The 288,358-nt window shown below is 39.6% G+C and overlaps 1 protein-coding gene, 1 long non-coding RNA gene and 2 pseudogenes across 2 annotated transcripts; 3 read left to right on the forward strand and 1 right to left on the reverse strand.

The window, feature by feature from the left end:
* The first annotated feature begins 11,048 nt into the window (after nucleotides 1-11,048).
* On the forward strand, nucleotides 11,049-11,515 carry LOC150064938 (destrin pseudogene; annotated as a pseudogene).
* A 185-nt stretch (nucleotides 11,516-11,700) lies between these two features.
* Nucleotides 11,701-12,363, forward strand: LOC150064939 (DNA replication complex GINS protein SLD5 pseudogene; annotated as a pseudogene).
* Nucleotides 12,364-18,166: 5,803 nt separating this feature from the next.
* On the reverse strand, nucleotides 18,167-27,694 carry LOC150064940 (uncharacterized). The gene is made up of 5 exons (XR_016534722.1): nucleotides 27,626-27,694; nucleotides 26,767-26,817; nucleotides 21,480-21,533; nucleotides 19,436-19,489; nucleotides 18,167-18,217 (listed from the first exon to the last, which is right to left on the reverse strand). It is a non-coding gene; the product is annotated as an uncharacterized LOC150064940 (long non-coding RNA).
* A 34,415-nt stretch (nucleotides 27,695-62,109) lies between these two features.
* LOC150064941 (glutamate receptor ionotropic, delta-1-like) lies at nucleotides 62,110-204,452 on the forward strand. The gene is made up of 7 exons (XM_090329286.1): nucleotides 62,110-62,245; nucleotides 78,274-78,444; nucleotides 90,458-90,619; nucleotides 91,942-92,061; nucleotides 183,847-184,013; nucleotides 191,588-191,828; nucleotides 204,123-204,452. The coding sequence occupies exons 2-7, from the start codon at nucleotides 78,325-78,327 to the stop codon at nucleotides 204,450-204,452; spliced, it is 1,140 nt and encodes a 379-aa protein (XP_090185412.1). The 5' UTR covers nucleotides 62,110-62,245; nucleotides 78,274-78,324.
* The last annotated feature ends 83,906 nt before the right edge of the window (nucleotides 204,453-288,358 follow it).

Consider the following 288,358-nt stretch of genomic DNA (forward strand, 5'->3'; position numbering starts at 1 on the left):
TTGTGGTTGAGCAGGACTGAGCAGCCTGGTTCCAGCAGGTTCTTGTCCAGGATGGAAAGGATGATGACACAGTGCTCAGAGCCCACAGATGTGGACACCATGACACAAATGTCATCAGTGATCCTCTTCCAAGGTGCCTACCGACATCAGGGTCCCCCCCCCCCCCAGGTCATCCACCTTCCATCTTTCCTCCTCTTGCTTTGCTTCTAATAGCTTCATTTGTTCCTGATTTCTAAGAAATTCTTCTTCCATGAGAAGATAATCTTTAATTATCTCTAACTTCAGTTATTTCAAGCGACACTGAGTGTAAGGTGACACCAGTGGCAGTTTGCTGGCAGCATCTGGTCACTTCGTTTTCTTCTTCTATTTCTCCACTCTAGTTGGTACAGGTACTTCATATTTCCTTTACTTGTCCTTATCATCCTTCATGCTACCTCTGGCCATGACCACGACTCTGACTCCGATCCATCTTGATTCAGCTGCTGTAGCTGCTACCTCAAGTGTTGTCTTGCTACCAAGGTCTCAAGTGGTATTGAGGCTGCCCATTGAAGGACCATATGGATTGAGGTTATTTTCCAGATCCAAACCCTAGCCAAAGCAATATTTACTTAGGAATCACACTGGACCTCTCAGAAACTTTGGTAAGAAAGAATCTATTTCTTTGATTTCTAATGAATATAGCTAAAAGCCTCCTAACATTAGCCCTCCAATGTACATTGGTATTTTTCTATCTCATTTAGGGAAAGGGAGATAGAGACAGAGGCAGACACAGACACAGATACAGACAGCCACACCCATACACATATTACTTAGTAATCCCTTACTGCTTTAACTTTGCCTTAACATTCTTCATTTTACCAAACTGCCATTGCAAAAATCCATTATCTGGGTTGCCATATACGTGATTTCCTGGTTTCCATCGGCTATTTTTTAGAGAAGTATAACTAGAGCCACTGAAACTTCATACATGTTCAAGTCAATACACTTGCAATATTAGGAAAAGCAGGTTAGTAGATCATCAAGGGGAGAATTTCAAAATGATTTTCCAGTTCCTATATCCAATGGAAGTACTTTAGTGAAGATACCTGTAACTGGCCTTAAATGCTGTCTTTATTTAGTTCCCAAGGGTATGAAAATGTATCATTTTCCCTTCATTTGTTCTTCCATTTTTGTGTTACAGTCCCTTGAAATCAGGTTCTTACACTTGCTAAGTAGGCCTCTACCACTCAATCCATGTCATCATCCCTAATATTTTATTTTCAAAAAAAGTATCAGGTTCAGAACTTAAACAGAAATCAGTTCAATATACACAATTTAAGACAAGAATAAGTACAAATTAAGGAACAAATGAAAGAAAAGTGTGACAGTTAAGTCATGGGTTTCCTACCTTTGGATATCTTTAAAAAATGTAGCATTAAAGAATATGTATGTGATGTCCATAAATAAAATAATGATAGTGATGGCAGCATCTGTAATATTGAGGAAATCTGAAAAATAATGCTTTTTCCTCTAAGAGAAAGTTTAAAAAAATGGTTATCTGCTTTAAGAGGATAGAGGAAAATCTTTAGAGCAAAAAGTACTTGACTCAACTTCATTAAAATTGTTATTGGAATAGATTCTATGAAATGGATGGACTGGATTTGGGAAAGAGAAAACATAATACTGGTGGAAGGTATTCAAGTAGTAAATTTGTATTATTACATACTTGCATACCTGATGACAATCAAAGCTTAATGGATAAGCCATCTACCCCAGCCATTGGACAAGAGGCATGCACTGCCTTCTCCAATGGAGTTGGAAGAAGACAAGTGCAAGTGTACAGTTCTGTTGAGCAACAATTTCAGTACATCATACTATCCCCAGATCAATATGTGAGTATCATATGAGATGGGTAGGAACTGCGCTTCTGAACTCATAATCTGTCCTTGCACCCACAATGGAATCCCAAGGGGCTGCTGTGTCCTTAAAAGGACAAAGACAGACATCCATCTACCAGACTCCTTTCCACCACTGACTCCTGCAGAGGTGAGCACTAGTCCTCCAGGAAAAGCATCTTCACACTCTGAGGCAGTCTGTCAGGATCAGACTAACCTGGCAGTGAATAACTCTGCTTAGCTCAAGAGAAGAAGGAGAACAAGTCCTCAGGAAAGAACATACACTGCCTTCTGAAATGACTTGGAGAAAGGGAGGCTAGGAAACCCAGTGCCTGACTCGCCAGCAGCCCATCCCCAAGGCTTGCCTCACCCATCCTACTTTTCAGAAAACCAGCAAGCAGGAAAGGGAAGCAATCTATTTCTTTCTTGCTACATCTCACTAATGAGATAAGCAATCTCCACATCACCTGCAGATGCTTTCATTAAAACTTTTCCTTTCAATGAACTCAGGACTATTTAGAGTGCAGTATCTAGTATTTCACATACTATCAAACATTACTTGAAATTCCAGTCAGAATCAAAGTATTGATCTATAGACCTCAAGTATATACTTCTCCTATTTTTTAACAGTCATGGGGCTTGAACTCTGGGACTGGGTACTGTCCCTGAGCTATTTAGCTCAAAGATACCATGCAACACTTGAGCCAGAGAAACACTTCTGGTTTTCTAGTAGTTAACTGGAGATAGGAATCTCACAGACTTTAGCACCTGGGCTGGCTTGGAACTGTGATTCACAGATCTCAGTTTCCTGAGTAGCTAGGATTACAGGCATGAGACACTGGGCCCAGATTCTTCTTCTTTTTTTTTCTCAAGTCCTGGTGCTTCAACTCAGGGCCTGAACACTGTCCTTGGACTTTCTCAAGGTTAGAGCTTTACTACTTGTGCCACAGCACCACATCTGGCTTTTTCTATATGTGGAACCGAGGAATTGAACTTGGGTCTTTCTGCATGCTTGGCAGGCATTCCACCATTAAGACAGACTCCTGGCACTCATACTTCTCCTTCTTAACATACACATTGACATATTAATTACCTGATCCCTTTTGGTAAATCCCTTTAAGCTTTATCTGTTCAAAGACTTTTCTCAACTACTCCATGAGAGTGTCTCAAGCAATATAAAACTAATTAAAGCTACTCAATGAAAATCTGGGTTTGGGCCTTGGCTTCAAGAATGCTTTTCAAGAGGCACACATTTGTTTGGATTGATCTTCTAATTAATTTAGTATCCTGAAAAAAATTTGGCTGGGAGTTTGTCCTCGTAGAATGTTTGCTATCATGCACCAAGACTCTGGTGCAATTCCTTGGCACCACATATATAGAAAAACACTGGGAGTGGTGCTGTGGCTCAAGTGGTAGTTCTTTAGCCTTGAGAAATGTCCAAGGACAGCGCTCAGGCCCTGAGTTCAAGCACCAGGACTGACAAATAAATGTTATTTTATGTAAATCAAGGAGAGAAATGGGAGTTTCAAGCACACAGTTAAGGGAAATAGTGAGCCGGAGCTACTTGGTGGAGGAGCCAGTCTCAGTAGGGTTCTTTAGATTTAGGCTTCAGAGAGAATAAAACTTACCCTGTCACAAATACTTGTAGAACAACATCCAAAAGGAAAAATATAGCAATCACAAGGGAAATTGTTCTGTACTCTAATGGAATATGTAGTTTGCTGGTTGTAACTATAATATCTGTTACCATTAGACCAAGATCGACAGAAATCAGTAGTATTGCCAAAATCCTAAAATAAAGACAATGAGAGTTTGGCACCACATTTCAACAATTCCTAAAACTATATGTCAGATGCTAAAAAGACATTATTTAAGATTATCGTGGCCAGTGGTATGAAGAATTAGTGCATTCCTATCTAAAAACATTGTTCAGTTTTTTATCCAATAGAAGCACTGAATAGTGAACAACATTCCCTCCTAAACAGTATACTGGAGGGTATGTAGAAACCACACAATAACTGCAAGCTAGAACAAAAATGGAAATGAAATGACTAGTCTGTCAGTATAAACTCTTTAAATATTGATAAATTCTGAAGATGAATCTATCAGTTTCTTTTAGCACATTAAAAGTCATCAATCTGAATCTTTGTCAGACTGTAATAGTTAAAGCTCAGTGAAGGCATAACTGACCTAAGCGCTTGAAGGACTACCTGCCTGTGTGCGGTGGTTCATAGCTATGATATTAGCTACTCATGAGACTGAGGAGGATACCAGGTCAAGGCCAGCCCCAGCAAAGAAATTCCACAAACCCACTTCAAAAAGACAAGCTAGGTGTGATGATGTGAGCCTCTTGTCCCAGCCAGGTCAATAAGGCAACTTCAGTCTTCCTACTGAAGTCCAGGTCAGTCAGAGCAAAAAGCCAAACCTTATCTCAGAAATAAGAAAGTAGGAAGAGCTAGAAGTCTAGTTCAGTCAGTAAAATGCCTGTCCAGGAAGCATGAGGCCCTAAAACAACTAATGCCTACTTGGATCCTAAGATTTTTATTGAGGATTTTAACATGTATATGATTATTTATTTGGGGGTACTCCTTGTGCAGCTATGGACACATGAAAAAGAATTCAATTCCATACATATTTATGGAATTGAACTCTAAGTGCTTTGAAGCCTTTCTGTCACATATTTTAAACGAACTACCCATTGGTTGATTGTATCGTTTATGTCGTTATGACGATGAATTGAGAAGATTTCAAAGTCTTTAAAACTGAAACTCAAATGAAAATACTATTAATTTTTATGTACTCTAAGGCACAGTATAAAATTATTCTCATATGTAGAGTGGAAGCCTAAGGAACGTGTTTCCAGAATGGAGGAATCACATAAATAAGGGAGTTATTAGAATACAACCTATACTTCCAAAAGTTTAACACTTCATTGTTATTCTTTCCTTTATTTTTGCTTTCCTTCTTTCCTCACTCCATACTTTTCCCTCTTTCCTACTTTCCTTCCTTCCTTGCTTCCCTCCTTCCTTCCTTGCACTCCCTCTCCCTCTCCCACACCCTCCCCCTCGCAATCTCCCTCTCCCTCTCCCTCACACCCCTACTCTCATTCTTCCAGTATTTCTGTCTTTCCTTCTTCCTTTTCCATTCCTGAGGCTTGTACTCTAGGTGCTGTCCCTGAGCTGTTTTGCTCAAGACTAGCAAACTCACTTGAGCCAAAATGCCACTTCTGGCTTTTTCTGGGTCATTTATTTGAGATAAGAATCTCAAGAACTTTCCTGTCCAAGCTGGCTTCCAGTGGTAATCCTCAGCTTTCAGCAAGGATTAGAGATGTGAGCCACCAGCACCCAACTTATATTTACTTACTTTCATGAGTAGAAAAACACATAGCCATATGTCATTACATTGACTTGCTTAAATGCCATTTTTTTCTGAGTTATAAGACCAGCTTAAGACAATTTTCCAAGATCAATTGCATTATAGTATGAAGGCACACATGGGTTATTTTTCAACATCTTAACAGTAGAAACTCTTGTTGCTCAGTTTGGACTTTCTTAGATTCTTTTCACTTTAAATATTGATGTTATATTTTATATACATACTTCATTGCTTGTATTTCTACAGTCTTACCCACCTGAATGATAGAGACAGTAGAATTTTATTTGCAATTTTCTGCATGTGGTTGCTGTAAAATGTGAATAAAAATAAAATCAGTCACATTTTGTCTCTCTTCATATGGCTTTTTTACCTTTTTAGGAAAAGAGTAATCTGTTGGTCTTAGGAACCGAAACTTTTGTGCAACTCCAAACAAAAGTACATGCATTGTACAAGATTAACCAAAACCAAAGTCCTGTATAATATCAATTTAAAGGGATATTCTACACCAGTTTTATAATGAAATGCTTTTAATAAACAACTAAAATATTTACATTTATGTTTCATGAGTTTTTCACCTTCACATCCAGAATATATGAGGAAACAAACATACCTATACCATACACCAAGTTTTGAATCTTTAGTGTAATATTTACCTCTCACATAAAATTCTAACCCTGACTTGATGGTAAAAGACTTTTCATCCACTAAATAAAGCACATACAATATGAGGGGCCTGTCCCCAGCTGTCAGTTCTCCATGAACAACTGAAAACCTAGTCAAGTCATTATATATTGGCCAACCCAATTCCCAGAGCAATGAAATGAGATACATCGGGATAAACACAGGCCCAAAAAGATTCTCCTGTCTTCATCATCATCTCTTGATATAGACATCTGACACGTAGTTGGGCAGGATTTTGTTTAAGGCTTGAAATACACCTTGGAGGTGGGCCATTATAGGAAAACATATTTCAAATTAAAACTTCCCTAAGGACTAGTCTTTTCTCATTCTGAGAGAGAGAGGGGGGGGGAGGGAGGGAGGGAAGGAGAGAGAGAGGGGGGAGGGAGGAAGGGAGGGAGGAGGGAGAGAGAGAGGGGGGGAGGGAGAGAGAGAGGAAGGGAGGGAGGGTGAGAGGGAAAGAGAGAGAGAAAGAGGAAGAAGAAGGAGGAAGAGGAGGAGGAGGAGGAGGTGGTGGTGTAGGAGGAGGAGGATCAATGCTGGTGTTGTATCCTCTAGCTGGAGATAATGGAGCACCTGCAGAGTAGTTTCTTACCCTGCTGGGGCTTCCATCAAAACACTGAATTGGCTTTGGCCACCACAATACATTAGGAATAAGAAGAATTCTTGATATTTATTCTTAAGACAGCTAAGGTTTGAGAAAGGTAGCTGCAGATATTACATCCAATGCATCTTAGAAAAATATCAAAAATCCTGTGTTGTCATCAATACTTCCAAGAAAGTTCTCTAATCTAAATCACTTTCCTTTCTTTGACTATACTTTCATGTGTGTCTGTACCTACATTCATGTTAATATCTATAAGTATACCTAGGTGAGTGGTGCATATATGTTCAGAACATACCCTTCATTGTTGTTAAGTTCATCACGTTTTGTTGTGGTATCAGACAAGATATCGCTACAGGATGAAAACAAAGCACATTGTCAGGTATCTTCTAGACTTGATTACATATCCCCCCATATTTCTCCAATAACCATCAACCAACCGTTCAAAAATGTTTTGTTCTACTTCTATGTATTTCAATATATTCTGTAGTTTATCTAGCTGTCTATTTCTACTGGAATTCCATCATGGGATGATAGCATGCAGTAATACAATCATTTCTTTTTTCCCATATATTTTTTGTAATTAATAGAAGGGTTACATTATATTCACCAGATTGAAGGTGCATCACTTCACATACATTGATACCCTTTCTCATGTCTTGGTCCCCATTTCCCTCCCCTCCCCCCGGAACATTATCTTGTTTTCCCCCCTTCCCTATCTGTTTTCAAATAACCTAATATACGTATATACAATATATCAGATAACAAGGTGAAATACTGTAACAATATGAGATAACCAAGGGACAGCAAAAGAGATGAGAGATAACAGTACATTAAGGACAACAATCACTCATTATATGGCTTTTGTTTCTATATCCTGGAGGTCCTTTCATTTAGTGTCATACGACATGGACTTATGTATCTAGGTTTTGTTCTATTGTATATCTCTGCTAGGGGAGCTCAAGGTTTCTACTGATTATGAAAATGAGGGACACCATAGAGCCTATGTTCCTTTGAGTCTGACTTACTTCACTTAATATGATTTTTTCTAAGTGTTTCCATTTCCTTCCAAATGGGGCGATGTTGTTCTTCCTGACAGCAGCATAGAATTCCATTGTGTATAAATACCACATCTTGTTGATCCACTCATCAACTGAGGGGCATCTGGGTTGGTTCCATTCTTTGCTATGGTAAATAGTGCTGCAATGAACATCATTGTGCTAGTGGCTTTAGTATGTCCTTGTTTCTGGATGGTTGGGTAGATGCCAAATAGTGGAATTGCTGGATCATAGGGGAGCTCTATGTCTAGAGAAGTAGGACTGCGTTAAACTGCAGGGCTTCTGTATGGCAAAGGACATAGCTAGAAAATTAACTAGACAACCTACAGAGTGGGAGAAGATCTTCACTAACCATACAACAGACAAAGACCTCATATCTAAAATGTATCAACAGCTCAAAAAAATGAATCACTTCAAAACTAATCTCCAAAGAAACAACCATCTAGTAAACAGACGAACCAAAGACGTAAGAGTCTTCTCTGAAGAAGAAATATGAATGGCCTATGGACACATGAAGAAATGCTCGACATCTCTGGCCATAAAAGAAATGCAAATCAAAACAACTCTAAGGTTTCACCTCACTCCAGTTAGAATGGCCTTGATTGAGAAATCTAATAACAACAGATACTGGAGAGGATGTGGACAGGAGGGATCATTACTCCACTGTTGGTGGGAGTTCAAATTCCTTCAACCACTATGGAAAGCAGTATGGCATTTCTTCAAAAGACTAAACAGAGCTCCCCCAATCATTTCTTATGTGTATCTATTAAGACTTCCTTTATACTCTACAAAGAAAACCGTTCGTATAATTACATTGTAATAGAGAAGGAAAAGAACAATTCTGCCTTTGTGCTGTAAATGTTATTTCCTTTGGAGAAAGCTTGGGGAGTGCTGGGATGATACTTATTCTGTGACTGTTGAGTGGACTATTAGGCAGATATGTGCTTCCATTGGCTATATGTCATCGGTTGAATCGGTTGTGGATTCTATGGAGAGGATCGAACATGGTTGTCATCTATCTCTTCATTTATGTGCAGTGGTGTCTGTTGTGTGAAATTGGGTGCATTGAGGCTCAGCTGCCTTTTTGTTGCTAATCATTGCAGTATCTTAGCCACATGAAGTCACTTTCATCTTGTATTATTTTCAAGTTTTCTTTGTTACATAGAAATACATTTTCATTTTCTTCCTTTTCAGCTCCATTCCGGGAATACCTTTTTCCATCCTTTCACTTCAACCTGTACTTGTCTTTGCTAAGGAGGTGAACTTCTTTTGGGGATATTTTTGTGCTGGAACTACTAGGGCTTCATCTTAGGGATTGGTTGCTCTTCCTTAGGTTTCTCAATCAATTCTGGTACTCTACCATTGAGCCATACTTTCAGCTTTTTGCAAGTTAAATGGAAATCACAATCTCATACAATTCCTGCCTATGCTGTCTTTGAACCATGGTCTTCATGAGATCTCAACAGTACTGACCATTACAGGCATGAGGCACCATTGCCCAGAATCTGTGTCATCTACCTTGACTGAGGTAAAAAGTACCAGGTGTATAGTGTTCATGAGGTACAAAGTATACATGATTCCATAATTTCAGCAAAGCAGTGCCTATATATATATATGTATATGTATATGTATAAAAACACACACATGGAGAATTCTTAGGTGAGTCTCCTGTCTCCTGGAATTTATCATTTGTTTAGATATAAGACTCTTCTTGGGGTGGCTACATAAAGACAATCGCATTTGGAACAGCATGAGGTAGTGGTAGGCAGGAAGCAGAGGTGACTTCAGAAAGTTCAGTGAAGCTAAGAATCCTACAAGTGCTCTTCCCTCTCAGGTAGTGTTGTCTCTATGTTAGGTGGGTGCCCCAGGCCTTCACAAGTTCCTTCATCATTCCTGATGGAGCTTCTCTCACAGCCCTATAAAGTCTTGATATGTCTTCACAGAGATGAAACACTGAACATTGAGTTTTTTGGCTGTTTTGCTTTCTTTAGTTGGTTTTGTCCTTCTAGTCCTGGGTCTTGAACTCAGGGTGTGGGCCTGGGTCCTTGAGCTGTTGCAATCTATCCCTCTACCACAACCTACCACTATAGCAGCACTTCTGAGTTTTTCTATGTGCATGTAGTACCTAGGAATCAAACCTGGGGTTTCCTGTGTGCTAGATAGGCAATCTAATAGTAGACCACCCACTCAGACTAGTTGTTTATTTTTTTCTTTTATTTCCTTTCTTTCTTAGTTTCACTCCCTTCCTTCCATCCTTCCTTCTTCCCTCCCTTTCCCCAACTCTGTCTCTGTCTCTCTGTCTGTCTCTATCTGTCTCTCTCTGTCTGTCTTTTTTCTTTCTTTCTTTTTCCTTCACCTGGCTTGATACTTGATTTTTGGGGAGAATGCGGTGGGCGTTGGTCCAGAGTCTTATACTCAGGGCTTGGCTGCTCTCCCAGAAGTCTTCAGCTCAAAGCTTGTGCTATGCTCCTGGAGCCATAGCTGCACTTCCAGTTTTCTGATGATTAATTAGAGTCTCCTGGAGTTTTGTGCTTTGGTGACTTTGAACTGCAGTCCTCAAATCTCAGCCTCCTGAATAGCTAGGATTGCAGGGGTCAGCCAATGGCACCCAGTGATACTTGATAATTTTTTAATGAAATATATTAACTGTAAAGTGAGATGACTCAAGACTTGAGCTGTGGCATTCACAATCAAATCAAATGTCAGTGACAACATTGATTTGTCTTTTCAATCAGCTGCAGTTTGGAGGTGTAAATGCCCTCAATCCACCCAGTTTGCTGATTCCTTCATCTCATCCATTCTTCAGCATCATCTTGAAGCTTCTGTCTCAGATAGGATTCAGAAACCATAGTCCTGAGGCAGGAGCTTGATCCTTGGGATTAGAATTGTGGCCCTCACTTCACTTGGTAGAAGCACCATAGCAGAAGCACTCTGGCAGGATAATGAATACTTCTAGGATTTTAGTTTCATTGTTTTCTGCTAAAGAGTCTTCAGAAAACAGTGGAGCCTTCTACATCCTATTACCTCCAAATAAAATAATTAAATCACTACTGCTTTGTAAAACTTAAGAGAACTTTAATCTCCCTGAGAGAGTCCACATGAAGTATCTAAGTGACAAATGTAGGAATGATGATTCCCTCAATAAGAAAATCAATCCCCCCTTCCCTCCTCCCCCTTCTTCTCCTCTTCCTGCCACTTTCTCCCCCTACTCTTTTTCTTCTGTGTCTTCATCCTTTATGTCTTCCCTTTGTCCAATTGTCTTTCTCTTGCATTGTAATGGGGATTGGACCCAAGAACTTGCCCATGCTAGACACTTAAATGACTTACTACACATATCCTATCTCAAACCAAAGACAGAGGAATAGTCTGTCCCGCTTCAGTGAGGAAAATGCTCTGAAGTCTAGACTCTGGCCGTCTCCCATCCCGGCCCTTCCAGTCCCTGTGACCACCCCAGCCAAGATGGCCTCTAGTGTGCAAGTTGCTGAAGTGTGTCATATTTTCTATGACATGGAAGTTTAAAAATTCTCCACACCAGAATAAAGCAAGAAAAGGAAGAAGGTTTTCCTTTTTTGTCTCATTGCAGACAAAACTTACATCATTGTTGAAGAAGGCAAAGTAATTTTAGATGCAGATGTTGGTGTTACCATAACTGATCCTTTCAAGCATTTTGGGGGAGTGCTTCTTGAAACAGGTTGTCACTATGCTTTGTATGATGCAAGCTTTGAAACCACAAATTCTAAAAGAGTTGATATTTTTGTGGGAGCAAAAAAATCAAATGATCTGTGTGAACTCCATGCCATTACAAAGAAGCTTCAAGGCATAAAGCACGAATGTCAAGCAAATGGGCTGGAAGACCTCAACATGCTTGTATTGCTGAAAAGCTAGGTGGGTCATTAATTGTGCCTTCTGAAGGGTGCCCTGTTTAGGCCATCATTCAGTGCCACAAATTAAAGCTTCCATGTTTAATGTTATCCTCTTGCTACCTAAGTAAAGCAAATTTAGCTAGGACAGGGTTTTACTGGGGGGAAGCTGTCTTGTCATCTTCTAGAGTAAACTAAGATATATAAATATGTGGGGAAAATGGCCATAAATATATCTAGAGTCTAAAGTTAAAAACAAAATCTTGGTGCAGGAGTGCGGGAGTTGGATGGCGGGAGGTGAGGTTCCTGGTTTCAGAGAAGATGACAGAGGAACTGGATTTCATAGGGCAAGACTCAGTGAGGAGGTGGTGCTAACTCTTGCAGAGCTCATGGAAAGGCTGGAGCAGGCCTGGAGGATGCAAACTTTGCTCCTGAACTTCTGGAAAGCAAGTGTGAAATTGTAGAATGCGTCACAGAACAGCTGGATCACATGGAAGAAAATCTCAAAAGAGCCAAAAAGGGAGATCTGAAAGTTAGTATATGTCAAATGGAGATGGAGAGAATCCGTTATGTCTTTAGCAGCTGCTTGCAGTATTGACTCACAATGATAGAGAAGTTTTTCCCTCACATTCTAGATAAGGAGAAGACAGGATCCTGAAGGGGAACCTTGCAGCCTTTCTCCAGAGGAATTTCCCTTCACCAAAGAGCACATGGCTCACAAGGACACTTATCTTAAAAATGTCACCTTAAAGCACATGCCTCCCAACTTACAGAAGGTGGACCTCTAGAGGGCAGTTACCAAACTAGATCCAGACTCATATGTGTTTCTGAGAGTAAAAGAACAGCAAGAACATAGTTTGGTAGAACCCGAATCAGATGAGCAGATGGATTGGATGAGGATTCCCAACACTTGATCCAGTATTGTTCCTCTGATTGCTTCTGGAGCAGTGCAGCTAATTTAAAAATAACCAAGTGTGAAGACACGGAACCCCAGAAAACATGAGAAAGCCTATGCCACTACATGCCTCAGAACACTAAGGAGCTATTGCTCCTGACAGCAGGCTTTTCTCCCATTGCTGTGGGCCAGTAAGAATGACAGGAATGCTACACTTCCATCTCAGCCAGCATCAGTGGGTGGGGCCCTGGCTCTTTTTGTTCTGAATATGAGGCAAATAAACAAGTCTGTATACCTTTTCAAAATAAAATTCTTTGAAAAATAAAGAATAATTCTTTAAAAAAAATCTTAATTGTGAGAAGACTTTAAGAACAGTGTTGAAAGAAATCTGTGGACACTTGGATGCCAATACAGTGATCTCCGTGTTTGCTTCTTTAAACACACACACACACACACACACACACACACACACACACACACACACACACTGTACTTTCTATCTTACATTTTAAATGGTAATCCACTTGTAGGTACTCTTTTGGTTTCTACTTCAGTTTTGCTAAAGAATAAAAAGGAATGCAAAAGAAACCATGTCAGTTTGGGTCAAGTTAGTTATAATTAATGTTTAACTAGCAAGCTGATCTTCTAAACTTTACACATAGCAATCTACCATGTCATCTGTTCTAGAAAATGATTCTAATTGATCATATCAGGCATGTGAAGACAGAAGATTTCAACCTGGTTATAGTTCTGCATGCCTGTAATCAATGCACACTGAACGCAGGAGAAGAAAGATCATTCCAGGAGAGCTCAGAGTACCTTGAGACCATGGATTAACAACAGCAGCAAAATGCCGAAAGATGTATTGTTGAACTTCTTATTTTTACTACAATAGGACTTTATAGGCTAGCAATGAGGACCTCAGAAAATAGTATTATAAAAGTATCTTTATTAAAAAGTGAAAGATTTATACAATCTGAAGAGAAACCAAACTACATGACTCTGATGACAAAATGCCATAGGAAGAAAAAGTATCATCATATTCATAAAAATCTCACCATAATGTGGAATTAGGCAGACAGGCTCACAAGATGACCTAGGACTGGTTAAAGAAGAGCTTATGTGTGATCCTCGACTTTGCTCCACAAAGGATTCTTTCTTTAGCATAAATTTTCAGTCAAAAAACTGATTACATATGAACCAATCGATTTTCACTGCTCATGTCATATTGCTAGTTCATATGACACCATACATATTAGTAGCTAAAATCAGAAGACAAGTGAATTCGGTCACCATTTAATTAGAATAAAAATGATACGGCTTGAGATAAGTGCCTTCCCAAGCAGGCTTCTAAATGAGATCACATTCAACTTCCACTCACCACACAGCCATGTGAGAGGCATGTGTGACAGGCTGACCCTTCCTGATGTATGCTTCTTTCATTTTCCTAGCAGCAGTGGTGTTCCAACACAGGATCTTTACTTTCTGCCATGCGCTGCATCACACCTGCCACCAGTCCTTTCATGGTGTTGGTGTTTCTTTGTGTCCAAGTGCTCAGCGCCAGCCATGTGTATGTGCATACTTATGAGTACATGTGTCTGTACATATATATATATATATAATATGAACATAAACTTCCACCTCTACACTTGTCTTGGTTTATATCTTACCTTTCTGTCACATTGCCATCATCAGGTGCTGCACAAGGATCATGTGCAGTTGTGCTAAAGTAACAAAAACACCTATGGTCACATATCACATGAATACGGAAGAGTTCAAATTCTGGGTCAAATTCTGATGCAGGTCCTACATTCATGCACTGTTTTCCCTATAACTGGTTCTCTTCTCACGTTGATTTGAAATAAATGCAACCTTACAGTTTCAGACCATGAAGAAATACACTTGATGACACAAAAATGACAGTTAGCATGACTGGCATTCTGGGAGTGAGTGTGTTTCTAGTTCAGTGTGTCATTAAGGAGGACAGGTGCAAGGTCATCTCCAAAAGAGAAAACAACCACATTACTCACCAAGCCACCAAAGAAATTTGGCCTCAAATCACTAAGGGGAAGGCAGGCTCGTCGACTATCCATGACCTTCCTCACATCTAATCAAAACCTCCAGTTTTTCCAAGTAACTACAGTTAGATGAGAAAAAGTAGCTACAGACTCATTTCTGATCTGAAAACTTGAGTGTCCTCCATTCACATGGTGGGGAAATCATCAGAGTGACTGTTGGAGCAAGGAACTTTTGTGTAGTCCCTCTATTGAACATTTATTCCCATGTCAATCCATCACTTTGAAACTTATCAACCACTTTTCCATGCAAATAAGTGTGAGTATTAGGGGAAGGGAAAAATTTAATCTGAGACAATTAGATAGAACAAAATCTTTATGTTCATGACTTACAACTAAGTGAAAGCAGTGCTCTTAGCTTTTTGTGTTTTCTCCCTAATGGCCCTCTGTTTTCTCAGTCCAAATTTCCTCTTTCTTCCTAGTTAAGTTCCAAGTTCTCCACTCCTTGTGCCAACTTTTTATTGCCATCATTATAAATATCTACCTTGCTCTAATATTATGTGTGGCACGAGGTCGATCCTTTTCAGTGTGTAACAGACTTGGATAAGAACAAGTCTTGCATGGTGGCAGAGCAAGACACAGTGCCACTGTAGACACTAATTTCATAATGACAGGGCTCTGAACTATCAGGGATGCATGCATGATCTTGATCATATACATGCAGTTCTGTGCAGACTCAGTAGCCTCTATTTTTGTTTCTTTTACTTTTCTGCACATAGGATCTGCTCCTTTGGTCCAATCAATTACAGACTCACAAGTTGGAAACGTCATGTTTTCTAGAGGAATATGTTACTAATGTTAACAATGTACTTGAAGCATATTGTCATGATTGAGTCTTTCTCCAACGCTTCAATGGTATTAGAAAAGAAAGTGATCCACAAATCTCTCAGGGGCTGAGATCTGAGCACCATGGTTCAAAGCCAACACAGCCATGAAAATCCATGACTCTTTTGTCCAATTTACCACCAGAAAACCCAAGGTGGCACTGTGGCACAAGCGGTAGAGCACTAATAGCCTTGAGCTGAAGAACTTAGGGACAGCACCCAGTTCAAGCCAATGGATTACCAAAATAACAAAAAATAAAAAGTGAGAGAGAGGGAGAAAGAAAAGTATACCATAACCCAACAAATCTACCTACTCTAGTAGATAATGACTTCTTGTTCACGTTCAACTCACTTCAGAAGAACTCAAGACTTACATATCATCTAATTATCATCTAATATTCCCTGCTGCTGCTCCTGCTCTTCAGATAGGAATAAGAAAAAGCAGTCTAGAAGTAAGGCTCCCCCTCAGTATGAATGTGGGCTTTTCAGGGTTTAAGCATTCAAAAGAAGGAAGGATCACCTCTGAGCTACTGGTGCTAGGCCTACTTTTTGGTTTCAGCAAAGGATTCCCAGGTCCCTTGCCACATTCGGAGTAGCTGACAGGCACCGTGATAATCTAAGAATTTGGGTGCTAGTCGTTGCCTTCATAGCACACCATGAGCGAGTGTCTTTGGACAGGTTCTATCATTTCTATTGAGTTTCAAAACACATCATGATTACATTCAATATTGATAAGCAGTGCTTGTGTACCCTGAAGATATCATTGTGCAAAACGAGTTATCACTTACATGACAAAAAAAAATCAACTCACCAACTACTGATGACTTCATTGGAATGAACTATAACAGCTCTTAAGCCACTATCCTCACTGTGGACATATTAAAAACACACAATAATTAACTGGGAAAATGTGGGAATTAATCATGCATTTTTTTCCAGAACACTAAGTTAGGAAACTAAGGTCTTATGAATGCAACACAAAAATGCTGCCAACAGAGCTTCATCTCTACCATTTTTGTCCCTGCCACTCCTGCCACTACTGAGATCTCACCCCAGAGCCCTGTCCTTGCTACTCCTTTGCTCATGGTATGCTGACAATTTGGGCCTATAATGAGAAATGCTAATCTAAGGGTTTTGGGTGCTAGGATTTGTCTTCACAGCACACCAAGAACCACTGTCTTTTGATCTGCTCTATAATTTTCTACTTAGTTTGAAAACATGTCATGATTTTGTGTGATATGAACAGGCAGTCCTGTGTGCTCTGAAAAGCCATCATTTTCCAAAAGGATTTATCAATTAGATGAAAAATGAATCAACTTACAGTAAATGAAAAAAAAACTCTAGAATACAGAAACAAGAGCTTTAACTTGTGTGATTGTTGTTCTTAATGTAGTATGTTATTTCTCTTTTCCTTTTCCCCCTTAATTGTTAATCTCATATTGTTATTGTATCTGAAAAGTTACCTGGAATATTACATATGTTTATTTGAAATAGGAGAGGGAGGGGATAAGGCAAGTTGATTGGAAAGGTGTAGGGAATGGGAAATGGGATGAAAACATAAACAGGCGTATCAATGTGTGAGAAGAAATTCACCTACTATCTGGGGAAAATAAGTGTAAGCACTCTATACATGATTCCCAAAATAAAAAGAAAATTAACTCACGCAGTACTGATGTCTTCGTTTGAATGAACAACAACCGTGGTTAAGTTGCTGTCTTTGCTGTGGACAAATTGAAACATATAAAAACTAAGTAGGACAATGTGGGAAGGAATGTTGTATTTATAACAATATTAGGTTAGAAAACTATAGCTTGTGCATGCTACACAGATGCTCTGTCAAATGTACTATGCCTCTATCTCCTCTGTCTCTGCCAAAACTTCTCTCCAGTACTGAACTCTGAACTCAGAGCCCTGTCCTTGCAACTCCTGTAGTGATGGCATGGTGATCCCTCCTACCTAAGTCTTGCCTGTTCAATGACACTTCCCCTTAGGATTTCATCAGAATTGTAGATGGATGTGTAGACTTGGGTTCACAGGTGTGATTCTGTCTACAGTGGAGTGAACAGCAGAGGATAGCAATATGAAGCCTTCCAGAGTATTCCTTCTGGCAGAAGTCCATCTCCACTGAATGAGCAAAATGCATTGCATGTTTGAATGAGGAAGAAGAGATACAGTGATAAACAAGAAAGTAAAATATTCCTGGAGCCCTGACTTGAAGCCATAGTATCAGAATATTGCCACTCTACCACACACGTGTGGACATGATCGATCTCTCTCTCTCTGTCTCCTACCTCTTTCATTGTAAACATAAATTTATTTACAAACCCTGTATTCACAGATGTGAGCAGTAAGGAGCTTGACATAATGCTGTGGAGCCATCTGTCTATCCAATCGAAATGGTGCCCATAAAGTACTCGCACTGTCACAAACCTTACAACCACAGTTTTGAAAAGTTGGCATTAATGCACAATGAAAATAATATGTATAATTTAAGATCTAGGCCTACAGAAAGTCTATAACCATCAAAGAACTGGACATAGCCAACAGAATATGGAAAGGACCGAACAAACATGTAGCCACTTCGATCTGACACTTGTATTTCTTCACCTGTGAAGAAATTGTTATGGCAGGAAATAAATGCATAGGATTCTGTGTCTTTGCCATCAGACCAAAGGAACACAACCAGTTGTAGTAGGATCTCATACACTGGCAATGTGGGGGGTTTTAGGCGTTTCCCTTCACTGCTCCCTACAATAGCAAAACACTTTTGTGCAACTCATTTCTCATTTACTCATCAAAATGGAAAAGGGGCAATCTGACAGACAGAAGGTACACTAACAATATTTGGAAACTACCCAGAAATGATCAGTCTGTTTCATAACATTTATATTTATGTATGTTTATCTACTTGTAGATATCTGACCTTTGCTTGAATTCTTCCGTCCCAAGATCTGGTGGGTCATTTTTATCCAAGCTAAAGAGAATTAAATTATAGATAATCAAATACCATGTGCAATCATAGTTTTACGTTTTCACTCAGTGTAGTAAGTTAATCTAAGACTAACAAATTTGTAGAAATCAAAACTTTTACATATTTAGCTAAATGAACAAAGGAATTTAATTTGGGGTAGGGGAGTTACATTTTATCATTTCAAAAGAAATCTTTTATGCATGGTCAAAGAATTTTTCTCTCTTAGTAAACCTAATACACTGCTCCCTACAATAGCAAAACACTTTTGTGCAACTCATTTCTCATTTATTCATAAAAATGAAAAAGGAATAATATGACAGACAGAAGATACACTGACAATACTTGGAAATTTCCCAGAAATGATCAATATGTTTCCTAACATATACTTATACACGTTGACCTATATGTCTATATCTGACCTTTGCTTGAATTCTTCTGTCCCAAATTCTGCTGGATCATTTTTATCCACGCTAAAGAGCATTAAATTATATACAGTCAAATACCAAGTGCAATCATAGTTTTACTTTTTTACTTAAGGTAGTAAGTTAACCTAACACTAACACATTTGTAGAAATGGAAACTTTTACATATTTATCACTTCAAAAGAAAGCTTTTATGCACGGTCAAAGAATTTTCCTCTCTTACTAAACCTAACACACTGATTATTGGTATCGTGTAGTTTAATTGTACATGCAACTCACTTCAGAAGAACTCAATCCATTATACAATCTGATTTTCAGCTTTCTAAGTCTGCTCTTCTCTCCTTCCTGTCACTAACTTGGCTGATTTCTTAACTGCTTCTCACCAAAAGACAAGAAACTACAGCCTAAAAGCTGGACTCTCATCATACCTGAAAATGAGCCTGTCTACTAAGTACCAGATTTCTAGATAAAGAAAGAGGCCCACCAGCATTTTCACCTCACAAACACTGAGACCACCTCATTGTTCCTGACTGGGACTCTCTCCTCCATTGTCTCAGTACAAGTTGCATGTAGGAAATAGGTAAATAAGGTAGAGAATACGTAAATAAGGATACGGTTACTATGTTTTACTTCACAGTATACCATGACCAAGTATCTGCTGCCTGACGCTATCATTTTCAATTTAGTTTCAATACAAGAGAAGGAATACATGAGGACACTGATCAGCTGTCATATAGATTGGGTACTAACCTCACCCTAGAAGTGAATTTACACTCAGATGACAGAAAATTCAACTCACCAAATGTTAATGCTTGGGTCACAAACTGCAATGGCAGTTAATGCTGTGTCATCTCTAAAAAATAAAATAATAGAAAATCAGCCACAGAAAATCAGTTGGAACATTTAGAAGAAATCAAACTGTTTCTACAAGGCTGTGTACTAAAACCATAACTGTGGTCATCTGAGGAACATGCTCTGCCACTTGAGCTACATCGCCATCTCCAGCTCTTCTGTTCCCTCTAGCTATTTGCTCTGGTACTATGGTGTGAAGTAGGAGACCTGTACTTAAATGAAAAGCAGTATTTCCATTTTACAATAGAATGGATTTGAATCTCTTCAGGAACTTAAACATGGAACTTAGAAAAGTAAAGTTTTCACACAAGATAGAAGAATTGTTCCCCCTACCACAGTACCTAATGCCATCTTGTATGACTTTCAATGCAATGCAATTCAAGGGAGCTCAACCCGGAGGTCACAGCCAATATTCTGCTTTCTCTGTTCCTTCTATTCCCTTCTTATTTTCACCAATCGTGGATGTCTTTACTGACTTACTTGCAGAGAGTACCAATGGGTGGCAGGCCAGAAGCAGAGAACTCTCCACTGCTAACCAGGACAGAGAGAACTCCCTCTCCTCTGGAGTCTCAATCCTTCACCCAATTTGCAAAAAGAAAGAATGGCACAAAAAATTGCACTTCCCTGACCTTCCAAATGGTTCCCACAAACATGGTGCTTAGTCTCTGTACAGCTTTCTACACAAGTCTGTCGACATTTGGGTATCTGACCACTTAGGGCTGTCTTGTGTGCATCCATGTGCATCCTGCTAGTTATTATCAACATCAATAATTAAATTGCACACAGTCAAATACTGTGAGAATTCCAAAACCTACTTTTTCTCCCCAAATAGCTATAACTGCCTGAAAACTAACTCTACATATACTGTATTTGCAAGGGGGTATTTCATGTGCTTTCCTAAAAATATGGCCTCTCACTTCAATGAAATGTTCACCTGTGCTAAACAACCACTTATGCAAGACTGACAAATTCTTTTCCTAAACCACTGGTAGCACTGTTTTTATGGGTTTCCTTATCTTCCATTTCCCTTGCTATGGAATTAATCAAGCTGATCTACCACCTACATTTCTGCTTTCTCTCTTCCCTCCATGCTGGCACTATTGTTCTCTATCCATCCAGCCTCTCTGAGTGATAAAAAGGATTTGTATTTCATGAGTTATTCGCATTAATATCCAGAATATATGTTGGAATGATCGCACAGACATGCTTTTACTATTTAGTCGTAATTCACATTCACATAAAATTATAACCCTCACTTGATGGTAAAAACCTTCTCATCCCCTAAATAAATCACAAATGGTATGAGGGAGGTGTCTTCAGCTGTCACGTCTCCCATGAACATCTGATATCCTAGTCATTATATTTTAACCAGTCTCCTTCCCACAGCAATTGAAGGAGACACATCAGGGATGAATATGGCATGAAAAGATTCTCTGGTCTTTTCATCACCATCTCTTGAAATAGACATCCAGCACATAACTGTGTAAATTTTTGTTTAGGCCTGAACGTGAACTTAGAAGTAAGGCATTTTTGGATAATACATATCAAATTAAAACCCAGTAATGACCAGCCTTTACTCATTCATTCTGGAGGAACGGAGGGAGGGAGAGAGGGAGGAAGAAAGAGAGGGAGAGGGAGATAACCATCCTCTAGTTAGAGAAAACAAATTCAATAGAAAGAAGTTTCTTAACCTGCTAAATCTTACAGCAAAACATTAAATTGTTTTTGGCCATTAAAATAGATTAGGAACAAGAAACATTCTTGATATTTCTTTTTAGAAATAGCTAACATTTTAGAAAGGAACTACTGATATTATGGCCAAAGTAAATTAGAAAAATATCAAAGACCTTCAATTGTCATCTATACTTACAGGTCCCTAATCTCAATTACTTTCTTTTCTGTGACTGTCCTTTCATGGATGACTGTACTCACATACATGTAAATATGCATAAATACACATGGGTGACATTGTATGTTTATTTGGACCTTACCCTTCATTGTTGGTTCCTTTGTCAAGTTCAGTTGAGGTATCAGATAAAATATCGCTAAAGAATGAAACCAAAATATATAGTCAGAGGCTCCAATGATTTTCTACATTTGATTACATGTCCCTCCTTTCTTTCTTCCATAACTCATTAAACATTCAGATTTTTGTTCCATTTCTATGTATTTTAATTTTTTCTATTGTTTACTTCCATGTCTATTTCTAGTTGAATTCCACCATAGTATGATAGCACATGGTAATATTATCTTTTCTTATATGTCCTGTTAAGACTTCCTTTAGACTCTGCCAAGAAACCTCTTTGAAGAATTACTACGGAGGAGTATTAGAGAAAGGAAAAGGAAAAAAGAGAATAATGCTGCCTCTATGCTCTAAATATTATTTCCTTTGGGGAAAGCTTGGGGTTGCCTGGATGATACTTATTCTGGGACTGCTGGATGGAATATTCTGCAGATATGTGCTGTCTTTGGCTCTGGATATTCAGTTAAATCTGGTTTCTTGCGGATTCTTTGGAAAGGATCTAACATGGTTGGGATCCATCAACTCATTTATGTTCAGCGATGTCTGTTGTGTCAAATTGGGTGCATTGAGGATTAGTTGCCTTTTTGTTGTTAATCATTACAGTGTCTTTAGCAAAATGAAATGACTTTCATGTTGTAATACTTTCAAGTTTTCTTTGCCAGATAGGAGTACATTTACATTTGCTTCCTTTTGGGTGCCATTCTTGGAATATCTCTTTCCATCCATTCACATCAAGCATGTGACTGTCTCTGCTAGGGAGGTGGACTTCCTTCTTTCTCTTTCTTATTATGTTTCTCTGCAGGTACTATTGGGTTTCCTCTTAGGGCCTGGGTGTTCTACTTTAGCTTTCTCTATTAAGATGAATATTCTACCACTTGAGCCATACTTCTGGCTTTCGGGAAGTAAACTGGATAAGAATCTCATAGGGTTTCCTGCCGATATTCCTATTTAGAATGCCACTGCTTTGTTCCAGAAAGGATTCTATCCTTTGGTTGACTGCATTTGTAACATCTTGTGAAGTGTAGCTGACATAATGACTAGAAGAAATTCTCCTCATGACCTATTCCTCTCTTACCCTAGTTGTTATAAAGAAGGAAGAAAGATGTGTATTTGTCTCTCAGTAGCTGGGCTGTCATGCCTGTGTCTTAGTTGCTTCCCATACTTCTTATTTCACATTTTGACATCTGTTGGTGTACGCACAAATATATTTCTTTCCTTCATGCTGCCTTTAGAAATATATGTGGAAATGTATATGTATATATATATATATATATATTCAGAGAGTCTTCCTAGATTTGAACTCACATTTCAATGCTAGATCCCACATAACATTCTACAGACAATTCTTCCAGGATAAGAAAGTCTCATCATAAGGCACAACTATACTATACATTTTCAGTCAAATAGCTACCTACTTTATACATGAAGTGATCAATTTTCTCTACTGCTATAACGCTGATACTTCATACTTCAGTATACATATAAGTAATTAAAATCAGTAGATAAATGAAGCTAGGTCATCAGTTTGATTCAAATGAAAGTATGTTGTTAATGATTACTAATAGTGGAACTGTCCCTCACTTAACAACAGTTTCTTAGAATTACCATATATGTACATGAAGGCATGTATCACTTGGAAAGTTAGAGTGTAAATTCTGCACCCACACAGATTTTACTGATTATTAAGTCTTTTAACCATATGCTTCCTGTTGCTCATTAAGTTAACTACTGCCAGTAGTAAAGAGTAAATTGATAGGCCAGATACACAAAGAAGAAAATAAAACTTTCTCTACACTTTCTCCAAACAACAAAGGAGGAAATAAACAAGGATACAGTAAAGAAAAAGAAATGTGAGCAATATGTCCCTTATGATCAAGCAGAATTTGGGTGATACGGACTATTCTCTTTAATGAAAGATGCCAATGGTTTTAATGGTTTAAATATAATGAATTTAACCTTGACTCAATGATACACTGCCCACTAAACACGCATTTCATGAGTGAGTATGGAATGGAGGAATTTATTTCTGGAAAACAATCAAATGTAAGCAATGACAGAAAATTCGTGTTACACAGTTAAAAGAAAAGCACAGTAAACAGTGGAAAAGTATCAAGACTGGCAGGAAATTTTGTGAACTATATCAAATAAACAACCATGGCAGCATAGATATCTCCTGATTTCTGCTTTTCTGAGGTGTTATTCCCAAAGAAGGAAATTAGTCATAAGTTCTTGTCTCTAGACTTTCTTTATGGAGAACTCAGGTTAAAATATATAAAACTAACAAAAATAGAAATCCCATCTTGTTTTCCCCCTCCTCTTCTCTATTTCAAATAAGTGTATTAAAAGGGGGGGACGGGGGGTTAGCCTACTGGTAGAGTGCTGGCCAAGCATGCAGAAAGGCTCGGTTTCGATTCCTCTGTACCATGTACATAGAAAAAAGCCAGAAATGGTGTTATGGTTTAAGTGGAAGAGCTCTAGCCTTGAGAAAGTCCAAGCACATTGCCCAGGCCTTGAGTTCAAGCCCCAGGACCGACAAAAAAACAACAACCATGAATAGTCATTGTAACAATATAGGTATATAGTGCAGGAAACTGCTCTTCTATAAAACCAACAGCATGAAATCTTCAAGGAGACATACACTTGAATGACATTAGATGCATTCTATCCATTGCTAGTAAGGAAAGATCAGTTAGACAAAAAATATCACTCAAAAAACATCAAAGTTTACTACAGTCCAAATTTGTTTAGAAGACACTTGAAAACATTTCATCTTTTAGCTGAAGAATATATATTCTACCAGAAGATCAGATGCTGAGCTACTAACCTAGTCTGAAGAAATCGAAAAACAAAATTGAAATCAAAAGTATATCTTACTTTTTTCAATTCATGTGGCTTCAACACTAGGCCTGGGCTCTTTCCGTGAGCTCTTCAGCTCAAGACTACTACTACCCTGTCCCTAGAGTCACAGCACCACTTATGGTTTTGCTAGTGGTTAATTGGAGGTAAGAGACTCACAGAGTCTCACAGGCCAGGGCTGGTTTTGAACTGTGATCCTCAGATCTCTGCCTGCTGAGTGGCCAGAATGACAGCAGCAGTGTATCTTATTTAAGGACATAGAGCTACAAAAATACTAAAGGTATTAGAGATTATATTAGATATGAAAGTTAACTGATAAGTAATTGATCAATCAGAGGACTGATAAACCAAGAAAGAAAGTTTAACTTACTTAAAGGAAATGGGAAAAATTGATACTATTGCAAAACACACTAACTTTGATGTGGTAGTAAAGCTGATATTCCAGATGTGTAAGATGGAATAGTAGTCAGAGATAAGGCATTGCCAGTGTGGGTAGAGGGATTGTGAAATGTCCCTTGCATTGTGCTGGTGTTTTATCAGTGTCTTACCTCCTGGGAACTACAGACAAATGAGAGTACCTTTTTGTTTCAGAAAAGGATTCCCTGCAACCTTGGCTCATTGTGAGTAGCTGACAGGCACCTAGGGATTCTAGGTGCTAGTTCTTGACATCACAGCACTCCATGAACCACTCTCTTTTGATCTGCTCTTCATATCCTGCTTAGTTTCAAAACACATCTGGATTACATATGATATCATATTCATAGGTAGTCCTCTGTATCCTGAAAAGTCACCACTGTCCAATTCTGATTTATCACTTGATGACAAAAAAATCAATTTACACTAAATGAAAGGAACTTTAAAAAAATGGAACCAAGAACTTTATTTTGTGTGATTGTTGTTTTTAAGGTACTATGTTATTTCTCTTTTCCTTTTTCCTCTTTATGGTCAATTTCCTATTGGGACTGTATCTGACTTTATTATCTAGTATATTGTATATGTTCTTATTTGGTTATTTGAAATAGGAAAGGAAAGGAGGGAAGACAAGATGATTGGGAGGGGGTGGGGAAAAGAAATGGGAAAAAATATGAAAAAGAGGAATCAGTTTGTGACAAGTAATCTTCCTATTACCTGACGAATGTAAGTGTAACCCCTCTATACCTTGTCATGACCAAAAAAAAAAAAATCAGCTCGCACACTACTTATGTCTTCATTTGAAGGAACAATAACAGTTGTTAAGTTGCTGTTCTTGTTGTGGACATATCAAAACATATAAAAATTAAGTGGGAAAATGTGGGAGGAAATGATACAATGTTCTAACACTACTCGGTTAGAAAACTGTGGCCTTGTTTTTCTACACAGGTGGTCTGTCAAATGTACTATGTGTCTAGGTCTTCTGTCTCTGTCAACCCTTCTTTTCCTGAGGTCAGAACTCAGAGCACTGTCCTTGCTACTCCCATGATCATGGCATGTTGATCCTTCATGCCTAGGCTTGCCTGATCAATGACCCTTCCCATTAGGCTTTCAACAGAATTTTAGATAGATGTGCAGACCTTTGGTTTACAGATGGGAAAAATATGACAGGATAGCAATAAAAAGCCATCCAGGGTATTCCTTTCTGCAGAAGTACATCTCCACTGAATCAACAAAAGGGTGCACTTCATGTGTGGATCAAGAAGCAGAGGCCCAATGATAAGCAAGAAAACAGATTAATCCGGGAAACCTGATTTGGAGCCCCTTTACCTAAAGCACACATGTGGACACACACTCTCTCTCTTAGTCTCCTATCTCTTTCATTGCAAACATAAATTTATTCACGAACCCTGTATTCACAGGTGTGAGCAGTAAGGAGCTTGTCATAACGCCGTGGAGTCATCTGTCTATACAATATAAATGGTGTCCATAAAGTATTCACAGTGTCACAAACCTTAGAACCACAGTTTTGAAAAGTTGGCATGAAGTTCACAATGAAAAGAATAGATATAGAGAAAGAGTATACCCATCAAAGAACTGGACATAGCCAATACAATATGGAAAGGCCCGAACAAACTTGTAGTCACTTTGATCTGACACTTGTATTTCTTCACCTGTGAAGAAACTGTTATAGCACAAAATAAATGCAAAGGATTTTATGTCATTGCCACCAAACCAAAGGAACACAACCAGTTGTTAGGATCTTATACACTGGCAATGTGAGTGGGGGGTTTAGGAGTTTTCCTTCACTGCTCCCTAAAATAGCAAAACATTTTGTGCAACTCATTTCTCATTTACTCATCAAAATGAAAAGGAGTAATATGACAGACAGAAGGTACACTGACAATATTTGGAAACTACCCAGAAATGATCAGTCTGTTTCATAACATATATATTTATGTATGTTTTTCTATTTATAGATATCTGACCTTTGCTTGAATTCTTCTGTCCCAAATTCTGTTGGGTCATTCTTATCCAAGCTAAAGAGAATTCAATTATATACAGTCAAATACCATGTGCAATCATAGTTTTACTTTTTTACTCAAGGTAGTAAGTTAATCTAACACTGAAAAATTTGAAGAAATTGAAACTTTTACATATTTAGCTAAATGAACAAGGTATTTCCATTTTTTCCCTAGAAAGGAAATTCGTATGCAGGAACTTATATTTTTACCTCTACAAAAGAAAGCTTTTATGCATGATCAAATAATTCTCTTAGTAAACCTAACACACTGTTTATTGGTATGCGTTAGTTCATTTGTACATGTAACTCACTTCAGAAGAAATCAATCCACTATACAATCTGATTTTCAGCTTTCTAAGTCTGCTCTTCTCCCTCCTTCTTTTCACATACTTGGCTGTATTCTTAACTGCTTCTCACCAAAGGACAAGGAACAACAGCCTAGAAGCTGGACTCTCATCATAACTGTCAGTGGGCCTGTCCAAGTATCAGATTTCTGGAGAATGAAAGAGGCCCACCAGCTCTTTCACCTCAGAAACACGGAGACCACCTCACTGTGCCTGACTGTGATTCTTACCTCCATTGGCTCAGTAAAAGTTCCATGTAGGCAATAAGTAAATAAGGTAGAGAATAGGTAAATAAAGATACGGTTGCTATGTTTGAATTCACAGTAGACCATGACCAAGTATCTGCTGCCAGATGCTGTCATTTTCTATTTAGTTTCAATACAGGAGGAGGAATAATGAAGACAACGATCAGCTGTCATATAGACTGTGTACTAAACTCACACCACAAATGAATTTACATTCAGATGACAGATAACTCACCAAATGTTAATGCTCGAGTCACAAACCGCAATGGCGGTTAAGGTTGTGTCATCCCTAAAATGTAAGTAAAAAAAAGACACAGAAAATTGAGTTGGAAACTGTAGAGGAAATCAAACTTTTTCTGCAGGCTCGGTACTAAAACCATAACTGCGTTCATCCTAGGAACAGGTTCTGCCACTTGAGCTACAGCTCCATCTCCAGCTCCTCTGTTCCCTCTAGCTCTTTGCTCTGGTACTCCAGTGTGAACTAACAGACCAGAACCAAATGAAAAGCAGTATTTTCATTTTACCACAGAAATACAGTTGAATCTGTTCAGGAAATTAAATATGGACCGGTTTCATGCAAGGTAGAAGAATTTTTCCCAGTACCCCTACCATAGTACCTCTTGACATCTTGTATGAATTTCAATACAATACTCTTCAAGGGAACTCAACCTGAGATCATAGCTAATATTCTGCTTCCTCTGTTCCTTCTATTCCCTCATTACCTTCAGTAATCCTAGATGTCTTTACTGACTTACTCTCAGATTGGACCAATGGGTGGCAGGCCACTTCATTGTTCACCAGGACATTGAGAATTCCCTCTCCTTAAAGGAGCCTCAATTCTTTACCCAATTTGTGAAAACACGGAATGGCACAGAAAAATTTCACTTCCCTGACCTTCCAAAGGGTTCCCACAAACATGGTACTTAGTCTCTGTACAGCTTTCTACACAAATCTGTCTACATTTGAGTATCTGACAACAAATGGCTCTCATCTGTCAATGTATGTGTATTCTGCTCCTCATTATCAACATGAACCATTAAATTATGCACAGTCAAATACTATGGAAGTTCCTAAAGAGACTTTTTCTTCCCAAATTGCTATAATACCCAGAAAACGAACACTACATATACTACATATGTAAGGGGGTATTTCCTAGAAATGAGGCCTCTCCCTCCAATGAAATGATTACCTGTGCTAAATAAAAACTTATGTAAGATTCACAAGGAGTTCTTTTCCTATGACCCTAAAGCACTGTTTACACTGTTTTCGTGGGTTTCCTGATGTTCCGTTTCCCTTGCTATGAAGGAAATTGAGCTGATCATTCATCTACATTTCTGCTTCCTCTCTCCCTTCCTTGCTTCCTCTGTCTGTCCAGCCTCTCTGATTCATAATAGGATTGGTACTTCATGAGTTATTCACCTTAAACTACAGAATATATGTGGAAACTAACACAGAGACATGCTTTGGCTATTTAGTAATATTTGCCTTTCACATAAAATTCCAACCCTGACTTGATGGTAAAAGACTTCTCATTCACTAAGTGAATCACAAATGCTATGAGGGAGCTTTTTTAGCTGTCACGTCTCCCATGAACATCTGAAAACCTAGGTAAGTCATTCTATTTTAGCCAGCCTCCTTCTCACAGCAATGAAATGAGACACATCAAAGATGAACATGGGCATGAGCAGATTCGCTGGTCTTTTCATCATCATCATCATCTCTTGAGATAGACATCCATCACATAATTGGGCAAATTTTTGATTGGGGCCAAAAACGCACCTTATCAGTAAAGCATTTTAGGAAAATACATAACAAATTAAAAAACCCCTAATGATCAGCCTTTACTTATTCATTGAGAGAGAGAGAGAGAGAGAGAGAGAGAGAGAGAGAGAGAGAGAGAGAGAGAGAGAGAGAAACAGACACACACACAGACAGACACACAGACAGACAAACAGAGAGACCACCTTTAACTTGTCTTATCCTCTAACTAGAAACAACGGAGTCACCAGAATGTTTAACCTGCTGAATCTTACAACAAAACACTAAATTTCTTTTGGCCACCACACTAAATTAGGAACAAAAAGAATTCTTTTTTTTCATATATTTTATTGTAATTAATAGAAGGGTTACATTATATTCACCAGATAGAAGGTGTATTACTTCACATACATTGATACCCTTTCTCATGTCTTGGTCCCCATTTCCCTCCCCCTCCCCCCTCCTCTCATCTTGTTTTACTCCCTTCCCTATCTGACTTCAAATAACCAAATACGCATATGTACAATATATCAGTTAACAATGTGAAATACTGTAATATGAGATAACCAAGGGACAGCAAAAGAGATGAGAGATAACATAGTACATTAAGGACAACAATCACTCATTATACGGCTTTTGCTTCTATATCCTGGAGGTCCTTTCATTTAGCATCATTCTATATGGCCTTATGTATCTAGGTTTTGTTCTATTGTAAATCTCTGCTAGGAGAGCCCAAGGTTTCTACTGATTATGACAAATGAGGGAAACCATTGAGCCTATGTTCCTTTGAGTCTCACTTACTTCACTTAATATGATCTTTTCTAAGTCTTTCCATTTCCTAACAAATGGGATGATGTCATTCTTTCTGACAGCAGCATAGAATTCCATTGTGTATAAATATATTTTGGTTATTTTTGCAAAAACCTTTTTAATCTATATCCTTTCAATTCCTACATAAAATGTGAAATATGTTTGCTTATTTCTATGTAGAAGTATAGAAATTGCAACGTAAGTGTAAATAAACCTGATGAAAATTAACTGCTTGTCACGATTATATCATTGAACATTTGAACATGGGTTATTTCTCCTTATATTTCAGTTTCCCTTTAAGATTCTAAGGAATCTTTAACAGATTTTAACATGTGTATCATATTATATACTGTATATATTTTATTATTTATTCAACTACCATATTTCAGAATCTATAACTTATTTCTTGTGAGTATAAAGAAGTAAATGTTATTTTTATTCTAATATTATATAATGAAGCCCATGCAAATTCACTTAAATTTATTTGCTCTTCATAGACGTCTTAGATTGCTTTTAAAGACTGCTTATATCTTTTCTTTAAAAACATATGTATACTTTGCCTCTTTCCTTATACTGTTGATGAGAATCTCCTGTACAAGACTGAATAGCTTAAGATTAGAAAATTGAGTGTTGCTAGATAATTATAGGTTGCTTTGTAATATTTTCTACTCTTTCATATGTAGTTTATATATGCATATATAAATTTATTTAATTTAGAAATATTAATGTCTTAAGGATTTTGATGCATTTTGTCTTATTGTAAGAAAACACTGTGCTTTCAGGAGCTGATATTAAAAGGGGGTTGACTGAAATGTAAAGTAATGGAACCCTGATCCTCAGAACTCAGCCTCCTGTGTAGTTAGGATTACAGTTGTGAGGCACTGTGCCTAAATATTTTCTTTGTATGTGGTACCGAAAAATCGAACCCAGGTCGTTGTGCATGGTAGGCAAGCACTCTACCAGCAGGCCATACTCCTAGCCAGGATCTAATATTCTTTTCAGGCAATAATGCCTGGCATATAATAAGTAAGGCCATAATACAGTATTTAAATCAAAGCATACATTAATTACTAATGCCATGTGGAAGGACTTTGATATTTTGAGCCTATATTATTAAAGAAGATGAAACAAACAGTTCTAACAGGTGCACTTTATTTTCACCGATTTTCCAAGCTCAGGTGTGTCTTTGAGTTCTGCTCCTGTTGATCATGCTGCTGGATCACCAGGAACTTTAGCTTACCTGCAATCAAAATAATCATATGTCCTGTCCTGAACATTGTCTTGTATAAATTAGAAGAAAAAGCATTTTATCTTCATTACTTTTTAATACTCAGACTATGATTTTCACAGGCTATCTCAGTGTCTTTCTCTTTTTTTTTAATTTTTTTATTGTAATTAGTAAAAGGGTTACATGATATTTGCCAGATAGAAGGTGCATTAATTCACATACATTGATACCCTTTCACATGTCTTGGTACCCATTTCCCTCCCCCCCACACCCCTCACGCGTCTTGGATTTCCCCCCTTCCCTATCAAATTTCAAATATCCAAATACAAATAAATTCAATATATCAGATGACAAAGTGAGATACTATACCAATATGAGATAACCAAGGGCAGCAAAGGAGATGAGAGACAACATACTACATTAAGGACAACAATCATTCATTATATGGCTTTTGTTTCACTATCCTGGAGGTCCTTTCAATTAGCTTCACATTATATGTCCTTATGTATCAAGATTTTGCTCTATTGCAAATCTCTGCTAGTAGAGCCCAAGGTTTCTACTGATTATGACGAATGAGGGAAACCATTGAGCCTAAGTTCCTTTGAGTCTGGCTTACTTCACTTAATATGATTTTTTCTAAGTCTTTCCATTTCCTAACAAATGGGGCGATGTCATTCTTTCTGACAGCAGCATAGAATTCCATTGTGTACAAATACCACAACTTGTTGATCCACTCATCAACTGAGGGACATCTAGGTTGGTTCCATATCTTTGCTATGGTGAATAGTGATGCAATGAACATTGTTGTGCTAGTGGGTTTAGTATGTCCTTGTTTCTGGGTGGTTGGGTAAATGCCAAGTAGTGGAATTGCTGGGTCATAGGGGAGTTCTATGTTTAGCCTTTTGAGGCACTGCCACACTGCTTTCCATAGTGGTTGAACGAGTTTGCACTCCCCCCAACAGTGTAGTAGTGATCTCTCCTGGCCACATCTCCTCCAGCATCTGTTGTCTTTCGTTTTCCTGATCTTGGCCATTCTAGCTGGAGTGAGGTGGAATCTTAGAGTTGTTTTGATTTGCATTTCTTTTATGACCAGAGATGTTGAGCATTTCTTCATGTGTCTATAGGCCATTTTTGTTTCTTCTTCAGAGAAGACTCTCTTTAAGTCTTTGGCCCATTTTTTAATGGGATGGTTGTTACTTTCGAGGTTAGTTTTGGAGTGATTGAATTTTTTGAGTTGTTGATATATTTTAGATATGAGGCCTTTGTCCGTTGTTTGGTTGGTGAAGATCTTCTCCCACTCTGTAGGCTTCCTGATTAGTTTACTAATCTGTAGGCTCACAGTTCAAAGCCAATTAGGGCAGAAAAGTCTATGCCACTCTTCTCTCCAATACAATATTCAAAAGAAGCCAGAAGTGGTGCTGTGGTTCAAATGGTAAAGTGTTAGCCTTGAGCAAAAGAAGCTCAGACACAGAGAGTGGGCCATGAGTTCAAGCCCCTGCACTAGCACAAAAACTAAAAAGTCTCATTTACTTGCTTGCAGAGACTAATTTCAAACTGCAATCCTCAGATCTCAGTTCAAGCCCCAGGCCTGGCAAAAAAAAGAAAAAGAAAAAGAAAAAGTCTTCTAAATGATAGAAAAAAGAATTCAAGTCAGCTGCAGATTTTCAGGTTTCTAGTACAGTAGGCAATGTGACTAAGTTCAATTTCAGTACCATAAGCTTCAGTAAAAATCTACCAGAAAAGGCATACAGTTCAAGCAGAGTATGTGGCTCAAGGTTTAAGAAATTAAGGTTTTGGGTTCCCAAGTGAAAGCTTCATTTCACCAACCATCTATTTCTCATCATCCAAGCTCCCACTTTGCTACTTGTCCAAATATGCCACCCAAATCATCCACAGACAGATGGCCCCCGCCACCTCAAGAAATGCCAGCACTATTACCTAGGGGTACCAGCACCTGGACTTGCGTTCCTGTCACAATGCATCACAATCCAGCATGTAGAGAACAAGGAGCCTCTGCTGGATCTTAGCCCCACCTGCTTCATGCTTCCTGGTTAGCCCATCTGCAGTTTCTACATCCACACACCACAATATTTCTTCTCAACCAAAGATAGCAATCTAATGACGTGCAAAGACTCTTCAGTGACCTGGTAGAGGAAGATCTGTTTTGAAGAACAAAGTATCACTGGGTAGCTTTAATGATTAGAACAGAAGTGTTGCATCTGTCTTTCTCCTCCCACCTCTCCAGATGAACAGAGCACAGTTAAGACAATTACTGAGCTTATACGACACCTAGTACCTTCCAAATGTGGTACAAGTATACAAGGAATTCGATTGGGGGGATTCAGGGAGGCTTTGAATCATTAAGGACAGGTCAGTGAGCCCTTCTCTGGGCAGAGCCCATGCTCCTTCAGCTGCATGTGCTATACAGTTTAGACCTCTATCTTACAGGAAGAGCCTCCCTCAACCTACCCTAGAAGCAAGTTTTTCTGTGTGCATGTGTGTGTGCATGCCTGCCTGCGTGTGTGTGTGTGTGTGTGTGTGTGTGTGTGTGTGTGTGTGTCTGTGTCTGTGTCTGTGTGTGTTTTGGGTCTCGTTGTTGGGCTTGAACTCAGGGTCTGGGCACTGTCCTGAGCTCTTTTGCTCAAGGCTTGTGCTCTATCACTTTGAACCACAGCTCTGATTCCAGTTTTCTGGTGGTAAATTGGAGATGAGTCTTATGGACTTTCTCATGTGGGTTGGCATTGAATCATGATCCTCAGATCTCAACCTCAGGAGAAATTGATGGCTGGTGACGCAATCCCTCAGGAAGGCTCTTCTCACATATACCGTGGCCTCACAGTAATGCCATCATATTCGAAAAATTAAAGAAGTGATCAGTCCATGGATTAGCCAAGTTCCTGGTGCTCTAATTGTCTTTGGAAACACTGTAGCAGACCTACCATGAGGTACTTTATTTGTGGATGTACCTGAAGCACCTGGAGTGATAAGGGGGGAAGGGGATACATACCTATCCAGCCAAATGTGCCAAATCAGACCTGCTGATCAAGGCAGTGACAGGTCACACTGAGGTTGCCCTCACATCCTTTCATGATTTATTTTTACACCAGTCTTCATCCAGAATCAATCCACCCAGTTAGGGTGGGGGCAGTGGCAATTCTAATTACTTGAGAGGTTGAGATAGAAGGATAGCAGTTTGAAGCTAGCCCAGGAAGGAAACTTCATGAGACTCTCATTTCCAATTAACCAGCAAAAATAGCCAGAAGTGAAGCTATGGCTCAAGAGGGAGAATAGTAACCTTGAGCCAAAAAGCTCACAGATATCTCCCAGGTCCTGAGTTCTAACCCCAGGATTAGGACAAAGAAGAGAAATCAGCGGGCCACAGGTTAATATGGAAAGAACTTCCCAAATTGGTGTTTGGTTCAATTACCTTCTATCTCATAGACTTCACTCTGTTGTACTTGAGGATACAGTTTGAAATTGGTCTATTTTAATACTTTCTGCAGAAGGAGCTAATATAAAGATTAGCCTTCCAAGAAATGGAAATTCTTTCACTCCATGAAGCAGACAAGTTGGTACTCATGACTTACTCTTAAACATCATTTCTGAGCTTAGGTCAAACATAAAAGTGAAATACAATTTTCCATTTGATCTATTTTAGAATCCCAACAGTGGGGACAACCTTGAATACTTTTGTTTTCTTTTAGAAAGTGGTCTGCAATGACAAATATTTGTGAAGATCAAAGTCACTTGCAATTCTGTGGGGAGTAATAGAGATACCCGGAGCTATTAGATTATAGCTCCTTGAATAGTTTATCTTTATTTGACCTTCTGTGAACTCTTTCTTAATGTCCACCAACTTTTCTCATCATCATCTTCCAATTAAAGCCATACAAAACCATACGATGGAGAGATAATGCTGAGGGAGAGAAAGGGAAAGACAAGAGAACACTCTCAAGGATAATGCCTGTTTTCCTTGTAAACACTCAGCCATGCAACTTCCCAGTCTGCTACTTTGACTTACAAATATTCTTTTCAAAGACAATCAGTTTTCAGAGTATATTCCACCATTTATGAGATCACCTGCAAACTCCAGTCCCACTAATTGGGAACCATGTTAAGGCAGCCCCCACTGTAGTGAAACAGAGTTGACCTCTTCCTTAGTGGAGGGGGTGGGGGGCAGGCCCTTCCCTTCACTCAAGTACTGAGGGTGGCAGCCTTCCCTATTCATACATAAAGTCATAGGCATCCTGTCAGATGGAAGACTGTCTCTGTAACATAGAGATAAAAGAAGAAAAGCACAAGGACCAGAGCAGAGAAAAACAAGAACTTTAATTAAATGTGAACATTCAAATCTAACTTATCTTTCTGAAAAACCCCTCCAGTCCCATTAGTATTTTACTTTCTGGCATATACACAAATATTCATTGCAAATAAATCATGTACAGAGCAAGGGCCCATGCTTCCTGAAATTCCAACCTTCAGTGGTCTCCAATGTCTGTGGTACTGCTCTGTGAAATGTACACGGACAATGGGCCACTGAGTCTGCATGTGTATGTAAGAATAAGTTCTAGCAGAGGCGTTTTCCACAACACCACAGCTCTGCAGTGTGTGGTTTCCATCACTTGGTGAGTCTCAATCAAGCCTCATGGCAGAGGCTTGGATTTTGGTGTAGCCTAACAAAGATTAGAAAGGCTGAGGGTCGCAAATTGTCCTTTGCTGAATCTTTGAAGAACAGAACTACGATTTTGGGAGTGGAAGAGCCAAGTGCACAAGTGGTGGTGACCTGTAGTAGAGTCCAAAATGTCAGGTGATAGTGTGGTGGGTACAGTTGTCCTGTGATGGCACAGGGTGCCCTAGGCACTCAGGGAGTCCAAGGAGGGGAGGGGAGTTTGGCTAATGCAAGTAGCCTGGGCACAGCAGGGTGGTTTTGTAGGTGGAGTGTGGGTATCCTGGGCTGGAGTAAAAGAAGGTGCAGGGTGGCCAGGGCCACTCAAGTCATCATGGTCAGTAGGACCCAGGGAGACATGCACACGTGGAGCTCTCCTTAAGCCTTGCTTCCCCTCCTCTTCCTGTGGAAGAGACTGAAGCTAGATCTCTGCTTGGCAGGTGTCCTCCGGGGGAAGGTGTACTTCCGCAGCACCACATGGTAGACGTCCATAGTCTTCAAGGCATAGAAAATGTTGGCATCATCAGGAATCCTCAGCTCTGGTGGAAGAGGGACACAAGCCTTCTTAGCTGTCCAAACTGGGGCTGAGACCACTACCATTCCCATGCACTTAGAGATCAATTGTGGGTTAGGACCCCGAATGCCTCCAATCTCTGATTTCTGCATGTGAAAGAACTGCTGAAAACTCCTTTCTCAGAGGACTTTGGACTTCAGGTCCTGCCAGGTCAGGGTGAAGGAGGCACAAGCTAATCCCCTTCTGACCTCACTGCTGCCATATCAGCATCACAGACACAACAGGCTTTGCAATGTGCAAACCAGCTCTCCCAAGATTGTCCTACAAACTTGTACCCTCAGTACCACAAAAAGCAAGGCCTAACTCAGGCTTCTTGCAGTGAGTTCTGGGGTCCTCTAAGACCATGTGCCCCAAGTAGACTGCAAGTCCTGCCTTTGGCCTTGAATTTCTCCCCAGTCTCCTCTGTCCTGCACTTTTTGTGAGAGGAAAACTCCATGCTGTGAGAGGGAAAACCCCATGCTGCCAGCATAGTGGGAATGTTTCACAGAGGTAGGAAGGAATTCAGAACACATCCTGCATGGAACTTGTAATCAGTAATCTTAGCACTATGGGATCCAGTGGTTTCTCCCACTGTTGGTGCTGCCCTGAGTCTCTGTGCCAATGCCTTCTCTGGACTCCTGGAAATTTGTTTCTCCTCATTATCTCATCAATCATCCAAATTCCTCAGTCTTCATAGGTGACAGGAGGGGACCGAGGAATAGGAAGGGATGGTGGCCTGTCCACTTCACTGTAGGCAATCATAGAAGAGACACTCTAACTCTGTGAGCAGGGTCCAGTCAGTGAGTGCTCCCATAATTGTCATGGGCCGGAGGGTAGAATAGTCAAGGAGGGAGAGGATTATCGACTTTCACCTAACTTCCTAAAAAAAAGTTCTGGATTTCCTCACCTAGGGGAGGGGCTCTGAATCATGAGAAAGCTTCTGTCCCACAAAGCACTTCCCTATGTGTCTGTGCCCTGACAGAAATCTTTCTCTATGCATCTGGGTGGGGAGTTCCCCAGATATACTGTAGTGGATAAGCGGGTCAAGGCATTGAGGAGTGCAATCTGTAGCCCTTCCCACTGAGGCTTCTGGAATCGTGTGTGAAGGAGCTCAGTATGTTGGAATGTAGAGATAGATACATCTTTTCCTTTCTTGATCTGTGTGGGTGACTCTATCTGAGCGACTAGTTCACTTGGGAGGTTTCATGGTTGAGTCTCAAGGTTTGGGCTCGCAGTCATGTCCAGCTGAGATTTCAGGGCTGAGTGAGCAGTGCCTGGCCTCCCTTGTCAAGAAAACCCCCAGCCACCTTCAGTTCCCCTGTCTAGTCCTTCTCTGTGTTTGTATAGCGGTGAGCAGCATCTGCTCTAGGGAGAGCACAGAGAGACCCAGTTCCTTCAGGTAGACATCTGGCTCTGAATGTTAAGATTCAAACCAAGTGTGTGCTATGTCTGTTTGGCTCCAAGGACAGCTGTGAAATATCCTATGGCAGAGCAACTCACTCCTGAGCAGTGCAGCTGACTTACATACCAGGTACTCAAGAGCCTGAGATCGGAGGATCCCAGTTCAAACCACAGTCACTGAGTCTGTGAATTACAATCAACTCCAAACATGGAGTGGGCTTGTGACTGAAAATGAAGGGCACTGAGTATTAAAAACTGTGGACAACAGCCATGCCCTGAGTTCAAGATCCAGAATGGAGAGAAAAAAAAAACGGGAAAGCATTTCTTTTTGGAACTGGATCCCACTTTTGCCTTCTTAGCCCTGTTTTTTCTGACCCCTTTCTCTCTACCTGAAAGAGTAGCACTTTTGTACGGAAGGAGGGGGCCGGGAGTTTGGCCTAGTGGTTAAAGTGCTTGCCTAGCATGCATGAAGACCCGGGTTCGATTCCTCGGTACTCCACATACATAGCAAAAAGCCAGAAGTGGTGCTGAGGCTCAAGTGGTAGAGCCCTAGCCTTGAGAAAGTCCAAGGACAGTGCTCAAGCCCTGAGCTCAAGCCCAGGACTGGCAAAAAAAAAAAAGAGCATGAAGGAGAAACGATCTCTGACAGTTTCTGATATATCTGCATGCTGTCTCTGTAGGAGGGACAGAGAGAAGTGACAAATGGTAAAGTGAGAGAGAAGGGAGACAGGCTTGGTTTTGTTTTAGAGCCAGGCCTGCAAGTTGCCTGAACAGGAGGTTTTCAAATGATTGCATGAAGCTCCCAAGGACCCAGGAGCTGGAAGAAATTTCTCCTTCCTGTCCCAATGGAGTCCAGCCCAGTTCTATTAGACAACTGTGCTCAGATTTCAATTGGACAGAAATGTAGAATTACCACAGAAACCCTGGACAGCTCCTCTGGGTCTCTGTCCAGCTTCAGTGAGACATTGAACTGAACATTTGCCGGTGCATGAACAGGCATAATGCAGGCACTGTCCCTGTTTTCCTGGCTAGCAGCCCAGGTCATACCGGCTTGGCTCTGGGGCTGGTGTTGAAGCTGGCTAGTCCCTGTGTGTGCACAGCTTCTGTGGAGAGAGGGACCCACCTGGAGACCTCTTGCCATGTGCTGTCCAGGCGCTGGATGGCGCTGCTGTGCAGAGCAGAGAGGATGGCATGGAGGGAGGAGAAGTTCCTGAGGACTCTGCATTCCTGCATGGGAAGGGGGTGTGAGACTGCATGCTACTGCTGCCACCTGATGGCTTGCTGGCTGGGCTAAGCCAGGGTTAGTACAAGGATACTGGGGAGCTGCTTACAGGGTTTCTGGGGGGAGAGTTGGCTGACCAGGCCTGGGTGAAGTTGCCCCTGAGTCCTGAGTGTGAGGAAGGAGTGAGCACCATTGCATGTGTGGTATGTGGGAGTCCAGACAAGATGGCCCTGGGCAGGAGGCCCTGAAGTCCACACAGGGCTCTGAGCACATTGGCACACCTCAGAACATTAGACCCTGAAGGGAGAGTCTCTAGGCAGCAGCTGTGTCTTACCATGGCCACCGAGATCCAGTGCTCTAGCACCCTTGCCCTGGAGCAGGGCTGCATGCTGTGGCCCCCTAAGCAGATGGTGAGCACGCAGGAGAACACCTGGTCGAACTGTGTGAAGGTGGCCCGGATGGTGGGGGCCAAGTTCTCCATGTCATGTCTGTCCTTCTGGGAAATGGCAGAATGCAGGCAGTGGTGGGGCACCACCTTCAGGAACAGCTCCTGCCAAAGGAAGGAGTGTCTCATTGCCTGGTCCACAGCACAGTGCCCAGCCCCAGATTGGGTCCCGTAGTTGGGCTGAGAACTCAGGCTGTGTAGGGGTCTCTGAGGCTTGGCATGGCTTTGTAGGGATATCATGCCGCTTCGAAACCCTGGAGGGCACCTGAGTGTCCCTACCTAATGTCAGGGTCTGCTGTGCAATGTGACTCTTCCTCCTTGGCCTAGGCCGAATTTCTGCCCTCCCCAAGTCACCCCATGCCTGTCCTATTGTGCATATCCACAGAGGCTGCTTCTGAAGAACTTTCTGTTTTCTGCACTAGGCTCTGGCACACACACCAGAATCCTCATAATTGCTTGGGGTCATGTGGTCCCTGCCAAATGTGGAGGAGCTGCAATTCTGGCTGCACCTCTCCACGCATAGCTCCTGGGACACAGAGGTCTCATGTACACTTTAGTGTCTGCACTTAAGAGAGTGATGCTAGGAAGCGTGATCCAAGGTGAAGATCAGGCTGGATGAAAGCTTGGGCTCTAGGGGAAGGAGAAGGATGAGAAGACAGCCATGCACAGAAGGAAACCTCGTCCACCCTTCCCTGCCCAGGGCCTCACCGAGTCCATCCTGGTGAGCTGCTCAGCCACCAACAGGGGAGGGAAATCTAAGACCTCATTCTTCTCCTTGTTCAGTCCCTCCCCTGTGCTCCCTGAAGAAGGACAGGAAGATCCTGTGAGGAAAGCATGCCGGGTCCTGTTTTGATTCTCCATATATTAAGGGATCCCACCCAAGCTGTGGACCAGGTGCTAGCTTGTTGCTTCCCAGGATATGGATTCCAGGCTTCCTTGGGAGTCTGCCATGAGGCCAAGTTTCAAACTGGCTCCCAGTCAGCAGAGCAAAGGAGGCTGGCACTGCATGTGACATAGCCTCAGAGTCCCGGGAAGACATGGCTGCCACCCACATCTGATGCTGCTGCTCCCATCTCATGGTACAGTAGAGTCAAGGCTGACTTTGGGTGTTGGTCTAATCCTGGTAATGTTCCTGCAATTAGGCTGCATGCCAGAGCTTGGAGCTCAATGCTGCCCTCTTCTTATACTTAGACAAACACTGGGCTAATGCTAGAGATACAGGAGAAGACAAGGCCCTCTCCATGGAGGATTTGTCCTGAGTCTTTGATAAGAGAATAAAGACCCTCTTCCCTTTGACTTCCCAACCTGGATCCCTCTACACATCCACATTTTCAACTTCTTTGCACAATCTCTATGTTCCAGTGTCTTTCTTCTTCATGGCAGAAGGCCTATATTAGAGCCTTTCCACCCTGTTATGGCCCACATTCATCCCGCCTCTTTCTTCTGTCTTCCCACCCAGTTTCCACACCATCAGGCTGTGTCTGCCTTGGCTTTTGGGCCTCCATCTGACCCAAGAGCAGTTGTGCCCAGCTCTCCACGTGTGTTCCAGTCATGTGCCTCTTCAGATGAGCCAGCAACTGCTTGAGGCAGGCAAAGTGTGCAGGCTGGCAGAAGTCCTCCCAGTACTCGTCCAGCCACATGTCCAGGATAGAAGAGATGGCACTAGGGGAAGATGGTGGGCAGCAGAGTCAGAAACCTGGCCAGCAGCTACCCCAGACACTCTCAGCACTTATTTGAAACATGGACATCAGTATCTCCCCAAGCCAAGCTTCTTTGGTGGTGGAGGTAGTGACAGTCCTCAGGAACCAAGGAGGGATTGAAGAGAATTCCAGGGAGCCAGCACCCAATCAAGGGATGAGCAACTCTGCCCTCTCCAGGGAGCTCCCCATACTCCTGCAGCTCTCCAATCCCTCCCCACTGCATGGAGTCTCCATGGGGTCTGTTGTATGCCTGGCATGAACTGGCTGCTGGTGCACATCTACTGGGGACTCTGCTGACTCCGTTCCAAGAGCCACACGTGGGCTATCTCCCCACCTCACTGTTCTCTTGGTGACCCAGCCAGGCCTTCTACTCTGCCAGCCTTCCTAGGATCAGTAGAAGTCCTAAAACATGACATCAATGCTCTAATCCTGTTTGCGAGGCCATGGTGAGGACAGGCAAGGCTGGGCATCAGGGGCTTTGCAGAGGATGGGTTGGCACAGGGCTCAGCTCTGAGTTGAAGCCTCCACCAGTGATCCCAACAGCACTCCCGGTCATGGGTCAGCCTCCTCCTGCATACATATGCCACACTTCAACCCTGTGGTGAGAACATCAAGATCTCTGGGATCCTGAGCTTGCCCACCACGCTACACTCAAACCTGGCTCCACTCTGCACACAGATGCCCTCCTTTGCTACCAAAGTCCACTCACTTTCTGAGTTTGTCCTGTGGCATGCCATCCTGGCTGGAGAAAGGCAGGATTTCATCCTGTGTAGAGGAGTCCTTGAAGGCCTCACCTCTACTGAACCTGTGGAGGAATTGGACAGTTACTGGCTGTCTCTTCCTGTGTTTTATCCAGCTTGCAACAGTGCGGCTTATTTGTGCTTTCTCCCTACAAACATGTCCAGACTCGTAGGGGCTTCAACCTCTATGCAATGGAAAGGCACAAGCCTTTTCTCCGTTGAGAATCTTGTGGGCCAAGGGTCTCTCACTCTGCCTTCAGCTATCCCTGCTCTGCCTACATGTAGTTGAGGAACCATTCTGCAAACAGGGAAAGTCTGCTTTGTCTGAGGGCTCAGAGTTTGGAGGCAGAAAGCTGTGTCCTGAGGAAGAAGGTCACAGGTCTGAGCCTACACTAGTAGGGAGCACACAAGGCATTTCCCATGGCCCTGGCATAACTTCAGATGCTTCTCTGCCCACCCCCACTCCACAGGATCACAGTAGCCCTGAGAGTTGTGCAGGTCATTCCCCGGGTCCCGTGGAGAAAAAGGGTCCACTGCCCTTGCAGTTGGTACTCACGTTTGGAAGAGCAGGTCCAGGACCTGTTCGGTGCTGGTGAATTTTCGGTAAGTGGAGAGGAAGGTGGGGATGAAGAAGTGTTCCCCGGTCAGCTGGGCAGGCACCAAGTGTTCCACCAGCTGCGGCAGGGTGCCTGCCCTGCAGCCCTCATCCTGGCTTGGAACTTCATCCTGGAGTGGGACCAGGGGAATAGTTTAAGCTGAAACTAGGGAACCAAAGAGGACTCTGACATACAGTCCAGGGAATTACATTAAAATAAGTTCCTATTCTCTCTATGTATGTCTTGCTGTCTCTGTCTCTGTATCTCATTTCCTGTCCCTCTGTCTTACTGTCTTGTCACTCTGTCAGTCCTTCTGTCTCCATGTCTTTCTGTCTGTATGCCTCTCTCTGTGTCTGTGTCTGTCTGTTTGTCTGCCTCTCTCTGTCTCTGTCTCTTTCTCTCTCTCTCTCTCTCTCTCTCTCTCTCTCTCTCTCTCTCTCTCTCTCTCTCTCACACACACACACACACACACACACACACACACACACAAATAGAGGAAATGGTGAGCTGGTAATGACTGGAGACTTAGATGTGGTGAGCTTTCCAGCCACTTACTGGCCTGGGCCTCCTCATATCACCTGTGGGGTCCAATGATCCAGAAGTTCTCACTGCCAGGACTGGCCTTGTTTCGACACACGTGTGCCAGGCACCCTCTGCACTCTTCCATGAGGCCTGAGCCTCTCCCATTTCAGGAAAAACTGGCAAACATTTCCTGAACGTCTGCTAGCCACACAAGTGAGTGGTGTGGGCCTTGTGTTGACTGTGGGTGCCAGGATACCAAGGTCCTAAGTTCCATTGTGAAGGCAGTGAGGTCATCTGTGGAGGTCCCTTCAATTGACCTCTTCCTTCTGACACTCTCTCTCCAAAGGTCCCCTTCTCTATCCATGTGCTGGCTCTGAGCAGGATACAGCTGTCCAGTGTTGCCCCAGCACCTCAATTCTATGGTCCTGGGGTAGACCTGAGTGGAGTTGACACCACCCTGGAGGAGACACAATTGGGTTCTCAGCCTCATGGGACCCAAACTTAAACCCCTTTTCTCTCAAGTCCCACTCTGCTCTTCACTTGTCTTCTAAGACATGAAAGGGGAACCTTAAGATGAAGATTCCTGAGAGATGCTATGGACTCCCCAGTGGTCAGGCTTCAGGGTCAAGTCTCACCAGTTGCCATGCTTCAAGTAGAAAATCACTGAGGCTCAGGCCAAGGTGCTCTGTCCCTGATACACAGTTGTTGTCTACACAGGGCACAACCCCTTCCTTACTGGGACCGGAGGACTGACACCTGGGTAGAGCATGCGTGAGTGTGGGCCAAGGGAAGTTTGACTTCCTCATTTTGTGGCTGTCAAGAGTGAGTTTGAGGAACACTGTATTTCAGGATGGACCTGTGCGGCCATTTCCTGGTCTGGGAAGTATGTTCTGTCTCTCCAGCCACAGGGACCTCTTTCCTACCTGCTCCTGGACACACGTGTGCTTCTGCTGTCTTCCTGGTGCCTTCATCGCTCCCCCCACATTCTCCCACTTATTCCTAGAGCGTTTGGCAGGGGCCTGGAGACTGAATGGACATCTGCCCTCAGGAGTGAGGTGGAGGACTGGGCCCCTCCTTCCTGCAGGCGGCCAGCTTGCAGAGGACCCATGTAGCCTGCAGTCTCTCCCAGCTGCGGTCACATAGCTTGGATCCCATGAGCACCTGGGTATTGTCAAGGTCTCCAACCTTTCCCTTCCTGTCTTTAGGAATTTGTACTCAGGACCTGGATGTTGTTCTAGAGCTCTTTTTGCTCAAAGCTAGAGTACTGCAGCTTCAAGCCCCATGCCTACTTGTGGAGTTTTCAGTGGCTACGTGGCAGGAACATTTCATGGGGACTTTTCTGCACAGGCACCGTGATCCTCTGATCTCAGCCTCCCACCAGCACCAACCAGGCTCTCACTGTATTTTTTTATCACTATGTAAAGAAGTTACATTATTTTCACAGATGCGTAGAATGGTTAGTTACATAGGACATGTGTTGAGTCCTTTTCCTTTTCTCCAGTGTCAATCCTTCCGCAAACTATCAGTTTCCTGCTTCTGTTTCTACATGTGACTTGTGTAGATGTCTTTCAATACAATGTCTATTGAACATCACTGATGGACATTTTCACACTTTTGTCCTGAGTTCTATGTTCCTACCCAAGATACACACGAAAACAAATGTACAGAAAGAAATAAGAAAACAGAATCAGCAAAACCCCATAAGAAAAATATGTTTTTCTATACAGTGTCTTTCATAGAGATATGTTTCTGAGTATGTATATATACCTATTGTTTAACCCATGTATACATCAGTATATAGCTATGTATTTATATATATATATATATGGCAAACTGATAAGTATATTGGGTAATTGTTTTCTCATATGTTTCAGCCTGGTCTTCACAGATGATTTAGTTGGGTTATCCTTCACTTTGCTGAGAGTAGATTCTTAACATCTATTGTTGAACGGAGCCATCATCTTTGGTTAGCCTTAAGACACTGTTTTAAAGTGTACATAGTTGATGGGCCGGGAGTTTGGCCTAGTGGTTGAGTGCTTGCCTAGCATGCAGGAGGACCCGGGTTCGATTACTCGGTACAGAGAAAAAAAGCCAGAAGTGGTGCTGAGGCTCAAGTGGCAGAACTCCAGCCTTGAGGAAGTCCAAGGACATTGCTCAGGCCCTGAGCTCAAGCCCAGGACTGGCAAAAAAAAATAAAAATAAAGTGTACATAGTTGATTCATTGGTTTGTGCATCAATGTTTATTTACCTCTTCTTGGGTGTTTTCCCCTTAGATCATTCCCTTCATGAATATGCAGTGTCCTTCATTGTCTCTTTCCACTGGTTTGAATCAGAAGTCTATTTTATGGTGTAACCTCATACAAATCCCACATTCAGCCAGATATGAGCAAGGATGTGCATGTTCGGTATTCTTTTAGGCTATTTGTGTATCCTGGCAGTGGATCATTGTTGGAGAATGTTCTGTGTGCAGCTTCTTGAATGTGAGTTTCATGGTCATCTGGTGACATACTCCTTTGAGGCCTATTAGCCCCATTGGCATTATTTGAATTCAGAAATATGTTTGTCCATTTTCTGCAGTGAAATCACTTTTCGAGCAATTATTGGACTGCATAGAAGTCAGCTTTACAGGACATCATAAGACATAGAACATCTGTACAAGAATGAAGCTTCTTTAACAGTGGAAGGGCCTACACACTGAGGAGAGTCATTAGATCTAGGGATACTGGAACTCTCGACTACATAGAGCAGCTGCTTTCTATCTCCACTATGTTACAGCATACCCTTGAGTTTCTTGAGCACACACACACTCACACACACACACACACACACACACACACACACACACTTATATATACTTATATATTTGTGCATCTCTCTCTTCTATGGATATATGTAAGTGTCAGAAGCCTAGACTGAATTGCCAAATATAATTTTTTTCTTTTATCAGTCTGGATATCTTTAAATACATGCTTGGGAGCTGTCCTTAAACTTTATTTTTTCCTATGTTTAGAGCTCTAGCGTTTGAGCCACAGGGTCACTGCCTGCTTTTCTGGAGTAGTTATTTGGGGTTTAGTGTTTCCTAGAGATTCTGGCCAAGGCTCTACCTCTTGTTTCTCGGCACCTCTTTGCAGGTTTTCCTGTTTCTGTTGTACTGTGGAGTTGAACCTAGGGATTTGTGCATGCCTGGCAAGCATTCTACCCCTAGGCCACATTCCCCGCCCTGTGCATTTAAATGGAATACCATGTGTTGTAAGTCCAGTGTATATTCTCTGCAATTCCAGTGACATTTTCTGAGAGGCTGCAGTCCTGTGTGGGTGGGTGACCTCGGGTCTCTTGAACCACATGCCTATGGGATAACCACCATTCATAAGGAGGATTGGAGCAAGGTACCCCTATCCCATTGAATATCCTCCATACTCAACAATGTACTAATGAGGAGTCCGGTTATTGAAAAAAGAACAGTGATTAAGGTTTACAGGCTCGGGGGTTGTCTATCTTAAGAATAAGGTCTCGGGTTCAATGCATAACAAAAACAAGCAAACAAACAATCCAAAAGTCATCTGTCTTGCACTGCTTTGATTCATTCCTTTTCTAAGATGAAAGAAAGAGGCTCATATAATGAATGATTGTTGTCCTTAATGTACTATGTTGTCTCTCATCTCCTTTGCTTCCCTTGGGCATCTCATATTGTTACAGTATCTCACTTTGTTTTCTGACATATTGAATTTATTTGTATTTGGTTATTTGAAATTTGATAGAGAAAGGGAGAAAACCAAGACGGGGCGGGGGGGAGGGTAGTGGGTACTTAGACATGTGAAAGGGTATCAATGTATGTAAATTAATGCACCTTCTATCTGGCAAATATCTTGTAACCCTTTTATTAATTACAATAAAAATATGAAAAATACGTACTTTGGGTGTCAGGATAAGTAAGTAAATGAATGAATGTATAATAAATAAATTAATTTAAAAAAAAAAGAAAGAAACAGGCTCAGTGACAGTGGCTTATGCCTGCACTCTAGCTACTATGGAGTCTGAGATGTCAAGGAGATTCAAAGGCAGCCTGAGGTGGAAATTCTGTGAGAGTTACATGTCCAAGTATCCACCAAGTGCCATAGGAACGTGTGTCTCATGCACTATAGTACTAACCTGAGACAGGAAAGCTGAGGGGACTCTAGCCAAAAGAACTTACCCCTGGCAATGTTTGTGTTCCCTTAGGATGACTTTCACCTGGCCTTCCCTTTTAAGACCAAGCATACTCCTATGCTTCCTCCTGAGTAGTGTGTCATCACATGTTTACACGAGTGTGGATTAGCCAGAGAGTCAACGAATATGAGTACACATCTCTGATTTTTGTTTGTCATTCATTTAGTATGCATGCACGTGACTATTGACAAAGCATACTTAATAGCTCTATGCTAAAAAAAAAGGCACATGGAATAGGCAAACATAGGGTCAGGTGAATTACTTAAAGAATTATTAACCACACATACACACAAGTACACACACACACACACACACACACACACACACACACACACGGAGAGGAGAGCCGTTAATGACCAGGAAATTTCCATATGTTCAGCTCCCCAGACTCTCACTGCCCTGAACCTCCCCATGTCACCTGTTGGGTCCAGTAACAACATCTCCAGAAGTGTCCACGGGCAGGCCTGGCCTTGTTTGGGCACACGTGGGCCAAGCACCCTCTGCGCTCTTCTATGGGACCTGAGCCTCTCCCATTTGAGAAAAATCGGGCAAAATCTCCTGAACGTCTGCTAGCCACATAGGTAAGCAGTTGGGGGCTTGTGTTGACTGTGGGTGCCGGGATACCAAGGTTCCAAGTTCCACTGTGAAGGAAGTGAGGTCATCTGTGGAGGTCCCTTCAGTTGAGCCCTTCCTTCTGACACACCCTCCCCAGATGACCCCTTTTCTCACCACTTGCTAGTCCTGAGCATGAACTCATCCATTCACTCTTCTAGCAACTGTTCAATACTACTCTCCCCAGGTAGACCTGGGTGCAGCAGCCACACCACCTTAGAGGAGATACAGATGGGCTCTGTGCCTCCTGGTGCCCAGTCCTGTATCCCTTTAACCACAATTTCCAATGTTCTAAGCTGGTGACTTTAAAGAGAAAGAACAGGGCAATGGAAATTTGAGGAACCATAAAGATTGTATGGGATGCCCAGTGGACAGGCCTCAGGGCTAAACTCCACCATGTCCCAAGCTGCAAACAGAAAAGCACTGAGGCTCAGCCCAATATGTTCTGGCCCCTGACACAGAGTCTCTCAGTGTACAATCACAAGCCCGTCCTCACAGAGCCCTGAGCATTGAGGCCTGGCTGAATCCTGTCTGTCTGATGGAGTTAGGAAAATTTGATTTCCTTCAAGTGTGTGGCTGTCAGCAGTGGATTAGGGGACACTACATTTCAGCTTGGAAAGGTGATGTCATTTGCAGGCCCTATGATATTCCTTGGACACCTGTCCCTTCATGCCCCCTCATCCACACTTACCTCTGGACTGGGATGTTCCTATTTATGCCTCCAGTGGAGCTTGGAAGACAGATATGAAGTGGTTAATGTTTGTGTTCTTTCCTGGTGCCAGTTGTGAGGCTTACATTCTGGTTCTGGGCACTGTCCTTAAGCTTCTTGGCTCCAGGCTCGTACTCTGTCACTTCAGCCACTCTTCCACTTTTGACCTTTGAGTGTCAGTAACTTTTCTTCTGGAGATGGCTCGGAACCTCAGTCTCCACATCTCAGCCCCTGAGAAGCTATTAATACAGTGGTTCCTCATTGGCGCCTGGTTTCTATAATGAATTTTCACTGATGTGTATCACATCTCCTTTTCCTTTCAACTGCTGGACCCACTGTTGTTGTCGTGACCTTCCTGACAGGCCAATATCTGAAGGTCCTTTCCCGGACTCTATGTCATAGACCTTTGCGTGGCCTGCCAAGGAAAATACAAGCAGTGATGATGTCCCTCAGTTCATGAGTGGATCAACAAGTTGTGGTTTTTGTACACAATGGAATTCTATGCTGCTGTCAGAAAGAATGACATCGCCCCATTTGTTAGGAAATGGAAAGACTTAGAAAAAAATCATATTAAGTGAAGTAAGCCAGACTCAAAGGAACTTAGGCTCAATGGTTTCCCTCATTCGTCATAATCAGTAGAAACCTTGGGCTCTACTAGCAGAGATCTGCAATAGAGCAAAATCTTGATACATAAGGCCATATAGTATGAAGCTAATTGAAAGGACCTCCAGGATATCGAAACAAAAGCCATATAACGAATGATTGTTGTCCTTAATGTACTATGTTGTCTCTCATCTCCTTTGCTTTCCCTTGGTTATATCATATTGTTATAGTATCTCTCTTTGTTATCTGATATATTGAATTTATTTGTATTTGGTTATTTGAAATTTGATAGGGAAGGGGGGAAAACCAAGACGGCTGAGGGGTGTGGGGGAGGAGGGAAATGGGTACCAAGACTTGTGAAAGGGTATCAATGTATGTGAATTAATGCACCTTCTATCTGGCAAATATTATGTAACCCTTTTACTAATTACAATAAAAATGCAAAAAAAGTAAGGATTTAAGCTAGGAAATGGGTATGTAAAGTTCCAGGAGAGACCTTGCCTCCATATCCTGAAGGGTTCAAGAATGAACACAAGTACAAAACAATAACAACTCCCTGTGGCTTGTGTTCTTTCATCACTTTAGTTCATGTTTTGTGACAGCCGTTGTTGCTGACACCCTGTATGCGCAGGGTAGGTAATTCGTAATTCAAGGCTATTTCCAGACACTTTTCTTCTGAAAACCCTTCTGAATCCTACACCTGGCTCTCCCACATTGCTAGTTTTTAGAGTCCTAGAGATAAAAGAAACCATGGTGGATCATTGTAGTGGTGCCTCTGACCTCTTCTCTGTGCGAACAAGTAGTGCTGCTAAATAAGCAGCATAGACATTGGAGTGCTTTTATAACTATGCTGGGAAACATAAGCTAGATCTGAACCTGAAAATGGAGTCATTTTCAAGATCCCTGAAAATGAAAGACCAACTCTAATTGAAGTAGCATGATTGCAAGCAAGTTTTGGCTACTATGCTCAACCTTCTTTCCAACAAGCTAAGCACACCATAAATTATTCATATGTGTCAATGAGATAGGCTGGTTGTCATGATGAGATTCTGGCTATGGGGCCATATCTAATTCATCCTCAATTTATTCTAACAATACTCTTACCCTGATCAGGGCCTCATGTCCTTGGAAAGAATTTTCCCAGATATGGATAAAAAGCTGCCCTTCCCCCTGCCTGAGCCTCCTGATAGCACTATACACTTAGAACACAAGGTGGCATATAAAAACCTTTGTGGCACTTTATGGAGAAATTGCTGATTCCATCCCTTTGCAAGCCAGAAAGAATGGATGTTAGCCAAAGATCCAGTCCAGAGACCCCCCAAGAAGGCAAGTGACTTAGCCCAAACCTCACTATTTTGAAGGACCAGACTTTGCAGGATCAGTCAGGTGTCAGTGCCTCATACCTGCACTCCTAGATACATGAAGTGAGGGGAGACACAGCTGAGTTCAAAGCCTACCTGAGAAAAACATCCTTGGGACTCTTTTATAATTAACTAACAAATAGCCTGTATGGTTCAAGAGGTAGAGTCCCAGCCATGGGCAGAAAAGCCTAGCAATTGATACTGCAAGGCCCTTGTATCAACACACACACACACACACACACACACACACACACACACACACACACTATTTTGCAAGACCCAAATAAGTCTTCTCACTATCAAATTCAAGTTCATTCCTTCAAATGGTTTGTTTCTAAACCAAAAGAAAATAGTGAACAATGAAACACTTTTCTCACCTAATGAAATTTTACAAATGAATTTACTTCTTCCACCACGTGAGCACTCCTCCCCTCTGGTCTAGACAAATGACAGTGGAGTTACTCTGATTGTAAGAATTGTCCCTGAGGAACCACTGGAGAAGCACATGATTCCCAGGTAGTGGGGGGTGTGGAATAAACTGAACTAAGGGTCCCAGAACAATGCATCTGGTTTCTCTCTGCCTGGCCATAACTCATAGCTGCTAAGCCTGCCCTTGTCACTTCACGCATAGCTTCGTTGATGCTGGGGTTCTTCCTGACACCTATTTTACCAGTTCCACCCTGGACTACAGTCCATACACTTAGTCCCAGTCCTGGGAACACTTGAACTTGGCTGGCCATATGGTTTTCTGCCCTACTTCCTCTCTGTCTAATAGCTTGCCTTAGCTTCTCCTGCTGCCATAAAAATCTAACTGCATCTAACTGGATTTCAATGTTAGCCCTTGGCCATGCATGGCTCAGCACTCCTTTGCAGGCAAGTAAATTTCTTATCTATTCACCACAGAGGTAGTCTAGCCATCCAGCCCATCTTAGTTTTCCTTGTAGCCTGCCTTTTATTGTTCTAAAAAAAATGGAGCTCAAGGTCACTTTCACCGCAGTCCAACAAGAGTAGGAAAAGAAAACAATCCCAGTTTTCCAGATGAAAATCTGAGGCCTCAAAGATCAGTGCTGAGAAATGACAGAGCTGGAATGCTGGCCCCGAAGCCTGTGTTCTTAGTTAAAATCCATATGGCCACTGGTGACTGTTCCTGGAGCTTCCGTTAGAAAGCAAAAATGGGGCGCCAGTAGGTTAGCCTAGTGGTAGAGTGCTTGCCTAGCATGCACAAAGACCCAGGTTTGATTCCCCAGTACCACATACACAGACAAAAATCCAGAAGTAGGGGCCAGGAGTTTGGCCTAGTGGTAGAGTGCTTGCCTAGCATGCATGAAGACCCGAGTTCGATTCCTCGGTACCACATGCATAGAAAAAAGCCAGAAATGGTGCTGAGGCTCAAGTGGTAGAATTCTAACCTTGAGAAAGTCCAAGGACAGTGCTCAGGCCCTGAGCTCAAGCCCACAACTGGCAAAAAAAAAGGAAAAGAAAAGTTCACTCATTTTGGGGCCGGGAGTTTGGCCTAGCGGTTGAGTGCTTGCCTAACATGCACGAAGACCCAGGTTCGATTCCTCAGTCCCACATACATAGAAAAAAAAAGCCAGAAATGGTGCTATGGCTCAAGTGGTAGAGCTCTGACTTTGAGAAAGCCCAAGGACAGTGCTCATGCCCTGAGCTGAAGCCCAGGACTGGCAAACAAAAACAAAAGCAGAAACCATCTGGCATCCAGTCTGCCCACTGTCCTTCCTCCTACTACAGAACTTCCCTTTCCTCCTCTGCCAGTCTAGACAGTGAGACTCTTATCTCCAATTAAACACTAAAAAGCCAGAAGTGGAGCCATATCTCAAGTGGTAGAGTGCCAGCCTTAGTGAAAAAGTCAGGCCCTAAGTTCAAGCCCTAATATGTGTATACATATATATATATATATATATATGTATGTATATATATATATGTACATACACATACAGGTACACTACATTCATACACACAGAGATCAATATTGGGTAATTTTACTTATGTGAGATAACTAGAATAATAAAACTCACAAGACAGAAGAAAAAATGGTTATGTTATCTGTCCCTGAAATAACATTGCCTATGATTCCACCTCACTCCAGTTAGAATGGCCAGGATCAGGAAAACGAATAACAACAGATGCTGGAGGGGATGTGGCCAGGAGGGATCACTACTACACTGTTGGTGGGAGTGCAAACTCGTTCAACCACTATGGAAAGCAGTGTGGCAGTGCCTCAAAAGGCTAAACATAGATCTCCCCTATGACCCAGCAATTCCACTACTTGGCATTTACCCAACCACCCAGAAACAAGGACATACTAAACCCACTAGCACAACAATGTTCATTGCAGCACTATTCACCATAGCAAAGATATGGAACCAACCTAGATGTCCCTCAGTTGATGAGTGGATCAACACGTTGTGGTATTTGTACACAATGGAATTCTATGCTGCTGTCAGAAAGAATGACATCGCCCCATTTGTTAGGAAATGGAAAGACTTAGAAAAGATCATATTAAGTGAAGTAAGCCAGACTCAAAGGAACTTAGGCTCAATGGTTTCCCTCATTCGTCATAATCAGTAGAAACCTTGGGCTCTACTAGCAGAGATTTGCAATAGAGCAAAATCTTGTTATCTGATATATTGAATTTATTTGTATTTGGATATTTGAAATTTGATAGGGAAGGGGGGAAAACCAAGATGGGTGGGGAGTGTGGGGGGGGGAGGGAAACGGGTACCAAGATATGTGAAAGGGTATCAATGTATGTGAATTAATGCACCTTCTATTTGGCAAATATCATGTAACCCTTTTACTAATTACAATAAAAAAAGTTTATTCCCATGGAACGCTTCCCTGCCTGCCTCTGCTCGTTTTCCTATCACTTATTATTGCTTCTTCTCCCCCAACTGTCTTCTGTTTCCTGGTATTCATTTGGGATTTTGGTGATTTTTTGTTATTATTGATGTTGTTGTTTTCCTTAGAATTTCAGAGACAAAAACTTCCCCTTTACCTATACCTGACTATATTACCATACTTGTGAAAAACCATTTATATGTATTGCTGCCAGAAAAGGTTTTTTTCTTTTCTTTTCTTTTGAGATGGGACTAGTGCTTAAACTCCAGGCCTAAGTGCTCTCCTTTTGCTCCTTCACTCAAGGCTGGTGCTCTACTTCTTAAGCCAAAACTCCACTTCTGGCTTTTTGCTGCATAAAAATAAACATTTCTTTCCCCAATTAGCTTTGAACTGGGATCCTCAGACAAATCTCAGCTTCCTGAATAGTTAAGAACACAGGCATAAGCAGCAGCACCCAGCTATTACATTGTGTGTGTGGTATGTGTGTGCATGTGTGTGTGTATGCATACACATATACCAATATTGGGGCTGGTACCAATATTCAGGACCTGTGTCCTCTCCCTTAGCTATTGGCTTAAGGTTATCATTCTACCATTTGAGCCACAGCTCCAGTTCCAGCTTTTTGGTGATCAACTGGACATATGGGTCTCCTGAACTTTCCTGCCTGGGTTAGCTATGAATCTCAATCTTCAGATCTCAGCCTTCCAAGTAGGTTGGATTAGATGTGAGCTACCAGAATTGGGCTTGGTTACATTCTTTTCTTTTCTTTTCTTTTCTTTTCTTTTCTTTTCTTTTCTTTTTGCCAGTCCTGAGGCTTGAACTCAGGGCCTGAGCACTGTCCTTGGGCTTTCTCAAGGCTAGCACATTACCACTTGAGCTGCAGTACCACTTCCAGCTTTTTCTATGTATGTGGTACCAACAAATCAAACCTGGGTCTTTGTGCATGCTAGGCAAGCACTCTACCACTAGGCCAAACTCCCAGCCCTTGGTTAGTTCTTAATCTTCATTTTCCTCACCTTGAAACTTTATGTTAGAATTTCAGACTTTTTCTAGCTGGCATAAATTTTAAAAGATATTTGTCACAAATTTTTCTTCCCCTCCCCCACTTTTTTTTCTGGTTTCATGGCTGGAACTTATTGTTCTTAGCTCAGTGTGTGTGTGTGTGTGTGTGTGTGTGTGTGTGTGTGTGTGTGTGTGTGTGTGCATGTGTGTGTGTGTGTGTGCATGCGTGCACACCTGCTTGAACTCAGGGCTATCACTTAGTTTTCTCACTTAAGGCAGGAGCTCTACCACTTGAACCACAGCTCCACTTCTAGTTCACCTTGTACATGGCCTTCCCAATTGACTTTTGTCTCCAATCTGGCTCATCGTCATCATCCTCCTCCTCATTATTATTATTATTGCAGAGAGAGTTTCGTGGATTTTCCTGCCTGGATTGGCTTCAAATTGTAACCCTCCAGGACTAAGCCCCCCAAGTGGCTAGGATGATATGCATGAGCCCCTGGGGCCTGGCTCAAACAAGGCATTTCTGACTTACAGAATTCTCATTTCATTAATACCTAAATTCCTTGGTGTTAGAAATTAATGGTACTAGCAATTTGCCTGGCACTTGTAAACTATAAAAAATCAGTGCCTTAGTGGCTGAGTCACTAAACTTTTCCTACTGTTAGGTGTTAATTCCTAGTTGGCTGTAATTTCTGTGGAATGCGTTCTTATACCTGGGAGAAACCTGTGAATTGGTATCCCCACTTCATTTTCATTTCATGTTCTAAGAAGTGCTTTTCTTCTGTATTGCGAATGTTCTTTGGCGATGGGGAGGTAGGATCATTATCCTTATGATAATGGAAGAATGGAAAGAATGAAAGAATTATGGAAAAAAAGAAAAAGAAAAGGAGAAAAACTTCAGCCAGGGGTCTCCATTACCCTCTGAATTCCAGGATGAACTTGCAAATTCCAGTTGAATTGCTACATTGTTTCTGATCCATTCAGCATTAGCAGCTGGACTTACATATCAGAAAGAAAATAATATAAGGATAGAAATGTATCTCCAAGGTACAGCATGTACTCACTTATGAAAGGTCCTAGGTTCAATCTCTAGCACATCTCTAGCACAGAAGGTTTTTGTTTTCTTTATTTTTTTAATTTGAAAAAGGCAATGATGTAAAACATTATATTTGGCTTCTAAATATAAGTTAAATAGTCAAGATTTGGGCCGAATCAAAAGTTAAAACAAAATACCTAATCTCTGCAGTTAGACCCAATCCTCTAGATGTTTTATAAAGATAAGGAAAATGTCTAGATAAATACCCTACATGGCGTACAGACACATGAAGAAATGCTCAACATCTCTGGCCATAAAAGAAATGCAAATCAAAACAACTCTAAGATTCTACCTCACTCCAGTTAGAATAGCCAGGATCAAGAAATCTAATAACAATAGATGCTGGAGGGGATGTGGCCAGAAGGGATCACTACTACACTGTTGGTGGGAGTGCAAACTCCTTCAACCACTATGGAAAGCAGTATGGCATTCTTCAAAAGACTAAACATAGAGCTCCCCTATGAACCAGAAATTCCACTACTCAGCATTTACCCACTTGTCTAGAAACAAGGACATACTAAATTCACTAGCACAACAATATTCATTGCAGCACTATTTACCATAGCAAAGATATGGAACCAGTCCAGATGCCCCTCAGTTGATGAGTGGATCAACAAGATGTGGTATTTATACACAACGGTATCCTATCCTGCTGTCAGAAAGAACGACATTGCCCCATTTGTAAAGAAATGGAAAGACTTGGAAAAATTCATATTAAGTGAAGTAAGCCAGACCCAAAGGAACACAGGCTCAATGGTTTGTCTCATTTGTTATTATCAGTAGAAACCTTGGGCTCACCTAACAGAGATTTACAATAGAGTAAAACCTAGATACATAAGGCCATATAAGATGATGCTAAATGAAAGAACCTCCAGGATATAGAAACAAAAGCCATATAATGAGTGATTGTTGTCCTTAATGTACTATGTTATCTCTCATCTCTTTTTCTGTCTCTTGGTTAACTCATATTGTTACAGTATTTCACCTGATTGTCTGATATATTGTATATATGCATATTTGGTTATTTGAAATAGGATAGGGAAGGGGGTAAAACAAGATGAGGGTTGGGGGTGGGGGGAGGGAACTGGGGACCAAGACATGAGAAAGGGTATCAATGTTTGTGAAGTAATGCACCTTCTATCTGGTGAATATAATGTAACCCTTCTATTAATTACAATAAAAATATATTAAAATAAATATATCCATTCACAGAATAAATAAATAAATAAATAAATACCCTAATGCACTGAAATAACTGAGGCAAGGTAAAGCTTATAAAATGCATATAGGCAGGTCCTGATGGCTCACATCCGTAACTCTAATCAAGAGGTTGAGATCTGAGGAACATGATTTGAAGATAGCCTAGGTAAGAAGGTCTGTGAGACTTTTATCTTCAATTAACAACCAACCCAAAAAACTGGAAGTGGAGGCCATGACTCAAATGGTTAGAGCACTATCCTGGAGCACAAAAGCTCAGAGACAGAATGCAGGCCCTCAGTTGAAGCCCCCAAACTGGCATCAAAAAAGAAAAAAAATCATGCAATGTGTTGCTTATATGTATGAGTGGTGATGATAAGGAGCTAGGTAATAGGACGCCCACCAGGCTTGCCTCAGAGAGACCGTAATAATTGAGACTGGATCTTGGTAGATAAAATTAAATTACACTGAGTTGTAGAGTACTTACAAAACAAGGAAGAGGAAGATACGCAAGATAAGGAAGATGACAAAGAGATGAAGGAGACAGGGATAACCTCAGAGGCTATAGTAAAAACTAATTTAAATTCTTTAATGTATAAAAGCAGTCAAAGGCTGGAGTGTAGCTTAGTGGTAGAGTGCTTGCCTAGCATGCATGAAGCCCTGGGTTTGATTCCTCAGTACCACACAGAAAAAGCCAGATGTGGTGCTTGTGGCTCAAGTAGTAGAGCACTGGCCTTGAGAATGCCCAAGGACAATGCTCAGGCCCTGAATTCAAGCCCCAGGACTGCCAAGAAAAGGGCAGTCAAGTCTGAATAAAGAATACGGATTCAATTTTCATGTTTTTGAATTCATTTTTTGTGGTACTAGGGTATTAAACATGCTTGCTAAGGAGGCACTCTATCATTTAAGTTACACCTCGAACCCTTTTCTGCTTTTAGTTATTTTTCAGGTAGGGTCTTGAGTTTTTGCTCAGGATGGGCCTTAGACATTGATCTGTCTACTATTGGCCTCCTGCGTAGCTGGGATTCTACATGCACAAGACACCACACCTGTCTTATTAGTTGAGATAAGGATTTCACTTTTTACCCAGGCTGTCCTGAAACTCCCGATTTCTGCCTCCCACACAACAGGGATTATTGTTGTGAGCCACCAATCCAAGCCTCACATTTTTATGGCCAAGAGAATGGAAGCTGCTTAAAGGAGTAAATCTTACATCAACATTTTTTGTTTGTTGAATCATTAGAAGAGAGTATAAGGGACACAGCAATGAATTCATGCATCATCAAAAAGAAGACAGGCTTCAGAGTGTATTCAACAATAGAGTAAGGTATAGAACAACATAGGACATTTGCGTTGCTTTCTACCATTCATGTAAATTCAGCATTTCATTTCTCAGGCATGTGGTGGTCCCTTGACTTCTTTGGAAATAACTTAGAACAACTCTGGTTTGAGAAAAAACAGTGGATATTATTATTATTATTATTTAAGTCAGGCTCTCACTATGTAGCCAAAGCTGGCCTCAGTCATTCCGTCTTTCTGCCTCAGTTTCATTAGTGCTAAAGTTACAGGCATGGGCCACCACAGCAGCTCTTTATCTGCTGCTGGGGATTGGATCTGGAGTATTTTCTTCCTCCATACCCCTAGTCCAAGGAGATGTTCATGTTGCTGAAGGAAAGTTTTATTTTTCCTTAAGGGAGGATTGCTTAATACAGAGAGATGTCTTGTTCTATCTTTCTATCTATCTGTCTATTTTGCCAGTCCTAATGCTTGAACTCAGGGCCTGAACACTGACCCTGAGCCTCCCTGCTCACAGCTAGAGCTCTACTTGTACTACAGCACCACTTTTGCCTTTTTCTGCGTGGTTTATTGGACAAAAGAATCTTATAGATTTTTCTGCTTGGGCTGGCTTCGAACCACAATCCTCAGATCTCAGCCTCCTGAGTAACTAGGATTACAGTGTGAGCCACCAACACCCAGCTTATTTATTTATTTAGCCAGTCCTGGGGCTTGAACTCAGGGCCTGGACACTGTCTCTGAACTTTCTCAAGGCTAGGACTCTACCATTTGAACCACAGCCCCACTTCAGGTTTTTTCTGCATATGTAGTACTGAGGAATCATACCCAAGGCTTCATGCAGGCTAGGCAAGCACTCTACCACTAGGCCATACTTCGAGCCCATATGTTTATTTTTAAATGAAAATTTTCTGCTACTCAGTTGAAAGTTGACTTCAACGAAGAATAGCTGTAAGAGAGCTGATGGGCTAAACTGGATATCTACTTCCCCTTCAATATTCTACCTAATATGATTTATTTTCTACCAAAGCAACATTTGGTAAGAATGCAAGAAGTAAGAATACATATTTTATAAGTGCAGAGCTAAAACATTGCAGGCCAATTTTAAACTTCAAAAATTTATTCCAAGAACTCTAGGTAAGGTAAGTGCTGGCTCTAAATTAAATTATTTGGGCTTAATCACTCCCAGCTAGGATTTTTGTCTGTTAACTTCTCTTTTTTCTCATTTTCCTTACAGGATAGGACCATCATAATTTTCTGCCTCATGTTTGTGATGAAGATTGAGTTAACATGTAGGAAACTCAGAACAGCATCTGGCATCTCTGTTCAAATGTTACCTGCATCTTTACAAAGTCCAGATCAGAATTTGCTACTTACAAATTAAACACATAACTGACTATATTTCACTAACAAGGGGAAATTTACACATCAGCTAGTATACTGGATTTCTAACTTTCTGACAGTCACCTAGGGTGGAAATTTTTATTTTATTTTATGTTATTACTCAGTATGCATACATATACAAAGGAAACAACTTTGAACATGCTACTTATTATAAGCATTGTAGTTTGATCTTCCTTTAAAAAAAATTGGTTACCACTTACCACTCAGTTGATTTTCTTTCATTCACTACGGAGGTGAAATCCAAAGTTCCAAAACTATTGATTTAACACAGTCTCTTCACTTCTGAGTTGAGAAAACTGAAACCCTAAGAACTAGGAATTAACAAGTTTAAGTTAGATTACAGAACTGGAGGTGTCACATAGCTACAAAACAGCATACAATTCTGGGACCAGAATGTTTTTGAATTGTCATTTATATTCAGTAAAAGTCACCTGTTAAGTATATGGTTGAGTGGGTTAATTTTGGTTTTGTATATTCACAAAGCTATCATAATTTCTGAATATTTTTATCACTCCAAAGGAAATCCTATAGTTATTAATAGTGGAGCCAAACTTTGTATTTTATTCAGAGTCCAAAGATCTTAGCATTGTCATAGCTTATGACAATGAATATACTCCTTATGAGTATATTCAAACTTGTCATCTTAATGTAAATAAGGCTTCGTGTTTACCTATCAAAACATTGAAATTGATCAATGACTTGCTGTGACTTGCAGAGTTCTGTTATTAACCACTTCATAACTAAATATAAAATTTCTATTTAATGTTTGCTTTTAACGTTTAGTGTTTGATTTTCTGCCTACCCCACAACCCCCAGATATCTCCCAGATTCTTGAGCACTCACAACAAACACTTAGAAACCGGTCCTATGTACTCTCCACAGACTCAGGAAATGCTTTGTTCTTTGGATGAACAGCACATCATCTTAAAGGAAATGACACTGGGCATTTTTACACAGAACTTATAAAGCTTCAGAGAAAAGCTTAAAGAAGTTGTTTGTTCTGGATCTTTTCCTAAAAGGTTTTTTGTTTTATTCTCCCCACCCCCAATTTTAAGGTTTTCACATAAAATCCACAACTAGACAACAAAGATCACTAAGGGGCTTAAGGAGAACCTAAATGTTTTCTTGAACAAAAGTGGAACTATCTTTTATTTTAACTCATCATCTCATAAACAGAAATGTCCAGACTATGGCTTTTAAAACATCCGTCCCTTAGTGTCTTGCTTTGCTTCTATTTTAATGTGTCGGAATTAATCTTAGATAAAATGAGCACGTGTGGGTCATTTAAATAGCATTCTCTAAGTTGTGAAAACTAGCACATGTATTTGAATCTTCAATTCATGGTGGTTAATTCTTTAGTAAACATAGTTTTGAAAATGTTTAAGGACATTTACCTATGCAAATTCATCATCACAACTCAGGACCCCATCTGAAATGGCTTGGATTATACATAAACTCACTATAAAGTAATGAAAAGTAATAATGATGGTAATAAAACTAGATGAGGTTCAAAAAAATAATGGCTATTTCAATTAGAACAAACACACATGACTGTAATTCTAATTACCCAAGAGGTTGAGATTAGAGGACCATGGTTCGAAGCCAGGGGGCAGAAAAATCTGTGAGATGCTTATCTTCAATTAACCACTCAAAAAATGAAAGTGGAGCTGTGACTCAAAGTGATAGAGCACTAGCATTGAGCAAAAAAGTCAGGAACAGCACCCAGGTCTTGAGTTCAAGCCCCATGACTGACAAAAACAAAAACTCTTTCCAAGGGGAAAAAGTGGGAGAAAAACATGGGAAGGGGTAACAATGTTCAAGAATGCACCTTGGGTTGGGAGTTTGGCTTACTGGTAGAGTGCTTGCCTAGCATGCACAAAGACCCGGGTTCAATCCCTCAGTACCACATAAACAGAAAAAAACATAAATGGGGCTGAGGCTCAAGTGGTAGAGCTTTAGCCTTGAGAAAGTCCAAGGACAGTGCTCAGGCCCTGAGCTCAAGGCCCAGGACTGGCAAAAAAAAAAAAAAAAGAATGTACCTACTACCTGATGAATGTAACTGTAACCCCTCTATATATACATTACCTCAACTATATTAAGAAAAATCATTTCCACAGGTCAAGTATTTACCATAACATTTTTATAGTATTAATTCATTTCCCTTTAGAAATAAAGAGCATACAAGGTCTTTGAAATTCTACTAATATTTACACTCCTTGGATTTCAGTTCTATTAATATTTATTATTATAAACATTGATGCACAAACCAATGAGTCAACTATGTACACTTTATTTTATTTTTATTTTTTTTGCCAGTCCTGGGCTCAGTGCCTGAGCACTGTCCTTGGACTTTTACCACTTGAGCCTCGGCACCACTTCCGGCTTTTTTTTTTTTTTCTATGTATGTGGTACCGAGGAATCGAACCCGGGACCTCATGCATGCTAGGCAAGCACCTTAACCACTAGGCCAAACTCCTGGCCCCTCGCTTTCAGTTTTTTTTGCCACACTAGTCCCTGTGAGCAGGCACCAGGCCCAAGTAGCCTCAGCCCCCGCCCGCCCCGCCCCCGCCCCGCCCCCGCCCCCGCGGAAGGCGCAAGGGGCGTGGCCCGGGCAAGGGGCGTGGTTTGGGAGTCGCGGGGTGGCGGAGCCCGGGAATTCCCTCCTCCTGAAGTCAGGCGTCTTGGCAGGCTCCGCAGTCCTGGCTGCAGCCTGCCGCCCTGCGCCTCGCGCCCCCACGCCTAGGAGGTGGTCCGGGTGGAGGAGGGAGAGCAGGAGGGCCTCGGCGGGCGTCTGCTCCGCCCGCTGCCCCTTCTCCGTCGGGTCAGAGCCGAGGCCACAGCCACCCGTGCCAGCGCGGCCAGAGGGCAGGTAAGGACCCCGGCGCGGCCCCACGCGCGGGGACTGCCGACCCCGCTCCCGGAGGCGCTGGGCCCGTGCGCCCTGCTCCAGGAAGCGACTCCACGATCTCCGCTCTCCACCGGCCCGGAGTCGGGAAGTTGGGGAGAAACTTCTCCCCTCCCCCGGCCAGGCGGGCGCGTGTCTTCTGCCCGCGCTACCTCTACCTGCTCGCCGCGGCCGCGGTCCCCGCCCCACCCCGGGCTTCCCGGTCCCTGCCCGCGTCCTCCCGGGCTTCGTGTGCCCACCCCGCCCCCGACGAGGTGAGCGTGTTGGTGGGGGAGGGAGGTTGGGTGGGAAATGTGTGTGTGTGAGTGGGGGGGGGGCGTTGAACCTTCATTCGGATCCCCGAGCCCGATCAGGGGGCCGCTGAGCCGGGCTGGGAGGACCTGGGCGCGGGGACGAGCGGGGGTGGGGGGGAGCTCCGGGCGGCCCCTGGGTTGGATAGAAAACCGCAACCTGTGTAAAGTTTTCCTTTGTTTTGCCTGGGGGGTGGGGAGATCCACCCTTCCGCGGCCACTCGTGCTGCACCGGGCCCCTCTGCCGCCTCCCCTTGTGTTCGGTTTCGGTCCACATGGGCTCAAGGAAATTTTGTGTTAAAAGTGTGTGTGTGTGTGTTTTCTTCTTGGTAATGGCTTCCAGCTTTTGCTTTATTGGACAGAGTTGTTTTAAGGACTCTCTGTTCAACTTATGGAACCTCATGGGTTCCCCTTTCTGTGCTAAAACCTATTCTTTAAAAAAAAGTATTGTAAATGTGAGGTACAGAGGGGTTACAGTTATAAAAGTAAGGTAATGAGTGCATTTCTTTTTGAAGAGGGTAATCCCCTCCTTCATTTCCTCCCACTCCCCGCCCCATCTGAATCCCCTCTCCCACAAGTTGTAAAGTTCATTTCCAACATAATGTCTGGTGTGCATCATTGCTTCATTGGTTGACCCTTTGTCCTATCATTTCTGTTGCTCTTTCCCTTCTCTAAATCAAAAGATAAAGGGTACAGAACTAAAAATAAGTGACAATGTGGAATAAACCAAAAGAGAAAAAGAAAGAAAGAACTACACTAACAGAAACCTTTTGTTTCAGTTTCTTTGAGTTCATTTCAATAAGCATAATTTTATGTGGTCATATACAATAGCTATTGAACTACTGTGATTTTTTGCTAAGACTATCCTAGACATATTTTAGTTACTACAAATGAGGGAAACTACGTAGCTTATGTTTCTTTGTATATGGCTTGCTTCACTTAATACATTTTTTCCCGTCTTTCCATTTCCTTCCTTATGTACAGAGTAATTTCTTTCTCTCATGTCTTCCTTTCTTTTTTCTTTCCTTCCTTCCTTCCTTCCTTCCTTCCTTCCTTCCTTCCTTCCTTCCTTCCTTCCTGTTTTTGTTTTTGTGGTTTTTGTTGTTGTTGTTGTTGATGGGGCTTAAACTCTGGGCCTGGGTGCTGTCCCTTAGCTCTTCAGCTCAAGGCTAGTTTTCTATCACATTTAGCCACAGCACCACTTCCCATTTTCTGGTGGTAAATTAGAGGGAGATAGGAGTCTCCTTGACTATTTGTACCCAGGCTGGCTTTGAACCATGATCCTCAGACCTCAGCCTCCTGCGTAGCTAGGATTATAGGCATGATCCACCAGCACATGCCATACTTTCTTAAGGAAGTATAGTACTCCATTTTGTATATATGCTACATTTTCTTGATCTATTCATCCACTGAGGGATATCTGGGTTGATTTAATATCTTAGCTTTGGTAAATAATACTGCAATGAACATGGTTGTCATTTGGGTAAATGCCCATGAATGTGATTGCTATATCATAGGGAAGTTCCATGTTTAGTCTTCTGAGGAACCTTTATACTGCTTACCAGAGTGATTGAACAAGTTTATATTCCCATCAATAGTGTGATAGCATTCCCTTTTGTTTACATGTCTGCCAGTATCTGTTATTAATAGATATCTTGAGAATGGCCATTCTAAGGGCAGAGGGGTGGAACCTCAAAGTTGTTTTGATTTGCATTTCTTTTAGATCCAGAGATGTTGAACATTTCTTCATGTGTCTATTGGCCATTCATATTTCTTCTTCAGATAAGTCTCTCTTTAAGATTTTAGTGCACTTATTAATGGGGTTGTTTCTTTGAGAATTTGTAGGGAATTAATTTTTTGAGCTGTCAGTGTATTTTAGTATTATATAGTTAGAAAGGGTCTTCAAATCTGTAGGCTTTGTATTTATCTTGATAGCTATGTGCTGACATGCAGAAACTCTGCAGTTTAATGCAGTCCATTTATCCATGCTTTCTTTGATTTATTGTGTTTCTGGCTCTTAGAAAGTTTTGACTCTGCCCAGGAACCCTAGATTTTTTCCGCTATCCCTTTCTGTAATATTTTCAGGGTACCTGATCTTTCAATGAGGTTTTGATCCATTTGGATTTGATTCTGGTGCAGGGTGATACTGAAGGATCTAACATTAGTTTTCTACACATGTATAGCCAATTCTGCCAGTACTATTGGTTGAAGAGGTTGAGTTTCTTCCATCCTGTGTTTTTGACTCTCTTAGCAAATATTGGGTGGCGATAGATCTGTGAGTTCATTTCTGGGTCTTCAATCCTAATCCATTGGTCCTCAGGCCTGTAAAAACCTACCCTTATTTTGTCATCAATCCTGAGGCTTCAACTCATTGCTTGGGCACTGTCCTTGAGTTTTCTCAAGGCTAGCCCTCTACTACTTGAACCACAGCAGTACTTCCAGCATTTTCTGAGTATGTGGTAACAAAGAATCAAACCTAGAGCTTTGTGCATGCTAGGTAAGACTCCACCACTAGGTCATATTCCTGGCTCTAAAACCTACTCTTTAAACAACAAGCTCAGGTTGACTTCATTCTCCTTTTATTGGATGTTTTGGTTAAGATAGCAACTCATGCTCTTGGCCACCATCATATATCCTTCCGAATTTACATTTTCAGATCTTTATATTTTTCCCAACACAACTGTATCTTGTTCAGATGTAGGAATTTTAATGTGTTAAATCTGGAGCTGTAAACTTCAGGACCACACTGTATTAGGGCTCTATGTTTGGTTCATCTTGTGAAAAAAAATTGTGGGAATGATATTTCAATATTTTAAATTATAAATGCAATTAAAATGTATAATTTTCTTTTAGTTCTTTGGGGGATGCAAAACCAAGAAGTGTTAATATGGAACGGAAGGCCTTATTTTCTTAGTGATAGGGACAGTTGTACACAAATAGAAGCTGAATTAAATACTCCCCTGAGAAAACAAATAGGTATTGCAAACAAAATAATTAGAATGGTTTGTAACAAGCAAGCAAATGAGTGCTGCGAAGGAATTGCTGCATTATATTTATTTTTTTTTCTATTTGAATATCTGCCTGGGGCTGCAAATTGAAGGACCCAATTTGCTTTTAAAATTTTAATGACAGAATGAAAAGCATTGGCTTTGTGTTATGGAGAGATGTACTTAGGTCACAGTTTTTTACATATTAAAATTTTTGAGCTTTATTTTGTATGGAGGTGTATGAATAATTTTGAAGAATTCCTTCTTTTTTCCCTCTTCTCTTCCCATTCCCTCCCTTCTCTTCCTGCTTTTCATCTTTCCTTTGCTCTTTCCTTCCCTTCCCTTCCTCTCCCATAAGCACTAACTAGGCTTGGTACTCAGTATTAGGAACCCACTATAGTATGAAACATTAACTTAGCTCATAAGGAATTGATCTACTCTAACTCCAGCTTGGGTGAAGCAATGCACTATGGCCTTCAGTTTATTTTTAGTTCTGTGGGTGCAGAGGGTCCTGAATTCCTAACACTTGTGAAGTGAATCAGTATGGGTATATTGTAAGGGACTAGCAGTTCCTTGTGGATTTTGGATTTTAGTGTAAGGCGTTTCCTTACACAGTTGCTGGGTTAATTGCCATATTGCTCCGTTGGAGCCAGAGGGTGGCAGGAAGGACCACTTCATAGCCCGTGAATACAGAGTTTTATTCCCTGGACATCTTATGTGGACTGTGATCCCAGCTCTTGAATTTCAGGGACTGTAGCTCTGCCCTGCCTCCAAATGCCAGGTGAAACTATTTTTAGCCTGTCCCTGGAGTTATTTTTGTGCTTTGTAAACCCCAGGTCTAGACCTGCAGCAGTTTACATTTCAGATGCAACTTAGAGCATTTTTCAGGAATATCACAGCTGAAAAAGTTAGGACAAGGTTAGCAATTGCTAATCCCCTTTGCGGAGGGGATTGCTTTGACCTACCTTGGATGCTAAGAGTTCATTGGAATGTTGGTATGAGCTGTGATGGGTGAGATGGAGCCATAAGTATTTAGTGCTTGTCAGGGTGGTAGAAGGAGGAATTCTACAGGAGATGGAGGCAGGAAGTGAAGAAAGAGGGAGAGGAAGAGGGAGAGGGAGAGGGAAAGAGAGAGAGGAAGTAACAATAATGAAAGAACACAAGAGTAAGAGACAAGAAAGAAAGGTCAGAAAAGGGATGAGGAGAATATATAGAAACCTCGATCCAGTTCTACCCATAATCCACCACTAACCAGCCAGCCAGAGGAATTTCATGGGCTGTTGCCAGTAAATACTGGGGACAGAGGTGGGTTCCTGCATTTATTGAAAAAGGGATGACCCACCTAGTGCTCATGATCAAATAGAATAGAATAAAAGAGAAACTCAATTCAATAAAGCAGAATAAAAGATTCACTGAAAATGTATATGTTTGAGGAATGCTACTTGGACTCCTCTGGCTAGGACAATAGTCTTTTGGTAAGCAGAAAAAAAACTAAGGGAGGATTTTCCAGAAATGAGCAGATGACCTGGATGACATCCATCCTACCAAACCCAGGCATTGGTCTTGAGGAAATAAGGTTAGCTGAACGACCAGATCCATTCAGGAAAACCTGCTGTCCTGACAGTGGCCTTGTAATCATCCTTCAGAGAGAATGGCATTGAACCATTGGTAAAGAAATGGAAAAGCCTGTCAAGGATTCTGTTAAGTGAAGTAATCCAGACCCAGGGAAGCACAGGTGGCATGGTTTCTCTCATGAGAGAAACTAGCACATGGCTATAAATCTAGAAGTAAATATACTAGGTGGCACTTAAGCAGTTATACATGAATTATCAGAAATATAATAGATTCTATGGAGAACACAAGAATAATTCTTTAGGAAGCCTAAGTCGAAGCCTAACAAAATGAGTATTAGAAGATGAGAACTTGTTGGGGGAAGGTGCAGCAGCAAGAGGAGAGGAGTATAAGAGTGAATGTGAGCACTGAGTAGGATGCAGGCAAGAATGCATTGCATAAGTCAGAGAACTGAGAAAAATAAGGAGAACAGTGAAGGTGCCAAGGGGCTGACATGGGTCAAAATGCATTGAATACATAAAATGCTTTGTTAAATGGGAAAAAAACCTCAATATATAGCCTTGAAATTAGGAAAAGTGAGGAAGGGGTTGAGGGAGGGGTGGTGAGAATGTGAAAAAGGACCACATCGATCAAGTTGCACTGCATTCATAAATGCCCCGTTGAATGGCAATGCCTTTGTTCAACTAATTAAAGAAAATAAAACAGTATATTTAACAAAGACACTTGCTGAGTTGAAGGAGATGCTGTGTGGTCAGAACTTTGCCACCTCTGTCTTGGAAAATCCACAGTAGAGCGGCAGGCAGCATACTGACTGGACTGTGAGCAGAAGCCACGTGTGTCATTTGCACAAATAAAGCCATAGAAGTGTTTATTTAATGACTGGGTGGTTGAGCCCTGGTGTATTGTCTTGGCAGGATCTCTTGGGGGTAAGGAGGAGAAGACAAGCTTGGTGAAGAAGACAGTGGGCTGAAAAGGGCTTACTTACTAGTTCAGGGTGACGCATCAGGAATGAGTCGGACAGATGTGTAGGCGAATGTCCCTTCCCAAGGGGAGGCTAGGTAGAGGCATGCCTGTGCTGGCTTGCAAAGGTTATAGAATGAGCTTTAGCTTTGGGGTTGGAAAGATGAAGTGTACTCACTTGTGTGAGTCACATGAATTCCACTCATGGACTGTTCTGGAAAACTCTTGGAAGTAGTTGTATCTCGTTTAGATTACACACAAAGACATTACATGCCCTGCCTAAGTTATATAGCCAGGACTGGACCCCAGATCTATCTAATCAGTGATACACTGAGTCAAGGTCTAATATCCGAAGGTGGGATTCTCTGGACATCACAGGGAGATCTTTTGAAAATGCTGATTCTGATATGCTGGGCCTGGGTGGGACCAGAGACTCTGCATTTTTAACAAGTTTCAAGATGTTTCTGCTGTGGTTAGCTCATGGACTGTGCCAATCCTGGGGCTTAAACTCAGAGCCTGGATGTTGTCCTAAGGTTTTGGGCTCAATGTTAGCATTCTACTACTTGAGCTACAATTCCACACTCAGCTTTTTGGTGTTTAATTAGAGATGAGTCTCATGGACTTTCCCGCCCAGGTTGGCTTTGAAACAAGATCTACAAACGTTACCCTGCTCAGTAGCTGGGAATATAGGTGTGAGGCATCAGGGCCTAGTTCACACCTATAGGAAGAAGATGGTGATGATGATGATGATGATGAAGATGATGATGATGATGATTATGATGATGTGTGTGTATGTGTGCTGATCCTGAGATTGGAACTCATGGCCTCATGCTCTTTTACTTACCTCTTTTGCTCAGTGCTGGTGCTCTACTACTTGGGCCACAGTTTACTTTCAGAATTTTTGCTGGTCAACTGGAGAGAAGAGATTCAAGAGCTTTTCTACATGGGCTGGTTTCGAATCTATACCTCAGAACTCAGCCTCCTGAACAGGAGTAGTTATTGGCATGGACAACCTCCTCCTGGCTTATTATTATTAAGTAAATGGACAAAGGAGTTTCAGTTCATTGCATCAGTTTCTTATTACAATGCATCTCTATCAGTGTCACTTCTTCGATCATTCTCCCTCTCATTTATCCCAACAGGACTCCTCCTTTCCCATTTCCTAGTTCCATGTTTACATATGTTCACATATGTTCACAAAGAGTATTATAACTATATTGTTGACTCTTCCTGTGTCACGGATCACACTTGGATAAATAAGGATGATCTCTCTGCAGTTTTCTATAGCTTACATCAAAAGGGAGACTCAGCAGCAGTCAGTGAGGTTTTCTGAAACAAATAGGGAGACAGGGTATGTCTCTGAGCAGAACTATCGTGTCATCTTCTGCCCCAGAAAGGTAAGCAGAACCAAGCTTTGAGGGTGTCCTACCACCCTCCCTTCCTTTCATATCTCCCTGGAACTTTGGTTCACCTTGATCTGTGTACTCTGATATGCTATGAATGCAGCAGACACTCCCCAAATTCTGTTGACTTGTCTGGGAGTAATTCTTTCATCACAACTTTATTGAATCCTGCTTCTATTTTCTCCATGTTTTCCAAGCCAGTCTTGTCTATGAAATTTCTCTACTATCATTAACTTTAGATTACTGACACCATAGATTTTTTTAAAGGGGAATAAACTTTATTATTTCTCCAGAGATGGAATAATGCTAGTATCACACAGATGTTTGATAGATTTTGGTCTTTCTAAGGAATAAAAAGAAATGACTAACAGTGTGATTGCATAGCCCTATATAAGTTTAGAGATCCATTTAAATATTTAATAACATTTCTCCCTGATATGGGGTGGTTCTGAAATTTTACTGAAGTCTTAAAATTAGACAAAAATGTGTTTGTGTATGAGGGTAATATCCACTTCGTCAAGATGTATATTTAGAAAAATGAGATCCTTAGTGTTTTAATTGCCATTCTGAACATTTCTTGTCATAAAAATTTATCCTCTTTGCTGCTCTGCCTGACTTAACATGAGATTCCTGCCGTGATTCAATCTATGTTCAATAAAATGCTTCTAAGATGCTTAAAAGTTCAGATGATAGAAGGCACCCCCACACAATTGCCATTCAAATATTGCTCTTGTTGAAATATCAACTTTTAAAAATTTAAAATACAATGGAACTTTGTGCTATACTGCATTACATGTCATATTGGACTCATTATTCTGTTTTGTTTTTTTTTAATTAGACTGTCAGAGAAACCTAAACCAAGCTTTCTTGAATGGTCTGAGAATGTATTATCACAGAGGTAGTTTCAGGGCTTTTGGACTGGTCCTGGTAAGGCAAAATGGTCACCATGTAAAGATAAGCTTGGCTATACTTTGAAGGTCTGGGGAATGGTACAAGTGGTAGAATGCCTGCTTAGCAAACCCCAGAATCATTATCACCAAAGAGAATCCAATGAGGTGTCAGGCAGGAAGAGGAGAGTCAGCAAATTCTCAGCCTCCCTCAACCCCCACCCAGTGCTCTCAGTGTGATGTGTCTGCTCTAAGGTAGAGTTTGCCTGGGACACAAATATCCAGTCAGGAAGGTATGGACCCCTCCAGGTCTTCTTTGAATTGCATAAACCCTTTCAGAACTCACTAAGGAAAATCTCTTCCCATCTCTTCACTCAGAAATGGGGTCGTGATGCTCATTTACAACTCTCCAAACTCTGTTCTGACATGTAATTGGGACCAGAACCCATAGGATGCCTTCCTGCTATGGAGAGGAGCAGTCACCTCCCACCTCCAAGACGCTGATTGTGGGGGAAAGTGCAGATGTGTTAGGACAATGTAGAAGAGGAAGGGGGAATCCTGTCAGGAAAGGAGAAAAAAAAAGGTTCTTTCTGTTTACCAATTGGCAAAGCAGCTGTATGTGCATCACACTTTATTTTTATTTTTATGTTTTGGTAGCTAATAGGATATAAGAATCTTGTGGACTTCCTGCTGGTTTTGAGTCATAGTTTTCTGATCTGAACCTTGTGGGTGGCTGCGATTACAGTTATGAGCCAATCACACCTGGCCATACCTAAGCATTTTTTATGCTATTACATACCTCTACTATAAGTGTATCTTATTTTGTATCATCTTTCTTTTTTCTTTTTTTCTTTACTCAGTTACCTACATTTATACATAGAATGATGTCATCTCATTAACTTAGTCATTTACTTACAGCTGCATATTAGACTATTTTACAAATTCTTTTGCTTTCTTGTTCTCTTTCTTTCTGCTGGTCGTGTGGTTTGAACTCAGGGTCTGGACACTGTCACTGATCATTTTTGCTCAAGGCTAGTGCTCTACCACTTGAGGCCACCATCCAACTTCTGGCTTTTGTGGTGCTTTACTGGAGCTGAGGTTTCACAGACTTTCCTGCCCAAGATGGCTTGAAACTGTGATCCTCAAATCTCAGCCTCCTAGACTGAGTGGGAGTAAGAAAGGAGCAAAAAATCTTTAGTTTCTGTTGTTATAGTGTGTAGGAAATAGGATAGAGAAGAACAAGTCCAATCCATCAGACTCTTAGTTTGACAGATGCAGAAGTCCTATGTCTCCCAAGTTATGTTAGTATCATTTTCATTTTTCTTCCAGTTAGAAAAAAAGGGGCACTTTAAAAACCATTCGTAGCCTCCCTATCAATTGCTCATCTACTTTCAGGGGGAGGCTGAAAGATTTTTTGAAAAGTCAATGCAGCCTATGGGTTTTCTCCACATGAAAATGCGCACACACTCATATTCATCTCATTTTTTGAAATGGTGAACCCCTGTGAAGTCAACCATGGGCCCTGGCTGAAGACACACATTTCCTCTGAACAGAAGCAATCAAATCTCATTCTCTTCCTTAGCATGCTCTACAAGAAGGACAATTTTGCTTTCAATCAGTAAATTAAGTATGTGCCTTCTGGGAGAATGGGCGATTTGGCTTTTCTTTAGAATTCTTCTAACTTTTCTTTGGCCTTAACCCTTCGAGAGTAAAGTAGAGATTTGTAGAGGTTTCCTAATAATTTATTTGACTCAAGATACATATTTTTCTAAGCTTCAGTATACATTCTCAGTAGAGAACTGGAGATAGTATTTTTATTATTCAGTGCACGAAGCAATTTCTCACATTTTATTGTACTCATAGCCATTTTTCCTATAAGTATGCTACAAGGCACAAAAGAGTCTGTTCCCCCTATTTCTTTCTGATAATGGGTAGGAAGAATGTGATGTTAACTTGAGACCATAGCCCTCTGTATTTCTGTACTTCCTTCTGTACTTATTCCATTGTTAAAACAATCATAACAAATATGTATTGTTTCCCACTGAAAATAGAGACATATCCAGCAGTGTTTTACTGCCTCTTTATCCAGATTCTGTCATCAGTTAAGTGTTCTAGATACTCAATTTTAACTGTTTCTAATGATAATCCATTGACCTTCAGGGCTAATTTCTTGAGTGAGTGGTGTACAAGAAAAAAGATTTGTGGTGTAAACTGTAAGATTATAGGAGGTAAGGGTAGTCTCAATTCATGACAATATTTCTTCAAAGGAAGTCAGATGGAACCTACAGAGAGCTTGTCCTCTTGCATCTACCAGGGTAGATGACACAAGAATCCAATTAGGATTTGGTCAAATGGAGGAAATTGTTCAAATGTCTTCCGAGTTCCTTATAAATAGTGCTTTTTCTAATATTGATGACAGTGAACTTAGGGAAAGGCAGTCAAATGAAACAAGTATAAATTATAGCATAATAGCTGGGATTTAACCAGTCATACAGCCAAGACATATGGGGAGCAATTTGGGGCACAGGTGTGTGTTCCAGAAAAAGAATTAGGATCATGAACTAAAGAATCTGAAATACATACAAAAGGTTTAGTAGTACGTTGCGATGGAAGAGTAATTAGCTTGAATGACACTCCCAAATGGGGGAAAAAAGCACTAAAATAGCTGAAAATGGTATATTTAAGAAAAATCAAATAGCAGCTGTCAAGAGTAAGAACCATAGAGACACAACATAGAAAGAAAATGGAAACTCTTGGCAATATGTGAGCTTCAAATTTAATGTTTGTCCTGAATGTCTTGGCCAAGCTGTTTTTGTTCTTCCAGTTGGGTGGGAAACAGGACATAGAAGATCAAGTCAAAGAACCACCTTGTGTAGAGCCCAGTGTCAGACTTCTCCCTAGCTCTGGTAACATATCCTCACTCTAAGAATTAATGAGAAACAAATGCAAGGGAAATTTCCCATTTTCACTTCAGAGTTGCACGGAAGGGACATTTTCTTAAAAACTGATGACTCATGCAGGTTTGTGCCCCAAGTTTATGTTGTTTGTGGGGTCTAAGGGAACTCAAAGGAGAGCTTAATTTACAGTGGTTTAGATGGGCAGTGAGGAGGAAGTAGATTGCAAGCAAACAGTTTCTGAAATAATGTGAATGGCAGCTAGACTCAGAATTCTTAGAGAAGTTATAAGAACAATGAGACCGAGAAAGAGATAAAGAGAGAGGCATAATCTCTGACTTACACTATGAAAGAAATGTACTTAATATGTCTTAAAAATAGTGGTGTATGTGCCTTGAAAAATAAAAAGCAGAATTGAGGCTAGCTAAACCAAACACAGGGAAGTCACAAATCCTAGTAAGTTAAAAACCTTACAAGGAGACATTACACATCAGAGTGGACCTACAGAGAAAAAGATGGAAAATACGAAGGCATTATTTAGACTATAACCACAGAAACAAAAACATGAGAGGTTAAGACACATGGAAGATAAGTAACAATATTTAGCATATTTTTGACTAAATTTCTAAAAGCAAGTAGGAGAAAGTGAAGTAGAAAGAATATTAAAGGACATTATGATTTATAAGAAGAAAACAAACCAGATGTAGCAAGACTAAGGATCAAGAAGATGACAAAAAGTTCACATCTAGCCACATCACAGAATGACACTGTAGGAAACCAAAGACAAATAAAACCTGAAATGTATTTACAGAAAAATGACAGACCATATACATATTTTTAAAAAAATTTATGTGTGGTAGGCTGAATATTTGCCTATGACTATATTCAAGGCCTAGTCTTATCTTTCAGTTCTTTTTTATTCATTTTCTGACAGGAGAAGCAAGGTTTAATTGTTGATAATTAAATTAACAACACATGAAATTGGCTTGTATAAGTTCATACTGTTAATATATTTCATTATCCTTATATAATTTTTATAAAGGGCTACCATTCAATAAATCAGTTTATAAGTACAATGCAGTTTTTTTATTCTCAACTATTTATTTTGTGATAATTTGTTATTACAGCTATAGGAAACTAGTATCTGGATAATAATGGAAATCTAAGATAGTGTCATATTGCCTTCCATGAGAGAAGAGAGAGTGGTTAACCTACAAGTGTACCTTTAAAAAATGTGTTGTATTTATACATTTTCATGTTGAACTGAAATTCCTTTGTGCAACTATTTAAAGGATATAATAAACAAATTTAAAGAAGAATAATATCGACATGGCCTGAGGCTAGCTCTGGGCAAAAATATAGGATTCTGCTAGGAAAATAACTAAAGCAAATAAGTGCTGGGGGCATAGCTAAGTGTTAGAGTGCTTGCCTAACAAGCATGAGTCCCTGAGTTCAAAAGACACAAAACCCTGAATAAGATAAAAATGTTTTTTCTATTAATGGAAAAAAATAAAACAAAACTGAGTCTATAACCACAATTCAATATGAAAAGAAACTCAGTAATGTACCCCAGAAAGAGAATTTTGTCACATGTAAGGCTTGAAATCTAGTCAATAAAGTCTAACCAATATGCTAATGGATACTTAGTACAAAGGCACATGTGCAGTTTATAAAACAATGTGGCTGGAGCGAACTAGAAGAGCACAAAGAAAGACAGAATGAGACTAATGTGCCATTGACACACTGACACATTAGTTGGCCCACATTAGCTGGTCATGGGAAGCTCACATTGTTGAAGAGAAATACGGAATGATTTTGCTTGTGCATTCCAGTGAGCATTGTGTCTGATGTGTTCTGTTACCTCACTGTCTTCTGAGAGTGCTGTGTTACCCAGTGGCTTGTTTCTTTTCTCATCAACTGTAGTCCTTGGTGGGGTGGGGGGAAGATTTTTCTCCTGGTACAAAGGGAAAATGTTTTCTGTTTTAATTGAATGCTTAAATTACCCTGTGTCTCCATAGGATGATTCGGAAGTTGGGGCCTCTCACTGTGGTCCAGAGATATCAGCTAGGAACTAGTGGGCAGGAGTGAGAAAAACTTCAGTGCTACCCTAGGGGCCTAGCAGATACATTGGGACAGGACCAGGGCCTGCCATATTGCTGCCAGAATGGACCGATCAGATAGACTCAGAATTGGGAAGAGGGAAAGAAGTGGGGGCTATTTATTACCATGGGTTCCCAGATTGGACATGTTTCTGGAGAGAGAGGAATAGTCCAGGGGGAGTGTAGGAACAGCTAGCAAGCAGAGATCGAGTGGATTCAAGCCAGGCCAGGTGACACAGGATGGTCCACACGTTCCAACAGACTCTCATGGTGGAAGGCATATGGTAGTTAATGGCTTGGCAGGACGCTGTGCCAAGTCTTTTAGAAGTCCTGGGAAGGCAGAAGGAAAGGGCAGATCAGGGAAGCTGAGAAGACTCCCACCCCTTGGTTCACAGAGTCATTCCCCCAGGGCTTGTGAATTGCCAGGAGAGACAATGGTTGTTCTAGGCTGTCTTGTAAGTCAACTCCCAGGTTTCCAGGGTCTACCGGGGTCTATAGATTTGCTTTTGAAAATGAGGAAACATGAGAAATTTTATAAAAGGACTTCTAGGAAAATGACTGTCCTGTAATAGCCTCCTCAAGATGTGGGAAAAAAGAAATAATATGAGACACACCCATTTCCCCTCTGAGGGGTGCTAGCTCTGATTCACTTCTTTATGGGAAATTGAAGTGGTGTTTCATGATATCATGCAATTTTTAGATAAGAAGCTTCTCAATTTCTTTCTTTGTTTCTTTTCCTCCTCCTTCTCTCCTCCTCCTCCACTCCTCCTCCTTCTGTTCCTCCTCCTTCTCCTCTTTTTCTTCTTCCTCATCCTCCTTCTATGCCAGTACTATGTCTTAAACTCAGCACCTCATGCTCTTGATTAGCATTTTTCTTTTCTTCTTATGGCTGGTGCTTTATCACTTGGGCCACACCACCGTTCTGCTTTGCTCTGGTTAATTGGACAAGAATCTCATACGCTTTTCTGCCTGGGCTTGATTTGAATCTGGATTCTCAGATCTCAGTGTCCTAAGTCAGGATTACAGGTATAAGTGACCAGTACCTAGCTCCTCACTTTCATATGGTTTCTGGAATAGTAGATAGCTGGTGTACCTGGGTAGGTTGATGATATGAGGGTGTGATTTCTCTCATCCTCTGTCTGTGCTCAGGGTAGGGCCTTGGTCCCAAGAGTGGTTGGGGCAGAGCTGACCATGTATATCCAGATTCAGCTTTATCCTTTACTGTGCTCCTTGAAACCCGCTGTGTTCTGGGTCTGTTCTGCATAACTAGTCTTCTTACCTTGGATTGTCTATTGCTCCAATCTAGCAAGTTCATCTTCCTTCAAACAGACTTGTCTGGAACATTGTCTTGAGAGATTCTAGCACAAAAACAGCATGAAAAATTTGGATAATTTAACTTGATGTGATCTCTGCAGGCCAGCCTTCTTGGAGATTACAGATTATGCCACAACTCTTTGTATGCCACCACTCTCTTCCTGATTCAGCATGGGACTTTAACCTATTGTAACCCTTCCCCGACATGTTTCCTTAGACCCATCCTATATACATTGTTTACTGTCTTGCCCTTGAAAACGTTATGCTGTGGTTTAAATGATCACTAATTTCTAACTACTTTCGGAATGCGTCATCAGTCATCATTAATTTCTAACCTCATTAGCTCTATTTACACCACTATAGAATTTCAGCTTGGGGGATCTGTAAGGAGAAAAATTTAAAGCTCATTTTAAAATACAATTATGCATAGGTAAAGTCTTCACTTGTAACCAGCTGCCAGTGGAGACCATGAGCTGAGACTTCAATTAACCTAACTATTCCTGTCCCATTCATGGAGTGCTTGATGTGTATTCATTGTCATCTTATAGCATTCTGGGTGTGTGAACCCCATATACCTCTGTTGGGGTCCTGGGTTCAAAACCTATTTTTGATCCTACTTATGATCAACCCCCTCTGATCACAAATGTCCCCACCCCAGGACCACCCCAGGCCGGTGGAGCCTGTGGCACTGCACATCTGGTGAGGGCTCCACCCTGAACAGAGTTTTTCTGCCCTGTACTGCAGCCAGTGTAGCACCACAAGCTTCCCGGCTGTACTCTGCCCACACATATGCAAACACTGTGCCTAGTAAGTTCAGCTTCAAGTTCAGTATGTGAGACATTTCTCATGGCCTCTGAAGGCCCCTCCTTTTGCAATGTCTCCACCTGAAGGCAAAATGGAATGATACTAAAATATACTTCACTGCATTTCTAGGGTTGTTGTAAGCATCAAATAAACAAAGGCATATGAATAGCATCATTGGTGTTTCAGTCTCTGAGACACTCGGTATATATTTCATCTAGTAATGGAAAAGGAGAGGTTCTTGGGACAGGACTGTGGGTGACTCCTGTTGTATCACTAGTGTTAAATATAGAACAAACACCATACAGGATGATGGGTAGATTTTTGTGGAACAAATGGATATGGTTGTGAATTTTTTATTGGAAGAAACCCCAACAATCTAAGTAGGAAAGAATTCTAGGGAAGACATTGTGTTTTGGCTAATCAAGTCAGAGAAACTTGGCTTTCCCTGATCACATCAGGCTGGTGACTCCCAATAGAAAATACAGCAGTACATCTGGCTAAGTAATGCCTACTTGTATCTACTGTGAGCTGTGACAACACCGGTTGCTAAAATCTTGACCTGTGGAAACCAGCCTCTGACATCTTTTAGCCTCTGACATGTTTTTATTTTTTTTCCACCCCCTCTGGTGTAGAGGAAAAGCTAAAACAATTCTGTGTATACCTAAGGGCTAACAAGTATTGTTGTAAATAAATAAGAATATGTGTGACCTGAGCCTCATCCCTTGATCTCTTTCAAATTATTCATGAATTGATAGTAAGCACAGATGTGATTATTTCTGTAGGAAATCAGTGACCCCGAGATCCTGGATCTGGTCCACAGTGCCCTTGGAAGAATGACGGTGGTCCGGCAAATCTTCCCATCTGCAAAGGACAACCAGAAATGCATGAGGAACAACCACCGTATCTCTTCTCTGCTCTGTGACCCTCAGGAAGGCTACCTCCAGATGCTCCAGGTCAGTGTGGGATATACAATTCCGTGGGGGGTGGGGGTACATCTCACTTACACCCTTGGCTTGTGGCCCAAAATGTTCTGGGGTTTCCTGGGTATGAGCTGAATGCTATTGCCAACCACTTTTAATTACTAAGACCTCTGTCATTTGCTAAAATTGAAACCAGTCAGCTGGACAGTGTCAGCAGGCCACTATGTTTGTTGTTAGCAAGCAGGAAATGCTAGCACACAGGGGGCCTCTAGTATTTTTTTACATATATAATTTATTGTAATTAATAGAAGGGTTACATTATATTTGCCAGATAGAAGGTACATTACTTCACAAACATTAATACCCTTTCTCATATTTTGGTCCCCATTTCCCTCCCCCCACCCCAGCACCTCATCTTCTTTTTCCCCCTTCCCTATCCTATTTCAAATAAACAAATAAACATATATACAATATATCAGATAACAAGGTGAAATACTGTAACAATATGAGATAACCAAGGAACAGCAAAAGAGATGAGAAATAACATAGTACATTAAGGACAACAATCATACATTATATGGCTTTTATTTCTATATCCTGGAGGTTCTTTCATTTAGCGTCATCCTATATGTATAGCCACACTTTTAACAAAAGGATTTATATTTTGTAATACCCACAGAATAAACTAAAAAGAGAAAAGAAAAAGACAAAAACTTCAAAGGTAAATGAACCTAAGACCTAAAGAAAATAAAAAGGGTGTGTAAGTCTCAAAACAAGCAAATGAAAATCATGCTCATTGATAGTGAAAGAAGTAGAAAATAAATGGGCAAAATAGCATTTATAAAAACTGAGAATCCCCTGAGTTGGCAAAGCTAGATACTAACAGACACCTATTTACACTGTAGTTCTTGGGGAGTCCATTGACACACATGTGTAAGATAAATTTGGGCCTCTCGTATTTAAAAGTTATACCTCTTGGTCACTGGTGGCTATAATCCTATAATCCTAGCTACTCAAGAGGCTGAGATCTGAGGATTGTGGTTTGAAACCAGCCCAGCAGGAAAGTTTGTTAAGAGTCATACCTTCAATACTAGCTTTGAATACAAAAGCTCAGGAACAGCACCCAGGCCTTGATTTAAGCGCTAGGACTGGCACCAAAAAAAGGAGAACGTTATACCTTCGTGGGGAAGAGATTGCTGTTTCTCAGGCCTTGTTATTGACTTTTTGAAGGGATGGGTTTATTGGGCAGGGCTAGAGGTGGAGAATGGCTTTGTGCTCTTTCTTGTAAGAAGTCACTCATATGGACACAGAACATATGCTAAGGAACTTGGAACTTCCCTAGCACATCTTCTGAATGCTGAGGCTCAAGTTATCCAGGTTCAGGTCAGAGTTGGCTGAGTCTCAGCCACTCACAGGACATCTTTGATGTCAATATTATTGTGGAGGGGTTGGGGAAGGAGGTCTCACATTTCAAGGGGTAAGTTATTAGGATCTCAAATGGGTTGATAACATACATAATTTGCCAAAACATTGAACCCACGATGCTATTTTATATCAGGAGAGGGGAGGAAACATGGCTCAGCAGATAGTACACAGGAGAAATAGGTTCTCAATGGCTGGAAAAGACAGCAGGAACTGAATTTAGGTGGAATAAATGCCCTCTCTTGGTGTCCACCGCTCCAAGGTATAACCAATCAGCCGAATGGGCTGGATGGAATGTCTGGGACTGAAGTGGTAAAGGGTTGGCAAGAGAGTAGCCTCTTCATGGACCATGAATTTGAACTTGAATTTGTACTCATAGCTCAGAAAGGCCTTTGGTAAAAATTTTACATTTTTGTTCTGCTTTGCTTTTGTTCTCTCTGGCCTATTTAAGAAATAACAATGACCAAGTATACTGTAACAGTGATCCTGCTCATGTGTCATTTCTGCTCTCCATGTGGATGAATGTGACACTAGACAAGGGGTCCACACTGTGTGCCTGCCCTTCTCGATGCATAATGAGAGGAGAAACCTTTGCCCTGAACGAAGTGAAAGCATGTGCACCTCCAACTCCCTGGAAGGCCTCTCCAGCTCTTCAACCCTTTGAATGGCTTCATCCCTCTCCAGTCTTAAACCATCTCTTCCCTGGCCGTACCTCTGTCCTTCTATCCACATCTCCAGTTCTTGCTACTCAAACCACACTCCATCTTCAGGGATCACTTCCTGTTGCACAAAAGTGGGTGACATAGTCTAGGGCGGGGAGTTGACAGTGTTTCATGTTGAAGTATGTAATGAATCTGTTTCCTACAGACAAAAATATAAAACGAAGTGAGTTTATAGCAGGCACATTGGATGCAAACAATCTGGCCACGGAAGACTAGAAGGCTGGCTGAGGGGCCAGGTCCAGGTGAGGGCTTTCTGATATGACATATATCCCCAAAGACATAACGGAATTATCCAACTAGGAATTCTGGGGTCCCCTACCCTTCTCTGTTCCAGGAGCTAAACAAAGAGAAAAACTGAAAAGCAAAAGATCAGAGAGATCTTGGAGTTACAGCCATAGCAGCAGCAGGACAAGGGCCAGATTTGCTTGGGCTCAAATCCCATTAACTCTAGTTATGAACCACTTAATGATTGTTATTTATTTGTCATTCTGTGCCTCTGTGTTTTGCTCTGTCAAGTGGTGACTAGAATATTACCTATCCCCAAGTGTCATCATGAAAACTAAGTGAGAGAACATGTGGAAAACATTTAGAACTATTACCATTATCATTGTCATTGAGGCAGGAGGAATGTATGTTCAGAGTTTCCATGGAAAGGATGAACATGGCTGTTTATCCATCCATCATCCATCGATCCATCCATCCATCCATGTATGTATGCATGCATCTATCTATCTATCTATCTATCTATCTATCTATCTATCTATCTATCTATCTATCTTCTACCTAGCTATTATGCATATTTATGTATACCTGCATATGTTTGTCTATCATTCATACCTAGTTTGCATATTGCTAACTATATAATATGTTCCATTTTCTTCCTAAGCATATTTTTAAAAGGATTATCATAATAGAAGAGTAGCTCCTATCTTCTCAGCTTCTGTCTCAAGCTTTATCATCTCTCTTTTATCCATGTCAGTTCCACAGATGCTCAGTCACAGGTTGGAAGAGGACAGGCCATGTTGTTGATTCCCATGTAACTCTTCATTGGAGACCCTGTTTCTTGAAGGCCCTCCATAGGGGATTCTTGGGTAAACGTGTTAAAAATGTAGGGCTTGATACAAGTCAAATGGTATCTAGAAGTATCCATGTAAAACACTTTCTTAAGGAAATCTCTGGTGCATTTTCTTTCTCAAATGGGGGATATGATGGGGGCAGAGAGGGGAATGAGATTTATTTACTCCTCCTGAAACTTGGGAAGCTTGTAGATTCTCATTTACAAGCCAATCACTTCAAGTTTCCTCAGGTATGATTACTTCTTTCTTCTCTAATGACAGTGTAGAAGGCAAACTAATTTCTACTAGCCTCTAGGTGTGAGATTTATCGAGAAGACTCTAAGATGTTTAGAACAGCCAACTGAAGGGGAAAAAATTGATGCCACGGATTATTAACTTTGTCTTGACAAAATTAATGAAAATCTTCCCAGAAATGGAGCTTCTCAGTCCATCTTAGTGCCTTCCCCAGATCGCTCTTGGTATGACAGTAGTTCAGGAATCTTTGGGTGCGAATGGCTCAAACCACTAATCCTAGCTACCCTGGAGGTTTAAGACCTGAGGGTCCCGTACTGAAACCAGTCAGCTTGGGCAAGAAAGTCTGAGACTGTTATCTCCAATTAAACTCCCCCAAAATGCTAGAGGTAGAGCTGTGGCTCAAGTGGTAGTGCTCCAGACTTCAGTAAAAACAGCTAACAGACAGCACCCAGGTTCTGAGTTTGAGCCCTAGTATTGGTACAAAAAATAAAAATGAACAAGTAAATAAAAAGAATGGAGTATATTTTTTTTCCTGCAAGTTCATTCATCTTCTGGCTTCTCCACTGAATTGAACTGGCCTCAGAAACTCTATCTTCCTCTATTAAGCCTGTGGTCAGGGCTATCTGTGTTTGAACACCCACCAAGAACTATTATAGCAAATCAATTTGGTTGCTGTTTAGTAGAATGCAAGTCCTTCGGAAGAAAAATATCTAAATAAGTGGCTTCTCATGGCTTCCAAAGTATTGTATTTTCCAGCATGCCAGGGTTGTTGTTTATTTTTCCTTACAAAGCAGTGTCTGAATTCAGTGTTTCTCATTCTTGTTTTCTTGACAAGTTAGTTTAGGGCTTGTCTGACTCAGCCAGTAATAAAAGTGATAACTGGCCCCTCAGAACCCCAAGACTTTTGCTGAGATTTCACAGTCAGCCTTGCTCCAAAGAGACTCTGTATAGCACCCTATCTTCAGAATTGCATTTCCCTGAGACTTCAGGTCTGTAATTATCACATTGCCACTCCATTTATATTCAAATGTGTTTCCAAAGGATGACCAGCAAATGAGGTAACCTATATCATCTGGCCACTATGACCAAGAATTAAGCTGAAGGGGCTAATAGAGTATTGTTACCGAATATTCCCCAGGAGTTGAAATTCCTCTTTTTTATGCATTTAAATGTTGTTGATGGTTTGGTGGAATCATCCTCACCCCATATAGTCATTTTATTAAAGCATTTCATTTCCCCTCCCTTCTTAACCAATCTTGATTATTTGTTTTTTTGCTGATACTGGGATTTGAACTCAGGGCATTTGTCCTGTCCCTGAGCTTGTTTATTTCAAGGCTATCACTCCACCACTTGAGGCACAGCTCTACTTGTGGCTTTTTAAAGTTGTTGTTGTTGTTGCTTTTATTTTTTGTGATCAACTAGACATAAGAATCTCAAGGACCTAGTGCAGTGGCTCTCGCCTGTAATGCTAGCTACTCAGGAGGCTGAGATCTGAAGAACAAGGTTCAAAGCCAGCCTGGGCACTAAAGCATGAGACTCTTATCTCCATTTAACCACTAGAAAATGGGAAGTGAAACTGTGACTCAAGGGGTAGGGCGGTAGCCTTGAGCTAAAGAGCTCAGGGACAACACCCAGGCCCAGAGTTCATGCCCCATGAATCTCAAGGACTTTCTTCTGGGGATGGTTTCAAACTATGATAGTCAGGTTTCATTGTCTGTGTAACTTGGATGGCAGATGTGAGCCATTTGTGCCTGGCTCTGATCCCTAATCTTTAGAACTTTCTATATTCTACAAGGTTTCTATTGATTTGTCATAGAAAGCCACCCTCAGCATCCCTACCTTCTCTCCAGAGACTTGGATTTCATGTCACTTTCAATATTTCATTAATTGTAAAGATCCTACAGGCGCATTTGACAGGCAGGTTAGGGTGGTGTGTGTCAGAGACCAGTGCCCAGGTAAACAGAGTTGTGCTGTTCTACTTCAGGTGGCCACATGTACAATGGGAGTCCTGGGTACAGACAGATTCCTTCAGATTCAGTGGTGAGCGAGCCTCCTGCCTCCCGTTTGCCCTCTGCCACCATCTGCTCTAGCCTCTGGCCAGGCTCAGAACAGGTTGGTTGGCAGCAGTTTGACATGAAGATCTAGCCCGGGGATGGTTTCCTTGAGCTGTGGCATCTGGATGTCAGATTGCCCCTCCCCCTGGGCCTACTGTCCATTGCTTATTTGACATTGCTGGCTAACCAGAGACTGTCTGAAGATCCTGTCAAAGGTCAGTGGCTGCTGTTTGCCTCTGAGATATCTCCTGAACAGCCCACTTTGCTTGATTAATGATGGAGGGCAGAGACTCCTAGGCTCTTTAGAAGCCTGGAGGAAGGGAAGAGCCTTTCTTGATGAAAATGTTTCCCGCATATCCAGCTTTTGGTTCAGGAAGATAATGGTCTGGTGTAAGATGCAACTGGTCTCTGTGGTTTTGACCTTGACTGACCATTCAGCATCTTATACCTTCAGGGATGATAATGCAGGTGCATAACTATCCTTGATCCCTTAGAGCAGACAGGGACACAGCTAAAGTGCCCTTATAAGTCTTCACTGGAGTCACAGATTTACTATGGGGAAGACAAGCCTCAGTGCCTGGGAGGCAGACAGTCTGGCGCATCCTCCTGTCTAGCCAGGACCTCTGTCTTCCTGGCTGATGGTGGATAGATTCTGGCATCTGCTGCCTTCATCAAATGGGCTTGGATGAGCTCTGTGGACGAGCTCAGCACATATCATGTAAGGGCTGATATTTCATGACCTCAGGTCCTAATCTGTATTGCAGTAAGTGAAATGGGCATCTGGGCTTTCAAAGGGCTATCCTCCACCTGCTATGTCCTTGCCCAGACAGGGAGTAAGTCATTTCTTGAACTAATAAGGTAATAAATCCTCAGCTACACAAAGAAGCTGTTAGGGAGTATCTGAATATTGTATCCACTCAACTTCCGTATGTTGAAACCTGATCCCCAAGTTGATGGAGTCAGGAGATGGAGCCAACTTTTATGACCTAATGCATATGTGAAAAAAAAGAGGTCATCGAACTACAGATCTTAGAAATGGGTCAAACTAGACACTTATGGCTTACTCCTGTAATCCTAATCTAGAAGCTGAGACCTGTTCAGAGCCAGTTCAAAGCCAGTCTGGGCAGAAAAGTCTTTGAGACTCTAACCTCCAATTGAAAACCCCAAAAGCTGAAAGTGGAGCCATGGCTTAAGTGTTGAATTCTAGACTTAAGCGAAAAAGCTCAGAAATAGCACCCAGGCCCTGAGTTCAAGCCCCAGGTCTAGCACAAGAAAAAGGAGAAAAAAATGATGAAAGAAAGAAATGGACCTATTACTCTCTAAAAGGAACCAGAGCTCTTTGCTTCTACCACGTGAGGACCCAACAAAAAGGCATCTTCTGAAAGTCACGAAATAGGCCTTCCACCAGACAATAACTCTGATAACCTTTGAGCTTGGAAGTCCATTCTCCTAAACAGAATTTTGTAGGTTATATATCAGCCCATCAATGGTATGCTATTACAGTATTCTAGAATCTAGAATCTCAGTGAATTTTTGTAATGCAGTGACATCAACAGCCTCTACGTCCTTCTGGCTTGGAGTATTCAATATTAGTGAACACCATGCCTCCTTTCCCAGTGCTCCATCATCTCTGTATCCTGCTGGCCTTTCTGTCATCTCTATGCTCATTCCTCTTAGGACCTGACTATTAAGTACATTCTTACCTTCTTATCATGGTCCACTTAATGGTCTTACTAACAGGCTTTGTTTCTGTTGACAGGTTCCTTAATAAAATGCAGTTAACAGATGTAACAAGAGTTCTGAGGAAAACTCTTAAGAAAACTCAAATTCTGTTTTTTTCTGTCTTTCGGGTGTCAGTCGATGTGTATGGATTGGATTCTAATTCTCCAACAGCTGAGTAGCTCCACCTGGCTTCTCAAGAACTGCTAACTCCCAGCAAGAGTTCCTTGATAACTTCTCCTACCTCCCAGAGATGTGTCCTCCCTTTTCTGTTTCCTCCATGAGGACATAGTGACATGGGTAAATGAAGTTTGAAATTCAGCCTCTTCAGGATCCTGCCATCTCATGGAGGCATATGCTTTGTGATTCTGACTTGGAGTGAGGGGAGCCACACAGAATGTATCTATACCCAGCTCCTGTACCTTTCCCTTGTGTGGCCTCAATCCACCATCTTCCACATTCCAAGAAGAGGCAACCTCTATGCAAATATCTTTAGAGCTCTTTAATTTGGTATTTGCTTCTAAGAACAAATGTAGAACTCGTCATTCAACTTCATTAGTTCCACAAACATTTACTGAGCAATAATGTATCCATGCAAATTATTGTTAGGCATTTTATACATTCTTTCTATTAGTCTCTCCTCTCTGGCTTTCTTTCTTTCCCTCCCTCTCTATTATTTTTTTGTGCTGGTACTAGGGCTTGAACCTATGGCTTGAGCATAGTCACTTAGCTTTTTCACTCATGGATGCTGCTGTACCACTTGGGCCACAGCTTCTACTTACAGCTTTTCCATGGTTATCTGTCCATAAGAGTCTCCTGGATTTTCCTGCCTGGGTTGGCTTTGAACTTTGATCCTTAGATGTCAGCCTTCTTAATAGTTAGAATTCAGATTGTGAGCCCTGTAAAAATACTCTGTCTTTTAATTCTCACAAATTCCTAAAAGTTGGGAAATATGTTGTTGCTAGAGAGAATAGCACTGTGAATAGATCCCAGGGCTTGAGAGGCATAGGGTGAGAGACAAGGGTCGGGAGGAGAATTGGAGAGGATGGAAGTCACCAGAGCAATGCTTGTGGGATGCATTGTGGAATTATGACCACGGCTCAAAATGAAAAGGGAGAATGTGCAGATATGAGACAAAATTCCATTCTCCCCTGAGAATGGAATGAGGCTGCCTGCTGCAGCAGTGTCAATTTAAAGAGGACATTGGGGGGCTTCCCAGGGCTGCAGCCTCTGAGCCCAGGTGGGCAATGGGTCAGAATAACTTGGTACCAAACACAGTGCCTGCTATAGACGCTAGGCTAGACTATGCCAGACATATTCTACCTGCTATTTCCAGCTTCTCTGAACATCTGGGTGGTATCATTGGAAGAGCAGCTCCCATGGCTCTGCCAGCCCAAAGTACAAATGTGTGGCCTTCAGCTGGTCTATGCTAAGTCCCTGTCAAAAACATGGTTCATAGTATTATAGAACCCTCTTCCTCTGGTGAGCAATATGATCTGGGCTTTCCTATATTGTCCATTTTATTCAGAATTTACATGAGATACAAATGAAGGAAACTCCCTTCCAAATCCAAGTTGGAGACAGCAAATCTTTCTTGGGTTAAGTTGTACCTTTTAAGCACAAAAATCTGTCCACTCTACCACCTGTACTTTCACCCAGACTCTTCTAACTATATGTCTATCTATCACCTATTCACCTAAGGACTAATCGTCCATCAATCCACCTACTAATCAACTATGCATCTAGCTGTCCATCCAAAACTCAATCCATCACCTTATCCATCCATCCCTCTACCACTTATCCATCCATCCATCTACCTATCCATCCATCACCGTCCCGTCCCATTTATCCACCCACTCATCCATCCAGCCACTAACCTATCCATTACCTATCTATCCATGTGTTCATCCACTCATCCATCACCTACTCAACCACCCACGCATCTACTCATCTATCCATCCACCTACATCCCATCCATCACCTACATATCCATCTACCTACTCATCTACTCATTAATCTACACATCTATCACCTATCTATCCATCCACCCACTCACCCATCCAAACACCCACTCATTCATCTATCCACCCATCTATCTTTCTATCCATGCATATGCCTATTCATTATGTACATATCTATCAAACATTAACTAGGAAGAGCTAAAAAAAACCCCTCAGATTTTGGTGAGGTAAACACATTTATGAACTGACAATGTGTAGAAGCCCATGGAAAAGGGTGATATTGGGGAGGTGGGAAGGCTTATCCATGCCTGGAAAAGAGCATTGCTCAAGACTGTTCCTTTGAACTAGAATTCATTCTTTCTTCCAAGCAGACACACTTGTGGGAGGACGAAGGGCTTCCTTTGGCCTTTCTGAGTCATGTTTGCTTTTTCTTCTATATTGCAAGCCTCTCTGCATTCATGTATTTGCTGAGCGCTTTAGTTCGTCCTGAATAGAAATGCTGGGAGGGGAGAGAAATTCAATCAAGTGCTAGTCTGGCTAAACATGAGGCAGTGCTGTGTGCTTGCGCTGATAATGTATAAGTGGTATTCAGGTAGGGGTGGAGGTCGAAGGGTCCTAGCTGACTAAAGAGCACTAAGCGATTTAGTTTTACTTTCACTGAGAGTCTCACAAATGTCTTGAGAAATTTTCAGACCATCAAGGACTCTCAGCTTTAAGTTAATTACTCTTTTAGCAAAAAGAAAAACCAACACTGAAAGCACCTAAATACATACCAAGCCTTACATATCCTTATAAAAATTTCTCCTTTATAGCTTTATATTTAAAGGGCAAAAGTATGTCTATGCAGTGGTGGTAGCTTCTGAGGAGTGCCATGGAAGGAAGTGGGTGGGGCTTAGTCTTGCTCACTGGGGACATGGTTCTGTGACAGGGGTCCATGTGGGATACTCAAGTTCCCAGGTGGGAGCAATTCTAGACTTGGTTGTCATGTAAGCACCTGTGTTATGCAGGTCTTCAGAGGAACAGCCCAGACACTAATGCACTATAGATAGCCCTTTGGCCTGAGACCAAGCTTTTGGGTCAGGGTTGATCAGTTACCCAGACACACCCTGTCTCTACCATGAGAGCTGTCTTTCCTCCACCCACTTCCCATTCATGTAAGTGGTATGCAGAGGCACCACACATGGGTCCCATGATAACCACGGCAAGGAAAGTGGACATTTCTAGACAGGACAGGAGTCTCCAGGGATGGTCAGGACAGAAGGGCACCTGCAGGGGAAACAGTCAGTTCTGTTTGGCTGCGTCATGGTGAAAATGGCCCTTGGAGCTGGCATGAGCTTTGTACCAGGCCTGATGCTTTGTCCTCCTTCTCTTTGGCTCCTGATGGACTTGAGCTTCAGTTTTGGAGGGTAATTCCTGCCACAAAGCTTCTCATCTGAGGCTTAACATTTGAGGCACCCAGAGTCAAGGCGGGTGAGAAATGAAGTTAAGGCAAAGAATATGCCTGAGGTGTGGGGACTGGTGGAGGAGGAAAGGCTGCAGATCACAGGGCCTCTTCTTGCAGGCCAAGAAGCCTATTTGATCTTCCCAGGAGTTCAGTGAGGCTGACATAGTCTCCTATTTCTGTCTAGTGATGTTTGTGTGAAATATTTTTAGTAGGCTACTTGCTGTTTAGGTGTACATTGACTGGTCCCTTTGACACACTTTGACTGACCATTGATTGTTACGAGTGAGATGTCCTAGACTGTCCAGCATGGACTTTGCACCTCTCCGTCTTTCTATGTCTGTGTGTGTGTGTGTGTGTGTGTGTGTGTGTGTGTGTGTGTGAGAGAGAGAGAGAGAGAGAGAGAGAGAGAGAGAGAGAGAGAGAGAGAGAGAGAGAGAGAGAGAGAGAATCCTGGGGTTTGATTTTAGGGCCTGAGCGCTGTCCCTTAGCATTTTTTGCTCAAGGCTTGTGCTCTACCACTTGAGCCACAGATCTGTTTCCAGCCATTTTAATGGTTAGTTGGAGACCAAAGTCTCAAGGACTTTCCTTCCCCAGCTGGCTTTGAGCCATAATCCTCAGATCTCAGCCTCCTGAGTAGCTAGGATTACGGTTTGTGAGCAACCAGTGCTTGGCTAGAAAATAATGCTTTAATGGTACATAGCTGCCTTCATCTGCTGATATGTCATCTGTGGCTGCTTTAAGTTATAACATAGGATTAAATTATCATGAAAAGACTGTTTCCTAGCACCAGTGGCTCACACTTGTAATTTTAGCAGTTTGAGAGGCTGAGATCTGAGGATTACATTCAAAGCTAGACCCAGCAAGAAAGTCCTTGAGACTCATACATCCAGTTCAGCATCTAAAAGGCCAGAAGTGAAGCAGTGGCTCAAGTGGTAGAGTGCCAGCCTTAAACAAGAAAGCTCAGCCACAGTGCCCAAGCCCAAATCTCTATCATCTCTCAAGAGTCCTGAGATAGCCTGAGGACCTATTAGGAGGGCCCCTTCTTACACCACTTACTTCCTTTGCCCATGCCATGCCCTCATTTTACCCTCTTAACCCTCCTCTCTCTCTGCTTTATGTTACTTGAGCAAGTTACTTGTCTGCTCGAAAGCCTCAGTCACCGTGTTGTGCCTGCTGGTTCTCTGTGTTGATGTGCCAGTCCGCTTGCCAATCTTGTTCCTGGAGGGTTAGGTCTGACTTTCTGGAACTCTACCACCTGACTGAGCTGTTGAGGAAACACAGGGAACCAGAGGCTGGTGGATAGCTATCAATCACCGTGTCTTAATTCCTATCGCTGTTTTCTGCTGGCTTCTCCCCCTCTCTCCTGAATTGGACCAATTGAAAAATGTCTAATTGCTCCTTTTTTTTTTTGTAGATCTCCAACCTCTACCTGTATGACAGCGTTCTCATGCTGGCCAACGCCTTCCACAGGAAGTTAGAGGACCGGAAGTGGCATAGCATGGCCAGCCTCAATTGCATCCGGAAATCCACCAAGCCATGGAATGGAGGGCGGTCCATGCTAGACACCATCAAAAAGGTGTGTACAAAGGAGTATACTTCCAGGGTGGGCCAAGACTGGAGACAGGTCCCTCCTCACAATCTCACTCTGTCCATGCAGCAACTGATCTGAAACTGAGCGCTTTATATGCCTCCTTAGTCCTCTCTTCAGGTTTCTATTTTGTCACTCTTCTTGTCCCCACATTTGAAAGCTGGCTGAGCTGCATCTACGCATGTGTGTTATTACTGCCTCTACTTTAATTCAAGGAGACCTGGTTTTAGAAAGGTTGGAGACCACCACCAATTCTATGTCTCTTCCTATGCCTATCTTCTGTCTGTCTGTTATGCCACCAAAAAGACTGCCACTGTTTACACCAGAGGTAGTTTTGGTGGATGCTGTTGTGTGCCAATCATCTGGGATCTCAGCATGTTTATGTGTGTGTACGTGCGTGCTCCTGTGCACATACATTGCCCACGGGCCATGTTCCACTTGAAGCCATGGTAGAAGACTGAGTTTGAAATTGAGTAATTCACACAAGACTTGTTAGAGTGAATTGGTTTTTAGAGGCTTTCAAAAGAGCATTTAGAGAACTCTATAGTGTTAAAGAGTTTTAGTTACGATAAATTGCACATGGCTTAGATAGTAGTAAACATGTTCCTGTGGTAGCTTGAATTTACTGCAGCCTAGGATAAAGCTGGGCTTCTCCTGGGCTCAGTCTCTGTGTTCTCAGTACTCATTGGTGGTAAGGTTGAGTGATACCCTACCCCAGACTTACAAGACTGATGGGGATGAGACCACCATAGCCCTCACTGCCCTGCTTTTCCTATGGAACTCACAAAGCTGCTAAAGAGAGAGCAGGGCTAGTATTGCCTCTGACAACATGCCTTATTTATTTGTATATTTCTCCTTCAGTGCTGTTGACTCTGTGGCATAGATTTATTTCAGGCTGAAGCTGGGGTGTGGGGAGGGATGGGTACAAATTTTTCCAAGCTGGCATAGGTAACAAAGCTTTATTTTCCCAAGTAATGCTCTCATTTACTGCCCTGCAACTTAAGGCTGTGTGTCAAATATGGTTCCCAGTGACCTTTGAGATCCTTCTGGCATCAGAAAAAAAGAAGCACCTGCATTGGGTCACAAGGGGAAGTTTATATCTTGGGAGGAACAAATGCTATTACTGCTTTATTTCACAGCAAGCACCATGTCTGGCATGTAGCAGGAACTGTCAGTGCACTGTATGAATGACAGGTGCAAGTCTTGGGGATTTCTCCTGTAAATACTTTGGGAAGTGGTGGTCCTGCTTCATATTTTGACTCTACCCGTAATTTCCTTGTTCACTAGTGGCCTTCCCTTGTCCCCTGCAGGGTCATATCACTGGCCTCACAGGCGTGATGGAATTTCAGGAGGACAGCTCGAATCCCTATGTCCAGTTTGAAATCCTTGGCACCACCTACAGCGAGACCTTTGGCAAAGACATGTGCAAGGTAAGTCCCAGGGACTGCATATCCCAGCCTTTCTGCCATGGTGCCATTAGAGAAAGCCACAGCCCTGGGGGTCTCTATATTCCCAGCAACTGTTCACTGACAAAGAAAATCTCTCTTCCCATCTCTCTTTCTGCTTCAGTGCTGTTGATGCTGGTGTTTATGGGCGCAAATTTTCCTACACAGGAAGTACCTCTAGTGAGTCTCTGAGATGTCAAGGGAAGACCTGAGTCCTGCTCCCTTCACTAGGGGAATTGCTTTGCTGGTTTCAAAGGTCAATGCATTTTCCCTCGAGCTGTGAAGTCAGTCCAACTGTGGGGACAAGTGTAAATTATGGCTGAAGCTGAAACCGAGGTCGTAGCCAAGGATGGGGTGGTGGTGGGGCGTGATATCAGAGAATCGAGACAGGATGCCTGGATTCCCTATATCATGGGGGAAAGTGGAGAATTATAGCCCTTATGTAATAGATAATTGTTAGGAGTTGGCTGAACAGATTCGAGGAGACTCAACAGTTGGTTGTGATCTGATAACTTAAACATGTGGCCTGTTGACATTTCGGAGTAGTCTGGAGATTTGTTTGTAGTTCCATTCAGGATATAGATGGTTCTCTTGTGTCACCATGTAGGTCCAGAGTCTGATGCATAGTGTCAAGGAAATCTGGCTGCCCTGGGTCAGTAGAAGTACCCCAAACTGTGAGCCTTGCTTGGGGGACGGTGGATGATAGTCAGAGCATTGGATTAAGACTTAAAGAAAAGTGACTTCTGTCTTGCAAAGTGATGTCAAGGCAGGAGAGTGCCTTCAGTTACTGTGGTACGAAAGAGACTTCCCAGCTTGTCATCTGTCTGCTGAGACCACCATTCCTGACCAGCCACAGTGACAAATCAGGAAGCCCACTGTTTCCCTCCCTTCTTTTCACTCATCTTGAATCTCAAGGTCTCCATAGTCTGGGCAGGGTTGGCCGTGGAGTCCCTGTCTCATCTCATGTAGTGGATACTGGAACCCCCAGGCTGGCAACCTGCTGGCCACTCCTGATGTCTGAGAGGGAGAAACACTGCATCCTCCACTTCCTGGGTCAGGTGTCTGGGCCTTCCATGTTGCCAAGGCAACATTTCTCAAAACGACCCAGCAGCCAATAGGAAGCGGGCATCTCTCAGTATAAGGAGCTTCTGAGCAGGAGGCCTGAATGTAATTGAGTTGGAAGGGAAGCTGATTTTCAAGTGGGCTTTATTTTAAACTGTATCTTTTTGTCATTTTAAAATCTGCCCTTAATAACTGCATAGCCCAGTTGTTATCTAGTCTGCCTAGCAGCTTATGGCTGGTAAGAAGTTATCTAGAAAGCATGGAAATGGGATTTACCTTGGTAAATGTTTGTTATTCAGACTCAGGGGCATTTCAGAATGAAGCAAGGGGAGAGAATTAGGAAAGGGGGTCACCAGCTTAGGTCAGCCTTTTAAGGCAGATCCAAGCTATGGCTTTTGGGTAGAGGGTGCTGGATAGCTAGAGTGACTTAAAAGATAAAACCTTGGCAAGAGAGGAAAGACAGCAGAGTGGTTGGCATATGTAAAGAAGGGTTGGGGTGTGAAGGTAGTGAGTGCAAAGATAGTCTTTGGAGGAGCTGTGCTACAGCCACTTGCCTCAGCCAGAGTCACTAGAAGAAATAACTGGAAAACTTACCTGGGATTGCTGTGCTGACTGCTCAAAGGTTCCCTGCAAAGGTGATGCTTGGGGCGCGTGTGTGTGTGTGTGTGTGTGTGTGTGTGTGTGTGTGTGTGTAAAACAACTATAGCAAAGTCCCTGTAGTTTCTTAAAGATTGAAAGCAAGATAATTGTTCCTAGAACAAATGGATACTTTTCTTTAACTAAATACCCTAGGGGGAAGTCTCAGGCAGTGCGTCACCCAGGATTTAATGGTATCAGGAGAGTTTGGATTATTCAGTTCCTGCATAGAAGGGAGGGAGTGTGAGTCCTCTTTCATAGCAGGGTGCTAGAAAAATACTAATTAAATTATCTCATCCAGGAAGTGCATTTTTGTTGAGGGATGGCTGGATGGCAAAAATCAAAAGTCTGTGTCCTAGGCTTGCTGTGTAACTGAGGTCAAAATTTTAATAATGCTCTCTTGTGTTGGATTTGGAGATACCTTGCATGGATCTGCCACTGGGGGCAGTGTTTTGCTTGGAAGTCACTTGCAAAGGCCAGTGGTGATGGCTAAAATTTTTGTTTCTTTGAATAGAAATGTTAAAGAAGGGTCCCATGGGCTTATCCCTGTAAATTCCCCCTATCTTAAAACAGAAGCTAGGAAGCATCTATTGGAGGTCCTTATGACATTTTCCAAAATGAGGGCCTATGGGAAGCTGTTTGGCATAGGATGAGAGGGTGGCAAGCAGGAACTACTGAATACAAAAGTGTAAGATTCACATATTGTTCCACGGACTCCCAGGCCCCCACCTTGAGTTATTGTAGCCCCTCCCCTTCTCTAAGTCTTTGTTAGATGGAAAGTATGCTGGGCCATGGCTTCTCATCACAGTGCAAGCCCATGGCAGAGGCTTTGGTGCTTTTGGTGCAGGTGTCCGGTGTATTTCTGAGCAGGTGCAGCTGGGGTTAGTACCTTCTTCTTGAATGCTGGGACCAGGTATCTGCTCCTTAGAAGGCCTGCCTCTAGAATGCTCTAGAAAGTATCACCTGTGGACAGGCTTGTATTGGGGCGGGTGTTTTGGTGTTGGGATAATTAATGGGAGAAGGGAGCCATAGATATCATTTTTCGTTTGTCATGATTGTTACACTAGTTGCAGCCCCAACGAAATGTTCTCCCATAACTGGACTTTGAAGGTCACCTGCCCTTTGCCAGCCTAAAGACCCCAGTGTGGTAGATTTATTTTCTCCCATTGCTACATGGTCCCTGATGCTATGAAATCCTGGAAGATTTGCCAGTTGCTGTGTGCCCTTGGACCTCATGTGGCATCCACATGATTCACAGGCTCAATGGAGGGTAGAGAGTTTCTTTGAGGAGGCTGGTGAAACTGTAGGCAGAGCTTCCAGACAACCTGGGGCTTGTTTAATGTCTTATGTCCTAGCATTAAGGCAATAGCAGAAGATGACAATGCTGTTTTCTGGTGCTTTTTAGAGAGGAATATTGAATGGGTCTAAGGAGGGTCCTGAGGAAATATTTAGTCAGATTGTGTGATATCCTAAAAAGCACAGTCTTACTGGGGCCTGCATGTGTTCAACAGTTAGAGAACTATACAGAGAGTGCCAGTATTGGGCAGGGAATTGTTGCAGGGAGACCTGCAGCCTCTGTCACAGTCCCTTATGTCCTCATCATCCTTGTGATTTGCTGCCCAGCTCTGTTTGGGAAACTGAGGCTCAGAGACTAGAGAGATTCCATTGTATAGTACCAATAGTATGTATGCGGTTGGAAGATTCCCCTGGGAGTGTGTGTGTGTGTGTGTGTGTGTGTGTGTGTGTGTGTGTGCGTGTGTGTGTGTGTGTGTGATAAAGAGGGGGGGTGGTTCTGTGGCTTCCTTTCTTCCCTTTTTATTCTAACCTAGCCTTCTTCCTCTGAGCCAGCCCTAGGGTGTCAGTCACTTTCTGTTGGCCTGAAGCCTGCTAGCTTGAATTCTGCTCTTTGCCCTTGGCCCAGACTCCTTGTTTCGGCAATTACCTAGGGTGATGGGAGAGCTGCATTCTCCACTAGCTGCTTCTACCCTCTGTCAAATTTGATTCTTCCTGAAACCGGGCCTTACCCAGAATCGAATGCCCCCTGACCCGTGACATCATACCCCTGGAGGGTCTCATGGCTGCTGAAAATTCCCGGAGGAATAGTCATTCATAGGGCAGCGATTGCTATACCAACAGACCTCAGCCATCCTTAGAGATCAGATGAGCTCTGCAGAAAGAACTTGTGGGAAAGGGCTAAGGGACAGGCTAGCTCTGGTGACAAAGGTAAGCAGAGCTGCCTTTATATCTGGTGTCTCTAGGAGTTGGTGGCATGCAGATGGTCCCAGTAGAGCATAGGGGTCCCTGGTGGAGGGAGATGTTCAGTTGGAGCCCTGTGCCATCTCTAGGAAGCTGCTGTTAAAGAACCAGGCCATGCACAGCGACTCACAGAAGAGAAAAACTAAAGTCTCTTGGATTAACATGCATGCAGCGTGGTTCCCAAGTAAAATGTCAACCGTTCTGAACTCTTCTACAAGAACTGTTTTTTTGACAGAGCTCAGAGCCAAAACAAACACTGCTGCTTCATGTGAGTAAAGACTTAAGCAGAAGATGCAATTAAGTATTTCATTTTAAGTAACATTCCATCAATAGTGCTCATTTAGGGGAGAATGCTTAGAAAATACAGATAAATGAAATGAAGGGTATAAAAGTCAGCTACAATCTTTGAACCAAGGAAGAATACAGTTTGCATTTTGGGAACATTTTCTGTAGAGCCTTGTTTTTCTCCCTTCTTCTATCTGTAAGTATGAAAAGAGTGCTATGTATATTTAACATATTGCTATTTATTGTGTACACATTTTATACCCTGATTTTTACCACTTTGGGCCTCTTTGTCTATTTCTTTAACTGTCCTTTACAACTATGATTACTATTATTATGATTATTTTACTGGAAACACATCACTCAGTTTACAAAGAGTTATCACTTGTTTAATCTTTATCTATAAAGGGATGTTTATACATTTTTATGATATTATTTCAGAGGAGTGCATTATCAAAATCCCATATACATATGATTTTAATTACATGTGTACTTATTCCCTTATTGTATGTATATATATATATAAAATACAATTTTTGTAATTATAAAAAGAGATTACAGCTATATATGTCAAGTGAAGTACATTTATTTGGACACTGTCACATCTTTCCTTGCTCTCTTCCAGTGTTCCCCTCCTGTCATCAACCACAAGTTGTATAGAGCTTTCCGGTTGAAGGATGTACTTGATACAAATGTTCAAATTGATCACCGCAAGGCTCAATGATTTTTATAACCACTCGTAATATATAGAAGTTTGGGTCACATCTCATACTCAGAAAAACAGATAGGTATATTAGGCAAGTTTAATTCTGAAGCAATAAAACACAATGCTGCTGAGTTTGCATCTCTTGAGAAAATAGCATCATGTATCATTTGTATTTCACATTTGATAAATTGTGGATTTCAAGTCTTCTGCCCATGTCTATTGGAGATATAATTTTTCTTGTCAATTCAGAACTTTTCTTTCAGAACTGAAATGATAGTTTTCTATGTCAAGTGTTCTGTCCCCATAATTTACCTTTGAATTAAAACATCTTTTCATGGAGATATTTAATACTTGATGGGGGTTATATATTTAGATTTTTCTTATTTGCAGAAAATTTTCCAGGGTTGTAAGTAATATTAGTCATATCCAATTTGGAGATTAGAGAATATTTATCCATACTTTTTTCCTAGAATTTCTTGGTCTTTTTATATGTAGTTTCATTTTCCTTTCATCAAGTTTTGCCATCTACGTAGGTTGGATTCAGGATGGCCTATAATAACATGGACTGACTTTTGCATTTATTTACTAAGCACTTCTGACCACACATGTATGTAAACTTCTGTTTCCTATTGACTTGACTGCCCCATCTTACATATTCTATCCTGTCTTATCCTATTTGCACAGCTCCTTCTTGTTTATAAATCTTAATTTTTTTCTCCTCTTTTTTCCCCCGGCTTAAGTGTAATTTATTGATACATATTACTGAAATGCAGAGAATGAAACAATAAGAAAGACCCTCATCTCACCAAGGGGCAGCTTCTGTCTAGATTTCCCCTGAAATCCAAGGTTCTAGTCTTTTTTATCTTTTTCTTTGTCCCTTCTCAAGACTTGTCTTAATTTTCCCCAGAATAACTGTGCCAGTTCCAGCCATGCATGTCTTCTGTGTAGCTCCTTTTTCCCCCCCTGGTTCTGGAGCTTGGGCACTATCCCCGAGCTTTTGTGTTCAAGGCAAATGCTATATGGTTTGCGCCTCAGTGAAGATAAGAGTCTCATGGCCTTTCCTGCCTGGGTTGGCTTTGAACTATGGGTCCTCAGATCTCAGCCTCCTGAGTAGCTAGGACTACAGGCATAGCTATATGTCTTCTTTTTGTAAGTGGGAAGTGCTTTTCTAGAGTTGATACTGGTTCCTGGGCTTTGTGGGGTAGAGAATCTATCTTTCTGCTAAGGGCTATTTGGATATTTATGACATCATTTCAAGCCATACAAAATTACCAATTCAAGAAGCCAAAGAGAAACATTACATTAGGGAGTGATTTCTTGAGCCTTACATAGCCCAAGGCAAGAATGTCCCCAGGAGAGCCTGCTGTTTCAGCCAGATACACAACAAGCATGATGGGTCTGTCCTTGTTTTTCTCTCTGAAGTTTTCATTCAGCTTCAAGATGAGGACAAAGGCTCACTCACTTTTTTTTTCCTTGTAAGATAGAACTTTTCAGGGCTGGGAGTTTGGCCTAGTGGTAGAGTACTTGCCTAGCATGCACGAAGACCTGGGTTCGATTCCTTGGTACCCCACATACATAGCAAAAAGCCGGAAATGGTGCTGAGGCTCAAGTGGTAGAGTGCTAGCCTTGAGAAAGTCCAAGGACAGTGCTCAGGCCTTGAGCTCAAGCCCAGGACTGGCAAGAGAGAACTTTTCAGAGTTGGAAAGACTTGGACTGTAGACTTCTCTCATCTAGTTATTGGCTGTACAGCTGTTGCTTGATATCTTAGAACCTATTTTTTGTGGCTTTTACAATTCATGGAGTTATTTTTAGTCATCTATTTCACTGGAAACTTTGCCACATTCATTATATGAGTCTCTGTGTGGTCTTTGTAGATATATATTTTTTAATATCTATAGGAATTTCTCTATTTTCATTGTCAATATCTCTATTGTCATTCCTATTATAGACTGGGGTTCCTTCCATTTTTTTCTTTATGAGACCTGACAGAAGACTTATATTTACTTAGTAATTGTTAGTCTGTGATGGGGTTTGAACTCAGAGCTCTGTGCTTGACTTGGGCCATACCTGACAGCCCATTTGGTTGCTTTATTATTCCCTTTCCTCTTCTCTACTCCCCTTTCTTCTTCTCCTCTCCCCTCATATCTCCTTCCCTCCCCTCCTCTTTTCCCTCCTTTACTTGTTAGGGCAAAGCCTAGACCAAGATCTATGTTTCTATACTCTAGGTCTCTATATCCTATATTTCCATGCCTCTGTACTCTAGAACTTTCTGCTTATGCCTCTTCAATGGCTGAGATTACAGATACAACTGAACATACCTTTCATGTTGATTAAGACAGCTGGCTTTGAACTGTCATCCTCCTGCTCCCCACATTCCTAGTAGTTAGGATTAGAGATGTGAGCCACTGTGCCTATATTCCTGCAAATTATGTCTAATTTGTTTAATCATTTTTCTATTCTTTATTATTCTAATTACTTGATTTATGCCTTCTTTCTCATCTACTTACCATCTAGTGTTTATTCTATTGCTAATTTTAAAAATAACTTCTATGAAGTTTTAGATAACTTATTTTTTTTGTTTTATGACTTTGGAATGTAGCATCTTTTATTCTGCATAAAGATGTTCTCAAATTCTAGTGCTTCCCCCCCTAACTTATAAATCGAAATTTCATGCACATGCAGGGAAAAGTCTAAATCTTAAGTACATTCAAGATAGATGATAATATGTGAGCAGGGCCTGTAGCACTTGAAGACACAGGACATGAGCACCCCTGGATGTCTCGTGCACCCTTCTGGCCAATGAACCACTAAGTACAACGTGAGGGTTCTGTCTGCCACCCTCATTCAGTTCTTGCAGATCTTGACTTGATGCATCAATCTGTCAGATGTTCTGATCACCTTTGAAATTGAGTTCTTTTGCTTAGTATTATGTTCTTAAGATCCATAGTTGCTGTCACATGTCATCTGGGGGGAGGCGTTTATGCAGTCATTCATTGTTGTTGTTCTTTTGGTGCCAGTACAAGGCACCTCAAGCTTGGCTTTTTTTGCTCAAGGCTGACTCTACCACTGGAACATCTACATTTATGGGTTTCTTTGTGATTAATTGAAGATAAGCCTCTCAGATTTATTTCTCTTGGCTAGCTTTGAACCATAACCCTCAGATAACAGCCTTCTGCCTAGCTCGGATTAGAGGCATACATCACCAGAGCCCAGCTCATTCGTTGTCACTGTGTTCCAAAGTAAAGGATTTCTTTTTATTATTCCTCTGGTATGATGAAGGTAACAAATCAGGAATCAATGGCCTTTGTAAAGGTGTGCTAAGACAAAAGGTCGCAATGCAAAGATGGTCTCATGGGCAGTGCCAGAACCTATCAGAATGCATTGGAAAACATGCGGACTTACAGTTTAAGACTGACTGGGATTTTTTTTGCTTCTAGAATTGCTCTACACATTTTAAAGACTCCATTTTAATTTTCCGCAGAATTTCAGGATTTACTGCACTTGCATTGACTCTGTGTCAATTTCAGGAGCATTAATATCTCATAATATTGGGTGATATAGTTCAAGAATACAGTATAGTCATTGATTGATTTAGACTTATTTAATTTCTCAGGAGGGTTTTGTAGTTTTCATTGTCAAACTCTGAATAAGTGTCATTTGATTAATTCTAGAAATTGATGGTTGTTATTTTATCATTGCTACAGAGTAAATATTCGAACTGATGCTTGCTTATTTATTGTTTATTAGTTTCATTAGTTTATCATATTTTCGTTGATTTATAGTTAACTTCTAGATTCTTTTGAGTCTCTATACAACCCTGCCATCTATGAATCATGAGTCTTATTTTTTTCTAATTGTAATTGTGTTACTGTACTAGAGTGTTTATTTCAAGTTGAATAAATAAGTATTAGCCTACATTCTTATCCTACTTTTTGTATTAGAGGATAGAATTTAACAATCCACCTTTTATATTTTATTAAGTAATTATGATTGGTGTTCTTCAGATAAGAATTAATTCCTGAAAAACCTGGTTTTTAAAAGAGAATTTATTAAGAATGAATATTATATTTTATATCATCAAGATAATTATATATCAATTTTCATGCTTACTAATTCCTGGTAATATGATAAATGATGTGTTACTCATTGTTCATCAATATTGTACCAGGCCATTTTGAAAAGTTTATTTGTTCCAATTATTGATAAAGTTGATTCTTTCCAATATATCTTCCTTTCAAGGACATTAGTTTTGATTATATTTTATCTTGTGCTTAAAATTCAGTTGTAATCAGTAATATAGAAGCATCTTGTACATTCCCAGTCTCTCCCAATGGCAGCATCTTGCATTACTACTGTACAATAACACAACAAAGAAACTGATATTGACATAACTTGGGGGTCTGATTCCCAGGTTTATTTCTATTTGTGAAGTGTGTGTGTGCACATACATGCATGCTGTCCAGTCTCATAATTGCTAGTGTATTCACCATAGTCATGATATAGAATTATTCTGTCACTGAAAGTCCCCTCCCATTCCTCTTTGTAACCTCACCTTCTTCCCTTATGCCTGCCTTACCCCTGCACACCTAACTGCTGATAACCAGTTATCTACTAGGGTCTCACTTTCTAATATATTTTTTGTTCCATTCTTGGGGCCTGAACTCAGGACATGGGGTATCCCTAATCATTTTGACTCAAGGCTGGTACTCTACTACTTGAGCCACAGCTCTGGCTTTTTCACTGGTAATTGGAGATAAGAATCTCACAGTCCTTTCTGGGCAGGCTGGTTTCAAACTGTAATTCTCAGTCTTCTGAGTTGCTAGGATAACAAGTGTGAAACACTGGTGGTACTGGACCCATTTTCTAAAATGGTAACTATTCAATGCATATCCTATGACATTAGAAAAGTTGACGGGATTGGGTTGGGAGAGATGGGGGAGAATGATGAAAAAATAATATTGATCAAAATTCATTGTACTTATAAATTAACTTGCTAAAGCAGAATCCCTTTGTCTACTTAATGGTAATAAAAATATAATCTTAAAAACATGTGATCTGAAATAGCATTCATCACAGGGATGCAAAATTGGTTCAACATATGTTAATCTATTAATATAATTCAACACATCAACAGGAGCAAGGACAAGAAACACATGATTGTCTCAGTAGATGCAGAAAAGGCATTTGACAAGATCCAACACCCCTTTATGCTAAAAGCTCTGGAGAAACTAGGAATTCATGGAACATAACTCAATATACTAAAGGTTGTGTATGACAAACCCACAGCTAGTATTATACTTAATGGTGAAAAGCTAAAGCCATTTCCTCTAAAATCAGGAACGAGACAAGGATGCCCACTCTCTCCACTCCTCTTTGACATAATATTAAAATTCCTAGCCAGAGCAATAAGGCATGAAGCAAGCATAAAGGGGAGCCAAATAGGGAAAGAGGAAGTGAAACATTCTTTCTTTGCAGATGACATGATTCTGTATTTAGAGAATCCTATAGACTCCACTCCCAAGATGCTCGAGCTGATTCAAAACTTTGGCAAGGAAGCAGGGTATAAAATTAACCCTCAAAAATCAACTGCCTTCCTATATGCCAACAATGAGAGGAACAAGGCAACAATCAGGAAAGCAACTCCTTTTGCAGTGGCCTCAAAGAAAATAAAGTACCTAGGAAATAACTTAACTAAGAATGTAAAGGATCTTTTTGATGAAAACTTTAAACCTCTGAAAAGGAAATTAAAGCAGAATTGAGGAAATGGAAAAACCTCCCATGCTCCTGGATTAGAAGAATTAACATTGTGAAAATGGCAATCTTGCCAAGGGCTATCTACAAATTCAACACAATACCCATCAATAGTCCAATGTCATTCTTTAAAGAACTAGAAGAGGCAATCCAAAATTTCATATGGAATAATAAAAGACCCTGTGTAGCAAAAATACTTCTTAGCAGAAAGAACAGTGCATGAGGAATTTCAATACCAAACTTTAGACAGAGCTATAATGACCAAAAAAGCTTGGTACTGGCACAAGGACAGGCCTGAAGACCAATGGAATAGAACTGAGGACCCAGATATTAAACCACAGACCTATGGCCACCTAATCTTTGACAAAGGAGCCAAAAAAATAGAATGGAAGAAAGACAGCCTCTTCAACATATGATGCTGGCAGAACTGGTTAAGCACATTCAGAAAATTAAAGTTGGATCCTCCTTTGTCACCCTGCACCAGGATTAACTCCAAATGGATCAAAGACCTCAAGGTAAAAGCAGATCCATTGAAAACCTCACAAGAAGGAATAGGAGATACTCTAGGTCTCCTAGACATAGGCTGAAACTTTCTTAATAAGGACCAAGAAACACAACACATCAGAAAAAGGCTGTATAAGTGGGACTGCATTAAACTGCAGAGCTTTTGTATGGCAAAGGGCATGGCTAGTAAATTAATTAGGAAGCCAACAGAATGGGAGAAGATCTTCACTAACCATACAACAGATAAAGGTCTCATATCTAAAACATCAACAGATCAAAAATTTGAATCACTCCAAAACTAATCTCCAAAGAAACAACCATCCCATTAAAAGATGGGCCAAAGACTTAAAGAGAGACTTCTCTGGAGAAGAAATAAGAAGGGCCTATAGACACATGAAGAAATGCCCAACATCTCTGGCCACAAAAGAAATGCAAATCAAAACAACTCTAAGATTCTACCTCACTCCAGTTAGAATGGCCAGGATCAAGAAATCTAATAACAACAGATGCAGGAGGGGATGTGGCCAGGAGGGATCACTACTACACTGTTGGTAGGAATGCAGATTCGTTCAACCACTATGGAAAGCAATATGATAGTTCCTCAAAAGACTAAACATAGAACTCCCCTATGACACAGCAATTCCACTACTTGGCATTTACCCAATTGTCCAGAAATAAGGACATACTAAATCCATCAGCAAAACGGTGTTCATTGCAGCACTATTTACCATAACAAAGATACGGAACCAACCCAGATGCCCCTCAGTTGATGAGTGGATCAACAAGATGTTGTATTTATACACAATGGAACTCTATGTTGCTATCAGAAAGAATGACATCCTCCCATTTGTAAGGAAATGGAAAGACTTAGAAAAAATCATATTAAGTGAAGAAAGCCAGACTCAAAGGAACAGAGGCTCAATGGTTTCCCTTATTTGTCATAATCAGTAGAAACCTTGGACTCTCCTAGGAGAGATTTACAATAGAAAAAATCCTAGATACATAGGCCATTTAGTATGAAGCTAAATGAAAGGATCTCCAGGATATAGAAACAAAAGCCATATAATGAGTCATTATTGTCCTTAATGTACTATATTATCTCTCATCTCTTTTGCTGTCCCTTGGTTATCTCATGTTTTTACAGTATTTTACCTTGTTATCTGATATATTGTATATATGCTTATTTGGTTATTTGAAATCAGATAGGGAAGGGGGAAAACAAGATGAGGTGTGGGGGTGGGGGGAGGGAAATGGGGGCCAAGATATGAGAAAGGGTATCAATGTATGTGAAGTAATGCACCTTCTATCTGGTGAATATAATGTGACCCTTCTATTAATTACAATAAAAATATATGGAAAAATGTGATCTGAATTGAATAATATATACAGAGTTGTAATTTTGTAAACAACTTTTTTTCATTGAGTATAGTTTCCTGGATTTATCTAAGTTGTCGTACACATTCTTTCTTTTAAAGTGAAATATATTTCAAAGTCTGTATGTACTTCTGACTGCTTGGATAGTCATCTGTTGAACCAGTAGAGGATGTCTAGATTCTTTTCCATTCAGGATTCCTCTGAATAAAGCTGTTATGATCATTAGTGTATAGGTTTTCTGATAGGAATACCAGAGTGCAATTTCTGGGTCATATGTTGATTGCATGTGTGTTATAGACAATAACTGCTGAGTTTTTTTCCAGAGTAACTGTAACATTTTATGCTTCAGCACTGCAAGAACTGAAGGTGCCAGAGAGCTTCTCCACAGTTCCAACAACCCTTGTGTTTATTCCTATGTTTTGTCTGGCAATTATGCAGACAGACATCTTACTATGGTTTTACGGTTTGTGTGTGGTATGATGGTGTGCCAGTGTGTGTGTGTGTGTGTGTGTGTGTGTGTGTGTGTGTGTGTGTGTGTGTGTGTGTGCCAGTGTGTGTGTGCCACTACTGGAGTTTGAACTCAGAACCTGGTGCTATCCCTTAGCTTTTTTATATAGGTCTGGCTCTCTACCAGACATTTTGTTGGGTAATTGGAAATAAGTGTCTAACAGCCTTTCCTGCCCTGCCGACTTTGAACTGGAATCTTCAAATCTCAGCCTCCTGAATAGCTAGGATTGCATGACCCACTGGTGTTGGATCTATGCTTTTGGCTATTGCTTCTCTCAAATCTAGTGATATTGAATACTTTTCATGTGGTTATTTGCATTCTACATATCTTCTTCAGTTATCTGTCCAAATGTTTTTCCCCCCATTTTCTATTTGGTTTTCTTCTTTATACTGTTGAGTTCCAGGAGTTCTTGACAGATTCCAGAAATGAATCTTTTATTGAATATGTGGTTTTGAGCATTTTTACCACACTTTCTTTTTGTAATATATTTTATTGTAATGATAGAAGGGTTACATTATATTCACGAGATAGAAGGTGCATTACTTCACAAACATTGATACCCTTTCTCATGTCTTGGTCCCCATTTTCCTCCCCCCCTTACCTCATCTTATTTTCCCCCTTCCCTATCCTATTTCAAATAAACCAATAAACATATATACAATATATCAGATAACAAGGTAAGATATTGTAACAATATCAGATAACCAGGGGATAGCAAAACAGATGAGAAATAATGTAGTACATTAACAACAACATTATATAGCTCTTGTTTCTATATCCTGTAGGTCCTTTCATTTAGCCTCATTCTATATGGCCTTATGTATCTTGGTTTTGCCTTATTGTAAACCTCTACTAGGAGAGTTATTTTTAAAGGTCAAACACACACACACACACACACACACACACACACACACACACACACACTCCATTTAAGCTCTTGATTTACGTCCATGATCCACTCTGAATTTTTTGAGATATTTCGCTTGCTAAGGATGGCAATTGCTTTATTACCATATGTTTAAGAGACTCCCTCTCCATCCTTCACTGAATCAATTTAAGAATTAACTGTAAATGAGTTGGGAATTTGAGGAGAAATTTTTTTCCTAGTGTTATATTCTGTTCATTTGATCATTGTGCCTAACCTCTTGCTTGTACCACAGTACTGAGGTGTCTTTATGTGACTTCTTTTTATTTTTGACTAGCATTGTGACTTGAACTCAGGGTCTTAAGCTCTTCTTTAGCTTTTTTTTTTTTTTGCCAGTCATGGGGCTTGAACTCAGGGCCTGAACACTGTTCTTGGAGTTTTCTCAAGGCTAGAGTTCTACCACTTGAGCCTCAGCACCACTTCCAGCTTTTTTTCTATGTATGTGGTACCGAGGAATCGTACACGGGTCTTCGTGCATGCTAGGCAAGCATTCTAACACTAGGCCAAACTCCCGGCCCCAGCTTTTTTTTTCTCTTAAGGCTAGTCTTATATCACTTGATCAACACCTCCACTTACATTTTTTTTCCTGGTTACTTGAAGATAAGAATCTCACAAACTTTCCTGCCTGGGCTGGCTTTGAACCATGATTTTTGAATCTCAACCTCCTGAGAATAGCTGAGCCACCATGGCCCAGCCATAGTTCATTGTTGGGATACATTTGCCAATACAATTACAAGGACTTTTGTATGTTAATTTCAAAGGTATTAGGTGTTTACATTGTTGTACTGTGTCTGATTTTGATGTCACGCCAGTATCAAACTCATAAAATAGATTGGAAAGATTTCCTTTGTTCCCATCTCATGGAAACATTGTGTTTAATTTCAATGTTTGATAGAATTCTCCAGTGAAACCATTTGGGCCTGGAGGTTTATTTTTCAGGAGCTTTTAAATTACAAATCCATTTCCTTTGATGGTTATTGGACTATTCTGATTAGCAAGCACTTCAGGATTGAATTTTGGCTGTTTGTGAGTTTCAAGGATGTGATCCATTTCTTCTTGCTGGTCGACTTTATGTGCATAAAGTTGTTTGTCTGATTCTCTATCGTTTAAATAGCTACTGTATCTATAATAATGTCTATGTCTTTCCTGACATTGGTGATTCATCTCTTCTTTAATATTATTTTTGTTAGGATATCAAGGGGGCTTATAGATTTTGGTGATGTTTATAAAGAGTTTGACCTTTTGTTTTCCTAATTTCCTTGGTTGTCTTATTTTTTCAATTTTAATAATTTCTGTCATTATCTCTATTATTTTAATTTATGCAGGAGTTTATTTTATTCTTGCCCTTTTGGTTTCTTCATGTAGAATCTTGGATCATTTAGAACATTTATCATTCTCTAATGTAAGCATTTAGCATTATAAATTTTATCCCATTGGAGCCTTTTAAAGCTGTAGTCCACATGTGGTAATAAGTTATTTTTTATTCAGTTCTATGTCCCTTGTGAATATTTTTCAGATTCCTTGTCTGATACGTAGGTTATTTGTAAAATGTAGTTCATTTCCACATGCCTAAGAAATTTTTTGGGGGGGTGATTTGTTTTTTAATGGATTTTGGTCTGATTTTTTTATGATGAGGGGTCATACCCTGATTTCAGTGTGTTAATTTGCTGAGGTTTTAGTGATCCAGATTATGGTCTCTGGTAGTCTGAAAAAAAGTGCATTTTGTTGATATTGGCGATGTGTTATATATATGCGTGCTAGGCACACTGACTATTGGCTGATTGTATTGAGTTTGTCAGTGTCCTAGTCTCTCAGATGCAGGGATGGAGTGTTGAAGTTCCCACCAATATTTAGAATTTTATCCTTTTTGTTCAGCTTCATTAAGTTTTGCCGTATTCGTTTTTAGGGTCTGTTGTTTGGTGTGTATTCATGTAGCCTCATTAGATCTTCCGTATTGGTTGTCCATTTCTATGCCATGCCATATCCTTTATTTCTGGTGATTCTATCTATCTTATATTCATGCAACCACTTGTATGTTTAAAAATTAACATTTCACGTTGTATATATTTGCTTCTTTTACTTTCAGCCACTTATTTGGCTGCCTTTGAAATGAATTTCAAAAAACCCAGTGTTGGGCCACTTTAGAAATGAACTATGCATTGTTGATTTGTGTGTTTGCATGATTAAAATTTGGGGCAATTATGATTTAAGCATTTAAGTATGCATTCAATCTTAAATTTATTAGTTGTTTATATTTCTGTTACCTTCCCATGGATTACTTGCCTATTTTGAGGATTCAATATTTATTTGTTTATAATGTGTTGTATATTTATTTTTGTTATAAGTTAACATTACTTTCTCTCTTAGTATAATACACGCATGTGACTTATGGTTATCTGGTCTCAATGTTTAACCACTCAGAGTAGAAATTTTATTGGATTTGGACTCTATGCACTCTTTTACATATTAGTTAAGGATAAGATGGGGTTAAAATTTCTATTTTAATCATAACATGAAGTTTATAAAACTTTTAGAGAGAATTGATTTTAACTGTGTGTGTGTACTGGGGCTGGGGCTGCACTCAGGACCTGTGAACTGCCTCTTAGTTTTATCACTTAAGGCTGGTGCTATACTACGTGGTCCATCACTCCACTTCTGGCTTTCCAGAGTTTAACTGAGTATGAAGAGTCTTCTGAACTTTATTGCATGTGCTGACTTTAAACTATGATCCTCAGATCTCAGCCTCCTCACTACATAGGATTTAAAGGCTTAGTTGTGATTTTTACAATAATTTTTAAATTCAAATGTCAAATATTATATCCTGAAGTATAATTTTCTGAGTGATATTTGCATAGACTTCAGTTACCTCTCAGATTATTTGTTTTTCTTTTATTTTTCTATAATTATCTTTTATTTTTGAGTGTATTATTTTGTTTTCCATAAACTCCTGGAGGTATATTTAACACCCTAATCACTTAACCCATCAGTTTTAACTGTGTACTTCAAAGACTTTGAGCAACTCTACTAAAAGATAATGGAAGTTTAATAATTTGTAAATATTGTCAATGTTTCAATGGGCTTCATATGTGCAAAGCTATATAGAACTACATAAGCTTCACATATAAACAAATGCATGTATGTATATATACATATATGTATATAATTCAATAACTTTTCTTTGCCATCAAGTTTACACATATTTGCATCACTCCAGCATTTTCCTGTGTATTCCTTGCTTTAACATCATCCTAAGTCAATCACAAATCTGCTTTCTATTTTTAAAACTTGTTGGCTTTCCTAGAGTTTTATATAATTATAATTCTATGGTAGGTACTAGAACTTTATGTAAATAGAATCCTACACTATGTGAGCTTTTTCTACTCTCCCCCAAAATAAGGATTTAGGGATTCATCTATGCTATTGTGTTTAGAAGGCCATGCCTTTTTATTTTTATATAGTTTTATGATGTGTGAATGCCATAATTTATCTGTTCATTTGTTGATGGGCATTTGTGGTTGTTCTAGATTTGACTATTTTCAGTGAAGAAGGTATAAGCATTGTATAAAAAAGTTTCTGTGTGAGCATATGTTTTTATTTCTCTTAGATAAAAAACAATTTGTTTAAAAACAAACTCGGGCCGGGAGTTTGGCCTAGTGGTAGAGTACTTGCCTAGCATGCACGAAGACCCGGGTTCAATTCCTTGGTACCACATACTTAGGAAAAGCCAGAAGTGGTGCTGGGCTCAAGTGGTAGAGTTCTAGCCTTGAGAAAAATCCAAGCACAGTCCTCTGGCCCTGAGCTTAAGCTTAAGACTGGTAAAAAAAAAAAAAAGAAAGAAAGAAAAGAAAAAGAATAGTCTCCATAGACTTTACTACCTAGGCTGGCTTCAAGTGCTTCTTAGATGTAAGCATGCCTGGCTTCTTGGTTGGTTTTTGAATAGCTATTTAATAAGGAAGTATAGGCATTTTCTTTTATCTTTTTCTTTTCTTTTTTTTTTTTGTTAGGTCATGGGACTTGAACTTTGGGCTTCGATACTGTCCTTGAGCTCTTTATCTTATGGCTACCACCCTACCCCTGAGCCTGGGCATTGTTACTGAGCTCTTCAGCTCAAGGGTACCTTCCTACACCTGGAACCACAGCTCCACTGCCCCTTTTCTAAAGATTAATTGGAGATAAGTGTCTCACCTGGCTGGCTTTGCATGCTAGCCTCAGGTGTCAGCTTCCAGAGTAGATAGGATTATAGGCATGAGCCAGTTAAGCATTTTCTTTTTTAATCAATATTTCTGCGAGTGTGTCTCACACATAGTTCTTTATATATGAAATTAAGTTGGGTGGTTCAAAGTTTATATTCTCAAGTCAGAATGTAGGAATCCAGACAAAAGAAATGAATATGTTATCTTTCTTTGAATTTTTAAAATCTGCCCACCCCATTAAAATTCTTTTTTTTTTTTTGCCAGTCCTAGGCTAGAGCTCAGGGCCTGAGCACTGTCCTTGGAATTTCTCAAGGCTAGAGCTCTACCATTTGAGCCTCAGCACCACTTCCATCTTTTTTGTAAGTATGTGGTATGGAGAAACCAAACCTGGTCTTTGTGCTTGCTGGGCAAGCACTCTACCACTAGGCCTAATTCCCGATCCCCCATTAAAAATTCCTATAAAATACTTTTCTGGGCGCGAGGTGCTGGTGGCTCATACTTATAATCCTAGCTACTCAGGAAGCTGAGATCTAAGAATTATCATTTGAAGCCAGCCCGGTGGAAGAAAGTCTGTAACTCTGATCTTAACTATCAAAAAACACTAGCAATAGGGAAAGCACCGAAGCCATGAGTTGCAGCCCCAGGACCAGCACTGAACCAAAGCAAACAAAAATTGCTACATGGTATCTTAATGGATTTTTGTTAGCATATATACCAGGACTATGTGTGTGGTGTTGCTAGATTTACTTGGAGTAGGGTAAATTCTTTCAATTTCCACATCAGATCTTTTGTTGCTTTGTTGTTTTGGAGGGTTGTTTTTCAACAGTAACACTGGTTATTACTCCTATGACAGCTGGTATGTATCTGAGCTGTTTCTATGTTCTGGTACTCTCTCCTCATTGTAACCCTCATCTTTTCATTTTTATGTTCCTTTCACTTCTTTATCCTTTTCCTCTGTATTCAGGATGAAATGTGTCCTTAGTACAGTTTCTACTGTCTTCTCCACTGTTCCTGTGGCATGTATTTGAGAAATTTCAATTTTCCCCTTGTAACTTTTCCTTTTTCAAATCATTTCTCCTTTTACTTCATCCTGATTTGCTTCACAGTCTTAGCTATTGGACCAGTCAAAAAATGCTTGTAACTTGGAAAAAAATCATATTAAGTGAAGTAAGCCAGACCCAAAGGAACATAGACTCAATTATTTCCTCATTTATTTGTAATAATTAGTACACATCTAGGACTCTCCTAGCAAAGGATTACAATAGCTCAAAACCTAAGTACATAAGGTAAAATAGGATGACACTAAATCAAAGGATCTCTAGGATATGGAAACAGGAGCTTTATATTGTGTGATTGTTGTTCTTAATGTATTATGTAATTTCTCTTCTTTTGTTGCCTTTGGTCAATCTCATATTGTTACTGCATCTGCATATACGTTTGTTTATTTTCAAATAGGAAAGGGAAGGTGCGAAAACAAGATGATGGGGGGACAGGCTTAGGGAAATGGGGACAAAAACATGAATAGGGGTATCAATGTGTGAGAAGTAATGTACCTACTATCTGACAAATGTAACTGTAACCTCTTCATATATTACCCCGACAATAAAAAATAAAATAAAATAAAAAATGCTTATAAAGAAGTGGTACATTTGGGGGCTGGGAGTTTGGCCTAGTGGTAGAGTGCTTGCCTTGCATGCACAAAGACCTGGATTCTATTCCTCCATCTCACATACATAGAAAAAGCTGGAAGTGGTGCTGTTGCTCAAGTGGTAGACTTCTAGCCTTGAGAAAGCCCAAGGATAGCGCTCAGGCCCTGAGTCCAAGTACCAGGACTAGTGGGGAGTGGGGGGAGCAGGGAGAGGGCATTTGGTGTTGTACAAAGTTGCCATTTTTGAGAGAAAGTATGGCATTTGACCATGCTTTATTTGATTAGAAAGTTGGGAGGGTTCAGGTTGCTTGACAGCAATGCTTTTCCATTAGAAAACTTGAGATATATAATATGTATATTGATAGGATCGCGATCATAGAGAATACCAAGAGGATGGACTAAAATAGTGGATCCAACAGAACGCATAAATGAAATCTGACAGGTTGCCTAAAAATCATGTCACTTGGTGTGTTTCCAGACTTACACGTGGCTTATACGTGCTTACACTGCCTGGCTCCCTGACTGATCCTCCTGGGCAGTGCCAGCTACTCTGAAATTTTCAATTATCACTAAATATTGAAGCCATGACACATCTGGGTCCCTGGACAAGGCTAGGAACATAAATTTACCTTGTTCAGTACTAAGCTTCTTACTTGTATCCCAAACAATTTAGTAAGCATTATTCATTCATATAAAAGTATTGCCACCTACATGGATTGCCAGTGGCTCATCCTATAATCCTCGCTACTCAGGAGACTGAGATCTGAGGATCACAGTTCAAAGCCAGTCCAGGCAAGAAAGTCCATGTGACTCTAATCTCTAATTAACCACCAAATTAAACAAAGCAGGACAGCTGGAAGCGAAGCTGTGGCTCAAGTGTTAAAAGCTCTAGCCATAAGTAAAAGTAGTTCAGGGACAACAGCCAGGGCCCGAGTTTAAGCCCCAGAACCAGAAAAAAAAATCACTATCCAGCAAAACATATAACCTCAGGCTCTTCTCATTACCTAGAGAAAATAATTTGCCACCCAGAGATTTAATCTTCTTCATAAATATTTCTCAATATTTCCTTATTATTGTAGTATGTGTTCACACACGTAACTTCCTCTTTGCCTCTGTGTGTGCTTAAATGTATCCTGTTCTACTTCTTCCTTACTTTTTACTTTTGGGCTGGTGCTGGTGCTTTCTCTCTTGCTTGACTCAAGGCTGGTACTCTACCATTTGGATCACAGCTCCAGAATTTTGGGTGGTTAATTGAAGATAAGTCCCAAGGACTTTTCTGCTTGGTTTATAACCACTATTCTCAGCTCTCCTAAGTAGCTCGGATTACAGGGGTAAGCCACCAGCACCTGGTATTTCTTTAATCCACAAACTTCTGAGTATTTTTTTAAACAGAAAAATCACAATGCTGAATCCCTTCCTTCCTTCCTTCCTTCCTTCCTTCCTTCCTTCCTTCCTTCCTTCCTTCCTTCCTTCCTCCCTCCCTCCCTCCCTCCCTCCCTCTCTTCCTTCCTTCCTTCCTTCCTTACTTCCCTCTGCCCCTATTTATTTTTTTTTTTGGTATTCTCTTTTCTATACCTTTCCAACCAGCTATTCTTCTTTTCCTAAGAAAATAAATGTCAGTTAATTCCTGGTAGAAAAAAAATCCATATTCCCTCAATGGCTTCCTCCAGGTTGGGGAGGTGACAAGATTTCAGGTTTTGCCTTCCTGCTTTGCTGTGAGGTTTCTCCAAGACTTTTTGCATACCTGAGTCACAACAAGTTGTCTCCTTTCTGTGCAATTGTGTTCATTAGTTTTTTCTCCTGGTTAGTTTTCTCCCTTCGTCTTCTTGGAACACAAGTTTTCTATTTGAGAATCTCAAGAGTTCCCTCCTTTTCAGTCCTTGATGACCAGACACTCTCGGAACAATCCCACTTTCTAGGCTTTCCCAGCAAATTTCACACATCGTCAACACTGCTAAATTTCTCCAGTGAAACTGTCATTAATGTGCTTTATTTCCTACACTTAAATATAGTCACTTCACTGTCAGTAAACCAGTTATTTCCAGGGAGTTCTTTGCCACCTCCCCTCCCATACCATGGATTTGGGTCCTTTACTTCCTTTTGAAATTCTCCCAAATTCTTTCCAGATCTAGTGTCAGCCTGTTCTTAATTGTTGAAGTTTGGCAATTCAGTGCTCTCTTTCTGAAAATATTGGTCACAGTATATGCCTGTGCGATATTGTGTTGATGGGCATTACTGTATACATTTCAAAGTAGCAATAATTATGGCATTATTTAGAAATTTTCCTTCCTTCCTTCCTTCCTTCCTTCCTTCCTTCCTTCCTTCCTTCCTTCCTTCCTTCCTTCCTTCCTTCCTTCCTTATGTCTCCCTCCATTTTCTCTTCCTTTGTCTCTGTGTGCCTGTGTGCCTCGTGTCTCTCTCCTCTCTCTCTCTGTCTCTCTCTGTCTCTGTGTCTCTCTCGCCTCCCCCACCTCTCTCCTCTCTGTCTTTGTCTCTCTGTCTCAGTTTCCATATGCCCATTTGGAAATAATCATCTTAGATGTCTGGCCCTACATATTTTATTTATGGGTAGATAGAAAAAGGTAATCTAGGAAACAATGAATCATGAGATGTAACTATCTTTAGTAAAATCAGTCCATTTTTAATTGACTTTGAGGAAATATGAATATATGCAAAACTAAAACTATTGCCTAGTTTTAGAGTGTATTTCTTGATCACAAGTAATATGAGTTCTCTTATTAGCCTTCTGCAGTTATAAGATAAATCTGTGAAACCAAAGAACTTGCACATTTTTGTCCACCTCTTTATGATAAACAAGGAAAATGTCCTACAGAAATATCTTCCATTTGCTGACCCTTCACCTTCTATGTTTTTAACTATTATATTTACCTTGAGAAAATTATATTCTTTTTCTCATACTCAAATTACCAAGATTGACTAGATATTAGTTCTGTATGTAAATGAATTCAAAGCTCCTCAATAGTTACATTTTTATCATCATTTACATCTCATTAATTTTCTTGGTTTTTTTGTACAAAGCATTTAAAATATAAAGAATATAGCAAATACTTATGTTAAACCACCTGCATGGAACAAATGTTACTTAATCAATTTGCCAGAAATTATATTTGCAATAAAAGCTTATGGAAGGCTGGGAGTCTGGGAGTGTGTCCTAGTTGTAGAGTGCTTGCCTAGCATGCATGAAGCCCTGGGTTCGATTTCTCAGTACCACATACATAGAAAAAGTCAGAAGTGGTGCTGAGCTCAAGTAGTAGAGTTCTAGCCTTGAGAAAGCTCAAGGACAGTGCCCAGGCCCTGAGTTCAAGCCCCAGGACTAGCAAAAAAGAAAGAAAGAAAGAAAGAAAATCTTAAAGATTTGAATATATATTTGAGATTAAACCCAGATGAATAATGCTCTATTCTACCAAGATTAATTTTAAATATGAAGTCAGCATATTGAACAGCTAAAATACATACAAAAATACATATATATATATACACAAACATATAAATTTTATTATGTATGATGTGTCTGTCAACGAAGTATACTATTATTACAGTTTACAGCATGACAGTTTGATTTTAGGGTCCTATGCTTACGATTCAGGAACTTTATTTCTCTATCTTTTTTTGTTTTGCACTGGTTATTGTTAATATAAGGTCTCACCACTCGCCCTGGCATGAATCTGGGCATTGATTTTTGTATTTTTCATATCTTGCTGCAACTGGGGTAAATGATGAATGCCACCAGACCCTGGTTCTTTCTAGTGAGATGGAGCTTTGTGAACTTTTTGGCCTGGATTGGCCTTGGACTTTAATCCTCCTAATCCCAGCCTCCCACGCAGCTAGATTATAGATGTGAGCCACTGGAGCCCAGCTTCTCATTTTAAATGCATGTCTTTGATATATTTATGTACATATATTTAACATATTTAGCATCTTAAAATGTAAACAATGATCTTGAACTATTATATATTGTTCACGGCTAATATACATGAAATAAAAACCCTTTATTGCATTTTATGATGTTTAATATATACAAGTCTAGTCCATTTTTTGACTAGTATATAGTCCATTTGATTTAACTGTACAGATAGGTTATATTCATCTATATTGATACTGACATTTGGAATATTTAAGTATTTTGCCAGTCTGGCAAGACTGACAGGGCCCCAATTGGCAACGTTGTTTATGTCTCATGAACACATGGTGTGTCCTGTTCCACTCTGAAATAGAATTGCCTGTTTAATTCCATCAGATATTGCTAAATTGTTCTCTAATGCAGTTTTCAAATTTATAATGTCAGCAGCTTTATATGAGAGTACACATTGTCAGCATGGTGACTCCTGGATGAATTTGTACTTCTTTTCATTTAAAAAATCTAATTTCTATCACAGGCTCTTTTAATGGCTACATTGACTTGCAGTTTCTTTATTACAAGTGAGGCTAAATAGTTATATAGGCTTATTTTCAGAAGGGCTTCTACAGAAGATTTGCTATCTATCTATTTTTGTTTTTATTTAATTATTTGTCTTTTACCTTTATCTGTTACACATGTATAGACATTTTCTCCTGGTCAGTATTTATGCTTTTGGAAACATAAACATCATCATAATGACATTTCCCCACTTGCACACAATGTAAGATAATTAAATTGTGAGAAGAGTTTTTTTTATTGTTATCATTGCAGTGCTGTACAGTGGACTACTGTTTCATAAGTCAGGTAATGAGTTCATTCCTCCCTGGGTAATGTAACTTTGTGAGAACATTTTAATATTAGTATAGTCAACTTTATAAATTATTTTCTTTAGACTTTGTCTTGTTTGTTGTTTAAAAATATTCTCCTTTTCTGGGTGCCTGTGGCTCATTCCTGTAATCTAAGTTTATCAAGAGGCTTACAACTGAGGATCATGGTTCAAAGAAACCCCAAGAAGGAAAGTCTGTGAGACTTTTATCTCTGATTAATCACCAAAAAAGCTGGAAGTAGCACTAGCCTTGAGCAAAAGAAGCTCAGATACAGAGTCTAGGCCCTGAGTTCAAGTCAAGCTCCAGGACCTTCATACACAAAAACATCAAAAATAAAAACAAGCAAACAAAAAGAAGTCTTTGGGACCTGGAGTTTGGTCTAGTGTTAGAGTGCTTGTCTAGCATGCACAAAGACCCAGGTTTGAGTCCTCGGGACCACATACATAGAAAAAGCTGGAAGTGGTGCTGTGGTTCAAGTGGTAGGGCTCTAGCCTTGAGAAAACCAAGGACAGTGCTCAGGCCCTGGCCAAAAAAAAAAAAAAACCCAAGAAGCAAAAAACAACTCTTCATTACCTCCAGAAAATATTTGTTTAAATGAATATATCATATTTATTTACACAGCTAAGTTTTGTGATACATCTTGAATTTATTTTGGCAGCACCATTTTACCTGTATGATATCCATGTTACAGTGTCATTTTCTGAAGACATTTTCCCCCTGATGTTTCCCTTTGATTTTGGTAAGAGCCTCCTACATTTAATCAGCTTTTCATTCACTGCTTACATTATACCACTTGAACCATACTCTTACTTCTGTTTTGTAAATTAGAGATAAGAGTCTCACAGAACTGCTTGGACACAATTCTCAGATCTGTCTCTTGAGTATTATAAAATTATAGATGTTTGCCAGGAGAGTACCTGGCTTAAATTCAGAGCCTCATCATCACACATGATTTGCTTTTATATGGCTGGGGCTTTACCACCTGAGCCACACTTTCAGTCCAGTTTTTGTTTTGCTTTGTAATTGGAAATAGTCTTGTGGACTTTTCTGTGTAGATTTGGCTTAAATTGTAATCTTCAAGGTCTCAGACTCCTGAGTAGCTAGCATTAGAGATGTGGCTCACCTCTCTCTCTCTCTCTCTCTCTCTCTCTCTCTCTCTCTCTCTCTCTATACATATATATATATATATACATACATATATTCTGTGCCTAGCTTTAATTTAAAAATGATTTCTATTTAAGAGAGTTTAGTCTTGCATGAAATCTGCAAAGATATAGTTCACACAAATCCTATTTAGTCTCCAGCTAGTCCTCCGCTTTTCAATGACACGTTAGTGCCCTTCACATTAGCTCATGGTTAATAACTAAACTCCACTGGATCTTTCCAGTTTGCTCCAGCTATCATCTTCTGCCCAAGTGTCTCACCAGGACTCCACATTACACTTGGTGATTATTTCTTCTCAGCCTTCTCTTGTCCTGACAGTTGCTCTAACTTTCCTTTTGTTTTCAAGATCGTAGCAGTTTTGAAAAATCTTGGTTGGGGATTTTTGGAGAATGTCCTTCAATGAGACTCAGCTGGGTACTTTTTCATGGTGTTGTAACTTTTGGAGTAAGAGCCACAGGGGAAAGAGCTTCATTCTCACCAGTACCTGTTCACATGCTGTAGACATTAGTTATCACTGATGATGTGACTCTTGTTCTCTTGGCCCTGGTACTGGTTTCTGGCTTTCTCTAACATGAAGTAACTTTGTCCTCTTTGCCATACTCTATTTTCTAGAAATAAGACATTAAGTGTAGATCACCAGCAGAGTGGAGAAAACACTAGATTCCACTTCTTTTTTCATTATTTAGAGAATACGTAGTAAACTGGGATACTTTTTTTCAAAGCTGACAACACAGCTAAAGTTTCCAAAAGTTTAAATTATATATATGTATTTATATTTATATAAAAGATCAATAATAGCAGTATGTTATGCATCGATAGCAGTAGATTCCACTTCTTATAGAAGGGAATTTCTTGCACATAAATTCTTTGAAATTCTTTTCTAAAGTAGCCTTACCTAAACTTCCCCATTTATTCAGCAATATATATCAGTATATATTCCATAATATTTTCTTCTTAAGTTGTATTTTACATATTAATTTTGTAGCTCATATTATTTTAGCATTGAGGACTGGAGAATCTTGTGTGTCTCTTGGGAGAATACTCAATTTTTTTCTCAATAATTTTTTTCTCAATAATTTTTTTCTCAATACTTTCTGACATTTTAAGATGTTTTGCATTCATTCACCTTGTCTATTTTTGCCCTCGACTTAGAATTAGTTCTTCTCCATTGAGCTTGCTTTCTAATATGAAGGCTGCTATTAGGCAAGGTGCCATGGTCTCACATCTAGCTTCTCAGGAGGCTGAGATCTGAGGGTCTTGAGTTGAAGCCAGCCTGGGTAGGTAAGTTCATGTGACTCTTATCTCCAATTTTCCAACAAAAGCCCACTATGGTTATAATGGTAGAGTACCAGCCTTGAGAGGAAAAATTTCAGGCTCTGATTTCACATACACACACACATACACACACACACACATACACACACACACACATCCACACACACACACACACACACACACACACACACACACACACACTAATGGTTTTAGATGCCAAGCTATGAACTCTGGATATTGTTATGAGGCATAAGTGCTCTTAAACACTAATCAGAAGTTAGAGATAGGGAGCATCTCTGGCAATACTAGGCCATATACACACACACATCTGTAATTTTCTTTTCTTTTCTGTGGCGGATCTGGGGCTTGAACTAAGAGCCACGCTACTCGGGTCTTCATGCATGCTAGGCAAGTACTCTACCATTAGGTCAAACTCCTGGCCCTACACAGGATTTTTTAAATAAGTTATATTGCTTTACCATACTGGCGGAAGTAAACATGTGTGTAGGATGGTAGTAGAAATGATTCATGAGGGAAAATGTTGATTGCTCTTCACATCCTTGGAAAGTGAGAAATGACCTGAACTGAAGGCCCCATCAAACCACACGCCATCCTGGGGGAAGATGCTAGAAGATGAATCTCAGAACGGCCAGCCTGCAATTCTAAGCACCCATATTCCATGAGCCTGTCTGCACCCAGACACAATTATTCAAGCTTCTGCTGATGACTTGATGCCAAAAGGCTTAGGGGAGGCCTTTCTCTACTAGGGGAAAGCACCTGCCCCTTGCCCCTCCACATTTCCTCTCCTTGTCCCTACTGGAAGTCAGTTGTTAGTTTCTTTTTTCACATACTAAAGGAATCTGTCTGTGTTGACAGGGGAGATAAGGTGAGAAATAGAAAGCGCTAACTTTTGTGATCTACAAAATATGCTGGAGCTGGCTGTTGAATAATGGTTCAATGACATCACAATGACAGTTTAATATTGCCTTATGGTGGGAATATTTAAACCAGACAAATCTGCAAAATTGACAATGCAGTGCTATTTGTTTGTGCATCTCATTTATTTACTTATTATTCTTGAGTCTGCTGTTAAATTGCCATCCTTTTCACCATAGGGCTATAATTTTTGGCTGCCATTTACTCTATGGGAACTATCTTACCAACAAAGTCTTCTATCACCTTCCTAAATCTCTGGGAAGTGGACATTGCTATTATTTTCACTTCACTGAAGAAAAATCAAGACCTGTGCAGTTAAGAGACTTGTTCACTATTGCTTGGCAGCTCATAGAGGCTCTGGTACTAAGGTTGTTCCCAACTGTCTCTTCTTAGGAGCACATTACCACTTTCCTGAATCCTCAAGCCATTCACTGGACCACAGCTAGCAAAGCCAGCTGGTTCTGAGAGGGCAGGTGTACCTCACCTGTCCTTGTCATCTGTTGCAATCTACTGCTTTTCCCATCAAAAGAATACACTCTCATTATGCTCTCCCAGAATATTCTGGAATTTGAGTTCAATAAGATGGTGCTGATAACATGGTTCTGAATGAATTGCCTGGATACCCTGACATTCATTCAAGTATGGTTGAGCATCTACTTAAGTCGACACTGTGCTGAGCACATATTGGGGATTGGTGGAACATAGACTGGGAAGTATCTCCATCGGGGAAATGAGAGATGCAGCCATGCCAGCGGAGAAGCACAGAGCTGTGTGTCAGATATATTGCAGCATGGAAGAATACTTGATCTCAGCCGAGGTAGCAAGACAGAAAATGGCCATGATGGGGAAAGGAATGAGGTTTGGAGACAGTCTAACAAACGCCTGAGTTCCTGCCCTGGAAACAAATAAACATGAGGCAATGAACATTTCCAAAGCTATTTCTTTCCTTTTCTAGAAACAAAATGAAAACTGCTAAGATAGACTTCATAAGGCTTATTTTGATTAGGGGAGAAAAGAAATCTGACCCATTTATAAGTATTGGATCTGTTTTTACTGTCCCTTAGGAAGTACTTTCCAGCTTACTCAGAGTTGCTTTCTTTTCTTTTTTTTGTTGTTTATGGGCACAGATGAAGAATGGAGCTCATAGGAAGTACAAGGGAATGAATTTGGCCTTGAGCTTTTAGGTCAAGTCATGGAGGATCTTCAGTACAAAGTCAAGGATATCTACACGGAATGACAGGGAAAGAGAGTTTTGCTCAGCCATCAGCCACTAGCACATTTTGGAGGAGTTGTGTGAGCAGGCTGGTGAGGGAAGCTATGGTCTCCTGGACTGAGTGTTGAATGACAGTACCATCCCCACGAGAATCTCAAGCAGATGTAACACAGAGGCCCAGGAAGTCTACCTTTTGATTGAGTATGATCTGAAAGGAAAAAACTGAAGAGTGATAGACAAAGACTATTGGTTATTTCTTTCCTTGCTAATTTTGACACTCTTCCCCACTCCATGAACATTTGCTTTATTTTATTCATCCATTTTGTTAAGAGCTGGAGGACAGACTGGAGCATCAGAGAGAGAACAGCTGGGTGGTGTAGGCCTGTCTAAATCCTGTGGGGGCCAAGGTTATGGTGTTTGCAGTGAAGCCTAGGTGCTCCATCTGGGAGCTGAAAACACCCTCTCTAATTACCCAGGTTGAGTAGGCCCCACCACAGACACACCCTATCCTATCACCATCTCACCTCACTCATCTTTACAGTTAAGAGAACTGCCTCCATGACAGAGCCTAGGGACTGTTAATGATGCCACAGCCACTCTTCCGGGTGGCTTTCCATATTTAAGTTATGTCACTGGAACTTTTTATTTCGTTGTAACTTCTAGGGTGGTGTTATTTTTTTTTCTGTAAAGATTCTTGTTCCATCCACTTGTAAGGGCCTATGAATAATGTATTTTTCCACAAAGAGTTCAGGAGCTTCCCTTTTGAGGACCTTTGCTTTTTCTGTCTGGAAGACCCTTCTTTTTTGCCTCTCTAGTCCCTTAAGATTCATTCAATTGCTTTATTAATGGCTTTCCAAGATCTTTTGAGGTTGAATTGAGAAGCAGCTAAAAACATCCATATACCTGTTGGTCTAGAAGAAGCTTGATTGCTAAACTCAGAGCCTTCAAAATCTCCTGCAAAGAAACACACTTGATGGAAGACAAAAGGGATTCCAGTTGAAGATACTATGTCTTGTCCGCCCAAAAGTCGCAGATAAAACTTTGAGTAGGAATCACAATTCGGGTGTTAAAGAAAAGGGGGGTATATAATTATGGATGACACGGAGAGCCTGAGAAAGCTTGGGTGACCTGATGTTCTTGTAAGCCAGTATGAGCACATGGTTAGAGCAGAGGAGTCAGACTTCATCTCAGAATGGGGGGGGGGGATTTTGGAACAATGTCTCTTACCACTTCTGAATAATCACTGACATGTTGCTTACAATGGGGGAGGATTTCCTGTCCCTAGACATGCTTGGATAAACAAGAGTAGAAAGAATACAAAACTAAATAACAAATTAAGTTATCAGTGTTCTTTCAGATCCTTCTTTCATCCTATAGCAGGGATAGATTATCTACAGTTATGCCTATTAACTAGCAGTGTAGGATTTGGCTGAATGTAGCTTTCTCCTTTATCCAGTGAGAAAGAAATTTAGTTGCATACAATTTGGTATAATTTCAATTTCATGGAATATAAACCAGAGTTGAAGTAGGGAAGATTTAGTGTAATTGAAACTTTCATGGCGAGAGGAAAGGGAGAGAAAACCAGAACTTTCAAGGGTGCTGAAAACAGGGCTGACTTAGAGAAGGGTATGCAGGGAGATTCGGATACTGCTGTTATTGTTTCGGAATGGGGTAGAGATCTGATCAAGACTCTAGACTGAGAGGGTCCAGAGTCGAGACAAAGTGTGGCTGATGATTGAGGCAAAGATAGGCAGCTAGAGAAAATATAAAGGTTGGGTCACAGGTGGAGAAGGAAAACAGACAATAAATACAGAGACTGAAGCTATTTGAGGTGATGAGATCTCTCCACAGGCCACCAACTGCAGGAACCAAGAACAGACCCTCCTTCCAGGAATGGGATTTTCTAGAAGTCTACTTTGTTCAGATTAAAATGTTTGTACCTGCTCAGATAAATAGGGCAAAAGAATCTGAAGCCTGGAGCTCTAATTCTCTGTGAATGTATCTGGAGGTGGGAGAGAAATGACTACCTTCTGCCTTTTCCTTTAGGACATTAATAAAGAAGAACATCTCTTCAACATTGTCCCCATTTGAGTTTCATCTTGGAGCTTCTTGGCTAGCAGCAGGATGGTCATTTTTTTCTTTGTAATCAGTAGGACTGTGAGCTTTTTCTCCTATGGAGACATCAAGAGGCTTATGATGATTTGACTATAATTATAAATCATAATCAATTATATGTTATGATGATTATGATGTAATATATCATCTATAATGTAAAAATTATTATTATTATTGGCCAGTCTTGGGGCTTGAACTCAGGGCCTGGGCGCTGTCCTTGGGCTTTTTCAAGGCTAGTACTCTGCCACCTGAGCCACAGCACCAATTATGGCTTTATTTGTGTATGTGGTAGCCAGGAATTAAATCCAGGGCTTCATGCCTATTAGGCAAGCACTCTACCACTAGGCCTTGCTCCTGGACCCAACAATTATGAATTATATGTAAGTATTATAATCCAAAGGCTTATTGTAATCAGTTCTTTCACGGAGCCCACTCCAGGACTTGCCTCAGTTCTGGCCAAGGTGGAGTTTGCATTTGGCTAGGATAGGAATCACCAGTAGTAGAATACTAGGACTCTTGGCCTTTGAGTGCAACATGACAAACGAATGGAAAACAGCATCCATTCTGTGCTTGGCTGAGTTAAGTCTTCTGTAGACTGCTTTCTTGGCATCTGGGAAGGCTCAGCACTAGCATTGTTTGCTGCCTCTTGTTTGTTTCCATCTTAGGATATAACTCTATCAAATTATTTCTCACACATCTCACCATGAAGTGGATCCTGTTCTTCTTTCTCCCATCATTGTTTATGCCATCCCTACCCCTTCTGCCATCCATTTCTCCCCAACCTTCTACTCTCCATTTGTATCTCTAGGATACCATCTGTCTAGAGAAATGGATCCATTTCTTTCTCCCAGTAAAGAATTAAAAGGCAGGAAAAGGTTTCCAGTAAACTGTTTACAGTAAACAAAATTAATGTATCAAAGGAAAGCCATGAAAATATCTGGAGAAGAGCCCAAAGAGGAGTCTAATGGAGTCCTCTTGGAGTGTGGTTGTTATAGTCTGAAGTTTCTGGCCTATCTCCTGCCTGGGTTTTACACTGATCACTTGATGGCTTGTGCACAACTTGCCCCAGAATTTTCCATCGATTGACCCAGGACATTATGGGAAGTGGGAACTCACTACAGCATTAGGGGAAGAAGAAACCCTTGAGTAGGAGCCTAAGGTATTATGAGAACAAGTAATGCCATGATGGAGCACATGTTATGAGCCACATGTTATAGCTTCCACTTTTTACCCTTCTCTACCTAACTATTCCACTGTTTTTGTCTCAGCTCCGCTCCTGCTGACAATACCTCCTCTAGGAGGCTCAGGGCCAGCCCCCAGACTATGCTTTCCAGGGCAGCAAAGATCACAGGCCTATCTTGAGTACCAGCTCATGGCGAGGAAGCCAGCCAGTTGGCTCCTCATCCAACTGAGATCCGTTAAAGGGTTGAGAATAAAACTTTGATGAAGTAAGCAAAATGATATCTCCTATTAATCATGCCAATTTCTTCACAGAGCCATAAAAGTTAGAAAATATCAAAAGATACCACCATGTGGTTACAATCTGCACATGCTATGTCCTTGGTTAAAATTATTGCCCCTCCCTGATTTCCTTCTCATTCATTCACAACTTTTGATCTCCATCCCTCATGACTTGAATCAGAAGTATCAGTTGTATCAGCCTCTCTTCATATTGCTATGTGGCCACTTTATCCTGGGCATCCTGCCCATGTGGGCACTCTGAGTCTACTTATAGGCTTCACCCTTAGGCCCTGACCTTGATTAAGACTGACCTACGATGATCTAATTTGTTTTAGATGCAGTTATCAGGCTTAGCATTCAGGAATCCTAGCTGACTTAGGGAGCAGGTTGCCCAAGCTTGTATGTATCCATGGAGATCTATCACTCAGCCCAACACGATCAAAATGGCTACAGCTTAGAACATGCAACTCAGATACCAGAGATGATGAATTCATTCTGCAATTAACAGCCAGAATAAGGGTCAGGTTTTGTCTAAGACTTTATTTATTTTATTCCTTCTCCAAATAGGAAAGTGATTGTTTGCATAATTCTGCCTTGCCATTAACGAATGACAAATGCAGTATCTAATTGTGCTTGCATTTGGTGAACAAGTGAAATTAATTGTCCTTGCAAAGACTGTCTCCTGAGGCATTGGAGAAGAGCAGGAATGCGTGCATGCCTAGGTAAACCCCCTGACAATGTAGAACTCTACAGTCACATCGCCCCCAAGCTTGAATGGGTGATTATGACATGTTTAGTCAACCTAGAATTGGGAGAGATTCATTGGAAGCCACATTTCTATTGGCCTTTGCCGCCAGAGCTCTAGACCTTTTGTCTGGAGATAGGATCCCTATAGGCATGGCCTGAGTCAAGGGCTTTTGCACAAATGGTTTATTGAACAGATGGGGAAATTTCTAGAGAAGCAGAATGAGGAAAATAGGTGACAGGGGAAAAGTATCAAGCAAGAAGGTGATCTCAGTCTGAAACTAGCTCTAGGCCAATCCCAGGAGAGTTTGCAGTGAAATCAGCCCCGCCTCCTGCTAATCCTGTGCTTAGGTGGGACCCAGCCCTCAGCACTCCATTGAGCTTCAATTGCCTACTAGACCACTGGTTACTTTTTGTGGAAGAGATGCAGGTGACATTTCTAAGGGTAATCGCTCCCCTCTTCTCTACCTTAGCAGCCAATATTCTGAAGAGGAGGAGGAATAAACAGTCCCACCTCTGGCTTTTTTTTTTATTTTTTTGGTGATTAATTGGAGCTACGAGTCTTACAAGCTTTCTCGCCTGGGCTGGCTTTGAACTGTAACAGGATTATAGGTGTGAGCCACCAGTACCTGACTTATGAAACATATTTTAATTTTCTTGCTTGGCTATTTTCTTAGATATCTCCCATCACCACTAGGAGCAAGGAGTTCTCCAGAGTGCCACAGACAATGAGTGTCATTGTTGCCAGTGTCCTTCTGTAACAACCTTCCTGCATCCAGCCCTTCCTGCAAAGGGCTGTCTCAGGTTGAAGTTGTCATTGCTCATGATTTTGGAAAAACAAGTGAGAACATGGGGAGGGTGGAAAGAAGAAAATAACATGTAGATATTAAATACAGGGTCAATTGAAAGCCCTAATGCATTTTATCACTGGCTTGTAGCCACAGCTCTCATGTGTGTCTTGCCCAGGGGTAAATACCAGCATTAGCTCTCCCAAATTCATAAAACTTTTACTGGGAGTACATTTCTTCCCTCTCCCCTCTCCCTGTCTTCTGAGCAATTTCCTAATATGCAGTAACGCAAACCAGCAGCATTGAGGCTGATGGACGCTCTCTTATCTCTTGTGAAACAGCTGCAAAGCCATTGATAGTGCAATGAACACGAACCTAGAAACGAGCTCTAAAAAATAATTTTCAATAAACGCCGATGGAATATATTAGCATGTTAGGCAGAATGAGTCTCTGAATGTCTATGTCTCATGCCCAGGGTTTGTCCTACATTTATCTCCTCCTGGGAAAAAGGATCTAGTGTGTCTTTGATTACAGTTTTCATTAATAATGAATGAACCTCCCAGTGCCATACAATGGGTGTGTAACAGGCAAGTAATCCATTTGTCTCTGCTATGGATGCACTTATGTAGCACTTTAAAAAAAAGTCGACAGTATTCACTCTTGACTTGCCTTTCAGTGTATGGGACAGATTATATGACTCCACAAAATGTTGCTTCTGTGATCTGGAATAACCCTTAACTCCTGAGAGCCCTTTTTCTCATCTTTAAAATGAGGCTAATGAATTACAACTGATTTTGTAAAATGTCTTCTTGGTCAATCTGTGAAATCTGTGTAATGGTTTCTGGAATATTCTCAGGTGTCCCATGAGATACAACCTATAATCTCTTATAATCCATCACTCTCTATAATAGGACCTCATCATTTGTCTTTCTTCCACTTATAAGCTGTATTTCTCATTGTTTGATCTCTAACATACATTTCCTGAGTACCTAGTTGGAGGTTGGGTTTCTAGGTAAGAAAGATGCAGTCTGCATCCTGGATACAGGGAAGAACAAACTAACTTATGAATCAGGAAAGAGATACAGGGAGATCATCACATTCACATGTCCTACAGGAAATATGATAGAATAAACATGAAGGATGTGGCAACTGAACTGAGAAAAGTAAGATTAGAATGAGAAGAAAGTCAATGGTGGAAAGAGAAAAAAATACGTTTTAATATAAATGACATTTTACAAATGGATTTATCAACTAGGATAAGAGTGATCAGGATCAAATTTGTAGTGCTAAAAATTTCTAATTATCTCTGTTGGACGAAAGTATGGATTGAAATATTGGCGGCCAAGATGGAATAGTCAAAGGATAGGTAAAGAAGCTGAACTACAGGGTGAAATTCAAAATGAAGAATGAAGAAATAGAAGCAGAATTCTGTTGAATAAATGTTACAGAGGCAGAGGAAGAAGGGGTTAGGAACAATTTTAGTGCTTTATGTTTAGAAATGTGAGAAGATACTATTGTCTTCCCAGGATATGGGAAGAAGAGGGCTTGCTGTTGGCAATCTAAGTATAAACAATCTGCCTGTTGGCATCTTGAAGGTTCTTTGCTGTAAGCCTGTGAGAGAAAGAAGGCCTGATGGTGATGAGGCAGCTCCATCTCATCTGTAAGTGGATGAAATGAGATACAGGAGATGGAGAAGATTACAGAATTTGTAAGTAGGGATCAAAGATTAAAGGTAAATAAAACAGAATAGTATCAAACGGGCATCCGTGGGCAAAGCATTTTCCAGGAGATGGTGGTCTGAGGATTGGAGGTATCTAGCAAGATGGTAAACCATATTGACTCCTCACTGGCTAAGTTTTATTGAGAGGAGGGGCCAGCTAACTGTGAGCAGAAGAGCTTCAAAGAATTTGTGTGCCTCTCAGATTTCCCCAGATTGATGTTTCTAGACCCAAGAGACTATGTCCTAATGTTCTTTTGTACATCCCCCCCCCCATTTTAAATTTCTGATACTACAGTTTCTGGCTCTTCTTCTGAAGTATCTCCCTTTTTGAGGAGCAGTATTCTTTTAGTAAATTATTCCAGATGGAAATATAATAGGCTTAAAAAAGGAGGGGCTTGGTAATATCTTCAGCAATAGGGGCAAAATCATCATTGCTTTGTTTCTAATGAAAGTCTCTCTCACACACACACTCTTTTTCTTTTTCTTATTTGGCATCTGAGGCTCATTTTGTTGCCTTCTAGTCCTTGACTTGTCTGTATTCCATTTCCTCACAGTACCCTTGTTTCTCTGAAATGGTAAAGATGGGATAAACCAAGTTAAAAAGTTTTCAGAGAATTTTTTAATATTGTTATTCATCCTAAGTTTCTAAGATGGGGCTATAGAGTTCATTCTTTCCTAGTGGCCTAGTGGTAGAGTGCCTGCCTAGCATGCATGAAATCTTGGGGTTCCATTCTTCAGTACCACATACACAAAGCCAGAAGTGGTATGTGACTTAAGTGGTAGAGGGTTAGCCTTGAGAAGGCCCAGGAACAGTGCTCAGGCCCTGAGTTCAAACCCCAGGACTGACAAAGAAAAAAGATTAGAAAACCAATTTAATAAAGTAATTTGAAAAATCTTATTTTCCTTACACTTTTAAGGGAAACAAAGTCTCTATTCCTTATGATACAACTTTGACAGTATTCCTCACTGCAAGCCAAAACAGTAGATTGTATTGTTTGCATGAAAAAACAAAAAGCCAAAATGATCCTGTGTGTGTGTGTATGTATGTGTGTGTGTGAGTGTGTGAGTGTGTGTGAGTGTGAGAATGTGTGAATGTGAGTGTGTGAATGTGAGTGTGATAGTGTGTGAATGTGAGTGTGTGAATGTGAGTGTGTATATGTGTGTGAGTGTGAGTGCGTTTGAGTGTGTGTATGTGTGTGAGAGTGTGAATGTGTGTGAGTGTGTATGTGTGTGAGTGTGAGTGTGTATGTGTGTGAGTGAGTGTGTGTATGTGTGTGAGTGTGTGTATGTGTGTGTGAGTGTGAGTTTGTGTGTGTATGTGTGTGAGTGTGAGTATGTGTGTGAGTGTGTCTGTGTGTGTGAGTGTGTGTATGTGTGTGTGAATGTGAGTGTGTGTATGAGTTTGAGTGTGTGTGTGCTGGTGCTAGGCTTGAACTCAAGGACTCAGGACCTTGTTCTCTTGTTTGTCTTTTTTACTCAAATGTGAAACTCTTTCATTTCTTTGGTCTCAGCTTTTGAGTCATTTATTGAAGGTAAGAGACTCTCTGCTTTGTCTGCCTGGGCTAACTTCAAACCGGGATCCTCAGATGCCAGCCTCCTAAGTAGCTAGGATTACAGGCATGAGCTAATATCTTTGAAGGCTTCAGGAGTAAACTAGGATAAGAGATCTTCTCTTTTAGCAGTCTGTTACTACATGAAGCAGATGTATTTTGTCTGGTGTGGGATACAGAACATGCCCCAGAGTCTCATCAGATCAGTGTGGGAGATAGGAACCAAAGCCCTCGTCCTTGACAGTCTAACCCAGTCATTGACACAGCTAAAATCCTACGTCCTCTGACTCCACACAGGACTCCAATGCCACAGGGTAGGGTCCTGAATCAAAATGAAGTTTCAGGAGGCCTCTATGAATGTGAGTCAGGGCTGTGGTGGGGAGGGCAGAGGGGATGAGTGTGGAGGATGAGTGCAGGGACTTCAGAAAGTGTGGACATTGCTTCTTTGGATACGTTTGTGTCTTACCTTATCTAGTCTGCTCATCCATTTCAGGAACCATTTGTCTTTTGGGCCTGTCCCTGTGACCCCAGAGGGGTTCTTTGAGCCTGTCCAGATTCCAGGTTTCTCCTCACACATGTGCCCTGGGCTTTGTGATGGCTAGTGACTGAGCAAAGCAATGCTGTCTGTAAAAACATCTGCATGGGGCTTGACACCCAGGAATCTTTAAATACACAAAAAAGCATCTGTATTTCACTATGCATCTTCTCAATTGCTACTGGACATGTTCAGCTTGGTGAGGGCCACGTGCTTGCTTGATGCTGGGGCAGAGGAGTCTTGTAAATAACCATGTTTCACTTCCTGGTGATGCCAACAGATTCTAATTTGCTCCTGGTGATGCCAACAGATTCTAACTTGAGCCATGTTTTCCAGACACTCCACTCAGCTAGTGCAAGTCCACCATTACTCACTGTTGACTCTTCTGTGTGCTGAGATCTAGATCTTTCAGACCACAGTCCCTTATCACAACTAAGATTCTGGACTTACTGCAATGTTCACGAACTAGTGAGAGCTATCAATGCCACTTTTACTTGTCATCATGTAGAGTCTGAAAATTAGTGTCATTCTCAAAGAAGGATGAATGGCTTGACTATCCTGGCTGAAGTTTCGAATGCCATCTGCCCAGAAGCAGTGGCAAGTTTTGTAGCCATCCCTGAGGCCTTTGTCAACATTTGCAGACTTGGCTGTGCGTCTTTGGGGATTGACTATCCTTTCCGGGCTTCCTTGTCATGATTTCTGAAATCAGGGGATTTTATAGCATTTCCAGTCTTATTTTTAAGTCTAACATCTTGTGAACTTACATGAGCAACCTGGCTGTAACATTGGGCCTACCTAGTACTTTGTGTAATACATCTCAGAAATGATCTCTTGACTCAGCCAACCAAGAAAAGAAGTCTTTGGTACTGGAAAATTAAAATAAAATACATGCCCATAGAGCCTCACTCAGGGGTAGAAACCACACACACGCAGACACACACACACACACACACACACACACACACACACACACACACACGGCCTCCTCCTATTGCTTACATGCAGATAGAGTCTGCCTTTTCTTTTTGTGGATCAATTGTTAGCTTGGTCTCCACTTCAGGCCAGGAAGTGCTCCGCTGAAGCTGCTTTGCCCACCTTGGGATCCAACGGTGAGCCTGACAGGCTGTGGGATGTGTGAACTTGATGCCCTCACACGGCTGGTGCAGGTTAACAGGCATGTTTTCCTTGGAGATGGGGCGGACTCAGCTGGTACAGCAATGTGTGGGCTCTGCATGGTTGTTTTTGCCTGGGACTTAGGAAAGTGTGGGAGGATGCTCGCTCACCTGCTGAAAGTCCAGGCTCCGAGTGTCATAGAGAAGTAGTGGGATGGTGAGGTGCATTTCCTAGAGAACAGAGACAGGAACAGAACTTACCTGAACCATTCCTCAGAGTCACATCTATAGCCATGCCATTCAGACAGGCTGAACTCATCAGTTTATCCACTCACAATATCTTTTGTGGATCAAATACTCTAGACCAAGAATTGTATGGTTCTTCAGAAGCAGGGAGACCTATTGAGTGTCTTGAGTCTCCAACGCTAAAACACTGTGAACAGTGCATGCTGGGAGTCATTTTGCCTGAGCTCGCATCCCAAGATCCAAAACTGAATCGTTATGTGACTTTGGGCAAATTAATTAGTCTTCTAGCTCTAGATTGCTTTTCTGTAGATTAAAAATAATAGGCCCTACTTATAAGCTTTGTTGTGTGAGTACTTAGAGCAATGCTCTATTAGAAAAAAAGCAAGCCAAAGAAGTGTTTGTGTTTGTGTGTGTGTGTGTGTGTGTGTGTGTGTGTGTGTGTGTGTGTGTGTGACTCTGGTAAAAGAAATACATGTTATATGTTAGATGATATCACTGACTTACTTATCAGCCATGGGAAAATGCTGGGGAAGAAGTCCAGAAGTACAGCCCATAAAATATAGTCAGGCTTCCCAGTGCCAAGTGTGGGTACTGATTTACACCTGAGACCTTTGAAGTGATAGGAGTAGGACATGAAAATCAAGTCTACTTTTCTGCTACTGAAGACACTCTACTCCTCACTGTTTTGGTCTTTTTGTCTGTTCATTTCTCTTTAGAGCCTTTTCTGCATTTTCCCAAGGTAAACCAATAATATTGACATTGGTGGAGTTGGGATACCTGAGAAATACTGTGTGATCATTGCTGTTTGGATATGAAATGTTGAAATAAGAGTCAGAAGAGCCATGTCCTAGTGGCTTACTTTTGTAATCCTAACTATTCAGGAGGTTGAGACCTGAAGATCACAGTTCAAAGCCATCCCAGGCAGGAAAGCCCATGAGACTCTTAATTAACCATCAAAAAAACCAAAGTGGAGCTGTGGATCAAGTGGTAGACTGCCAGCCTTGTGCAAAAAAGCTCATGGATAAGGCCCAGGCCCTGAGTTCAAGCCCCAGGACCAGCACATACCCAACACACACACACACACACACACACACACACACACACACACACACACACACACACACACACACAAGAAAAGTCTAATCCTTGGTTCTAGGCTGTAGCAGAATAGTGATGCCCACATCCAAGGTAAAATTTACAGAAAAGGAGCCAGCTTTGATAGGCACAATAAAATCCCATGGGACCAAGTAGTGTTGAATGCCATTAGGTATCTAGGTAAATTCCTAACATGTTAAGGTGCTTAGGTGAATGTGGTCAGAGTAACCTGAGGCCATACCCATTTGTACTATTTGAAATCAGGACACATTCTTGGAACAGCAAAGGATGGACTCTTGAATCATGGATCTTGAATACTGGATCTGGGTTTCTTCACCTATAAAATAATATATGTCTTTCTTGGCATGTAGATATTCCTTGATATATGATAGAATCATATCATACTCACTCATCATAGGATTAAAAATATTCTGAGTTTTAATATGTAAACATATTGCTGGGAGCTGGTGTCTCATGCTTATAATCCTAGAATGTCAGGAGACTAAGATCTGAGGATGGTGATTTGAAGTCTGCTTGGACAAGAAAGTCCATAAGACTTATTTCTAACTGACCACCAGAAAGTTGGATGTGAGGTTATACTTTAAATGTTAGAGTGCTAGCCTTGAATGAAAAAGCTAAAAGTCATTGCCTGAGGACCCGAGTTCAAGCCCTAGTATCAGCAAATACACACACATACCCAACACACACACACACACACACACAAACACATACACTCACTCACTCACATACATCCTTAGCCTGGATTAAGAACAAAATTTAAATTTCAATGGACTACATATCTTCCCCCATCATTGTAAAGTCAACAGATTGCAAGTTGAACTATAGTAAGTCAGGGACCATCTGTATTCTGAAATTTTACTGCAGAATAAATACCTATTAAATATTAGCTACTCCCCAGGCTGTATCATGGGAATATTTAGAAGAGTGATATTCTAATTATTTACAAAAGAAGTAGGTTATCAGGCAATTTGTTTATGTAATTTCTGTACTGAGGATTGGAAGGTCTTTGCCAAGATCAGAGCTCTGACCTCCAGGGGTGAGCTGAGCTCTCTCTCAGAGTCCACCACCAGCAGAGATTCTGATTTTGCCTGACAATGCCCCTCCCTTCCTGAGATAGCATGGAGATGCATGTTTATGTATTTCCAGCCATTACCCCCAGAGCTCAGATTTTCCTGTCCTTGATGTCACTTTAATTAATACACTCCTGTGTGCTGGGTGACAAAATTAGGTTGCAGGGGTGGCAGGCATTTATATCATGAAGGAAGAGAAAAAGGTGTTTTGTACCATTTTCCTTTTTGAGCTCTGCTATTAATCTTTGAAATCAATACTCCTTTATTTTTGGCTCAAGAAGATGGAGTTGGGGTGGAATCAGACTGTCAAGCAATCTGAGGCCACATCTGCATAAGTAATAGAGATGGTTGGTTCTGTTCACTCTAGGTGAAAATAGGCGTCCCTGGCCAGATGTGGTAGGACCGGCCTTTGTGATTCTCATGCCAACTTTCTGATATGTTTGATTTAGGTAAAGTGCCTGGAACCTGCTGGGACTAAGTTGTTATTCAATACCATCTGCACTTTCACTATAATTAATATCACAAGAATTAAGATCCCGTGCTTTCATTGCTGTGTTAACCCCTTGGGAGCCTGGGGGAAAGTAGAAGTGTAGACCAGGCTTCTTAGAGGACTTTGACTTTCTCCGCTGATGTCCTTTCTGGAATCTCTCCATGGTTGGCCCCTGTCCACACGTACCCCTGGGGCTGTTGGACAGGAAACTGGACATTGTTGACCCCAAAGATAATTTGCTAAAATATCAGTCACTTCCACTTTCCTGATTCTTTAAACTGCCTCAAAACCCCCAATAACAGCACAAATAATAACTGTGATGATGTTGATAATAGTGGTAAGTGTTGTTGGTTGAGAGATTACTACTCTTGTATTATATTGTACAATATCATGTGTCATGTATGTGTGTGTGTGTGTGTATGTGTATATGTGTTTATATCATCTGTCAGTATTTGTAAGGAAGTAGATCCAGGACTCTTGTCTTCAGTGAGTGTGAAAATCTAAAGATGCACATAACCTACCTTCATCCCCAGTACATTTTAAATCATCTCCACATGACTTATAACACCTAATGCACATGTCAGTACCATGTAGTTATTGTCTTATATTGTTTAGCAAATACTGACAGGAAAACTAAAGTAAGTACCATGCATGATCATTGTAGCTACAGAGGATTTTTCCCTCAAATCTTTCTAACCTACAGTCGGTTGAACTCTTAGATGTGAAACTCATGGATTTGGAGTATCAACAATGTATGAGTATGAAAACATACACACTACCCTGTGTGCTGTGAGTGCTTTACCTCTCATCTCTTCTCACTTCACATTCACAACAGCAAGAAGGAATAATTGTATGCAAGTTTAATTAAATGACACTATAAAAATGTTCCTATAGTTCACATAATGCTTTTGGTATTGTTGATCTTTAAAAATTAAATGGTCTTTTGTAATGGAAAAAAATGAGAATGCACAAACCATAATAAATAAACCACATCAGATAATTTTTATTCACTGAGCCATTGTTAATGATGAGGACTCTGAGGCAGAGAATCAGTTCCCATGGTTGACATGTGGCTGGGCGCTGACTCAAATGTATGCGTGCTGGAGCAAAGTCATTGGCTTTTATTGACATATATCACTACATAACATAATTAGGTAGAAGTAGAAAGTCTTCAAGCAGATGAAGGACCTGTTGTGGCCTCCTGAGTTTCATTCCCTTGTAGAAAAATGAAATCTCAGATTCTACAATCATAGCCCCTGACATCTTTTTTTTTTCTTTTAATCAGTTGTGGGGATTGAACTTTGTGCCTGGGCTCTATCCCTGAGTGCTTCAGCTCAAGGTTTAGTGCTCTACCATTGACCCACAGTGCCACTTCCAGTTTTCTGCTGGTTAATTGGAGATAAGAGTCTTTAGTTCCCAGACTGGCTTTGAACCAAGATCCACAGAAGTCAGTGTCCCAGGTAGCTAGGATTACAGGAATGAGCCACTGCACTTGGCTCCTCTATGGTTCTTATGGCTGTGGTTTAGCTAAATCCTCAGTTAAGTTGGAGCTCTAACTTGGGCTCCCCTGCCCAGCTTAAGCTGGCTGGGACTGTGAAAATGATATATCACACAAGACACGAACATATTCAGATACCACAAAAGGTTATAAAAAGAACCAGAAACGTCAACTGTGAAGTCTGAATGGCAAGATTAGTGTTAAAGCTATATTCTATTTTTTGAAGGAAGAGCTCTTAGGCAGACCTTGTTGTCTAGTCTCTGGTCTGGCTGTCATAAGCTATGAACAGGTCACTTCTTCCATATGACTACATTTGCTTCTCTTGGAGTGCATGGGACTCTTGACACACAGTAGCATGCTTTTCAATAGCATGCCTCCCTCAGCTGGAGGGCCTGAAGCGTGGAAACCAAGCCATCTCCTAAGGGGTAGTAGCCATGCGATTCTCAGGAGGTCCCTTTTGTCCTCCACTCTGCCTTCTGATGTGGCAGCATGTAAAGACTGAGCTGCTATTCTTTACCCCAAATTAACTGTTGAGGAGCGAGGAAGAAGTGAACCTGAGTTGGAGGAGAGTTTCTCCCTGTTAGTCATAGGAGTGTCTCTTGACAATAAATTGGCTCACGTGTGCACTTATTTACTGGACACATTGATTATTGGTATGGGTTAGTCATTGGGTATTTGAGTAACAATGCCCTAGGAGTGACATGATAACTCTACTGGGAGTCATTCCACTCATTTATTTCATCATTCACACAGCTCTACATCATTAGAGATCATTGTCTCCTGTGCATTTGGCATTGTGTTAGATCTTGGAAATTGAAAGATGAACCAGGACCCATGGCCTTTACCTTCACAGATTAGCAGTTTGAAATTCAGAGCAGTATGAGAGTCACTTTGTACTGTTCAGAAAGATAGTGGGTGCTGTGACTGAAAACTGAAGGACATAGGATGGCTGGAACAGTAGAAATGGATTTTCCCATAGCTCTAGATGCTAAAAGTCTGACATCAAAGATATTGTCTGGTTCCTTCTGAAGGCTGTTTGGGAAAATCTGTCCTCTGCTTCTCCTTGTCCATCTTTGGCATTTCTTGCCTTATACATTTATTACCCTGAGCTGGCCCTTCAACTTCACATTATGCTCATATAGCATTCTAAGTATCTGCATCCCAATTGTATTGTTTTCATTTAAAACAAGTACATCAGTTGTATTGAAATCAGGGCCACCCTGATGAATGTGGACTTTTGAAGACCCTGTCTGCAAAATAACATCACAGTCTTCACAGGTGCCAGGGATTAGAACTCCAGCCTATGGATTTTGTGGAAGAAGTAGTTCAATCCCCAAATGAGGATGGGTGTGCATTTAGTGGCAGCTTGCACATAGTGATCTGTAGCCAGTCTCTCAAGTATAAGGAGTGACGGTATCATTCATATGTGTTTCCCTGTGGCAGATGGGAGGGGCCAGCCATGAGGGCCATGGCCTTGGGAAAGCCTTTGTTTGGCCAGAGTATTAAGTAGAGGGGAGATGCCAGAAGAGTAAGGTAAAGGTCTTGTATGGCCCAGGGAGCTGTGTTTGGAATGGTCACATTCTCCTGTTGGGAGTAGACAGCCGTGGAAAGTTTATTCAGAAAGCAGCGTAGTCAGAATTCCTCAGCACCTCCCATAGAGCCCTGGTCACACTGGTGTTGCAGGCCACAGTGACACATCCCATGTGGAGAGAGTCTGTACTTCTCTTGAAAAGAAACTTCCACTCCACCACAAGTTCACTGCCAGCTCTCCCTGCTCAAAGCCTCTGAACCTTGGGCTCACTCTGGGTTTGCGGTTTTTATATGTTCATTATTTCTCATCCAAGCACTGTAGGGCAATGTTATGTCACTATGAGGAGGCACAGTCACCTGAAATGATGCCTCTGGAGATGGTGGATATTTTTTCTCTTTTCTCCTTTCCTTTGTTTCCCTTTCCATTTCCCTTCCCTTTCCTCTTGCGCCTTTTCCTTTTCCTTTCCTTTCTTTCTCTTCCCTTCTCTTTTAGTGCCACTACTGGTGTGCTTGAATTCAGGGTCTGGGCACTGTCCCTTAGCTTTTTCACTCAAGGCTTGTGCTCTACTATTTAAGCAACAGCTCTACTTGTAACTTCTTGTGGTGAATGGAAAAGAAAAGTCTCACAGGCTTTCTGCTTTGCTTGGCTTTGAACCTTGGACCTCAGTTTTCTGAGTAGCTAAGATTACAGGCAGGAAACACCCCTGGCCAGCATAGAGATAGTGAATTTTCTTCACTCGTGTGTGTGTGTGTGTGTGTGTGTGTGTGTGTGTGTGTGTGGCTGTGACCTTGGTGTGACTTGGAGATGAGCTTCCAAGCTCCTCAGTTGTGAGGAAGCAGCTGGCAGTGCTCTAACAGGGCAACGTTCTTGGTGTCTGGATAAACTGTTTATTGTTTAATTATCCGAAGGCTGGATGTTTTGGTTTTTGTTGTTGTTGCTGTTTGAGATCCTCCCCCTGGTAACTGATTCCCAATAGGCTACAAAATGAGATTCCAGTTTTCAGAGAAAAAAAGCTCATGATGTTTCTTGTTAGAAGACAGAATCCTAAACAAGATCCTGCCAGCTCAGACCACAGAACACTGAAATATCACAGCAGGAAAGAGCTGATGGATCGTCAGATCCAGGGTTTTCCATTGCACATGGTGGCAGAGCCAGACAGGGAATCTATGGCTCCATGGTAGTGTGGTCTCATTCTCTCATTCTGTCATTGGGAAACCTGCAGATTAGCACCATAGTTATCACTCACAATATGTTTCTTACTGGCACAATTCGCCGTGCCTTGTCTAAACTCATGAATGATCCCTGAATCCTCCAATAACCCCTGTGGCACATATGAGGACACTAATACATTGGGAGGTAGCTTCCACAAGGCTGCAGAGCTAGCAAGTGCCAGACTGAGGTCCCAAACCACAGAAGGACTTCTATGCGAAAGTCTGTACCTCTGTGACACTCCCCCAAATATCTGGGGCTCTTTCAGGCTAGCTGCATGGAACGACGTCTGTCAGGATGGGGCCATATTAGTCCCTACTTTCCTTCTGTTTCTCAACAAGCTCAAAGAGAAAACCAGGTTTCATAGCCAACAAGACTGGTTTCTTTTCTCTTTCTTCCCCTCCCTTCCTTCCTTCCTTCCTTCCTTCCTTCCTTCCTTCCTTCCTTCCTTCCTTCCTTCCTTCCTTCCTTCCTTCCTTCTTTTGCTGTAATTGGAGATAAGTGCCTCACAGACTTCCCTATCCAAGCCAGCTTCAAACTGCAATTTTCAGATCTCAACCTCTTGAGTGACTAGTATAATAGGCTTGAGCCAGTGGCACCCTGCAAGCTAGTTTCTTTTTAAATTTAAATTTAAGACTTACTGGTACCTTTAAGTAGTTGTACAAAGGAGTGTCCTTAAACAAGCCAGTTTCCGAGTACAATGCATCTTTATCAATGTCACCCCTTCCTACCCTTAAACTCTGTGGTTCTATTTTTACATATGTATATCGAATATAATGGCTTCCTTCCTTCATTTGTTCCTCCTTCTCTTTAGCCTCTCTGCCCCTCAACAAAGCTTTACAGCTTCTTCGTATATATTTTGTTAAACTGATTTTTAGTTGTTAATCTTTATACTGTTGGAATCCTTCCGCATGTATATTATGCTTTGTAGTCTCAGGTACTCAAACTTTCAAGTTGAACAGATTCTTGGTGACTTGACTTAAGCTTTTATATCATGAGGAAAGTTGTGTCCTGGGACTGAAGACAGATAACCACCTGTGGGGTAGCTGCGGGAATGCGGAAAAGTGGAGCTATTCCCAGCTCTGGGTAGGATTGATGATGCCTAAATATCAGGGCTTCCCAGTGTATGTTGTCAATAATCTTTCCATGGTGGTTTATCTAGGTCCAGAGATGGGTAGGATTTGTTTTTCTAGTATTGGGACTTGAAATCAGGGCGTGTGCACTGTCCCTTGGCTTTTTCCCACCAGGACTGATGCTCTACCACTTGAGCCACAGCTCTACTTTCATCTTTTTGGTGGCTGTCTGGAGATAAGGATCTCACAGACTTGATCCTTAGAGCTTGGCCTTCTGAGTAGCTAGGATTACTAGTGTCTTATTTTCCTGGGTGTTCTATTTCTACTGGACACTGGCAGAGTTATCCTCAGTGGCTTTCCTAAACCCTAAGAAGTTAATGGGATGAATAATTATCCCAGAAAATGAGAAACAGGCCCATGCTCCATCCTGCCAGTATATGGCTGCAGCTGTAGACTGTGCTGTTCTAACAGGCGCTGGCAGATGCCAGTGAGGCCTGCCTAAGATATTCAGACAGCCCATGGTATTGGCTGGATACAGTGCCAGGAGAGGGCTGACTGGCTTGTAGGGCTCCTGATGGTGGTCTGGTTGGCACCTGGCATTGCTCATGTTGCCCAAAGACATTTTGTCTGAGAGAAAATGGGCTGAAAGTCCCATAAAATGGACATCATCCCTCTTTGGAGCTGGTTTGAGATAATCTTTGACATAGCTCAGAGATACAGGTCTGAAAATGCTGGGTATTATATGAATAAGCCATGTCAACCTTTTTTTTTTCTCCTATGGGCCAGTTCCCAAATCTCCAAACTTCATGATCTATAAGGTAGAAATATTATCTTACCAGAGATCCCATCTATGGTGTAGCACTTTGCCCAAAGTTGGATTCCTTCTATCCTCTGGTTTCAAATGACACCTGTCAACAATAAACATACCTTCTTTTCCCAACTTTCTTTCCTAACCTTTCTATCATAGTTTTTGTTCTTGCTAAAGAGATTCAGAATGGCTAGCAATGCAGAGTTTCATATGTAATTAGCTAGTTGCTCATTGTTCAATAATAGGTTCTTGTATGCTAGAATCCCCTTCTCGCTGGCTTTGCCACAAGGGAAGGGACTCTGTGTGTTTTCTTGCACAGACAGTTTTATCAACCCAGAGTTGTGTAGAAACCTGAGCAGTTGGTTGTCTCTCAAGCTGTGAACCCTATTCCAGCTGCCTTGGCTTGTTTATCTGTCATAGGAATCGGCCTATACTTGGTTTCCCATCTCACACTAGGGAATCCCAAGCTGCTCCTGTATTCTAGAGTTTGTCATAGTGAATGACATCACTTAGTCTGGGTATCTGGACACTCCCCAGGCCATCAGTGCACACGCAGACATGCATATACCCTGGCTTAAACCTGTGCATGTGCACATAGCTAGATATGAATTTGTGCATGTGCATGTGTATACACACATATGCACTAAAGTATATGTTGGTTGGGTGCTGGTGGCTCACACCTATAATCCTAGCTACTCAGGAGGCTGAGATCTGAGGATTGTTATTTGAAGCCAGCCTGGGTGGTAAAGTCTGTGAGACTTGTTTTTGTTTTTGTTTTTTATGTGACAGTCACATAAGTCAGATAATGAATACATTTCTTGTTGAACAGTGTTAACCTCTCTCTCAATTTCTCCCAGTTGTTTTCCGTCCCTCCCCATCCCTAAGTCAGATAAACTTACAAGACAGACTCTTATCTCACCCAAATAACTGGAAATGGAGTATGTGTGATTCAAGTGGTATAGCATCAACCGTAAATAAAAAGGCTAATGGACAGCATCCAGGCCTTGAGGTCCAACAGACAGACAGGCAGACAGACAGACAAAAAAACCCATATGATTTGTTTTTTGTAGTGATTTCCCCACTTTCCAATGTGTAGGACAAGCCACTTGATCACCTCTGAGTTTTCTGACCCCTGATGGTTTAGAGAACACTGATGGTTTATCATAGTTTCAACATCACTGTGCTTTCATAGTTCCAGTATGACTATCCTCTAAGTGGTTATGGATAATTGTTTTATCGTGGACTTATCCATTATTCTTCTTATTTGCCTATCCTAACAAACCAACAGTAGTCCCAGAAGGTCTCACTGCCTCCCTCATGCACCTGTCTTTTGAAAATACTGTTACTCTGGTCCAGAATGTCTTTACTTTTTCTGCTATATGCATTCATTTTTGTACTGCATCCTCAGCTTTGACCTCATTTTTCTTATGTACCTTCTCTTTTCTCCTTTTGAGTCTACCCATAATGTATGTCCAAGCTGGGAAGTGTTCTATATCATGACCCCATGTCACTGTGTATAATTGTAGCAATGCCTTTTGTTGTGTGTACCAGCACTGGAGCTTGAACTCAAGGCCTAGGCTCTGTCCCTTAGGTTTTTTCCACTCAAGGATAGCTCTCTACCATTTAAGTCACTGATCCACTCTTAGTTCTTTTCTGAGTAATTGGAAATAAGAATATCAGGGTTATCTTGCCCGGGATGGCTACCATCCTGAGTCTTGTATTTCAGGCTCCTGAGTGGTTAAGATTATAGGCATGAGCCTATAGGTGTCTGGGTTCATACAGCACATTTTGCATGATTTTTTAATTATCTATGTACTTATTAATCCTTCCCATATAACTTAGCTTCTTCCTGTAACTCTGGGATGAGCTAACATGTCTAACATGTCTATGTTTTTGTTTCAATCCTTCCTGGGCATGAAGACATCTTCTTAACTTGAGTCTCCTGTAACTGTCTATTTCTTAATCTCTCCAAGCCTCTGATCTGTGAAATGGGATGGGGAAGGTAATAATTTTTTGAAAGGCTTATTGCCAAGGTTAAATGAAGCAATGCAAATGAAGTGTAAGCATAGTCTGAGAGTTAGTAGTATTGTATCATTTTTTTTCTGACATGTTAAATGACTGACAGGGAAGCAGACATAGTAGAGGGGCCCAGAAGGAAAATAGAGAAGGGACCTAATGGGGAGAAAAGAGCCTTGGACTCCTGGTGTTGCTCTGGAGTATGAAGGGAAGCAGACTGTGCCTAGGTGGAAAGAAGGCACCTTCACAGCCTCCAAGAGGGTAGCCACTCTGATTTGCATTTCAGCCACATTTATGACACCATCATAATGGATTAAGAGCCCCAGCACTGATATATTAAAGGTTAATGGTGCATCCTGCTTTTGTATTGATTTGTGGCAGCAAATATTTGTGGGTGTAGAGAGCTGAGAGCCAGCATGTTCTTGGCATGGAGGAACTGGCGGCTGGCAGGGCTGCTTGTGGAACACTCTCACTGAATGTCAGGGATGCAAGAGCCAAGGAAGCCAACAGCAGCTGCATCCTGGTGGGATGCTGTCAGCCAGTGGAGGCACATTTCCAAAAGTAAGCTGGATCTTGAAACTTCATCCCCCTGAAGGTGGATCCCATAAAGAAGCAGGCTAGATTCCCAGACTCCTTAGAGATCTCTTGTGTTCTCAGCTGTGACCTACAGCACTGTGTTCCTCCTCCTGGCCCAGAACCGCAACTCTTGTATTCAAGCATTGCTATGACTGCGTGTCTCAGATTCTCTATCCATCCATGGTCCTGAAAGGAGACTGGACATCCCTAGAGGTATGCTTTTCCCAGTAGAATCCAAGCTTAGATGCTGAAAGGCAAGAAAAGGTTAATTTATTTACATTGAATGTTTCATGCATAGCACCCATGTTCATGACAATGTCATGTAGGGAACAAAATGTTTTGGTTTGGCTGGAACACTCCTATAGTGCCCCCAGATCCCTCATTCCTGATGAGAGTTGGGCAAAGTTGCAGACACTGGTGCTGTAACTACAAGAGGAGAAGTTACAGAGCACAGTCATGTGTCAGATTGGTTTATATTTATTTGATCAGCTACTTCAAAGAGAGTAGGAGGGGTTTATATCATAACAAAGGCCTCCCAGAGACTGTGACATTGGATCAGTCAAGATATAAGAGAGGGAGGCAATTGGAGATCTGAAGGAAGGGTAGACCAAGTAGACCAGAAGATGCCGCTATGAATATCTCAAATGAGGAAGATGTGGAGATGGGTGTGTGAGAGTAGAGGCACTAGCACACTAGCATTCAGACCATTGAGACTTTCAAGGCCATGTAGGGAATTTTTTTATATTCCTTTGAGAGAGAAATTGTCTTGGGAGTATTTTAAACAGTGAGGTGGCCGAGTCAGGGGTTACATTCTAAAAGGATTGTTTGCTTGTTCCCCAGAGAATAGATTATATAAGAATTAAAAGTGGGGGCCGGGAGTTTGGCCTAGTGGTTAAAGTGCTTGCCTCACATGCATGAAGACCCGGGTTCGATTCCTCGGTACCACATACCTTGAAAAAAGCCGGAAGTGGTGCTGAAGCTCAAGTGGTAGAGCTCTAGCCTTGAGAAAGTCCAAGGACAGTGCTCAGGCCCTGACCTCAAGCCCAGGACTGGCAAAAAAAAAAAGAATTAAAAGTGGAAGCAAACTGTGTGCCTACAATCCTAATTACTAGGGAGGCTACAATCTGAGAATCACAGTTCAAGGCCAACCTGGGTAGAAAGTCCATGAGACTCCAAACTAACCACGAAAAATAGTTGGAATTGGAGCGGTGGCTTAAAATGGTAGAGACCCACCCCTGTTCCTCCTCTAATTCTCCCAACTCAGTCAAACACTATTCTGTTCTTTGAGTTTCTGTGGCCAAAAACTTTAGAACTTCTGCCAATTCCCCTCTTTTTGCATGTCTCACAAAATTTTCATTGTATCTGATCTCTTGTACATCAGTCAAGAACCTAAGGGCTTCCTCTCTCCTTCACTGCTAATCATTCAGTTTCTCTCTGGATACTGAGAACACTTTCTCTAAAGATCTTCCTCTTTCCATTTCCTTTTGTCTTTGTACAAGGCTTGAGGCTTGAACTCAGGGCCAGGTGATATTTTTGAGCATTTTTGGTTAGCACCAGCAGCTAGCTATGGATTTTTATTTTTAAGGCAGAAGATGTATATGTTTTCAATCTGATGGAAATGATCTATAAAGAGAAGTCATTTCATTATATAGGAAATAGAAGTGACAACTAGAAGAGAAGTGTACTTTGCAAGAAATAGAGTTAGACATAAATAGGACCAGCAGCAGAACCTGTAGTTTAAAAGAAGGCTGGGTAGCTGGGTGCTTTTGGCTCATGCCTGTAATCCTAGCTACTCAAGAAGCTGAGGTCTGAGGATCACAGTTAGATGCCTGCTAGGGCAGGAAAGTCTGTGAGACTCTTATCTTCAATTGCCCACCAAAAAGCCAGTAGTGGTTCAATGGCTCAAGTGATAGAGTGCTAATTTTGAGTAAAAAGAAGCTCAGGGACAGTGCCCATGCTAAGAGTTCAAGTCTCAGGACAGGCAAAAAAAAAAAACAAATAAAAAGGAAGGCCAGGGCAGGTATACAATGGTTTTAGAATAACAAATTTATTTAAAAGGTACAGTTCTTTACTGATGACTTCTCCCTACTTGGGAAACAATAAGCAGAGTTAGAAGTTCATGAATTGCACAGTGAAATTTAGATTTCTAGTCAGTATCAAGAGTCCACTTGAAGCCAGTGAAGTTAGTGAGTCTAATATTAGAGCCATCAACAGCCTGACTCCATTTCCTGTCTCAGCCATATTCAGCTAGTCAGCTACAAAGACAGTGTTCATGTAAACCAGAGTTGATTGTGACAGAAAACATGAACTGAGCACCTGCTGCCTATCTGTCACACCATTTATAGGCGTACTGATCTGTTATGCCCTGAGGAGGTTATGTCTAAGTTGGGAATCTTGCTCTCTCTCCTCCCTTTCCTTGGCTCCCTCTTTCCCCTTTTCTTTTTCCTCTCTCTCTCTCTCTCTCTCTCTCTCTCTCTCTCTCTCTCTCTCTCTCTCTCTCTCCTCCTTTAGTATTCTTCTTCCTTTCTCTCTTATTCCTCTTTCACTTCTTTCTGTCTTCCTTTCCTTCCTGGGCATGGATCTAGTGGGCATAAATTCATTTCATCTCTAAGACCTTAGTGCTGAGCTGAGTCCTTGTAATGGGAAGATACTGAGCCTGAATGCAGATGGGAGGTAGGGGTTGTTGACAAAACAGGAGATCCTCAGGCTGGTAGTACCCCATGAGCACAGCAGGCTATGAAAATGCAGGAGAAGGCAATAGGAGAGAACAGAAGTAATCATGTAGAGCCTCCTTTATAAGGGTAGTAGAGTCACCCGCATTGGACACCATTAATAGTGTAGATGTTGAGCTTCTGCTATATTCCAGGACCTTCACTGTGCACTTGGGCCACAGCTACCTCACTTCCTTTAAGTGCTCTTCACAATATCCCTTACTAAGCTGTTCTCACTTCCAAGATGCAAGTGGAGTCCTCTCACAAAAAGAAAACACAGGAATCAGTTGCCCACTATGTAATGACTCATCTACCCTAGTCTGTCTTGAGGGCAATATACCAGGCTTGGTTGAATCCAGGAGGAAGAATCAGAAGCCAGGGAGCATTTGGTCTGCCCAGTGTAATAATTCCCAGAACGGATTTCTGGATGCTGGGGATGGTCTTGTAGCCTTTTGAGTCAGTCTGGGTGTGTCAGTCTGGTCACTGAAGATACAATTATCCCAGGTCCTGGCTTGCTCATTATATTTCCAGCTGGCAGGGCAGGCGGTTGAAGGTGCAAGGAAGGCAGGGGTCTTATTTTCCAGACAGATCTCAGCACACTGAATGACTGACCCAGATGCAGGTGAACACAGGGGAGTGAAGAGAACATGCTAAGTTCTCCAGACTCAGAATGGATACTTGGATGTCAAAGGAATTGTTAAAAATCACTCTGGGACCGGGAGTTTGGCCTGGTGATAGAGTGCTTGTCTAGCATGCACAAAGATCTGGGTTCGATTTCTTGGTACAACATACGTAGAAAAGCTGGATGTGGTGCTGTGTCTCAAGTGGTAGAGCTCTAGCCTTGAGGAAAGCCCAAGGACAGGGCTCAGGCCCTGAGTTCAAGGCCCAGGACTGGCAAAAAAAAATCATTCCACTCATTTGTGTTTACAGTAGCATAAAATGCAAATTGGGGAGCAACACATTTCTGAGAAGTAGGAGATTTGTAACTGTTGCCTGCTTCTTTGCCCTATTTTTTGCTTTTATATTTTATTTATATTATCCAGGGTTGTTTCTTGTAAGAATGGAAATAGATATGTACAAATGCTTTTAGATCTTTTCTTTTTTAAATTTCCATTTGCATTTTATTTAGGACATATTTTCATCTTGATAATACAATAGTACTCTCTAACATGAGAGAGAAAGCTTCCAAAACTCATAGTGTATGCCTGAAATCCATATTTATCAAATGCTATATACCACTTTTCCGATGTATACCTACCTACATGTGATAAAGCCTCACTCATCAATTAGTCACAGTAAGAGATTTAAAATGATAATAGATACCAGGAGCCAGTGACTCACACTTATAATCCTTGGACAGGGTTCCCGAGGTGGTTTGTCCCTAAGTACAATTCAGGTCTGCAGTCACTCTGCTGACTTCAAGAATTCCCACCGACTCAGCTGTGGATACCAGGAGCTTAGTGCTTCAACTTCCTCCAGGCATTCTGGGAGGTTCTGAGGAAAGATTCTAGGACAGAAGCTGACAAGCAACTCCCCAGTAGCTGCCCACTGCCTTTTCTCCTGGGCTATTTTCAGGATTGTCCCTTAGGAGCTGAGCTTCTCATCTCCTTTTTGCCTAGAGGAAGAAAATGCACTGGAGCCAGAGGCCCTAGATGTGAATTTTAATGCCTGAAGCATTCATCTTAGCTGTAAAACAAAATCTCTTCCTCCATTTTCAATAATTCTTATTCTGCTCTGTTAATCTCCCTAGCATTTTCCTCACTTTATACGTGACATCCGAGGTTAGCAAGCCGTGTCCTCACAGGCCACTTACAACCGACCACCTGTTTTCCTGAAAGCTAAGACTGCATGCACCTCTTTGAACATTTTTTGCAGTGCTGAAAATCAAAAACAAAAATGAAAGACATATGACTGAGTGGCCGGTGGCCATCAGAGCCCACCTAAGCCCTGGGAAGTTCCTTTCCAGAAGGGTTGCTAACCCTCACATAACATATTATTGCTTTGCTGTGGGTGATGCTACCAGTCTCTCTCTCCACCTCTACTAAGTGAATGCTACATATGGTTCCTGCTCTCCTTCCCCTAGACCCAGAGCAGGGCTCAATACAAGCAGACATTCTAGAAATGATGGGTGTCCAACGATGAATGGATGAAAGGTAGAAGATACTAAGGAAGGCTTGTACTGCCTGGGAAAAGGTTCGGAGGTGGTATATATGGGAGAGCCATAGGGATGATGCCCAGAAGGGGTGGGACAGCAGGCAAGGAAGGAGTATATCCTGGTACTGAAGATTCTGGGCATCAGTAGAATCCTGGTCAGGCATCCTTGCTCAGCGCCATCTCTCACTGATTCAAATGTGAGCCAGAAAAGCAATACATTTGGAATGATAGCAGATACATCTGTGCATTGTCACAGATGGGGACAGTGTCCCCATATTTCCGGGTCTATGGGCTACTCTACTCATTTCCTTTCTTCTTCGAGGAGAATAACAGGACTTCGGGATTTAGATTTATCAGGCAGGGTATGACATCCTCACTGTGGTTGAAATCTGCTTTGCATATCCTGTATATTGATTCTTCTCTTGTTGCAAGTGTATTTATCTCCATTGCCAATGTAAATATTTCTGTTAACATGCAAAGATGGATTTATAAGGTCTGTATTATTGATTTTTCTCATGCCACAAACACATTTATCTCTTTGTTAATGAAAATGAATCTAAGAAGTAGTGAGATTGATTTGGGGGGTAAAGGTGTGGGGAGGAAGGGGGTGAAGCCACACTGGGGTGATTGCCCTTGGTTAAGTCTGAAAGACACATTGTGAGACTCTGAACGGGGTGTGTGTGTGTGTGTGTGTGTGTGTGTGTGTGTGTGTGTGTGTGTGTGTGTGTGTGTGTGCGTGTGTTTGTATGTAGGGAGGAAACTGCTCTCAAGACTGTACAAAGTCCTTATTCTTTTGTTTGCCAATCCTGGGTGTTGAACTCAAGGCCTAAGCACTGGCTTTGGGCTTTCTCAAGGCTAGAGCTCTAACAGCTGAGCCACAGTACCATTTCTGGCTTTTTTCTATGTATGTGGTACAGAGGAATCGAACCAGGGTCTTTCATGCATGCTAGGCAAACACTCTCTCAGGCTGAACTCCTGGCCCACAAAGTCCTTTTTCAAGACAGTGTTTTAGGCTCATAGAAAACCATGGAAGAAGAGATTGTGAAAGCTAGAGAAGGTCCTACCTGAGGTAGGAGACACAGAAAAGTAGTTCTCACTGTTCTAATCTCTGGATCAGCCAAGCACAGATGAATGGAAGAGAGGGATTCAACAAAAAGCTTGGAGGGGAGCATGGCCTTTGATATGGAAAGAGCTCCAAACAGAACACAATGCAGAAGTAATGTAAGAAGATACATAGTGAACTGAAATGGCAGAAAGCCACAAGGCACCCATGCTTACGCTAACACATGTTCCTGGCCAGTTCAAAACAGGTAGGCAGCCTAGGAATGATGCTGTGTGTGTGTGTGTGTGTGTGTGTGTGTGTGTGTGTGTGTGTGTGTGTGTCTGTGTGTGTGTGTGTGTGCATGCACACTGGTCTTGGGGCTTTAATTCAGGGCCCAAGCACTGTCCCTGAGTTGTTTTTTTTTTGCTCAGGGCTAATGTTCTACCATATTAGGTACAGCTCCACTTCTCTTTTGTTGTTGTTGTTTTGTTTGGGTGCTTAATTGGAGATAAGAGTCTTGTGAACTTTCCTGCCTAACCTGACTCAAAACTGTGGTCCTTGATTTTCAGCTTCCTGAGTCACTGGGATTACAGACATAAGCTGCTGATACCTGGCTAGAGAATTGTTTCTGCTGCCTCTTGGAGGCAGTTTCTTGGGTGTTTGGGTGTCTGTATGCTCACCCTTGGTCATTACATTAGATACCAGTGCTGTTGGTAAGACCATAGACAAGTTGTTGGTAAGAAACATTTGCCCAGATCCAGCCAGGGAGACAGATTGGTTCTGATCATACAATCCTGGAAGCTGAAGCACAGTATTTACCCACATCTTTCTCCACTCAGGTTTTTACCACCCCAGTGTCTAGCCTTTAATACCTTCTTGTGGACTCATTCAACCCCCTTCACATGCTGATTGGAAGTCTAATTGGAGAGCTGGCTCTCCTTAAAATCTGACTGTGGGCTAGGTATATATATTTGATCTCAATCTTCCCCAGTTCTATGAGAACAATGAATTATAAGGCCTTGGGGATGATCAAGACTGCAGCTCCAAGGGCCATTGTGAGAGATACTGGGCTACTCAAGCAAGTTGAAGCATTCAAAGGCAGGAGCCACGTCTAGGGCTCCCATGTCTTTTTAACAGGTAACCATAGCCCTGCACGGGCATCCCAGAGGATCATATCTCACATAGCAAGACCTTCTCAGGTAAACAGTGCTCTCCCTGAATACCCTACCTCTTGGTTCTCTAAATACCTGCTTTCACCCATCCTACAGATTTGATATATTCATGGCTTTCTTATTCAGAAGACTTTCATCAGCCCTGGCCCATGAATTAATGGCTCCTCTTCTGTGATTCTGGGCTCCCTCATATGGACCTGTCTTTCTATCCCATTCACATTGTTTGGTCACTGTGGGTTTACTTCTCCACTCACCTATTCCCTGTTGCAAACCCCTGGAGGATGCTCACGATTCATCTTGTGCTCTGTGTGACACGAGCCTTATATACTAGACATTCAGGAATTGTAAGGGAAAGGAACCGTTCCTGTGTCTATGGAGGTGCATGGTGCATGGTAGTTTGACAGAGACCCTGTCTTTGAAGGGTGGGCCTACCTTTTCTTCTCTGTTGTTGTCAATGCCTGAACAACTGTATGTAGTTATTGCTGGAGAAAATGGCTTCAGAAGAATACTACATTTCCTGTGCTGCCAGGACAATTCATTCCTGGACAAGCTTTCTTGACTTTTCTCAGATGAACACCTTATCTGGCTTCAACATCTGTTGTCCACTGACTGCCAATGTTGGCTTGGCAGCCTGGCTGGCTAGCTGTCCTTGCTCTCCTTTCTCCTTCCCTGAGTGACTCTTCCAGAATGGTGTACTTTACCAGGAGGTGGCTTTGGGGTGCCACTATTTAGGCTCTTTGGGTCAGGCCCTCTTAAGGTTGAATTACCTTGGGAAAATGGCAGTGGTGACTACAATGTGCCTAGCCTTGTAGTGAGGCTGAAAATCTTTGTTGGAAGAGGCAGTGCATATCCTTCTGCGACAGGGAAATCTCCATGTTGATTCATGGTTAGGGGGGAGGCTGGGTCAAGCCGTGGCATCTAATGTTGAAGGTGATGTTCTGAAGACAAGACAAGTAGCTATGCTGGAACAGAAAGGGAAACAGAATCATAAACATCTGGGCTGCCTGCTTGTCATCAGAGATGTTCCCTGATCCTTTGACTGTGGGTATGGTTGTGAATAAATACCAGGACCAGAGAGGGTAATCTCCATTTCAAATGTGGGGAAGAAACAGGAGAGCCACACTCCCTGGCTTTTATGCATTCATTCTGCACTCAAGGAAACAGCAGTAATTTAGAGTAGTTCAGTATTTAGACTCAACTGTGTAATTCATCCTGATGTTTCCCATTCATCAAAGCCTTGTGTTTGTTTGTAGTACCATGAGAAAAATAAAAAAATGTGGAAAAAAATTCCTCTTTCCTTTCATTACAGGCAAATTATGACAAAGTTACAACCCTTGGGGCCCTTCAAGCAAAGGAACATCTTGCTTCAATTAGATATAAATAATGAACAATAATTAGGAAGATTTCTTCATCGAATTTGTTATTTCATGTTTCCTTTCATCTGCAGTGTACTGAAATCAATCCTGAACTCTGTTTGTGGGCTATGTAGCAGAGGCCAGAGGAATGCTGGGAAGTTTGTCTTTCTAGCTAGAAAGGAGCCAGATACTGCTGGACCTCCGTGAGGACATTGCTAGCCCTGAGTACAGAGTCACCCTGTGATGATCCAGCTTCCCCTACACCAGACCCCCAACACTTTACAGTCTGTGGAGACAAGATCTATTACAGCAGCTCACTGCCTCCAGTTCCTGAGCATGGACCATATCAGATGCCGCTATATGATCTGAGCATACCCAGCTTCTTCCTCTTGTCAACTCTCTGCTACAGGCTCTGCTGTAGCCCTGGGTTTAAAGATTTGGAAACTGCTGGAGCCTGTGGTTCATGACTATAAGCCTAACTATTCAAGAGGCTAAGATCTAGAAGACTGTGGTTTTAAAGAGCCAGCCTAGGCAGAAAAAAAACATCTGCCAGACTCGATTTTCAGAGTCAACTAGTAAAATGCAAAGGGTAAAACCTTGGCTGAGCAAGCAAAGTGAACAAGGGTAAAGCCGTGAATTCAAACTCCAGTATTTGTAGGCTGCAGTCTGAGTGATGGTAAGCCCTGGAAACAAGGTGGAGTTCCTGTTTGTCCTTGCTCTGGCATGCATAATGTTGAAGTGCAAGCCTGCTGCCAGGGAAGCCTGCAAAATGTGGAGATGTCACGGAGAGGCAAGGAATGGAGTGGCTTCTCACAAGGAAAGACAACAGGTGGATTTTAAAGTGGCTTGTGAAAGTGTACAGGTGTGTAGTTGAGAAGGAGGGATTCCAGGAAAAGGCAGTAACATGGCCTGGTGCCATAGATGAATTTTGGTGGCATTTTTCATTTTAAGATTGGCGATTGTGAAGTGTGGGAGTGGAGACAACTGACAGACATTGGAAGAAGGAGGCACTGTAAATTAAGATGGGAAGATTGGCTTTTACTGTGGGAATAGTGACTCAGAAAAAGGTATGGGTAGGGAAGTGGGTGGATAAAAATGAGACACGGAGATTTCTAGGAGAGAAATAAATCGTCATCAGATTACAGCCTGGCTAGATAGATTGGATGGCCACCATGATTTTTGCTTTTATAAATAAGAACTGTAACATTCTCTCAACAGGCTAAGCCATGCTCCCAGTATGAGTTTATTTTATTTTATTTTTATCTTATTTTATTTTTGCTCTAATTACTTTTAAGACCACCTTCTTGTAGGAGGATCCTGCATAGCTGGAATTACAGTCTTGTACCACCACATATAGCTTATTGGTTGCCTCACCTGGCCTTGAAACATGATCCTTCCATGTTAGTGACCCTCTTAGTAGCTATATTATATTTCCAAATTCAGCCTTCCTGCCTGCCTGCCTTGCCTGCCTGCCTGCCTGCCTTCCTGCCTTGGCTCCTTCAGGCTCTTTTCCTTTCTTTTGTTTTCTGATAGTATGCTAGCACAAAACATTCAGTAGAAACTTCCATTCCTCTTGTATAATGCTCCTCAGTCAGTCATGTGATCGTGAGAGAGAATAGCCCTCATTCTTCAGTGTGTGGTGCTATCAATTTTGTAAAATTTAATTTTATTGTCAGGGTGATATACAGAGGAGTTTTAGTTACATACATAATAAGGTAGACAGTACATTTCTTGTGGGATATTGTTACCCCCTCCCATGTTTTTCTCCCACTTTCCCTCCTCCAGCCCCCAAGTTGTAGAGCTCATTTCCAACATATTCTCTTATGTGTATTGCCATTACATTGGTTCACCCTTTCTTCTTTGTCTTACCATTTCATTGATCCCTTTCCCTTTCCCTAATTCAAATAAATCAGTTACAGTGACAACAGGGAATAAAACATAGGGGGAAAAAAGAAAAAAAAAGAAATAACTTCACATAGTACATTAACAACACTCACAAAGAAAAACCCTTGTTTCCATATCCCGGAGTTTGTTTCACTTAGCATCATCCTATACGGTCATATGTACATAGCTATTGAGCAATATACTAATTATTACAAATGAGGGAATCCATGGAGTCTGTGTTTCTTTGGTTCTGGCTGACTGTACTTATTATGATTTTTTCCCAACTCTTAAATACAAGTAATCAATAAGTTGCACAATATATTTAACCCTTTGTTAAAAAGAAGGCTTCAGGGAGGATTTCATCCAATCACAGGTTAGTGTCTGCATATATTGGGTAGATTAATGCTAAGGTATGATGTTCGTATTCTCCAGTTCATGATAGTTTCAATAAAAGATGGGTATGCTGGGACATAAGTACATCATAAGTCAAGGAGCATCTGCATGTCTCCTTCTGAAAAGAAGGTTCTCCAGCTCTGATGTCTGTCCTCAGGCTGCTGATAGTCCTTCCGGAGGCACTCTACCCAACAGGCACCTGGCTGGGAGCTACCTGAGCCTCCTCCTTATACAAGCCAGTGCTTTCAAAAGTGCTTTATTTTCCTTTCCCTATCCTTTAAATATCCATCAAAATTTGGACAGATGAATGGAGAGAGGAAAGGCAGAAAATCAGTCATTATATTCAATATACATGTATAAAACTGAAGCTACCGTGACATGAAGGTATGGGTGAGATTATGAAAGATGGGGGAGAATGAGGGAAAGGGATGATATTGGCGATGCATTGTACTCAAAAACTGACTTGTTGAATGGAAAACCCTTTGTACAATTATTTAAATTTTTTAAAAAATCTTAAGGATCATGAAATTTCAAATAAAACTCCAGGTTTCTTAGTTTATAATTAAAGAAAAATAAGCCCTGTCCAAGTAACTCATGTCTGTAATCCTTGCTACTCACATAGCTGAGATCTGAAGATAATAGTTCAAAGCTGGCCATGGCAGGGAAGTCTGTGAGACTCTTTTCTCCAAGTAAACACCCAAAAAGTTAGAAGGAGAGCTAGAGTGCTAGCCTTGAGCACAAAAACTCAGAGGTAATATCCAGGCCCCGAGTTCAAGGTCTAGTATGGGTATATGCACACAAGAAAAATAAAAATAAGTTGCTTGATGGTTGGTACTCAAAAGCAGTAACTGACTGGAGCTCTAAAACATCTGAAATCTTTTCAGGAATGCCATTCCATTGATCTAGCCTCCTAGTGTGAGTTTATCTTGTACTGGTGCCACATGTCAGTGGCCCGTATCTGCCATTTATCATTGTCATCATCATCATTAATCTCGCCAACATGACTATTTCCTTCTCCATTCTCTTTGAATGTTCAGGTCAGAAACATTCAATAATTAATATTATATTCTCAGTATTTATCTAGATAAAACAGGAATCCTGTCTACTTTTTCCTTATATACCTCAAGCTCAGTGGAAAGACTGGTTCTTTAAGTTCAGCATCTTTGAGGGAACCTAGCTACAGTAGAAGGCAGAGGCATGACAAAAGCCTTCTCTGGGCTGAGCTACTTATGCTGTTAGGCAATGGTTGTGAGTGGGTCTGGGTGGGCCTTGGATCTTAGGAAGAAATCACAGACCATTCCCATCTTTGCAGTGTATGATATGCAGTATATACTCATGCTTTGTTGCTTGTTTTCCTTTTTCTTTTTCTGGCATTTCAGGACATTCCAGGATCTGTCCAAGCAAGTAGAGATGCCTTACGGCACTGTGCGAGACTCTGCTGTCTATGAATACTTCCGAGCTAAAGGCACCAACCCCCTGGAGCAGGACAGTACATTTGCTGAGCTCTGGAGGGCTATCAGCAAGAATGGAGGGGCTGACAACTGTGTGTCCAACCCTTCAGAGGGCATCAGAAAGGTAGGGAGGAATTGGTGCTTGAGCACATGTGCTGAGCCAAGGCTGTGAATGGGCTAATCCTTAAGGTGTGAGACACACTCCCAAGTCTTTGAAATAGGTCTGTACCTGCAAGGTAACCTCTTCTCATATCTTTTTCCATTTTACTTTCTTTGTATTGTAAAGTTGATATGCAGAGGGTTACAGTTACATAAGTAAGGGAATGAGCCCATTTCTTCTTGAGCAGTGTTATCCCTCCCTCATTTTCTATCACTTCTCCCATCTCTCGGCACAAATTGTAAAGTTCATTTCCAACACAGTGTCTAGTGAGTATTTCTGTTGCATTATTTTGTCCTTTGTCCCACCATTTCTGTGATTGCCCTTCTCTTTCCCAAGTCAGATAAATTTATATACAAGGCAAAGAATACCAAAATTAAAAACAGTGACAACAGGGTATAAGCCAAAGGGAATGGGGATGAAGGAAAAAAGAAATAACTGCAAATAGAATGCACACACGCACACACAGACACACACACACACACACACCCTCTTGTTTCCATATCTTGGAGTTCATTTTAATTCATATGGTCATATATGCATAACTACTTAGTTATTTTGTTCTGCTAGGATAATCCTAGACATATACTCATTGTTAGAAATGAGGGAAACCATGGAGCCTATGTTCTTTTGGGTCTGGCTTATTTCACTTAATATGATTTTTTTTCAGTCTTTCCATTTCCTAATGAATGAGGTGATGACATTCTTCTGATGGAAGCATAGAATTACATTGTGTAAGCTAGGCATGGTGGCTTGTGCCTGAAATCCTAGCTATTCAGGAGACCAAGATCTGAGGATTGTGGTTCAAAGCCAGCCCGGGCACTAAAGTCCATGAGACACTTATCTCCAGTTAACCACCAGAAAACCAGAACTGGGGCTGTGGCTCCAGGGGTAGAGTGGTAGCCTTGAACTGAAGAGATCAGGGACAGCATCCAGGCCCTGAGTTTAAGCACCATGGCCAGCAAAAAGAAAGAAAGAAAGAAAGGAAGGAAGAAGAGAAAGAGAGAGAGAGAGAAAGAAAGAAAGAAAGAATTCCACTGTGTATATATACTACATTTTTTGATTCTTTCATCCACTGAGGGACGTCTGGGTTGGTTACATAACTTAGCTATAGTAAAGTGAATATGCTGCAGTGAATATGATTATGCTGGTAACATTAGTGTGGTCATTTGGATAAATGGCCAGGAGTGGGATTTCTGGGGAGCTCTGTATTTATTCTTTTGAGGAACCTACATATTTCTTTCCAGAGTGGTTGAACATGTTTAAATTGGCACCAACAGTGTAGCATTCTCTCTTGGCTACATTCACACCAGGATCTGTTAAATTTTTTTTCCTAATAATGGCCATTTTTAACTGGGGTGAAGTGGAATCTCAACGTCGTTTTGATTTGCATTTCTTTTATTGCCAAAGATGTTTAACATTTCTTCATGTGCCATTCTTATTTCTTCTTCAGAGAAGTCTCTTTCTAAGTGTTTAGCCCACTTATTAATGGTGTGGTTGCTTCTTCGAGGATTTTTTTTTACCAGTCCCAGGGCTTGAATTCAGTGACTAAACACTGTCCTTGGGCTTTCTCAAGGGTAGCACTCTACCACTTGAGCCACAGCATCATTTTTAGCTTTTTCTATATATGTGTAGCAAGGAATCAGACCCAGGTCTTCGTGCAAGCCAGGGAGGCACTTTACCACTAGGCCACACTCCTGGTCCCTCAGGATTTGTTTTGTGGGGAGGTTAATCTCTCCCAAGTTACTCGAGCTAATCTTAAACTTTGGCAAAGTAGCAGGGTATAAAATTAATCCACAAAAACCAACAGCTTTTCTGTAGGCCAACAATGAGAAAAACAAGGGTGAAATCAAGAAAGTAACTCCTTTTGTAATAGTCTCAAAAAATACCTAGGAATTAACTTAACCAAAGATGTGAAGGACTTATATAATGAAAAATTTTAAAATCTGAGAAAGGAAGTTAAAACAGAATTTAAAACCTGAGAGAAGAAACTTAAAAAAAAAAGCCAAGAAAGGAAATTAAAACAGGTAAAACCTCTCATGCTCGCAAATTGGTACGATTAACATCATGAAATGACAATATTACCAAAAGCTATATACGGATTCAATGCAATACCTACCAACATCTCAACAACATTCTTCAATACAATAAAAGAGCAATCTAAAAATTTATATGGAATAAATATATAGAAAAGGCAACAATATCCTTAGTAGGAAGAACAGTGCTGGAGGAATATCAATAGCAAACTTCAAACTCTATTATGAAGACAGTTATTAAAAAAAGAAAACAGCTTGATATTGGCACATGAACAGACCTGAGGACCAATGAAATAGAATTGGAGACCCAGAAATGAGCTCACATATCTATGGCTACCTAATGTTTTATAAGGGAGCCAAAAAATGCTAGATGGAAGAAAGACAGCCTCTTCAACAAATGGTGCTTGCAGAATTGGCTATACACATGTAGAAAACTACAGTTAGATCATTATAACTCACGCTGCACCGAATCAATACCAAATGGACCACAGACCTCCATATAAGATCAGATACCTTGAAAATATTACAAGAAGGGATAGAGGATACACTAGGGCTCCTTGGCACAGGCTGACACTGAGTAAAGAGCCAGAATCACAACAAATCAAAGAAAGGCTGGATAAATGGAATTACATTAAACTGCAGAGCTTCTGCATGGCAAAGAAAATAGCTAGCAAAGTAAATAGAAAGACCACAGGTTGGGAAAAGAGCTTCACTAGATATAAAACAGACGATAGCCTATCCTCATATCTTTTTATTTTTCTTTTCTGTTTTTTTCCAGTTCTGGGTCTTGAACACAGGGCCTTAGCACTGTCTTTGGACTTTCCTTCAGGCTAGAGCTCTATCACTTGAGTGGCAGCCTGACTTCCAGCTTTTTCTGTTATGTGGTATGGAAGAATTGAAACTGGTTTTTCATGCATGCTAGGCAAGCACTCTACCACTAGGCCAATCTCCCGGCCCTATCCTCATATCTTTAGTCTCCAGTTTGTTAATTCAGAAACAGAGAGGTTAGGTACCTTGTGACTTTCAAAGGGATGCTATCCAGGGAAGAGCAGGCAGATTAAGCTAAAGCCTTGGCTCTCTGTCTTTATGGGCTTATATAACCGTTGCCTGGGGGTCTGCCTGGTGAAGGTGAAAACATTTGGCAAAAGCAGAAGCAGAGTTATCAGACTTCCAGGGAGTCTGGAAGAAGCTTTAGGAGATTGTGTATGTGGTATGTTAACCAGGAGACTGAGATGGGGAAGACTGTAAACAGGACATGGGGCTACCTAGATAGGCTGTATTGTGAAGAGGCATGCTTTAATGATGACAGGAAAGGTGACAAACCTGAGATAGAGATTATACAGGAGGTCATGAGAGGAAGCCATAGCCAAAACAAAACAAAAACAAAAACAAACAAATAAAGGGTCAGGCACACACCAGCACCCTCTTCAGTAGCTATTAGACTTTGCTTGTTTGTTTTCACTTGATTTCTCACAATGAGCACTGAGGATTGCTATCTCATTTTAGAGATGATTACCAGAGACAGCTTCACACTCTGACTCCTGACTGAGGTTTTGCTGCGTCAGAGCCATGAAAATCCATATGGCGAAATCCACTGAGTTAGATGCAGCTTCCAGGATGCTTCAGCTGGTGGGCACCATTCTGCCTGAGGTGTGGGAATACTACAGGTGCTGCCAACTGTCCCCCAGCTCATTTATGAGTGGTTTGTGAAAGATAAACTGGCCTTGGGGCCAGGACTATGCCTTACTTCACCCAGGGTTCTCTCTCATCCTTCCCCTTTCACATTGTCCCACCAGCCTTGCAGAACTGTTCTCTCTCTCTGTCTCTCTGTCTCTCTCTCTGTCTCTCTCTCTGTCTCTCTCTTACACACACACACACACACACACACACACACACACACCAGAATAAACTAAAGCAAACCCAAACCAAAACACACCCTCTGTATGTTCCCTTCTCTCTCTGACTGGTCAGGGTGTCTCGCTGTTCTTCACAGAGCAATGGATGTCCTGGTGGCAGGATGAAAGTCGTGGGGCACCAGTGCTCACTGCTCTGCAGAAGGAGAGGGTCCCCCAAACCTACAAGCTTCTCCATCCCCTGAAGGTTCACCACTATCCAGGAAGAGAACCCTGAGTTTGTCCATGCCTGGAAAGCCAATCACAGCTTCAGCCCTGTGGGTCCTAGTAACTATGTGAGAACACATAGTTATGTGCTGGTGAGACATTTTGTTGTCATCTAGCTCAATAGCAGGAGGTGTCTCTCTCTGGAGCCTGACATGAGTCAGTATGAATTCCCATTCTGCATGAATGGGTCACTCTCTCTGGAATCTCAGAGCTGAGAGAGACCTAGATCAGTTCTTATGGTAGAATTTCCTTAAAGACTTACGATACCTAAAAACACATAAAGTAGATTTTGACCACTGACATTTAACTAAAGTAGTTCCATTCTTACAAGATTTATTAGACCTCCTTAATGCCTAGTGTACTCCACTCCAGCCTTGAGCTTAAGGACCTCCTTTCATTCCCAGAGAGTGAATCTTTGTGGTTGAGAGTCACCTCATTTGGAGATAATGAAGTCAAAGCTGAGCTAGGGCCTTTTATGAGTGCAAGGCAGGGGTGGTGTGGCCTTCGAGTTCCCTCTCCCAGATTTCTTTTCCTCTCACAGTAAACAAATGCTCTATCTACAATAGATTTTTATGAAAATCCACTGTAACAATTATCCACAAATCATTTCTTACGAACAAAAGACCCCATAAAGAATGGATAGTTACAGCACATACAAACACTATCCAATTAATATCAAGAAGATACCATGAGCATTTACAAATCAGTAAGAAAAGCTCAAACAATTTAATAGGGAAAAATGGGCAAAAGGCTCACACAGATTTTATAGAAGAAGCAACACATGTGGCCAATAATCATAGGAAGAGATGCTCAAAGTCATTAGTGATCTGTGAAATGCAAATCAAGACCATAAAGATATATCATTTTCCACCAATTAGACTGGCATCAAGTGAGAGGTGGTAGAGAGGATTTGACAGAACAGGTGTTTAATTGCTGCTGGGAGTGTACTCAGTACCAGCGCTTTGGAAAAGAGTTTGTCATTCTCTTATAAAATGGGACATTGCATAGCTAGATTCTACCAATTCCACTCCTGAGCATATACCTCAAGTACATGTCTCTCAGCACTCCTGGAGATAAGAAAAGCCACAGTAATATTGCCTGTAGAGTCAAAACTCTGGAAACAATCCCCATGACCATTAACAGAGTACAAAAAAACAAAGGTATCTGCAAGGAAATGCATGAACTGTCTTGAATAGTGTATATGAATCTTAGCAGAACGGTATTGAGCAAAATAGAAGTATTAAAGGCAACTAATCGAAGATAATGTGTAGTATCATATCCTTTAAAAAACATAAAATATCCTCATATTCACATCCAAAGTCAGGATAAAATGCAAGAATCATCATTAGTATTTGCTGCAGATGGGAGGCATGGAGCCACAGGAAGAAGGGAAGCATATTGTTGGATGAAAATCAGAGTCAATGCTAAGGTTTAGATAAGCCATTTTATTGTTTATTTCTAATGATAGCACCTAGTAAGTGGTTTGATTATAAATGAGAGTTATACCCAAATAAATGACCTAAAGCAAGGGTTGCAACTGTTATCATTGTGCACATCCATCAATTCTTCCAAAATAAATATAGACTAAGTCAGGCAGAGGTTTGTTCCCCATTCAATCCCTCCCTCCCTCCCTCCCTCCCTCCCTCCTTTCTCCCTTCCTTCCTCCCTTTCTTCTTTCCTTTTGATTATCTTTAAGTAGATCCACAAAGGAGTTGTCATTTAACAAAGCAGTTTATGAGTACCATATATCTTGATTGATAGTGCTCATTTTGACATTCTCACCCATCCCTCTCCCACATACCCCTTCCCTCACTCATCTTAGTTTTGTAGAATGTGGTCTACATGCCTGCTCTGATATGCCTCAAGATAACTAAAACTTTCCTCTAGAGAGTTGTGGCTTGGCGATTGTGAAGATGTCTTCTCACTCTGGATGCAACACATTGGCAGCCCATCAGAAAGTGTTTATTGGATGTATTGATACTTTTGAGTAAGAGCAAAATCATAAGCAAAACCATCAATGAAAAGTTCAAATAAAGCATTCTTTATCAAATCATACAACTTCTCTGGAACAGAATCTAACCTTTTTACAGTATACAAGATTTGTTACTTTCCTGAAATGATTAATGTATAAACTCCCGAGCCACTTTTGGGTAGAGAGGATCGCACATTTACCTTTTACATTTGAATCTGCAATAAAAATGGAGGGCAGTGCTAGAAAAGTGTGGAAAGGTTTTATAATAGTGTCATAAACACAAGTTTACATTTTTTGGAAAGAGAAAAGCTCAGATTCACCTTCCAATTTTCCTTCTTGTATCTGTTTGAGTGGTTAAGAGATGGAAATAGAACCCCCCATCTCTCTTTCTGGATTTATTCCTCCCCACATCCCCCCAGCACAGATTTGGTAATGTGGAGTCCAGGATGCGCAGGTTATATATTCTCATTTCTCAAGTGAAGACCATGCCTTAAATCTGGAACGCGTAAGGGAAAAAATGAGCAAGTAGGGAAACAGGCATTGATGCTACAGTCAAATGAGGGTAACTGCTTCCATTCTCAAATACAGCCTGCTTCTTTGCAGTTCAGACAGTCTGGCAAAGATAAGAATGCCCAGTATGTGACTCGTAGGGACAATTACACTTGTAATTTCCAGTTGCTCTTTGATGATACCAGTTCCATTTCCAGAAAGTGCATGGTAGTGGAACAATGGTTAATTGCTATTAAAGTCAAGGAGTTGGGTATCTGCATAACCTTGGAAAGCTGCTATTATTTTTAATTCACCAGTACTGTGGTTTTTAATGACTTGAAACCATTTTAAGTGGGATATGGCTTAGGGAGTGGCAATCACTTTTGTACAGTAGCAGAGGAGGAAAAAAGGTTGTATCATGCTTGTTCAGACTCCATTGGTTCCTGGCAGCATTGCTGAAACAGGGAGGAAGGTAGAGCTTTGGTCCTGATGATGAAACATTTCAAGATGGGACCTGGAAGGAGAGAGAGTTTTTATATCCTAAGAGACTGCAACAAATACTTTTTAATGCAACTGTCTATCTCCAGGGGAGAAAACCCTTCTACTCCTGTGACCTGTGGACAGGCCTCCATTCTACACAGCCATATGGACCTAACTGACACACGAAAGAGGAACCAAGAATGTGGCCAACTAGATCCATGACTCAAATTTGATTTTGTAAAATATGCATGTATTTATTTATTTATCTGTCCACTATATAGAATTTTTATTTCTGCTTTCCCACAGCAGAGTGGTGGGACAGCAACCACATGGTCACATTTTTGTCATCTATACTTTTAGAGAAAAAAAATTAAAGAAAGTGTGTCTAACGCAGAGTTCTGCCCCACCTAATAGCCCACAGACATCTCCAGCAGCTCATCTTCCAGTTCTGCACAGCTGGTAACCTTTAAGTACCTGTAGTAACTCGTTCTCTTGTTCTGCACCCTCACTGGTTCCTTCAATAGTTCATCCTCCAGTTTGGTACAGTCTAGTGGTCTGTAAGCCTCACTAGTCACTTGTTTCCCTGCTCTGTGCCATCTAGTATTGCATGTATCTCTGTAATCAGTGGTCTTCTGGTTTTGTATTATTTGGTTGAAAGGTACCTCGAATGATTTGTTTTGTTGTTATGGATCATCTAGTAGCCCTACTAGCTCATCTTCTAGTTCTGCACCATCTAGTAGCCCATAAACCACTACAATCGTTTGTCTTCTTTCTTCATAGCATCTAATAGCCCAAAGGTATTTGTAGAAGCTCATCCTTTAGCTCTGTGCTACTTAGTGACTCATGTTCCTGCAGTAACTCCTGAATTGGTACTAACTAATAATCCATAGGCATTTCCAATCACTTGTCATCTTGCTCTGGACCATGTCCTAGCTCCAAGGCACCTCTGGTAGCCTTTCTTTTAGCCCTGCATCATTTAATGCCTTGTATTGTCCTTTCTAGGTTTGATGCTGGCCGCCTAGGACTATACTGGGATAGCTTTTGTCCTGGCCTGATCTAGTTTTCCCTTTGGGTCCAAGGCACTGTGCCAAACTACTTACATGCATTACTGCTTTCTTCATAAACAAATTTCTCCATGATTATATCTCCATAATGTAGAAAATGAACTTGAGCCTCAGAGAGTCTGACTTGCTCAAGGTCATAGAGACCAGTGGTCTAGCCATCCAAACCTCACACCTTCATTGCCTCTGGTGGAAGCTAATGTTGCCATTTCTTTCCTTTTTTTGCAGATAATGATAAATTCTTATTTATTGAAAGACATTCAGTTGAGAAGTAGAGAAATAATTGTTAGGTAAGCTTAAATGGCACATGATTATGATTAAGTTCCACTAATTTTGTATTTCTGAATTTGCTTTCTATGCAGAGCATTATATTCATATAGCAGTAGCAGGAAGAACTGTGTTTTTTCTTTGTCCATCTTCTTGATAAAGTAACATTGCATTTCTGTTCTTCAATTCCTTTCTACCTGTGTGCATACTTTTTACTTCTGTTTTTTATTAATCTAATACTTTCACACCCACATAGTAAAATGTATGCCTGACCTCAGTTATTAAAAGACTTTTCCCATCTTCCATGTGTCATAGCAAAGATTATTTAGGTATGTGATTTTTATTTATTTTTTATTTCCATATTATTAAAATTATCAATTGGAGAAAACTTTGAGACACAGAGCTACAGAGCTGAGCTGGAAAGTGGTTCAAATTTATATAATAATAACTATGTGGGATTATTTTTTCTTTTCTTAAGCTTGATGAACTCCACCAAGGAACAGCTCACATAACCCAATTTCTGTGCAGTGCCACGACTGACCTGGACTGCAAAATGATTAAACCTTTCCATAAATCAGACCTAATATTTAATAACATTGTCAACTAGAATATAGTGTTAATAGTGCAAGTGTCAATCTTTACAGCTTGTTGAGCTCTTTGAACAAATAGATGAGTAACTTGTCTCAGACCTTGTGGCTAGAAATAGTATTTTTTTTTCCCTAGAGGGAGGTAGCTTCAGAGGCCAATAGTCTTCCCAGAAGTTGTTTTATTTTTCCACTCCGTGAATTTCACTGGGATTATAAAATGTGGATGCAAATGCAGAAATAAACTAGGCCTACAAATCTTATTTATTTCCATCATTGATCCAATGCTTTGGCCTCTTCTCTCAGCACCTGCGTTTGTACCTCCCCTCTTCCTTTCTGCTCTGGGTTGAGGGCTGCTGGAGTCAGAGACTAGTCTGTGACACATAAGATGGTATTCGATGGAAGGACTGTGGACAGATGAGGAACTTTTCTAGTATCTTTCTTTGGAATGATTAATGTAAGGAGGCGTTATACATGAGGCACCACTTTAGCTCTACAAAATGCTAAGGAGGTGAAGTTGCAGATGGCATGAGTTGGTAATTTTGAGGTGCTGGATTAAAATGCCAGAAGGCCTCAAGTGCCAGTGGTTCAGGCCTCTAATCCTCGCTACTCAGGAGGCTGAGATCTGATGATCACAGTTCAAAGTCAGCTCGGGCAGGAAAGTCCACGAGACTCTTATCTTCAATTTTTAAAAGAAAAGTCAGAAGTAGAGCAGTAGTTCAAGTGGTAGAACATTCGCCTTGAGCCAAAAAGATCAAGGACAGTGCGCAAGCCCCAAGTTCAAGCCCCAGGACAGGCACAGAAACAACAACAAAATAACACCCAAATCACTACCACCACTAAAAGCTCAGAAGGCTCTGACCCTGATAATGGGAAAGATAAAGTTCTGATTTCCATCAGAAAATGAGCAGGAAGGAAGTAGGAAACTCCCTATGGAGGAACAAAATGGGTTTGTTGGAATGCATTTAGATAACCACTTCATTTCCACACTTTTTGTATCTGCTTAATAGCACTCTATCCATTTACAGGTTGGATGCTCTCCTCTCTTGATTCATTCATTTATTCACTTACTCATCCATTCAAGAAATGCAGTTCAAGCCATTTCTGCTTAGGAGTTAGGAAATATGTGTTTAAATTCCATTTTATCCTAATTTAATCCATGGTTTTGAGCTAGTGAAGTCACCTTTCTGAACTATCTGAGAAACTTCAGCAAAGTTTGGCATGATTAGATGTGAGCTTACCAATGTGTCGAATCTAAAGCATCCAATGTGGATTGTAGCCCAAAGCACACACTCTGGTGGATGCCAGCACACTGTTGTAGTATCTTCTATATGTTAGGAAGAAAGATGACAGAATATGAACACAAACACCATTGGTATGCATAAAATAAAATGGCATACATAAAAATTGACATTCATAAAATAAAATGCTTATATATTGTGTTCATTTCCTGAGCTTAACTTATAGTTGTACAGTCAGCACCCAACCCAAGATACAGAACACTGACAACACCCACAAGAGTTTTTCTGGATACTTCTCCCCATCATCAAAGACAGACACAATTTGTTTCTTGCATGACAAATTAAATTTACTTTTAATTTGGTTTGTATAAGCAGATTCTAAACACTATAAAATTCTGTATGTGCCCTATTTGACCCCCCAAAAGCCTCAGATTTATCCATGATGAAATGGACATCAGTATTCTGTTTTCCTTTTTTTTCCTTTCTTTGCATTTTTGAATGGAATTCCTTTGTAATTAAAAATTTCACCCTTGCTTATCCATTTGTGGTGGTTCATATTTCCACTGTAACAACTGAGGACTCCTGAGCATGATATGAGTATTCCTAAATAAGTCCAGTCAAGGGAAGCTTCCATTTTATATGAAAATAATAGGAGGACATAATCAAAGGTCATGGTATACATCTGTGTTTACTGCTGTATGAAAGTGAGAAATCAATCCCAATATGGCTCCACCATTTCACACTCCCAGTAGTAATACAACCCTTGATAACTATAATGCTAGACATGCCAATCAGTGCTAGCATTGTCACCCCCTGTGACTGCCTTACTTGTAGCCAATTATTTTTTCTTTTAGATTAACTTAGAGTCACTGCAGTGGATGTGAGTAGATATCTCATTGTTTCAGTGTAATGGCTTTGGATATTGAACTCGTTTTCATGTCCTTCTTGGTCACCTATATATTTTCTTTTGGGAGTGTGGGCTCAAGCCTTTTGTTAATTTTTATTGGGCTCTTCATCTTTTCATTGTTGATTTATATGGGCTTTTAATATATCCCCTGATTTAAGTCCTTGATAAAATGCATGTGCTACGAATATAATTCCCAATCTGTAAGTCATCCATTCATTTGCTTAATGGTGTCTTTTGAGAAGTAGAAAATTTTAATTTTGATAAAATATCATATGTCAATTTCTTTCTTTTCCTCTATAGTTAATGCTTTTGGGTTCTGCCTGCAAATTTTACCTACTCCAAAGTGGCATAGATTTCTTTTAGATTTTTTGATGTTCTACGCTGCACCTAAAAGTAATTTTCCTGTGTGGAATGAGAAAGTGATGAGTTCATTTGTTTTCTATATTTGTACGTAATTGATCTCGTCTCATCTCTTAAAATATCCTATATTTACTCAAGAACAGGTGAGAGACCTTGATTGAAAAGCAACAGGACAATATATGTTGGTCAATGTCTACATTCTCTACTCATTTCATTGATCTACCTTTCTATTCTTATGTGGATACAAAAATGATCACAGTAGTTTATAGTAATTCAGAGTTAGATGGTTTAAGTCTTCTAATTTTGTTATTCTTATATAAGCTTGATCCAACAATTCTGGATCATTTATCTTTACTTAAATTATAGAACCATCTGTTAACTTCTTCAAAAAAGCATGATAAGATTTTGATAGACATTGAGTCTTCTGATCCATGAATGTGAGATTTTTTTTCATTAAGAAATGTTAAATTTGACTTGTAATTTTCAGTTTTTTTGTTTTATCTAGTTCAACTTTTTGCAGCAATGTTTTCTCTTTTACTTTGATTATTTTCTCTTTTACCTTCTAGTAACTTAATACTAAGAGTTAAACCATTAATTTTAGACTTGTTTCCTTTCCTAATATAAACATAAGAGCTATACATTTCCCTCTAAGTTCTGTTTTAGCTCTATCCTTGAATTTTTTACATAGTATGTTTTCATCCTCATTCAGTTCAAAATATAAATTCTCTATAAATAATGATGTTCTATTGTACATTAAAAATAGAAGAAATGATTTAGCAAGCCCTCATTGTAGAAAAAGTGAATGTTTGAAGAGATAGATGTATTTAAACTAATTTAAACATTTACTTAAGTTATACAGGAATCAAACATTACCTAGTAACCTCATTTAACATGTATGGGTTTATATACCAGTTAGAAACATAAAAGAAGCTGGGCTCTGGTGGCTCATGCCTGTAATACTACTAATCTCCAGTTAACCATTCAAAAACTGGAAGTGTTTCTGTGGCTCAAGTGGCAAAGCTCTGGGCTTGGTGAAAGAGCTCAGGACCGTGCCCAGGCCCTGAGTTGAAGCCCCATTACTGACAAAACAAACAAACAAACAAACAAAAAACCTACAAAAAGAGTCAAAACAACAAAAGAAAGTCTCACAGTTAATCTTTTCAACAGTATCTCAATGGAGTTCTGGTGGACAGAAAAAGACTGATTTAATATAGAAAAAAACCTTTGGGATACAGAGCAGAAATTTACTTGCTTATTGAGGCTGGAGGCTTCCTCTGATAGTTCATTGTTCCACATAATTTATAATTCATGTGTCTTGGTGCCTTTTCTGTTTTGAAGATAATAGTATCAGAATGCAAGAGGGAAATATCAGGCAGGAAATGAAATATATTTAAAAATGGAAATGCAAGAAGAAAAAATACTTGGTGAACTCCATGTGAACAAAACCAACTTGCAAAAACAACTTGTTTACTAAATGAATAGGTTTTTTTTGTGGGATCGTAAACTTAACAGTTGCTGTCATCATAACTCCTCCTCTAGATCTTCAATTTCAGGTGAGTTTTAGATACCTTGGCAAGGAAATGTACCTGCTCATTCTTCTCATGCATTACTCTGTTCCAAATCGGCTACACATGTAATCCATGTCACCTGTTAAAGCTATTAGCAGTTTTGAGTGGGAAAATCTGTTTCTAACTTGAATACCTTATGTAACCATTAAGAAAACTTTATAGCTTCTCAGGTGGCTGAGATCTGAGGATCATGGTTCAAAACCAACCCAAGAAGGAAAGTCCTTAAGACTCTTACCTCCAATGAAACTAGAAACTCAGAAAACACCAGAAATGGTGCTGTGGGCTTGAGTGGGGGAAATGCTAGCCTTGAGCACAAAGAGGCTCAGGAATGGTGCCCAAGCCCAGAGTTCAAGTCCCAGGACTGACAAAAAAAAAAGAAAGAAAAACAAAATTTTGAAATAACTTAAAATAAAAATTACTAAAATATATGTAAAGAGGAAAAGTCCAGTTCAAAAATTTTCACCAACTAACTGATTCTAGGAATTCTCTTGCATTTTTCTATCTAGACAGTTTTGAATTATAACCAGTTTTATGTAATTATAATGTGAGATAAATATATTTTATGTTTATTTTTGTTCTGGTTTTGTTTTGAGATAGAGTCTTAATATGTAATCCAAGTGGATTTGAACTCTCAGTCTTCCTAGTTTAGCCTTTTTGGTGAGTAAAGGATAGGTGTATGTTATGTTACTATAACTTGATATCCTGCATTTTTTATAACATTGTTGTAAAACTTAATTATTTAGCGACTAAAATGCCTTCGATTGTCATAAATCAATTTATCTAAACATTCCCTTCTTGATAGTCATTTTTCCTTTCCAATGTGTCACAAATATAAATAGCAACTCAATGAACATCTTCCTGCCTAATGTTTCTTTTTATCCAATTTCTACATTTATTTCTGTAAGTGTAATTCTCAAAAATAGAATTATGGTGTCAAACAGATGCCAATGTTTAAAGCTCTTGACAAAATATTACTGCATTTTGTCAAAAGCAAGACTGAATGGATTATAGTCTTATTTGTGGAATCCAAAAATATTCAACTTTCACTGCCCCCCACTATGTCTTAATCATTTCTCTTTAGGTGGAGTAATTGTTTTATAAATTGATGTTTTCCAATTTTTCTTATATCCTCTCTTGTACTTCTGTCTTCCTCTTTGCCCATATATAAATGTTCTTTTTTATCTGCAAAATTTGCTTTATTTCACTTTATTATACTGGGGAATTATCATTTTATCTTCAGTCCTTCTTTCCTTTGGTCTCTAACAAGGCACTGGAATCATAAATTGTAACATATCAATTGTGAGTCCAGAGAAGTTGAATGAGACCGTGACTAAAGGTCACAGTCCTTCATAGATGAGAAGTGATACACATACAAACCCACCCTCAAATATGTGTTTCTATGGTGATTTATGACATGGTTATTTTTCCATTTATGAATTCATTGATTTACCAACACATTTTCTAAGACTGAGCTCAATATGTAAAAGTACACCTGACATTTTTAGTCCCAAACAGCATTAGAAGTGGTGTGATCACTGTCAAAGAGAGCACACAGGCTCACTTATGTCATGCATTCTCATTTCCTTCCATTAATTTTACTGTCTTCTTTCCTTTCCTTGGGTCCTTTGTCTGTGTGTAGACTATCCGGCCATCCATTTAATCTTACAGATTTTCATGAGAGACACTGAGGATGCATCTGAAGTGGCCAGTGTTTCTAATGTCCAGTTGTACTTCATCAGCGCTGTTTGTGGGTGAGGAAACTGATGTCCAAGGGAGACAAGTTACTTCCTGAGAATCAGGCTCGAGTCAGAATTAGGTCCAGCATTTGATCTCAGGACTCCAGGGGAATGCTTAGAATGATGCCTCAGCTTCTGTCTGCCAATTGCATGAGCCTTGGTCACTAGAGCCTGTATGGTCTCCTCCTTCGGCTCACCTTTGTGCACTGTGGTGTATGTTGCTTGAAGCATGGTCCTAATTTTGTCATCCAAACTGGCTGAGGGCTGTTCCCTTCAATCTGGATGGAAGGATATACTCCTCCAAGCCTTCCTGGGACCTAAATGTTTAAAGAGTAGGAAGTGCAAAAGTAGTTGGAAGTGCCATCCTGTCTGTCCTCAGTATGAATGAACAGAACTGCTAGAAATGCATGCCAAGAACTGCAAGGGGGATAAGGAGACAGTAGAGAGGGGAAATGATGTCCTAGTAGGGGCTTCCTTAGTCTATCTGAAGCTCCTTACCTTACAATCAACTGACTTGGTCCCTGAATAACTCCTTGCTGCTTAATTCTGTTGGACGGTGATTGGTTTGGGATAATAGAGTCCAAAGATCAAAGAAAGCCCCCCTGAGCCTCCCTTATTAAAGTATTTGGCTTTGGATTTTGAGCATTGCCAAGCAAATCTCATTCGGAATTCTTCAATTACTTTCATTTGCGATTTTTATAATTTGGTAAGGTAAGCTCTGGAATCAAACCAATATCCATGCCATCATGCTAACTTTGATTATTTCAGACTCATCACTGGAGGGAGTGGGAGGATGTTGATTTTCTTAAATCTGATTTTATATTTCGGATTTCTTCTGCCCTGTAATTTGGCTTTGTACCCAGGCCTGAAATACTTTACCTTAGCACTGGCTGTAATAAGGGCAGATTCCATTCTATTTGTTCCATTGAATATTATTGGCTTGAATTTTATGATTTAAGATTTTACATTTTGAAGGGAATTGTTTTGTTATTTGATTACACTAACATCAAGAAGTGAGGGCTGATGAAAACAATTTTAATTTATTGCATATTCCAATTTGTTGGCCACATTTGCTTAGCTTATTGTTCTTTCCATTTTGTTGGCAAAATGTTTATCCAAAACCCAGAAGATTTTAAGGGAGAAATCACAATAACATTTCTTAAAGAAATAGGTATGTATGACATTATGAGAATGCACTCAATCTCCACACAGAGGGTGCTCTATGATATTTTCACTTTGCAAATAAGGAATGTGAAACTCAAAATAATTGAGCCCCTTGCCCACAGATTACTTAACTCTACCCTCCTGGTGTCTGATTGCCAACATCATCATGCCACCATTAAGACTAGAAAATGTAACTAAGTAGGTGTAGATTTTTCCAATTCCAGGGGGATACTATTGAAATAGTATTTAGAGTTAATCTGAACCCTGTAATTTAAATTTAAGAGTGATGTGTATGTGTTTGTGTGTGTGTGTGTGTGTGTGTGTGTTAGAGAAAGAGAGAGAGAGAGCAGAGAGAGAGAGGAGAAGTCAATAAAGTTAAAAAAAAAAAGGCAAACGGTAGGATCAGTAAGAGCTCTGAAAAGCTCTCCTTATGAAGGTCTCCTCCCCAAAAAGAGCAGAAATGGTTGTCCTGGTAACAGACATCTTCAGAAGTAGAATTTTGTTGTTTCTAATATCTGAAGGGTTTCCACGTGGACCAGGACTTGAACTTCAGCCATACTGCCCATGAATCCAACCTCAGTTCATCACAAGGGAATATGGTAAGATTTTCTAGAAGGGGAAGAGATGTGGAATCCGTAAGCTGTGCAGTGGGGTCTTCATTAGGGTGGCACCAGATTTGAATTGGTGACCCACCAAGATTCTCTAAGGATTCCACCACTTGACAAAGCTGCAAGTCAGGTAGAGCCCGAGCTTGTTCATCCGTACAAGATGGGAGTTTTTTCTTTAATCTTCTAGGTCAGGATGATGAGACCTCTTTTGCAGCTCATCAATGTGCCTGCCCTAAGGCACAACCTTTGCCTCTCAAGGTTGATGCTTCAGGAATGATATAAAGGAATATGAATGCACAAGTAAAATGAGAGAATGCCACTCTTCAACCTAAACTCCCAGGGTGGCCTCCCAGTCTATTAAGGCATAGTTTATGATAGCAGTTGTGATCACATGACATCGACCGCTTCTCTTTCCTTCCGGAATCAAGGGCTGCCTGGAGTTAGCTAAAGAAATATGAAGAGTAGGTTGTGTGAGAGTCCATTGCATATATCTTGAATTGTAAAATTCCATAATGTGTACCACATTCTGGATCCAGTTATCTGTTGTTGAGCATCTGGCTATTCCCCATAAGTTGGCTGTTATGAGCAATGCAGCAATAAACATGGGTGTGTAGGTACTTTGGTTGTAGCCTATCATGCATATTTTAGGTAAATGTTCCAGACTTCAAGTGTTGAGTGGTTTTGTTTTGTTTGTTTTTAAGTAATGTCCATACTGATTTCTACAATACTTGCACTAAGTTCCTTTCCCAAGAATAACGTACAGGGTTCTTTTGCTCCTACATCTTTGTCAGCATTTGTTGCTAGTCATATTTTTAATTATGGCCATTCTAACTGAAGTGAAGTAGAATCAGCATGAAAGTTCCTGGATCAAACCTTTCAAAAAATAAACATTTTAATGGAATGAAAATCAGGGAACTGAAATAAGTCTGAGTATGGGAGTCAGAGGGACACAGGCGAATGATTGAAAAAAATGAAGTGTATAAATATAGTCAGAATACTCAGTGTATCTCTGTGTTCAAGGAAGAGGCAGGTGAGACAGAGAATGATGGAAATAGGCATTCTGACCAAAAAACACTAGACATAGATATGGGTGTGTTAAATGGCAAATCTCTTCTATGAGCATTTGATGTTTAGAAATTTTAAAAGTCTTAAATTTGCTTCACATGGCAAAACCACTGTGGCAGCTGGATATAATTTCATATGTTTTTCTTGACCCTTGACTTGACAAAGTCAAGTGCTTAGTTTAAAGTCTGCAGTGTGGCCAAATAAGTTACGGGATTTGAGTCACTGAGAACTGGATTAGTTCCTCTATCTTGCTTTTGCCAGCTACAAAATCATAGGCAGGTTAATTAATTCTTGAAAAAAGAAGAATAATATGATTGGTTCTTCCAGAACAATGAAGACTGGCAGTGATAGGAAGGGATTGGCAGAGAGTACATTTTAGCCACTCTTCAAAATGTGGGGCCTGCAGTCCCTGGGTGCTTGTGAGATACGCATATTCTTGGGTTCTAATTCAGGACTATCAGATCAGAAGCTGGAATGGGGAAAGTTAGCAATCTATGTTTGAATGAGTCCCCACCCCTTTCTTCCATTTGCTAGGATCTGTTTGATCTGACGGCACTGACACTTAGAATGGTTGCTGCATTTGTATTTGATTTTACTTTTGAAGTTTAGAAAGTGACTCTGAGCTAGTGGTCAGCCCAGCCTCTTCTGTTTTCTGTGTGGATCAGCCTCTAGGTGGGATACAGAGAAGAGAAGGATGGCAAGTGAGCTGGAGGGAAGAGAAGGTCCCTGTCTTCGCTGACCTAGATTACTCATTTTTCTAGCTCCAACAGTATGTTAATCAGCAGACTGGATTATTAGACAGGATGCGCAGAGGAGGAGCTTAGATTCTTCTGTATGTATATGTATATGCTTGAGGCACAATATCCACATGGCCTTATGATGTGTTTGACTACAAGAAAGCCCATTCGCTATACTTGCTGATTCTTTTTTTTTTTTTGCCAGTCCTGGGCTTGAGCTCAGGGCCTGAGCACTGTCCTTGGACTTTCTCAAGGCTAGAGCTCTACCACTTGAGCCTCAGCACCACTTCTGGCTTTTTTTTTTCTATGTATGTGGTACCGAGGAATCGAACCTGGGTCTTCATGCATGCTAGGCAAGCACTTTAACCACTAGGCCAAACTCCCGGCCTACTTGCTGATTTTTGTATTCATTTCCCTTCGTGGTTCCATTTATATCTAGGCAAACTCATTTACTGTTTCTCTTCAATCATTCTTAATTTTTCCCATAAAATACTCAGATGGGATTGTTGTCCATCATTGTCTCTGGATAATTAAAAATTTTTGACAAATCCTTGAAAAATCAATGTGCCCCTTTGCTCTGTTGAGAAGCTTGTAGATGGCTCCAATTTTGCTGATGGTGTACAATTTCACATTTAGAGAAAGTAGTCATTGTTTCTCCGAAGTTTTCCTTTCCTTTCCTTTCCTTTTCTTTCCTTTCCTTTCCTTTCCTTTCCTACCCTTTTCTGTTCTTTTCCCCCTCCTTTGTACCACATCAATTCCCTGTCCAGTGGAGTTAAGATGAAACTTTTCCAGTAGGAAAATTCTTGGTTTACTAAATAAGGCTACTTCTCTCCAGAGAACCAAAGGCTCCAAACAGAACAGGGCTATAGTGCCTTCATGGGTGAAATGTTAAAGACAGACATCATTAGTATAAACTTGGGAAAAACATTATCAGAGCATAACCAATGGCTTAGGGGTTCTAAGTGGCTCTTGAGGGCTACTGTAAGTAGAATTTTTCACATGATAGTGGAAAATACCACTCACTTAAGGACAGCTGGGGAAATTTAAGCTCTGCCAATGACTAAATTTTCTGGCTAAGGAAAGTATTTATTATTTTTTATTACTTTTTTTGTTAGTTTGTTTGCTCAAGGCTGGTGCTCTACCATTTGAGCCACTGTTCCAGTTGTAGCTTTTTGTTGGATACTTGGAAATAAGAGTCTCACAGACTTTCCTGCCTAGGCTGACTTCAAACCACCATCCTCAGCTCTCAGCCTTCTGATCAAGAATTACAGCAGGCATCAGCACCTGGTGACCACAGTTATTTCTAAATCTCAACTTCCTTTGTATGGGAAATGGACAGTGTGGAACATGAAAGTTTACCCGGGAAACTTAGAAGATACCCATTGAGACAGCATGGAGGTACAGTAACTTGATCAAGGAAAATATCTGGTGTGACTTCCATTGAAAGTGTGTGTTCGGCACTCTTGCTATACTCCATAATTTTCCCTCAGAGCCAATGCTCCGTGTACAAATCCATAATACTCTCTGCGCTTGACCTCGCTTTTATGCAATGGGCCTGGTATGCAGCCTGAAAACCGACACTTCTTCCACATCGATGCTGCTGCTGCTGCCTCTCCAAGGGACACACTTTGGGACCCACAAGTCTTTCCCACAGACGTGGAGGAGGTTAAATCTGGAGAAGATCCTTAAGGACCATCTGGGCTTCTCTTACATTTTTTTTTTTTATAAATTGATAACAAGTCAGTAATTAAGCCAAGAGTGTAACCCAATCTAACCATCTTTCTAATCTGCCAGGCTGATGATGGCGGACAATTTCAAGTGTCATTTATTTCAAGGCAATTGCGTTTTAATCAGGATCCCAACTTTATGCCATGCTGCTGGTGATTTGATTACCGCAATGCTGAAGCCATGTGCTAACACTCGTTTGAGTTCTTGTAATGCGGCAGGCACTTTTGATGCCGTCTCTTTCTCTTGGAGGAGTAGGAGGGCGGGAGTGTATTTGTTCCCTCTAGGAACTCAACTCTGAGGGCTCATGAGGACTGCTCGTACTCCTTTGGGACTAGAGTCAATGACTCTAGAAAGTGAAAGGGGAGAAAAGAGATCAACACATGCGCAGTAGAAGGCCAAAAGTTAAGATACAAAATTACTCACCATTCTTTACCATCTTGTGCCCCTCCTGATAGATTATATAACCCCAGGACATTGGAGTGTCAGGATGGGGCAGGCTATCATTGGCAGAATTCTTAGAACTTAGGGCCATTTTCCTACTATAAACTTAGTAGAAAGTACCTTCCTTCCACAAGGACCTCCCTGGTGGCACCAGGGCCAACCTGTGATCCAGCCTCATGCCTACAGTATGACTGAGCCCACTAAGGACGTCCTCTGGCTTAGCCAATCTTCAGTTATGACACCACACTGTCCAGCTTCACCTTGTTCACTGTGGCTTGAAAGTCAGAGCCCAGTGGACTTGGCACCCCATAGAGGCTTCAGAAGAGTAGCTTGTATGGTGATGGTGGCGAGTCCAGCTTTGATATCCCTCCCTCTCACTGTGCCTATTCTATTCTGCCTCCTTTGGCTGCTCCAGGGCCTACTCCAAATGGAAAGTCATCTTGAAGGTATCCTTCAGTCCCCAGATGCCTTTCATCGTCCTGGCATTTTGGATAATGTCTTCTCATTGGAGATAGCTCCAAATCTCCAGTGGAACCTTCCTGAACCTTGTGTTGATACCTTAGAGTTCCTTTCCCAGGGAGTGTTATGCTCTTGATATGTGGCATGTAGGCCCTACACATATGCCCATAAGCATACACATATCCACACCTATGAATACACAATTGACATCCATACACATAATCATTTGGCTCATATACACATGTGCACTCATGCAACTATACACACTCAAGTGGTTCACACACATAGATACCCACACACAGTCATGCATGCATGCATGCACACCTACACACAGATGTCAACCTGCATGTTCACTTAGACATGTATCAACATGTATACATTACCCCACACTCACAATTCTTACAATAGACATTGATACACATGCTGCCACATATTCTCACATGCATACACACACAGGTATACACTTATCCTCACAGATGTCCACTTCTGTTCACACACACACACTCCCCGCATTGACACACCTGCATTCCACCATTTCCATGTGCTCCCCTAGAGTTCTGCACACCCATGCACATGGCATATGAAAGTGGAGGAATGACTGGCAGTCAGGTCAAGGGGGTGGAAAGGCATCACAGTGGATAGGTTGATCTGCATCCAGCTGGAGACTTCTGCAGCTGGAGGCACAGCAGGGGTTGAACCCCCCACCGTGTGGGGTTCTGGCACAGAGCTGTGCACTGGAATTTCACATTATGGTATTTCTTGCAGGAAGCTATTCTCATTGCCTGAGAATGCAGATCTGCTGGAGAGCTGGGTGTGGTCATGTGGCCTTCCTGCTGCCCACCTCTCTTCTCATTATACAGTGCTCAAGGGAGAAGGCTGATTCTCTACAATTACCCTCTTAGACATCTGCAAGCATAGAAGAAAGGCGTGCTGTACTGCAGAAGCCTTGGGCACCACAGAGGTTGTAAAAAGCCAACCAAACTCATCCATTTCACTCACCAAAGTTGATCATTTGCTACTTGATTTTTGATTCTTGTGTTTATTTTTTAATGAACATGGTCCTTTGACACAAAATTGAAAAAAGAGCTAGTATTACCAAATATCACAGGCTTTTTCTCATTAAATGGTGTAAGTATTAGCATTCATTTCACAAAACCTTCAGTATGTCAAATGTATGTAATGTATATGTGATCTTCAGCTGAACTCTGCCCATTTGCTACCCAGTGGAACACAGGCCTGGATGTGTTAAATCACTCACACTGTTGACAAACAATGCAGCTGAGATTTGGATCCATATAGTTAGACTCCAGCAACTTAGACTGACTTATGCCCAGAGCTGTCTTCCATTTATCAGAGACATTTTCCTCAGCAACAAATATGCTGGAAACACCATTTTAGTGAAAAGAAAATAGTCCCTCATTTAAGGCTACCATTTACCTACTCAATTCTCACTAGTTGGACATTGAGATTATTTCCAATTTCCTACTAGTTTAGCAAGTGCTGTTCTGGGAAAAAAAATCTTCACACACATATCTTTTTAGAAATGGAACAATTCTATAAGATAAATCCCACAGGGGTAGAGTTGCTATATAGGTCGATTTTTTAAAAAGAAGCATTTGATTCTCCTCACCAAACTGCCATTCCAGCAATATGCCAACCAACTGTCTTACTAGCAAGCTGTAAAATTGGCCTTTTCTCTGCAGAAGGTCTGGGGTTTTACTGCTGCATTCTGTGATTTGGCATAGTGCACAATACAGGTATCAGTGTAGCCAGGGTTCAGGCTGTGTCTGGCAACATGTTGCCATTGTATGAAGATGATTATAGGAGTTAAGACTTGAGAGCATGGAAGGCTGAGCTCTGTTTTGTTGGAGTGAATGAAAGGTATAAAAGAAGACAATAAATGTGCCGCCTAGATGGTTAATGCATCAGGTGTGTAAAGAATCCTTGGAGAAGGTACACAACCATATCCCCTCTTCTCCCACACTGTCATCTTAATGGATGACACTGGTGGGAAAATAAGCATTGCCATTCAGTGTGGTGTAGCAGAATCTCCTGGGAAACTGTCCAAGAACAAAGATACCCCAGAAACCCCTTTTTTCTTAGTACCCTCCTCACATCCCAGCAGAATGGAGAGTAAGTACAGGCCTCTTTGCCATCAGATGAAGCCCTGAGGATGACCTAGAAATCCTGCTCAAAAGCTGAGCTTGTTTATAATGAATCACTCCCATTCTCCCAGTCTCAGTTTCTTCATCTATTAAAGAGGATAACTGTACTTGAGAAAAAGATGTCTGGTTTCTGGAGACTCTGCCACCAGGGGATGCTTCACACCCACTCAGGACCTGGCATTATACATGCCTAGCTAACATGCACACTTTGTGATAGCAGCATTGGCACTGGGGTTGGCTGCATTACATTTCTCATCTGGGGAGACCAAACAGTTAGGATGGATTAGAAATGAGTGTGTCGGGGTTCGTTGTTTTAAAGGGTATTATCTCTGGAAGTGTGTGTTCCAAACCAGCTCTGGGAAGGATGGAAGCAGTGGGAGAAATGAAAGACTGTGCAATCTCTTTTTATAACCAGAGAGAAGCACTGGAGAGCCAATGAGTCCATCCAGTGTCATAGGTCACCTGTGGCTGTGGCGTCCAACCTTCCTGCAGCAATGTAGTCCACTCATAACCTGCCAAGCATGGGGCCTCTTGTGGTGTCTATGTGTTTCAGTTTGCAGGCATCCGCTGTGCAGGTGGACATCATAGGTTTGGATTCCATTTGCTGCAATGTTTGCTGGGAGATCAGCCAGGGGTAGTCCATCTCCCTGCTGCTATCCTGGCACCCAGGCGATGAAAACCCAGATGCCCTTGACTGTCTCTAATGCCAGAGATATTCTTTCATTCTCCCTTACCTTCTCACATCTACTTTTTAAAAAAAAATTCTTGTACCAACTGTTTTTGGTTTGCTGATTCATTATTTTTATTTTTGGGAAATGGGTTGGGAGAGGAAAGAAGCTAACTATTTAGAAGCAGGCCAAAGAATATCAGGGAGATTTTCTCAAGTGTTTTAGGGTCAAGGATAGAATTTCCTTTATTTATTTATTCATGTACTTATAGTTCAATATTTATTTGTAGTTTATTTATATATTTATTGCCAGTACTAGGACTTTAACTCAGAGTCTGGACACTATATCTACTCTACCACTTGAGCCACATCTCCATTTTAACCTCTTTGATAGTTAATTGGAGATAAAAGTCTCATTGACTTTTCTGCTCTGGCTGAGTTAGAACCATGATCTGTAAAGCTCAGCCTACTGAGTAGTTAGAATTACAGGCGTGAACTCCTGTAATTATAGGCTTATTCATATAGTTTTAATGCAGTCTTTATAATGAGACTATGTTGCACAAGATCTCATTCTACTCTTTAAATTTTTTTATCCCATTCTACTCTTGATCATAATTTCATAGATTATTTCCTGAACATTGACCATTTAAACGATTCCCCCTTTACTTTAGAGTCAACACTAGATTTGTAATATTTCAAATATTTGCTGTCTTTTAGATACTTTGTGTTATTTTTTTAAGTTAAGTTTCAATTTGCCAGTGTGAAAACTATAGTAACTTCCTGGGTTCACATTATGTTTTGCTTCATTAATTTTTTCACAGGATTGTATGTGATGGTCATTACCTCTAAGAATAATCTCATTTATTTTCTTACAAATTTTCCCTCACTAGATATTAATTAGAATACACTATAGGGCAGGGTGTTTGGCTTAGTGGTAGAGTGCTTACCCAGCATGCACTAAGACCCACCCCCCCACCCTGCCGAATTCGATTCCGCAGTACCACATACATAGAAAAAAAAGCCGGAAGTGGTGCTGAGGCTCAAGTGGTAGAGCTCAAGCCTTGAGAAAGCCCAAGGACAGTGCTCAGGCCCTGAGCTTAAGCCCAGAACTGGCAAAAAAATAATACACTATAAGCAGGGCACTGGTAGCTCATGTCTGTAATCCTAGCTATCCAGGAGGCTGAGATCTGAAAACTGTGGTTTTAAACAAGATAGGCAGAAAAGTCTATGAGACTCTTATCCCCAGTGAAACCACAGAAACCTGAAAGTAAAGCTGTGGGCCTAGTGACAAGAGAAGTAGGCATGAGCAAAAAACTCAGAAACTGAGTTCAAGCCCTAAGACTGGCTGAAAATAAATGAGAGGACAAGTTTGTGATAGGTAGGACAGGAAATATAGTAATTCTTGGCTCTCAAGGCAGAGCCTTGGTACTTTAGTTGTCTTAAGACCAACCAGCAAAATAATAAGATTTCAGAATTGTTAACATCCATAAAAAATTGATTCAGATTCTCCAGTTATCAAATTTGTCATAGTGTTTTTTTTTAAATGTAGAAAGGTCTGAAGCTCATTCTACAAGGAAACATGGAATGAATCCATATACAGACAATACACCTGTGGTGGGTGTAGGTGTTTGACTTGGAAAAGCTGGCTCTGAGATGTTTCTGATGACACAGCCTGAGCTAGCAAGGCTTTTGTCTCACACAGAAAGACCAGGAGATATTTGCAAGGTCCAGAATATTCTTCTGGAAATTGATCTTTGTGAACTCCCCTGAAAAAAAAATTTGAGTGTTACACACTGCTAATTGCAGGACTGAGAGGTGGAGTTATTCTAGAGATTTTGAGGCTGTTGAGGAAATTAAGAAGGGATATTTGCAATCCTAATTCCTCAAAGCCAGCCCAAGCAGGAAAATTCATAAGACCTTTATTTCCAATTAACTTTCAGTTGTTCGAAGTAAAGCTTTTGTTCAAGTTGTAGAGTGTTAATCTTGAGGAAAAAAGTAAAAACAAAAGTAGCTCAAAGATAGTGCCCAGGCTCTGAGTTCAAGCCCCAGGACAGGAAAAAGAGAAAAGAGAAATAAAAAAAATGTTAGTGATAAAGATGGAGCTATAATCTGCTTCATTTTACTGCTGTTGGTGCCTTTTTCATTGTTGATTTGGCCCTATGACAAAACATGGCAAATATCTCTAAGTCGTCCTATTTTGGCACTGTTGAGTAGATCAGAAACTTAGCCACAAGAAAACACAAGAAAGACCCCCATTTGTGTGCCAGTGGCTCCTGCCTATAGTCCTAGCTACACAAGAGGCTGAGATCTGAGGATCATAGTTTGAAGCCAGTCTGGGCAGGAAAGTCCATGAGACTCTTATCTCCAGTTAATCACCGGAAAACTGGAAGTAGTGCTGTGACTTAAAGTGGTAGAACACTAGCATTGAGTGAAAAACTTAGGGACAGCATCTAGGCTTTGAGTTCAAGCCCCAGGCCAGGCAAAAACAGAACCCAAACCAAAACAGCAAAATGAGACTCCTACTTTCTCCTCTCTTTCGGAACTGCCTCCCGGTTGAGCAGGGAGTAAAAGTTGGTACATAGTATAGCTTTTTAATATTTCACAGCTGTGTCCATAAATATAGATGTAGTGGTCTTCCTAAATTGTGTTCACTGTCTGAGCCCTTTCAGTAACCACACATGCATGTAGAATGCAGTTGTCCCATTATAGTGACACTGGTACGCTTTGCTCTGAATCTGCTTCCACTTGACTTAACCCAGCTTATTTCTTTTCCTTCTTGGAACCTCACTTGAAAGGTAAAGTGAAGCTGATCTTAATTCTTCCCTCAACATGACATGCCCTTTTGAAATCATACAAATAACAGTGTCTGATTGTCATGTTGAATTGGGGGTATGAAAGTAAAATGTTCCCAGGTCTGGCTGAAGCCAAATATTAGGTCATAAGTCAACAGTTTTGCTGAGAAACTTGGTTACTAAGAAGTTGAAAATGTATATCTTTTCATGAGAAAACTTGTTTGCCAGTAGGAAAGAAAGTCCAAAGACTGTTATCTTCCTACATGGAGGAAGAGAGATGTGTATAATTTGGCAACCTAGGTTAAAGTCCTTTTGGATGTTTGAAATTGGCTTGGTTGAGGAATGAGGGTTTGGTGTGATATTTGAAGTGTTCCCTGATGTGAAAGTTAGTGGGTGACATGGGTGTGTGTTGTTTCCGACAAGGTAGTAGGCAAAATTGTGAGAAACACTAGGAGCAGGTCATTGCCTCTGTAGATCATATTCTGTCCACAAATCCTTCTGATGGATGGAATCTGACAAGAAAAGGAGACATCTTGGATTATATGCATTTATGGTACTAAAAGAAATAAACTCTCACGGAGTGTAATTGCACATACCTGTAATCCCAGCACTCAGGAAGCTGAGGAAGGAGGAGTTGAGAATTATATGGAACCCTGAGCTTTCATATAATTAACTTTAATAAGAGAGAGAGCGAGAGTGAGAGCAGGTGAGAGAGAGAGAGAGAGGGGGGGGGAGAGAGAGAGGAGAGGTAGGTAAACAGGCAGAAAGAAAGACAGAGAGAGACGGAGAGAGAAAGTATATTCTGGGCTTTCCCAGAGGCAGAAACTTGTGATTTTAGGGATTCCCTATTAAGGAAGCTGAGTCTATGGCTTGAATATCAAGCGAGACTCTGTTTCAATTTCCCAACCAAAAAGCAGGAAATAAGAAAGAAGTAAAACCCTGAGCTTTGTATTAGCAGCTATAGTGCTCTTTGAGGAATCTTAGAGGTCATGAAGAGTCTACTGAATAAAAGCAGGGGCTAGGGACAAGACCATTGACAGTTTCAAGGAGGATATACAAAGCACTGGTACAAAGGAAAAACAAGGGGAAAAGAAAATAAAATCAAGAGTCATTTGCATCACTTTCAAAAAAAGTAAAGCAATTCTCCTCTCTGGGTGTTTTCCAACTTAAGTTAAAGTTATAATTATGGCTCAATATAGAAATGATTTCCCATTGTGGATGAGTGTGGAAAGTAGTAGAATGTGGTAGTATGCAGTAGTAGTAGAATGTGGTAGTCAGGTGTGGCTGAGTACCCAAAACAGTGCACTGGATGGGAATATTGATACATGAGTCTGTGTGTCCCCCAACGTCATTCCATGTGTACTGTACATATGCATCAACACATATCCCTTGTGTGTGTGTGTGTGTGTGTGTGTGTGTGTGTGTGTGTGTGTGTGCATGCTCATCCTCACAAATGAGCAGTGAAAGGCAGAGCCTGACCTGCTGGCAGCTAAACAATTAGGGCCTTGTTACCAGTGGATTCATCTCCAACTTCTGGACAACTACATGTACTTGACATTTAGTCGTGGCTACTTACTGCGCTGAACACAAAGCCATCATCTCCTGTGCTCACAGCCATCTCCTAGTGCTTTCCACTGTCTCCATTGCTCACAAGTAGCAGCATTTAAATTCCAAGTAGAAATATAAAGAGAATAATATTTACCTCTGCCACTAAGGCCTATGTTTTTCAGGGTGGGTCTTTCCCATCATTGGCAAGTTATCACATTCCCTGTACATCTCTGACCTGAAGAATCTTAATTTACGTTCTGGATTCTTATCTGAGAGGCCAAAAATAGTGGGAGAGTTTTCTGGTGAGCAAGAGAACCTTATAGAGAAATTCCACATGTCCACCATTGAGGTGTCTCACTAGGTAAGACGTCACGGTTGATGGCCCACAATCTGACTTAGTGGTGATTTGTGTCTTCCAGGCAAAGAAAGGCAACTATGCCTTTTTGTGGGACGTGGCCGTGGTGGAATATGCAGCCCTGACGGATGACGACTGCTCGGTAACCGTCATCAGCAACAGCATCAGCAGCAAGGGCTATGGCATCGCCCTGCAGCCTGGCAGCCCCTACAGGGACCTCTTCTCCCAGAGGTAGGCTCTCCTGGCCAGCCATCCCGGCAACATCAGGACTTAGGCAGCTTTCTACCAATACAACTTCCACCCCAGCTCCATCTTGGCTCTCTCTGTCAGTGCTGCGATGAAAATTGTAAGGGCATGGTCTCTGCTCATGACAGTTCCTGGTACATGTAGCATGGCACTGTGAGTCATGAGTGCCAGCCTAGGGCATGAGCAAACTGGCAATAATATTCTCCAGAGACTAGAGGAAGTAGTAGAAGGGGAAGAGAGGCTAGATCCAGGAGGACTTCCCAGAGGTGGTGACACCAAGCCCTGTAGGAGTTAGGCTGACAAATAAATAATGAATATCAAATAATGGCTGGGAAGGCCCTAATGATAAGACTTAATGATAAATGTATTGTCAAAGCCAGATGCCAGTGGCTTGCATCTGTAATTCTACCTACTCAGGAGGCTAAGATTTGAGGATCAAGGTTAGATGCCAGGCTGGGCAGAATCTCCAATTAACCACAAAAATGTCAGAAATGGAAGCATAGCCCAAGTGTTAGAGACTCAACCTAGAATGAAAAAGGTTAAGGGACCATGCCTAGACATGAGTTAAAGCCCCAGTACTGCCACCAAAAAAATGTATATCAGTAAGCATTCATGTACACTAGAGTCAAATGCAATGAGTCCAGCTTGTGCTTGACCATGTAAGACTCTCCTATGATTGGTTGGTGTGAATCCATTCCTTGAAGCCTCACCAGCTCTGGACTCTCAGACAAGATCAAGTTTCACAGTTCTTGATGCAGGCATTTAGATTACTTCCTTGAGAAAACAGTCTCTCTGTAACCCACTCCTTTACTCTACTGTAGCAGCTTATCTTGACCTTGGACTAGCTGGCCTGGCCTCAGTCTAGGAACATGGGTAATGTCAGGGGCCTCTTCCTAGCAGCTAGCCTCTCAGCAGTGGCTCTTGTTCCCAAGGAGTGCTACGCTGTAGACCCTCCACTTGCATAGAACTGTGAGGTAGCATTGTGCTGAAGGAAGGACAGGAATGACAAAGCCAGTGAGAAGGCCCCAACTCAGACTTTGTCTGTATCTATCAAAATTCAAGCTGTGGCAGGAATATCTGAAAGGCAGCAAAAGTCTAGGCTTAGAAGCAATCCTCAGTTGCTTAAATGCAATCCTCAGTTGCATGAATTTCAGTACTAAAAGGTCTGTGACCTTTTTATGTGTCAGTCATGAGACTTGAACTCAGGACCTGGGAACTATCCATGAACTGATTTTGCTCAATACTAGTGCTCTACCACTTTGAGCTATAGTACCACTTCCTGTGTGTGTGTATGTGTGTGTTTAATTGGAGATCAGAGTTGCATGGGGACTTCCCTGCCTAGGCTGGCTTTGAACTGTGATCCTTAGATCTCAACCTCCTGAGTTTCTAGGCTTATAATTGTGAGCCACTGGCACCTAGCTGGTGTAAGATTTTTTTTAAATGTATGTTGCTGTTTGGTGCCAGTGACTCATGCCTGTAATCCCAGCTATTCGGAGGCTGAGATCACTGTTTGATGCAAGCAGAAAAATCATCTGAAACTCATCTCCAATTAACAAGCAAAAAGCCAGAAGTAGAGTGGTAGCTCAAGTGTTAAGAGTACCAGCCCTGAGCAAAAACAAAAAAAGCTGAGAGATATCACGTAAGTCCTGAGTTCAAGCCCCATGAGACACATGCACATGTACATACACAGATAGATGTATTGTACATTCTACAGTGGAGAGGATAACGCTGCCATCCAGAACTGCTCAGCCGGTTTCCGGCAGAACAAGGAATAGGACTGCTGTTCAAACTCTACTTCCTCTCTTCCCCTACTTCCTGAGTGTTCAGATTGGTCCCTGCTTCTCATGACCATTGGCGCCTCAGCCTCATAAGGAAAATGGTTGAGGACACTGAACTTGCAAGCAATCCAGTGTCTTGTTTGCAAAACTGGGAAAGGGTTTAGGACTAATTCAGGTAAATGAGGCTTCCGTTCAGGTTGATTTTCAGAATTTCATCCATTTTTCATTTTGCTCCTTACTCTACTCCCTGGGCAACAGAGGATGATTGGTCAGGCTGAAGGCATGAAATAAAGATGGCTTTTCTCTAGGATTTAGGTTTATATGGGTTTGTTTGTCTAGGTGGGAGGCTCAAGACAGTTGCCACAGACCTGCCACCTATGAGTATTTCGATGGAGCTGATGGGACTGATACAGGAACAACATCCTGACAGCCAATATGCCCCCCAAGAAAGCATTCACAGTAGCACAGAGACCCAGTGAGAGGAGGTTGGAGTCCCCTGTATTTGCAATGCTTATTAATCTCCTGAAACTAGACAGAAGTGAGCAGATATTGACCAAGAAGCTTAGGACTTTGCTGGATTGTTCAAAGGAGTAAAAGCTAGATCACAGGAGACCAGAATGGCATTCAACTTGTAGACAGAAGAGATGGGTAAGGAAAAGTTACTCCTTTTCTTCCTTCTACTATGACCCCTATATCCTCCATAAACAAAGGCAGATAGTCTATGTTCCTTGCCTTTCTTGAAAGAGGTCACTTTTTCCTTCTTTGCTTTTCCTCAGAAGGTTGTGTGCTCTGTGATGCCCAGTAAAGGTCCCCACTGGGCTCTCTGGGCTTCTGAAAGCACAGTCAACTGCCTCCACAGGGCAGACTCACCTGGACAGCAGTAACTCTTCTCTGACACACGGTGTCTGCTTTGAGAGGAATACTCAAGACTTTGGAATGCTAACTTCTTGCTAATAGTTGTAGAAAAAGTTTTCTTCCATGGCACATAAAGATTGGTGTGCTGCTTGTTTTCAGCTTGAGTATGCCAGAGAGGAGAGAAGGAAACTGATCTAAAGGTGATGCACCATGCAATGACAGAAAATAAAGGTAGCCCCTTGCACAGCTTTATCTGCAATGGCTGTAGCCATCTTTCCCTACACCCTGGAAGCTGAGTTCTTTCCTTGCTTTGACAGAGCCCAGGATGTAGGGGTGTGTGTGTGTGTGTGTGTGTGTGTGTGTGTGTGTGTGTGTGTTTTCGTGCATGCGCTCACACTTGTGCATATGCGATAGGATTTATGGTCTATAACAGGTTTGCAAACCCCAGCATGCAGAGTGGTCATTCAATAACTGTTTAGTGAACTTAATAGCCATTTATTGAGCACCTACTGTGTAACAGGCTCCACAACTATTGAATAAAGGAAAGCACCTGCAATTATATCTGTCTGGGAAATAGAACAACTGGCATCAGGAAGTGGCTATTATTGCTCTGGCTTCCTCATAAGACTATAGATTATTACAGTGTGCATTAGTTGAACCCCATTCTAGAAGACATTTTATGCCTGTGACTTTTCTTTCCTATTGCTACTGTATTTAAAGTTCCTTTGTTTGTTTATTTTTTCTGTTCTTTATTTTCCTATAAATTTCCTTATGCTCTTTCTGGACTAAGACTGAGTATAAAAGATGTAGAGAATTATAGGGAGCCAGAAGAAAAGGTCAACAAAACTATGTAGCCAGGCTATGTTTCACAGAAGCTGCTTGCTGAGTGGAAGAGAAGGGATCTGACCAGTGTTTCACTATTTCCTATGCTACAACTTATCCTTAAAGAATAGCTTGCTCTCCCAAAAAGAATATAGTCTCTCTGATCCAGATCTCAACACAGGCTTGTCACTTTTCAATTGTAATCTGGGACAAGTGTTTTAGATCCTCAGCCTCCAGTCTTCAAGAAGTGAAACAGACTTGGTAAGAACTATTCTTTAAGCCAAGCTACTCAGAGGACTGTGATCTGAGGATCCAAGTTCAAAGCAATCCTGGACAGAAAAGTCCATGAGACTCTTATCCCCAGCTAACCAGCAAAAAGCCAAAACCGGAGATGTGGTTTCAGTGGTAGAATGTGGCCTTAAGCAAAATAGCCAAAAGAGAATGTAAGGCCTTGAGCTCAAGCCTCAATCTCAGTACACACACACACACACACACACACACACACACACACACACACAGAACAAAAGCAATGAACGAAAATGGGATTACTCAGAAGGTTTTTGTGAGGATTGAAATAGTATGAAATGATTTTCCCCTATTATTTTCTCAGTAAACACAGCTTATACCCAACTAGCCTGGTAAGTCTGTTGGTCAATTTGACCATCTGATTGTTCAACTACTAAGTGAAGATAAAACGTGTAACAGACTTTCCTGCCCAGGTTAACTTCTAACTGTGATCCTCAGATCTCAGCCTCCTGAGTAGATAGGATTAGAGGCATGAGCCGCTAGTACCAGGCTCTGTTACCTTTTATGGAGATTTTGTTGCTCATCAGGATGCGAGCTAATGGTCTGTGAGGTAGGTACATTTATTGTCTCAGATTTTTAGAAGGCTAGGGTTTCAAAGTCTGGATTCCAACCATTTGCATTAGCACAGTCTCTAAGGTCCTGACATCTTTTATATCTGACACTGGAGTTCCCATAACTTTACAGGATGTTCAACCTATTCAACCCTGCCAACCAAGACACTTAGATAAGGCCAGTGGATCTGTAGACACATAACTTCCCTTACCTGACACGAGTCATGGGAGATACTGAATGAGACACTATGGCTACCCAGTTAATTCTGCAGTGTGCTATTGGAGAGAAAGCTATGATTTTCAGGAGCATGGCTCCTGACACCCAAATGCATGTTGAATCATGCACTTATCTCAATGTCCAAGACCTTCCATGCATAGCCATATTCTGAGTCATTTGGGCTCATCAGTGCCTTGAACATTTGATGGACTCATGTCATGATTTAACCATGGCCATTTTGGTTTAGGTTAGTTTGCATTATTTGACAAATACACATCTTTATTGGCAGAGCACATGCTTGCAACCTTAGGCCTTAGCTGTGAGAGCAAGTAGATTTATATATTTTTTTAAAATCCATGCGAAAAGAACAGGCAGACCCATCCCAGAAGCCACTACCCTATTAATGTAGTAGGAATACAGTCTGTGCTAGAAAGATGAGGATGCTGCATTTTAGCAGGGACCAAGCCTATGTCCAGGTATACAAGGCTGAGATTTGGCAACTCCAAAGCCTGCTCTTTTCACTCAGCTTGATTGATCCCAGCCAATGAAGGGGCTATGTCATTCTGGATCCATGCTGCTAACAGGTCAGTGGATCCTCTTGAGGAGTCACCATTTGTAACTATTGGATACAATGAAGGATATCTGAGCACTGCTTTAGACCTGTGGTCACAGCCAGCCTGTGACATAAGTCCAAGACAGATACTGCTCAGTTATTTAGGTGAATGTCTTCCCAGTGTGATCAATTGCTGCTTGTTAACGGTGCATAACCAAGAAGATAAAGGAGATCACATCAGATGTTGTTAACTGAAAAACCTCATGGACCAGATTCAATGAGCATGACTTCAAAAACAGGCTTAGTTGACTATTTGGAGTTGGTGTGTGTGTGTGCGTGCGTGTGTGTGTGTGTGTGTGTGTGTGTGTGTGTATGTGTGTGTGTGTGTGGCACATGTGGGAAGGATGTACCAGGCTGCCACTGGTTCACTTTTTAGGCTCCTGGATTTCAGGGGGAAGCTACAAAATACAAGTTAGAAAAGCCTCACCAGAGGGCAGCAAGGAGCAGTAGGAGTTGCCCTTCTAAGGTAGAATAAATCCAGTCCAGATGCCTGGGCTCGGCTTGTTGTGTACTTACTCACACCGTCCTTCTCCTAACTCACCATTCCACAGACTCACTGGCCTTGTTACAGTGGCTTCACACAACAAATCCCTGCACCAGCCAAGACAGTTATATGTAATTCTAGTCCCAGGAAGGGGCTTCCTTTGCCTCGTTGCACACCAATGCTGCCAACCTCAAAGTAAGTTTGGGAAGGTATTTCATCTCTCTGCGTTTTGATTTCTCTCTCTGTAAAAATGGGAATACAGAAATAACCTTCACAAAGGATTGACACAAAAATTCATCATTATCTACAAAACATTTAACACAGATATTTCCTGGCACACTGAATATTCTAGACCGGTATAAGCTATGATAAATCATGCTTCAGGTGTAATTTAACCATTACTTCCTTCACAAGATCCTCCTTAGCCTTCCTGGCTGAGCTGGCCTCAAAATGTGCCATTTCCTGGCACCTGTACTTTCATTTCAATTCCTGGCACCTGTACTTTCATTTCATTGTATTTATCACAGCTTCTGTCTTTACATTGCTGGCTCTGTTTGTCTTAAGGCTAGTTTCTTATGCCTTGAAAGTATAAGCTCAGCAGGATTAGGCATTACTTTCCACATCAAATGAATAAATGAAGAATCATGTGGGTCCTAGAGGGAGAGACTTGGGTAGACATGTGAAGTATTCCTTGTCAAAAATGCTCTGGAGAGGCCAGGAGTTTGGTCTAGTGGTAGAGTGCTTGCCTAGCATGTATGAAGACCCGGGTCTGATTCCTCGGTACCACATACATAGAAAAAAAGCTGAAAGTGGTGCTGAGGCTCAAGTGGTAGAGCTCTAGCCTTGAGAAAGTCCAAGGACAGTGCTCAGGCCCTGAGCAAAAGCCCAGGACTGGCCAAAGAATAATAAAAATTAAAAAAATGCTCTGGATAAGAAATGTTTTAGAGGTTTCTTTATTTCTTAAATGCATATGTATAATGCATTAAATAAATATATATCATTATATAATATATAATTACACATCACTATTTCATTATATGATGCATCATATATCTCATTATATATATTTATATCATTACATATATATCTCATTATATATAATTATATATATACCATTATGTACCTCATTATACATATATGTATATATGTATATATGCATAATGAGTTTTCTTAGGGATTACACCTAGGTGAAATTGTATACTATTTTAAATAATTTTGCATATGAAATTCTCTCCATCAAGTCATCAGAAGATATATGTAGAATTTTCTAATCGGAATACCATGTTATTCCTCAGAATTTTTCAGATTGGGGAGCATTTTGAATTTCAGATTTTTGTTTTTTGGATAGATATGCTCAACCTGTGGAAATAAGAAATTTCTAAGGTATTTTTATTATGGTTAAGAAGCTTTACCAACGAGTTGGTGTTCAGCAAGGCAGTTTATGAGTACTATGCAATTTGATCACTATCATTCCTTTCAACATTCTTACCTACCCATCCCATCCTAACCAACCCTTCAAATAATTTTTTTCATATATTTTTTATTGTAATTAATAGAAAGGTTACATGATATTTGCCAGATAGATGGTGCATTCGAATAATTTTTGTAACCATGAATGTCTTAAGCCCACTGTGTGTGTGTTTACTTGATTTGTTTCCATATTTACCTATTGATTCCTTATTCATTCTCCTGTTTTGTTACTGGATTTGGTCCATGGACCACAGAGGAAAGGAGATTGGCTGCTGAGGAGAAAAGAGATAAAACCTGATTAATGTTTTGGGGAAATCACTGTGTCTGCTTGTATGGGTTGTAGTGGAATTTGAGGCAAAGAGTTGCCTCCAAGACTACACATAATAGAACCATCATGGTGGCAGAGACCAGGACTGAGCGGACGAGATCTGTGACTATGGCTCACCTGAGTTTTGTCTTGCAGGATCCTGGAGCTTCAGGACACAGGTGACCTAGATGTACTCAAGCAGAAGTGGTGGCCGCACACAGGTCACTGTGACCTCACCAGCCACGCCAGTGCCCAGGCTGATGGCAAATCCCTGAAGCTGCACAACTTTGCTGGTGTCTTCTGCATCTTGGCAATTGGTCTTCTCCTTGCCTGCCTGGTGGCTGCCTTGGAGTTATGGTGGAACAGTAACCGGTGCCACCAGGAGACCCCCAAAGAGGTCTGTACCTGGGGTCCTACCTCTGTCTGCCACAACCAAGGAGGGAGGGCGGGAGGGAGGGAGGGATCCCATCGGGCAATTGTTTTCTTCCAGTTAGTGTTTACATGAGGCCTCTTATTGAGAGATATCAGCAATGTATATCGGGAGGGATTCTGGTTTTATTATATATTTTAAAATAAATTTTCATCTATTTTGATTGTTATTATAAAGGGGATGAATGAACAGAGGGTTTGTAGTATCATAAGTCAGGTAAAGAATACATTTCTTTGTGGACAGTGCCCCTCTTTCCTTTGCCTGGTTTTGGTTTGTTTTGTTCTTAAAACAAGAGAGGGAAAAATGCAGGGGACAGTTTCATAGTTTGAAGAAAGCACCACGTGCCAGCCACGGCCACTAAAGTCCTGTATTTATCTATAGAACAAGTACAGCGTGGGCAGCGCCAGAGAGCCTTTCCCCACCCTGCCCTGCCCATGTGCCTCCACCCTGACCTGGAGAGATCACCTGTAGGGTAAGAGAGGACCCCATATTCCTTTCTGGTTCTCTTTGCTTACCCAGCCACAGAGGGTGTCCCCATCTCTCCTGTTACCCCTCCTCCCTCTCTCCTTCCTTCTTGTAGGGTTTACATCCTGCTTGAGACACCCCACTTTCAGGGTATTATTGTAGCTCTGTCCCAATGGATGCTAATCACAGTTAAATCTGTGCTTTGATACTTCTCCTGGGGGGGGGGTTCTTTAAGCTCATCTTGGGAATTGTTTGAAATGAAGTCATCACAAGGGCCCCTAGGAGACAGTTCTAAACGATGGCAGCAGGGTGTGCCATTTGATGACAATGTTCTTAGCACAAGCCCAGTCACTGCATTCATTGGCTCTCACATCTCAGCCTATACCCCTCAGCGACAGACAGCTGGAATCACAGCCCTGCTTACAGATTCTGTTGGGGTGAGGATGGAAATCCCAAACAAGGGAACTGAGAGGCAACTGACTTGTTATGATTTGTTCATTTTTGTTGTTGTTTGTATTCTCCGGTGACTCTAGTGACACAAGTTCACAAAAATGATTTTTAGAGGAAAGAGTCAAACTCAACTGGGGCAGGGGCAGGGGCAGAAATAAAAACTAGGCAGGAGCAGTGTGAGCGGCCTGGAATCTTCTCAGTCTAATGTGGGGCTGGGAATCTGTGCCTCTGGACAGTAAGAACCTTAGTCATCGTCTCTGTGGTCTGCAGTGGTTGGCTGGCTGTGATGTCATTCACCAGTCTGTAAGGAATTTCTAGCTGAGGACTATGGGGTCTGCTTGCTTCCATCTTTCTTAACAATTCATCCCAGTGAGCAGTGTCATCTGATTTTCCTTTCCTTGGAAGGAGGGCACTGCTGAGAGAGCTCTGAAATATTCCAGGGGCATCTTCCTTTCCTTCCGTATATATTGCCATGTCAAAAAATACAAGGAATGGTTCCAATGCCACTTCCATAGCTCCCCTGTCACTCCCAGACCCCAGGAAGGCAGGAAGGATTACCTTTGCAGGGAATTCATGGAATGGTGATTAATTGGAGATAAGAATATCATGAACTTTCTATCCAGACTGGCTTTGAACCTCAATCCTCAAATCTTAGCCTTCTGAGTAGCCAGAATGAATACATGCATGAGCCACCAGAATGGAGCTACAACTGGAAACTTGTAAATGAAGCCACTGGGAAGGACTGGGAATTATCCTTTTAAGTGGTTTCATGAAGAACCTCACTTAACTCTGCAGCTGGGGCATCATGTCTGACCCCTCCACATCCTGGTCATGGCCCTCTCACCACTGCCACAATCATGGCCCATGTGCACAGCACAGGCAGCCAGAGAGGGTTATCCCCAGAGATACCCGGAGCAGGAACAGGGAAGACAGAGTGGATGAAAGAGACACTGGCTGACTCATATAAAACCCCTCTTGGACTGTTTATACTGTCCACCACCTCTGCTAATGCCACCTGGGCTGGGTGCTAGTGGTTCACATTTGTAAGCCTAGCTACTCAGGAGGCTGAGATGTGAGGATTGTGGTTCAGAACCAGCTGGGGCAAGAAAGACCTGGAGATTGCATGTATATGGAAGTGGCCTTGTGGCCCAAGTAGTAGTGTGTTAGCCTTGAGCAAAAGAAGGTCAGAGACAGCACCCGGGCCCTATGTTCAAACCAAGGACTGGCAAAAAAAGGAAGAAAGGAAGGAAGGAAGGAAGGAAGGAAGGAAGGAAGGAAGGAAGGAAGGAAGGAAGGAAGGAAGGAAGAGAGGAGAAAGAAAGAAAGAGGAGAAAGAAAATGCCCCTTGGATCAGGGAGCAGAGGTGAGCAGTGCTGGCCTGGCTGATGTGGGCAAGGTGGGGTGCAAGACATAAACTCGAGTTCAAACTCTTAATACATCTCCTAGGAGCCTCTGGAAGGCATTGTCTATTTTTAGTCTTGTCCCTTTGCAACTATTTTCAGTTTTATCTTTTTATAACCCCCAGTGTCATGACAGCTCCAGAATTAATCATCAGTTTGTATGTATACAGGAGTGTGTGTGTGTGTGTGTGTGTGTGTGTGTGTGTGTGTGTGTAAGAGAGAGAGAAGGGGAGAAACACAGAATTTTATTTTCTGGAGAGACATAGGTAGGAATGTGAGAAGGTAGAGGCAAAAAGAAGAGTGCACGCTGTCTGTGCCCTTCTTGCTTATCTCCTGGTGTCTAAGTCCAACATCTCAGCTATGAGGAGATGAATGTTCATATCTTACTTCTAAAATGCAGCTCTCCTGCCCTGGCTGCCGACCTGCTTCTAGGAAGAGGAGGGTCCATGGAGAGGCATGCAGAGAAGCAGAGCAGCTGCAGTTAATCCTGACATCATTATGATGTTGTATGGAAACATATACTACAGAGAGAGAGAGGGAGAGGGAGAGGGAAAGGGAGAGGGAGAGGGAGAGAGAGAGAGAGAGAGAGAGAGAGAGAGAGAGAGAGGGGGGGGGGAAGGGGAGGAAGAGAGAAAGAAAGAAAGAAAGAGAGAGTGCATAGAGTGCATCCTGGGACTTGAACTCAGAGGTGCTATTCCTGAGCTTTCTTGCTCAAAGATAGTACTCTACCACCACTTGTGCCTCAGCTCCACTTCTGGCTTTTTGATGGTTAATTGGAGATAAGAGTCTCATGGACTTTACTTCCCAGGCTCACTTTGAACCACCAACCTCAGCTCTTAACCTCCTGAGTAGATGGAGTTACAGATGTGAACCATTGGCTTTTTTTCAATTGAAGATGAAGTTTCTTCCATTTCTCTCCCTTCTTTCTTTAATAAGATCACTGGTGGGAGCACAGCCCCTCTTTTCAGATAATTTACCACCTTACTGGCAGGTACCACACAGATATTTCCAGGCAGATCTCCTTTCCATGGATCTCAGCTCTTCTGAAACGAGGAGCAAGTACCAGCCAAGGCCCTAATCCAGCTAACTCTTTACGGGGCCATAGTGGGTAGTGGTGAGTAACCAAGATTTATTGGGGCTTGAGTTGTTCTGACATGAGTGATAAGAATGAGAAGAAACCCTACATCTGGAGATGAGATGGGATAGTGAATGGCAAATGAATGGTTAACAGGGAAGGAGGGCAGGAGGAAGATGCTGGTAAGGGAAGGCTGGATGTGTTCCTCAGGACTTTTATGTCTGGCTGAGGAGTATAGATTCCTCATCCAAACAGAGCATGGGAACCAGGGAAAGGGCTAACATGACTGTATTTAAGAAGTGAATCTTTCAAACCATGGAGAAATAATGATGGTGTTTAATTTAGATCTACTGTGGCTTGTGTTTTATGGAGCAACATTTGAAATTAGATGAGAGTGTCTACTTACTCCTAAAGCATTTCATTTGGGGCCACCAGCCATATTTCTTAAGAGCAAGGAACCTGTCTTTGGGTGGAGCCCAAGCTGTGTTTAATGGCTTATTCTGAGATTGCCTTCAGAGTTTAGACACCTATTTGGGTAAGAGTAGTAATGTGCGTTCAAGCCCTTAATATTCATGTGCATTTGAGCTCATATATTTTTTTCCTGGGGAATCAGACAATTATGTAGTTACCCAATGCAGGTGAGTGCATCAAGCTCAGAGGATGCAGTAAAGAGCCACCCGCTAGATTTATGGGGTATGTGGAGTCATTGCTCTGAGAATAAAATATTCATGAAATAAAGATGAGAACTGCACAAATGGGAGCTGACATGAGGATTGAGAGATGAATCATCCATCCGTAGGCTGGAAGCTTAGAATCCTTGCTGCTTCCTGCCTTTGCCCACCCTCCCTCGCCCCATGCTTCTGTAGCAGGCAGGAGGTGGCTGGCAAGGGTAGTTGAGTGGCAGGAGAGTGAGTGATGGCTGGCCTCTTTGTCTGGCCAGCATCTGTCTGGGCCCTTCTTGGGAGGTCAGATCTCCAACTCCACACTATTCTTTAACAAAGCCTCTCTTCCTTTGATCACTGTTTATTCTGTGTGGAGACTTTCTCTCCTGCACAAATTCCCTTTTCATCTGTTGTAACACTTTCAATCAAGAAAGATGTGCAAAGGGTCTTCAGGCTACTCTCATCCCAGAGACATTCTTGATTCATGGGGACCAAGGGTCTGTTGCCTCTTACGAATGGAGGAATGGATGGTGTGGAGTATGGAAGAGGCACATTACACCTTAGGGTAACTGGCCTGTGCTGGGCAAATTGCAGCTTATCTACTTAACATTTGAAAAAGGCATTCTTACCCTTGGAAGGCCACAGGGAACTGCAAGAGCCCAGATGCATCTGCTGCCCTCTAGAGGCAGGCTTGTCAAAGAGCCATATACTGGCTTTCTGGCTGGTGTGTGCTGGATTCTGAGTTCCTAACTAGGAATTCCTACTTAAAATCCAGATATTAGCATTTTTCCCCCAGAGAATTCAGGAAATGAAGGATGTAACACAGTTCTTCCATGGATCAGGGCTCTCATGAGACAGCTACTTCTTTTAATCCCCAGTTCTCACTCGTCAGCTGAAACTTGAGCCTAACCTGATAGCTACTTTACTGAGGTTGAACAGTTTGGCACATTCTAGTTCTTAGCCCAGGGCCTTTTAGTCGGAGGGGATTGAACACTTTTTGGGTGGGTGTGCTGCTCTGACACCTTGTACTTGGGGCCTAGATGCTATCCTTGAGCATTCTTGCTCATGGCTAGCCCTCTATCACTTGAGCCATGGGGGCTCCATTTCTAGGTTTTTCCAAAGTTCACTGGAGCTAAGGGTCTCACAGACATCTCCTGGTTAAGCTGGCTTCGAACTGTGATTCTCAGACATCAGCCTCCTAAGTAGTTAATATCCCAGGTGTGTACCCAGCAGCAGCACTGAGCACTTTATTATATATCACTGCAAATCTCCAAACCAGCCTACTGGCAAAGCTTCCCCTGAATGTGAACAGTGTTAGATACAATTCCATCCTGTAGTGATTGTTTACCTACTTGTCTCTGCTGCAATTCTGCCAGCAACTCCTCACCTCTGAATTCTCATCATTTTTGCCTTCTTTCTGAGACACCGAGGCCTTACTAAGGCATGATGAATATAACTGAAGTTTTGAGCATCTTCCATGTGCCAAGAACCAAAGATGAATGCTTTCTGTAGAACACGAGTTCATCTGGTGGTAGGAGCTCAGAAGTATTTATTCATTCATTCGAATGAACTAACCTGGACTCCTATAAAGAAAATCTTATTCATGTTAAATTGTTAGATAATCACTGCAGTGAGTGAGATCAATGGCATTCGGGTATGGCTGTGCATCCAAGATAACTAATTCTTGAGCCATTTGAAATATAGATGCTTGAACCTCGTTTCATAAAGGGTCATTGTAAGGAGCCACGGACAACTGTAATTGATAAACTACATCTACTCCTGATATTCTGCTAGGGATTAAAATCTCCCATCAACCTTCTGCTAAGTTGTGGATAAATCTTCATAGTGAGATTTGGTAAATATCTAATATCTACTTTGGTATGGTAGGGGAAAAACTTCAGGTTTTGGAGACAGGTGGATGAAAGTGCTAATACTGATGCTTCACTCGCCATAGAACTGTGTGATCTCGAGCCAATCACTTCACTCCCAGCCTCAGTTTATTCTCATGTTTGCCATTGCTTGTGGGGGCCCTGTCGATTAAGTTACTCCTGGAGGTGAGGGTCAACCGCTGATTTTATCCAACATGACTCTGACTCCCCTAGCCTTTTCCAAGACATCGGTGTCACACTTTACGGGGATCATCTTGGTGGCATTTCTCCCAGTCATTACATCTCATTTACCACCTGGCTCGTTGCAGTGGTTAGTGAGAGAGAGCTGGCAACGATCGCTGTAGTCAGACGAGAAGTCCCTCACTCCTAGTTCTGGTCTTGCCTGACTTAAAGTAGGAGCTGTTGGATTCCAAACAAAGTCAGTTCTAACGAGTCCCGCGTGTAACAGACTGTTACATAGATGATAGTTTAGTTAATTACCGTTTTTCAATATACTGTATTATTTCCACATTGGTGAACAGCAGCTTAATTACAGAACTTTATCTCTCTGCAAGACAATTCCTGAGAGAGATTCCCTGGTAACCTCTGTTGGTGCATCTGTTCATCAAGTTTAATTTGGGGTAAGAAATACAGAGCAGGAATGCAGCTGAATCATGGGTAAATGCAGCCAGTGGGGTTTTATGTCATATTCTTCTGGGGTGTTTGACTAGGTCAGCTGCCTATGCTAGATTAATGAAGGCCACAGAAAGTTTCCAGGTCTCTTTCCTCAACTGTCATTACCTGGCTGAATGCAGAAACCTTAGGATAATGAGGATGTAAACTGATGTAGTTCACATTAAAAAGCCCATTATTGGAATTTGCATAACATTATAGAATGCACCATTTTGTCTCAAAGATGAATAATTATTCAAATTACTCTTGCCTCTTTCCTTGAGTAAGCTGATTACTCCTGCTGCTACTTCCCTTGGCCAGACACAAGAAGGTACAACGAAACATGACCTTGCATGTGTTAATACTGTGACCCCCGGTAATCTAAGAAGACAAGATTGCCAAGCCTTAAATCAGATATGTTCTTTGCTGTTCAGTTCTGGGTGCATACAGAACAATTGGAGCAAGCAAGATCAAGAAAAACTGTGAGACCGACCCTCAGATAGGTTGCATTTCTGTTTTGCAGAGGAGTCATGAAATTTTCTCTTCTTATTCTACTCATTTTCTTTTTTTCCCAGTCTTGGGGCTTGAATTCAGGGCCTGGGCACTGTCCTTGGACTTTTTGCTCAAGGCTAATGCCCTGTCACTTGAGCCACAGCATCACTTCTGGCTTTTTTTGAGTATGTGGTACTGAAGAATTGAACCAAGGGCTTCGTGCATGCTAAGCAAGCACTCTATCGCTAGAGTATGCTCCAGATCCTCCATGCTTTGTCTTATCTGGTCATACAACCAGTGGTCGCTGGCTCTTAATGGTCCCCTCCTTTCCCAAGGGTTGTCTTAGCATTGGCTCTACTGGATTAATGGAATTTGAATAGAAAAATGTCCCAGTGGCGCAAGGAAGTTGGATGTTTGACAGCCATTTGAAATGAGACACTCTCTCTAGAAAATTTCTGCAATTGGTGTGGACATTTTCCATGTGTCCTGGTGTAGAGGTTAAAGGCTAATTAATAGCCACAGGACATGTCCTCGCAGCCGGGGAATGGATTCATCCATCCTTAAATTGAAGCAAGAAAAGAATAAATGGGCTTAAGAAAGAATTTATTCAGAAGTGGAGGTATGGCTCAAATCACAGAGTGCCAACCATGAGCAAATAAACTAAGAAAGAATATGAGGTCAGTCTGAAGAATTTGAGCCCCAGTATTGGTAAATACACACAGACATAGAGACACATAGATACACACACACACACACACACACACACACACACACACACACACACACACACAGAAAGTATTCAAGACTTTTTATTCAGAAATGCTTATCTTTTTCTTTCTGTTTTTAAATTGATGGTTTTGGGGATTGAATTTAGGACCACATGCTTGCTAAGCAGTGTCTTTTTTTCCATTGGGTTATTGTTGAGGTAGAGTCTCACTGTGTTCTCTGTGTGTCTTGGTCTACGATTCACTCCTCATGCTTCCCCTTGTATCTGGGGGTGACGAATACGAGCCCAGCTATTGTGCTTCCCAAGGAACTGGAGCAATAGGTATAGGCCATAATGACCAGCCAATGGTGAAGATGGAGTCTCTTAAACTCTCAAATTGTTCCCTGATTTTTATAACCCAAGTAACTATTATTGCAGGTTGGAACCACAACACACAACTTACAAACATGGTCTTAAGTTAAATGGCCAGGTTTACATTAACTTTCTGGATTGGTCTGTTTTCTAAATGCTTTAATGGTACCTGATCATCTCCCCATACATCACTGTATTTAACATGTTAGGCTGGATTCTGTGCCCTTTCACTTTTTTAACATACCAGGCCTTCTGCATTCTCTCCTTGGTATCTCGGTGGTGAAAGCATCTATATCAAGAGGGGAGGGGGAAAGGAGGGAGAAAAAGAGAGCTTTCTTGTGTTTTTCTCTTCAGAGGATTTTGATTGGTCTGTCTTTTCCTCAAAGCTCACAGTGTTTGTTTGCCTGGTAGAAGATAGGGGAAGGTTTTTTTCTCTGTGCCCTCTGCTCTCAATTTTCCAACTCCTTGTGATCTTCTTGGACAAGAAGTTATCTTTTTTTCTCTCTCTCTCAAAACCTTGAAAAAAGTAGGAATCACCTTCTGGACACCTAACATTAAAATGACTCTCAGAACAAGAACTAGGTTGTCCCTGCCACCTGCCAGAATCTAGCATGAACACAAGCCACATACTTGCTTCCTGCTGCAAAGAATTCCACTCTTCCAACTTCATTTCCTTCCATTCCCACAGAAGACCTACCTTTGGAGCTCAACCATAGGCATAAGAGTTTACCTTTGTCACAACCATGGCATAAGGGAAACTCTGAGGACCTTACAGTCCTGAAGAGAACATAGAAAGGAAGAAAGTCAGGGTTGCACAACAAACTAGTTCTTCTACTAATCCACAAAAACCTCCTGGTAATCAGTTTTCTTCCATGGATGGGTAAACCTTTATAGCTGGGCGATATGCTCAGCCATCCTTCCCTGGGTTTTGTTGCAGGCAGAGGAGGGAAAATTGAATTTTTTTGCCAGTTTTGGGGCTTGAATTCAGGGCCTAAGCACTATCCTTTGGCTTTCCTCAAGGCTAGCACTCTACCACTTGAGCCACAGCACCACTTCCAGATTTTCTGTGTATATGGTATCGAGGAATTGAACCTGGGTCTTCGTGCATGCTAGGCAAGCACTCTCCCACTACGCCAAACTCCTGGCCCTGAAACTTGAATTCTTAAACCTTCAAAGTATCTGATATTTGCTTCAAAGTATGTGATATTCTTCTGTTACCAGTCTTCTTCTCTTTGGACATTTAGAAAGTAGCTTGTGACTTTGGCTAATGCAGCAGGTGATGGAATCGCATCCATTATCAGAAGCATCACAGGGGATCCTGGTAGCCAGGAGAAGCTGGGGGAATAGGCTTGGTGGTGGGCAGAGCCAAGGCTTGTCCAGAGGCCCAAAATCAAGGGGCAGAAAGCTGGATAAGGTACCTCTGCCCTCCTGACCAAATACCAACCATTTTCTCTTTGTTTGTCTCTCCAAATAAACTTCAGACTCATTCCTCTTGTTCTTGCTTAGGTTCAGATTGTATCTCTTGGCTAGGTGAACAGGTCACTTGACAAGCTGCTGTCCAGGGTAGACAATCATTTATTTCCTCAAAGCAAATAAACTGTGAGCATATTTAAGAAGAGATTAGTGCCTCTGAGTGATTTGCACACACTAATGTTTCCAAGTAACAGGCATAAAAGACTACTTCAACAATTTTATATGCAAAAATTCAAATGAATAAATAGAAAGACAGGAAGCTGCCACAACTGGCTCAATTGTGTTATACTTAAGCAATGAACTTGAATTTGAACTCACTGACTATAGTAAGCAACGAACTTGAATTTGTTTTGTGATTTAGGGGTTGCCCCTGATTCATGGTTCAACCCATGAACTTTTTTAATGTTGACTATGCTACTACACAAGCAATGTGCCAGCTGGGCACCTGTGGCTTAAGTCTGTAATCTTAGATACTCAAGAGGCTGAGATCAGGTAAAGCCAGCCTGGGCAGGAACGCCCATGGGACTCTTATCTCTAATTAACCTCCCAAAAGTTGGAGGAAGTGTTATAACGCTAACCTTGAGCAAAAGTGCACAGGGACACCATCCACTGAATCACAAGTGAAAGCAAGCTCTACCTGCCTTGCTAAGCTAGGATGTTTGGTAGGTGAGGTGTATTAAATGCATTTTAATTTACTGAATGATATTTTTGACGTATGCTGAGATCCTCGGGATTAATCTCAACAATTGAAGAACATCTATAGTTTATAAACTTCTGAAAGATTCAATGAAACTTTCCTGAATGGTGTTTTCTTCTCTCATGTAGAAACCTGGTGTCACTTGTGACTTTTGCCTCTCAGACATGGCCTCAACTCAAAGCTGGTCTCTTAGCCCCAACTTGCTGAACTGTATTTCTTCTGGCTCTCCTTAAGGGGCTTGTCAATTATGTCCAACTGCCATCTGACATGGATCTGAGTTCACTTTCAAACCAATGTGCTCTCTGACCATCATATCTCTTAGTCTGAAGCCATTTCTCCGTTGTCGTAGGAAACTGTCAGTTTTCTCACTCTGGGAGACTTTGTGAGAATGACAACAGGTTCCCCACCCAAAGTCAAGCACTCTGTGTGTCAACTCTAAACTCATGGGGGCATAGAGAACTGATGGGCACCTTTTTCCATGGCAGGGAACATTTGGAAGGAAGTGGCTTCAGGGCATTTCACCTTATCTGCTAGCAAATGAACATTTGAGTCTTCCTGGGGTTAGCCCTCTGCATCTAAGTACAGGCCAGATGTACTTGGTGGCCTCCTGGAGGAAATTCCTGTGTACCCAGCCCCATAGAAACAAACCTCTGGAGCAGTCATTATTTATTTTTCAGGGTTCCTTCTTTTTCTTTCTGAAAGTGTATCAAGACTTTTGAATTTCTCAAGCTTTCTATCATCCCTCCCCAAATGCGGAAGGTCCGAGTTTCTCTGTCCCATATGATGTCAGCATTGAACCACCCATGAGATTTTCCTTGGAGAGGATTTGGATCCAGTGTTTCTCTTGGAGTGTGGCATCAGGTAGGGGTGGCAGTATATGCTACACCCCATCTGCCTTTATTGGCAAGGTATGCAGCCCAAAAATAGGACTGCAACTTCTAATCCCATCTGGGAAGCTTTTCCCTGGGAGAAGAAGCAGGCCACACTCTACTGGCTTCACAGGGAAACAGCTGAAGAAGCAGTTTAAACTTACAAGCTGTATGACCACTTAGATCTTGATGCCTTCTGACATGGAAGGCAAAGCATAAGCTCCTTTAAAAAGAGTGATTTGCCCTTCTATTAATTACAATAAAAATATAAGCAAAAAAGAGTGATTTGGGCCTGTTTTAGATTTTTCTTTTTTTGAGCACATAAACAAGCCAAAGTATCTTCTGTGGTGCCACCAACCACAGTGAGACCATCATGGAGAGAGACAATATTTTTCCAGGGAGTCTCAAAGCCTTTGTGACACAAGGAGAGTCACTTACCCCATGAGAAGTGCCTTTCCTCACTTCCCCGGTCCATACCTAGAAACCTTGTTAGCCTTTCACATAGGGATTTGTACCACTCGTGGCATCCCTGAATGTATAGATCGCTCAGTGAGAGAGCAGGAAGCCCTCTCCTGCTCCACATTTCCCAGATACCTTGATTGGAGACTCGGGTCTCTGATGAAGTCATTGAGCTTCTCTGTACTGAGCCTCCTTTTGCGTAAGGTCAAGGTGATGGTATCAAGCCTTTGTGAACTCAAATGGTTAAGGCATAGAGCATACCAGAGGAAGAAAGACCAATCTTCTATTCCCATTGGGCTTTAGTCTCCACCAGGCCTTGAAAGGGCTTTGTCCCGGTGGATGCTTCTGGGCATGACAGTGGTTCTGATGAGTACAGCAGGCATGCTGGAAGGATTGTTGGTACACAGTGCAAGTGTCCTTCCTATGGATTCCCCAGACAACAGAGGGTTGACTACTACTTGAGGGAGGTGGGAGCAATAGGGAAAATACTCTGTCCAGCAAGCTAAACAGGCCAGTACTTTCAGGTATGCAGATGCTGCCACAAGCCAGACTTAGTGTACCGCTAAGGCTTTCTCCTGATCTTCCTGCGTTTTCTCCCCAGGACAAAGAGGTGAACCTGGAGCAGGTGCATAGGCGCATAAACAGCCTCATGGATGAAGACATTGCTCACAAGCAGATTTCCCCTGCATCGATTGAGCTCTCAGCCCTGGAGATGGGAAGCCTGGCTCCCAGCCAAGGTCTGGAGCCTACGAGGGAATACCAGAACACGCAGCTCTCAGTCAGCACCTTTCTGCCTGAGCAAAACAGCCATGGCACCAGCTGGACACTGTCATCAGGGCCCAGCAGCAATCTGCCACTACCCCTGAGCAGCTTGGCCACTATGCCCTCCATTCAGTGCAAACACAGATCGCCCAATGGGGGGCTGTTTTGACAGAGTCCGGTGAAGACCCCCATCCCCATGTCCTTTCAGCCCGTGCCTGGAGGAGTCCTTCCAGAGGCCCTGGACATGTCCCATGGCACTTCCATCTGACCACGCCACCTACCCTCCCACCTGCCCAGCCCACCCACCCAACCAGCAGAGCTTTTTAATACGAGAAAATGACCACACACACGCACACACACACACACACACACTCAACATACACACATAGACACATGCCTAACACACACAGACACACAGAGAGACTCATTTTTCTGGTACATATCTGTAAATAATGACAGAATGGAGTGGGGTAAAAGTGTATTTTGAATATTCCCAATTTTCGAAGTCAGTAAAAAAAAACAAAATACCAAAACTGTATGAATGACTTTGTAAATTTTGTTCTATATGAATAAAAAGGCAAATTACTTGTGATCATTCTGAAGTGCCAAAGGAACTTCCCCCATTGCTGGGCCTTTCTGAGAGCAGGAAGGGTGACAGGACAAGCAGCTCCTTTCTGCTGGGGAAAAGAAAGAGGAGCAACCCTGAATGCTGCTGGCTGCCAGGCCCCCATGGCTTCCCACCTTCACCCTTTCATCTCTCATTTCCTTCTTCAGTCCATTGTAGTCAAAGAAGAGCGAGTCTGGAACCTGGTAGCACCGGGTCACGTGTTATAGGGCTAGCCTTGTTTCCTGGTAGCCTGGCACTGAGCAAAGTACCTTGGAAACAAGACAGTCCTGGTCTATCCATATCAAGGGCTCAAGGTGGTATCCCTACTGTGTGACCCCACAGTGTGCAGTAGGAATCTGACCCCTAAACCTCAGAGAAGATACCCACACTGAAGTGACAATCTCTGAAGGCTTTGATGCCAATATCTTCTAATATCATTCTGCTGGTCTTTTTCCTTTCAACTTTCTTTACCTACTCAGAAAAATCAGGTCATTAGATAGATGATGGAGGAAGTAAGGTGATTCCCAGTACTACCTCAGGGAGTTTGCAGAGTTGGGATTGGCCTGGTGGAAAGCTCTGAAGGACTGACAGACCTGAGGCTGGTCATGCAAATCATACGAAGTGATGAAATGAGAAGCCAGGTAGAGAAAAACTCTTCAGCTGAGCTGGCTCCCGCCTATAATCCTAGCTACTCAGGAGGCTGAGATCTGAGGATAGAATGAAGCTCAGAGCTGCCCAAATTCAAGAGTCCATGTTAACTCTTATTTCCCGCTAACCAGCAAAAAAAAAAAAAAGCTCTAAGTGGAGGTGTGGCTCCAGTGGTAAACACCAGGCTGAGAGGAGAAGACAAGTGAGAAGTGAGGCCATGAGTTCAAGTCTCAGTATTAGCCCCAGTTTATGGCCCCAGGAGAGAGAGGTAAATGGGATCATAAATACTAGCAGTGGAGAGAAGCATTGTGATTTTAGGTAAAAGTATCTGTTGGAAGGGGTGGAGAAGGTGCTCTAGATGACAGTGAAGCAGTGGGATAGAAAAAAGAGACCAAGTTAGGAAGAGATTTGACCCTTGGGAATGAAGCCCAGCTTTGTAATATGAGGACTCATTCCTATCTTCTTAAAGGAATTGTTCACAGCCTCACAAATTAAGTTTTACCTCTAGGTGTTTAGAAGGCAGCTAGGAGAGTGAAATCCCAGCAGTCGCCTTCTATGCACGCTTTACCTCCTTTTCTAGGCCAGGAGGAGTCCTCAAGCAATGACTCCACTCCAGAGCAGGTGCTCTAAGAGCAATTGAAAGTCTCTAGGGCTATGCTGGAGCTGTTGAACTTGCTGGAAACCCTATATCATAAGAGTAGACCAACCTTAAAAACTCCCTCCATTACCCATTTTTAGAGCAACAGAAGTTACAGAGCCAGAGGAAAAAAGGAGTGGAGAAAGAGGAATCTGGATTGCATCACTTCTGATTCTTCCTCTTGGAAGATCAAGGTGATTCTGATCGATCAAGGAATGAGGATACAACTCCCCTCTGGTGCCTGCTAGGGCTCCTTACTGGATGCAGAAAACAGGGTATTAACAACCGGTGTCTGTGGTCTTGGGGAAATACCAAGTCCTACTGATTACTTCTTCTATACCTTTGTGCAGTCATGAGACAGATGTGTTTATGAGGCTGATAACCAGCCCAGGATTGATTGCTTTCCTAAAGTCCCTAGTGATGTGATTGAGCTGTAGGAACTGCTGTACCACACAGTCAGTTAAAAGCACCCTGGGGAAGAGAGTGCTTATAATTATGTTATTTGTCTTTGGATGCTGAGAATTGCCTGGTATTAGTGCTACTGGAGTGATCCATTGACATCTCTGCAGAGTATATAGCTCTCTGAGCTGGGTGTATGTGGCATAGCATAGGTAAGGCTGCTATCAACCTGAAAAAGGAGCCTGCTTCTCTTCTTCCAAATCAGCATTTGGATTAAAGTTGTTTAATAATAAAACTTGTCTGTTCCCTATGCTCTTATTCTCTGCGATAAAGAAATGAGGTCTGATTGTTTCTGGATGTGCTGTGGCCATGAACTGAATTCTGTCCTGTTGGCATGTGTGATCCTGAAGAAAGTTTCTCTCCTCAGGTGGGCCTCAGTTCTAACTGTGGGCTAAGTAGCATGACCTTCTCTTTCAGAGTTACCCAGGATCTCTTGTTATTAGCCAGGGTCATGTTTGGTACCAACTCTAAGCTTTGGTTTCCTTTCAAATATTGAGTTCCTAGCTGGGCATTGGTGTCCTGTGCCTCTGTACTGCTCAGCCTGAGATTTGCAGTTTAAAGTCAGAGGAGAAAAGTCTTCTTATCTCCAAATTACCAGCACAATGCTAGAAGTGGAGATGTGGCTCACGTGGTAGAGTACCATCCTTTAGTGGAAAAAGCCAAGGAAGATCACGAGGCCCTTAGTTCAAGCCCCAGTACAGGCACAAAAGGTTAGCTGAGTTCTTAGATACTTAGGGGAAAGTGGGCCATAAACAGTGAGTACACATTTAATGCCTGTTGACTTGCTTGTTTCTCTCATTCCTTTATGAACTTTGACAATACATCAGTCCTGTGTCTATAACAGTTAGGTCTCCCAGCCTAAGGGAAGATTTCCAATTTGGCTACTTATTATTTGGCTTTGTCTAAGGTCCTTGTAAGTCTTTCTCTTATGGATTTAGCCTTTTCCATGGTCCTGGAATCCTCCTTTCCCACTCCCAAGTGGCTGTGCTTTCTAGACCCTAATGTTCTCACTGACATTTGGATATTCATGAAGAGAACCAGCCTAGTAAAGGCTGCATGTTAAATCAGGGGGTTGACAACATAATGAGATCTCTCTGCTTACAGGAACTAGAGGGAAAACAGCTGGAACTTCTCCTACTTCTTTAGCACTTACATTAGGGACAATGTCCAATGTTTGGGGCAAGCTTTTCAGAATAGAGATGAGGAACAAAGTAAAGTCTTTTCCAAATCTTCTGTATAAGCAGATGTGGCTAGTCAGGAACCCATCACCCGAAGGGCTCTATTTTATTAATGAAGGAGCTCAGGTCTTAAATTCTAGGTCCCACAAATCATACTAGTAAAGAAAAAGTCATTCTGTGTTATTATTATTTTTTTTGTCTTTTCAAGCTCTGAAAGAGAACAGTGACACAAAGAGAAGAATAATAACCTCACTAGGTTATAGGCCTCACTAGGTGTAAAGGCCGTGATGATGAGATGAATGGAGTGTTTGTGTCCTGTGATCCCTGCTTTTCCATTTGAAAGTCTTTAATAGTGCCTAATAGAAATATTATTAAATGTAATAGTTATATTTCAGATACACTTATATATTTTATTTCATAATAAAGATAAACAATTTCTAATGGATAGTGTGGGGTTTTTGTCTGACCTTTGGCTTCCAGAGCTGAGGGGTTAGTTAATCATATGCTTATACCTTCTTTTTCAGTCCACTTCCTTTCCCATAAGGAATTAGCATGGATGCCTTTAAAGCCTTGTATTTTGCTCCTAGGTCTAGCAACACAAGATTAGATAAAAGCCCCAAAATGTAACTGACCTTTTCTTTGCTTTAGCCATGGTAACTGAGTCAGTGTGTCTGTTCCTAATACAACATTTTTAAAATACCTAAAACATTTCTTTTATTTTATGCCATTAGTTGTTTCTAATAAGTGAAATTATATCTGATTCTACTCCTCATCCTTCGTACCAAGAATCTCTAGATAATAACCCTTTCCTTCTTTAATCATTATCTTATTTTTCCCTCTCAGAGGCATTTCAGTCAGAACAGATTATTTATGAGAGAAGTGTGTATATTTTAGATACATTACCTGAGCAAGTAGTCACCACCTACAAAAGAGGAGATAATTGTCAGTAATCTCTAATCACCTCCAGCCCCTGTAGCCTTCATTCTCTCATATCTGAGCTTGACCTTGGCTACTGAGCTCCAGAGATAGTACTCTATGTCTTTCCTCTTTGCAGCAAGGAAAAATATAAAACAAAACAAAAAAGTGAAACAAAAGTATTCTATCGATGTAAATTTGCAATAGCAAAGTGGACAGGATCTGGAAGACGAAGCAGCAGAGAGGTCATGATTGCTTAAGATGAACAACCAACTATCATTCAAGGAGGGCTCAGTTGTTGGAAGCATCTAGCATACAGTTGCCAGGGTAACCAGGCATTGAAGCTCAAAGGCAAACAAAACATTCCCCAACACATAGACATTTACTGACATTCAGAGTAAGTAGATCCAGCCATAAACGCACAATTGCATTCACAAACACTGAGGTCTATGCAGACGTGTATTCATCCTATCTTGCTACACACATGTAGAGTTTCAAAGCACATCATTACAGAACAATCCTGTTTATCAGAGCGGGGAAATAAAGTCCAGGAGAGGAGAGTCATTTTCAGAGCTTCCTCACTCCAACCCCAGCCAGCCCCAATGCAACTGTCACCCAAGCAGCATTCTGCAATTAGCGGCTGAGGAAGGAAGCATACCTTCTCCAAAGCCCTCTCTCCTGACAGGCATCCTTGGCATTCAAGCCTCCTGTACCTCATTCGTTCTTCTGAATTTCTGACTATAACCCAGAGCCCCTGGGCCTCATGTCTTCAAGGCATCCTAGTTGTCTCCAAACAAGAAGATCCGTGATCATATTTGTATCTGTGAATGTTTATTGATCAGGTTTGTGTTCTAGAGAATGTACTATAAACACATAGACATGTGTTTCAGCCATGAAAGGCAGAAATTACTATGTTCTTGTGTATGTCTGTCTGTTTTTTTTCTGGGGCTTGAACTGTAGGCCTGGATGCTTTCCCCTAGTCTTGTTGTTCAAGGCTAGTGCTCTATCACTAGTGGAGCCACAGCTCAACTTTGTGACTTTCTGCTGGTTAATTGGAGATAGGACTCTCCTGAACTTTCCTGCCTGCACTGGCCTTGACCCACAGTTCTCGGATCTCAGCTTTCTGAGAAGTCAGGATTCCAGCATCTGGAAGAAATTACTATTTTAAAGTTAAAGGAAACTCAAAGAGGCCTGGCCCTAGATTCATTGAGAGATAATGCTTTCATTCCCATCCTGTCCTCTACTGGACTCTGTAACTCCTTTATTCCCATGGCCTCAGGGCATATCGGTGAGTGTGATTATTAATCATTAATATTTTGTTTCAGTACTGAGTCTTGAACTCAGAACCTTGTGATCTTGCTTAATTTTTTCTTTAAAGGCTGACACCTATTTTTTGTGCCACATGTATACACCCTGCTTTTTGCTGATCAACTGGAGATGAGTCTCACAGATTTATCTTTCAGGGTGGGCCTTGAACTATGATCCTTGGTTTTTAGCCTCCTGAGTAGCTAGGATTACAGGCATGATACTAAGCTGGTTGTTCCTCTTTATTGGCCACATATTTTGACTGAAAATCTCCGGGAGATTAGTAAAGCATGCTGTTGGGTGTGTCTCTGAAAGAATTTCTAAGGAGGATTAATTAACAAGAGTGGGGAGGGGAGGTAGAAATTGCCCTGGATATGGGTAGTACCAATCTTACCAGCTGGGAACCTGGTTGGAATACAGGAGGAAAAAATTTTAAAAAAATCAGGCATTTCCTCTCTGCTTCCTGTTTCATTCTACCAGCTCTCTCTAACATGATGGAATGAAACCTCTGAAGGTATGGGTGAAAATAAGCCCTTCTTCCTTTTCTTCTGTCAGCTATTTTGTCACAGAGATGAAAAGTCTAACAAAGAGAATTAATACCAGAGAAATCTGGATCATGGCTTTGCTTACCTGACCAGGTAGCTCACAAGCCTTAGAAACTACTTAGTGAGAAGACTTTGGAAACGTTGGCTGATGAGGGATGGAGAGGCCCTGCAATGCTATAAGCAGCACTTGCAGGAGGTGGGGGGGATGGGAGGAGCTCAGACCAGAATGCCAATAGTCACGAAGAAGGTAAAGTCTGCTCAGGAGGCTTCAGATGGAAATGAGGGCCCTGCTTCAAATCAGACTACAAGCCATTCATGCTATTTGCTGGCAAGAAAGTTGTGCGTTTATCCTTGTGAGACTGTGGAGGACTAAACTTAAAAAATAGTGATGAACCATTGAATCTGTTGAAAGATTTCAGTTAGCTCAACATTTCAGCTTTTGCATAGATGTTTTTAGGCTCCTTTAGGCAGGTTTATAATGAGAATTCTGAGCAGAAAGCAATGCAGGAGGATTTTCTAAGCTTTCAGTTTATCCAGAAATGACATGTGAGTAGCCAGGTGTGGGTAAGCTGCTTGTAATCCCAGCTGCTCAGGAGGATGAGATCAGAAGACTGGTTCAAAGCCAGTCTAGGTAGAAAACTCCACAAGACTCTTCTTTACCACCAAAAAGCTGACAGTGGAACTGTGGTTCAAGAAGTCAAGCACATGCCTTGAGCACAAAAATCTCAGAGACAGTAGCCAGATGGTGAATTCAAGCCTCAGGACCTGGATGCAAAAGAAATAGGTGTGCTGAGATGATTTTGCACTTGCTCTGTGCTGGTATTTCAGCTTCTGCCTTTACTTGAGGCACGAAACCCACCACAGTGGTTGAATTCTTTCTCATTCAGCAACTTGTCACCTAGACTGGGCTGAGTTATCTCATGTAGATGGCGCTTGTCACATTTAGGAGAAAATGACAGAGTGGGATGCTATGTACTGATATAAGAATCCTGCATGCTAAGAAAGAGACAGCACATTAACACTGAGGGAGTGACAGAGGGAGACTATTCAGAAAGATAAATAAGGAGAAATCAGTCAGAAAGAAGACAAGCGTAGGGCTAGAAACAGCAGTGTGTCCTAGCTACCGAAGATGGAGGTGGGGCAGTAGGTAGAAACAAGGTTTCTAACTGCGGGAAAAGCTGTTGGATGGAGGCTAAATCATGCTCTGGAAATGAACCATCTAATGAAGACCCACCAACATTGTTGTTAGTGGAAAATATACTCTGACTGACTAGACCAGTCTACCACCCTTCTCCTCTAACCTCTGCCAAGCTCAGGAGCAGAGGACCATGGGGAAGCATACTGAGATATCTCCTGTAACTCTCTCCCCAGTAACAAAGTAGGGAAGGATGGACAATAGGTATGAAGAAAGAGAGAGAGAGAGCGAGAGAGAGAGAGAGAGAGAGAGAGAGAGAGAGAGAGAGAGAGAGAGAGAGAGAGAGAGTGTGTGTGTGTGTGTGTGTGTGTGTGTGTGTGTGTGTTAGGGGCAAAGGAAGGGAATTAGACATTCATTATAGCAGAGGAGAAGGAAAGAATACAAATCACATGAATTCTATGGCTATCATTTCCTAAGAGAATTAACTCATTCTTTTTTTTATGTTTTTATTATTGCATTTAATGGAGAAGGAAAGTAATCAATTGCAATTCAGACAGACTGTGAAACTTTAACCAGAATTGATAGAAATAAAATTACTGTTTTTTTAATTGTAATTAATAAAAGGGCTACATGATATTTGCCAGATAGATGGTGCATTAATTCCCATACATTGATACCCTTTCACATGTCTTGGTCCCCATTTCCCTTTCCCCCACCTCCACCCCTCATCTTGTTTTCCCCCATTCCCTATCCAATTACAAATAACCAAATACAAATATATCCGATATATCAGGTAACAAAGTGAGATACTGTAACAATATGAGATAATCAAGGGACAGCAAAAGAGATGAGAGATAACATAGTACATTAAGAACAACAATCATTCATTATATGGCTTATGTTTCTATATCCTAGAGATCATTTCATTTAGCGTCCTACTATATGGCCTTTTGTATCAAGGTTTTGCTATATTGCAAATCTCTGCTAGTAGAGCCCAAGGTTTCTACTGATTATGACAAATGAGGGAAACCACTGAGCCTATTTTCCTTTGAGTCTGGCTTACTTCACTTAATATGATTTTTTCTAAGTCTTTCCATTTCCTAACAAATGGGGCGATGTTGTTCTTTCTGGCAGCAACATAGAATTCTATTGTGTACAAATACCACATCTTGTTGATCCATTCATCAACTGAGGGACATCTAGGTTGGCTCCGTATCTTTGCTATGGTAAATAGTGCTGCAATGAACATTGTTGTACTGGTGGATTTAGTATGTCCTTGTTTCTGGATGATTGGGTAAATGCCAAGTATTGGAATTGCTGGGTCATAGGGGAGCTCTATGTTTCGTCTTTTGAGGAACTGCCATACTGCTTTCCATAGTAGTTGAATGAGTTTGCACTCCCACCAACAGTGTAGTAGGCATCCCTACTGGCCACATCCCCTCCAGCATCTGTTGTTATTAGTTTTCTTGATCCTGGCCATTCTAACTGGAGTGAGGTGGAATCTTAGAGTTGTTTTGATTTGCATTTCTTTTATGACCAGAGATCTTTCTCCAGAACATAATTACTATTGTTAACAAATGCAGGCAATGAAATTTAGGGCCATTAAGTTGTTATCTCCAAATCATTTAAATAGCCCATCAGTGTAAAGAACACTCATGATATTTCCACCCTAGGTACCTACCTTGTGTTCAGAAGATCCACACACAAGGCAGCCAGGCAGAGGGTTATCTTCCACACGTAGGGAGCTCTGAGCCTGCGACACTGAGGCTACAGGCTTGATGGAGAGGGTGGGCACAAAGGACAGTGTGACATTCATGAGGAAACATTGGGCTGCTGTTTTACAGTTGAGATAGTATGATGCTCCTCAACAGAGCACTAATCTGTGAAATGCCGTGCTTTTTAAGAAATATATTTTCCCCGTGAATCTCAAAAGGTTGTTCCCATTTTAATATGATGATCTAATTGTCCAGTATTTCCTGATTCATCACCACTTGTTTCATTCTCCCCATATACTGGTTTTCCCCTCCCTGGAACACATTTCGTATATCTGACATCACATATGTCTGCATGTGGTCCCATGTGTCCTTTTCCATTCATCTACTCCTTTCCACTACCTTCCTCTTACATTCCCATTTCAGCTTCTGAAATCCATTTTGTTAAACTATCTGTTCATTGCTTGTTTTGCCAAGGAAATTGACTTCTACATAAACTCTACTTTTCTCAACTAAATGGTGTATATAAACATATGTCTCTTTGTGTGATTATATGGGCGGTTGTATTTTGGGTCTATGAAGGGCCATTCTCATACATGAAATCCCCAGGAATCTGAAAGTGTGGAGCTACCGAGGGCCTAGTGATTGATTTAGACTCAGAAAGATGTTTGAAAGATTCTTCTATTTTTCTAGTTGTGTTACCATATGTTAAATCATTTTACTTTTATGACCATCCACTTTTGCAGCTACAAAGTCTACACAATGAGAGTTGCACTTGTATCTTTAAGGATGAATTAAGAAAGTGAAGACAGCTGGGCGTTGGTGACTCACACCTGAAATCCTAGCTACTCAGGAGTCTGAGATCTAAGGATTGAAGTTCAAAGCCAGCCCTGACAGAAAAGTTGTTGAAATTCTTATCCAATTAACCCTCGATAAGGCAAAGAAAGTGAAGAAAGGTGTACTTCAAGAGGACTTGAGGGACAGTGCTCAGGCCCCTGGTTTAAGAGCACAACAATAAAAGTTGGAATATAGTTACAAATACATGTTTGAAATAAAGCACCCATTGTTTCCATTAGGTTACTAGACCCACAGTAAAAGTGTCATTGCTAGTAAAGGAAATATTGTCACATAGGCTTCAACTACAAGACTTGTATAGTAATATAATACATATTATATTATACTGTTATTATGAGTCTGTACCATATTATAGTGTTATACTATATTATATTGTCATACTATATTATTACAGTATATTATATTAATTATACTATATATTAAGCAATCCTAAAATGCATGCAGACAGATACAGAGACTCTAAATATACAGTTCAGTTCATTTTCCACAAAGTGAATGCTCAAGTGTAGCCCTTAGTCAAAAAGAAACACAGGACCAGACTTCCTGCCACTTTTTGCCACTGCCGAATGGATTCCTCTAGATTTCAAAAGGTACTACTAAGATTTCAAACTACATGTGAATATCATTCCTGCATATGTCCTCAATGATAATGTTTTGTTTGCTTTTCAAACAAATTTTATTGTCAGGGTGATATATAGAGGGGTTCCAGTTGCATAAGGTCATAAGGCAGTGAGTCCATTATTTTTTGAACATTGTTACCTCTTCTCATGTTTTTCTCCCACTTTCCCTCCCCTCACCCTCTCCCAAGTGGCAAAGTTCATTTCCAACATATTGTCTTCTGAATATTGCTTCACCCATTTTTAACTTGCCATTGACTTTAAAGATTTATCTATATTTAAGTGTGAAACTCCTTTTCATTGCTGTGAAGGATCTCACTGTATAAATATGCCAACATTTCCGCATTCTATTTTTGGTAGATTTCCAAGTTGTTCTCAGCCCAAATGATTACAAACAGTGTCCCCAGAGGAGATTTTTGCATACGAGTTGGGTAGATTTGTGTATCCCTCTCTGTTGAATTTCTGAATCATCAATATGCTTATGTTTGGCTTTATGTAGATGCTGCTAAAAAGTTTTCAGAAAGAGTTGTGCTGATTTATGCATTTTACCTGTAATGCTGGGGAGTTGAAGTTGTTCTGCTTCGGAACTAACAATGGCTATATTCTGTAGTTTTAGTATTGTTTTTTTAAAATTCTAGTAAGAATGTAGCATGCCTAATGGTGATTTCAGTTTGCATTTGCAAAGTGTTAATAGCATGGGTTCGTTTTTGTGGGCTTAGTTGAATACTCTTTTTGCTACCACATCAGGACTTGCTTTTTCAATTTACTATTTCTGATATAATCTGATGAACAGATGTTATTAATAGAACTGAAAGCTCAGGATCAAGATTGTCCTATTTCTTTCTTTTTTCCTTTTTGTGGGTTATGGGGCTTGAACTCTGGGCCTGGGTGCTGTCCCTGAGCTCTTCAGCTTAAGGCTACTGCCCTACCCCTTGAGCCATAGCCCCACGTCCCATTTTCTAGCGATTAATTGGAGATAAAGAGTCTCAGGTTCTTTAGTACTGGGGCTGGCTTTGAACCTTTATCCTCAAATCTCAGCCTTCTGAGTAGCTTGGTACCAAGGAATCAAACCAGGGTCTTCGTGCATGCTAGGCAAGCACTGTACCACTAGGCCAAATTCCCAGCCCCTTTCTCTCTTTTTTTTTTTGCCAGTCCTGGGCTTGAGCTCAGGGCCTGAGTACTTGAACTTTCTCAAGGCTAGAGCTCTACCACTTGAGCCTCAGCATCACTTCCGGCTTTTTTTTCTACGTATGTGGTACGGAGGAATAGAACCCGGGTCTTCATGCATGCTAGGCAAGCACTTTAACCACTAGGCCAAACTCCCGGCCCCCCTTTCTCTTTTTTAAGTGAGTATATTCCACAAATGTTAGGGGCAGTCTTTGACATTGTATGAAAATTGGAAGTGCATGTTTTGAGATTTTTTGAATTGATTTGATATGTCTTCAATATTTCTGCATATGATCTTAATGTAGACATGAATGGTACTGCATTTTGTTAATATTTATTAGTTGCTCAAAGTAAGAAGCTTCATTATGATATTTTTAGGGATGCACATGAATTAATTTGGCCCTATTGTCAAGGTACATTGTATGAGTTAGCATTTATCAATTTAGGTAATAGTTTAGCTAATGTCTCTTTTCTCTTCTGTGCCTTGGCTTTTCATTTAAACATTTTTCACTAAAACCTGGAATTTCTGCCATTATAGTTTTCCATTTCTCATATAAAAAACCTCTTTAACGTAGTTATTTTTCCACATTAAGTATTGCTTTTTTTCTTTGATCAATCCTACTTACACTTAGGGCTGTCTTCATTATTTTTAAGTAATGGTTGTTTCAGAATTGTGTGTTTGTGTTTGTGTGTGCATGAGTGCATATGTGTGCACAAACATGTTTATGTGCCAGTTTTGGGGCTTGAACTTGGGGCCTGGGGCTGTCCCTGAGCTTTGGTTGAAGGCTAGCACTCTACCACTTGAGCTACAGCTCCACTTATGGCTTTTTTGCTGGTTAATTGGAGATCCAAACTCTTTTCAAAATGCATTCCTCAGTTATCAACCTCCTTAGTAGTTACGCTTAAGGAAGTGAGCCACCATAGCTCAGCTTTTTATTTAAGTGTTTAAGATTTCCATGTTTCATATACTATTCTGATAATAGTAGTTACAGGAGCACATTTAGGTACAAGTGGATGGAAATTATAGAGACTTCTGTCATAAGTTCCCTTAAAAATACAGAGCTTCATAAGTAGCACCACGTACCAGAATGGTATGGTTGTAACCTTAACTCTGCTCATGAGAGGAGAAATTCTCATGATCCAATGATCTCTTAAAAGGTCCTGCCTAAAGAACCAAGCACCAGTGCCTCATGCCTATAACTCCAGATACACAGGAAGCAGAGATCTAAGGACTGTGATTCAAAGTCAGCCTGGGAAGGAAAGCCTATGAGACTCCCACGTTCAATTAGCCACAAAAAAGCCGTAAGTGGAGCTATAGCTCAAGTCCTAGAGTGCTATCCTTGAGTACAAACGCTCAGTGATAGCAGCCAGACCCTAAGTTTAAGTCCCAAGGCTGGCGCACATGCATGCTTGCACACACACACACACACACACACACACACACACACACACACACATCCTACCTGTAAAACCCTTAACCTAGGACATGAACTTTTAACACATGAAGTTTGGAGAAGACACACAGGCATGCTCAAACCACAGATATGGGGACTCATATCCGTGATGCCTGCCAGGATATTTTCATTGCCTAAAAATTTTCATGATCTGACTCTTCGCTCTGTTCCCAGCTGCGGCAAACTTGATTTTTCTTCAAGTCACTTAGTTCTTACCTTTTACCAAAATGTCACCTAGATAGACTCTAGTCTGGCTTCTTTCACTTAGCAATATATATCGAATACTCCTCTACATCTTTCCGTGGCTTGAGAGTGCAAATCATTTTAGTACTGAATAATATCCCATGGACTGGGTGTGTCACAATTTACTATTTACCTTCTAAGGATCATTGTCATTCTTCCCAGACTTAACAGGTGTGTATAAAGCTGCTATCAACATGCACAGAGAGTTTTCTGGAGGCATCCTGTTTCCAATACATGTGAGTAAATGAATGGAACACTGAGGAGCTTGATTGCTGTGTTCTGTGATGAGAAAGCTTATCTTTGTCAGAAATGGTCATATTGTCTTCTAAAGTGGTTGTATCACCTTAATAATTCTTCAGCCAATGAGAGCTGCTATTGTTTCACATGTCGTAGTGTCAGTGTGATCGATTTTGGATTGTTTACTTGTTTATTTACTTGTTCACTTACTTTCACAGTGTTGGCGTTTGAACTCAGGGGCTTGGACTATGTGGGCAGGTGCTCCACCACTGAGTAATAACTCTAACTAGGGGGTAGCCATTTAGAAAAGGATTTGTTCTTATCTGCTTGTTGCTTTCACTGCAATGGACTAATGATATATGAGGCAGAGCTTTTCTTTACATGCTTCTTTGCAACCTCCATCATGTCTTTCCTGAGATCTCTTTTGGGAACTTTTAACTATTTTTCATCATTTTTAAATTATTTTTTTGTTGAGATTAAGACTTTATGTATCTCCAATAACAGTCTTTCATCAGAAATGTCAAGTGATGGAGGAGATGAATCTTAAAAATGGATATTGTTCACCTATATGGTCATGTCAAAACAAAATCTCTTTGTACAACTAATTAATGCTAGTAGGAATATAAAAGGAAGGGGAGTAAGAAAAAAGAAAAAGAAAAAATATTTCTCCATAATTGTGGGTTGTCTTTCCTTTCTGAATGCCCAAATAGAGTAACACACCATCTGTAAAGGAAAACAATTTTCTAATTCCTTTTTCTAAGGTATCCTCTGATTTCTTTGCTTTGCTAGTCTGGTTGCATTTGTGTGTGTGTGTGTGTGTGTGTGTGTGTGTGTGTGTGTGTGTAACAATACTGGGACTTGAACTCAGGGTCTGCGCATGGTTCCTTCGCTTTTTGCTCAAGACTAGTGCTCTACCACTTCATCTACACTTGCACTTCATTCCCTTGTTCTCATTCTCTGGACTAGCTAGGGTAATAGGCATTAACTATAGATTCATAGCCGGATTTTTTACTTTTTTTGTGTGCATTTAGGCAGCTGACTCTTTTCAGAACTTGTGTACTGCACTTACCAAATTTATAGGCAGACTGCATTTATAGTATTTTTGCCATTTTTTAAGGTCTATGAAATTGTTCCTTTTCCCCAATTATATTACTATTTTTTGTCTACTTTAACTCTGAAAATGACCAAAGGCTTATCAATTACATTTATAATTTCAAAGGATTAGCTTTTGGCTTTGTTGATTTTTCTTTACTCAGTTCTTACTTCAATTTCATTAACTTTTGCTTTAAATTTTATTATTTTTCCTACTTACATTGAATTTAATTTATTGTTTTTCTATTTTCCTAAGGCAGAAGCATAGATTATTCATTGTTTTTCTTTGTACTAAAGTGTGCATTAAATGTGATAAGTCTCACTGAAAGAAATACTTTGGCTGCATCCTGAAATTTTTGATAAGTTGTACTTTGATTTTAATATAGTTCAAAATATTTATAAATGTCTCTTGAGATTTCTTTATCGAACCAAATGGTATTTAAAAATGTGTTCTTCAGTCTTCAAATATTTGGGACTTTTCAGCTATTCTTTTGTTATTGATTTCTGGTTTAATTCTATTGTGGCCTATGTTCAAATATTATGAGATATCTGGTTTTTACATTTTTCTTGGTTTTTAATGATCTAGAATGTGGTTTATCTTAATGTATCTATGTAAGAGCTAGACCAGAATCTGTATTTTGCTTTGTTTTAATCATCAAGTAATTCATTGGTGTGTAACATGTAAAGTTGATTGATGTGGTATTGATTGTAACTCTGGCCTTGCTGATCTGTTGTCTGCTGAATTTGCCTATTTCTGATAAAGTAGTGTTCAATTCTTCAACTCTACCAGTTGGTTAATCTATATAGCCTTAGATTTTCCTTCATATATCTTCACCTTCTATCTGCAAGTATACACACAGTAAGGATTGTTTTGTCATCTTGAAACTCTCCTTTATTATTATGTAGAGTCTCTCTTGATTTTTGATATATTTCCTGATCTGGTCTGTTATTTAATTAATATAGCTTCTATTTTATAATCAGTATGATATATCTTGCTGCCTTCCTTTAATTCTAATATTTATGTATTTAATATTTAAGGTTTGTTTCTTCTACGCAGCAGATAATTGGGTCTTGTTTCCTTATTTATTCTGGCAATCTCATTTGATTAATATTTGCAGTAATTATTAACCTACTTGGTAAATATTTACCATATTTCTTACCACTTTTATTTGTTGCCTTTGTTTATGTTTGACTTCCATTTGTTTCTGTGTTTTATGTTTTTATTTTGATATTAGAGTTTTGAATTCAAGCACTTATACTTGGTAGGCATGTGCTCTACCCCTTGTGTCATTCCTCTTGAGTCAAGATGAACTTATTACTTACTCTTTTCATCCATGTCAGACTTGACCATGTTTCCTCTATTTCTGATTCCCATGCTGTGGCTGAAATGATAAACACATTCAACTTTTTCTGTTAAGATGACGGGCTCATGAAAATTTGCCTGGAATATCCTGGAACGACAGTCATCCTGATCTCAGTCTTCCATATAGTTGTTATGACAAACGTGAGCCATTATTCTAAGGTATTGGTCAAGAAGTTTTCTCAGTCATGCTCCAGTTGGCCCTTAAATGCAATTCTCTACATCTCTGTCTCAAAAGTAACTAGGATTATAGGTGTAAACTACTTGCACCTGAATCTTACCTGGTTTCATTGGGAGTTTTTTCTTATTACTGTTTTAACTTTCCTTGGTGTTTGGGGTCATTCATTCACATCAATATAAACTCAGTTTCAAATGCCACCCCCATGTTAGGGCCAATAACTTCTGATAGCAAGACTTTCAATTCATTCTCATTCTTTGTATCATTGCCAAAATTTATTTCACCTATAAATAAGGTATTAGCATTGGAAATGTTGCTGCTATTATTATTTTGCACAAATTGTCAGATTTAAGAAGACAAAGAAGATTTTTACTTTACTCATGCTTATTTATTTCATTTTCTTCCTTTGTTTATTAGATTTGAGATTCTGATTTTATCATTTTCCTTCACCCTGAAAAACTTCTCTTAACATTTCCTGCAAGACAGGTCTACTGGCAATAAATTTCTTAAAGTTTTGTTTGAGAAAGTTTTTATTTCTCCTTCACTTTTAAGGTAATTTGTTGTATACAGAATTCATTTGTGTTTGTTTTCTTTTTCTCCCTCTCAACACTCTGAATATTTCATTCTATTTTCTCACTGCACAGTTGTTGAGGACAAGTTGGAAATAATCCAAGTAGCAAATCTTATTTGCTTCTCCATAGAAAGGTGTTTTTTTTCCCACTCTGACTTTCTTTAAGACCTGTCATTCTTTGACTTATGCAGAGATTGAATAATATCTTTCTTAGTATAATTTTGGGGGAGAGAAGCTGAGTGATGGTTATCCTGCTTGGTGTCCTCTGAAATTCAGATATCTATGATTTGTCTGGGCTGGCCTGGAATCATAATCTCCCTGATCTCAGCCTGTATCTGATATTATTTGGAAGAAGTTCTCAATCATTATTGCCTTAAATATTTGTGCTTCTCCTTCCTCTTTTTGTTTTCTGGTACTTACATTAATCTTTGATCACACTTTTTATAATTGTCACATAGTTCTTGCATTCTATATTTCCTTTTCTTTTTCTTTTTCTCCTCTGTTTTCCAGTTTTTGTCATCTTTGTTGGCATATTCTCAAGGTTAAATGCATTTTTCTCCATGATGTGTAGTCTACTAATTATCACACATATTCTTTATTTCTTGTTTTTGATTTCAAACATTTCTTTCTGAATATTTCTTAGCATTTCCATTTCCCCATTTACATCATTTCTCTGCTTATTTAATTTTTCTATTGGAGCCTTTAGAATATCAACCATCTCATTGTTTTAAATTCTTGGTCTGGCAATTCTGATGTCCCTAACTCATGAGTCTCATTCCACTAACACCTGTAATCCTTTCTATATAAGGGGCTGAGAACTGAGGACTGAGCCACAAAGCCAGCTGAAATGAAAAGGGAGAAACTTGAACAAAAATAAGCCAAATAAAAACCAAATTTAAGCTCTAGTAAGACTAGAAACAAGCAAACAACATGCATTTGTGTTTTTAAGTCTGTCTTACAATGTTTTCTTGGCATGATGTACTTGAATGGACAGGTCTCTAGTCACTTCTGAAGGTGTGGGTAAAAGGGAAACAGTCGATAATTTTATGGTTAGGTTTTCATCTTTTTATATGTTTATTTTTACAAAAGGATTTCAATGCAGCACGTCAATTTATGAGTACAATTTCTCCAGATTAGTGTCATACCTTCCATCATTCTCCCCACCATCTATCTCAACCCCACTGAATCCCCTCAATTCACCTGGTGCTGGTTCCATTTTCTCATTGACCTTTGGCTATGAACCTCATACCCACCCACTTCAGGGATGACAGCTACTTCACAGCAAGAGCGAGCTAGAGTTGAGTGTTTCCTTTCCACGGGGTGAAGGAGCTAGGTTCTAATAACGCCTAACATTGATAAGCTAATTCATCTTGACTTTAGCTCTTAAGAAGGCCAGATACTCTAGCATATTTTTAAATAACTATCTTAAACAGGCCTCCTACCATCAACTGAAGCATGAAAGGACTTTTCTCTGATACTCACTTTAGAAATAGAGCTCCAAAGACTGAAGGTCCTCCCTGTGTCAGTTCCCCTGATATTCCACCCTTCTCTTCAGTGCTGTCACTTTGAACCTCCAGTAAGTCAACAGCTACAGTTTGGGTTTTCCTGGACCAGTCTTAGTTTCCACAAAGGTTTCTCTAATAGGCGTATATTCAGGTAAGTCATGGTTCTCTCTCTTTTTAATTTTGGGGTACAACGATTTCTCTTGTGAACTCACTTCTCTAATGGATCTAAGAAGAATTGATTTTTCAGTTTGTTCAGTATTTTACCTGCTGCTAGGATGGAGTCATGATCCTAAGCTCCTCCTTTTCTACTGAAACACAGACAAAAAGAGCCTCTGTGTGTGTGTGTGTGTGTGTGTGTGTGTGTGTGTGTGTGTGGTAATATTTTATTGAAAGTTGGACATAGTGTGTGAAAAATCGTGGAGGCACAAAATGATATTCTTTATTCCCAGATGTAATCTACTCCATCATTCAGCAGGGAACTAGAATAAGACAGACAACTTTGATTATTCAGGGGTGGAGCTGGTTTGCGCTTGCATTCCGTGTCTTGCCTCTGTCTGCTTCTGGTTTATTCCTCCTCTTAGGTGGTTGCACTCTAGGAATCACAAATGAAAACCTATGATGCTTACCGATCCTCTCCTCATGACTTATCTAATCTCCATATTCAGTCTTTCCACTGTAGTGAGATGGCCAAAAACTGCCCACCCCTTTCACCTTTTTCCCCCTCTGCATCTCAGACTCTTTTCTGGTATAACCTAAGAGTTCACTAATGCTTCCACAGCAAAATTACCTGACTCGGCTCATCCATAATCCAGGGTTTAAGAATGGATGCTTTGATTGGATGGATCACTAACTTCCATTGGCCTAGATTTGTGACAGATGGAAAGCTAATGATGGCCTTGACTTTAGCTTCACTTTTGACTGGTTTCTTTGTCTCTTATGGCAAACCAGAGTGGTAACTGCTTCCCACAGCTCCTGAAGGACTATGGTCCTCAAATCTTGGCTTGCTTCAGAAAGTCTCTAATATCGGCCAACAGATGTTTCTTTCATTCTATTCAGCCTTTCTAGTTGTTATTCTTGAAAATATTGATCTTAATCGGCAGAAATGCAAGACCTGGGACCACTTAATTGTGAAATGGAGAAGTTGTGGGCAGGTGTTCTCAGCATCTGTGAGATAAGGCAGTGACATATAGAATGTCAGGAGGCCCCCAGAATGCCAGAACTTACTATCAAAATAGAGAGATGACCTCTCACTACAGTGGTGGAGGTTTTGCTTCTGTGAAGATTAGTGCTGTTTTGAGTGTTAACACTCAGGAGAGCAAAGGAGGCAGCTCTCTAACAGATGACCATGGAGAGGCAGCTTTTACAGCAAAAAATGGGCTAGAAAAGAATTTATTATTAGAGGGAGAGATGGTCACAACCACTGAACCAATATAATTCCAATATTAGGAGTGTGCTTCAATATATTGTGGATCTTTTTCTCAACCTTGCGTTGATTGTATTATGTTAAAAACATGAAATTGACCACTGTGGGACTATTTACACCATGGAAATCAGAAAGCACAAATAATTCAGAGCTTTGTTTTGGGAAATATTACCCACTATAGTACCTTGTACAGGGAGGAGCACTAGGACTAGAGCTCAAGCCTCATGGGCCACAGATACTGAGTGTTGATTAAATAATTGGCTCCATGTTAAACTCTAGTCCTAGTGCTCCTCCCTGTACAAGGTACTATGGTTCAAAGCCAGACCTGGCAGGGAAGTCTGTGAGATTCTTATCTTCAATCAAACTCCCAAATACCAATCTGTGGCTCAAATGGTAGAACACGTCTTGAGCACAAAACCTCAGGGTCAATAGCCAGACTGGAAGTTCAAGCCCCACGAATGACACAAAACCATAAACCTCCAAATAAAGAAGGCAAGGCTATGGCGGGGAGTCTGGCCTAGTGGTAGAGTGCTTGCCTTGTACAAAGACCTGGGTTTGATTCTTTGGTACCACATACATAGAAAAAGCCAGAGTGGTGCTGTAGCACAAGTGGTAGAACTGTAGTCTTGAGAAAGCCCAAGGACATTGTTAATGTCCTGAGTTCAAGGACCAGGACTGGCAAAGAAAAAAAAAGAAGTCAGGGCTAGCAGGAATAGTAAACATTTACCAAATGTCACAATAAACAGGGCATCAGCTTCTTTCAGGGACTGAGCGATGGCAGAAGACTAGAATGAGATGGCTTCATGTTTTGCAGCATTATATTTTCAGGGTCTTGGACAACTTAATTCATAGCCTCTTATTTACAGAGCACATACTTGTCCAAGGACAGTGCTCAAGCCCTGAGCTCAAGCACAGGACTGGCAAAAAAAAAAAAGAAGTAGAAGGAACAAATAAATATCACATCCACTGTTGAAGGCAATGAGACAATGCCATTGATGTCGGCAGAGTCAAGCCCCGGCCCCGCCCCCCAAAAAGATTAAATCATCAGGTCAAGTTTTTTTTTTTTGACAGTTGTGGGGCTTGAGCTCAGGGCCTGAGCACTGTCCTTGGATTTTTCTCAAGGCTAGAACTCTACCACTTGAGCCTCAGCACCACTTCTGGCTTTTTTTTCTATGTATGTGGTACGGTGGAATCGAACCAGGTCTTCGTGCATGCTAGGCAAGCACTCTCCCACTAGGCCAAACTCCCGGCCCAAGGTCAAGTTTTTTAAACTATTTTTCTTTCAACCCCAAGAATTTTTTTTTTAATTTTATCAGAGTAATGTAAAAGAGGTTACATTTACATTCTTAAGGTATTGAGAACATTACTTCTTGAACATGGTTACCCTTCCCATGTTTGTCTTCCACTTTCCCTCCCCACACACCCTCCTAAGTTATACAGTACATTTCCAACCTGTTGTGAATATCATTGTTGCACTGGTTCATCCTTTGTCTCATCATCTTTTTCCCCCTTCCCTTATAAATGTATATACAATACACCAGGTACCGAAGTCAGATACAACAGCAGAGTATAGACTTTAAATGAAAGAAAAAAGGAAAAGAGAAAAAATAAAAAAGAGTGAAGAAATAATTTCACATAGTACATTAAGAACAACAACCACAAAGCTAAATCTCTTGTTTCCCTATCCTGGAGTTTATTTTGCTTAGCCTAATCCTATATGACCCTATGCATATAGCTTCTGAGCTATTGTGATGCTCTGATAGGAAAATCCTAGTTGCATATTAATTATTACATATGATGGAAATCATGGAGCCTATGTTCCCTTGGGTCTGGTTTACTTAATAGGATTTTTTTCAAAGTACTTCCATTTATTTACATACAAGCCTCAAGAATTCTTTCCATGTTATTACACATGGTGTATAGGAGTTAACCTATTCACTTGTATTTTACTCAACATTAGTTATTAAACTGCTGGTGTCTTGTTTTAGAATTCTAAGGAAAAGAGCTTAATCATTATTTAAGTTTCTTTTTTTTTTTTTTGCCAGTCCTGGGCTTGAGCTCAGGGCCTGAACACTGTCCTTGGACTTTCTCAAGGCTAAAACTCTACCACTTGAGCCTCAGCACCACTTCTGGCTTTTTTCTATGTATGTGGTACCGAGGAATCGAACCTGGGTCTTCATGCATGCTAGGCAAGCACTTTAACCACTTGGCCAAACTCCCGGCGATCTGTGAGCTAATACCAATAAATTATTTTTTCAAGAAAAATAGACTATTGGCTGTTTTAGCCATGTGATGTAGAACATACCTTCATTTGAAAGCTGTTTTGTAACTTATTAGTTTCTTCTGTTTTCTTGGTCAATTTTCCAGAGGCACAGTCACACAAATTGTATTTTATCTTGAGGGGTAAGATTTTTAGACAAGATTCTTAAGAGTCGAATTTTACCGATGTATGGCTCTTAATTATTTACTAGATTGTATTCAATATCATGCCCTAGTTCTAAATAAAATTTGGTCCATTTCTCATGCAGTCTAAACTCTTTAGATATTTTATGTTATTTAATGTGCTGTGGTATGCACTAAGTCATTATCACACTAATAAATTATATATATGGCCCCAATTCATGCTCAAATATATTCTCAGTTAAGATGATATTATATTTTTCATGTTTCGGCATAGTAGTAAAATTTATACAGAATTTATACATTGCTAGTAAGTGCAGGAATTAGTACTTCATGCTTGTCTCAATCAAGTGTGTCAACACTGTCATTGTACTACACTGAGTCCACATTGCTTTTCATGATTCAGTCATGAGTATGCCTCCGTATCCTGTTTCTCTAATATGTGGCTAGAGTTTAGCTGACTGATAGTCAACCTGATATTTTTATTTTTATTATTTCTGATCCTGGGGGGGATTTTCTCAGAGTTGTTTATTGGAGTCTCATGGACTACCCAGGCTGGCTTTGAACACCAGTCCTCAAATATGAGCCTCCTGAATAGCTAGGATTACAGATATGGGCCACTGGTGCTACCTAAATCATTTTTACAGTTAGATTTTACTTTGCCACATTTTAATAAAATTTAGTCTGATTTTTTAGACTTAATTTTGTCTGCTTATGAGATTCTCAAGTAATGGAATTCCACTTATGGGAGTTTGAATGGTTATACATCAATTTATAAACTCCTTAATGGTAGAATTAGAATGTATTTCACTTTTAATCTCCATGACCTGACTTAGTAGGTAGAACAGATATGGATTCTCAATGTAACTTGAACTTTATTGAATAAAAATCTATACTAGAAAGAGCATTTGACAGCCTCTGCACTCTTGGTTTCAGTTCAAAATGGGTTAAATGATGTGTTGTGTGTATGTGTATAAAAATGTAGGCAGGAAAATTACTACCATGTGCACTCTCATTTTGTCTGGCTTATTCTCTTGCTGCATCCTTATGCTTGCCTTGGAAAACTCTAAGTGTTTGTGAAGCAATATCTTTAAGGGTCAGTTTCCTGGACCATAGTGTGAAACAGAAAAGAGCAAATGAGAAGTGTATTAAGACAGAATGCTAACAAAATAAAATTGGCATATTCTGGGGAACATGGGAAGACAGGAGAAAGAAAAACAAGAAACCTCTAAAAGCTTAGACATGGATAAAAAGACATTTTTGTACAAAATAAAATGGGCAAACATGTAACAATAACATAAAGAACATGAACAGGAATGAAAGTGTAGGCAAGTTGCTTTTGCTTCCTGTCTTGCGTAAGTACAGTCATTCATTATAGAAGGGAACAAGAGCTAATATGGCTCTTGAACTATAATGTTGTGCTAGTCACCTACTCTTTTTTTTTTTTTGCCAGTCCTGGGCTTGAGCTCAGGGCCTGAGCAGTGTTCTTGGACTTTCTCAAGGCTAGAGCTCTACCACTTGAGCCTCAGCACCACTTCTGGCTTTTTTCTATGTATGTGGTACGGAGGAATTGAACCCGGGTCTTCATGCATGCTAGGCAAGCACTTTAACCACTAGGCCAAACTCCCGGCCCTAGTCACCTACTCTTGAAGGAAGGCTCACATTAACTGCTGTTCATTAAACAAAAGCCTCTGGATGAATATGGGTCTCAAGATAAAAATGATCGAATTGTATATGTTTAATGCAAAACATGTTAAGAAGAAAGATAACAAAAATCACTAATAAAAATTATTCTATTCCATATTCAAGAATTTTTCATTATAGTTTATAAAGTAAATAAGTATAAATATGGTTAACGTTTTAAAAGGTATTAGAAATAATATAAATTGTAATAACTTTCATAAAAAGTGAACCATTTAACATACTGAATACAAAGACATGTTAGGGAAAATTAAAACTTTTTAATCTGTAAGCTCTATAAACAACTTGATATTATAGAATTAGTAATTTCTATGAGGACAATCTCTAGGACATAACAAGGAAAGTGTGTATGTGTGTGTCTGTTTGTGTGTGTTGTGTATAGGCACACATTGGCATTGAGGCCAGATTGAAAGCTATAATATATAACCAATGAGATGCCCACAAAAAGAGCATAGAACTGGGAGAGAAGTTGCCGCTGAACATATATCAAGCTAAGTTTTCAGAACTAAGCAATCAGAGTCTTTATATGAAAGGACATGTCAATATCTCAACAATTATAACAGATAAATCAATCCATTCTTGTTCATTGAAGCAAAGCTGAAAAAATGAAGAACACAAATGAAATCATGTTCTAGTAAACAATAGTAAGTAAATGTCATCTGAATGCTCATAACCAAGCACATATTCTGGAACATGTAGGTATAGACCTACAAAGTCCTGGTGAAAATTATAAAATGGTAATAAAATGGTATTAGCATTCAATAGAATGCAAATTTTAAAAATACTTTAGTTATACCCATGTCTAAATGGGCTTACACCCACACCATCACCAGGAGAATTATTAAAGAACATCTTTTTCAGAAGAAGCAAAATAAACCCAGTGTGAAAGAACTTGCAGAAGAAACAGGCAGAAAAGAAAATGGAGTATGGGCAGAAGAACATGAAAAAACTTAGTGGACTGTTTGTTATCAAGTTAATAACCTTACCTTTGTATAAATTAACTGAAACAATTTAGTTTAAAAGAGAGAGAGACTGAGATGTTGGGATTTGTGCAAAAGTTTTAGCTTGTTCAGGCCTTTGAAAGAATGCATCTTAAAATATAAATCTTCTGAGGCTGGGAGTTTGGCTTAGTGGTAGAGTGCTTGCCTAGCATGTATGAAGACCTGGGTTCGATTCCTCAGTACCACATACATAGAAAAAAGCCGGAAGTGGTGCTGAGGCTCAAGTGGTAGAGCTCTAGCCTTGAGAAACTCCAAGGACAGTGCTCAGGCCCTGAGGTTAAGCCCAAGACTGGCAAATATATATATATATATATATATATCTTCAGTGGTTTTCATTTTTAAATGGAGTATTTGTAACTGAGAATATATGGTCATATAGATAAATGCTATCTATCTATCTATCTATCTACCTGGTATTAACTCAGGGCCTTTTACTTTCCAAGCAGATATTCTACTACTTGAATCCATATTCTCAATCATATTTTTGTTTAGTATTTTTTTTTCTTTTCAAAAAAAGTTTTGTTTTGTTCCCAGGCCAGCAGATCTTCCTTGAGATTTAGGAGGAAAGATATGTGTCACAATACTTAGCTTTATATTTGTTGTAATGGTGGCTCTAAAGCTTTTTGCATGTATTGGCATTTAGCTATGGTGTCCCTGGAATCAGTCTCCTAAGAGGCTTGGATAACAGGTGTTAGACACTGAGCCGGACTTTAATGTGCTTTTTCCCTATTGTCCCAATTTTCGGAAAGAGTTGAAACTCAAAAATGATCAATCATGATAATAAAAATAAAAATAGTAGCCAATGCAAAAAAAAAAAGATATTCTAAAGCTGGTTGCCCATGACTCACACCTATAATTGTAGCTACTCAGGAAGGTGAGGTCTGAGGATACTGGTTAAAAGCCTACAGTGACAATAAGGACGGTGAGATTATTTATTATTATTATTATTTTCGCCAGTCCTGGGGACTGAACTCAGGGCCTAAGCAGTCCTTGAGCTTTATTCAAGGTTAGTGTTCTACCACTTGAGCCAGAGCTCCACTTCTGGCTTTTCTATATATGTGGTACCCAGGAATTGAACCGTAGTCTTTGTGCATGCTAGGCAAGCACTCTACCACTAGGCCAAACTCCCAGCCCGAGGACTGTGAGATTCTTATCACTGGTTTTCACCAAAAAGCACAAGTAGGAGAAGATGGCGGTGGTTCAGTGAACCAATGCTACTATTTTATGAGTTTTCCAGAAAACATTCATAAAATCTACATGTGCAATTGATCTGTGTCACTGGATTTCATGAACATTTTCTTTGCAAATGGCTTTCTATATTTTTTCTTATACTGAGAACAGTGGAGTAAGCTTTACCTTAAGCAAATGAAAGACCTGGTCATAAAATTATATGCTATATGTGAGATAGAGCTCTAAGGGTCAAGCGTATGGGTTGCTACGCTCACTAGGCAACTTCCCAAATCCCTGACGATGCTTTCTATATAGAAAGAAAAAAAAATCCTGAGCCAAGAAATCAGGTCATTATATAATGTAATTGAAGAATTCCAGGAAGATCATTCATGTTCACTATTTTTAGAATCATCAACAAGGAAGCAGTGTCCCTCCCAAATATTTCAAAAATTCTGTGTGGTAATTCATTTCTGTGACTACTGAAAACATGAAAAATTAGTATACTAAGAGGGAAAATTATGTTATATGGATTATTGAAAAATAGAAAGTGAAAAATAGAAAAAGCCACTTTAAATGTCTTCAATAATGTCCTAAACCAAGTGAGCATACTAAATGCTTTCCATATATTACCTCATTAAATCTCACAAAACTTTTGATGTTGAAACTCCATTATTCCCATGTTGTTGATGAGGAAACTTGGATACAAAGAGCATCAAACATAATAAAGTAGGTTTTAGTGGTCTTTGGAAAGACAATTCCACATATGGCAATCTCCTAAAGCATCAAGCAAGAGCTTGTATTTCATTGGTTCCTTCTACTTGAGCCACTCAGTGAAAAAAATCACTCTAAATACACAGAAAATGGTACATGATACATGGAACATGTATTGATTAACTCTACAGTAATCTTGCATTTATTTCTATAAATCATAAGTTGTGTTTACTTTAAACCCAAGATTTAGTTCATCAAAGGAACAAATGTTTAGATTAGACACTTAGCAGATATGCACATTTAAGTCAAGTATTATCACATACCGTAAGGAGATGACAAAGCATATCCTTATATAACATATTTCCTGTGTTCTTTGTATTATCATTTGAGCTTCATTCAAGGAAAGATACAGAGTTATTAAATGACACAATAGGCATAGTCAAAACATTTATGAAGAAGAAATCCAGTTTGTTGGACTGAGCAGAAAAGCCATGCATCAAGTCATGCTCAGTCCTTCATAGAGTCTCTCACATTTCTAAGTCTCTTACCCTTTGACTTTAAGCCTCTGCTATCTGGTTCTTGGAGTTATATGTGTTTCATGTGTTTACCTACATCTGTCTCAGTCCCCATTTTCACTCTGTAGCTTGAACTATACACACGTGTTAATTAAAGACTGTCTTTTAATTTTGAATCTTTAAAGAAAAAATTTGCTATATCACTGCTCAAACAATGGATTCACTAATTTGAGTTAAAAAACCTATCACGGTCACAACAGATGACAGAAAATCCTGCGGACATAAAGTTACGTCTCTAGTTCTACATTCAGGACAGGTTTCTGGCAGAAGTCTCAAATGGGCATCCATACTGCAAGGTTAGAGAAGTTACACTTTTATTTTTGTCTACAGGGACACACCAGATAAGAGTCAGAAGGTGGAATTTCTAGAAACTTTTATCTTTTTTATAATTATAGCTCATAAAGTAGACTACAATAAGCTTGACAGCTTTTAAACAATAGGATTTCATTTCTAAAAATACTGGGGGCTGGATGGTTCAATGTGTCATAAAGACAACCAATTTCTGGTTTGAAGACTTGCAGCATAGCTGTGTACTCTAATGGTAAAGAGGAAACAATGAGTTTCCAGAAATCTATTTTGTAAGTAGTTTCTTCCATCAAGTTTAGGATCCCAAAATATGAACTGGAGTTGAAAAAGACACAAATGTCTGAACCAAAACTTCACCAACCATACAACGGACAAAGGCCTCATATCTAAAATATATCAACTGCTCAAAAAATTGAATCACTCCAAAACTAATCTCCAAAGTAACAACCATCCCATTAAAAGATGGGCCAAAGACCTAAAGACAGTCTTCTCTGAAGAAGAAACAAGAATGGCCTATAGACACATTAAGAAATGCTCGAAATAACTGGTCATAAAGAAATGCAAATCAAAACAACTCTAAGATCCCATCTCACTCCAGTTAGAATGGCCAGGATCAAGAAAACTAATAAAAACAGATGGTGGAGGGGATGTGGCAAGGAGGGATCACTACTACACTGTTGGTGGGAGTGCAAACTCGTTCAACCACTATGGAAAGCAGTATGGCAGTTCCTCAAAAGACTAAACATAGAGCTCCCTTATGACCCAGCAATTCCACTACTTGGCATTTACCCAACCGTCCAGAAACAAGGACATACTAAATCCACTAGCACAACGATGTTCATTGCAGCACTACTTACCAGAGCAAAGATATGGAACCAACCCCGATGTTCCTCAGTTGATGAGTTGATCAACAAGTTGTATTTGTACACAATGGAATTCTATGCTGCTGTCAGAAAGAATGACATTGCCCCATTTGTAAAGAAATGAAAAGACTTAGAAAAAATCACATTAAGTGAAGTAAGCCAGACTCAAAGGAACATAGGCTCAATGGTTTCCCTCATTTGTCATAATCAGTAGAAACTTGGCCTCTTCTAGCAGATATTTGCAATACAGCAAAACGTAGATACATAAGGCCATACAGAATGACGCTAAATGAAAGGACCTCTAGGATATAGAAACAAAAGCCATATAATGAGTGATTGTTGTTCTTAATGTACTACGTTATCTCTCATTTCTTTTGCTGTCCCTTGGTTATCTCATATGGTTACAGTATCTCAGTTTGTTATCTGATATATTGGATATATGTGTATTTGGTTATTTGAAATTATATAGGGAAGGGGGGAAAACAAGATGAGGGTTGGGGGTGGGAGGAGGGAAATGGGGACCAAGACATGAGAAAGGGTATCAATGTATGTGAAGTAATGCACCTTTTATCTGGTGAATGTAATGTAACCCTTCTATTAATTACAATAAAATTATATAAAAAATAAAAAAATAAAAAATGAAGAGGTTTCTAGTATGAAACATGGCTAAATGACAGAAAGAATCATTGAAGACTTCAAGTTTATGTGTAGGAAAACACAAGCCCCCTAAAAAAGAGGCATATGAATAAAATCAATAAACATTTCTTTTTCATTGCTAGATATTTCACCTATCAGAATAAAAATGTGTCTTTTATAGGGAAAGAAAGAAAACATGATAAATATTTTAGACTGGTACCCTGACATGATCTTTGTGATGTTCATCTATTTTGTTTCCAAGGTAGAATTGGTCATAATTTAAGTTTTCAAAATCTTCCAAAAATTACAAAACAACAGGTCACATAAAAGAGGATATAATACTGACCTTCAGACACTAACCAAAATATTATGTTTTGTTGATTTATCATATAAATTTGGAACATTCTTCATTCTAAGTATACAACTGCTATATTCAAAGGAAATTAATTTGCCTTTATGTTTGATGAAGATTATTATGTGGGTGAAAATTAAAATGTCAGAGAAAGCTCTTTACTGTATTAAGAAATGTGACATTAGCTGTAGTCTCTTTGGCAAGAATTTATATGCTGCAAATTAAATGTTTAACTTCTATCACAGTTTTAGTCCAATCATATCTTACATGCTGCTAAGATTAAAAGGTAGTGCTGAGTATTTGTTTTGTTTTGTTTTATAGAGAGTAGCTGGAATAAAATGAGCAGTTTTCTTAAACTTGGGCTCTATAATGAGAAATTGGGAGTATAAAGAGTAAGAGTTGGTAAATATTCTAAGAGTGATCATCCACCTAAATTTATGTTATCTGTATCAGTAGATATGCAAATTCTTCACACTTCTTTTCAATCCATGGACCACTTCTGTAATTATATTTCAACAGAATCTTCTAGTGTTAATTCAATACCTACAAGGATGTTTTGTCTGTTTTGTTTTTTTTAAATAATTTATTCATGCTCAGTGTGAGAAAAATCTGGTAATTCTCACTTATAAAATGAATATAAGCTAAATGAAAAGACCTCCAGGATATTGAAACAAAAGCCATACAATGAATGATTGTTGTCCTTAATGTACTATGTTATCTCTCATCTCTTTTGCTGTCCCTTGGTTATCTCATATTATTACAGTATCTCACTTAGTTATCTGATATATTGGATTTATTTGTATTTGGTTATTTGAAATTGGATAGGGAAGGGGAGAAAACCAAGATAGGGTGGGGGGGTGGAGGGGTGAAGGGGGGAATAGTGGGGACCAAGACATGTAAAAGGGTATCAATATATGTGAATTAATGCACCTTCTATCTGGCAAATATCATGTAACCCTTTTATTAATTACAATAAAAAATAAATAAAAAATAAATTCTCTACAATGATATTTTGGTTTTTTGATTTTTGATAATTTATTTATCCTTGTCTTAGTGTGGGAAAATCCAGTAATTTTCACTTACAAAATCAATGTAATAATCAAATTCTCTGTTTAATCTAAGATCAACTCATTCATTTAAAAAAATAACTGAATTTAGGGCCGGGAGTTTGGCCTAGTGGTTAAAGTGCTTGCCTAGCATGCATGAAGACCCGGGTTCGATTCCTCGGTACCACATGTAGAAAAAAGCCGGAAGTGGTGCTGAGGCTCAAGTGGTAGAGCTCTAGCCTTGAGAAAGTCCAAGGACAGTGCTCAGGCCCTGAGCTCAAGTCCAGGACTGGCAAAAATAAAATAACTGAATTTTATAGGAGTTTTTTTTTTTTACCTAGAAACTGGATAATTCTTCACAATGTCAGATAGTTGATTTACTTCTTTTCCAATTTTAAATGGGTAGATCTGGCTATTTAATAGACTGACAAAAATACAGAGTTGATTTTATATGATAATAATTAGTTGGTGTTTATTAAGTGGAAAGAGATTAACAATAAAACATTCCACTTTCTGTTTTATAAGATAGATTTGGTCTTTGAAATTTAGCAATGTTTGGAAAAAATATTCACTTTTCTTTCTGGGAAACAAGAAGAAAACTTGATGCTTCTTAACCGACAGAATTAAGCAGGAAGTGAAATCAGTAGTTGGTTCCTATACCTCTTGTCTTTGCTTACTTTCTGTTCTCAGCTACCTAAAATACTTTAGAGAAGAAACATTTTGTAAGAATGTTTCTTAAAAGTAGGATCTGAGACATTAGTGAGCCTCAAGTAGTTCAGTAAGAAAGACAATACATTTCTGTCAAAGGACCTCTCAAGCTTTTTTTTTCTTAAAAAAAATTAAAAGAAGGATTCAGAGTTAAGGGAACAATTTCAAGTGTTGAGAACCAGTAAATAGGTTCAAACCCAAACTGTGCTTTATGCTTAGTCTCTCTCTTCTTTTCTATACTCTACTGTCTTTATCACTTTCAAATCTGAAGAACAGATATCCTTTGTAGGATTACTGTTGTGTTTACGCAACAAATAGAACCTGGGTATGCTTGATGCTAGATGAATGCTCTTCATTTCTTGTCCATTTCTACAGAGAGAAAAAGGACAGAGTCTTGCCCCCAGTGTAACATGCTTGGGGGAAAGAGAGAAATTATGTATTTCTATCTTTTAGAGTTTTGCCTGAACACCTTTTACCCTCCTACAGAGTACAGTCCATTAAACTCTGCAACTGTGGATTAAATTATGTGAGGTGTTTGGGGTGAAAATTTGGAGTAGAAATCTTGTATAGGATACAGATGGCCTTAGATTCATTCCTTTCTACTGATAATAAGTAGGTAAAAAATGAAAAAAAATCAATAAATAAAGTAAACCTCATTAAACAAAGTATAACTTTCTAATTGCATTAATGTGAACAGAATTATGAGAGAAAAGGAGTGAGAGATATTGTCATACCATGAAATTCCACTTGTATTTGGAATAATATTTAAATCAAAATAAATATCCAAATTAATGTTATCTTGGATGTTCCATTTCACAATAAGTTAAAGACATGCAATCCCATATGTTTTGTGATCTTATGAGGTTCTCTTGTACTTTTTAGTTTCTCTAGTTAGTGTTGAATCATATCGTGTGCAAATTAACTTTGAAAAAATGATATAAAACATAATGTATAAATGAATGCTTTCGCTTAATAGTCTACTTTCCTTCTATTTTATCCTTGTCTACTGTTGTCTATATATCTGTATCTGCATTCATTATATATAGTCAAACATGTACCTATATTGAAAACACACATGAACACATATGTATGCATGCACATTTAGTCAGGTTACCACATTGAATAGAGTTGTAATATTTGAAGTTATAATACAATATTTTTCTGACTTTTTTTCTCAATTTTAAACATATAGGGTTTATTAATATTGATATTTGTGACTCTAATGAGTCATATTTATTGGTATGGTGTTTTATTTGTAAATATGCTTATATCTGAATGCCCATTTTCTTGTATATGTATCATACATTTTGATCTACATGTTTTTTCATACCAATTGAGCTTAATGTAAGTCAATAATTGATAAAGCTTTGGATACCAATATGTAAAGACAAATCATTTGGTTAATTAAAATTTCCTGTGATCATAATTCTAAAGACCATTAGAATTGTAATTTTCACACTTTAAAGTCATTATTTAATGCTAGAATTAGTTTTTTCCCTCCAGATTTCCATAAGTGTAACACCAAGAATATTTCTCCCATTTTTTCTTTAATGCTGTACTTTTTATTATTCCTAAGAATAGATTTCCAGAAATAGAACTGTTGAATTAAAGAGAAAAGTGTTTTAAGGCACTCTCTCACCCATTGCAAATAACTTGTACAAAAGCTCTAACTACGTTTTGCATTTACCATTTCTATAAGAAAAATATACTGAAACTGTAATATAAGTCAAACACAAATTTTGTCAATTTTCAGCAAAAGTATGTTAGCATTATTTTCATCTACATAATAAAATAAATGATAGTTTGTGATTCACTTTTCCTCTCTTGTAAGATGCATTTTGTGTAATTTGCCAGTTTCAACCCAGCACATTTTTCTTGTTTTAAAGAGGCAGGACTCCTAATTCCTGAGTGACTCATTTGATCATGCAGATGGTGCCAGCCATAAAATGGTTTATTTTCTTGGACTGAATTGATTACTTTTCTGTGAAAGAACCCAGGGAATGAATTCTAACTGATGGACTTGTCCAATTCCCAGAAGCATAATGATTTCACTAAGAATAGTTATTTTTTCAATGATGAATTATTTTGAGAGGAAAATATTTATATAACTCTGGAAAGTCAGTTTTCACATACAAATTTTCTCTTTTATATTGTATAAAGAGTCCAGTTGTGAAATTGCCTCATATTTTTTCATCATTGACATTTCAATATCTTTTTATTTCTTTCTAATCTCCTTCGCTATTCTCCTTAGCTTTGCAAACCAGCAAATATTGGACACAGACCAGATTTCTGAAGGTATTTACTTAGCAGTTCTTCCTCTCATAAGTAAATAAGAAGTGCATGTGAAAGCTTGAGCTTTCTATTCATTATCCTCATTTTTCATTTCTCATGACCTCTCATATCCCCCATGTCCTAAACAACTCCTTTTTGTACTTCCCATTGTACAATCTCCACTTAATCATACTTACCTTTACTTCAGGTAGTTAGTAACAAATGGAGGTTTTAAGGGTAGTTAAGAAAGCCTACCTTTTAGCATTTTCCAGCTCTTTATTTCGAGCTGCTAGAGTCACCCTGAAGTGGGGAGGCTGGGTATAACAGGCGCAATCTCGGACACATGGTTGGTAGGTTTAACTGGTACCATCTTGTCTTCATGGTGGAGGAAGGTGAAGTCTCACCTCCAGATGATGGGTGTGCCTAGAGGTACGGATAACACTGGACCTGTCAACCTTGTGCCTTGAACTTGGAAGACTAGATGTTCTTGTGACCCTGCTTCCTGACCATGACACTATTAGGCCCAGACCATGCTTCCTGTCCCCTGTAGTCACCATGGCGTCCCACTTTAGGTCTGCATTGGAGTTGATCTAGTTTGTTAGTGTCTTTTTTTTTCTCCTCTCTCAATTCTCCAACAAAGTTAAGTATTGTAGAGGGGTAGAGGTCTTCGAGACAGGAGTCTACCTGCAAACGTCCTCTTTCTAATAAAGACTCCTGATTCGGCTTCTCTCTTCCTCACAGACTAGAATACCTTACAGCAAAATCATCCTGGATTAAATCTGCATCTCTTCTACTGTTTAATCATATGCTGTATAATGTTGGTTCAGCATTTCAGAATAAGGGGACACAATTAGGGAAGAATTTAGGGAAAAACACAATATGTAGCAAAGAGAAAGAGCATCTACTAGCTGATTAAGATCAAATACCATTTAAACATTTTGTGTATCTATTATTTTTCTATTTTTTTTAAAAAATGATATCTGTAAGTAGTTCTTACAAGGAGTTGCTATTAGAAAAAGTTTATGAATAGGTCATGTTTCCTTTTTCAATATTCTCACCCAAACCACTCCTTCACTTTTCTTAATTATGCATTGGCTGCAATTTCTCTGCCTCCTCTTCATTCTAGGATCTTTTGTTTACCCTATTTTGAAGGAGGGTAGCAAAACATTATCTTAAAAATGAGAAAAATAACTGCTTGTTTAATAAAATATATGCACATTTGTGGACTAGATTAGGGTGATTATTACCTTTATATTTCATGTGTATGTGTGTGTGGGGGGGTATGTGGGTGTGGCTTCATTAGGAAAAAAACCTTACAGCAACATTTTCAAACTGTGCTTCACAAATTCTAGAAATTCTGAAGACTTGCCATAGGAGTTCATAACTAAAAGGACTCCATATATAAGGTTCTTTCTCTCTTCTATCAAAATATTGTTGAGACAATATTTTGTCTTTTGAAGGAAGCTACTACTTTGCTGGTAAATGACAATGTGCCTAACATTGGCTTGTTTTCTCTTTGGTCTTTGAATCTATTTGGTATTTTATATTGTAAGCAGGAGAAGCAGCACATGGGTGCAATGGAAAATATATGTGTACAATGCATAAAATAGTGCCTTTCATTCAGATTTGTTAGGACTAAATGACCAAAGAACACTAAATTAATTCTAAGGCACTCCTAAATCCATGGTTCTGTGAGTCGGTTCAAGTTTCACTGCATGAATCCAGTTGGCCAGGACCTTGTGGGTGCATGATTTTTCTGCTGGGGCCTGATTAAGGAAAGACATAGTATTATCAAATCAGTATATTTCTTCTCACTTCTGCTACCCAGATTCCCAGCCATTCACTGGCATGCAGACATTTTTGGCATGAATCATACTATCACAACTCTGTTCTGGTGGACCAGGATGAAAGTTTCCCCCTTCTGATCAGAGTTGGAAACCTCGTGTATTACCTTGGTTAATAGCCCATTACTGTCAAAACTGTGCCCCTAATGAAGCAGAATACATTTAATCATGTATATGCTTCTGCCTCCACATGTAAGGAAAGCTCTCTTGGAAAAATAAGTACATAAATAAAAGACTCTGCAAGCGACTTCATTGCTTGTTAAAGATGAGTTCATCTTGTCAAAGACGGATTCTATTTTTAAGGATAACTAGGGTCCAGACTCCCTTATATTATTGATCTAGAGGTTTTGCATCTCCGAAAAATCCCCACCTACATACAGAGCTATTCATTCTCCAGCTGCTGAGGATACCATTTCATGGCTTGTAGTGAATTCCTGTCAAGGAATTTTGTTTGTTTTTTGTTTTTGTTTTTGTTTTTGCTTAGGAGAGAAGCTTGCCCAGGGTTGCTTGACTTCAGTGACCAGTAAACAAGGGATTTAAAGTTGTGATTATCTCAACACAATTGAGAATTTCTCCAAGGCCTATCCAGGACAGTTTCAAAGGTCAGCTAGCTCATCTCATTTTTCTGGGCAGTCTTACAGATATTTCCCTCAGGCCATCACACATCCTTTCATTTCTCCTATAGTGGACAATCTCAACAGCAGACTGAGATGCATGAATTCTATGACACGGTATAAGGTAAAAATATAATTCAAGCAGCAAGGAGAAACAGTGTGATTAAATAATTCTAGATTGTAAATGAACACTAAAACTTGGGGGAGGGGACTAGAAGGAAGGAAAAGTGGTAGGAAAATGAGGGCGGGGGTAACACTGCTCAACAAAAAATATTCTCATTACCTTAGTTATATACCTGTAATCCCTCGGTATATTACCTTTGCCATCCAGTGTGCTTAATTGAGAATTTATAGGTCCATTCATGTTACCAAAAGGAGCAAAACCTTGCAATGTATATTTCTTTGGATCTGTTTTTTTCTTCTTCCCTCCCTCCCTCCCTCCCTCCCTCCCTCCTTCCTTCCTTCCTTTCTTCCTTCCTTCCTTCCTTTTTGGCCAGTATTGGGGCTTGAATTCAGGTTTGGGCACTGTCACTGAGCTTCTTTTGCTTAAGGCTAGCATTCTACCACTTGAGCCATAGTGCCATGTCCAGCTTTTTCTGTTTATGTGGTACTGAGGAATTGAAACTTGCATGCTAGGCAAGTACTCTACTACTAAACTATATTCCCAGGCCAAATTTGACTTTCTTACTACCATTTTTTCCAAATTCTGTTCAGGCTATTATGTCAAATTACTGGACTTGAGTAATTTATATGTCCATAAACTTTGTATTCCATAGCTTTAAGAATCTAGGATGTCTAAGATCCAGGACTAGCAGATGTTCGTTCTTATGAAAGCCTGTCATTCACAGGTAGTACATTGTAACTGAGTCATCAATGCAAACTGGAGGAAGGCAGTTCCCTGGGTCATGTGCTTTCAATGTTTACTTATGTTTGAGACACTCTTCTTTTTTGTGACATTCACATGCAGTCACCTTGTCTCTTGAATCCTCTAGTTGTCAATTTCTAAGATAAAAGGTCAGAGCCCTTCTACGAGGAAAGCTAAAAAGTTATGAAATATGTTTTCCTATTCTTTTCCCTTTGCCTGTGGCAGACCTTGTGTGGGAAGAGCTCTTCCTGAGTTTGATAAATCAAAAGAAGAGGCTTTTAGGAAGAGTTGGTGTTTGCCTGACTGTTGAGACATTCTTTATATGTAGCCCATACCTGCCCCAAATCCTTCAGCATCCTTAGTTGTGGGATTATAGATGAAGGTGACCATTTCAAGCATTGCTTTCTAATTGTGAGTGCTGTCCATAACAATTTAACCACCTTTTAAAAACATACAACTGGAATGCCAGCACAAAGATGATTGTGATTCATCTTATGAGTTTGGAAGGAGTCAGGAGCATTGAGATCACAGAAATAATGAGTCTTGGCTGGGCATTTTGCCTAATGGTAGAGTGCTTGCTTAGCATGCATGAATACTGGGGTTTAATTCCTCAGTACCACATAGATAGAAAAAGCTGGAAGTGGTGTTATGGCTTAAGTGGTAGAGCTCTAACCTTGAGAAAGCCAAGGACAATGCCCAGGCCCTGAGTTCAAGCCCCAGGACTGGTTACAAAAAGAATTTCACTTCTAAATTCAATGTTCTTGCTTTTAGATTGAAGCTACACATTTTAAATTATAAATACCGATGGCAAAACCCATGCAAATAATATAAATGTTTAATGTTCCTATACCTTAACAAGTAGCAAATACAAACAATACCAAAGGAAACAAATACAACAAATAAAAACAAATTCAGTAAAGAGTGTTGATTTTCTTTAAAATTTGCATGACAGTTCAGCATGTGTAGTGCTTTATGTAAAAGAAATCTGACACATTTTGTTTAAATGTAATATTTAAGACATATGAGTAGTTGTGGCAAGTACCTGAATCAAAGGAACCCAATTCATAGAAGAAAAAGTATATTTAATTATGGGCCCCATGAATGAGATGGGACTCATCTTTATAAAGCAATATGCACCTTCACAAAATCCTTTTACAGGCCTGAGAAATAATCTAATAGATGTAGTATAACTTGTCATCAATTTTGTGAATCAAATAGTTATGAGACTTTTGTGTGAAAAGCTGCTTCCTTTGTTTCCCAGGATATTTCCTTAGTGTGCAAATATCACTTCTCTCATATTTCATTAAGAGAAAAGGCAAAGATGCCAAAAGAATCATCATAATAACTTTAGCAGAAAGTAAACATGTGAAAGAATCTCTTGGGAAATATTTCTATTACTCAAGACTTATTGATAGTCTATTACTTAATTATATTCTGAAATGCCATAAAATATAGTGATCCTCAACTTACAGATCTATAGTATTTATTACTAAATTAATTAATTCAAGTAATACTTTAGATGCCTCAGTTTTGTAAATTCAGCAGAAATTTCATAGCTGAACATCTTCCTAAAATTAAAAAATATCTTTCTAAGTGAGAAAAAAAATTCATGTAGAGAGTGCTTTATTATCATATTTCACATTTCTCTTGGAAGGAGCTGACCTTGAGCTTCCTTAACCTTCAGTGCTTTACTTTTTCCCAAATATACTTGACATTTTATATATGATTTTTGCCGCTCACATGGGGTCTAAATTTACCACCAGCAATGATAATTATCTTTCATTAAGATAACAGAGTCCAAATAAAGGGCTTCCTTGGTTTTAAAGCTTTAGTTCTAACATGTGTATACATATCCATATTATATACATATATAAACACATGTATCTCTGCTATATGTATTCATATACACAGAGACTATTTTCTTCAATAAGTTATTATTGAGTTCTAATGAAATGCATCATTTAGTAGGCAGTTTGGGTAATTTTTTTAGCAGAAAATGGCACCATTGAACTTCTTAAGGAATTATTTCTACTTTTTGAATTTTAAGGTTACATTTTATTCCCATAAGTCATATCAGTTTAATACACTCGGAGTCCTTTTGGCCAAAAGTTACCACCGGTAAGGAGAAAGATGAAATCAACTGAAACCATCTTCTTCCCTCTCTCTCTGATAAATCTTAAAGCCCAGTTATCTGCCATTACACAAATGGATCTATTTATGATTGAGGAAATGGGACCAAATTGAAAACTTTATAACGGACTTATAGGAAAGTACATTTTGAAGTTATCATTTGAGGCAGGTCAAAATTGAATGCAATGACTTATTTAAGATATATTAAAATTTTGACTACGTTTGTGCAGGTCACATTTAATGTCAGGTTACTAGAAGCAGCAAGTAAAGGAAGAATGGAAGGGCCAAAAATCCAAGCAGGGTCCAACTGATAGAGCAGAGCTATGCTCTCTCTTCTCTTTGTCTATATCTGTGTGTCATTGTCCATACCTGTATCTAGTTATTGCTACAGAACCATGACTGCAGGATGAACTGGTACATTTTACTCTTTGCTAGGGTTTTAATTAGAAATTATAGTAAAGGCTTAAGTTATAAATGTACTAATATCTGCACACTCACCTAAATTGTCAAGCAGGATAACTCTGCACATCTTCTTACTTTGTAAAACTTATATAAACTCTGTAGATATTTGAGTAAGCTGATGTTCCTCCATTTGCTTTCTTTGTACTGTTGTTGACTGTTTCTATTTTTCTTAGCTACTGACAAAACATTCTATTCTTTCAAACCCTTAAAGGACACTATTTATGTTCCTGTTAGACCAGTGTACTTTTTTCTTCTGGCCAGCCTTCCCACTATGATCCTCCATTTCGTGACAGTGAACAATTTTACCCCATTTAAAACTACCTTGAAATATGTCTTCATAGCACAAGACTCATTTTGCACTTCTACTTTTGCTTTTTGACTTCTAAATCAGGGTCGGTTTCTAATAAGTGTTGTACTGTTTTCCAGTTGGTCCTAAGAGTGAGACGAAGTAACAACAGAAATTCCTGGATCTTGGTATTAATTGTCTTCAGGTCATGAGTAGTCTACCTGGACAACATATGTTTGCCTACCTACTTTGGAAATCCCCAAATTCCAGTCCTCTGAGGTTCTCCTGAATTGGCCTCAAAATTGCTGACTTCCCATTCTGGTTATTTCCAGTTTCCACGTTAAGACACACTTTACACAACCAAGCTGACATAGGAGAATTTTAGGCCAAACTCCTACAGGAGGTCCCTTGAAATTTTCTTTTGAGCCTTCAGGGTACATGAAATACCATTTATAAACTGTTTTCTGTAAACAAGGTTCTATTTTGAGAGCTACCAAATGAGTGCCCTCACATAGTTTCATTTAATAAGAGTATGCAAATTTTAATTATTTTCCTTCGAAGACTATGCCTAGCTTTCTGACAGAAATGACAACTATAGCAGGATTTGCATTTGCATAGTACCTGCTTATCAAGTAGTTAAAGAATATGAATAATATGTGCCCAAATTACCAGAGAGTCTGGGTTTATCTTTTTATTTCCTCTGTGTATTAAGGATTTTTTTACCCTATAGATCTCAGTAACTGAGTTATTCTGCCTATGAAGAAAAATGAATTGGTATATCAAATGTAATAAAGCTATAGAAGATATTTAGTTATTTTGTTGCAACTTAAAGTGATAATAAAGATCATTTGATAATAATAATATTGGAAACATTTTTACATAAACAATTTTGTTTCTGAAAAGACTCAGTTTCCATTCTGTAAAGTTTGCTGATAGGTCAACAAAATAACTTTGCAATTTAACCTATAATTCCATTAATTCAAGTAATTTATTTTTAATAATAAAGGGAATATTGCTACAAGATCTTTTCTTTTAATAATTGTTACAATCAAATACCTCCACTAATAGTAAAGGAAGAAGCTAAAACAAAAGGCTGTATATTTTGACTCACTGTATACAAAATTAGAAAATACAGTTAAAAATAAGCTATAATGACATTAAAGAAATTCCCTCTTCCGGTAAGGTGGCTCACACCTGTAATCCTAGCTAGTCAGGAGGCTGAGATCTGAGGATTGCTGTTCAAAGCCAACCTGTGCAGTAAAGAATGTGAGACTTATCTCCAATTAATCACTAGAAAACAGGAAGTTGGGCTGTGGCTAGGGGTAGGCCAGAAGCCTTGAATTGAAGAGCTCATGGACAATAGCCAGGCCCAGGGGGAGAGCTGTAGCCTTGAGCTCTGGGATAGTGCCCAGGCCAGAGTTCAAGTTCCAAGACCGACCAAAAAGAAAGAAAGAAATTAAGTTATTATCAAAACATGGGGCTTAAGGAAGAGACAGGTGGGTTAGGATTACAAAAGCCCACAAGAAAACTTTTGAGTAATGGATATCTTTAATATTTTGAATAGAAAGATGATACACATATAAAATTTGTCCAAATGGTCAAAGCAAATAGAAAAAGCTCACTCTATATCAATATCAATCAAACCTAGAGCAAAAAAACCAAACCTGCTAAACTGCTAAAAATGTCACACAACTATCAGGATCGCCAAAATGTAATAATCTAATAACTATCATAAATAGAAAGAAAGAGTACTGTTAGAATCTTGGCAATTTCTCAATCATTATCTTTAGCAAGTATGTTAAGCATGATTTCTATAACTTCAAGATATAATTAAGGTTTCCACTTAAATCACATCAGTTTCATTTTCTTCATTTCCTCCATTGGTGGAATATTAAAATATACAAAAATCAACATAGGTCATGGAAACTAGAAATTTGGTTCTTTTTCCAATTATTTTTTGGATAAAGGTCTGTGATTTTGTCATTCTTATTGTATTATTCTATAAAAGTGTTCATAGAGAAAATGATTGCAAATAATATATATTATGTAAGTTTCATGCTAATTTAAGCATAAACACCCCGAAGTTATCTATAATGAACTATATTAGCCATATGCATTTCAGAGTTTCAAAAATAAAGCCAGAACAGATTTGTATGAAATCTCTAGTGGTTTCAATTCCCTAATTACTTTAATAATGCTGTAAGTAATGCCAGATTTTCTGAGATGATTGGCAGAAGTACTGACTTTTAAAACATTTTAGAAACAGTTAGAATGTGACTACCAGGAATTAATAAATGTACATTAAAGAATAACAATACAGCAAATAAATAAAAAATAAATTTAAAAAATTAATAAAAAGAAAGCAAATAGTCAGGTATGACTCCAGTCAGAATTATTATTTGTTATAATTTTGTAGAATGTTGCTCTTAGATTTTTCAATGCCTGTGTCTCTGAGACAATGTTCTTATTACAAATGATAATTATATTTAAATTGATAAGACTTTATAAATTTATTAAGTCTGTGTATACTGTAAGACTACAAAAAAGCAAAGAAAACAACTTTGCACATTAGTTATTTGCACATTAGTTATAGTTAAAGAGTAGTTTTCATATATGTATACATTTTTACTCTAATGATAATGATTCATGATTTATTTTCCATAATGAAAAAATGATTTAAAAATTGGTATGAGCCGGGTGGCTCATGTCTCTAATCCTAGCTATTCAGGAGGCTGAGATATTAGGATCCCTGTCCAAAGCCAGCTAGGTATGAAAGTGCATAAAACTCTTATTTCAAATTAAACACCAGAAAACCTGAAGTGGCACTTGGCTCAAGTGGTACAGTGCTAGCCTTGAGCTGTAGAGCTCAGGGACAGAATCTAGGCCCAGAGTTCAAGCCCCATGACTAACAGGGGGAATAAAATTGGTGTTAGAAGAATGCAGAGTCACCATTATAGCTCCACTGTAAATACACTAACAAGGGCTTAAAAAAGAAGTAAAATTTTTATAATTGTTACTAAGCATATAACAAGGCATTTCAACTTTAACTTATTAATTCGACTCCAAATTAATAATAATTAAAAGTTTTGTTTCCCCACTCTGAGCCTGGGTACTGTCCCTGGCTCTTTTGCTTACGGCTAGTGTTCTACCACACTGAGCCACAGTGCCTCTTTCCGTTTTTTTGGTAGTTAATTGGAGCCTCACAGACTTTTTTTGCCCTGTCTGCCTTTGAACAGTGATCCTCAACTTTCAGCCTCTTGAGTAGGTGGGATTACAGGCATGATCCAACAGTGCCTGGGATTTTTTAAAATTTGTATTTATGTGGTACTGAAGAAAGGAACTGGGGACTTCATGTATGCTAGGCAAACACTCTATCACTAAGTCACAATCTGAGCTCGACTAAAAGTCTTAACACAAAGACTAAAAAAATTATGGAACTGATAGCAGTTTGAGATCATATGAATGTCCTTACTTTTTTTTACTCTTTTACTAGATTTGAAGCCATGAATTCAGTTGTTAAGAAATGCTCTAAGCCAGGCGTGTTGGCTAAGGCCTGTAATCCTAGCTACTCAGGAGGCTGAGATCTGAGGATCAAGATTCAAAGCCAGCCCAGGCACAAAAGGACCTGAAACTCTTGTCTCCAGTTAATCACTAGAAAACGAGAAGTGGGGCTTGGCTCAATGATAGGGTGGTAGCCTTGAGCTGAAGTGACAGCCCCCAGGCAGGGTTCAAGCCCCATGACCCACAAAACAAAAAAAGAAGCTTTAATATTTTACTTTTTTTTGTGCAAGTCAAACAGACCCACTTGATAGTCATTTTTCTGAAAATACACAGTTTAAAAAGTAAGAAATTCTGTTTAAATTTAGAAAATATTTGAGTTTGAAGACAGTATCATGTTGATCTCTGAGATCAATAGTATTTGTGTGTTAAATCAAATAATAAAATTTAGATCCATTTTTTTCATATATTTTTTATTGTAATTAATAGAAGGGTTACATTGTATTCACCACATACAAGGTGCATTACTTTACATACGTTGATACCCTTTCTCATATCTTGGTCCCCATTTCCCTCCCCCACTCCTGCTCCTCATCTTGTTTTCTAATACTGCTGCAAGGTGGTAAGGGCCCAGTTTCAATTATCTGCATGTGGCTATTCATTTTTCCCAGCATCATTTGTTGAAGGAGCGTTTTTTCAGTCTATGTTATTGTCTCCCTTAATGAATATTAGATAGGCATAGGTCTATGTGTTTGTTTGCGGGTCTTCCATTGTTTCTTTTGTCTTTGTCCTGTTTTTGTACCAGTACCAAGGTCCTTTCAGTACTATAGCACTCTAGTAGAGTTGCTAGTTTGAAATTGTTATACCTCTATCAGCACTCTTGTGGCTAAGGATTGCTTTTGTAATTTGGGGCCTTTTTTTGTTGTTCCATATATATTATTATATTATTTTCTCTATCTCAGTAAAGAGTGATGTTGGGATTTTGATGGGTGTTGCATTAAATTGTAGATTGCCTTGGGCAATATTACCCATTTTTTTATTTTAATTCTTCCAATCCAGAAGTATGGAAGGTCTTTCCAACTATATCTTCTTTGATTTTCTTCAGAATTTTATAGCTTTCATATTAGATGACAGTTACTTCCTTGCTTAGGTTGATTATTACATTTTTTTTGAGAGGATTGCAAATAGACTAGTAGGAAGAGTATTATCATGTGAGACTAGTTCTCTTTGAAATGGCTTTCCCAAGTCAGTACCGACATATAAAAGGAAGATACCCAAGCTTTGATTTGTTTTATAGGGGAGAATCTCAGAGTTTACCAAACTTGGATCTTTTAAAACATTCCGTACATTTTCACTCTTAAGAGAAACACTATCTCTATCTTCTGAGGAAATTTGGTTTCAAAATATCTGAAAATAGAACCTAGAATTGGTATAAATGACTTACAAAACTTGGAGAAATGTTACAATCTTACAAATAATTCTCTTGCCCACAATTGCTATGAAGTAATATTTTTGAAAGCTTCAATGATCAATAATATATTGTTTTATGTAACATATATTTATTACCATAAAATGAATTATACACCATTTAAAAGAATGACTTCTATTTATAAATACATGTACTCAAATATGAAATCGTACCCTAAATGTTATTTGTAATTTACATTTTTCTTGATTTAATTTTTTCTTTTTTTATGTAAGCTTTACTCTTTGTCACAACACAATTTAAAAAGCACAGTAAAGACACTCAGGTTTTTGTTATTGGCACAGTCTTTGAAAAGGCATTTAAATGCATTTTTCTCTTGTTTATCAGATTTGTCACTTCCTTGTTTAATATTTAGGAGTGAAATTTTAAATAGCTGGTTTTGAACGTATCGCATATTCACTGTAAGTATAGATCAGTGTGCTTACACAACGTGAACTACAGAGCTAAAACATCTAAGAAATGAAACAAATGCACAAGTGAGAGATTTAGAAACAAATCTTTCTCAGGGTGAGAGCCAGACCTCTAAACAGAACTGAGAAAGTGGCATAGCTTTCATAAGTAGCAAACATTGTAGTTCAGAGAACACTGGCAATTCATCTCATGCTGCTAAAAACACAAAGCATCTTATTGTATGCCCTGATGTCTTCATAGTCGGTCAGTGACATCTTAGGTTTTATACTGAATGGGACTGGTGTTCTTTGGTAACACCTGATTCCTTTTACTAAGCAATGAGTCAGTAGCAACTTCTGACACATCTTCTTGTGAGAATGCTTTAATCAAAAAATCACCTTAGCAACACAAGGGTATCAAGACACTTTACAAAACTCTGACAACCAATTTACAGTATACATATTACAGGAGTGCCATTGCTGGCTCACTTATCTTGTGGGTGAATCATAATAATGATTAATCCAGTGAATGAGATATGGCAATTGTGCAGACATAAAAAAGAGATTTAATTTTTTTTACCACTGAGCAGAAGATAATGGTGGATAAGGTAGATTGACTATATATTACCACTTAGCGATTGCTTGTGACATCAACATTCTTGCTTTAAGTAAGCACAGGCATCTTTTAACTCTTCACCGGAAAGGATCTTTTGTTTTTTTATATATGGGATGTGATACCAAATAAATCACAAAATACACTTTGCCAAGTCATGAGAATGAGTTCCTGGCTTACAGATCTTTCTCTAGTTTTTTTTTATTCCACCAAAAGATTGCATTTTATTAATGGTGCCTAAGGACACTGTGAGGGCTCTTATGTAAAGTTAAGCTCAGCCCAACCAATATTTCTGGGAATTTTCAATGCAGCAGATGCTACTACAGAATTCAAATGGAGGGTAATTGTGAAAAGGCATGAACTGTAGCTTTGAGAAACTTTTCACTTTTACATTCTTTGAAAATACCTTTTTGTTAGAAACCTTGAGGAAAACATACATGAAAATTTTAATTTAAAAATTTTTGTAGAGACATTTTCAGAAAAATTTAATTAGTCTTATTTTTAAACCATAAAAGATATAATCACAATGTTAAGTTTTGGCTGATAGACACTGAGAAATCATCTTTAGTTTAAAATTTGGAATGTAAGTAGAAAGAATGACTTACTATTCTTTTCTAATAAATACTAGTAGTAAAGTATAGGAAAGACATAACCACTAAAATCCAATACTGGGAATACGCTTATTGAAGCTACAAAAAGGCAAAAACAAGGGTATTCCTCAAAAGCATTGAAGAATAATATGGCTCAGTTAAGACTTCCACTCTAGGACTCCTGAACTGTAAAATAATGTATATGTTGTGCTTTAAGCCTCTATTTTGATAACTAATAGCAGCAAGTAAGGAAACCAATAATAGACGCAAAAAATATAGACTACTTAGGTTAAATCTTTATTCCTAATCCTAGAAATTTATTTAATATAACATAACTTCCTTTAAAAAGTCTGTCCAGAACTGCACAGAAATGTTTTGTCACTAAGGACAATCCCTTGGTTTTAGATAAAGAGATGCCCATGTGTTAGATCGACATACGATTGTTATTAGTTTGAGAATTCACACTTGAAAAGACTATCTTTCTTTCACCTTTGTTTCCAAAAATGCAGGCAGATTAAAATAAAATAGTTGCAAAATTGTTAGGATAGTTAAGTTCATAGTCATACCTAGTTTAAAGTATGACACAAATAAGAAGAGTTATCATACAGTCAGGTTACAGAGAATGTTTTAAAATAAAATATTTTACTTTCACTTAGCTTAGATATATTACTTGTCTAGAGTAGTTCATTAACATACCACAATGGCCTGAATGATTAATGAGGAACTTCAAAGAACACTTAGTGACAAAATACAATCTCTCAATATGTTTTCTTTTTTCCTTCTGTATTTTTCCATATAGCCCTTGAAATATGCTCAAATGAAAAGGCATGTACACTCAGGAAGATGTTTTCCATTGTAGACCTTTGTGATCAAATTTCAAATAACCAAATACAAATAAATTCAATATATCAGATAACAAAGTGAGATACTATAACAATATGAGATAACCAAGGGACAGCAAAGGAGATGAGAGACAACATTTCCTAACAAATGGGTCGATGTCATTCTTTCTGACAGCAGCATAGAATTCCATTGTGTACAAATACCACAACTTGTTGATCCACTCATCAACTGAGGGACATCTAGGTTGGTTCCATATCTTTGCTATGGAGAATAGTGCTGCAATGAACATTGTTGTGCTAGTGGATTTAGTATGCCCTTGTTTCTGGGTGGTTGGGTAAATGCCAAGTAGTGGAATTGCTGGGTCATAGGGGAGTTCCATGTTTAGCCTTTTGAGGCACTGCCACACTGCTTTCCATAGTTGTAACCTTACCTTCTAATGAGGTTGAGTCTGAGGATCTTGATTCAAAGCCAGTCCAGGCAGGAAAGTGCAAAGTCTGTGAGTCTCATCTCCAATTAATCACAGGAAAACCTGGAAGTAGTGCTGTGGCTCAAGTGGCAGTGAGCTAGCCTCTGCAAAATGGCTACTTTGCTACAAGAAGTTTGAGGGAGGGTATGGGCTAGTGAGGAGGGATTTGTGAGAATGTTGAAAGAGATGAGATTGATCATGATATACTGTGTTCATAAACTGCTTTGTTAAATGGCAACTGTTTTGTACAAGTACTTAAAGATGACAAAAGCCAAATAATTGGTTGAGTAGGCAAAATTAGGGGGGAATTACTGTTTTTGTCCTACAGAAATAAAAATGCTTACAATTAATTATAGAAATTAAGTGCACACAATTAATTGTACAATTAATTGTAGAAATACAAGTTCACACTAAATAGTTCAACCACCATGTGGTTTTTAAAATGGCTCTATTACTTAAAGGTAACTCAGGCTAATTCAGATAAAATATGATAAATTATGTGCAAATAAGAATTTATTAAAATGGAAAGCTTAGAAGAACAACTTCTAGGAATCTCTTTTTTTAAAAAAAAAACTGAAATGCCTTAACTACTTAAATAAAATTTATTTACCTGAGAATTACATCAATTATTTTTAATGATTGATACCTTTTTCTGTCTTTTAATAGTTTTGTTACAGAAGAAACTAACAAGATGTTTCTCGTCTCTTTCTCCAGTCTTCTAAACTCAATGAAGATCTCATATTAGCTTTCCTTATCTTTTCTTCCTTGTTCTTCTGAATATTTTCTTCATTACAGTAAGTGATATAACTGTCCAGATTTTTCAGGAACTTTGTGCTTAAATCATTTCCATAGTAAGACCTAAGAACGAGTAAGCAAATATCAGTTTAGAAGGTAGAATTATTGAAGGAAAGGTCAGAGAAAAGCAATGGCTTCTCCACCAGGGACAGAGGAAGGAGATAAACATACAAGCTTTGATCCCATTCCTTAACTATTCCTTTCTTTCTCTCTCCTCTCCCCAAAGCCTTTCTGCCGTTTATTTTCTATCTTTTTTCTAAGTTTTAAGGTTAAATTGTGATTTCTTTCATAAATTATATCTGATTTAATAAATAACAAATTAATCTATCTGTCTGTCTATTTAACGATCTACCTACCTATCTACCTACCTACCTACTTATCAACCTATCATCTTCCTTACACAAGTAACTTCAGTTTTCTTTTCCCAGTCCTGGGGCTTCAACTCAGGGAATGTACACTGTCCCTGAGCTTCTTTTGCTCAAAACTAGCACTCTACTACTTAAACCACAGCTCGATTTCCAGCTTCTTCTGTTTATGTGGTATTGAGAAATCGAGCTCAGGGTTTCATATACTAGTCAAGCACTCTACCATTAAGCCACATTCTCAGCCCCAAGTTACCTTAGAGTTTGATTATATAGGAATCACTTTCAGCTGTTTTTTTTTCCAGATAAACTATGCTGCTTATTTGGAATGTAAATGATTTGAGAGTAGAGCCCTGCTTTTGATTTTCACATATCATAGAATCCCTACCCCAGGGTAGAGGCATATGAGAACCTACATGAGTGTTTACTGAGGGATTAAAGATTGGGAGTCTATCCTTAGTCCTAACTAATTTTGTTCCCATATATTTCAGCCTAAAATTAGAGCTCCCGTTTAATAAATACAACTAATACTTCTCTCTTTTCATGCTCCAATGAGGTAAATGCATGTCCTGAGTTGGTATACTAGAAGTTTGTAAGTGGAACTGAAAAAAGGGAAACATAATAAAGACAGAAGGACATTGTATTGACATAAAAGAAGGTAATACAGGGAGAAGATATAAGAGAAGCAAGCAGCCAATTCATGACTTTTTGATGTACATAACAGGTTAGAGATGTTTTCCATACTCTGTCTTTCCATAACTAAAAATTAAATCTCATTCAACAGGTAAAAGATTGAAATACATCTATATCTTGTCCAGGAAATATAGTCACAGTTGTACATATGAGTGCATTGTCCAATCTGTCTTTTCCCTCATCTTCTTAGAAGTAACCAAGTATAAAGGGAAGAATGAATTTCTCATCATCTCTTAGGTGATAAACAACACAGTTTTCAGCTATCGTGATAGAAAGTTTCAAGTAAAATATAAATACTTGTGAATTCAAATTTAGAGCTCAATCAGACAGTTTATTTGTGCCCCTGGAAATCCATGAATTTCTGATGTGTTTTCTTCTTTATATATAATCTGAATATATTACCATTTAAAAAATTCTTTGTGATACTTTCAAGTTATGTTTATATAATATTTTTAGTATAATTATTTTCAATTGAATTCAGGTACAATTGAATATATATCTTTTCATGTAAGATAGATGATGATATTGCAGTTATTTATAATTATATACCTTGCCTAAATTCAGTTGAATAATATAGCTATGGAGATATTTCTAATTTTACAGAATTTCTATTATTGAAAAAATATCTATGTAGAAGATGGCTATAAAGTACAACATCAAGTACAGTATCAAGTTTTTTGAAAAAAACTGACTGAATTCTTTAAAGCTAATACTTCATTCAAAGTATTTATGAATATATGACTTATGAGTGCAGTGCAAATACATTAATCACAAAGACAATACCTATAGCAATATTTCTCTTTCATGTAAGCTTGGAATAAAGCCTAGAAAAATCAATTTGTCAGCCAAGTTTAATGGATAAAAATAGGATAGCAATAGATGCAAAAGTGGAGAAGCATATATAAAGATCAACTGAAACCAAACCTTGAAAGGCAGAAGAACTTCAATATTAGTTATCTGATAATGCAAGAGGGAGAAAAAAATCAGACATGTACAATCAGGCTATCATACAGTAGGACCTTTTGTAAATCTGAGCAGTAATGGTGCCATTTCCCACTTATAAAAATACCTTCTTTTATCTTTCGTATTCTCAAAGTACTTATCTTCTAGCATTCTTGTGCAGAACCACTGAGCTCTCTGCTTGGTTTTGAATTGTGACTTTTGGGGTTACCATTGTAGTTATATTGTCACCCTAAATTGTCTTATCTTTCCTTTTCATCTTGTACAGTTCTGAAGTGAAGTTAAAGGCCATGATTTGATAACTTCTAAGAAGGAGTCAACAGGAAGGAAGAATTCGAGTAGAACGGATAGAATGGGATATTGCAGTATATGGATATAATTTGTAAAATAAGTAGAAGACAGATTTATTATTGATTCAATTGAATAAGTCATCCAATTTGTAGTATTCACTTGAAAATTGTTTAAGAATGCAAATATATAATGTAACAGCAGAAATATATGAAGATAAAAAATAGATAATAGTTTCCAATTTTCATTCTTGCTGCTGTATCTACACATACATATATAATTTAGTCTATTTTGAAATTCAAAATTAAAATGCATAATGAGAAGCATTTTTTAAAAAAACAATAGTCAAAATGCATTTAAACATTCCTTTTAAATTAAACAACTTGAAATATTTACTCTAATTATGAATACATTTTCATATGTGGATTTGGGTATTATCACAGGTATAGGGTTATATGTGAATTATAAAAAGACAAAGGTTTTCTCTAGCCAAAGGGATAGGAATGCTTGGAAGATTGTGTCAAGTGAATGAATAACAATGGGTCATATCAAGCACAAATTCTCAGTGGGTGCAATATTGCCCCCAAGAGGAAATAATTGATTTGCAGTATAGGCAAAATATCAGATAACTCAACGTCTTGTATCTCTGCAAGGTTCAAAGAGATCTGGCCAGATCTATTCCTCATTATTTAATTTTGTTCATTAATTTTATTAATAAAATTACATAGTTAAGTTAAAGTAAATTTTAAACAGTTGTAGATACTTTTAAATAGTTAAGCTAAAATAGAACTTTTATCATGAGAATAGCATTACAATGAATAATAATATTTTTAGAGTGATGTGAAAATATTGTTTTCAATATTATTTTAATTAGGATTTTGGCATTAAATTTTAATTCAGAATTTGTGCTTGACTCAAACAAATTATATTTCCAGTTTTTTTGAATTGTATTTTATTATCCGGCAATGTAAAGATGGGTTACAGTTACCTTTGTCAATGCCTTTTTCTTTTTAATTGTGCATTTTTGTCAAGGTGATACGAAGAGAAGTTACAGTTACATTCATCAGGTAGTGGTTACATTACTTCTTGTATATTGGTACTCCTTCTAATGTTTTTCTTCCAGTTTTCCTCCCTCCACCTCCTTCCAATCATCTTCATTTTCCCCTTCCCTTCTTTATTTCAAATAAACAACTTAATATATGTACATTATATCAGGTACCAAAGTCAGATACAGTGTCAACATGAAATAAACTATAAGGAAAGAAACCAAACCAAAATAAACCAAAAAAACCCCCAAAACTAAACAAAACTAAACAAACAAAAAAACGGAAGAAAAAAGAGAAGAGAAAGAGAAAAAATTAAGAGCTAACCTCCCATTAGGTTGAGAGCAACAACCACAAAAATCAAGCTATGGCTTCCATATCCTAGAGTTCATTGCACTTGGCCTCATCTTATATGGCCATATTTACATAACTAGTGATCTATTGTGGTCCTTTGCCAGGAGAATCCTGGAGTTGTACTACTTACTGCAAATAAGGGAAACCATGGAGCCTCTGTTCTTTTCGGTCTGGCTTACTTCACTTAATATGATTTTTTCCAGATCTTTCCCTTTCCTTCCGAATGGGCCAATGTCATTCTTTCTGATAGCAGCATAGAATTGCATTGTATATTAACTACCATATCTTGTTGATCCAATCATCTACTGAGGGACATCTGGGTTGGTTCCATGTCTTGGCTATGGTAAATAATGTTGCAATGAGCATCATTGTGCTGGGAGCTTTAGTATGTCCTTGTTTCTGGACATTTGAATTAAATGCCCAGGAGTTGGGTCTTAGGGGAGCTCTTTGTTAAGTCTTTTGAAGAACCACCATCCTGCTTTCCAGAGTGGCTGAACTACTTTGCACTCCCACTAACAGTATGGTTAGCATTCCCTTTTGCCTACTTCCTTTCCAGTTTCTGTTGTTATTAGGGTCTTCTTGGTAACAGTCTTTCTAACTGGGATGAAGTGGAATCTCAGAGTTGTTTTAATTTGCATTTCGTTTATGACCAGAGATGTCCACTTTGTTTTTTTACATTTTTAAAAATAGGGCCTGGTATTGTGATGCTCATGCCTCATCCTTCCAATGGCTGGGATTATAAGCATGAGTAACAACTCTCTCTCAGAATCTACTTCTACTTTACAAACTACATTATACATAAAAGTTTGATTATTTCTAACATACAATAAGGAAATAAATTCAAACCATATTAACTTTGTTTAGTGCAGAACATTTTGATTGTATTCTAAATGAATACTACTTATTTCAGAATAAGTTCATCATTTTATAATTTAAGTAGCTTATTTAGAAATGGTGCTGTAGAACAATCATTTGTTTAAAGATTGCATTGTACTATGTAACACACTTCCTGACCTTTGGTTATATTAGAGTAAATTTCAATATTGGGGACATTAGCAGCTCATTTCATACATTTTTCTATATACAAGAACTTTTAAAGCACATCCAGACAGATGGCTTTGTATCTAGTTAGGAATGTCTTCCTGAGAAGCTACTCCATAATTTTCTGATACCACCTGTTCACATATCCAGATTTCCCATGTAATCAAGAAATATTTATGTAGATTTAACCAAAGAAGAAAATTAAATTTTCAAAAGTAAAAGAAAAAATCACAATGATTCCTTAAAATGCTAGTTATTTCCCCTGGTCCACAGAATACAGGTATAAGTATTTCCATAGAGAGTCAAAGTCTCTAGCATAATATGCTTGTTTGCTATTTTGGGTGATACTGGTGACGTATATCATTCTGAATCCTGTGAAAGTATAATACTGAGCTACACATCTTTACTTCTATACTTCAATTTAGAAAATTCAGTTTTTGATTGAGGATATATTTACAGGTAAAACTTAATTTATAGGTCTGCCAGTGTAGAACATTACAGATATTAATGTATAGAAGCAAATTTTGACTAATGCAGAGAGTGATGATTGATTTAAAGAACTAATAACAATGTTACTCTCTATTACATCCTAGGATGAAAATCATCTGTCAAAATAATGGGTGGGAAGTAATCAAAGCAATGGCTACCAAATCACTTCTCTAACAGAAGACTGCAGAGGCTGAGTGGTGGGAACCAAACCTCAAGTCATTAGTCAGTGACTGACATGTTCAGTGGATTTCTGAGAACTATCTTTATGCTTGTTGATAACGTAAATAGCTCATTATTTCCAAGGATGTTTTGTGTACCATCATTAGAAATGAAGCTGCACAATTATATCACTCTTTCTACCTTAAAATTCTCTCTTGGAACTCACTATTTCTTATATGCCAAAATATTCATGCATTCTCACTTAAAAATAAATTTCTCAGAGGTCAAAGACCACCACATAATGCTAGATTTCAGACTAGTGTTTAACATTCTATGAAGCATTATGTATGTAAGACTTAGCATGTAATATTTTAATTACTTTGGTTCTAAGTTTATCCTACTCAACTAAAACAACTTATTTTTTAGTCTCTGAAGACAGACAGGATTAAGATTGCTCTTTGATTCAGCAAACATTTGTAGGAGCTTAATATAAGCTCTTTGTGTTTAACTCTATAATTCAACAAACAAGGACTGAATGTGTTATACTATTTTTTGAATTGTTTTTTTTTAATAAGAGTTTCTACCTCATCCTTCCAGCTGTTACATTCATTCTCTCCTAAAGTTACTATGCCAAACTTGTGTCTGCTATAAGGATTTTCCATACTAAGGTTGCAGTTTCAATCATTGTATCCCTTTTGCCACTGCCCACTCTGCTATACCACACTGATCATACTTATTTTTACCATATATACTATACATATGTACAATTATAAATTTATTTGAATAAGAAATACATTATGAATGTCCCCAGGCTGATTTCTGTGGCATACCTGAACATTTCTTGTTAGCTATAAGTATATTATCTTAATATTATAAATTACCTTGTCTCTCATATAACGTACACAGTTTATTTGGCATGTGTGTGTGTGCATGCACATGTGTATGTGTGTGTGTATGTGAGTGAGAGACAGAGAGAGAGAGAAAGAGAGAGAGAGGGAGAGAGAGAGGGAGAGAGAGAGAGAGAGAGAGAGAGAGAGAGAGAGAGAGAGAGAGAGAGAAAGAGAAAGAGAGAGAAAGAGAGAGAGAGAGAGAGAGAGAGAGAGAGAGAGAGAGAGAGAGAGAGAGAGAGAGGAGAGAGAGAGAGAGAGAGAGGGAGAGAGACTTGAACTCAGGGCCTGGGTACTGCCCTTGAGTTGTTTTGCTCAAGGCCGGCACTCTACTATTTGAGCCAAAGTTCCACTTTCATCATTTTATGGTCAACTGGAGATGAATGTCAGGACTTTCCTACCCAACTGGTTTTGAATTGCAATCCTCAGATCTCAGTCTTCTGAGTAGTTAGAATCACATGCCTGTAGTATTGGCACAGGCTTGTAATTTAATTATCAGTATGATGTCTTATCCAAAAGACAGGACAAATATACTTAGAGATGTATCCCTACTTTCATACATTATTACTCATCAAATCAGACATTTTCAAAGCAAAATAAACTCTCTGCTCAGGAGATTGCAATTGGGTATTGCAACTCATACATTTCTGTTATTGAACTTTGTGTCCCTAGCTACTTTTCCTCATATAAGAAGACAAAAAGACAAAGATAATCCATATTATCTGGAGGTATAAATTTTAAGGGAAATCTAATCAGTGGTCCTCTGCTTTTAATCAAATGATAAATCAAGAATCTAGATGGATATTTAGATGGTATGATTTTTACTCTATATGCTCAGTTTGGGACCAAGAACTAAATGCTCTCTTTGTTCCTTACCTAATTAAATAGATCCTTCGCACGTGGTTGAAAAATAAGCAGCAGGAAAGCTACATATGTGGAAAAGCACTGATCATATAGTATAAGGAGAAAGTGCAGGGAATGGTTACTTGCATCTCACTGCAAAGGAAGTCTTGAACATGGAGTCTCATGTATCATAATGTCTAACGTGTTACTCTCACTTGACAGAATAAGTAGGACACCAGTCTCCCCAGTTTTAATCAACACTGAGTTGACTGAAGAAACCAGAGAAAAGGCCCAGGAGATTTTCTCTCAGTATTGGCTTTTGCTGAAAAGAGGAGAGAGCAGAAATAATATTTCCTCTAACTAAGTGTCAAGGGACTATCCAAAGAGTATTCACATATATTCCACTCAAGTTATTTTATTAAAGAATTACAATGTGAGATAGGACTTTCTAAGTTAAAAAAACTAAACAATCAAGGAAAAATATACAGCCAAACACAATTTATAACTACAAGAGATACATCAAACTCCAGACAGAGTATCTCAGAGGACTGCCTCTAAAAAGCAGCTGAATGTATTTCTCCCCCATCAGTACTTACAAGGATGCTAATGAATACAAAGGATGAATAAAATAAGAATTTTAAAATAACATGAAATGAAAAAAGAACTCTGTAGGCTTGTGAAAAGAAATATTGAGAAAAACTGAGCAATTTTAAATCATTTATGTGAAACAAGATGCAGGAAAAAAACACCCAACACATACTCCAAAGACAAAAAAAAACAAATAAGGAACAATCACTAACAATAAAGTCAGTGAACTGAGTTACAGCATAAAGACAGATAGACTATATATGGTTGAAACTCAGCTGAAAAAACTAAGTAATACAGGCAGTGGAGGATAGGTGATAATGAACTAATAACCTGATACCTGTAGGTTTGCAAAAGAATTCTCAATAACCTCACACAACTTCAACAATGTTAATTTTAATGGGATGAAAGAATCATTGGTGGAAAGAGGAATCTTTGTATATTTGAGAGGTTATTTCCAAAAGATCATTTGGTAAGGAGGCTTAAGACAAAAACATTAATCTCAATAGGCAGGTCTTTGCAGTAGTTTAGTAAAAAGGGGATATGTTATAATGAGTCTGTTGAAATGAGCAGGGAGTTTAAATATATTTAGTTTTGAAGGGAAGAAGATGCTTTAAGAATTGGTTAAATGTCAGAGGAGCCAAGGTATATGCCAAATAAAGTTCCATAGGTCCAGAATTATGAAGGAAATCAGGCTTTACCTCAGCAGCTTTGTTGGTGCCAATTATACTGTTTTTGGAAAGTGTCTACTATGGAGTTTTCCCATGCAACCTCTGAACATTATTGTTCCAAACAAAGATACAGACAGTAAAATATGTCCTAGCCAAGCATGACATCACATACCTTGTCTCCTGTTAGCTGTGATTTCTATTATTCCTTTTCTTCCTACTTAGGGAAAGGCGATTTACTTTTAAACTCTCATGTAGTTCTAATAAGACTTATCAATATTTCAATCCATATATCTGTTAGTTGTTTATGACAGAGTGATAACTTCCCATCTATTTGGCCTGAATTTTAATAGTATCACTGCAGTCTTGAATTTTCTATGTGCTATTCTCTATTTTATTTATTTATTTATTATTTTTTCTGTATTATTGTTCTCATTCTTCTGCTTTTTCTTCAAGCCATAGTATTTGGATTTTCATTTGATTTATTGATGAGGTTTCTGGACCTTCTTATGTCTAGATTCTCTAATTGCCTTAAAATGTATTTAACCACTGCTAGCCTGGGTTTCTCATGGGTTTGTTACTCTTTGGGGCTCTTCAACCTTTTTTTGCCAGTCCTTGGGCTTGAACTCAGGGCCTGTGCACTCTCCCTGGGCTTTCTCAAGGCTAGTTCTATTGCTTGAGCCACAGCACCACTTCTGGCTTTTTCTATGTATGTGGTACTGAGGAATAGAACCCAGCATTTTGTGCATGCTAGGCAAGCACTCTTACCAGTAATCCACGCTCCAGGCCCCTCTTAAACATTTTTGGTTCAAAGATTTTCCCGTGTGATTAGACTGACTTTTCAGACTTGTATTCCTTCAATCAAACATGACTGCTGATGAGAGACAGGAAAATGTAGTGAGCTTTGACTTCCAGAGCCAAAGAATTAGGACTTGGTCAAAATGGTGTCACTTCACACCAGTTCATTACATGTTACCAAATACTGGAAAGAAGAGAGAAACTTGTGCAGTGTCCATTTGTGACTCAGACCATAGACTTCCTTAAAACCAAGGTTTTAAGTGTGCTCTGATTAATGAAGCAAATGGAGGGACCATTTCACACCAGCATGACTCTAAAAAAAAGGGCCCTAATAGAAGAGGAATTGTTTGGCTACACCTAAATAAATCAAGGAGAATTCAAACCAGATGTGTATGTATGATGTAAGCATTGCTTCAGAGCACTTAAAAATCATTAAACTTACACAATCTGAAATAGTATATGGATGTTGTCTGGTGATTACAATGAGCTAGGATATAAGTGCTGGTAAACACCTGACATCTGGCTTGTAAGCTGATTATTAAGATAACTTGAATTCAGGTTTGACATAATGTCAGGCTTAGATATGTAATTATAGGCTGGAGTTTGCATTTTTCTTTGCAAAAGGAAAAAATAACCCTAGAAGATCATGTTGACTATTTCAGTGTTTAAAATGAAATAAGAATGAAAATTCTATATCCATCTCTCTGTCATCTATTTATCTATCTATCTATGTATCTATCTACCTATCATCTATCTTTACAATATATATAGTGTTATATTTTAATATGAAGGTATGTATTTGTATTTACATGCATATACTTTTTATACGTGTATATACATATACACATATACATATATACATGCATGTACTTTTTATATGTGTATACATTTTGTGTGTTTATATATTTATTACCTTCTTTGACATTTTTTGATACTAATGGCACTAAAGCAATAAAAGGTGGATATGAACTCTGGGCTTCGGTCCTGTTCATGAGCTCTTCAGCTCATAGCTAGAACTCTACCAATGAGCTATGGCACTACTTCTGGTTTTCTGGTGGTTAGTTTGAGAGAAGATTCTCAGGCTTTCCTGCCTGGGCTGGCTTTGAACCCTACCCCTCAGATCTCAGCCTCCTGTGTAGCTAGTGATTATTTGGCGTGTGTGTGTGTGTGTGTGTGTGTGTGTGTGTGTGTGTGTGTGTGTGTGTGTGTATTAACCATCTGTCAATGGATAGTTTAGAATTTTTTCTCCCAGTTTTCATGTTGTTACTTCATTGAGTTTTTTGGCTTATATTGAGCAAGCTTCTTCGTTTGCTATAGTGCCATTTATTGACTCTTTTTTGTGGACTTGGAGTCCTTTGAAGAAAATTATTACCTATATTAAAATCAGGAACTATGTCTCCTAGTTGTTTCAGAGTTTCAGTTCTTAAATTAAATCTTTGGTCCATTTTTTGTACAGGGGTAAAAGTGAATTTTTCTGTATCTAGACATGCAATTTTTTCAGTTTCCTTTGGGAAAGAGTTTGTCCTTTATTCTTGGCACATTTGCCAACATTCATTTGGCTGTAGATGAATGAATATTTTGGGGTCTCTATTCTGTGAATATTCCCCATTGTTCCTTAATATAATAATTAAAATTTAGCTAGAATAATTAAGAAAAAGTGAAGAAATCAAAGGCACACAGATGGGAAGGGATAAAGTAAAATCACCTATGTTGGTAGATTTTATCATTATTCAGGCTTAAAAACCAAAAGATTCAAATAAAATACATGTTAATTCCAGTAATGTTTTGTTGCCCAGTTTACCAAGTATTTTTTGAACTCATATTAAGTACATACATTGTACTAAGAATATCATTTTAATAATTAAGTTCTTGCAAATAAAGGAAATATTTGTGGGCAAAAAGATTTCAGCAATAATGAGACTTATCTCATTATGAACTGAAAATAATGTGAGATAATGAATCTATAGGAATTTGATGTTTGACTATAAGGTCTATGCTTTAGATTTCTATTTAGCCAAAATGAATAATTTTTAAATAGAATCCAAAATTTCCCAATATTTTTTCCTGCACAAAGTAATATAATGTATTTTTGTATATACTTGAGAGTGTGAAAAATAAAAAGAAACACCACTTCAGGAAGCTAATCTTATGCCTGCAGCCGTTATAGTCACTTATGGGACACCATTGTAAATGTGTGAGGGAAATATACTATCTTATAATATCTTCCCTTGGAAACAAAAGCAAAGTTGTTCTCACGTTCCCATGGCTGAATATTATACTTGAACTTTCCTTGAGATGAAGAAAAAACATTCAGTATCTTCATATACACTGCTTGCTACCTCCCTGGGCTCATATGTGTGAATCTGACTGACATCTTAGACAACTTACCATAGACTAGGCTCTCTGGAGACAGGAGTATATAGGTCATCTAATTTATGATATTTTGTTGCATCTGTGTCAGACATTAAATTTTATTCATTCATATTGTTGTGATTCTCTGAATTGCATTTAGCACTCCAATTTAATGTCCACTTTTCAATTATTGCCATTGTCTCTGTCTCTTTTCCAGATATCAAATCTAGATGTTGGCTGGATACAAAGCTGTATTTCTAAGTTGTCTCCTTGAAGATTTGCACAGGCACTGATGTAGTGAGACTCCTGCTTCTTGATTTGAACTTTTGGTGAGATCATTAGCTCTGAATTCACATTTTTCCCCCTCAGGAGACATGCTATTTTCAAATTTCAGTCTTTCTGAACTTAACTAATTCCCAGTTTGGCTCTTGGCTTTTGTGGCACAGCATGCATTCTACTTTCAATGTTCTCTGAAAAATTTGAAGCGTATCCTCTTTATATCCTATCAAACTACTTGCTATCTTCTGATACACTTGCTTGTGCTAATCTCTTTTGTAAATGTCATAATTTTGCATTAATTTGTTTAGGAGAATTGTTTCATCAAAGGATTTGCCCTTTGTATTTTGTGTCTCTTGGCACTTAAAAAATTTAAAAATGTACGGATTACCAAACATTTTTTGTGCTAACTACACATTTTTGTGCATTAATTTGATTATATTACTTGGTTTACAACCATTCCAGTTAAAAAAAAAACACAATTATGGAGCCAGGAGTTTGGCCCGTGGTAGAGTGCTTGCCTGGCATGCATGAAGGCCTAGGTTTGACTCCTTGGTACCATATTCATAGAAAAAATGCTGGAAGTGGTGCTGAGGCTCAAGTGGTAGAGCTCTAGCTTTGAGAAAGTCCAAGGACAGTGCTCAGGCCATGAGCTCAATTCCATGACTGGTAAAAAAAGTAAACCAAGCCAAAACAAACAAACAAAAAACCCACAATTATATCCATTTCTACTCCAATTTATTTTATTGGTTTTATGGTTTTATATACAGAAATGAAACAAATATAAAATAAAATTAAGAAAATAAAAATGATATATTATAAAATATATACTATATCTGAAACTTTTGACTACAGAATGGACACACAACTCATAAACAAGACAAAAATTATGTGGGAGAGGGTAACAATGTTTGAGAAGAAATGTACTCACTACTTCACAAATGTAACTATAACCCCTCTGTTTATCACACTTTGACAATTAAGCTAAATTAAAAAATATATATCAGAGTAAATATTTAGAAATACATTGTTTAGGAAAAATATTGGTAAGTTCATATATATATACATATATATATATATGTATATATATATCCGGAAAATCTGAGCCCCACGTGGCTCATACTTACAATCCAAGCTACTCTGGAGACTCTAGCAAGCCCAGGCAGACAAATCCTTGAGACTTCTAAATGAAAGATCCTCCAAAAGAGAACTCTTTTGTGCTCATAGCAGGAAAATAGGGTTTATTGGACCTCTGTTTTGTTCATGTAGCTTACTGTTTGGAAAATTGATTGAGAGGTGCTATTCAGAGATCCTTTGGTGTAGAGGATTTTTATGGGTTGGTTTTTTAAGGCAAATTTGAGGGCTTTTCACATCCATGTGAGCAGTTGTAAGACTCCATTGCTGCATGCTAGTGGTTGTATGATTCATGGATGCAATTACAAAGGTTGCTGTACGTGCAAGATGGCACTGCCCCGGAGAAGAGCCTGGCTCTGCAGTACCCCTCTCTCCATCTGTCTGTATTTAAACACTTCAGAACTCTGTCATTCTTTCGTGTTGTTTCCTGTAAGAGTCTCAAGGGATGTTGTAGTCCAGGTGTGCTTGGAGATGAGGTGTGTGTGTGTGTGTGTGTGTGTGTGTGTGTGTGTGATTTAAATCATTTACTGTAGTGCTCTTGCAGCTGTCACCTGCCCTCTCTCTAGCAAGTGTTAAGCAAGGAGTGGTACTTTGACAGTAATGGGGCTGCCTGAAGGACCCGTGGGTACCAGAGATGGCCAGTGTGGCATAAGGAGTGGGAGGACATGATGTTTCCTTCCAATGTGTCTGAAATATTGAGTAACACACCATTGAGAAGAGAGAAATCAAATGACTAGTGAAGAATGAAGAAACTGAAGATTTTTCATGTAATGAACAGGCTCAACTACTTTTGGAACACTTTTGTAAATTAATGTTTCCTTTGATCAATCTTTGAATTGGTGAAATGACTTTTCTAAAGCTATAAATCGTTTTTTAGGAAGAGAGAGAGAGAGAGAGAGAGAGAGAGAGAGAGAGAGAGAGAGAGAGAGAGAGAGAGAGAGAGAGAGAGAGAACTTTCCAGGTTGGGGAGCAAGAATGGGCAGAAGCATTGAGCACCATTTGTATCTCTGAAAAAAAAACACACCAGCTTTTTAACCCATTATCCAGGGTGGTCTGATTGCTGCTTGTAATAATTAGTATACATCTAGGATTCACCTAGCAGAGGATTGCAATAGCTCAAAACCTAGGTACATAAGATCATGTACAATGAGACTAAATGAAAGGGTCTCTAGGATATGGAAACTAGAGTTTTTATCTTGTTGTGACTCTCGTGTGACATGTTATTTCTCCTCTTTTTTACCCTTTGGTTAATCTCATATTGTTACTGTATCTGACTTTGTTACCTGGCATATTGTATATATGTTTATTTGAAATAGGAAAAGGAAGAGGGGAAAACAAGATGATTGAGAGGGGCTGGGGGGAGGGAACTGGTGACAAATATAAAAGGGGTATCAATGTGTGAGAAGTAATGCATCTATGATCTGGCAAATGGAACTGTAACTCCTCTATACATTACCCCATCACTTAAAAACACAATTCAGAAATAGCCTCTCTAACTTCTGGAGCAGGAGGGTGCCTGTGAAACAGATTATCAATATCTCACCTGAACAGTTTTGCTTATATATGCTGCTGCTGGATATCACAATAGGTACATTTTATACTGTATTTTCCTATGCCTTTCATATATTGATACTAATTATTTTGTATAAAGAAAAGACTCTTGGACGTTTCTCGTGTTGTAGTAATCTGATTTTGTTTGAATGGCAAGTTTACCTGAAATTTCGTATTTCCTTGTGATAAATGATTCCCTGATTTTTTGTAGTTAACTTCTGGGACATTTTCTAATAAAGGATTTCACAAATAAACATAAAACAAAGAAGGAAGTGGAAAGATGATTCAAATGATAGAATGACAACCATGAACAAAAAAGATGAGCAAGTGCATAAAGTCAGGAGTTCAGCCTCCACGACTCACAAGTGAGATGTAAGCAGGAACGAAGACTTGGCCAGAGAGCATGAAAATTTTCATCTTCCAGTTGTGTTATTTGCTTCTTTCTGTGACAGAAACCTGATATAAATTATTACCATCTACTCCGAAAATTTGTATTTTTCAGCATAATCACACTTATTACAAGGACATGTGTATCTCCATGTGAGGATTTGTATTAATTCAAATAAGAGGTATTTTTGATAAGTAATACAATCACAGAGTTTTTGCCCATTTATACATAACTTTTTAGTTAAGTATTTCAAAATGTATGTGTTTTGGCATGTGTGGACTCATCTAGTAGAACATGTCTAAACCTATATTTTATATTATTCACTATAGACACCTTTTAAAAATTCTATTTGAATAAGATACATTGCCTACACATTTGCTGTGAAAGTTAGTCACATTTTTAGCTACTGAGTGGCTCATTAATGCCTCTACCTTTTAAGGTCTCTTCCATCACTTAGGTCCCAAAATGAAAACAAAGTAAAATAATAACCCCAAGAGACCTTTCAGATTTGGGGAATCTGAGTTGATGAGCTTGAGAGGGTATATCAATAATCCCATAGCAATCAAAATGTATACAAATGCACATTTTATCAATCAAGTTACATTCTTTTGAAGTCCAAAATCCACTTTGTAGGAAATATTTTATAGGAAATATTTGTCATTTTACCTCTTGTAGGACACCATTATATCTATTCAATTGCTGCTGAGGAAGGCTTACACATCCAGGAAAGTTAATTATAAGTTTCCTCCAACATAGAAAGTGAAGTTACTTTCCTGATTTCTAAATCTAGAGAGTAGCACAAGTGGGAATAGAATTCAGGTCCACTGAATGAATCCCTGTGCAGTACTTTACTGGATCAACAACTATGATTGGTTGTGAAATAATAGTTACTAATTGCTTTGGGTATTGTTTCATCCTTAGATCTAATAATGAACCCAAGTTCATAAAGGTGTTTTAGCCAATGGAATAGAATGCCATATAAGTAATTTTTTCTTTAATATCATGTCAAATAACTTTTAAAATACGGCCATTTTAGTAACCATTTAAACAGTTCTCTAAAGGCAAGTATTGACTTTCTGTTTGAATCTTAGTGATGGAAACATACCAGTGTTTTCCACCACAGATAGAGAAGGTTGACATTTATTGTGTCTCCTATACCAGAGACATTCACCATGGCATATGATTTTTTCATGAATTTTCTAAAGGTAAGAGTTTTTACAGAACAGAAACGGAAGCCTAGACTATCCCAAAGTCTAGCCTGTGGAATGAAAAAGGTAACCTTGGAATTCAGATCAGGCTCTAGAGAGCCTGTGCTCCTATTTTGCCATGGTCCTTCTACACTAGGAAAAAGTTAATTGTGGTCTATCTGTTATCTCAAATCATTACAGAGGAGTGCAAAGAAGGAATTCAGATTGCGCTTGGGCTAACTTTGAACTGTGATACTCAGATCTGAAGCTCCTGGTTAGCTAGGATTACAGGTGTGAGCCACTGACACCTAGTCACATTTCTTAATACATATAAAGTCTACAACACAATATTTTCAATTTTGATATGTACAAATTACTATTGTAGATAGTTTAATCTACTCAAGAACATTCCTAGGATTTGAATTGCTTTATTCAGAATGTCAATCTCTTCAGCTTAAAAATCTAGTAAAACTTTAGAGCACAATTGAAGAACTGCTTTTCTGAAATGAGATCTTTCCACTAAAAATTTCCCACGATGGTTAGCTTTTGGAGTCATACAGCAATGATTTTGCATTACATTCAAGAATAATAGTGTGTTTATTTTTAAGGCAATTGGAAAATTTTGAGATGCTTTCTCTAAAAATTCAACCATTTATGGATATTGGAGGCATAGTAACTACAATTTATTTTCAGAAACCTTATATGTGCTGAATTTGCAGTTCTATGCTGATGGTACATAATATATATATATATATATATATATATTGTAGAGACTTTTAGACATGTCAATATCTATCATGAGTCAATTTTAGTTTTCATGTATTTTTAACACTAATTACATGTCAATAAACACCAATATGTAAAATAAAATGAAGTAGATTTCATGAATTGCACAGTATAACAATGATGTAAAATCATATATTAATCAGTCCAGGGGGATATAAACTTCACAAATATCCCCCTTAGTTTAGGAAAATAAGGAGGATATAACAAAGATTTGATAAAAGTTCTCAAATTCCAGGAAAAAACAGCCTATATTCTTGTGTCATGGCTCTACCAATACTATTTTTGTGATTTTGAGTATTGAATTTTAATATCTGGACACTCGGTGAGGTCCCCACCATGGAAATGGTCATAATAAAGATAATATTACAAGAATTAAATGATAGGCTATAAACCTTTAGGAAAAGAGTCCATTCATCCCTGCTTCCAAATTGTTGATGATATTATATAAGTGAATCTCATAGGAACCCTGGGACTATCTGAGTTCCTGTCTCTGAGCTCCTCTGTAATTAAAATTAAGAATGTTTCTATATAAACAACATAAACATAAAAATCTATGATGGGCTATATACTCTATAGAAATAGTGTTTTACTACATATATTAGTGAGTATCTATGATATACAAACCCTCAGTTTAATTTTAATTATGTTCTAAAATCTATATACCAGTGATTGTATATAGGTTCCCTTCTTGAATACGTGTTTGCTAAACATGACATTTGAAATGTGATTTTTTTTTAAAAAAAGAACGTTTTAATAGAGAGCTGAGCAGGTTGGCTGAAGCCTGTAATCTTAGCTACTCGGTAAACTGAGATCTGAAGACTGTAGTTGAAAGCCAGTTTGGCACTAAAGACAGTGAGATTCTTATGTTCAATTAATCACTAGAAAACCAAAAGTGACACTGTGATTCATGTGGTAGGGCGGTAGCCTTGAGCTGAGGAGGAATAGTACCCAGGCCCAGAGTCCAACCCCCAAGAGTGACAAAGAAAGAATTATTTTTTATAGAAAAATTATCTATATAAGGACACAGTGATTCTCATTTTGGGTTAGCCTCTTAAAAATTGACAGTAAAATTGCGATCCTGTTACTGTTAGCAAAATATATGTCCTAATCTTACTCAGATTTATCATAATTTTTCAGTTATTGCTTCCCAATTTTCTTCTTTAAGTTTATTTCAGATACAACATAAATTTTTTGCAACTTCATATTTTATAAAACATCTTTAATAACTTAAAACCAAAGTAAATTCATGAATAATAAAAATACTGTCAAGTTGAACTAACATTTTAGAATATGATTCATTGCTTCACATTCTATTCATTAAATTTATTTATGAAGAAAATAGAGAAAATGTCTGATCAGGATAAGTTATGTCTATGTATGGAAAAATCACAGTGAAACATCTCTATAACTAACACATACTAGTCAATATGGTAATACAAATCTTTAAAGAAGAATAAAGAAGGAATTCGAATATTTTAAAACAGAAAATTATTTGTTAACAATGGTTCAACAATGGTGTTCTTTTGAACATAATACACATTTTAAAAATGGTATTTTTGCCTTTGTCACATAATTTCACTATATTAGAAATATGTTTGTCATCAAATTTTTGCCTGCTGTCAAACAAGTGATAGGGAGTTGCTTTTAAAGTTTCCCTTATGATTAAGAATAGCTTGATTGTCTAGACTCAGATGAAAGAAACTCAATAAATATTTTATTGATACACTTCCCATTGCTTTGTCCTGAAAATTCTGATGGGTCCTTTAGTTTAGAAGGATAGTCCTAGTTTTTTTGTAAGTCCTGGGTATTATTACCTAGCCAAAATTCTCCCAGAGCAGGGATGGGAGAGGGTTAAGTGCAAATAATTATAATGTGGGAGAAAATTCATGCACAAAACTATAATGTGCAATAGGTGCATACCATAATCATTATTTGCATAGCTAAGTAGAGCCCTTAAAACTACATTATTAAGCAATGTGCCAAATGCCAGGCTGCTTTACATAATGGCTGTGGGAGACCAAGTCACACAAGCCAAGGTAATGGGACACATTACTAAAAGTTTTCTCAGTGTGTGTCCTTCATGCATGCTGTGGTGACAGATACACATGCCTTTGCAAACTACATGACATTACATTGTTTAGTCCTGTGGGACCTGCCAATATGCTGTCTGTCATTTATTTTCTGCTGTGGTATGTGTAATTTGAATGATCTTAGTGGAAGGTCACAGCGTATGAAGTTTCTTTACCAAACCTTTATTTTTTTTCTTTCCTGTCTATGGCATTGAGTGGCTTGCATTTAATGTTTATTGTACTTCATTTCAGCGAATGTCCCAAGGAAATTCAGAGTAGGTGCTAGGACAAAAATCTTCCATCAATGCATTTGTTCTACATGCCCCTGTGGTTTTCTCAGTTCTTATTTCTATAAATAACTGCTGAAACATTTGCAGTAACACTTTTCATTTTCTTTAACCTTATCTTCTGCTACTTTGAAGGTTCTTGAGGAAAAAATGTACTTTTCTCAGGGTCTCTACAGTGATGCTGTTGGCTGCAGGCAGATGGACAGTGATTCTCTAATACCCCTATTAAATCAACACCAGTTCTCATCAAAGTTACTCACACAAGTTCAGAGATCAAAGTAGCCAGGGTGACTGATCCTTAAATGGTCAGGATACAATGTTCTCACTACATAAAATAACTTTGCCTGTGTGAAGCTGAGCAAGCATATTAAATTTTCTTTCACCCCATTTTTATTACCGAGCCACTCTTTAACAACGGATCTGTGCAAAGGGATGCATTAAACATCACCCCATCAACTCAGTTTTAGTGGTCCAATAGTGAACCTGAAAGAAAGCACATACAGAGGAGGACATTGTGCCTTTTCTAAAGAAGGCAAACCTGTAATCTTGTCTGTGGCACTCAATTACAGCTCTGTGATGAGGTACTGGGCATTAACACAAGGGCTGCTCTCAGCAGCCCCCAAGGCAATAACACCTTCATAGTCTTATGTTCTAAGCCTTATCATTTCCAATGTGGTATTTTTAGCAGCTCACAAAGCTGGCGTGCTGGGCATCTGTCCCTCCTACTTCACTGTCTTTTGGTCTCTCTCATTGTGAAGCAGGCAGGTGCATCTCCAACAGCTGAATAGGAAGCCAGCTCCTGACAGATGTCTGCCCTGTTTCCCTAGCTCCTATGCTGATAGCAGAGCTCAGCCAGATCAAGAATTGGAGCACAGAAAAGGGAAGGGCACATGTACTCATAATTGATCTAGATTCCCAGTCTTTTGGGTGTGGAATGTATTTAATTGCAGAGGACTAAATACGTGATAAACAAGTTATTGCTGATATCCCATTACTTATCTTCGAGGCTTTCTTCATGTGAATGCAGGTAACCACTGTGACATATGGCGTGAGTACAACATGGTGTAGAAAGACATCATTTTTAAATATGTCAGAAATGATTATGAAACATTAAATTCTGAGTTCCTGGGCTTTATTGACTTCCTAAAAATGTTTTCTATTTTTGGCAAATTTTTGAGTCAGTCCATTTGTGAAATGTAGTTCTCAATCAAAAAGTTCAAAACTATCATTAAAGTAGATGCCACACTCACATCTAACTTAATCATGTGTGGTATTTGCCGTCAAATTATGAAGCTCTGTCAACTTTTGAGTACATATGTTATCAATCAACATGCTCATTTCTTTTTTTTTTGCCAGTCCTGGGCTTGTGCTCAGGGCCTGACCACTGTCCCTGGATTTTTTCTCAAGGTTAGGCCTCTGCCACTTGAGCCACAGCACCATTTCTGGCTTTTTGCTATGTATATGGTACCAAGGAATCGAACCCAGATCTTCATGCATGCTAGGCAAGCACTCTACCACTAGGCCAAACTCCTGGCCCCAACATGCTCTTTTCTTATGTAGTTAAAATATCTATTATTCAAAAATATTCTATTGGATTCATCTTGCCATTGGGTAAAATTTCATGATTAATTTGAGTTTTGACTTTCATATCTTACTAGTATTCTGAGGCCAAAGTAATTTGTCGATATGATTAATTTAATGACCACTATACTGACTTGTTAATTTAAAATAAAAACTTTTTCCTCCCAGATGGTTTGCTGATACTTCTGCTCTGTCCCACATTGCAGAAGACTGAAGCCTAAACTTTAATTTCTCAAGGCTTCCTGTCAAGTTGTTTCCATTTGAATTTTGCCAAGGAGAATTATGGGAAGGAGATAAAAATAAAGAAGGAAGAGAGAAGTGTCTTTTCTCTTGATTTTTGGTAGGGATCTTTGAGAGTGGATGGGTCTCTTCTGGGATCCTGACTTTTGTCAGAGACGTACATCCTCTACAGTACTAACTCCCACAAAATAGAACCTGGTGTGGTCTCTATCAAGGGACACTGGCCCTGGTAACTACCAAAATCTTTGTGTCTTGTGGTAATGGAATTGGGCTGTTCTTCTTATCTTCCTCATTACAATTTGTCAAACAATCAGCTCAAAAAACTTTTTGATAAATCCGGTTGCATGGACAGGTGAAAGCTCATTAAGAGAACTTGACTGACATTTTCTACTTGCTGCATTTTTTAATATATTATATTTTCTTATTCTAAGCCCCATTTGTCTCAGGATGCTTGCGACCATTATTATCAATGTTATTAAGTAAGACTAGTCCTTTGCAAAGCAGAATTTCTCCAATGGCCAATCTTCACTGTTAAGGCTATATGTTCATTTCTTCCATATTTTTCCAGATCTGACTAATGATCCGTGAATGTCTCTCCCTAGTCTTCCTCCATTTTTTCCTTCTCCTATGCCATACTTGCAAGTCTGCATCATGTTCTCTCTGCTTATGTTTTATCCCATTTCTCCTTCACTGTTATTTTCCATAATCAATCTCTTACAGATCCAGGTTGTTGGTTCGAATGTCTTGACCCACATATCTCTTGAAATATTTTTTCTCTACTCAAAACGTACTTTATATCCTATTTCTTTCTCCTACTCTTGAATAAAAATACAATAATTCTGAAAATGTATTATGCTAACATATTTTGTATGACCTCTGTAACTTACAAAGAAAGACATGTGTCTGGCTACACATTCAATCTTCAGTCAGCATCAATATGTGGCACTGATGCAGCCACCTGAGGAGATGGAACTGACAGAAGCAGGTGATCTCACTTAGACATCACCACTGCTTGGGAAGGTTTACTCAGAGAGAGCAGGGAAGATACTCTGGTCAAACTCCAAGTGATACTGAGAGCAGAGGGAAAGGAAACCTACAAGAGCTAATACAGTAGTTAGGGTTTGGAATAGAGAGAATTCTTACACATGGACAGGTGTTTGTGTCCTATGAATTTCTGTGGTAGGAAAAATTCACTGGGCTTTTCATAAGTCCACACATGGGTCACAAACAGAAGAGTGGGAAAAGGAGAAAAATCATGGTGATGGAGCAGTGCATATTTTAAAAATGATATTGCATATATGTTTGCAAAACCCATCATGAAACCCATGCCACACAATTAAAAAGGAGCAGAGAGGAAGAAAGGTTAAGGAAGAGTAACATACATGAGATGAATTTGATTCAAGGATATTGAATTGCATGGCTATTGAATATCACAAGTCAACTCTTTTGTATTATTAATTTCTGTTATTTTTTGTTTGTTTTGTAAAAGGGAAGAAGAAAAGGTGAGGTTATAATTTGGCAGCGATCAAATGTCAAAGAATATTTTTATGCTGTTTTTCTACTCAAATAGAGTAGATAATAAACATTTGCTGATAAATAAATACTTTTCATTTCTTAATTGCTTTTGATTCCTTAGTATTTTAGAGCTTACTGTGAGTCTGATTGAGAAAGGATGTAGAGCTGTTCAAATGTAACTGGCTCATAGAAATGCAACTGGTTCATAGAGCTCTATTTTTGGAGAAACCTTAGAGGATATTTTCCCACTCAACATCTTTGGGAAAAAGTCATGTAATTTTTAAGCACAGTAATTCATCACCTTGAGAGGTTTTTTTTTTTAAAAAAAACTTGTTTACTAATTAATTAAAAGGAGTTGAATTTGCAGAATTAATGTGCTTTAGGCAGCAAGAAGTTCTTGTTACATGGCAGAATGTGGAGATGACTATGTCTTATAAAAAAGATGAACTTAATTTAAAGGAAGAAATGAGGTCACTATGTTTTCTAGGTGTCTTGAATATGGCAAGGTGATATGGTGCAAAACCTGATTATAAATCAGTAATACAATTGTTATATTCAACTTTTATTATAGCCTAATGAGAAAAAATATTATTTCATGTCTTTCATGGAAAACATTGGTTTCTGTCATCATTCCAACTTGATTTAATTCCTGAGTATGATTTGTAAATAGATCATTTTTTTAAGGTAGGTGAAAAAATCCATTTTATTCATAAGTATTCCTTAGGAACTGTGTATTTTTTGTCTCTCTCCTTGTGAGGCCGATAAAGAATTCAGCTTAAATGCATTTAATTCTGTACTTTTCTTTCTTTTTTTTTTTTTCTTTTTTTTCTTTTTTACCAATCCTGGGCTTGAGCTCAGGGCCTGAGCACTGTCCTTGGACTTTCTCAAGGCTAGAGCTCTACCACTTGAGCCTCAGCACCACTTCCAGCTTTTTTCTATGTATGTGGTACCGAGGAATCGAATCCGGGTCTTCATGCATGCTAGGCAAGCACTTTAACCACTAGGCCAAACTCCCGGCCCCACTTTTCTTTCTTATTCTACTTCTTCCTTTTATGCTACCAGCGTTTGAACATAAGACCTAGTAATTCCCAAAAGGATGCTGTATCAATTCTACCATTTCAGTTTATGCTTCACATATCTTTCAGAAAAATTTGGTTTGTTTTTGCACTTTCTTTTTCTTTTTTTCCCGTAACTAACCCTGGACTGTAATTTCTCCTAACTATACCTTCCCATTTAACTAGAATTACAGCCGTAGCTAACCTTTGATTTTATGTGCCTTTCTGAGTAGTATATGTGCAAACTGAATTTTTCCTATGCATAAATTAGATGATGAAGAGTTCTTAATTATTTTTCTTTACATTTTGACTTAGTTCATTGCTAAAGTTGTGCTGTGTAAAGATCAAAGCATACTGAACCCTCTTCTAAATAGCTAGATGATTATATAAAGTCAACAATCAAAATTAATGTTCAGTGAAAGTTCATGGTCATTGGAACATTAGAATAGGCATTAAAATAAAAGGCTTTCCAGCAAGTACTTTACAGTCCTATGAACATGTTCTTGTCTTACTTATTTGGCAGTCACAATCTTTCATTCCAAAATCTTTCATTCCATCATTCATCAGGAAAATTAGATTGAATGGATGGTTTTGTATTAAGCAACACAATGGAACTATAATTATCACTTACTTCCTTGTCATTGTGAACATACCCAGAGGTGTACTGACAATAATCCCCCAAATAATTCTCAGTCCAAGCAAATTGTCAGTTAAAATGGACAGGTTTAATCTAGGACGGTTTATAGATAGTAGACAACCACTGATGAGCAGTAAAAGTCAATCTGGCTCTTTTTCTTTTCATTTCACTTTCCATGTTTTGGTAGTGTATATAAGTTGTACAAAGGCAGGTTCATTGTGACATTTCCCCACTTGTCTATAATATATCCCCATCAGCTTCATTCCCTCTCTCTTTCTCTCCCATCTACAAACTTAACAATTCATTCATATTGTTCTATTTAAATGTAAATAAACTGCAGGGATCATATTCCTCTTTGCCCACCCTCTTTGTTAGATCCCTCCTGACCTCCCTCTGGTCCTTACCCCTAGCCCTATCCAAGCACCTTGTTTACTTACATTTTTGTAATGAGGGTTTAAATAAAGGGGCCCGTACTCCCTTTGCTGGTATTCCCTGGTACTCTACCATCTGAATCATGAAAAGAGTTTATAGTGAAGCTTAGTATCATTGTCATTTAAAGCAACTCCATATAAGGGTGGGTATTTGTCTATGTGTGTGTGGGGGGGGGGTCTGTGTTGCTAAAATCAACTCATAATTTCACCCATACTAGGCAAGTGCTCTACCATTGAGTTACATCATCTTGAGATTTGCAAACTCAGGCATTTTCATTTGCAGAACACTGAAACAATATTAACACCTGTCACACAAGTTCTAATGAGGATGACTAATGATAAAACAGGTGAGAGAAGGTATTCTCTGGTGTATTGGGATCATGTCAAATCAAATTGTGAAATGAGACTGGTGTCTTTCCTTTACAGATAGAAAAATTATTCCATCTCGGGACAAGCAGCCTGAATGTACATAGGCGTGGAGAGAAAAAAATACCCCTGTTCTAACATATGAAGAGTGAGATCATTCATATCTGGACGCTTTTCATCCATGCAAGTAACCCATGGGGTTTGATTTGACAGAAGAGTGAGAGGCGGGAGGCATATTAGTTCTGTGCCAAATACCTGGATCATCCATCTTTTCTTTGTCTACAAGTCTGTCTTTGCAGAAGCAGATGTCTGGACAACTGGAAATCTTTCAGCTAACTGAACCACAAAATTCTTGGACATGGGTGGGTGATTAGTGGGTGGCAATATTGGTTGCTATCATTTAACCTACCCGAAATGAGAACACATCTATGTTTAAATAATTTGGATGGCATTTGGTTTGTCCATTAGTAATATAGAACAAAAATATCCTGTGATTAATATTTAGCATAGTAACAGAAATGTCAAATGCTGTTCATTTAGTCAAAAACATATTCAAGTTATACCTAAAAATACCATGTAACTCTACACCCATGTGAAAACAAAAGGTAACACGCTCATATTATATAATTATGGAAAGATAATAAATATTTTACTTTTGGCAAAGTATCTCAGGCTCTATGGGAAGCCATAGCTGTATTTATTTTATTTTCATGCTTGTCATCACACTTTGAGCAGCTGTGACAATTTTCTCCTGGAACACCTCCATCCCCAAATTATTACTGTAAATTGAAGTCCTATTTTTCTGCCCCAAGTGTATTCTTAATATTAACAGTTGGTAATTAGTCTGTCCTTTGGAGAGGCTCTGAACCGTTTTGAATCCAATCCTGTACATTTAATTGGCACGCCTAAAATGTAGACAATAAAAATATAGCATTCATTAGATTGTGATAGAGTCTTTAATGGCTGATAACATTTCTGTTTTGCTACTTTTGATGCACATTTTAATGCTATAAGTGCAGTTGTTGATTTATTTTTGTTTTGCTGTACATTGTACACATCAGATTTTGGGAAGCTGCAGACCCATATACAACAGTTGTGTCAGGTGACAGAATCCAAGCTATATACTGATTCCCTTTGAAATCAGTAAACAAGCAAGTCATTTATTACTGTGATGTATCCTGGTCTTTCTCTATCTAAAAGGCACACGATGAACAAGTAATTTTGCTGTTGTATTGCTCTGGGTTACTCCCATCCAGTGTTTGCATAGCATGTTTTGAATTTAAACAGCACAGACCAGCAGTTGTCATTTCAGAATACTATTTTCCTTCTACACATTATCATTTCATTTCATTTAAATAATTAAGATCTCAAATCATTTTACTTAATATCCCCGTGCAGTTTACTTTCCATTCTGCCATGAGACTTAGGAATTAGATGTACATTTGCAACTTCATTAAATTATTTTATGTTCTTGAAGCAGATTGTCTTTATAATTGATTTAATTTTGGCTTATGAATGCCTCTTCAAAACCAAGCTACTTAATGACAATGTAAACTAGTGTATCATAAATCTTTTTGTTAAGTTCTAAAGTAACATGCTGTTTCAAAGGATAATGGAAGGTTAATGCAGAATAATGGGTAGAGTAAAATAAAGTAGTGGACAAGACGCAAAGGATATTTAAGCTTATTTTATTAGATTAGGAAAATGGACTTGATGGGTGGGTAAAGTTTGAAAGAAATTTTCTTATAAGTGAACTTGAAAGTTGTCTAAATTATTTGTCTTATTTATACTAAGTGAAATATAGATTCGATTTTAGTACACTTCTGCATTTTATGTTGGGGTGTATTATTTATCCAGAGCTACCATGTTATTTTTAGAATTTTTCTAGCTATTTAACATGTTTATCAGTCATAAACTTGGCAAGATCTTATTACATTTTTCTGGATTGTTTAAATGTTTTTTTTAATTCTACTGTTACATTCTATAGATATGTGAGAGATTTGGACAATTGTCCTGTAAAGCGGGTCCAAATAATTAAAATGTACATCCTGCTAGAATCTGAATATGTCACAAATATGCACATATTTGCAGTCACAGATTGCTAACTAAACTTCATTAAAAAGAATAGAACTATTATAACTTCTTCTACAGGTTTTATGGGAGAATTTTGTGAAGCCATTTGAAAACCAGCCTAGCAAACCTAAAAATGCACGTTTGATCAGAAGCTTATATGTAGGTTTCTGTTACTCATGTGTGCATTACCAAACAGGTGCTTTTGGAGACAAACAGAACATCTGGGCCATCTATTCAACATAGTTTATACATGTACTGTTCCACTCCTATTTCCACAGTGATTCTCTTGGATAGCAGCTAATATGTTTTGGATATGAGCCAGTGTGAGAGTGATTATGATAATACATTTGGTTACTAAATAAGCTGAATGCTAGTGAGCTCCCAGTGATACAGCTGTTAACGACAGTGGCCTTGCTAGTTAATCAGATGTTTTGCCACTGGGGATTGCCCACGTGAATTGAATCTGACAGAGGCTTCTGCTTCAACTCAAAAGAAATGACATAAGTCTGTCACTTATTAAGGTCTTCAGGAAAAATACACATGGCAGTTGCCCTTAAGCAACTAGATCTCCTACCTAGGTATCATTCTCCTGTATGGTATACTAACAAGTCATTCTTTAATTAAGCAGCGATTTAAAAAGGATGAAAGTGTTCAGCCTATTTAATAGCAAATACATTTTCAAATGTGCTTTGGTTTGAGCTGTTAGAATTTTAATATCAAGGAGCAATGACAACCACATGTAAAAGAATGAGCTTGATTTGTTAGGATTTCCTAGAAGTAGAAATGAAAATCTCATTTGTAAGTAAAATGGGAACTCTATTATCCATATCTTTCTAGTTATGGTGACATGTGTGGTTGAAATGAAGTAGGATTTAAATACACTTAGAATTATGTTTGTGCTTTATCTTCCTTGTTTACTTTTTTTCTTTTCCTAATGTATGTCCTTTAATTAACCTGGGTGATGCCTTAAATAAGTGTGCTTGTGACCTCTTTATATCAAGCAAGATCGAGTTTCTGGTGTGATGCATTGATTTTCTACAGCAAATTTCAAGGTTGTGGGTGGGAAAAAGAAGTTGAACATTGTGGGTTGGCAATAGAAGCCAGATTCTCCAATTCTTTCTGTTAGATCTGTCAGCTGCCAGAATACTGACTTTGTGTCAATGGAGGAGGAGAGGGTCTTTGTGTTCATATCTGTCCTTAGGAAAGAGGAAACAATTGAGGGGCTAAGAGCACTTTGCGATATAGCATTTGTAAGGCACTCATAAAAAAAATCTTCCATAGAAAGGAGAGAACCAGCTAGAAATTTTCTAAACATATGCAAATGAAGAAATGTTTTTAATCATGCTTTTGAAAATCAACAATTGTTCATCTTGAAAAAAATGAATCTCAATTCTTTTTACAACTAAAGGTAAGACATTTATTGTGCTCAGTGCTTTCTTTTAAGAGAATTTTGGAGTGAGATACAGAATTGGTAGAGACAATGACTCCTACATTTGTTATTGAAGGGAGTTTCTGTATGGTATTTGTATAGATGCACACAGTGTCCAATGAAAACATTTGTCCCTTCTACCATTTCCCCCTTCTCACTTGTCACAGTGTTTGGTGAGTTTTATTGAACTGTGTCCACACCCATCTACCTCCTCTTGTATCCCCCCACAGTGCGCTTTGATGCTTTTGACCATATTATTGATAAAATAGTGCACCTTAAAATATCCATGTAACAGTATAGCACAGATATCATGTATTAGATTCTTGTTTTCATCAGTTAGTTGATTGCTGTTAGTGACCTGTTAGTCTCCCTGGGGTCTGCATTATTCATAGGATAATCCTTATGCAGACATATCTAGGTCACATTAATTAGCTGTGGAAATAAGGTATATTTGTGGAAGTTTTACAGTGATAATTACTTCAAAATGCCAAAATAGTGTTTTGCAGATCTTGAAGATATGTGATAGAAACAACTGTACTAAGAAGATCACTCAAACCAAGTGGTTCATTATTTCCCATTTGCCAACAATCTTCTGTACCATTATTTGTTTGCCTTAATGCAAATAGTATTCTTGATAAGCAATGTGTTGTGTATATATTTTTTTAGGAATTGGTTGTCGATTTACATCCTATACCCCCTTCTCGAAGGTCCATTGAAGTATCTAGAAAATTAGTGAGATCATTGTAAAGGAACAAAAGAGAGCTCATCACATATTTTCTTTGGGCTTTATCCAAAATGATAGCATAGAATGTTTTCCTAATCATTAAACCTTTTTCCTGAAGACATTTCTCTGTCTTTTTGCCATCCATATAAAGAGAGGAAGATTGAAACTGTATTGGTTTTTGTCAATGGCAGAGAAATGAACAGCAAAATGTGCTTTGCATTTTCATATGTAGTCAGAAAGTATTCTAATCCCGTGTTTATTACTCCATTTTAAAGCGTATTTCATTGAAAATTCAAAACCCTTGTAAAAGGCTAATAGGTGATCGACTGTGCCAAAGATTAAAACAAACTACTTTGAATAATATTAGCAATTTTACATTCTAACATTCACAGAAAGTTTAAAGGAGTAAGCTGCATAACCTACATTTAGTATCAGAGATAATTACTTTTAATAGGAGTAGTGAAATTCTTATTCTGTTATTCTATAAATGTCAGATCCAAAATATTTTTAAGGTCAATAGATTTATGTTAACTAGGTATGATATTTTATATTTAAAAAATATTTATTTTAGTTTTAGAAATCTGATAAGGTAAAATTGAGAGCATTTTTCAATAAATTATGAAAGTAAATATATCTGAAATTTTAAAATGTTTTTACCTTTAAGTGAAGAGACTTTTTAGCCAAGAAATAGTCACTTTAAGACCATTAGTAGCTGGATACAGTGGCTCATGTCTGTAATTCTAGATACTTAAGAGGCTGAGATCTGAGGATTATGATTCAAAGCAAGCCCAGGCACTAAAGTCCAAAACATTGATTAACCACTAGAAAACCGGTAGTGGTGCTTTGGCTCTAGGGGTAGGGTGGTAGCCTTGTGCTGAAGAGCTCAGGGACAATGCCCTGAGGTAGAGCACTAGCTTTGAGTTGAAGAGCTCAGCAACAATGCCCAAGCCCAGAGTTCAAGCCCCAAGACTGACCAAAAAAATAGTACTGTAGGCAACTTTTTAAATTTAATTGTATTTCATTTTATTGGCAGGATAATGTATAGAGGGGTTATAGTTACATTCACCCTGCAGGTACTATGTGCATTACTTCTCGTACATTGATATCCCTTCTCATGGTGTTGTCCCCTTTTCTCTTTCCCCACCCCTCCCAATCATCTTGATTTTTCCCTTCCCTTTCCTATTCAATAAATAAAAAAAAACAGTAACAACATGAGACTAACCATAAGGGCAAAAAAAAAGAGATAGAAGAAAAATAACATAGTACATTAACAACAATCACACCAGATAAACCTCGTTTCCATATCTTAGAGTTCGTTTCATATAGTCTCCTCCCCTGTGACTTTATGTACCTAGATTTTGAGCTATTATAATCCTCTGCTTGGAAAATCCTAGACCATACTAATTATGACAAATGAGGGAAACCCTTGAGCCCATGTTCCTTTGGGTCTGGCTTACTTCACTTACTATGATTTTTTCCCAAGTCTTTCCATTTCTTTACAAATGGGGCAATGTCATTCTTTCTGATGGCAGCATAGAATTCCATTGCGTATAAATAGCACATCTTGTTGATCCAATCCTCTACTGAGGGGTATCTGGGTTGGTTCCATATCTTCACTATGGTAAATAGTGCTGGTGGATTTATTATGTCCTTGTTTCTGGATGATTGGGTAAATGCCAAGTAGTGGAATTGCTGGGTCATAGGGGAGCTCTAGGTTTAGTCTTCTGAGGAATCACCATACTGCTTTCCATAGTGACTGAGTGAGTTTATACTCCCACCAACACTGTAGTTGTGATCTCTCTTGGCCACATCCCTGCCAGCATCTGTTGTTATTACACTTCTTGATAATGGCCATTCTAACAGTAGTGAAGTGCAATATCAAAATTGTTTTGATTTGTATTTCCTTTATGGACAAAAATGTGGAGGATTTCTTCAAGTGTCTATAAGCCATTTTTACTTTTTCAAAGGTGTCTCTCTTCAAGTTTTTATCGCACCCTTTAATGGGATGGTTGTTCCTTGAGGATTTGTTTTGGAGAGATTCTATTTTTTGAGCTGTAGGTATATTTATATATGAGACCCTTGTTTGTTGTATGGCTAGTGAAGATCTTTTCCTAGTCTGTGGGCTTTCTATTTAACTTGCTAGCTATGTACTTTGCCATACAGAAGCTCTGCAGTTTAATGCAGACCCATTGGTCCCACCTTTCTTTAATTTGTGTTTCTTGGTCTTTATTAAGAAATACCAGCTCCTTTGGAACACCCAGCAAAGGCAGTACTCGAGGAAAATTTATAGCTCTTAGTGCCTACATTAACAAATTGGAAAATTCTAAAAGCAACAATTTAATGGTACACCTTATGGTTTTGGAAAAAGGGCAACAAACCAATCCCAATTCCAGGAGAAGGAAACAAATTACTAAAATTAAAGCAGAATTAAATTAATTAGAGTCCCAAATGCATAGAAAGAATCAACAAAACAGGGAGTTGATTCTTTGAAAAAATTAACAAATTTGACAGACCCTTAGCAAATCATGGACAAGAATGGAAATAGCACAACAGAAATTACCAAGATTCAGAGCATCAAAAGGGAACACTTTACAAACTTTATGCCACCAAATTTGAGAATCTAGAAAAGATGGATGAATTTCTAGTCAACATTACCATACCCACACTGAACAAAGAAGACCTAAACCAACTAAAGCGATCCATTCCAAGTAATGAAGTAGAAATGGCAATAAGAGGCCTTCCATCCCAGAAAAGCCCAGCACCTCATGGATTCATAGTTGAATTCTATAAGGCCTTCAACACAGAGCTCATAGCAATACTCCTCAAACTCTTCAATGAAACTGTAGACAATGAATTCATCCACAGGATAGTATTTGGATTTCTGCTTTTATATGTTTCATCTACTTTTTCCCCCATAGACCTAAGGATTCATTTTTGACTACTAGTTCAAAAACAAAATCCTTTCTTTCTTCGGTTTCTGAGTTTATACTAAGTGGTGCAGCACATTCTGCCTAAAGAATACATAGTTGTCTCTTTAAACCCCAGGAGGATTTGTTTTTAGATGTTCAAGTTTTTTATATAAAATATGTGGTATTTGCATATGACCTGAGAATTTACCTTGTGTATGTTAAATCATCTCTACATTACTTTTCATATCAAATACATTGTAAGTGACAAGTATTTAATTATTCTATCTTATACATTTCTGAGAGGAAATTAGTAGCTTATACTAAATTTCCCTGCCATCTTAACCACTACCACTTATAGAAGAGACAGAAGACTATTCTAGTACTATCAGTCATAAGAAATAATAGTTACAATTATGAAGACCTTATTGTATGTGCTATTTTAAAATCTTATAAATTTCATATAATCTTATAAATTAAATCACAAAGTTCAAGATAATTTTATCCTTTATTTTCATGTTCAAACCTAAATACTAGAGACCAAAATGTGTCTTATTTTTCCCAGTTGGGGCTAGAATTTTGTTTCAACTTTCCTTCACTCTAATGCTACCCAACATGAGTGTAACAATTTTCCAGTGGCTTACTAGCAATTTCTATCTATACAATTTGATTCCTAGGGTGGCATAATAGAAGCTGCTTTGGCAAGGTGTACATGCTGTCACTGAGCTCTTTTGCTTAAGCCACAATCCCATTTCCAACATACAGGTGATTAATTGACGAGAAGTATCTTAGGCGCTTTCCTATCTAGGCTTGCTTTGAACTGAGATAATCATATCTCCGCTTTCTGACTAGCTAGGATAATAGACATGAGGGTAGAAATTCTTTACTAAACACTATCATGCCTATTGATTCCTCCTAGCAAGTGATGGTGTGTGATCAAAATTTATGGATTTCTGGTTACATGTGAGACACTCAAAATGGAATCAATGCATAGTGTGTCTACAGTGAGTTTTATACTTCCATTAAAAAGTAATGCTCAAAATTGAGAATCCTGAAAATTGAGAAATATCCTATTTTTATTTTTTAATTCATTTTGTTGTACTACTTTTATTTAGCTAAGGATGAATAACATTAAATCCACAAAATGATTACTCTAAAGCATTTTGTTCTGTGATGTTCATTGGATTAAAAGTGTTGTGTACAAGATAACTTCAACTTCTTCATCCTGTAAAATGAAAACTTTATATCATTAAACAGTTAATTCTACTTCAATGTTTCTATCTTATTTTGAAATAATTTCAAGGACAGGGAAATAAAAAATATAATACTAATATCTTTTTTCTGTATATTTTTTATTGTAATTAATAGAAGGGTTACATTATATGCACCAGATAGAAGGTGCATTACTTCACTAACATTGATACCCTTTCTCATGTCTTGGTCCCCATTTCCCTCCCCACACCCTCATCCCTCATCTTGTTTCCCCCTTCCCTATCCTATTTCAAATAATCAAATAAGCAGATATACAATATATCATATAACTAATATCTTTTAAAGATTCTTGAAGTTCTTAGGAATAAACTGGAGTGTTTTCCTTACAAACAGGGACATTTTCCTTACACAGACAGAAATGCCATTCAAGACAGGAAATGAGCACTGAAACATTACCACTACCAAATCTACAATTCCTGTTCAAGTTTCTCTAATTCTTCTAGTAATGTCTTCTATAGTAATACGATATTGGTTGAGATCTCACTTTAGTTGTCAAGCTTCTTTCCTTTCACAGTGCTTTAGTATTTCTTTGCCTTTCATGCTTAACCTTGACTCTCACAAAGACTATAGGCCAGACGTTTCACTTCAAGTGCCTTCAAAGTACAGCTTATCTATTTTTACCCTTGATTTGAAATTAGGTTATCACTTGAAAAAATATCATGGGAGTGATATTATGTTCTTAATGAATGTTGTCAAAAAATATTTGAGTTTGCCTGGGTCCATTACTGGTGATGCTAAAATTAAAGTGGTATCTGTTATTTTTCTCCACTCTAAAGGTACAGTTCAGTTTTTTACTATGTAATAAATATATGGAGGAATTCTGACAGTGTATGCATCTCACTTTGTATTCATTCTTTATACTTCTTTCAGTATCCATTACACCTTTTTAGCAGTAGCAGTTGAGATTATGGGAGTTGATAAATAATGATTTGAATGTTATTGATATTCTACCATAAGGGAAACTTATTTTCATTTCTTTTTTTCATGCTAGATTCCTGTCTTATTTACAAGCGTGTAATTTGCCATAACTACTATTGCATCTTTTTTCTCTATTTTTTTTGTCAACCACGAGGCTTGAACTCCAGGCCTGGGTACAGTCACGGAACTCTTGTTACTCAAGACTTTCTAATTAACACTTTGATCTACAGTGTCACTCCTGGTTTTCTGATGGTTAAATGGAAATAAAAGTCTCATGGACTTTTCTGTCTGGGCTGGCTTTGAACTGTAATCTTCAGATCTCAGCATCTTGAGTAGCAAGGTGAGCCAGCAGTGCCAGGAACTATAATATCTTTTGATAGGAAATTTGCTCTAGGATTGACTGAAAAGAATTTCTTTTTTTCATTTATTCTTTATTGTAATTAATAGAGGGGATCAGTTATATTCACCAGATAGAAGGTGCATTGCTTCACACACATTGAATACCCCTTCTCATTTTTGTCCCCATTTCCCTCCTCCCACTCCTTCCCTCATCTTGTTTTCCCCCCTTCCCTTTCAAGAATTTCTTCAAACCTCTTTAGAATATTCTTTTGAGTTCTTTTAACATGTTTCTTCACATTTCAGTTCTTTATTATTACTTTTCACATTAATTTGCTTCAGAGGGTCTTTATACTGCTCTTGTGTCATTTCCTGATCTTGTTTATGATCAGCAATCTATCTACGAAGTATCTTTCCATCATAATATTGAATTATTCATCTGCAAAATAATGCAGGACTTTTTTTGGCTTTGAGGGAATTAAAGAGGAGTACTTTGCGTGCTTCAAAGTACATCCCAAGTGAAAACAGCTTCAATTCAGAGGTTAATCTGTATATAAAGCCTTTAAAATGATGTATTATCATTTATTTAAACTCTTTGGCCACTTTTTCAATGTACACATTGCATTTTGTGATCAATTCTCAGCATTTTTTCCAAGAGCATTTAGTCAATTGAACTTTTTATTATAATAACCTCTTTTTTGAACCATTCCAAAACAGTTTTCACTAATTTATTTGTAAACTGTCTCAAGATTAATCATTTTGAGCTGGAAATATTTTTCCTTAATTCTCTTATGAAAGTTGCACATCAGCATAATTTGAGTTTGGGAAATATATGATGAACTGCAAAAGGGAGAAAAATGAATCTAGTAAAAACATATAAAATATCCATAGCAAAGTTGTGACTTAAAGGAATGAATCTGTCCTTTGT

Source organism: Megascapheus bottae, chromosome 3, assembly GCF_031878675.1.
Source record: "Megascapheus bottae isolate mThoBot1 chromosome 3, mThoBot2.hap1, whole genome shotgun sequence".
Classification (NCBI taxonomy): domain Eukaryota; kingdom Metazoa; phylum Chordata; class Mammalia; order Rodentia; family Geomyidae; genus Megascapheus; species Megascapheus bottae.

Bases quoted from the DNA above. Each gene is read 5' to 3' on its own strand.
- LOC150064941 (XM_090329286.1), top strand. From the start codon at position 78,325: ATGACGGTGGTCCGGCAAATCTTCCCATCTGCAAAGGACAACCAGAAA. The intron at 92,062-183,846 runs GTAAGTCCCAGG...TGTGTCTTCCAG, and splicing joins TTGGCAAAGACATGTGCAAG to GCAAAGAAAGGCAACTATGC. The intron at 184,014-191,587 runs GTAGGCTCTCCT...TTTGTCTTGCAG, and splicing joins AGGGACCTCTTCTCCCAGAG to GATCCTGGAGCTTCAGGACA.